The 288,358-nt window shown below is 41.8% G+C and overlaps 3 protein-coding genes and 2 long non-coding RNA genes across 9 annotated transcripts; 1 reads left to right on the forward strand and 4 right to left on the reverse strand.

The window, feature by feature from the left end:
* Window positions 1-42,191: 42,191 nt before the first annotated feature.
* Epgn (epithelial mitogen) lies at window positions 42,192-55,217 on the reverse strand. Of its 3 annotated transcripts, XM_003479756.4 has the most exons (5): window positions 54,834-55,074; window positions 54,249-54,323; window positions 51,644-51,764; window positions 50,331-50,483; window positions 42,192-49,023 (listed from the first exon to the last, which is right to left on the reverse strand). In XM_003479756.4, exons 1-5 carry the CDS (start codon window positions 54,874-54,876, stop codon window positions 48,966-48,968), a joined length of 450 nt encoding a protein of 149 aa, XP_003479804.1. In that variant the 5' UTR covers window positions 54,877-55,074; the 3' UTR covers window positions 42,192-48,965. The 3 variants fall into 3 exon arrangements, with proteins under 3 accessions (XP_003479804.1, XP_063101300.1, XP_063101301.1); XM_063245230.1 differs by lacking the exon at window positions 42,192-49,023 and having other exon boundaries at window positions 50,294-50,483; window positions 54,834-55,090; XM_063245231.1 differs by lacking the exons at window positions 42,192-49,023; window positions 50,331-50,483 and adding an exon at window positions 51,200-51,557 and having other exon boundaries at window positions 54,834-55,217.
* A 4,357-nt stretch (window positions 55,218-59,574) lies between these two features.
* Mthfd2l (methylenetetrahydrofolate dehydrogenase (NADP+ dependent) 2 like) lies at window positions 59,575-185,099 on the reverse strand. The gene is given in 13 exon segments (XM_063245229.1): window positions 59,575-61,016; window positions 79,463-79,584; window positions 132,730-132,731; window positions 132,970-133,062; window positions 155,312-155,314; window positions 156,117-156,154; window positions 156,156-156,210; window positions 157,366-157,446; window positions 157,449-157,514; window positions 171,540-171,626; window positions 171,629-171,661; window positions 172,257-172,418; window positions 184,887-185,099. Coding segments are annotated over 13 exon segments (1,071 nt in total). The 5' UTR covers window positions 185,071-185,099; the 3' UTR covers window positions 59,575-60,871.
* A 15,729-nt stretch (window positions 185,100-200,828) lies between these two features.
* Window positions 200,829-202,850, reverse strand: Cxcl2 (C-X-C motif chemokine ligand 2). Of its 2 annotated transcripts, NM_001172938.1 has the most exons (4): window positions 202,671-202,761; window positions 202,420-202,543; window positions 202,233-202,316; window positions 200,829-201,540 (listed from the first exon to the last, which is right to left on the reverse strand). In NM_001172938.1, the coding sequence occupies exons 1-4, from the start codon at window positions 202,759-202,761 to the stop codon at window positions 201,525-201,527; spliced, it is 315 nt and encodes a 104-aa protein (NP_001166409.1). In that variant the 3' UTR covers window positions 200,829-201,524. The 2 variants fall into 2 exon arrangements, with proteins under 2 accessions (NP_001166409.1, XP_012998654.1); XM_013143200.3 differs by having other exon boundaries at window positions 201,241-202,316; window positions 202,671-202,850.
* A 970-nt stretch (window positions 202,851-203,820) lies between these two features.
* LOC134475260 (uncharacterized) lies at window positions 203,821-209,099 on the forward strand. Of its 2 annotated transcripts, XR_010046320.1 has the most exons (4): window positions 203,821-204,130; window positions 204,210-204,495; window positions 206,225-206,386; window positions 207,382-209,099. It is a non-coding gene; the product is annotated as an uncharacterized LOC134475260 (long non-coding RNA). The 2 variants fall into 2 exon arrangements; XR_010046321.1 differs by lacking the exon at window positions 204,210-204,495.
* A 44,228-nt stretch (window positions 209,100-253,327) lies between these two features.
* LOC134475261 (uncharacterized) lies at window positions 253,328-281,465 on the reverse strand. Its single transcript, XR_010046322.1, has 3 exons — window positions 281,028-281,465; window positions 269,111-269,177; window positions 253,328-259,481 (listed from the first exon to the last, which is right to left on the reverse strand). It is a non-coding gene; the product is annotated as an uncharacterized LOC134475261 (long non-coding RNA).
* Window positions 281,466-288,358: the final 6,893 nt, after the last annotated feature.

Genomic DNA, 288,358 nt, shown 5'->3' on the forward strand with positions numbered 1-288,358 from the left:
ACAAGCCTGAACCCCCAGGCCGCACCTGCCGAGGAGCAATCAGAGGGGTGCTCCTGACCCCTGTCATTTGCCAGATTTCTGCTTTTCAAACTGATAGGCTAAGCACTATCAGCACAATGAGTCTCATCAGTGAGTTTTCACATTAGACAAAATACTATAAGTCATCTATTCATTAGTCTTCTCAAGGACCACAGAGATGACATGGGATTGAGCTGCTTGTCTCTAACAAAGGCACAGTGGACAGTGTGCTGAAGTACACACACATGCGTGTGCGCACACACAAATATACATGCACAAGAACACATGCACATAAAGAAGAAATTAAAGCCATGAAAAATAGGAAGCATGGAGGGTTCAGTACGTATTGATCAATTTAATATTCAAAACACGAGACCTGAGCATGAATTCTCACCTACCAGACACTACTTCTTGAAACAGTTGAATGAGCTGTAAATCCAGCTGCATGTACACTAGATGGGGCCTTCAAATTCCATTTGAAGGGACAATGTATGGCCTTTAAAGGTAATGTTTAATTATGTAGGAAATTAAAATAAAGCTAAAGAACACATTCCCAAGCAAATTTTGGGACACTATTTCTCCATAATCTTTCCAGGACAATGACTTTTGTAGTTCTAACCAAAATCAACTACTTACTGAATTTCTTGTTACAGAAAAAATTTTATATAGAGCATTTTTATATAGATACAGAAGGGCAGCCCTAAACCTAAGAATTTTTTCCTTGTTTTTTTCTTTCCTTCCCTCTGTGTGTGTATGTGTGTGTGTGTGTGTGTGTGTGTGTGTGTGTGTGTGTGTGTGTTCACGACTCCAGGGAATGAATTCAGGGTCTGAAGCACACCTCTCAAGCTCTCTACCACTGAGACATATTTTCCACCCCTTTTAATCTCTATTCTGACACAGATTTTGCTAAATTGCCCAGGCTGGCCTTGAACTTGTGATCCTCCCGTCCCAGTTTCCCAAGTAGCTGGGATTGCAGGCATATGACACCTTGCCCATGTCCCAAAGAAAGAGTGCCCTGCACCCAAGGAAATTCTAATCCTGTTAGAGCCAAAATAAGGAAAACAGAACGAATATATATATTGAATGTAGAAAAAGATCCCCACAAGCTAATCCATTTTTCATTTGGTTTAAGAACTACAAAGGAAAATTGTCTTTTTTTCAATATAGAATTAAAGTGTAAGAAAATAAGATCTTAAAGTTCAAAAGTCCACTGACAAAGAGTCCACTGCCCAGTAAGTTGTACTGTGTCATTGGGTAGCCTGATAATATGAGGGATTTTTCTTAAACTAAAAAACACTGTAACATATGTAAACATTCACATCCGTGTGAATAATGAGGGAAGGCAATGCATGCGTGAGCCATTCATGACACGAGGGATTTCTTTCAGATCAGAACTGCAGGTGGAAAGAAACAGCGACCGGGCTTCAACCTGTCCTCCCTAATGGCAGAAGGACCTCCCTCTGCACAAACCCACACAGCACAATGACACACTCAGCCATGAGGAAACAGGAATGCGGCTCTGCCTATTCAAAGGCTGCTGGTTCTCGGAGCTGACATCTACATCGGAGCTCCTTAAGCAGCGCATCAGTGGAAAGGTTCACTTTCTTCTCTTTTCTTTTTCACGTTGCCTGTCAATTTTGTTAAATGTTGTTAGTCCGCGTCTGCAGTGCGTGATGACAGCGTGCCTTGTCTGGAGTTGGTGCAGGCGCAGGACACACCTGAATTCCCCTTCCATCCCGGATTCTCCCTCACCCCACTCCCTCCGTCTCGTTGCCTCCCCTCATGAGGAAGATCTTGGCTCCCCACTTCCTACTGTTCTTTTCTTTCACTTTGGTCTTTGTTAAGATTTGGGTTTTTCACATAAGAGAAACCATGAAATGTGAGCCTTTATCAAGCGATTCACTACACATTTGGTGCTGTTCTTTCAACAAACACCTTGTGTCCTTTGCAACCACACTGAAGGCATTTAAATGCATGTATTTGCGTTTAGGACTTTACATTTTAGTGCTAAATCACTGCATGGGGATTGATGGACTTTATACGTATTTAACATGAATGTTCTCTCAGGTGTAGGAAAGAAGCATGGAAGTTTTTGGTCTTCCTGTAGCTTCAAAGATAACTGAATTATTTTCTGTCTTTAGCAGTATCTAGGCTACCTAATATATACATGTCCTGGAGATAAAACATCTAGAAAACAAGTAAAACATCACAAAAACTTTAGGAATTTTCTTAACAATTGATTTTTTTTCACTGTTTAACCCTAGTACTAATGGGCAGGTAAGTCATTCTTAGTGAAGGTAATAAAATAGCTAGTACCACTGGCATTCTGTATTTGACTTAGACAATAGCTCCTATTACATCAGTAAGTTCATACTCCGTTGTATTGGGCACCATACTCTGTAAGGAAGTATTGTGCACATGGTTAATATTTTACGCATTATTGAAGGAAGCCTAGACCTCACCGTTGCTGCATTCAAAATCAGTTGATCAGCTTCAAAAAAAAGGAAACCTGAGGCCGAGTTTATCCCCATGCACCAAACTAAAGTCAAAACAGTCAAAGATCTAAACATTAAAACAGAAACATTAAACATTAAAACATTAACATTACTGGAAGAAAAAGTAGGTAGAAATTTAGAAGGTATAGGGGTAGGCAAAGGGTTCATAAACAAAAACACAACTGGATAGGAAGTACTTCAAAGAATCAGCAACTGGGATCTCTTCTTATTAAAAAGTTTCTGCACAAGGAAATAACTAACCAATAGACTGAAAAGACAATCCACAGAGTAGGAAAGAATTTTAGCCAGCAATCCCTCAGACAAAGGACTTCTATCTAGAATGTATAAGGAATTGAAAAAAATCAGACTCCCCAATTCAAAGACACAATGCAAAAATGGGCATCTGAGATGAACATGCACTTCTCAGATGAAGAAATACAAATGGTAAATAAACATAAAAATATTCCACAATTGATCATCGAGAGATACAGGTGAAAACAACACTGAGATTCCATCTCACCCCAGAAAGAATGGTTATTATGAAGAAATCAACCAATAATAGATGCTGGAGGGGCTGTGGGGAAAAAGGAACCCTTCTCCACTATTGGTGGGAGTGTAGACTGGGATAACCACTGTGAAAATCAGTGTGGAGATTCCTCAAAGTGCTAGGATTAGAGGTCCCATCCAGCCCAGCTATTCCCCTTCTGGGTATTTTCCCAGGAGAATTAAAAATATCACATCACAGCCATATATGTTCACCTACATCTATAGCAGTACAATTTGTAAAAATTACATCTTGGAAACAACCCAAATGCCCAACAACCTAGGAATGCATAAATAAGATGTGGTGTTTTTATACAATGGAGTACTACTCAGCTTTAAAAAAGGATAAACTCATAGCTCTGATAGATAACTGGACACAATTAGAGACCACATTCATAAATGCAATAAATAAATTCGCAAGCATGTCTTGTTTCCCTAGTGTAAGAAACTACAAGAGTAAATAAGATACAAATCTGCACTAGATATTGAGAAAGGGAAAGAAACTGTTCTATAGGAAAGAACAGTCATGATAGGGAAAGAAGAAAAGAAGGAAGAGAAAAGAAAAAATATATATGTATATAATAGCTAACCAAATTATACTGCTAATTTCTCTTAGTTCATTGAGAAGATCAGTCTGTGCTTATACTGATTGATAAATCTTTTCATGCCTATATTTTGTAATCTGAACAACTACTTGGAAAACAATATGCAATATATTAACAATTATCAATTTCCTATTATCCTTTTTTGAAATTCTTTATCATTTTTATTTTGTTCTCTGTCTTTACAATAAAATTAAGAAAGAAAGAAAGAAAGAAAGAAAGAAAGAAAGAAAGAAGAAAGAAAGAAAGAAAGAAAGAAAGAAAAAAAGAAAGAAAACCTGAGGCCTGCGTCTTACCTTCCAGATATTCTGACTCATTTTGTCTGAGAAAGGTTGCAAGTATTATGTATTAATGTATTTTTACAAATGGAGAGTTAAAAGTTTTAACTCATAGGAAGAGAAGAAGACCATTAAGATGCACCTTATGGATCTCTGCAGGTCACATTAGTGAGCTTCTGTGTAGTCGTGTAATTTCTCTGGGCCGCACTCTTCTCAGGTGACACCACCGGAGACTGGTCATTGCTGCTGCCAGCTGCCACCATTTGACGCTGCCTCCTCCGCAGCACTGTCAGGAGACTTCCAGATGCAGGTCCCTGGAGCTCTTCAGGATTAATCTTTACTCTGCTTTCTTTTAAAGCAAACTCTCTGTCCACATAAGAATCCTGCATGGATTCACAGAACCCCTGAATCCACAATAGAATAAATCCTGAGAAGATTTCCAGGGCCCCCAGCACAGGTGTTTGACAGGACCTGTGCTGCATATCATCCATACACCAGTGGGGACTGTTGGAGACAACTCTGACCTGTGAGGGGACAGTTGCTTACAAAGTCGCTACAGGCCTGCGATTGATTCAAGTGGTTGCAGCGTGCAGGCCAGTCTAGCTGTCACTGTGGCAAGCGAGTTGTTTGACCGCTGTCATGTCTCTGTGGAAAATGGTAGGGCTAAAGCCAGGGAGTCTTGAGAGGGCCTTGCTGCGTTCATCACAGCTCACTGGTGTTGGAGGGGGAGGGGGTATTAATGATGGCTGCAGAGCTCTCCCTCTCTGACCTTAGCCCCACTGCAAATGTTTCTGCACTGCTTCTTCTGTGCCTGGAGTCATGGGCACATCGAGGAGGTACCACGGGGGACACCTGAGCCACATCTCCTTCTGGAGTGGCCTTAAGCAACCTCGGGGCTGATGGGAGAACACTGAGGCAAGAGACAGAGTCCTAGTCCATCCTGGGAGGGAGGGAGCAAAGGGAACAAGGGAGGGAGGGTGCGTGACATGCCACCACCATTGGCCATACCACGCCCCTCCCTGCCTGCAAGGAAAGCCGGTGAATCAGGTGCTTCTCACCTGTGTCAGGCCCAGTAGCTTAGTCCAGATGACTGACTGTGTCTCTGGGCCTGAGAGACTTACCTGCCCAAGGGACCAAGGGTCCCAAAAGAACTGTCAATTGCTCTTCTCTTTAATGCTGCTTCTCCTCCTCCTCTTTTTTCCTCCTCCTCCTCCTTCTCCTCCTCCTCCTCCTCTCCCTCATCCCCATCCTCCTCTTCTCCTTGTGTCCAATGATGAAACCTCCTGCTCTTTGTTAAGATATCGACCATGCCAAATTCTCTGGAAGCTCTGAGAAATGTTTGCCCCTCCAAAATCCCAGGTCAATGACAGATCTGAAAGGATCCCTCAATCAAGCAGCCCCAAGGCACGATATGGTAGGAATGGCTTTGGATGCCAGGGAGTAAATATCAGGGTTGAAGCACAAATTTGTAATGTTTCTACTTTGTGATTTTTGAATTAAAAGTGTACTATTGACATTTTGTTTCCCATTACTTGGTACTTTTGCTTATTTGTTGTACTGATAAATTCTCAAAATAATCTCAATTTAAAAATTTTTTTGTTGATGTTCCCAGGTCCTAAGTTATATCAAAGGTATTATATTAATACCTTTATTATATCCCTATTTCCATTATAAAACTTAGCTCTTCTTCATGCAAATTCTTCATTTCTGCTGCTGAAAAGTAAGCTCTCAGGGGAAAGAATCACTGATGTGTCCTAAATTCCGATATTGTAAGGAAAGGCACCTGCTAGGCAAGGAAAAGATAGGCTTTATTAAAAAGTCCTGGAGGATCTTACTAGAAGCATCTTCTGCCTCTACAGGTAGGCTCTGTAGTTAAAGCAATTAGAAAGACAAAGGAGAGAGGAAGTATACCCAGAGAGGCTCTGGTAACACAATTACCATGAGAATTAATCAGCATTAACAAAGCAAAGAAATCTAAAAGACCAGGGAATCCAGCCCCCTCACTCAGCTCTAAAAAGGGAAAGGAGATGAGGAGCAGCCAGCCACCTATGGGCTCTTTATTTAGTATTACACACACACACACACACACACACACACACACACACACACACGCACGCATCTATCACAAAGGGACCAGAAGGAATCAATCAAATAGTCAGGAAGAAGGTAGACACAGGTGCTGGGGGGGGGGGGGGCAGGTTAAGGTCACGGACAACCAGAGAATCAATCAGATGGTGACAACTTCTGGTGCCCACATGTGGCATGGGATAATTCATAGCCCGTCTTCAATAAAAGGAGTCAGGGACAAGAGCTTGGGGTTACTGTTGCTGAGTCCCCCATTCTGGTTTGTTGCAGAAGAGCAGCGGTGTGGTATGGTGTGTACACCCTTCCCAAGATATGTTCAGTACTTATCACGGTACCTCACACATAGAAAGTGCTCTGTAACTATTTGGGGAGTGAATTAATTGATAACTGTATCTTAGCCTGGAAGGTCCCAGAGCTTATATTTAATTCTGTAGCATATAATAAAGACCAATAATTTTGGAGGTTAAAGTACCATGCAAAGAGAGTAAACTGAAAAACATCTTTCCCAAGTACTTTTTGTTCTTAAATCAGATCACACTAAGAGGGCCTAAATCATAGTGGCTTATTCCATTCTCAAGTTCTGTGTATTAATCATCTGTCACATACCTGTCTTCCTCCTCCTTTTTCGCAGGGGTACTACTGGGAATCAAACTCACAACCCTGAGTTTCTAGATCTCAGTTTCTTATGCTGCTGAGCTATACCCCCAGCCCCTTGTCTCTTTCCTCCTCACCCTCTCTTGTGTTTATCGAGTCGCTTTGGACCTGCCCCTCATCCTGTCCAATCACTTACCCTAACCCTTTCTGAATTCCTCCCTGAATATTTTCACCGGGCCTCTACTCCACTACTTACCTCCCTGCCCTCTCCTCATATCTTTATCCTCATACCTCCATCCCATCCTATGCTCTACAACCACCTTAATCCACAGCCTTGCTCCTTCTTGGGGTCCCCATACCTGGGAAGTGACTGGACTCCCACTTCTACCCCGCAGCCGGTGCACCTGACTGCTGCTCAGACAGTGTCTTTGAGGAACACCCCTGCAGTGTCACAGCTGACTTCCCAACACCAACAGCTAAATCACTTTCTCCACTCTTCCCCTGCTGTTGGTTTTCAGATTTTGCTGTTCTTTTCATTCTACCTTGGTCACCATCATCCTAAATCTTAAAACCCCAAATACAGTTCAGCTTTTGTTTCCCATGCAATCTCATTTAAGAAGCCCTAGCTTTGCCATTGGGTATATTTTTCTCTCTATCTCTAAGATCCCCATAACCCTTCACCTGTTTTGTGTGTTTTGTGTTGGACAGAGAGTGTGCTACGGCAAGAAAACAGTTCCTCAGCTGCCTGCATTTGAAGACTTCTGCATAGTTGTATCAACTTCGGAAGCTTTCCGATGCACAAAGTGAGATGATAGAAGAATCGTAATAAAGTAATTAAACAGAGTAATTATTAAATAAAATAATCAACTTAAAAAGTCTGGAACACTGCTTGGGGCACATAATTACTCATAGAATTATTTGTCTTAGCTTTTGTTCTCATTCATGGTTTACTGGGATTTATTTCTAAGGCTGGGTGTGTTGCTCAATGGTACAGGGTGCACTTAGCACCAGGCTGGGACTTTGAGCCCCAACATCATGAAAAAACAAGTTGGTTTCTCCTCAGTGCCAGATTCGGATATCGTTAAAGCCAAAAGTGATTCCTTGCTTGTGTTTGAACACCCTGCTTGGTTGAGTACAAGTAGCAGGCATTGAGTGCATGGCTGGTGAAGGGATCTGTTGGTCACCAAAGCTGAATTCCTAATTTAAATTACAAGAAGAGAATAAATGACATTAGGGCTAGGTTAGCCTGGGTCCAGCAGTGATCAGACCCGACAAGGCACACAATTATTACGACTATGACTCCCGTTCCAGTGACGCTGGACCTTTACTTAGCATTACTCCTGGACCGCCCTTGTTAGACTTCTATGATCCAAATCCAGGGCCCGTGGTGAGGAAGAGAGGCCCACTGACCAGTCCACTTCACACACCTGCCAGCACAAGGAGCACTGCTCAGTAGGACATAATAACCTGAGGGGGTGGTACAGACATCAAAAAGCATAGTGAGCGGAAGAAACCCTGTGAGCAGTCTTCAGAGTGTGCTGCCTGTTGGAGACTGTAACACCACTGTATCAGGCTAGACAAGCTGGCTGACATGTCCAGAGTGCAGCTGAGGGTGTCAGAGGGCAGAGGGGACCCCAAGCAGCACCATAACCCTGTGCTCCTCATGAAGTGAGCCGGTCTCATCTGCATGTTCATTACTATGAAACCTGATGCAGGTTAGATGCTGAAATATGAAAAGTAAAAAAATAAAAAGAATAAAATAAACATTTTTAATACTAACTGAGAAAAGATACATCATCTAACTCACGGCAGTAACTGTTATTTTCTATTTTCCCACTTTTTGCATTTAAAGTTTATTTGAAGGGTTGAGCAAAGTACCCAGATGTACCCAGGGCCTTTGCAAGGAGCTATATTCCCAGCCTTTATTTTCATTTTGAGACCATTTCATTGAATGGCCCAGGCTACACTGGAACTTGTGATCCTCCTGCCTCAGCCTCCCAAAGTGCATTCAAAATACTTTCAAATGTACATCCTTGATTTACAAAGGATTTAGTAACTATGATAGATGGCCTGAGATAGGCAAAGTTATTAAAAAGCTTAGGTTTGAAGCTAAAACTCTTTTCATAGAAAAAATAGCATGAAACTTATAGTTAATAAATTATAAATAAGTAAACAAAAATAAACCGCTAAAATGCATCCCTGTTTCTTGATACTGTTAACAAAATTCTACATTGATTGGAATATATACCTGTTCCATTGTACATTTTCTTTATAATAGAACTCTACTGTATTTTAATAGAGTTGGAAGTTTGGCATTTCTTCCTTCCTTCCTTCCTTCCTTCCTTCCTTCCTTCCTTCCTTCCTTCCTTCTTTCCTTCCTTCTTTCCTTCCTTCCTTCCTTCCTTCCTTCCTTCCTTTCCTTCCTTCCTTCCTTCCTTCCTTTTATTGTGGGTACTAGGAGTCCAACTCAGGGCTTTGTACTTGCCAGGCAGGCACTGCTCTGCTGAGCTAAATCCCCAGCCCATTCCAAAATTTCTTCACCAAAATATTAGTTTTCTCAGTCCCATGATGTAGTGTAAAATCTTCCAGGATTTTCTTAACGGAATCCGGACATTATTCCTCATTTACAGTGCAGCATATCTGGGCACATGTGTTCACATAAATCTGAAATAGGCACTTTAAAAGCATTTGTTGAGATGCACTGTGGCCCTGTGACATCACCAATAAATGAGATGCAGCTGAGATTTGTCGAAACTGAGTTAATGACACACTAATTGATTACAACGTGCAACTTAGAAAAGAAAAAAGCATGAGGACTCCAGAGCAGTGGCTTCTTTGGACGCTGGATCCCAAGAGTGAGTGAGTGTGGGCCCAGAGTCTGCAGGTGCAGAAGTGGGTGAGGAATGTGCTCCAGAAGCGGATGGGCTCAGACCTCTTGGTCTTCTTTTTGCTGGTTTTTGGGTTTTTTTTTTTGGGGGGGGGTGCATGCATAGGCTCATCCCATAAGATATCACTTAGATCATTTCACTGATCTTGACCTTTGATAACTACCTTTCTACCTTATAATTTCCTTATCTTATAGGTCAAATCCTGCTGTGATTGAACCACTACTTTTGAAACGTATATAAAAATCTACAAAAAGGATTTTTCCTGTGAATTATTTTATTTAAAGCAATACCCGAGGTACAAAGTTGCAGGGAAATGAAAGTATTTATGTGGTCCCTTAGGATTTCTTATTATCTTAATCACATCTTTTCAATACAGCGTTGTGATTTTTCTCATAATGAGATGGCTTTGGTGAATTTGGTTAGATGGTTTACATGAATTTCAACCATACATTCAATGATAAGTTTTGCTCAAAATTTTCTCAGAATTCAGTGCTACTCTTTGAGTGACCTCTGCTTTTGTCTTCTGATGCATGATAGAAGCTTGTTACCTCGAGATAAGGAGAGTTTACTGCTTTTCTTTGGGGTCTTTTCAGATAAAGAATATTTCATATCAGTCTACGGCAAACTGGGTGGATTTTAGACATTTCCGGTGTTTTCCAACTAGAAACGTTTTCAGTGAGAAAAGGTCGTTCCAGGCAATGACGGTAGCACTTGAACCAAGTGAAAAGAAGTTTTTAAAAATGATAAAACTTTCTAAAGTCACATTAGTTTAGGAAAAAAGGAAGGAAAAAGAAACAACTTGCAAAGAGGAAGCAAGATAGAGAAGGGAGGAGAGAAGCAGCAAAGGGAGGGGGAGAATTTGGGCTGCTGCGGGTTCACTGTGCCTGAGACAGTCAACTGAGCACCTCCTGTGCATCTGTCTCCTGCCCCCCACGCATCCTGCTCGTAGCGATGAGAGCCCCCAGTTCACAGATGAGGACCTGATGGTTAAATACTGTACCCAAAGTCAGGCAGGAATGGATTCGAATGCAGGTCTGTTGGATTTCAGCTCCCTCGTCTGTCTGATATCACCAGTGTGTCCCCACAGGACAGGACAGGTGCTTGTTGAAGGAGAGCTGCAGATTCTCAGGCCTCACCCCTTGACCTGCTACCCACTACAGGCGAAGACATCTTTTTCTCTGTCTGCCCTGGCTTACCATGTATACAATACACCCTCCTCCTATTCCCTAGCATTATGGCAAAGGCCATGTGGACTATATCAGCAGCAGGGGCACTAGGATGCCTCTGAGACTGGAGAGGAGGGTACGGGCCAGGCTGGCTGGGGAAGTGGGCATGACCTGTTAGCCACAAGATACCAAACACTGCTCAGCACAGTTCCCAGTGCCTTGCAGGGGGATTTCTCAGAACTCTAGCAGGTTTTCAATAGGAAGGCCCGGACCTATCATCAGCCTGAGGCCTGGTGATCAACACCACACTTTAGGTCCGGATGTAGAAGTTCTTACTGATCTCTGAAGATTTAGACAGTATAAAAGGACACAGTGATGCCCTGAAGCCCATATTTCTGGAGCCCACACTTTTATCTTTGCTCTCACCCTCTATTTCCTCAGACCCACCTCACTCTGCAGAGCCAGTTCCTCTCCCACTTTTCACTGAAAGGCCTCAAGAAGTTTACCTGGAAGAATTTTAAAAACACACACTGGGAACAGAGTGCCAACCCTCAGGAAAACAGCATGTGGTTGGGGTAGGCATTTCTAGGTGACCTTGGGGGCGCCTTCCAGGTGGGAGATCAGAAACATGCATTTAATGTCTTCCATGTTGCCTCCTGGTGGCTGGACTAGGATGTAAGCCTCCTACCTGCATGCAGGTAGAGACATGCTGGCCACTGGCATGACGGTAGAATAGAAGAAATAAAGCTACATAGAAAGTGCAATATGCAGTGCAAAAAGCGGAGACCAGCTGAGATCACCAGACTCCTGTGAAGGTAACATGGAGTGGAATTTCTTGTGCCTGGGTCCAGGCAGACAGAGGGCAAAAATACGGTCCGAAGGGAGCAAAGAGAAGTGAGCCCCTTTTAAAGGATTGATAGGAGGCAAACGATATCAGGTGGGAAGATTTTAATACACATCTGTGGTCAAAGTTCTCTGGCAGCCTTGAACCTCAGTGAACATATGTCCAGATGTCCCCAGACATCCCAGGACCTGCAAAATTCCTCATCCTATCTTATCTCCTGTATGACACTGTGCTTGCAATTGACCCTTTTGGTGCTGAGCTGAGTTCCCTGCAGACAGCAGTGATTTTGCTGGCAAGCAGGCTGGGGGCTGGGAGAGTCGGTCTGATTGGAGCCTCACAGAAAGGGGACAAGGAAGCCAGATTTTTAAAATTATACTTTTAAGAAGAAAAAAAAAAAAAGAAAACCGTAGCTTCAGGACACAGGCCCCTTTCTTTTCTTCCCCTTTTTCTGTCCCAAAAGGTAGCAAATGTTGGATTTTCCTTTCACCTATAAATGTGTTTCCACACTCTCTATTTACTAGTAAATTATTGTTTTACCTATGAATAACTACATTTTAGGATTTCCCCCATAGGAGTGGACAATTAGGTCACTATGGGTGGTCCCTCCTTTTCCACCTGTTAGGCAAGACTATTAAGGAATTCCACAGATACCCCCACCCAGACCACAGAACAACCCCCAGGTGCTTACCACAAGGCACCTCATGTCCGCCTTTGAGTGCACCCTATATTTCTGTTTGAATTCTTCACCTAATAAACCCTTCTCCTACCTCTTACTGATGTGCCCTGAAAACTTTTTTCCGGTGATGAGAGTCAATGAGTCCACAAACGTATTTTAAAAGATGTTTGTAGGTTGCTTCTTTCAGCCACAGGGACCCTTAGACTCTGCCTGTGACCATATTACTGCTCCCTTGAGGAGGCAACGTTAACCAGGTTTGGGGTGCTGGAGTCTCCTTCTGGAGATGGTTTCTAAGTTCTTTCTGTCTTGAGCAAAGAATTGGGAAAGACAAGCACAAACAGTAGCAAAGTTTAATTAAAGGTAGGACACACACAGAGCAGTTCCCAAAGCCCTGCACAAGCGGGTTGTACACAGGATGCCCTGGACCAATGTCACCATGGAGATTTGCTACTCTGTGCTCTTGCACGGTGACTGTCCTCACACCATTCTTGGCTCAAGCTGGCTCTGCAGAGCCTGTGCCTTTCCCTACATGTATTTCAGGCTCTTGCCTGGTCCCCTCCCCTAGCTGGCTTTAACTGTGCCCTACTTCCCTTCCCTGGGATGCCTGCAACTTCTTCTATTTCAAAGCCCTTGGCTGAGGCTCTTGACACTCTCCTCCTCTCACTTTTGCCTTAGCTTCTAGGTTTGATCTCCATTTGACTGGGCTTTGGGGTACACGGTGGAGGCTGCCTTGGGTAAATACACACTTTGGTTTAAACTAGTACCTCAGCCCAACTTTGATACCTTATGTACCCTGGACCCCAGACCAGAACACTGGTGCAGATGGCTCAGCCCACAGTAACAGTGTCTGCTGAGAAAGAGGTCAGGCCCTGACCAGAAGGGCAGTCTCAGGAGCAGAATTAGAAGAGCTGCCACAGAAGCACAAAGAAGTACACAGTGTGAGCTTCACAAGTGAACCCCACATTAAAACTCTCTAAGTTGTGGGAAACAAGAGTCAGTCAGACAGGGAGAAAAAGGGCTCAACCAGAAAAGAGGGGCTTGCATACCTCGCCAGGAAGGCAAGAAACTCAGAATGTCTGCTAGTGCTTGGCATGCTGGTACACACCTGTCACTCCAGCTCTCAGGAGGCCGAGGCAGGAGGATGACTCTGGTTGCTGCAGGGTGGGATGTGTATACCACTCCTCATCTGGATCCTAAAGGTGTCAGAAACTCAGCACCAGGAATGAATTAAAGAGGCAGAGTTTAAAACAAAGCAAGATGGTTTATTCGGAAAAAGAGAAAAAGGAGATGGGCAGCTCCTCCGGAAGAGAAACAGACATCAGAAGCAAATCCCTCCCGGCCCTTTTAGTAGGACTGGCAAATGTCTCCCACCTCCCTTGTGGCACTGGGAAGTTGTCACCATCTGATCTGCTGTCTTTGATTCTTTGATCCTAACCTGGATACCTCTGTCTACATTTTTTTGTGTGTGTGGCTGTTTGATTCCTTCCTGTCCCTTTGTGAGGGTGTGTGTGTGTTTGTGTGTGTGTGTGTGTGTTACATATTAAATCCGAGTCCTTAGGTAACTACTCTTTATCTTCTTTGCATTTTTCCGAGGTGAGTGAGAGTCTTTAGATTTCTGGCTTTTTCCTTCCTTTGTTGACAAATTCTTACTGATAAATTCTTAGGATAATTGTGTTACCTGGAGCTCTCTGGGTATACTGGCTCTCTCCTTTGTCTTTCTAATTGTGGAACCTACCTGTAGAGACAAAAGCTGCTTTTAGTAAGAACCCTCATTAATTTTTAATAAAACTACCTTTTTCTTGCCTAGAGTCTGCCTTTCCTTACACTATGAGTTCAAGTCCAGTTAGGGGTACACAAAATGAGACCTTGTTTCAAAAGAAGAGGAGGGAAGGGAGGGAGGGGGAGAGGGAAAGGCAGAGGGAGAAGGAAAAGAAGTTTTTCTTACAGTGACATAAAGGTCATCCTGGTGTCTAAAGTAGCACAAAAACCCAGGATGTGGAAGCACAGTTTTCTGTGACATAACAAGAGACTGCAGTGATGTTAAGGAAAGGGGATCTCCACCTGCTTTTCCACTGCAGCTTCTCTGCAGGGAAGTACAGCTCCTAAGAACAGAAGTTGTACACCAGGGATGCTGTGGACACCTGGAGAACCCCAGCCTGTGGTTCCCCAGGAACCCCTCTTCCTTTCTAGATTCAGGAAAGACTTGGAGAAGAGGGAGAAGGTCCCCAGGCAGTGTTAGAATGCCCAAGGAGCAGTTCTCAGGTTTCTCTTCTTTTCTGAAAGGTGAGCCAGGTGCCCAGCTGGGTACTTGAGCTCTACCATGCTCTATTAACATCCTCTAAAGAAATGCAGGCATTAAGTGAGATGACTCAACTTTTTTTTTTTTTTTTTTTTTTTGTGCCGGGGATTGAACTCATGACCTCACGCTTGCCAGCCAGGCTCTTAAACCACTGAGCTAAATTCCCCAGCCCCGTGTTAAGGGAGATGATACAGGGGAAACAGAGAGCCACAGCAGCTGGGTTCCAATTCGATTCCTTCATTTACTAATTGAGCAACTTTGGAAAATCACCTCATCTTTCTGTGCCTCTCCACTATTTTCTCTCTCTCTCTCTCTCTCTCTCTCTCTCTCTCTCTCTCTCTCTCTGGTACCAGGGAATCAAACTTAGGACCTCGAGCTTGCCAGGCCAATGTTTATGCTGCTGAGCTAAATCTCCAGCCCTCTTTACTCTCCTTTGGCCTTTACATAGGAAGTGAGTCTTTTGTAGAAGCATATGGTTGGGTCTTATTTCTAACTAATCTAAAACTCTCTATCTTTTAATTGCTAAGCAATTTAGGCTGAGTGATTTCCATACAGTTGGATTAATATGTTCCATGATTGTAACTGTTTTCTGTTCATCGTATTTTCTACAGTTATTTCTACCCATTTTGTAGTCTGTTCTTTTTTAGCCTTCTCTGATTTTAACTGAACACTTTAAACTATTTAGTTTCATCTCCTTTATTTGTGGATCAATTATAGTATTTCCAAAAGATTGTAGTAGTTGCTCTCAAATTTGCAATAGACACTTAAATTATCTAAATCCAGGTTTTAGCTACTTTTCTTATTGCTAAGACAAAATACCCAATATCCGAAGTTAAAGAAGGAGAGGTTTATTTGGCTCACGGTTTGTGGAAGTTTCAGTCTGTAATCAGCTGGCTCTGAGGCAAGGTGGCATGGCATAAGAATGGCTCAGAGGAGAACAGTTCATGGTGCACACAAGAGAGCAAAAGTGAGAAGGAAAGAGGAGACTGTGTGCCTTCCATTGCCCTCAGGCTACCCACCCTAGGACAGGTGTAGCCCTAACACACTCAGCCCTAGCCAGAATTATGCCAAGACAGTCAGTGGACTGATTTATCCATCACCCACCCTTAGTCCCAGCATCAGACACTGTAGGTTGAGCCACCTCTGGAAAAGCCCCCGCTGACCACTTGAGGCATTGGAAGGACATCCAGATGCCAGCCGTAACAGCCCATCTTCAAGTGACATAGCACTGTTTCACATGCAAAGCAATCACCTCCTAGAGTATTACCCATTAAACTCATGTGATTCGATGGTTACCATTATTGCTTTTTAAAAGTGGTAATTTAGATCAGTTAACAAGAAGAAATAAAAGATTTTAAAACTGAAGACTTACCAGAGGACCAGGCCTTGTCCTGACTGACTCTATCTCATCCTTCCCACTTGCTTTTTCCTTAAAGTGCTTTCTCCTCCCGGCTTCCTAGGGGCTTCGCCTCCTGCTGGTGGTGGCATCTGTTCCCAGGTGCAGTGCTGGCAGGCCCAGCCCTGCCAACTGGACCACAGCCACCAGGGCTGCTGGTAAATGTGAGCCCCTGGGCTTCCTCTTCTGTCTTGCTGCGTGGCCCTGAAGTTGTCTTCAGACCAGGGTTTGTGCAAACCAAAGTCAACTTCCCTGCTTCCCCACAACCTCCCCTTACCACTTGGATTCTGGAGGTGATGGCTGCATGACTTTTCTTAGGAAGACCCCAGAGCCAGGTTTCTGATGACTCTGGAAATAGTCGCTTACATTGGATATACGATTCTAAACAACTGATTGTGTTTTTTCCTTTTTTGGCATGGCTTTAGTGTTGTTACTACTTGAACATGGCTTCTGATGTGAAGTACGCCATATTTTTATTGTTACTATTTTTTCAAGACAGGGTCTCACTATGTAGTTCAGGCTGGATTTGAACTCACTATGAAGCCCAGGCTGGCCTTGGACTCATGGATCCTTGTGTCTCAGCCTCAGGACTGCTGGGATTATAGGTGTGCACCACCACGCCAGCTAGTTCATTGGATTTCCTGTTCCTCTTTGGGGATGTACTTCCCTGGCTTCTTGTCTTAGAGACCGTCTTCTTCAGTTTGTGTGTGATGTACCTGGCTGTGGTTTGCGTTGTTACTTGTCTTGCTGGGCATTCTCTAAGCTTTCTGAGTCTGCCATCTTCATTAGTTTTGGAAAATGTTAAATAAATCACCATCATGTCTAGCATTCCTTCTGTCTGTCCTCTCTTTTCCTTTGTGTTTTCCCCATTCAGCAGGCCCATACCTTCTGAAATGCTTTCAAAGTCTTGAATGTCCTTCAGGGTTTGTGTGCACTCTTTTTCCTCATTGTTTTTCAGTTTTGAGATGTTCTATTAATTTATCTTCAAGACCAAACATTCATTCACACAGTTTGATTATTCTTCACTTCTGTTGTAGCACTAAGATTTTTTGTTTTGTCTTTTTGAGATAGAGTCACCCTATGCAGTCCAGGTCGGCCTTGAGCTCGCTTTTGTTGCTCAGGCTGGTCTGGAACTCACAATGATCCTCCTGCCTCAGTCTCCTGTGTGCTGGGATTACAGGCGTGTACCACCACATCTGGCTATCACACCATGATTTTTTTGAGTGCTAGGGCATTTCCACACCTGGGTTTACATTCACTCTCAGTCCTGGTCTTTTGTCTCTCCACTAGCATCCTTAATATTAATATTTATCACAGTTGTTTTCAATTTCCTCTTGTTACCTGAGTTCTGATTTTTGTCTCTCCCAATGTTTTCCTCTAACCTGTAAGCATGCCTTAGAATGTCTTAGTTGATGTATGTTTCAGGTAACAGAAACTGATATGAACAAGTCTCGTGCATGAAGTGTGAAATAACCCTGGTGAGTTTGGTTATTTGTAGCATTTGTTGTAGTTGTCAGCTACAGTGTCTGTGGCTAAAAATCCCCTCGTGTTTGTCTTCTTCATATCTCTGGCTTTCCTGAGCGCTGCTCCTCCGTGAAAGCTAATGCACTGCACAGCTGTTAGCCATCCTGTTAGGACACTGAAGTCTTGAGGTGCGCTGCTAAGGGAGGCCAAAGGGCAGGTGTTCTGTGACTCCTCACTAAATCTGTCTGAGAGTCTGCTTCCCGGGCTACCATCTTCCTGCGGGCTACCCTGCTTACCTCCTGAGGTGAGCCAAGGAATCCAGGGGTTAGTAGTATAAATGTCCTTCTGGGAGTAAGTCAGCCTCGGGAGAGCAGGCCTTGGTCTCAAGGGCGCCCCATCTCATCCTGAGAAGCCCATCACAGCGGGGACCCCCATGCCTCACTGTCCAGGAGCCATTCCCTCCCAGGACCTCACATAGCCTGCAAATGCCACCGACACCAGGAAATGTTTCTACCCATTGACTGCTCTAGTACTGCTGCTCTTGGGAGATACATTTCAGCAGTCATGTGAATTTGTCTGTGACCCTAGAATAGTGATAGAGAAACTTTTAGAGCAAGTGGCCAAACTGCACCCCCAGATCCACTTACTTATTGCAATGTGCCAACCTGGATACCGAGATTTTAGTTTAGAAAAAACAATTCATATATCAACATCTTTTATCTTAAAAGAAAAGCAAGCATGCCATAGGTCTGCCACCACTGCCCCGGCCCGTGTGGTGCTCTGCACTCTCAGTTCTTTGATGAAGTCCAGAAGGTTTCATTTGAGCTTGTTGAGTTATTTTTCTTATTGTAGAGACAACTTCTTGGGGCTGGGCACCCTGCAGCCCAGGATTCCATATGGTCAGCTCTCTGACTGCTCCCTAGCCTGGTGTGCTTGGGGCTTTATGGAGGCCTCATTGCTTACTGAAAGCTCACAGAGGAGATCACAGAGCAAGGCCTTTCCACTCCTTTCACAAAGCTCGCCTCCTTCCAGGCTGTAGGAAAGGAGCCCTCTGAAATGGGGAGTGGCCATAGACCAGTTTCTATGACGGGAGTGGCCTCCAGCATGAGAAATTCTAGTTTCTATGGCCTGACGTAAAGAGGGAGTTACAGCCACACAGTGTGGAGAAAAGGGAAATACTGATACCAGGATATCACCACTGCTGTCCCTGTGCCTTGTAAAGGGTTTGTCTGGATGGCTGTAACTTCTTGAGGTCTTGATTCTACCAACAGTGATTCTATTTTTAAACTTCCTTCTTGAATCTCAGCTCCCTTACTTATTAACTTGGAGCTGTTTAATAACTGTGAATCATATTTTTATCTACAGAATGGTGATAATAGCATGTGTACTGTGGGATACTTCTGAGGTTGAAATAATCTCACATCTTTAAAATGCTGAGAAAAATGCCGGTACAGAGGGTATCAGTCAATAGGCAAATTCTCCCACACGTACACAGGTACACACACCTATGCACACCCTCACCCACACATACACACATCCACATGTGCACACACATGTAATCAGAAGCCAACTGAGCAGCAAGCCTGGCTCTTGACAAAGACTACAAACAGCATACAACTGCCAGAAAGCGTTTTTTAAAATTATAAAATAAATACAAGCATTGCAGATGTAAACTTCCTTATTTGTAGGGAGAGCCGCAGTGACGTGAGGCTTTAAACAATGTTTTCACCTATGCACAATTGCTGGATCATCAAGAATACATCGGAGCTGGGGATTTAGCTCAGCGGCATAAGCACCTGCCTTGCAAGCAGGCAGTTGTGAGTTCGGTCCCCGGTACCGATAAAAACGAAAAAGACAAAAAAAAAAAAAAAAAAAAAAAAAAGAATACATCTAATTTAAAACAAACTGCAAAGCATAGAGGGACGGGATCTTTGTGTTTTGCAAAAGAGAGTTGGGCAGAAGGACATGGTGGTTTGTAAACACTTGAACTTCTTTATTGGGGAAGATAAGTAATGCAGAAAATAAGAGCACATTTACTGGTGTGAAATGAGACACAATATGGGACCTGATTTTACTTTCGGTTATTTATATTATGCTACATAGTCAAACATGAAAGTCAAAAATAAGTAATTCGGTGACCACCGTGTTTGTTTACTTGCGAACACTGATAGAATTGTGGCTCGGCTGAAAAGATAAGAAGTATGAAATATAAATGACCTTTATTTTAAGAATGTGGGGAGAGAACCCCCTACCCTCCTGGGTCCAGCATCTCCCCGGGGTCTGGCAATCTCTGCCCAGGGTTGGCGATCTCTCCATTGTCCATGTGGAGTGGGAGCATACAAGTAGCTTAAGTTTGGGGTGGAGCCTAAGGGGCATTACTGATGCACAGGTAGCCCTTTGGTATTCATTTTGCACAATACGTAAATTCCTAGGGGTGGGGAAGATGGAGCTCCTTGGTTCCGCCTCCAAGGCTTTACCAGCTACAGTGTGCGGGCCTAGAGCAAGATTCTGTCAAACACCACATCTGTCTCCGTCTCCATCTCTGAATCGTGTATTATAAATGCTACCAAGTAAACGTCATTAGCCGGCGTTTACGTTTTTCTTTAGAATTCTTTGCGATAACATCAGCACTGTAACATTTGGGAACAGCTGTCATTGGCGCCTTTTTGGTTGTAGGCCACAGCTGCTCTTAGGCAGGGCTGAGCCTCTGTCTTGAAGACTGCCGTGCACCCTGCAGGGCTAAGGTCCAGGCCAGTGACAGATTCACAGTCTATATGCTGCAGTCGCCTCAAAGCTGCAGTTCAGCTGACGTTTGCTGCAAACCTGCGTTATTCTTTTTAGTCAAACCTTAGACATAGACCACGTGATTGTACGGCGGGCAGTGGAATATGACTAACCATTTTGGGGGAGTTCCTTCCCCACATCTAAAGTTTCACCATGCACGTATTTGGTTCCCACGGTCCCCCGTGGTGCAGAAGGGCTGGATGTGTTTCCAGGAGTGATTCCTGTGCGCCTGTGCTTCACCGAGAGCCCTCATGAAACGTCAAGGCAGCCGGCCGGCCCCTCCCCTCGCTTCCCAGGACGTGAGTCACAGCTGCGGTGGAACGGGGCCGGCCGGGTCTGCTCCCCGCTGCCAATCACTCAGCCGCTGCTGAGGTGCGCTGTCCCAATAGCTAGGTGCTCATCAAGTGATGTTTATGTAGGCAGCGGTAGACGCTGTGTGAAGCAGCACAGGAAGATGTGGAGAATTGTTTCAGTCCTATGAATGTTAACTGTTTTGTTCCAAGAACTTACGGAATTTGTAGCACAATCATCTCAGCTATCCTAAATGGGTTCATACAAACTTTTTCTTTTCCCTTCCTGTTTCTTTTTCCTCCTTCTTCCCTGAGATACTACTTTTCCCTCTTTGAGCAAATTCTTACCCTTTCCCTGGTTTTGAAGGCCTGTAATGCCTTCATCACTCTGTTCTGATCAGTTTAACACTATTTTGTTTTATATGAATTCATTGTGAGTGAAGACACGGACAACTTTTTAGAAGAAAACAAAAACATTATGGAAGCTAGTGATCATCCCCTGTTGTCTTGCTTTGAAATCTATGTTACCTACATTGTTTTATTCTGATCTGCTTTGTTCTATTTTGTTTAGTTTTGCCCTCTTTAAAATTTCAAAAAGGTTGGGACGGGTGCTGGGGATTTATTTCAGTTGCGTAAGTGCCTGCGTAGCAAGTGCTGGGTCCTGAGTTTGATCCCTGATACAAAAAAAAAAAAAAAGAGGTGGAGAGACAGAGGTGGTAATGGGGCTATGGGGTTATCTGGGCCCCTTAAAATTAAATTTTTCAATCCTTGAGGTATTTATTTTTTTTTCATCCTAGCCATTGGCATTGGAACCTGTTCTTCAAGCTACCCTCCACCCCACAGCCCTGCAGGAAAGCATTTCTTGCTAAGAACCCAGGAAGAGGCTGTTCCCACCACCCTGGCCCTGCAGAATACACAGCGGTGGAAAGCCCCAGATGCACACAGCTGTCAGCTCACTGCAGGCTGAGACTGGCTGCTTCTAACAAGTGCATACATCCCAGTTTCTGGCTTCCTATGAATCGCAGTGCTTCATATTCTGTTTCCTCGTTTTGGCCAAAGCCCAGTTAATTCCTTCTGTTCCCTTTTCTTTTACTGCAATGCTAATGTCCGAGCCCCTGGCTTCCTGCATGCTAGGTGAGCGCTCTCTCGCAGAGAGGCCCCTCCTGCCCCACTTTTGCTTTTTGCATGGCTTTTCTCTTTTGTCCTATGTGGACAGATGGACAGATCCCATCTTCAGGGTGGCAGCTTCAGGCCCAAGGAACAAGATTACATTCACATAGTTTGTTAAAGTATATTGTTATACTCCTTCTATTTTATTATTAGTTAGCATTGGTAATCTGTTCCTGATTCTCAATAATAAATTAAAGCTTAGCACAGCTATGCATTTACAGGAGGACACTCCGTCCCCTCTTGACTGGATGCAGTCAGGGTTTCTGAAGTTCTCCAGAGGCCCTCAGGACCTGGCAACTGCTGTGTTAATGTTCCTACCCTGCAACCCCAGGACTTGACAGCATTTGGAGAAAAGTCTAAAATGAGGCTGCGGGGGGCTTGGGCCGCATCTGACAATGTCCTGAGAAGAGAAACCTCGGACACAGGGAGAGTCTCACAGAAGGGTGAACACATGGAAGCAAAGACGTAGAGCAGATAGAAGATGCTGGAAGCCATCAATCCCCGCTAACAAATGGCTGAGAAGATAAAAACCCACCGTAGGTGGAGCCACAAGGCCTGGCGTATTTTATTATCGCAGCTCTAACAAATATAGATTTGATCCTTATAAATACGCATAAGAAGTACAAGACTGTTGTGTCTTTTCATTTATAATTGTTTTATAGAAAAAGAAACAACAGCCCCATAAAACAAAAGGAATCAGGAATTCACCCAGAAGTGAACTTAGCTCACGCTTGGACATACTCAGACAGGAATTCCTTAGATAGCACAGCACTTAAGTTGTTTTTCAGGAGAATCTGCCAGTATCCACCCACTCAAGGATAGTTTGAGTCTGGCTTTTTATCCCTCCTCCCTGTGTAGAAGGTGGGTTGGAAGCCTGGTCCCCCTGCAGACCTGCACCCCCAACTTTGAAGCCAGCTTTTCAAAATTGCACATATAAACCAGGCCACGTGGCTCATGCCTGTCATCCTGGCACTCCAGGAGGGTTTCACGCTCCAGCCCAGATAGGGAACTTGGTGACTTGCTTTTAAAAGCAAAGTGGGGATGTAACTTGATGTGAAGGCCCAGGGTTTGGCACACACACAGTAGAAGCCAGCACTTCTAGTTCATGATATTTTGAGGTTACAAACTCAGCATCAACCACATAGATCACAGCAACTCCTCTCCCCAAAAGAGGTGGGCTATGCAAAGAGGCTGAGGATGGTGCTCATCATCACACACAAAAGGACCCTAAAACTCTCCCTTCTCCTTGCTTATAAATTACAGCAAATGATGGAAGATGAAGATCAGCATGTTTTTATTTACCAACTCCTGGAAAACCCTTTGTCTTCCCAGAACCTGGGTGCCATAACATTGGCTTCTCCATGCACCAAGCTGAGAGTCCTGCTCTGTGCCAGGAATATAGAACCTGGCTGCTCATGTCTCTAAATAAATAAATAAATAAATCCCTCAGCCGACTATCCAGGTTCTTAGAGATGCACACCTCTGAGAAATAGTCAAAGGAAGAATAGTCACTGCTCAAGACACACAGCACTGCATCCAAGACAAGCTTCTCTTTTTGCATTCTAGGAGACAGGCAGTACAGAGAGGCTAAGCCACTTGCCCCCAGGATCATGCTTACAGAAATAGTGCATAGCAGGAAACCTTTTAGTTTACTGTTTTCACCTGGGAGCCCTGATCATTTTCATCTATGAAATAAACAAACAGGAAAAAGGACCCGCAAATTTTGTCACACACCTAAGGCATGGCAGTATTAGGCTCACGGAGGGGAAAGATTTTCACATTTCTATGGAACTTAAAGGCCAGGGTTTGGGCTCTGGGGAGGGGAGATGGTGTGGCCCAGAAGGTGCGGGAGAGGGTGGGAGGACAGTGCGCAGGGGGGCTGGCCAGGGTGCGGGCCAGGCAGGGTGTCTCCCTGTGACAGTCACCTGCGGCCAGCTCTCCTGGGCTGCCTGTGAGATCCAGGATCTTCTTCCTGAGGAAAGACCCCTCCACAGCAGAAAGGCAGGAATCAGGGTAGAAAAGTATACTGGCCTCTGCATCTGTTTGGGCTTTCTCCTCATGGATGGAGGTAGATTTCTTCTCACAGAAGCAAAGCTTTTTAGAACTGCGCCCAGCTCAGCTTCCTGAACAACTCACTTGAAATTTACCAAAGAAACATATTTGGGATAAAATATTTTATCCCCACCACCCACAGATCCAAGAAAGACAGATTAAACATCTAGACAAAATAATTAATACAATAATCATATAAAAAAGAAAATTGAGCAGCACAGTGAAGAATAATACATGAAAGCAATGATCACTCAGAGTGCAGAAAGGACTTGCATTGGAAAATTGCTGATTTAATCATCACTTTAATAAAATGAGGATAAAAACCACTTAGTAATCTCTTAGAAGCTATAAATTATTTTGATAGACTTTAGTATACATTACTGGTTTTTAAAATATTTTTACTAAAATGGAAACAAAAATATTTTTATTATGTGTAGACAGATTACCTGAACAGTCCATACCTTTTTGTGGGAACATTAGATGTAATAACATTAAAGCTGAGAATAAAATTAAGTATTCCTAACTAGTGAATCTATTTGCATTAAATGAAGAGATGAGACAAAGATGCTTGAACAGTATGAGGAAAGTTATTATAAGTAAATAAATGCTTTATATCTTTTTTTTTTTTTTTTTGTCTTTTTCGTTTTTATCGGTACCAGGGATCGAACTCATGACTGCCTGCTTTCAAGGCAGGCATTTATGCTGCTGAGCTAAATCCCCAGCCCCCAATGTTTTATATTTTTAAAAAAACCTGAGAATTGTCAGGCATGGTGGTGCATGCCTATAATCCAAGTGCTTGGGAGGCTGAGGCAGGAGAATTGCCGTGAGTTTAAGGTAAGCCTATGCTACATAGTGAGTTCAAGGCCAGCCTGAGTCATTAGTACAATCAAAGAGATGTATCTTTAAAATATCCCAAAACAAAATTTTTATGTAGAATGTGATGGTTTTTCCTATATAGTATCAGCAGTTAGTTAGAATACACAATAAAGGAATATATAACTTACAGTAATGGAGATGATTTTTTTTTTTGGGGGGGTCTTTTGAGACAGGGTTTCACTATGAAGTTCAGGCTGTCCTTGAACACACATTGTAGTCCTGGCTGGCCTCAAACTCACAGCAATCCTCCTGCCTCAGCTTCTGCAGTGCTAGTATTACAGGAGTGCACCACCATGCTTGGCAAGATGATTTTGAATACCTGTTGATATATTTGACAAAAAATGTTCAAGAGTTTCATGAACAAAGCATCAAAATGCTGTTATGAGGATTAAAAAGACATGAATTTATTTATTTATTGGTCCTAGGGATCGAACTCATGACCTCATGCTTATATCCCCAGCCTATGAATCAGTTTAGAAAGTATAGCTTAATCTTACGAAAAAACTCTCAGCATCTTCGTGTACATTTCTCTAAAGTCAGGCTGCAGATTTTAATCTATGAGGACAAAATTATAACAGATCTGTTTTTTGTTGATGTTGTTGGAGTTGGGTCTGGCCGTCTAGCTCAGGCTGGCCTTGAGTTCACTCTGTAGTGTACACAGTGGGGCAGTGGGAGAGCCAAGGCAGGAGCACGTGGTGGAAGGCAGGCTGAGGAAAGCTTTCTACTTGTGGCATCCACGAAGCAAGGAGCAAGGAGGAGCCAGGGACAAGTTTACTCCCAGCCACGCCCACGGTGACCTACTTCCCCCATCCAGCTGCAGACTCATCCACTGGCCTGCTGGCTCTCCATGAGCTGGCACTTTCTAAAGCTCCACCCAGGAACACGGGGGCCTCTAAAACACAGTCTCCAAGTGAAGGCTTTGCTGAGTGCGAACAAGGAAAGAGAAACTGGTGTCCCCAGAAAATTGTCACCATCAAACAAAAAAGTGAATAAATCCAGTCACATAGAACGCACTGGAAAGTACCAGAAATTGTTCAAAAGACAAATGAAACACTTGAAAATCACCTACACACAACAAAGTGATAATTTGCTGTTTAAGAATGCTGGTTCATTTTGTTTAATGCTGTGGGCCTTTGGTGAAGAAATAAATGGATGAGAAAACAGAAGTAAAAATAGTGTTTTGGTGACAGCCATAGCTATGACCATAAGATTGTTTAAATCCTGCCTTTCAAAGACAAATACTGACAGAACAAAAATGAAAAACAACTTAGAGTAAACAGAGCTAATTTTAAAATTTCTTACATGTTAATAAGAAGCTGTTGAATTACTGTCCAGCAGATACACAGGTTACTGAGACAAACAGGAATTTCACAAAATTAAATCATGAGTGTTGGCTAAACATAAAAACATTCAACTTTCTTTTTAATGAAAGAAATCCATTTCGCTCCAGTCTGAGGCAGCAATTATGCTGTTCTTTGTTCATACATAAACCTTGCAACACAAATATGAAGAAATAATTCTCTTAATTGTTTCAATTTCATGACTAATGTTTTTGATGATTAAATAGAAGAGATGGGTGCCTACCACTGGATTTTTCTAGGGGGACATTCTCTGTTTTGCAATATTCACCTTACAGTCATCTCTCGGTTATGCGTATGTTTCTTTTTAATCCAGGTGCTGCTTGCCTCTTACTAGGTCTCAGCCACAGTAGCAGGAAGATCTGTCTTTTGCTCTTTTCTGCCACCTGATGTTTTACTTCTTTTCTTACCTCCTGTCATCTATTTCTTTCTGCTTTCTTTTGGAGGGTACAGGCAAGTGGATCCATGGCCTTCACACTGAGCTACATCCCCAGAATCCCCACCCTACCCCTTTTTAGATAGGCTCTTTCTAAATTGTCCAGGTGGGACTCACAATTGTCATCTTCCTGCTCAGCCTCCCAAGAACTGGGATTACAAGCCTGTGTCACTGCACTAGGGATTCTGCTGTGGTTTAGATCTAGATGTCCCCCAAAAGCTTGTAGGGGCACCTTTTAGGAGGTCACTGGATTGTGGGGTCTGATAGCTGACTTGCTTTTAGAGGGGACCTGGTCAGAAGCCATGGCCTACAGGACAGGGCCTGGAAACATGCATCTCCCTCTGCTGCTTTGGGTATTATGAGGGACAGCTTTGCCTACCTGGCCTCTCTGCCACCCCGTCCCTGAGGTTTCCAGTCTCGGTGAGTCTTCTGGCTTAGGCTGCTAAAACATCTCGTGAGATGTCAATATCTGGGAACCCGGGGTGTGTGTCTGACAGGCTCCGGCTTTATGCTTTTCCCCACTTTTTACCTCCAACTTCTGCTCCGGCGCTCTGGAATCACTTTTTTGATACCTGGAGCTTTCTATTTCTTCTTCTCTTGAGCTCAGTCATGCAGTAGCAATTTCTGTCACTAAAGTAATTTTCCAAGTTAAAATCTGAGCAGCAAAGTATAATTACGATAACAGAGATGATAGAAAAAGAACTTTATGAAGGTGTGTTTTGATTTCAATAATGGCATAGGTAGGACTTCCGTACTGTGCCAAGTAGGATCTACAGTGTGTGGCTACAGTGTGGCAGCTGTGCCAGTGGCAGGGACACACTCACTGAACTGGCATTGTTGCACTTCCAGTTATTTCACTTTGCACTTCTAAGTTTTCAACAGATGGATGTTTCATCTAAACTTTTGAAAAGATATGTTTCAACCACATCATAGAAAATCAAAGGAACATTACCAAGTTAACATGCTGAAAAGAAAGAAAGTGTAGAACTTCAGTGAGCCTAGCCCAGTGACAAGCTTAGGCTTTAACTGATTACATTTCAGAAGAAGTCTAGATGTATCTTAGCGGGGAATCTTTTAATGTCATAATTTTTGGTGCTAATCCCAATCACATTCATTTTTGTTTTGTGGTCACATGCCAAGAAAAATTGTCATGTGAAGAATTTTACATGGATAATCCATAGGAAAAGCTGTAACATATCATTTAGCAGCAAGCATTAGTTTGCTTTCTCATGTATTTGTTCAACAGGCTAGGACAAATTCATTGCATCTATACATTAGTACAATGTGCTTCAAATAATGTTTTAAAAGTAATCTTTTATAAACAGTAATCTCTGATGCTGAATAATTCAGTTTTTTTTCTATTTTTTTAAAATTTAAATTTAAGAATTGAAAGAGGCAAGAACCACAGCCTCCCTGACAAAGAAAATGAATGTTTTGCTTGCTTTTAATTTCTGCCATCCCGTATTTTTAACAGCATATTCCTGAAGCAAGCTGGGAGAGAAGGGATAACGTACAGCAATACTAAAGACAGACTCCTTGGCACTACTACCATCTGGAATTCTAATTTTTTTCTTTGTTTTGGAGCCGAAGAGTATGTATTTTAATAAATATTCCTTATTAGGGTTTTCTGGAGGAAGACAAGCACAGTAGAATAACCTCATATGTATTTATGCGAGGAGGCTGTCAGAGAAGCCTAGCAGAGTTGGGGGGTCTGGGATGGCTGTGTGCGAGTTAAAGAGCCAGAGGGTCCATAGCTGCAGAACAAGAGATCAGAAAGACAGGGACAGGCTGAGCCTGGAAGCCTCAGGGTCAACGGAGAGTCATGGTGTGAGTCCATGCTGCAGCTGGTGGAGCTGGAGTACAACGTCCACGGCAAGTGAGGGGTAGGGGCCAAAAGCCAAGCCCTGGAGCAGGAGAGAGCTTTTTTTTTTTTTTTTTTTTTTTAATTTAAAGAGAGAAGGAAAAAAAAAAGGATATGAAAAACAATGCAGTAAAAGGGTACAAATAATACAGTATTTCTAGAAAAAAATATATACAGTACGAAATCACCAGTTAATAGGTTACATATTATCTTCCCAGAAACAGTTGTCCATATCACTACGTTTTTTTAAATTTTATTTAAAAGGAAAAAGAGAAAAACACAAAACAAAACAAAGCAGTGTAAGGGTACAAGTAATAAAGAACTACATAAAAAAAAAAAAAAAACCAGTAAGAAATCACCAGTTAATAGATTACATATTATCATCTTAGAGATAGTTGCTCAAATCACAGTATCAAAGCATACAAAGTGGACATTCAAACAGTGAGATTTCGAGAGGAGGAGCTGGGCAGATCTGGGGTGCCCTCACTGGCCTCTCTGCATGTCTGGAGGATTCTGGATATCTGCGCCCAGACTGCTGGAGTTCCCTCAGGCTTCCAGGTGCAGTGAAGGAGAGAGGTGGGTTTGAGGCTTCCACATCAGCCTCCCCATTCCCGGCTTCACTTGGAGACCTGCTGAGCTCCCCATAGGTGGGCTGGCCCACACTACCAGCCTAGCCCAGCCTGTTTAGCTGCCGCGCCTGGCCATAGGTCTGCAGAGGACGAGCTGGGCAGATCTGGGGTGCCCTCACCGGCCTCTCTGCGTGTCTGGAGGACTCTGGATATCTGCGCCCAGACTGCTGGAGTTCCCTCAGGCTTCCAGGCGCAGTGAAGGGGAGAGGTGGGTTTGAGGCTTCCACATCAGCCTCCCCATTCCCGGCTTCACTTGGAGACCTGCTGAGCTCCCGATAGGTGGGCTGGCCCACACTACCAGCCTAGCCCAGCCTGTTTAGCTGCCGCGCCTGGCCATTGGTCTGCAGAGGAGGAGCTGGGCAGATTTGGGGTGCCTGCATCGGCCTCTCCATGTGTCTGGAGGACTGTGGATACCTCTGCAACCAGGGAGGGTCCACAGGTTCCTGAAGCACTGCGGCCTGTGGTGAGTACCCTAACCCGGCTGCAATTGAAGAACTGTGGAGCTTCCAAGGGGCAGGTGGGCGCACAGTGTCCCTGAGGACCAGCTTGTCTGGAACTGCGGAGTTCTGAACAGGCAGAGGAGGGCCACTGGTTCTGTAGGCCTAATGGCTTGGGGTAGCACGGCGCCAGAGTCTCAGTAGCTCCAAACATAGAAGGGGATTTTCAACAGATCCTGAGGAAGCTTTCAAATAACACTTGAAACACAGAAATATAGGAAAATGACAAAACGAAAGACCAAATTACAACCTCAAACCTCCAGCCCATCTCAAGAAACCCTAGGAGCGATGTATATAGAAGAAAATATATCCCATCCACCTCATATATCGGACACAATAGCCACTGAAATTGACAAGCAACTCCAGGAAGCTTTAAAGAAATTCAAACTCGAAATAATCTCCCAGATAAAAGAAGAAATGATAAAAGAAATGAAAGAGATTCTAAATATATCTAAAGAAAACACAGATAAAAAATTGGAGTAACTAAACAAAAAGATAGAATCCCTAGACGAGCAATATAAGAAACAAACAGAATACATAATGCAGATGCACAGAGATATACAGGAAATAAAAAACTCCACTGAAAGTGGTAAAAACCGCCTTAATGAAAGTGAAGATAGAATTTCAGACCTTGAAGACAGGATTGCAGCTAGTGAACAGGAAAGGAAAGATCTTTTGAAAATAACAAGGAACCAGGAAACAACAATTCAACAACTGCAAGACGATGCAAAGAAGAATAACATAAGAATGATAGGGATTAATGAAAGAGAGGGAGACAACATGAAGGATGTCAGGAGGATATTTAGAGAAGTAATAGCTGAAAATTTCCCAAGCATGAGATCAGAAACTGACATCAGGATCAGTGAAGCATATAGAACTCCAAACAGTCATAACCAAAATAAAACTACACCCAGACATATAATAATCACCATCCCAGAAATCCAACACAAGAATAGATTATTAAAAGCTGTCAGAGAGAAAAGACAGATCACTTATAAAGGAAAACCTATCAGAATCACAGCAGACTTCTCAGCACAAACGATAAAGTCAAGAAGAGCATGGAGTGAAGTATTCCAGATCCTAAAGCAAAATGATTTCCAACCAAGACTGATGTATCCTGCAAAACTATCATTCAAAATAGATGGTGCAATACGATACTTCCATGACAAAGAACAGCTGAAGAACTTCATGAACACCAAACCAACCCTGCAAAAAATATTGAAAGACAGTTTAGATACACAAAGGAAAAAAGCACTAAGCAAAGCAAATAATTAAACAGAACAGAAAGATAAAGATGCAACAGCAGAGAGATAACATTCCTACAATTAACCAGCATTTAACAGTAATAACCATTAATGTAAATGGTCTCAATGCACCAATCAAAAGAAACAGACTAGCAGAATGGATCAAGAAACAAAATCCAACCATATGCTGTTTACAGGAAACCCATCTAACCCAGAAAGATACTCACAGACTGAAAGTCAAAGGATGGAAAACAATTCTTCATGCAGCAGGAACCCAAAAAAAGGCAGGAGTAGCCATTCTGTTTGCAGACAACGTGAACTTTAAACCAACAATGACCATAAAGGACAAAGAAGGTCACTACATACTCGTAAGGGGAAAACTCCAAGAGGAAGAGATAACTATCTTAAATATATACGCACCAAACTCCAGAGCACCCAGTTATATAAAACAATTATTAACAGAAATGAAAACTCAAATTATCAGTAACACAATTGTAACAGGAGACCTTAATACACCACTGACACCAAGGGACAGATCAACCAGACAGAAAATGAGCAAAGAAATAACAGAACTGAATCACACCTGTGAACAAATGGGTTTGATAGACATATACAGAATGTTCCACCCAACAACATCAGAATACACATTCTTCTCTGCAGTACATGGATCATTTTCTAAAATAGACCATATATTAGCTCACAGAACATATTTAAGCAAATGCAAAAGAGTTGAAATCATCCCTTGCATATTATCGGATCATAGCGCTCTGAAATTAGAAATTAATGACAAAGGATACTGCAAAAATTCCGCAAACACATGGAAACTAAATAACACACTCTTGAGTAATCAGTGGGTCACAGAAGAAATTAAAGAAGAAATTAAACAATACCTAAAAGAAAATGAGAATGCAGATACAACTTACCGGAATCTGTGGGATGCAATGAAAGCTGTTCTGAGAGGAAAATTTATTGCACTGAGTTCCCACATCAGGAAAGCAGAACGAATACAAATAAATAACTTGATGCTACACATCAAACAGCTAGAAAAAGAAGAGCAAGTCAAGCCCAAAGCCAAAAGAAGAGAGGAAATTATAAAAATCAGAGCAGAAATCAATGCAATAGAGACTAAGAAAACAATCCAAAGAATCAACGAATCAAAGAGTTGGTTCTTTGAAAGAATAAATAAAATCGATAAGCCCCTAGCCAACCTTATTAAAAAAAGGAAAGAAAAAGCTCAAATTCATGCAATAAGAAATGAAAAAGGAGAAATCACTACAGACCCAATAGAAATACAGAGGATCATCAACACCTATTTCGAAAACCTCTACTCTCAAAAGTTTGATAACACAGAAGAAATAGACAGATTCTTAGAAGCATATGAAGTACCAAAGCTAGATCAAGAGGATATAAAACTGTTGAATAACCCAATCTCTGCTAATGAAATTGAAAATGTAATTGGGTCCTTGCCCACCAAGAAGAGCCCAGGCCCAGATGGATTCACTGCAGAATTCTACAAGAAATATAAAGAAGACCTAATGCCAACACTCCTCAAACTATTCAATGAAATTGAAAGGGAAGCAATCCTTCCTAAGTCATTCCTGGAAGCAAATATTACTCTAGTACCAAAACCTGAGAAAGACCCAACTATAAAAGAGAACTATAGACCGATCTCCCTAATGAACACAGATGCAAAAATCCTCAATAAAATATTGGCAAATAGGATCCAGCAAATCATCAAGAAGATTATACACCATGACCAAGTGGGATTCATCCCAGGAATGCAAGGATGGTTCAACATACGCAAATCAATAAATGTAATCCACCATATCAATAAAGCCAAAAATAAGAATCACATGATCATCTCTATAGGTGCAGAAAAAGCCTTCGATAAGGTCCAACACTTATTCATGATAAGAACTTTACAGAAAATTGGAATAAATGGTCTTTACCTCAATATAATAAAGGCCATTTATGACAAACCAACAGCCAGCATCATACTAAATGGCCAAAAATTGAAAGCCTTTACTTTAAAATCGGGTACAAGACAAGGATGTCCTTTATCACCACTCCTATTTAATATAGTACTGGAAGTACTAGCCAGAGCAATTAGGCAAGAAAGAGAAATAAAAGGGGTAAAGATAGGAAAAGAAGAAGTTAAATTATCATTGTTTGCAGATGACATGATACTCTACATAGAAGACCCCCTAAACTCCATTGAAATACTCTTAGATACAATAAATAAATTCAGTAATGTGGCTGGATACAAAATCAATACTCAGAAATCAATAGCATTCCTATACACGAACAACAAAATTACAGAGAGGGAAATAAGAGAAACTGGACTATTCACATTAGCAAGCAAAAAAATGAAATATTTAGGAATTACTCTTACGAAAGAAGTGAAAGACTTATACAGTGAAAATTATAATACACTGAAAAAGGAAATTGAAGATGATCTCAGAAAATGGAAAGACATCGCTTGCTCATGGATAGGAAGAACAAACATTGTGAAAATGGCCATTCTCCCAAAACTGTTATACAGATTCAATGCAATCCCAATAGAAATACCATCAACATACCTTATAGATCTAGAGAAATCACTCCTAAATTTCATCTGGAACCAGAAGAGACCTAGAATCGCAAAGGCAATTCTAAGCAGCAAAGACAAAGCAGGAGGCATCACAATCCCTGACTTGAAGTTATACTACAAAGCAACAGTAGTAAAATCAACATGGTATTGGAATCAAAACAGAGCTGAAGATCAGTGGAATAGATTAGAAGATACAACCACAACTACGAACACACTCAACCACCTTATTTTTGATAAAGGAGCCAAGCAGGTTCACTGGAAGAACGACAGTCTCTTTAATAAATGGTGCTGGAAAAACTGGCTCTCCATTTGCCGAAAACTAAAGCTAGACCCATGTCTATCACCATGTACTAAATTAAAATCTAAATGGGTCAAAGATCTGAATATTAAAACAGAAACACTAAATCTATTGGAAGACAAAATAGGTAGAAACCTTGGAGACATAGGAGTAGGTAAAGAATTCATGAACAGGACTCAAACCGCACGGGAAATACTTCCCAGAATCAATAACTGGGACCACTTCTTATTAAAAAGTTTCTGCATGTCAAAAGAAATCTCCAGCATAGTGAAAAGAAAATCCACAAACTGGGAAAAGATTTTAGTGAATTGTCTCTCAGACAAGGGACTCTTGTCTAAAACATATAAAGAATTAAAGAAACTCAGACCTCCGAAATTCAAAGATCCAATCCAAAAATGGGCATCTGAGATGAATATGCAATTCTCAGATGAAGAAATGCAAATGGCAAATAAATACATGAAAAAATGCTCATCATCATTGGTCATTAGAGAAATGCAAATTAAAACCACACTGAGATACCATCTCACTCCTGAAAGAATGGCCAGGATCAAGAAAACCGACAACAAATGCTGGAGAGGCTGTGGGGAAAAAGGAACTCTCCTGCACTGCTGGTGGGAGTGTAGACTGGTACAGCCTTTGTGGAGATCTGTCTGGAGATTTCTCAAAAAGTTGGGACTGGAAATCCCATTTATTCCAGCTATTCCACTTCTAGGCATATTCCCAGAAGAACTGAAAGCATCATACCACAGTGATATATGTGCACCTATGTTTATAGCAGCACAATTTGTAATCGCCAGATCTTGGAAACAACCCAAGTGCCCATCAACTGAGGAATGGATAAAAAAGTTGTGGCATTTCTATACAATGGAGTATTATTCAGCTATAAAGAAGGATCACATTGAGATATTTATCAATAAATGGGCGCAGCTTGAGACCATACTCATTAGTGAAATAAATCAATCTCGCATGTGTGAATACTGAATAGTTTCCCTAATGTAAATAATGATTCAAATATATAAAAATATGTGGTAATCATGATTCCCATTAGGTGGCCTTGAAGCCTTATAAAGTTTTCACTCATTAATTAGAAAGGCTTTATTCTGGGCTTCTTGATATGAATATATTTGAAGCTAGAGTATATGAAGTTTTATCCAAATATTTCAAGGAAAAAGACACTATGGTAACTACTATTAAGTCAGGTTATAAGGTGGTGAAGTACTAGGTTGTTGAAACAGTCATGCTGTGACCTCTATTGTTATATTGTTATGTCCTGTTTTATCTCAATCCCCCCCTTATTGTTTCAAAAAAAATTATTTAGTCATTTCTTATGTTTGTCTTAATTAAAGAAAAAATTCAAAAAAATTAGGATATATAAATAGTAACTCTTTTTGATTTCCTATTAACTTGTTTTGAAGTCCTGTAGTACTCCCACGATCTTGTTTTGACTGATTAGACTCTGTTCCATTCTATATGATAGTATCAAGTTTGAAGACATAGGCAACTACTTTGAAGACAATAAGATCCACTAAGATACCCATTCTGGTTTGACTATTGTCTTCTTTGGAAGTCCTGTAATGTTTACAATGCCTAAGTTTTATTGGTCTTGTTCTCTACTGTTTTGTCCAACTTTATAATATCTAATGAGATAGACAATTCTTTTTAAGGAAACAAGGGACAACGTTGATAACCATTGTTGATAAACTTGTACTCTGTTCTACACCATGTGCTATGTCTATCCTTGGTATTGACTGACAGCTTTGTTTTGCCATATTTGACTGTATTCTCCCCCCCCCCAAGAAAGTAATAAGCACTAAGGAGTAATAAAATCCAAGATGTGTAAATTTTGTTGTAAAAAAGAGAGGGAAAAAAAAAAAGAAAAAGAGCTCTAACGGATATAACAGCAAGTGTGTTTGGGGGTGTTAAATAGCTGACTTTATCAATGTTTTTGGAACATTGAACACAGCTGTTTGCAGTCTCCCTGTTTGAATGTCCACCTTGTGTTCTTTGATACTGTGATTTGAGGAACTATTTTCAAGAAGATAGTGTGTAATCTACTAGCAGGTGATTTCTTACTGTTATGTTTTTTTGTTTTGTTTTGTTTTGTTTTGTTTTGTTTTGTAGTTCTGTATTGCATGTACCCTTACGCCGCTTTGGTTTGTTTTGTGTTTTTCTCTTTTTCCTCTTAAATAAAAAAAAAAAAACAGTGAGACTTCAAACAGTTGTGTTCAATGATCCAACCAAAAACATTAATATGGTCAGGTATTTAACACCCCTAAACACACTTTCTGTTGTATCCTTTAGAGCTCTTTTTTTCCCTCTCTTTTTTACAACAAAATTTACACATTTTGGGTTTTATTACTCCTTAGTTCTTATTACTTTTTTGGGGGGGGAGAGAATAAAGCCAAATATGGCAAAACAAAGCTGTCAGTCAAACAAAGGATAGACATAGCACATGATGTAAAACAGAGTACAAGGTTATCAACAATGGTTATCAACAATGTCTCGTTTCCTTAAAAAGAATTTTCTATCTCATTAGATATTATAAAGTTGAACAAAACAGTAGAGAACAAGACCAATAAAACTATATCACTAAATTAAAGCATATAAAGTGAACATTCATACGGTGAAATTGGAGACAGTTCCATTCAATGATCCAATAAAAGCTCAGTTATATGGTTTTCCATCCTACACACTCAAACATACCTGCGGTTATAACCCTTAGTCCACCTTACTTTCCTCTCTTTTTTACAGTAACAATTAGACTTTTAGGGGTTTTATTACTCTCATGGTTCTTATTACTTTTTTGAAGAGAATAAAAACAAATGTGACTAAGCAAAACAGAGTCAGTTAGAGCAGAAGGGTGGACATAGCACGCGTTGCAAAAATAGAATACCAGGTGATCAAAAGTGGTTACCATTGGGCCTCTTGCTATTTTTAAATTGAGTCGTCTATATCATCGGGTATAATAGAATTGATCAAAACAGTACGGAACAAAACCAATAAAATCTACACTGAGGACCTTACAGGATTTCAAAAAAAAAGGATGATAGTCAATCCATATTGGGCATCATAGTATATCTTACTGCCTTCAAAGTGGTTGCCTATACCCTCAAACTTAATACTATCAAACAAAATAGAATATATAATAATCAGACAGAACAAGATGGGGAGAGCAATACTGGGGTTCAAGTCAGGTTAATAGGACAACAAAAAAGTTACTATAATATGTCCCGTTATTCTTTAATTTAGTTTTCCCTTAATTACAAAAAATGAGAGAAAATAGGTTAATTTAAAAATAGGGGGAAGATTGAGATAAGAGAGGACATTGTAATAGAACAATGCAGGGCAGAACCGAGCAATTCAAGCATCATTGTGTTTCACCACCAGATAATCTAACATAATAGTAGTCACCATAGTGCCTCTTTCCTTAAATTGAGTGTAACTTCACATGCTATAATATCAAGCATATCTAGACAGTGTGAAGCCTTTCAAGAGAATGCAAGAATTACAGGGTATTTAGAACCTGCTAATAGAAAACAAACAATGGTTTCTATATTATCTATTTGCCTATAAAGAATTTTATTTAATACTATAGCATATAGTGAAATATAGTAAGATACAACATGTTAAAACCAGTGGAAACAGATGTACTACAGCTTGATGGGACTTCAAAACAAGACGATATTAAACCAGCACTAGCTTTTACATTGTGTTGCTTTCTTCAAAATAGCTATTCGTGCTATCATAGATACTAAAATCGAACAACCCAGGTTAAAACCATTGTGGTTAATGAGTGAAAACATTATATGGCTTCAAACCAATATGATTGGGAATCATGATTACTACATACTTCTATGTATTCTTATCATTTCTTACACTAGGGAAACTATTCAGAATTTATACATGTGAGTTTGATTTATTTCACTTATGAGTATGGTTTCAAGCTGTGTCCATTTATTTATAAATGTCCCAAAGCAGTCATTCGTTATAGCTGAGTAGTACTCCATTGTATAAAATACCACAACTTTTTTTATCCATTCTTCAGTCGATGGACACTTAGGTTGTTTCCAAGATCTGGCTATTGCAAATTGTGCTGCTATAAACATGGGTGCACATGTATCACTGTGTTATGATGCTTTCAGTTCTTCTGGGAATATGCCTAGAAGTGTTATAGCTGGGTCATATGGGGCTTCCAGTCCTAGTTTTCTGAGAAATCTCCAGACTGACCTACACAATGTTTGCACTAGTCTACACTCCCACCAACAGTGCAGGAGAGTTCCTTTTAGGAGAGAGCTTTTGAAGCTCGGTGGACTTCTTCCTTCTTCCCTTTCATTGCATCTATACCAGCATTTTTTTTTAACAAGGCTTTACATTATTGACTTTATTACAGATTCAGCTAAGATAGTTCATCTACTGTAAGTTGTTGTGTTTTATTAAATTTTAACACATCTACCAACTCTATGAGCCAGTCAGGGAATAAAAACCTTTAAAATAGTGTAGAATCCAATTACAGCGCACAGTGCCTTGGGTGTGAGCAGCCCCATCAGAAACCTTTGCCATAAATTCTACCCATATGCCGAAACACTGCATTGTTTTCTCAACCAATGGGCAGGATGAGCGGTGAAGTCTTTGATATATGTTGATAGCCAGTGCTCTAATCTAAAATTGCCACCAACTTCTAAGGTTACCAACTAATTATTCACAATGTCTGTGTGCAGGACTCGTGAGAACCTCTGGGAAGCACACACACAGCACTGCCGCGTGGGTTACAAGTTATAACACTTAACACGCAAAGCCTCCCAAGCCAAAACACCAACAAAGTACTTTTCAGGCACCCATTGAATGTGCAAATAACTCTGAACTTTCATTAAAAAAAGAAAGACACGTTGAGTCTGTAGGGAAAAGTGAAACTGTGTATATGTCTTACTAAACCTCTAAGGTCAAAAAATTTCAGCTCTACTCTTTGAATTTGATGGTTGAGGGAGATGCTCCATGTTTAGGTCCCAGCTCAGTTATCTACACAAGTCCAAGGATAGCGCATGGCTTGAATCAGGGGCTCAAGCATTGCCATCAGGAATCTAGCAGCTTCTCTCAGGTATTGTTTCATTCTGGAGCAGGTTATTTTGCTGGCATTGGTGGTCTTTCAAAAATTTGAGATTTCATTTTGCTAATTTACCAACTAAATCTGAAAGAGTCCAGCCCAACAAAGAGTTCCAGTAACCATGTCAAGGCCAATCACCCTTGGTCTATTTTAGACAGAGTGCTGCCTGTTAATTTTGACACAGCAGGAGGGGTGTGTGCTCCGATGCCCCAGGACCAGGTGCACTGTGGGTAAAGGAAGATAGCACCCAGCACGAAACTGGAGTTGCCTTCAGAAGGGCAGGATGCTGAAAAGGCAGAAACAAAGAAACAAAAGCAAAAACTTCTTATAGCACACCTTTATCTCCCTGGTCTTGCAGGAACAAAGCAGTGGAAAAAGCCTGAGTTCAGAGGTTTGAGCCAGTTCTGAAGGTTTCCTCCTCTGTGGCAGGAGGCTTTTGGGCCTCCGGCAGATGGACATGATGGATGTGCCCAGCTGACCTGGAGAGCTCGCACCCTGGCAGTTACATGTCTCAGGCTCAAGGAGGAGGACAGCAGTACACACCGAGGTTAGCTCTCTTGTTTCTTATGAATTTTCTTGTGTGATGGCCCTTTCTCTGTATTGAATATTCTACTAATTCTGAAGCAGTTCTCCCTGCTGGCCCATGTGCAGTTCGGGCTTACTTTGTGTTGTTTTTGTAGTTAAATTTGGATGTCAGTGATTAAACTTGGGGTCTCTTTAATGCTAAGCACTTGCTGTCTCTGCTACACCCTCAGCCCATTCCAGATAATTTACTGCCAGTATAGACGACTGAAGGAAGTAGAGCTGTTTCCTCCTGCACCATGTTAGCTATTTTGGTTCTGAGTAACAGTTTTCTCAGAGGGTGAAAAAGGGCAGGGGAGTAAGCTGTGAGGAAAGGAGGGAGAACTGGAACTCCTCACAGGGAGTCAATAGACTTGGAGTGCAAAGCAAAGCACACGGAGTATTAGCTTGTTAGCAGGAAAATGCAGTCATTTGGACTTCTATTCACTTATTGCTTGACAGAGAAAAGAACAAAACCATAACAGAAACTTTTATGCACAGTAATATGAGGCACTGGAATTGTGTCCTTGGCATTCTTGCTAAAATTTTGTTGGAGAAATTTGGGTTAGGATAACCCCCTCCCCAAGGTATTCAGTGCCCCATATAATAATAAGATTTTGAATATTTAATAGTCATAATTAAAGCTGAGGTGGAACTCCAAAGACTGGGGTCATTTTGAGGGGCAGTGAGTTCTGTTTCAATGCTTGTTTTGAAAGCTGGAGTGTATTGCAGTCTAGAGGGGGTTTGCACATGACAGGAGTCCTGTGTTTGGTTATGTGCAATTCCATCAGGGACAAACGCTAGATGGTACAGGAAGCCTGAGCTGAGCAATGCAAGCCCAGGCACATACATGCTCCCCACTCACACCCATGTGCCGGGTACCAGGCTGGTCCTATCCTCTATCTCCTTGCTCTGTGCTATGTCAGTGTCCCTCCTACTGTCTGAGGGTAACTCACAAGACACTCTGCTCACACCCACTTGGTCCAGTGGACTGCTGGTCTTTGTCAAAATAAAGGGTCACATTTACTGGATTATTTCTCTCTGTCTCAGCCATCTATAATATGTAAGACTGTATCACTATTTTCACTGGGTGTCGTTTTTTTTTTTTTTTTTTTCTTCATTAAAACCAACAATTTAATTCATTCATTTTGTTCAAAATATTGTTCTGAAGCATAACAGATAGTAGAGACTTTGTCACACTGTTAATAATGGTGTTCTCAATTTGTAGCCTTTTCATGCGTGTAATTTTGTTGATGTATGTACTATATTATCAGGAAACGAATATTTCAAAATCAAGGAGGTAATAACTCATATGTGGTTACATATTTTTAGTTTTTCCAAGCTAGTGTTTGTAATGCAATATGATTTCTACTTCCCTTGCTCAAAAGCAAGCTGTTGATATTTGGAGGTGCTGCAAACATACATGGATGTCGATGTAGACATAATTGTTGTGCATCTTCCTATTTGTGTACTTAAAGTAGTGATCCTTAATATTATTAATGCAGGAAGTTAGTTCCAGAATCAGAATTCTAAAAGCATAAATACCACTGATGACTAAAACTATATAATAGGGACATTTCTATATAATCTTCAAAATCAGGTGTTCAAGTGAATGGGACATGGATCAGAGACTTAATTATATGTTTTTGTGCATGCTTCCAGAATAAATGGAAATTACCAGTAATTCCAAATGAAAAGCCCATATGGAGATAATTCATGAAAAGACAAAGTTCAGATCCCCATACCCACTTTAAAGTGTAGTTCAGTAGTGTTAGGTATATTTACATCACACTGAAAGAACTCTCCAGAACTTCCTCCACTTGCCAGTCTGAAACTCCGCATTTAAGGATCAATTCCCTAACCCTCCCTCTTCCCTCAGCAGCCACCATTCTGCTGTATGTTTTTTTTTTTTAAAGAAAAGCAGAAAAAAGGATAAAAATGATACAGAATTTCCCAAAAAGGTAGGAAATTAACATTGGTTAATATTTTGCATATTTTTATCTTAGAAGTAATTGTTCAGGTTACCAGATCTAGGCATAAAAATGATCAAACAATGACAACAGAAACTGTTCTTGATGAACTAACAGAGATCAGTAGTATAGCTGTCTATCTTGCATACATATACATACACACATTTACATATGTACACCCACATACAGGTAATCTTTTCCTTTCTTCCTTTTGTCCTTTTCCCTACCCCAGTTTTTTTTTCTTTTTCAGCATTATCTTATGCTTTCATAATATCTAGTATACATTTGAATATTATTCTTTCAGTTTATTATTATTATTACTTTTTAAACAAGGGAGACAATATGATATTCATAAATATGAGTTTATTTCATTTACGAGTATGGTCTCAAGTTGCCTCAATGTACCCATAAAAGTCTCAAGACTATACTTTTTTATATCTAAATAATATTCCATTGTATAAAAATATCACATTTTTAAAATCTATTTTGTGCTTGATGGACATTTTGGTTGGTTTCCAAATTTAGCTATTACAAAGTGTGCTGCTATAAACATGGGTGCACATATAGCACTGTAGCAAGACATTTTCAACTTTTCTGGGGAAATACCCAGAAGAGGAATAGCTAGATTGAATGAGGCCTCCAATCCTATTTTTTTGAGGAATTTTCACACTGATTTCCATAGTGGTTGTACCTGTCTACACTCCACCAGCAGTGGAGAAGGGTTACTTTTTCCCCAAAGCCCTGCCAACATTTGCTATCAGTTGATTTCTTGGTTCTTTCTAGAATGAGATGGTTTTAATTTGTATTTTTTGAATGATCAGTGATGGTGAACATCTCTTCATGTATTTATTTGCCATTTGTATTTCTTCATCTGAGAACTGTGTGTTCATCTCAGATGCCCATTTTTGGAGAGGGTCTTTGAATTTGGGGGGCTTTATGTTTTTCAGGTCTTTATATGTTCTGGATATAAGTCCTTTGTCTGAGGGACTGCTGGCTAAAATTCTTTCCCATTCTGTGTTTTTTTTTTTTTTCACTCTGTTGGTGATTTCCTTTGAAGTGCAAAATCTTATCAATAATAGGAGATCCCAGTTGTTGATTCTTTGAAGTATTTCCTATGTTGTATGCATTTTGTTCATGAATTCTTTGTCTACCCCAATGTCTTCAAGATTTCTACCTACCTTACCTTCCAGTAGATTTAATGTTTCTATTTTAACCCTTGATCCATTTTGACTTTAGTTTAGTGCATGGTGATAGGCATGGGTCTAGTTCAGTCTGTAGCATGTGGAAAGCCAATTTTTCTAGCACTATTAAAGAGACTATATCTCTTACAATGAACATGTTTAGCCCCTTTGTCAAAGATAAGGTGTCTGAGTGTCTTTGTAGTCGTATCTGTGTCTTCTAATCTGTTCTACTGATCTTCTTGTCTGTTTTTATTCCAGTACCATGCTGATTTTATCACTGCAGCTTTGTAGTATAATTTCAAGTCAGGGATTGTGATGCCTTCTGCCTTGCCTTAGTTGCCCAGGATTGCCTTTGGTATTCTAGGTCTCTTCTGTTTCCAAATGAATTTTAGGAATTTTTTTCCTAGATGCTTGGTTTTAATGTGTTACTGATTTTTTTTTTTTTTTCTTTTGAGACAGATTACCACTATGCAGTTCAGGCTGGCCTTGAACTCTCAGCAATCCTCCTGCCTCAGCCTCCTGAGTGCTGGGACCACAGACATGTGCCATCATGCCTGCTTCTTATAATGTTTTTTCTGACTGCAATTTTCCAGTAAACCCTGGGGTTTTTTTGTTTGTTTGGTTTTGTTTTGGTACTGGGGGTCAAACTCATGACCTCGTGCTTGCCAGACAGGTACTTATGTTGCTGAGCTAAATCCCTGGCCCAACTCTGGAGTTTTTGGTCTCAAAGTGCACAGTGCAATTTTTAGAAACATATCACTTCATACTAAAATTAACTCTATAGGTTTCAAATGCTTAGTGATTATAACTAACATGCATTGAATGGGCACTGTGTCTATAGGCACTAGTCATCTGAGTTGCAGTAATCCTAAAGGGATCCCATTTTAAAGGAAACTACTGGGACACATATGTGTTAAAGTGCTTAGCTCCAATGACACACTAGGAAAGAGTTGGGAGTTTGAACACTGACCCCACATGAAACAACAGGGGCCAGAGTGTACCCTGCTGAGTGTACCCTGATCAGTGGAGCCAGTACCAAGGGCTCACCTGCCTAGGAAGACCACAGAGCCTGGACCTGGGCAGCTCTGAATCAAATCCATGCCCTGCCATGTGCCAGAGGGCCATCTTGAACAAGTTATGTGGACTTTCTACATTTCAGTTTCCTAATCTGAAAGAACAGGAGACAATCACAATAAAAAAGCTCACATGCACTGAGCACTTATTACCCTCAAACATTCAGTGAGACACATGCATCCTCTTCCTACAAATGGCAGATACTGACCTTAGAAAAGTGAAGGAACTTTACTAGGGAAGGACAGCCAGGAAGGGGCAGCGGGAGCTGTACCTCAGAAGGTGAAATTCCAGGCACTCCTGTTAACCAGGATTTGTCATAGCTCCCAATAAAAGCTCCCCCGGCTCTTGCACTCAGTCTGTGCCATGAACTGCAGGAAGGAAGTTTATTCTTGTTACCGTGGAATTTAGCCAACAACATAAATTGCCATAACACGTGGTGGGATGAATACACTTCTGGAGAAGCTAAAAGGATGCTGAGGTTGTTCAAAGGAGGAAGCCATGACATCTGTAAGTAACACAGCCTTTAAGAAGCAGGCAGTTCTTGAAGCTTACCCAGGACTCTGGCGGACAGGAAGAGTGTCACATAGACAGGCACTGTGGAGTTCCCCAGGGAGCAGAGGACTTCTCTGGTGCAGAGTGATGGCATGGGGAGGTGGGAAAGGCAAAACAGAAAGCTTGGAGAACCACTGGGTGTGCTTAGCAAAGGAGTTACTGTGTGGTTTGGGAGGTGACCTGCAGGGTGTGCTGAGAAGGCAAAGCTCGCCAGGACCAGAGCAGGGAGTGGTTGGGGGTGTGGGCAGGGCAGAGTCTGAGTCACCAGGTGCCACCTTGCCAGCTTCCAGGTGAGTGTGGGCTCTTCAGGGAGTGTGTTCCTGGGCTATTCTTTGATCTGAGTCTTATATGGAAGCGGGGGTTGGCAGTACAACAGGGCCCCCTATAGGCACTTGGGGATTAGCTCCAGAAGAATTTAGATGAGTAAAGACCTCCAAATTATCCAAGAACCAAGTTTGCAAGTTTAGAGGGTCAAGGAGAGCCAGAATTGGTGGTCTGACCAGCAGAAGATGGCTGGGTGTTGAGGACATAGTCCTAGAGGTATGAGCAAATAAGAGCAGTGCTTTATGTCATTTGTTTTTCAAAAGAAGCCTGACATCTTGGTCTCTAAATTCAGGCTTAATTTAAATCACTCATTGTGAGAGTGCAAAGCATACATCTGTGCTCCAGATCTTCTTATACACTTCAACGCACATCCTCCTGCCAGCGGAGAGCATGGAGTCACCTTCGGATTCAGATTTCTACACTCACCTGACTATCAGATCCTAAAGGCCACACACAGCTAAACATACAGCTACGTCACAGATAGGTCATCTGACTGCCGAAGCAGTGCATAGATTGTGAATGCTGTCTTCAGGTTTTATCCTAAGCTCAGTCACCTCCACTTACTGTTCCTCTCCAAAGTCTACATTAAGCCAGGATCCAGCAGGCAAGAGGAGGGGTTCATAGAGGCCCGACTGCAAATGGGAGAGTCACCTATGCTTCACTTCTCCATCACCACCCTGGCCAGGCGTGCCTCAGTGAAGTCACACAGGACCAGAGATCCCTGGCCACCCAAAGTGGGGCAACTCTGGTATTCTCACATGGCCCTTCATGCCTGAGTCCTGAGGACACAGGTCAGGGTTTACTGGGGCTCTCTGCCCCAGGGATGAAATGAGTCTCTTAATCTCCAATGACAGTGGGAAATTTTTGTTTAATCCATGACAAAGGTCACTTTATGTGTTGCCAAGGAAATAATTTCCCATTTGCATACAGATCACTTGGGTACATTGCTAAGTTCACCAAAACTTAACTTACAACATAAATATTTTCCCTTAAATATTGGGAGATATGTTGGTCTCCTCTAGAGCACAGAGGAGGGACATTGGAATTGGATCTAGCCTGTTCTGGTTTTGGTTCCACCACTTAAAAGCTATGGAATGCTGAACAAGGGTACTGCCATCTCGTCACCTCACTTATGCACAGGGGAGGGTTACTTAAATAGAAACAGAACTTTCAGTGTAAGTGTTTGTAAATGCTGGCTGTTACACTGTTGCTTTAAATTGACTGTTTAAGGATTATTAAATCAATATTTTTGTGCCACATTCAAGACCTAGAGATACCACTCTTTCCAGAAAGATATGAATTTTGGCAGCCTTTTAGAGGTTGAAAGCACTACTATTTTGGTAGCTGCTTGAGCTTGGTTTTAGTCAAATTTCAATCTAGATGACTTGTGCTCCAATATCTGAGACATCCAAATGACAAAGAAAGGCCACGAGGTGTTGGACAAACACCCAGCTGTCTGTTATCTCAGAGCCACATTCCTTGTCCTGGAGTGTTTCTTCATGAGCTGCAGGTGTTGCCCACAACCTGGAATCTGCATCAGGTTAGGTTGGGCAGGGGAATCATTGTGCTGCCGATACAGATGATTTTACTCTTGGCATTCTTAGAAAATTTATTGTTCAGCCTCTTGTCACCCTGGGGTGGGCACTGATGGGTTCAATGATGAAGTTTTGTACCAAATTGGAGAAATATGCTTCTGAATGTGCTGCTGAAGGAGGGGACAGAGATGTGGACACCTTCTGATCAGAAGTGCCAGATTCTGACAAGTTAGATTCCAACTCTTCCAGTTCATCCTGGCAGGTGTTCAGACCTGATGTCACGCAGCCATGATGTAAGCCAGAAAGAGTGGGATTTTGCAACAGATCCTGGTATCCCTTTCCGGGAGTGTGGGTGAAGAATATCAATATTTATACGGCACTCAGAAACACGATACCTTTTGTTAAGCAGAGAGGTTCGATGGCTTCCTTGGAATCCTCTGCATACGTGGATTCTTCTCGTATTGAACATCAAATGCTTATATTCCTAGGGTTTATCTTTAAGGATTTTATTTCAGTTAAATATAATGAATGGAAATTTTGTTGATGTTACCAAAGTAGACATATCAAAATTAAAGGATTAGACTTGCACTATGTCCGGAAACACTGCTACAATTTCATCTTCTGCAAACTTCATGCAAATAAGGCTCTACCAAAGGTAATCTGGGGAAAGAGGGCACAACCATAAGCAGGTATGACTACTTTTATGTATATTCACAGACGCAAGAGTCCGCCCTCACCCTGCCGTGCTCTCAGGTGCTCACCTTTGATTCACCAGTGAATACTAAGGGCAGAAGAATGTGCTCTCTTAGTAAACTAAGGGACAGACTGGGGAGGTGACAAAAAGGGGAGTAAAAGAAGTTGATGCATTCTTCCACTAGTTTGATTTAGTCAAAGATGCCAGGAATGTGTCGTCATTTCATTGTTAAGTGATCCATGCAGCTTAATCATCCTTGATTGATAGCTGAAAGTGCGGCTCTGACGCAAGGCTTAAATTAATTGGCTCTTTTCAGGGTCACATTTGCATATAGGAAAAAAAATAGAAGACCATGTGCAGACCATTTGGTATTGAAACATTTTTCCCATCGAGTCCTGCATATCTAAACAATACTGCTGGAGATAGCCGGGCTCCGCCAAAACATGGGGGATTCCCTCTGCAAAGTTAACTGTGGGGGTCAAAGATGATTTCCCGTGACAAACCATATGCAGCTGTATTCCCTTTCTGAAACAGTCTCCCTGGGTCAGTTTCAAACTGTTATGACTAGTCTACTGGTAAAAATGAAAACAAAAAAATTTTATTGTTGAGGTTTACTATTTTGGCTTGGAAACCTGGGAGTTTTAATTATTTGTCAGATGTTCTAATCTCAGTGTATTGTGTTTAAAATTGGCAAACACAGCCACCAGGTATTCAGGACTGTCTTGTGGTATCTGCTCTGCAGATTCCAACATTAATTCCTCTTTTCCTCCTTAGGCCTTTATTGTCTCTCCCTGACTCTCCACAGCTCTTTTATATCTTTTTGCAATGCCCAGGAAGTGCATAACTTTCTAGGTGTGGCTACAGGAGTCACTGGAAGGAACATTTACTCCGCACGCACCTAAGGTAACCTTCAGAGAAGGTGGAGGGCAGGACCAAGTGCTGACAAACCACTCACCTGCATAAAGTTCTTTCCAAAAGAGAGACAAGGAAAGCAGAAGGCAAGGCTTCCAAGGGGCTAAGGAACACCGGAATTTCATGGAAAGGAAAGGCTTATTCCCAGACTGTGAATGTAAGGACATTCACTGTAACCAGTGCCGTGAGCAAAATGGCTTGGCTTGTTTACATCACATTGAGAGAAAAAAAAAAAAAAAAAAAAGAGTCCATAGCTTTAGTTTGAATCTAAAAAGAAAAATGGTAGCTGTTAAATTTCTTTAATTTCATTTAAAAATAAATTATGATTTTATGGGCTGGGGATTTAGCTCAGAGGCATAAGCACCTGCCTTGCAAGCACATGGTCATGAGTTTGATCTCTGGTACTGATTTAAAAAAAAAAAAAAAAGTAAAAAAAAAAAAATTACTATTTTACAAACTCAGTGGTGTGCCGTGGGGCTGGAGGTGAGGCTGCACATGGAGGTCTGAGGCATACACACACGGGCCACCATCTGCTTCTCTGCTATCCGAGTTTAGAGGTACAAGGATCATGTAGAAAATAAAACCAAAGCATAATAGAATTAAGGAACCCGCACAGACTACTGAAATTATGCAGTAGAACTACAATTTAAAAGGAACAAACGTGATCCTCCATTGTGTTTCTACCATTGCTTCATTTTTTCTCTGTCCAAATCTGTTACAGGGTCTCAGAAATGGAGATGTTTTCACATGTCGTTAATTGAAAAAATTCCTTTACCTAGTTCTTCAGTTTCTGTTTCAGAGCCAACTGTAGACTGTTCATTGTTAGGGAGTTCAGTCCAAATGAATGGTTACCTGGTAATGCCACCTTTGTCACAGAGGGAAATTTCAAGAAGTAACAAACAGAAGCATTGTGGGACAAGCCAATCCATCATCCACCCAGGAACAGACATGTTGGCCTGCTCTGGACTTGATATCTGGATAGCTGTCAGTCCTCTTTGGCTTCTTCCATATTTCACAGATAAAGGCCTCACAGCGTGGTCCCAAGCTGGGTGTGCTTTGTGTTTCCCTTGGACGTTCCAGTTTCTTTCCTGTGGACTGGCCCTGAGACACATGCTCAGTTCACTGGAGGTACTCAACACTGATCTCATTTAAAAGGTGACATCAAATCATTTGGATACCAGGGAAGCAGAAGGCTTGGGAGCAGGCCCAGAGTGCACAGACAGAGCCAGGTGGGTGGTCACAGTGGTGGGTAGCACAGAGAGCCCAGTCCTGGCACTGCTTTGGCCTGCTGCAAGGCTGAGTTACTTCCAGGCAGGCCTACCTCTGTCCCAATCAGAAGCATGAGACAGTTTTTCTGCAGCAAGAACAGTAGCCACACCACACACCCACTGAAGAGTAGGCATGTGACCTCTGCCACTGCAGTTTGTACACTTGGCTCCATGACACCCAAGGGTGGCAAAGCCTGGAGACCAGTGCTGAGTTTTATCCTTTGATGTCACCATGATCTTAGCTTCTGTTGTTTTCAGGTCTACCTCGCATGCTACTTTTTCTTGTCATTTGCAGATTTCCATTTGAGGCCCATAGGTTTTCACAGAAGACTCAATGCAATCCGATGTCTTCTCAGGGCCTCACAGTGGCTGTCTTCCTGCAGAGCACAGGTTGTAGGGAGACTTCAGGGGCAGGCACCTAGAGCAGAAAGTGGTTTCACACCGATGACTGTGAGTTTACCCATGCAGGGTCCTAGTGGCTGCACATGGCAACCTACTCAGTCCCCAAGGCCACGGATGGACCCAGCCTAATAGCTGTGGCATCCACAGGCTCACGTCTTTCTCCTGAGGATTAGTTTTCACCATAGTGCACCACACTAAGAGTCCTGATCTCACACACACACCTGCCATGGGCTTTTCTGACCCTTAACTGACTAAATCCAAGATTCCTATCCTAGTGGGCCGGATCAGTGGTATCCGGCCCACATTCTGGGTCTTGCATGGAATCGGGAGGGAGGAGGGACAATCTCAGCTCTAAGCCTACTGCTCTCTTCCTGTTTTCCTTCTGCCATTATGTGGCAGGAACCTAACTGCAAAGGAAGAAACTGGATTCCCTGAAAGTTTTTTCTGCCCCTGCTCCCACCCTGCACTGCTTGAGCCCACCCTGAGGCAAGGGGTACCCTTTGGGTGGTCTCTTCCGCACCTCTTATTATTCTTGGTCTCTTTGACAAATGCACAGCTGTTATAAAACTTTATGGATTTGATTTTCTCTAAGATGAGTTGTTAGCAAAACTAGCCTAGTTTTGGGCAGGCAAGTTTAGTCATTTGAAAAGTGATAGCTAAGTAAAGTAGAGCAAGGGGAATGTATTTGTGTTTTTAAAAAATTAATGTGTTTCAAAATATTTCTTGACTTATTCTTACTTACATGTACTTAAGAAATAATCGTGCATGTGGAGAAACTAGAAATAAGCAGTGTATACTCATTTGTAGGTCAAGTTTATCATCTTGGGCTGTAGCTATAAACGATTTCTTCCAAAGATCACCCAGCTGAAGTTTGGGGAGTAGGTAGTCGGTATTTACCACATATTTTCATTCAGTACTCATTTTTTGATTTTTGTTTTAGGTCACCAAATATTCCGTCTGTGGCCATTGTGTACCAGGCACAGAATTAAAGGCTGGAAGTCTCATTGCAGCAAGATGTGCTTGGTTCCGACCCTCTTGGGGTCTGCTGCCCTCCTTTCCCCTGTGATTTTGACTTAGGCAGACAAGAATAGGCGGGAAATTGTGAATTTGGACTATCCTGTTGCAATTGAAGTCACTTTTTACCATTTTTCTGGGTTTATGAGAAAAGCAATTAAAATATGATATAGAAATTTCTCAGATATTTAAATTCCTTTTTTTTGCTACCAAAAACAAAAACAAGAAAACCTATTATAACCAGTCCTGATAGGGGTTCAATGAGTATGTACACATGCAAATTGACTTCATAATTTGTCTTTTTCATACCTCTTTCTTATGTAGCAGTAAAAAATAGCAAGAAAACCACTTAACAGTAATCCAGCGCCAATCCCAATGGCAATGTATTTATCATAGGAATCCACAGCATATGAGGTTAGGGTCAGGTGCTCACACCTTTCCCCAGTATAACCGGTGTAACACCTTTGAAAAGAGAAGAGGATAAATCATTGTAAAACCTATGATGACAGAAGTGGAAAAAAATGACATATTTGAAGAATGAGGAAAAAATAACAGGCCTGGAGGTTCCCATGAAAACCCAGGACTCTGGGAGGCTGAGGCAGTAGGGTCACAGGTTCAACCCCTGCCTGGGCAATTCAGCAGTTTAGTGAGGCTCTGTCTTAAGGACAGAAACAAAAAATGCTGTATGGCAGCTCAGGACAAAAGCCCTCAATCCCCAGGGTCCCTACTCCGCCACAGAAAGAAATTTGAACTACAGAGGCAGCTACCAACAGAAAGCCAGTATGTTAAAGGTAGGAAACATTCATAAACCTTATAATAATTCTTTCATCATGGCCTTATATTTTCCTCTTTATGGCAGATGGGAAAGAAAATGTTGTCAAGAAAATCGAGCAGATCAGTGATTATAAAAACAGTGGTGTAATTGTTTTAGAACTTTAAATTTACAAAAAGCTTTCCTACGTTAGACAAACTTTATCCTACACAATCCTAGGAAAACTAAGAATTGAGTTTTTCTATTGTTAAAAATGCAGGTCCACATATGATCTCCCTCATGTGGGAAATCTAAAAATGCTAATCTCACAGATGTTGAGAGTAGAATGGTGGTTATCAGAGGCTGGGGAGAGTTGTGAGGACAGAGAGGCTTAAAGACAGGTTGATCAATGGGTAATAAACTATAGTTAGATAGGAACAAAGGTTTATTGCACCATAGGGTGTTTATAGATGACTATAATGTACAGTATATTTCAGAAAGTTATTAGAATGGATTTTGAATATTTTCACCATAAAAAGTACCCTGAGCAACTACTTTAAAGATAACAACATGTAATATATTAACTATTGCATTTTGTTATGAAATTTTGTTTTATACTTTTCATAAAATAAAAAAAAAATTAATGTTTGAGGACAAAAAAAAAATGCACGTCCACAGATGCCCCCAATCTGGGAATCATGTTTGTGAACAATGCGGATTAAGCAGTTTAGGAAAAGCCTCCTAAGATATTCAGGTACAGGAGAGCTGGTGAGCCACGCTGAGATCTGCAGGACAGAGAGGGGAATGGGGACTGCTGTGTGAAGATGCAGAGGGCAGCCCCGCTCCCTGCAGCCATTGGGCTCCACATTACCTGCAGATGGCCTGGTCCAGCTCGTGGTGGAAGGCACACAGGCCATTAATGCAGTAGCTACTGTGGTCTTCCAGGCAGGGGTGTGAGAACTTCAGAGCTACGGGGCCTTCCACAGAGTCAGCTATGAAAAGGAGACAGATACATGTGAATGGAGGGAATGAGTACAGCTTCCATGATCAGTTTCCAGTGATCATATGAAGAGACCCCTAATTTCAGGGTTTGGGGGAGTTCTTGGTCATCTGGACTACAGACTCCTGTCGTGGGCTGAGTTGCCTTCTTGACAGATCATTAATGAATCAGAGGATAGGGTAGGTTGACCATCCTCCACTAGAAACCACACTGAAAGGCAGGTGTGCCAAGAGGTGGCAGCACTGGCTATGGGCACAGCAGGTTGTTTGGAACAAGGATCCTGGAGTGTTTGAATAAAGGTAGTTTTCACACTATCTCTGCATTTCCTCCCCTAGCTGCAGTCAGCACTCTGGAAGATTGGGATTTATGCCAGTGGCTAAGTTTGCTAGTAAACTTTGTTCCTCTCCCTCCCATAGAATTACTTCCCTGGGGACTGGTTGAAAGGGTACAAGTTCCCTGCTGATTTACTGTGGCGTTTACTGTGTTGCACACAAGACACTAGTCCTAGCTGAGGTCAGAACTTTCACATAGCAATTAAAATTTCACTTAACAAAGAGGCAATGTGAAGCAGTGCTAGAAGGTATGGACTTGGGAGGGTTTATTTATTTATTTTTTCCCTAGCTTTTAACACCATTCAAGTATCACAGAGGCTCATAACTTTTGGAGTTCAATGTCCAGAAACTTCCAAGCGGAACTCTTCAGGAAGGAATGCTTAGGCAAATGTGGTGGTTCGGGAGCTGCCAGACATACCTGTACTGTCTTTGGTGTTTATGCTTTTGTGTAGAACTGCAAAACTGATACCTTTTTGGTATACTTCAAGATGAATTCTTAAATTTTTCCCAAGCAGAATTAATCCTCCTGATTACTATTATACTATAACACCATATTTGCCTTGCTAAAGAGATTAAAATCATCCTACTTATTTGCTTTTAGGGAAAAAAAACCAGATCTAAAAACAATATTTTTATATTGAAAATATAGAGTTTTTAGGTACCAAAGTACCATCAAGGAGTAGATTATGTTGTAGCATCACCTTGAGAAGACACAATATTACCTTAAAATTCACATTCATTTTGAATATGATGTGGCAAATTTATCATCTTAAAAATTAATTCAGAGGCAGTGAGACTTTCCCACTGAAAGCTAGGCTGAGTTCTTTTCTGTTCAAACTGGACAGGTAAGCAAGCCTGGAACAAGATTCACTAGAAACCAAGAAGATGGAAAGAAGCTGTATCATAAGAGGGATGTCCTTACCCTGGGAAGAATATCAGCTATAATTTTATGAAAAATTCTTAGATGCTGGATTCATATTTTTAAGTCAAGTAGAAACCAAAGGGAGAAGCTAAAGTTCTCTAGTAAGAAAGAAGGAAAAAAAAAAAAAAAACAGATGACACTCAATTCCTTTTTTCCCATTCTTATTATGTGTAATTTGGAGAATTTTATTTGCAGGAAGGAAAAGGATAGCACTGGGAATAATACTACGCCATCTGTGACTTGTGGAAACCACACCTCTCTCACCTTTCTACAATATTATTGATCATATTTTAATAACAATGTTCACTCTTCACTCAGAAGCTCAGAAGACATGCAGAAATTGGCTGAAATTTTCTTTAAAGCTCACACGGATGTTGCTTTGCAAATTGATATTTTAAAAAAAATCAAAAGAGTAAAATATCTCAAGCTGTTTCAAATGGATCATTTTTGGTAAAATGAAGAACAATTAAGTATTACTGTTTTTCATATTTAGAAACAAAATATCTGACTCCATCTTTTGTTTGCCTGGCTCTGAGGACAAAATCCAGTGTCTCCTCTGTCCCTGTCACACTACAGGTCATCACACCAAAAGCATTGTGAGACAGCACGTGAATTACCACTCAGTCCTGACAGGGCCAAGCTTTCTTTTCCAGTTTAAGAAGGTTTGAAAGCAATGTTGATGTCCACAGCAGCCAGGAGCTGCTAATAATCGTATTAATAATAAAACAGAAGAAATCTCATAAGCAACAGGAACTGGGCATGCGTGGTTAGGAGATGGACCAGGGACTGAAACAAGAAAGGCTCCCCAAAAAATGAACAAGAAAAGGATTTTTCCAAGGATGAGGAACATACTTCATGGGGTAGCCATAAACTGGCTGCTAAGGACACAGCCACAAATCAGTATCTTTCTGTCATTGAGAATCTTGCATAGGACAGCCACCATGGGACACATACAGATCCCAGTCCAGCAGAACGCCAGCAGGAGGAGCAGCTGTCACATTAGGGACAGCGCTGGAGGCAGCTCTTCCTTCTCCTTCACTCCCTCTTTTGCAAAAGGCATTTCTTGGCTAATCCATCCACCTGTCACTTCAGTTTAACACTGACTTGCTAAGAAACAAAGCCGATCATACTTAGAAATTTCCAGTAGGGCTCTATCACAGTCCGGATTTCCAACAAAGGTTTTAAAGAAGACACAGGGAATACCCAGATGGGCAGACAGTACCTTGGGTCTCGTTAGTCGTCTTGTTGCTCTGAGAGGTCTCAGCCCAGTCGGCGTCAGCAGTCAGGGCGGTGAGTGCTGTACGGAGGGGAGGGGGAACGGGGAGTGCGGTAAGCCTCTTTCCAGACTAGTGGAAACAGCTGGTCTCCTTCTGCTCATTCCCATTTCCCATTCAGTCTTTGATTTATTACACTTGAAATACAGAACTAACGAGGGCAGTTTTCCAGGTGTTCCCCTAACTACCTCCTAATTATGGGCAACAGAAACAGTAATTTTTAAAAGAAAGTGAAGACATTTACGTATCAGTTCAATGGAAGTATTTCTCCACTGTGCTACAGTGGGTAAATGCTAGCAACTATTCTCTGTGCAAAGCAAGCATTCTAGAGTTCTTAAAAAGAGAGAAATTGAAATACATCATTAAAAAAACATACATTTCCTAAAACCTTAAATCAATGCACAGATTCCTTGCCCTGATCTTTGTCATAAGCAACTGTCAGAAGCTAACTTTCCTCCCAATTCAGAGAAAACAAATTCCACGTACAGTGTCTACTGACACACAGTTAATGAAACAAAAAGGAGATTACCTACCATGGAAGAGAAGATAGACTGACAGAGGAACTCCCAGAGCCATACCTGGTGGCTGCTTGACTTCCTCCAAACCTCCTAGACTGGCAGGTAGCAGGTTTTATTGAGCTCTGCAGCTTTCTTGCATTTATATTTCGTGAAGCGTCATCTGCCAGTTCTTACCAATCAACAAAATATGCATTTCTGGCAGCAGCGGGCGTACAGGCTCCGGGCGGGCGCTCCCGCACCTGTTGAGGACGCCTGTGTTATCTAGCAGTGCGATCAGGTTGGCTTTGAAACACTGGTTTCCTGCTACCTGTGGGCATGCTTGGGTCTGACAAAGTTCGTAACACAACAGCAAAGAACGAGCATTCGAGAAAGGCCCCCTTGGTGCAGCTAAAATTTTATTAGTTCTGCTGACAGCTTCCCAAGAGGCATCTGCAAATCCCCCCCTCACACTGTGTTTGGTCAGTTTTCCCTTCCTGACAGGCTGAATTCCATTGCCAGACAAAATCTTCTGTCAGTGTAGCTATAGGAGAGGAGCTCGATTTGTGGAAAACCAGGTTTAGTGTTCCATTTGAGGGGCTGAGGAAGCAGCTGCTAAGCCTGCAGGTGCCCTGAGTTCCAGTCTCAGGTCTGCTTAAAAGAATTTTCCTTTTAGGTTTTGTTACTTAGGTTCACTTTTGACAATTCTAAATGTAATTATTTTTAATATTATAACATTTCCCTTTCTGTCATTCTACCAATTAATATCTTTCTAAGTCACAGAATAACAATAGTTAATGCATTACACGTTATCTTTGAAGTAGTTACTCAGAGTTCAAGATAGGGGCATAACTATTTCCCCAATTGATAGGAGCAGAAACCTTCCCTTTCAATGGATGAAGAGACACTAATAGTATAACTGACCTGCTCTTTTGCCCTTTTCCCTACTGTCCTTTCCCCTTTTATCCAACCTAGTTCCTTTCTCCTTTTAAACAATTTCTTGTCACTCACAAAATTTATTGTACATTTTATACCTTATTTGCTCTTTTAGTTTCTTACACCAGGGAGAAAATATTTACACATATGTATCTGATTTATTTCACTGAGTATTGTCTCAAGTTGTGTCCATTTACTTATAAAATCCTCAAGTTTATCCTTATTTATGACTGAGTAGTACTCCATACTATAAATATTACATTTTTAATAGCACATCTTTTTTTATTCATTCCTCAGTTGATGGGAATTTAGGCTTTTCTAAAATTTAGCTATTACATATTGTGCTGCTATAAACATGGGCGCAAATATATCACTGTGCTATGATGTTTTTAATTCTTCTGGAAAGATACCCAGAAGGGAAATAGCTGAGTCAAATGGGACCACTAAGCCTAGTTTATTTCGGTCTCTCCACACTGATTGCCCCAGTCTACACTCCTACTAACTGGAGAAGGGTTCCTTTTTTCCCCCACAGCTCCTCCAGCGGTTGTTATTGATTGATTTCTTGATAGTAGCCATTCTTTTGGGGGGTGAAATGGAATCTCAGTGTTGTTTTAATTTGCATCTCTTGAATGACCAGTGATGATGAACATTTTTCATCTATTTATTTGCCATTTGTATTTCTTCACCTGAGAAGTGTGTGTTCATCTCAGATGCCCAATTTTGAATTTTGGGATCCTGATTTTTTCAGTTCTTTGTATGTCTAGATAAAAATCCTTTGTCTGAGGGACAGTTGGCTAAAATTTCTTCCCACTCTGCAGTTTCTCTTTTCACTCTGTTACTATGCAAAAGCTTTTTAATAAGATGAGATGCCAGTTGTAGATTCTTTGGAGTATTTCCCATGCAGTCTGCTGCCCAAATCTCTTTATTTCTAAGACTGGGAGACAGAAACATAATTAATTGTAGTAACAATTAACTGGAGCTCACATAACCTATTAGGTTTTATGGATTTTCATGTACATCTTGATTCTTTGTTTAGTAACCTTGGCCCAAATAAATCCACAGCCTGATGGAGAGTAAATAATGAAGTTGTCTTGAATGTGTAAACAAATAAATAACTGACTTTAACTGTATTTTCAGATGACAAAATAAAAATGGAAACAACAGAGTGGGGTCAGGGCAATGAGGCATCTTGGGGATTGAGCTCTTGCTTAGCATTTGTGAGACCATAGGTTCAATCTCCAATACCACAAAAAAGGGGGGAAAAGGCAAGGAATTACATTATTTGCCAAAAGACATTGATATATAACCTCTAAGTAATGTAAGGGAAATACTATAACTCTAACATGTTAAAAAGGTTGAGTTTGTGTTCTCTAAAATTGAAGGGTGGATTTTAAGACAGAACAGAGGTTAAGAGGAGGAAATTTGATTGAGCAAGAGACAGCTTCTGAGAAACAGGTTGGGGCCTGAGTGGTCTTCAGCAAGCCCAATTCTCAGAGCAAAATCATGAGGTGGGAACAACATGGAAAAAAAGGTATAATCAACCAATAAAGATGGAAGTAAAGCTGCTTAGGTAAAGATGGTCCAATGGGGAAGCAGGTCACGTGGGGAGTGTGTATAGACAGGACAAAGACCTTTTTAGGAAGACATGAATTAGGAGGCCCAGGTCACCCATCTGGGTAACTGATTCTATCTAGACTTTAGGGGACCCAGGTTACCAATTATAGTATATTGCTTATCTCTCAGGGAGGCAGGTAGGCCTGGTCATTTTGTCTTTATCTTGAGACCTGGCCTTTAATGGACGCACCTCCAGCCACAGTCCTAATGTATGCTCAGCCTCCGCACTGACTCCCTGGAAGGTCTGGTTGTCTGACTGCCTGTAATATTTCTACCTAACTTAGCCGTCAGTAATAACATGACTCAGAGTGTGTACTGCAGCTGCATCCTGGACTCCTACTCAGCTACACTTTCTTTCCCCAGCTGTGTCTTTTGGTAGAGTTGGGCACTGACAGGAGTCCCTTTCACTATCTTTGAAGTCAATTTTATCACAAGAGACTAAATATTACATATGGAGACTCAGCTACCACTATGGCTTAAAGTTTGTGCCAGAAAATAGCTCCAAGTCACTGCTGCCACTGCCCTTCTATGGGGCCCACACTAGAGCCCCACTCACTCCTCTTGGGTGTGGACTGTCCTGGTAGGAGAAAGGATTTTAGGGGAAAGGTCATCAAAGACAGAGGTGTGAGGCAGTGAGAACGTGGGGTCTGGTTCCCCTCTTTCTGACAGATCTTATTTTAAACCGATCCCAACTTTCCCCTCCATCAGGCCTTGCCTGGGGACTTAATAATCCAGAAGGCCAATTTCCTCACCTGTCAGGGAGAGAACATTCATAAAAAGGAAAGGATCCTCCCCTCAGAGTAGACAGGAAAGAAAGAGAAGCACTTAACCTATAAGAGGTACCCAGGCTGGGGCAATGGCTGCTCGTATCCACGTGCGGGACCCAGGAAGGGCAGGGACTCAATAGCTCACATGTGCTGATGCAGCCTAACTTTGCACCATGGGTGCAAAGATGCCAGTCCTTTCTGGGCACCGATATTATTTCTGATTTTACTTACCTATTACAAGCTCAACTTGTAAGCTTGAACAGCTGGTCTGTTCTCCAAAATCCACACCCACTTACAACGCCAGTCCCCGCTTCTGCCTGAAGCCCCCACTGCCCACTAAGTGTGGTCTGCCTTCTGCTCTGCCTTGTTTTCTGCATGTCTGTTTGGCAAGTTAGCCCACCTTCATCCCCCTACACTCTTCCACACACGCCTTTCGTTTTCATCTGCCGTCACCAGCAAGGCAGCCCTCGCTGTCCTGGGCAGGTTCTGAGCTCCTTCCCAGTTTCCCATCCTCCTGATATTGACACCTGTTCTTCCTCTGGGAACAGACTATTCATCAACACAGACAGCACAGGACACTGTGTCCATCTCCTCCACGAAGCCACTGGTTGCTGGCACTTCACAGACTCCATGCATGTCGTGACACCAGAGAAGTCTTTTCTGGGTTGACAAAGACTTCTTCCTGTGAAATTTAGCTGGGCGCTTTGGAAAGTCCCCTCTCAACAGGCCTTGGCCTTATCCCCCTGAGCTTGAATTTAGCAGAGCGCAGTCCTGCTGAAGCGGGTGTTGGACCTCACCCCAATCTGCACCCTCGTATTGATCAAGTTCCTCTTCCCCTCGATATCTTAGTCTGTGCCCTGTTATTATCAAAAGGCCAATGAGCCAGCTTCACAGGAACTGACACTCAACCAAGGTCCTTTTAGTGCTCTCCTGCCCACTGACCCACTCTGCTCAGGGGCTCGGGATCTCCAGCTGTCTTTGCTGCGTACACAGCAGAGTGCATTTTCTCCTCTCTGTAGATCTCCCTCCACTGCAGCAGTCTTGAATAAAGCCTTCCTTACAGTTCGAAGCAACTATTAGAATTTTTCTTTTATAGTACATGCTTAGTCTCTAGACAGGCTGAGTCCTGACTATTATTCCAGAATAATCTCTCTTGCACCACAGACATGGGCTCAAAACTACGGTCTTCATATTTTTGTATTTTGAGGGAGAGTTAAGGACCCTTAAAATTTAAAAGAGACCCCTTCTGAAATATGTGCTTGTTAACTTTGGATTTAAATTTCTGCCAGGATTACTGGACAAAGACTTTTCTGGACTGATTGTGGAATCTGTTATAAGGTCTTTTCTTTCATGTTTGGGGAACTTCTTACATTTCTTTTTTTAGCATGCATGTAACAAATGTATGAGCAACAACCGAAAACCTTACAGCTACCTTTAAAGAAAGAGACAGCATGGATGTCTTTCTTCAAATTGCTTTATTGTTGGCATGTTGCTAATTTTAAACATCAAATCTCTTTTCACAAAATGATCAAGAGTACACACTGATAAAGACACATATTAACTAAGAATCATTGTTGGTTCATGAACATACCTGACTGGTACATGAGAAGTGAACACCATGCTTTAGTGGTCTCAAGTTAGCTTCAGCTACTGCTCACATGTGTTTCCTGATTTAAATTGTGCTAGAAAGCCCGCACCTTTTTTGAGAACCCAATGCCACAAGAGAAGTGGGAAGAATCGTGGATATGCAGCTGTAGATTTTCAGCTGTGTCCTAAGACGTAGTTTCAGCATGTTGAAAGCACTATCTTTTCCTCTTCAGTTTCTGAATTTGGGAACAAACCTGTCAGGTGCAGCCCTTTAATGAGAGCCTCCTTTCTGATGCTGGTGGAAAAACACAATGTTAAGTTTATTTCGTATGTGTTTTAGATTGTTCCATTATTCTTCAGTGAAACTACTGTTCAAATACTTTCTTAGGTGAAGAAAGAAATGCTAAACCTAAGACATTTTGCATACATATGACCATGATGGATAGGCCTTCAGGGTGTGACAGAATCACCACTTTCTAAATGACATTGGGTCTTTCGCCTGACTTGGATATTTTTTTTTCCTTCAACAGAATATCACTTCTCGTTGGGGTGGCCTTGTGGGCTGCATGTGGGAGCTATCCAACATCAGGATTTATTTTACTATTCCATCTTTCCTTTAGCAAGTAAGCTCTTTTTCAGTATTTGACAGAAACATAGAATATATAAACTCAGCACACTTATGGTGAAACCTAAATTACATCTTAAATGGGTGCACATTTAGCTGATACAACATTGTTAAAACGTAGCGTGCGTGATATCGCACCATATTAAAATGTATTCACAGCCGGTTGTGGTGGCTCATGCCTGTAATCCCAGCACTTGGGAGGCTGAAGCAGGAGGATCGTTGCAAGTTCGAGACCAGCCTGGGCTACAAAGTGAGCTCAAGGCCAGCCTGAACTGCATAGGGAGACCCTGTCTCAAAAAGACAAAAAAAAAAAAATTGTATTCACTAGGAACCCTTCACTGTTTTAACATGGTGAACAAACAGCCATGAAATGAGTAACAGAATTCTCATTCACATTGTTTTGGTTTTCCCTAAAATTCCAACTCTGTTAGCAGTAAACGCGAAAACTGTGAACCATCTCCTTCATGACATTTCCATCCATGAAAAAAGAGACAATAACAGAAATAAGTAGCTGTGTAGTAAATAGGAAGGTTCTCACTGTGTGTCAATCAGTGACCGTTCTGCATTCTTCCCTGTGCTCTAGCAATGACCGTCAGAGCTGCCAGGAGGGTGCTCCTCAGAAGCACGGCCACCATCATGGGGCCCACACCTCCTGGGACTGGAGTGATGACGCTGGCTTTCTTCCTCACAGCTGCAAGAGGAAACAGAAAGTAATGCTTATTTCTAAATTTACACGAGAAGTTCACCTTCACATGTGTTGCCTATCGACTAGTGATGGCGAACCTTTTAGAGAGAAGGGCTCAAACTGCAACCCTAAACCCACTTGATTTATCACAAAGTACAGATGCTGCAATTAAATCCGAGTACTGGGGTTTTAGTTAGAAAAAACAACTCATACATTAACATCTTTTGTCTTAAAGGAAAACCATATGTTTGCCACTACTGCTGTGGACTGTTGTGCATTACTCACATAAATCTAACAACCTCCAGTTACTTTTAGAATAAAGGGGGCTGTAATAAACACATGCATGCACACTCATGCATGCTCACACACTCATGCATGCATTCACACACCCAAACATGCCTGTGTCATGATATCTAAGTTACACAAAGAACACAGTGAGATCAAGAATATCAGTTCTGTTTCCCTGCAGTTCATAACCCAATTAGTTACCTGCAATTCCAGTTAACTACTTGTAAAATGTGATACTGGTCACAAAGGGAAGTAGGCCATAAACTGTCAGGCACATTGTTCACTAAGTTGAATTAATGCTGTCAAAACAATATTTTCCTGTGTGTAGACAAATGCATTCCTGTGGGACTCTAACAAAAAACACCAGAAGTATCTGCATTACTGAGTGCATACCCAGCCTTGTTCCATGGTATGGAGACTTTATTCGGGGAACAGATTCTGGAGAGGTGGGAGACAGTGTGAAGCCAGTTTTAAGAATGTTTTTACATCCACAGTATGAGAAGTGAAGGCTTTGTGCTTGCAGGTACTTGAGTTTCTGTGCTTCTCCTCATGAACCAGAGCACTGAAGCTGCTCAGAAGACTGCACAGTGCTTAAAGCAGTTCGGGTCACGCTTTGTAACACATCATCTGACCTCATTCGCTGCGTGCTACTGAGACATGTTATCTTCAGCAAGTTTGCTCTCCGATGCTTGCCCAAGAAAACAGGCCAAGAGTTTCCAGATCTTGTACTATTTTTGCATAGTTTACATTGCCCTCTTGAAAGAAGGGTTGGAGGATGTAATGTATTTGAAGGGAACAGTGCATTAGGGTATTTTATAAATTGTAGGAAAAGCAAAAGAATCACACTGACTTGAAGTGAAGTCCAAATAAGCATGATCACATTGTTCGCACAGCAGGGAGCCAGCGTGTGATGACCCCCTCCTGACGATGGTCTGGTGGGGACACTGTAGGGGTGAACACCCTGAGGTTTCATGGGCTAGGCCTGTGGTACCCAAGGTGGCAGCTCTGAGAGGCAGTGAAGCTTGAAGAAGTCAACCCTCGTGGGACATAACTGGATCACCAGGGAGATTAACACAGAGCTGAGGGGCTGTGGGGACTTTCTGTGAACCCAAGCTTTTATAACAGAGCAAGAGTTACCCTTTGCCACTCCCGTGTCCAGTTTTGCCCATGACCCTCTGACACAGGTCCCACCATGGCCACAGCATCCACAAGCCCAGAGCCAACGTCTCAGACCTCCAGGGCTGTGAGCTGGGTCCCTCTTCTCTAACACACTGCCCAGCCTCGGGCAACATGAAACTCTAATATAGCACATAGGAAGAATCCAGGGGAATGCTGAGAGTAAGACAGTAATATTTTCGTTTCCCAAATGCCTCTCTGCATCAGCAGATGCTCTCCGGGGCCCTCCTTCCATCCAGCGTGGTCTGCTGGGGAACATGAGACGGTGAACAGCCTCTCCACACACCACTGTGAGGTCTTGGTCCTCATTTGCTCTGACTTAGCTCTTCCTTCTACCTGCAGAGTAGTCTTCCATCTTATCCCAAAGAGAAATACCTCGCAATTCTTTAAAATCCAACAAAAGGCAAACTGTCTATGCTTTTATTCAAACACCCATGCCTCCAATTTATAATTAAAGTGTCCACACTTTTCTGGTAATGTCAGCCCCCCTCTGCGACGGAAAGAAACCCGCTACACTCTGCCCCCTCACCTGTCCCCTGTGGGAGCTCCGGTCTTCACTTCTCTGTGCCCAGCCAAGCACTCCAGAAAGTAAATGAAACAGCCCTTATTTAAAATCCAGTACTATGCAGAAAAGTCCTGCTGACTTTGACTGGAATTAGACAATCTTGGTGTTTCTAGGCTAACTTACTGCATAACTCAAGCTCTGTGTTTTGCTTGCGGGGAGAAACTGTGCTTTCCTTTCTCAGTAAGCAGGCTCTGTAGTGTCACCAAATGCCTTGAGGACCTTTTCCTAAATACTGGAGACACTATGCCTTTAAAACACAAACAGGGCCTGTGAAGAAACCTACCACTACTGTTTACACTAATAGTATAGGAGGCCATACATCCATGAAGCAGCAACTTTGAGATATTACACATAAAAATAACTACCACTGAGCAATATGGTACCTTAGGAATCAAGTACAAACTTAATTTCCAATGCAAAACAAAATGTTCTATTTCTAAAACAAAGAGTAGAATAAAGTTAGTTATGCCAAGGGATCCACTGTGAGTATATAATTGTTTTTATATAGTTGTTCAACTTTGAAAGATTAATTGCCTTGGATATTACCTGTATATGGAAAAACAACAAACAACCATATCTACTACTAGTTGAGTGACTATTACCAGTCAAGAACTTCACATACCTTATAATTTTAATTTGTTTTCCCCTTACTTGCCCATTGCATGTGCTAACACAAATAATAATTAGATGATTCAGCTGAGATAGATAAAGCCCAGTGGTAAGTAAAAAAACAAAACAAAATCTGTACTCCCAGCTACTCCAGAGACTGAGCAGGAGGATCACTTGGGCTTACAAATTCATGCTTAGTCTGGGAAAGACAGGAGAAGAGCGTAGCTCTCTGTAGTGATGTAACTTAGCACCCTCCCGCCTGCAGAGGCCTTGTTTGCAGCCAGCTTTGAAAGACGCTAGGGTTCTGTAATGTTGCCCTGTCTCCATACAGCTGTGTGACCATGACTTAGACCAGGGGAAAAATCCCAAGAATAGCTCAAATGCCAGAAATTAACTCAGTTTTATCACAAAGTTAGGAGGAGCTTCTGAAAGAAGACACAAGAAGAGTGATTCTAATAGATTTGCTTCCCTGTGTGTTCACGGTGGGTGCCCGCAGCTGGGTGGCTCTGCATTGCAGCTGGTACTGCAGTTACGCAGCTGGCTTAACAGCCTGCGTGGCTGTACTCTTTGTGGCTATTGGCTCAGCTAAACCACTGGTCTGCAGGTACTGTGCCCCTGCTCTTCCACATTACATTTCTCTCACGCATTCACTATTGTATTTGAGCTCCAAAGGCGAGGTTTGGTTGGAGGGCAAAGGGATGGAAATGAAATTATGCTTGTCCAAAACCCCAAACTTAGCGCCTATGCTTCTGCACACTGTTCGGCTGGAAACCCAACAACACACTCCATCCCGCTCACTGCTCGCACAGGGTCAGACTGCGCTGGGACAGGGCTTTGGCTGACTGGGGTTGGGGCACTCTGGGTCTGCTTCACAAGTGCCCAGGAGCAGCAGCGGAGCCCTGAGCGTCCTTCAGCAGGCAGAAGCCTAGGGCATCCCTGCAAGTGCAGCTGCTCAAGCGTGTCAGTATTTCAAGGATTTCTGTTTGAAATTAGGTGTATAAATATGAAGATAAAGTTCATATATGGTCCCAAGAGGTAGAAATAGTGATGAATTGGATCAGGTGATGATTATTATTAGTTCTGTCTCCTTCCCTTCTTTTTGTAGTACTGGGGATTGAACCCAGGGCCTTGCACATAAGAGGCACATTCTCTACCACTGAGCTACACTCCCAGCTCTCCTCTGTTACTTTTGATTTAATTTCCCAAGGATCTATGTCTGAGAAAATACCTAAGTTTATGTGCTGCAGGCTAAGATTAATGTATTATCTTTTTACATAAATATGAGGATATGAAAGTACTGATAAGTGATTTTTCAAAAAAGATCATTGTCAGTAAATGTTAGCTGATAAAGTTGCCAATGCTGAAAAGAGCCAGGAGTGGTGGTGCCCACCTGTAGTCCCAGTTACATGAGAGGCTGAGGCAGGAGAATCACATAATCTCAGGCCAACCTGCACAATATAGCAAGACCCTGTATTTAAGGAAAAGAAATAAAAATTCTGTAGTCTAATGCTTTGATGTCATCACTTCAAGGCTATCCTAAGCATCATACTTGTAAGTACCAGAGGTGGCTGAAGAGGCAAAATTAATCATGGGAGAAAGACTTCAGTTCAATTCCGCTTGATGCTCTACAAAAGCCCCTCTTCAGTCATGTGGAAGAGAGAGGAAAATACCAAGCGTTCAATCACCAGAAAGAATAACCTCCCTGGATGGCCTTCCCCTCAAGGGCAGAGAGGGTTCTGTCTGCTTATGAAGATGATGCTTTTAAAGATTAATCCTATTATGTATGGGGTAAAGTACTCTGCATGCTCCAGTGGAGAGAGACATAGAAGTGTGATGAGGTAGTAACTTCCTGTAGAGGTTTACTTACCGAGGGCTCTGGGGTCAGGAGTACATGCACCCACTTAACGAAAGGAACACTGGTTCCGCACACATGAAATCCAGGCATTGCTCTGGTTTCACCTGGAAGGTGAATAAACACACACAGGGGCATCAGAGTTGCAGTCAAGTACATCAAGCCTTCACCGGTTCAGCGTCAGTGAAGTTCACAATACAGGCAAAGGAAACACCTGTCCAACCCCACTGCCTGCCTGCATGGGGCTTGTCCTTGGCAGGTGGGGCTTGGAGAACAATGACTTGGTGATGTCTGAAGCAAGTTTCTGAAAGTCAGCAGAGTAAAGGCAGTCAGTCTGTGAGAGAACTTGCATGGTGCCACTCACACAGGTCCCCAGGGGGTGCTGTGTGGCCGTGTGGGACTTAAAGTGCTGCAGTGGGCTTTGCACACCGCTGTCCCTAATGCACCATCCTAGCAAACACGTGTCCTTCCCGCTCACATCTAGCACAGGTGTCGCATCCTTTGTTAATCCCTGACGGAGGTGACTGTTTGCCTATGGGTCTTGAAACTGAAGAGTGTTTCCATGAGCAGATACAGCGCATGTGGGGCTCTTCCATGGAATGCAGTTAAAGACTCTCCCATCCCAAGACTCTGGGGGGCCCAACTGAGATTGCTGGCTAAAGTCAGAGCTGCCAACTGAGGCCAGGAGAGGAGTGCTGTGCCCATAACCTCGATGGAGGAAGTTTACAGAGGAGTGAGTTCACTACCGCACTGAGGCTGCCTTGCATGGTGGCTGCAGATTCCAGCAAAGCCCCAGGAAATCCTCACCGTGCAGATGGTCTCCCCAACTCTGACTGCGTCACAGGTGCAAACACCTCACTGTTCAAAAAGAGTCTCAAAGTTGTGCTGAAATTCAAACGCTCAGCATTGGAGAAGAGCAAAGTCCTACCGCAAAGGTGTGGGATGCACTGGGGCAGAATAAATGTGTGCCCGTGTATTTTATAATATATTGTGTGTTTGGTTCACAAAATACCATATCGGCCATATGACCACCCTTATTCTTTTTTTTTTTTTTTTTTTTTTTTTTTGTCTTTTTCGTTTTTATCGGTACCAGGGATCGAACTCACGACTGCCTGCTTGCAAGGCAGGTGCTTATGCCGCTGAGCTAAATCCCCAGCCCCATCCACCGTTATTCTTTAAAACACAGATTCGATCATGTTAGCCTACAAACATTTGATGGATATTCACAGTCTTTGGGATAAAATACAAATTATCCCCCATGGTCACCCAGATCTTTAATAACCTACCATCTGGTCCAACATCTTGGCCTTGCATTATGTGCCAACCCTGTATCTGATGATCACTGTTGTTATGCATGCTCTGAACCATCCCAGATAGCTCCAGAAGGAGTTTCTTGTGTAAGGGAGACATAGTTACTGTGTCTTGTAGCTTACAGCCCAGTTGAGAGACACACTGAAAATACAACTCCTTAAGATATGATGAACCGTAGCATGACATGTGCCCCACATGAAATGCTTGTTACACAGCACATCCTTTGGAGAACCTGCTGGAACCACAGCATGATGCACATGTGTGGCGCAGCTCTGCCGCTCTTCCATGAGCAACAGAGGGGACGGCTCATCTGTGTGGTGTTCCTGGTAGGGGAGACACAGGGTAAAGGTGGCAAGAAAATCCCCACTGGTGGAAGGCAGCTTGAACTTGGAAATGTCGCTAGAAGGGCTATGGCCAACCTGTGGGAGTGAAGAGCTATGGGAGACGAGGGAGGCAGAGCCTGGGTTTCAGCCAATGTGGCATCATTAGAAACTAACAGGCAGGGTTAAAGCACTGTCAACATCTGGGAAGACATGTCTGGAGACAGCACGGAAGCAAACTGAAAACCTGTGGGTTTGTGTTTGTACTCTTATCTAACAAAGCAGACTTAGTTCCATGGAGAGCAGGGAAGGAAGGGCACAGTGATGAGAACAAATTCAGGATCTCATGAAAGTGCATCAGAAAAATGAGCTGACGTCAGACACAGGGTCAGGGAAAAACGTGAAATTTCCAATAACTCTTCCAAACCTGAAGGAGCCACGCCAGCCACAGAAGGCAAATGGGAAAGCAATGGAGACAGAGGAAAGAAGAGCACGGCAACATGGGCCGATGGTGACTGATGTAACGGAGGATCTGGAAGACCCGTGAAGATGGAAGTGCATGCTGAAGCTGGCACAAAGAAGGAGGTGGGCTTGGGAAGCGGTCATGTGACCCCAAGGAGCACAGAGGAGCTGAGGCTGAGCGGGGCGTGACTGTCATTCCTGTGTTCACAGTGAATCAGCTTCTAACCAAGTCTTTTGTGAGTGAATTCAGTTAATACATATTCAGGAAAGATAAATTTTGTAAAAGAAAAATTTGAGAGAAAAATGGATCCTAATGCTTAAGTCTTTAGAAGAAAGTTAAAAGAGAAAGTCACCCTGCATTTTCACAAAATTTCAGGCTTCTGCCCATCTTTAGATGATTATTCAAGAAACGTTCCCAGATGGAGCACATGTTCCTGGTGGGGAAGACATGGGGTAAAGGCAGCAAGAAAAGGGGGCCTGCAGGACTCTTGTCCTCCTCCACTACTACTCTGTTTTTCTGTGATCAAATTTCCGAAGGAAGCCTGGTTTGGTGGATATCACTTCCATGACTCTTAAAAATGGAAGGAATGCTTTACTGTATCAGAAGAACCACATGCAGGGAACACAGGTTACCTCATGTGTAAGCTGAAGCAGTGACAGGGGTTGTGGGAGAAGGAAGGTAGCCCATGCATGTGCCTCAAAAAAAATTCATGGCTGACCTGTGGTCACAGGTCATGGAAAGATGGCTCCTGGAGGATGCTACTAGCCATGCAAAAGGGTGCCAAATGCCCTTGAACACTGAAGAAGAAAATGAAGAAAGAAAACACCTGACGTCCAAGGAGGGGAGTCCCCAACTCTTGCCCCTGACATCATGCTGGGAGCCGCAGCCCCGAGCCCGGTCGCCTCACTTGGCGGACGTGAGGCCTGTAGTAAAGAGTAAAGCCTGAGGTAGATTACCCCTCCCATTGAGCACGTTAGTTTCCTGCTTACCGCGTAAGCAACCCGCTCAACAATATAGTCTGCCTGGCAACTGATGATGTTAGCCAATCAGCTTGCCTTGCTTACTTTAACATGATTGGACACTGTATCCGTATATATACTGGTGCCACCCCTGGGGGGGAAGAAGAAGCCCGGAAGTAAAAGCCCAGAAGGAGCCGCGGGGAGCGGACCAGAGGAGGCTTCGGCTGGGAGCGATCCCAGGGCAGGCTGTACGGAGAAGAAAAATAAAAAGAAAAGGTTGTCCACTGCCAGGCTTTGTCGTGTGTCCTTCCTGCCGGCCGGGAGCGGACATCGACAACATCACTTACTCTGAGAACCACAAACCTCCTTTCGCCAGCCTGACACTCAATGATCTGGATTCTCACCTAAATCATTTTGTGTGGAATATTCTCTAACTCTTGGCAGTAAATTTCTGCTTCTATACATTATATACCACTCCACATTTCCCAAAATGAAATTTCCAAATGTATCCAAATAATACACTTTGCTAATATGTTTTGTGAGTTGAATCTGGAAAAAAAATGAAGACTATATTGTACTCTATAAGTTTGTTTTGGGGTATGGGGAGAGGATAAAAATGTCTCAAGCTCTTAATATTATTTTACTTTCTATTTTGACTGATTCTCTGTCACTTCTGGCCCCTGTCAGATTTCAGACTATAACAACTAATTTTTTTAGATTCATTTATTGTTTACCAGCATATGTATGTGGTGTATAATGCTTACTTTCTTGTGGGAAGTTGGTGCGTGTTTGTTACCTGTTTTAATTATTTTTTTGACTGATTTTTGAAACCAAATTCATTTTCCAAAGAAGATAGGGGTGATTCCCTATACCTATGGCAAGGCAGCAGAATAAAACTGTCTTGCTCCTTCCCTTTGGATTCCCATCTCTCAGTGTAGATGTATAATTGGCTAAAAGAAATGCTTGGGGAATTTTCCCACGCTGCTGAATGCAAACCACTTAGGCACTGGCTTGCAAACCTTCAAGAAAATGAGTACAGGAATAACAACCAGAAAAACCTGCACGGCAGAGGTCTGGGGAAATAGAGTGACTCAGGAGGTACAGAGAAGACACTCCACTTTCTTGGATGCTAGCATAAATGGTAGCTTAGGAAGACAAGGGACCAGAGAACAGAGGGTCCCTTAGCAGGTGACTTCTGGCCGCTGCACTCTGCTGGCAGCCAGGGATTGATTGGGTAGTTGGCAAAACTTCCTCCTGCCCTTCTGCTGGCATGTCTGCCTGGCTTCCGAGCTGCCACAAGTTTTCCCAGTGTACTCCAGGAAGGTGTTCACTGTCCCAGCATCTGGTGGGCAGTAATGAGATAGAGAAGGATGAAACAGTGCAAGGCTCTGTGTCTAGAGTTCTCTATACATGCTATGCTGGTGTCGTCAGGCTGGTGAGCTCTATTAGAAGGACTCCAGCCAGTCTGTATCTGTAGGACAGCTAAGCCTGCCTGCCCCTTCTTCCCTTCCTTCCTTTTCACAGCGCAGTGCATTGCTTTTAAAATGCTCAGTGGTTCACCAACAGAGCTAAACAAAACTCAGATACAAGTAAGCCTGACTCCAGAGCATAGCCTCTTATCAAAAGTTTATTCTTTCTTTTTGCTTTAATATCAAATCAAATCTCCACATACTTGGCTTGTGCCCCTGTGATGTTCGTATCTAAAAATGTAGCACATAGAAAACCCTCAGTGGAACCAAACAGAAAATCCAGCAACAAAAGTGGGCATTGCTTCCTGAAAACTTTCCCGCAGCAGTGGTGATCATGAGCAGTGACAGTTACGCTGCCAGTTTCTGTCACAGACGGGCTGTGTGGATAACCTCCAATTCTGCTGACAGAGCTTTGATCTCAGTGGTCCGCCACCATCAACCCCAGATGTGAGGTGAAGCTTTTCTGTCACAGATGTTTGCATTTCAACACAGGATGTTGTGGACCAACCACAGATTCTCACTGTGCTGTGAGCACAGAAGAACCTCACAGGCATTGGAGCTGCTCCTGGATACACACTGCTGGAGCTTCGACCTGAACTCTTTTTCACAATGCAAAGCAGGGGCCTCTGTGAAACACGCTCTCCTAAGGGGACGACTCCACTGACTCTTCGCAATAACCACCTGGTCAGTTGTATAAGCCGTTAGCGGGCAATGAAGATCTCACAGTGACCAGCAGTGGTTTGACTTCTTTGACAAAGTGACCTGTGTGAGCACTGTAATCTCAGGGTTAGGGGCAGTCTCTACCGGAGAATTTCTTTTGCATCTCCCATTAAGTTTTTCAGGAAGTGAGGCATCTTAGTTCTACGTGGAAGCATTAGTCTTCCTATATGTTAAAGCTGGACTCGGGGGGTTTGTGAAAAGCTGTCTGCATGAATCAGACCATCACAATAAAGTCATAGATGATTAGCACCGGAAGATAAGTTGATACTTTTATTCTTTACATCACCGATCAATAGTTCTATGAAAGTGAAACAGTTCTAAAGAATCACGTTTCCTGACAAATGGGGGATGTGTTTTCACTTCCCCATGTGGTAGAACATACCAGTTACGAAGTACCACAAACACTTTCCAAAGATGCTGACTTTGACACAACCTAGAAAGTGGGGATCCCAGAAGCTGTGTCTAGAATGTGTATGGCTACGTGCCCTGTGGCTGGAAAGGAACCCCATTCATTCCCTATCTGCTGGGTAAATTGAGGAGGCAATCAGTGAGGATATCAGCAATCAATGTAGGTTCTGAAGTTTATTTGTTTAAGCAGAGGACTGAATCTGGAGCCGGGCATAGACTGCTAGAGGTTAATACTGTGTGTGCTTCCATATGCAGGCGGTGCTTTGGTTCCCATGAGGGCACCTCTGGGGAAACTATCTCTCTAGCACAAGAGTGACGTTATAGATTTAGTGACAATAATGTCACTGTGCATCCATAAGCATGCACAGAAGGTGCTTGTACAAATGACCCCTAGCGTAGGAACTTTGAGACCCAGTGTGGCATGGTAAAGGCCAAAGAATGGTTGATGGGACTCTTCCATGCCAGAGGCATGCAGCTCCGTGGGGGACAGCTCGGGGAAAGTCCGTGGGGGCACAGGATTGAGAACAAAATCCTGAAGGCAGATGAGACTTGCTGGGGAGGCTTAGGAGGACAAGACCCAGCTGATTCACAGGACAGCCGGGTGGAGGACAAACAGAATCAGAAGTAAGCTGGGGACAAGGAAACCACTGAGGAGACTGATGGTGACTGATGCGTGATGTTCTTCTAGTGACAGACATAAGCGTGCTCTCTGTGCCAGTCAGTAGGCTCAGCACTTCACATACATTCATTACTCAGGGGAGGTGATTATTTTACTTAATCTTCACAGCAACCGTATAACATAGGTATTATTATCTCAGTCTTTCAGATGATAAAATCAAGTCTGGGAGAGGTGAAATGATTTGCCTAAGATCATAATTGTTGGAAGCAACAGAACTAAGTTTCAAACCCAAGCCAGCCTGACTCCGGAGCAGCCTTTCATGAAAGTTTAGACAGAAGACAAAAGAAGTGAAAGCGAATCTATCACCACGTAACACATAACACATAAATGCAAACAACTCCAAAACCTCTCTGGGGTTTTGTTTCATACATGGTGTTTTCTTAGATGAATGCTAGTGCGTTTCTATATAATTCCAGACTCTCTCTTGTCTTCACATTTACTAAGGGGTTGGAAATTTGAAAGTTTCTTCTGACCAGATAGAAGCCCAGTTTGAATGGTTCCTCTGTGGAGAGATTCCCTGCCCAGTGGAGATTCTGAAAAAATGCCAGATAAGGCTCAGCTGTTTGAAACACAACTGTTGGTGTTATTCTCTGCTCCTTTAGTAAACTATGCTGAACCTACTGCAGAGTATGAGGTCTTTTACGTTTTTCTCTTTTCGCCTGTCTGTTTTCTCTGCACTTCGCAGAGTGACTTCACCCATTCTGCCCACTCTTTAGCCTAAATACACGAAGCTGAATGAAATTCATGGACCCTTTAGGACTGGAGAACTGGCATCTCTACGCTTGCTTGTTCTAGAACTCTTTCAGTCAGACGATTTTTCTCTCATATGTAATCATGGAACCAATCATCCCCACTCTCCTTTTAAATTATATCTACCATCTAACCACCCTTAAAACTTTCACCCATTACATCTGGTGCACACCTCATCATTTCTTACCTGGATAATCACAATAGTCTCTGAGCTGGTACCCGTATCTACACTCTTACCTCTACAAACCTGTGCCACTCATCAGCCAGTGTGATCCTGTTAAAATGCAAGTGAAATGTTGCTTTTCGCTCAATTCTCCGATGGCTATCTATTGAACTCCAAGTCAAATCTGAATCATTTTCCAGTCTCTGTAGCTCTTTAGCATGTGGTACCCCAGCTGCGCCCTCTTTAAGGTTTACCCTACAATTTTTCCTGAGTTTACTGCATCCAATTATAGTGCCCCCTTGCAGCTTGCCAAAGCCATGGGATACGCTCCCTGTCAAGGTCTCTGTACTGGCTATTTCTGAGAGGGCTCCTCCCTCCTGCATCTACCAGGTTTTCTCCCTGTGTGTTCAAGTTACCACTGAGCCATCCTCACCACCCTTTCTAGCAACTCCCTCCCATCATGCTCGGCTCCCTTGCCCTGTTTGATTTCTACAACACAGAATATAGCCTCTTATATCTCATAGGTGCGTGTGTGTTTGCTACCTACCTGTCTCCTCTGCCCAGCACGTAAGCTAGCTGTAGGGGAGACTCTGCTTAGGGTACTGTTGTATCACAGGGGCCAGTACCAGAGCCTAACACATAATAGGTGCTCAACAAATAACTGAGAACAGCATGAATTTAAATTGAGGAACTGGCAGGACTACAGCAGAAACACCAGTAATGATTAAGATACTGAAAATAAGTTCAGAGAAGATAGAAATATGAAAAATGAAGGACAAGTTGTAATTTCCAAAATGAAGTCACGCGGACAAAAGGTCAAATATTGACCCATGATGTAACAATAAACTGAGTTTAGTCAGAACTGAAGACATTCAGGTGAGGCTGTACTCTGTACAAACTTGACTGCACCTCTCTATAGAAGTTCAGAGCTAATGTGTGGCTTCCCAGCAGTGGGCACCCACTAGCTCTGCAGGAAATTTCTAAGTGCAGCTGTAAGCTCAACAGAGAGCAAACTTCCATAAGTCTGTCCCCTGAGGTCATCACAACTGCATGAATGCAGAACAGGTAACCTGAGTGTGTAGATAGTGGGTGAAAAGTGAAAGATCAGCCTTTTTCCTCCGAGTAAGACAGCAGCCTTCATGTCCTTATGTGCAGGCTGGGTTGTCACTTGAGAATGGCTTCCTGTCTCCAAACGTCTGATTCCACATCTCTGTGATTCTCATATCTGACGGTGTTCAGGCCTGCAGGACACAGCACCACTTCCAGATGGATATACTTAAAATCCATCTCCTGCTGTTCCACAACTGCTGGGTGGAGCAGGGTTAGGGGATAAATGGTGTTCTCCCTAAATTCAGAGAGTGCTGTCCTGAGACCCAGCACCTCAGAGTGTAGCTGTATTTGTGGATGGCGTCATTAAGGAGGAAGACAGATTATGCTAAGTCACTTAGTGTGGTTTAACCCAGTGTGGCTACATCCTTAGAAGAACAGGAAACACATGGATGTAGACATGCGCAGAGCAAAGGCAATGCAGACCCAGGGAGAAGACGGTTATTTACCTGTCGAGGAGAAGGAATAAAGACTAACCTCTCTTGATTCCCTGCTCCTGGACCCTCCAGAACCATAACAAATAGATTTCTACTGTCGAAGCCGTGTTGTTGTGCTTTGTTATGAACGTGCTAACAAAGATTACCGACATTAAGATGGATGAGAGAGTAACCCTTGTGACGAGATCTGCCTCCTTCCCTTCATTGCTTGACTGCAAGCTAACTTACCCTAGGTTTAGGTGTCCCTCTGTCCTGCAGCTTAACCCACCTGCACACATACTTCTGAAGAAAATGCAAACAACCCAAGCACTGTACAAGACAGGAAGGTGAAGCACATTATGATACCTACCATTCGCTAACCACAACTGTGCGCTACAGCCTTAGCAGGAAAACTGGCTGATGAAGGCACAAATGTGTAAGTCATGCATCTCTCCAACTATGTGAAACGCATACGCACGCCATCTCCTGAAACAGCTATAGCAACAAAACAAAACAAAACAAAACACCCTTCCTAATGATTGATATTAGTTGGGCTGGAGAGGCAGAGCTTTCCCATAAAATGTGGTTTCCTTACTGGTTCAAGGTAAATGGGTTTCATCAGCACTGGAATGTGCTTCCACTCACTTCCCTATTTACGAGCGGCCCCTCCCCCACAGCACAGGGAGGACGTCCACTATGGGGCTCCCCCGCCCCCGCGCGCTTCTGCTTCCCATCTCCTGCACCGGGTCCCAGGGTTTGCTGCAGCCCCATCTGGTCCTCCCCTCTCCCCCAGCTTTGAATCCAGCAGCAGAGGGGTGTGGTGGGGCCTGAAGGCAGGAGGAGGGAGGAGCTGCAGGAAGCAGCCGGTCCAGCTCTGTGCGCCCCACCCCCTCCCTGTGGAATGCATGCAAAACAGAGGCAAAGCTATTAAAGCTGCAGAGGATTACAGAGAGGTCTGGGTGTGCGCGGCGCTAGGTGTAGCAAGGCTCCAGTTCTCCCATGCGGCAGTGCTGACTGTGCAGCCACAGAGGGGATCATTACCAGACTGCGGCTGGCCACATTCACTTGGTGAACCGCAGCTGTGCGCAGGGTAATTAGGAGCTCCCGAGTCTGCTTTCCAGCGTGTCACTCAGGAGAGGACCACCGCGGCCTCCGCCACGGTGTGCAGCTCTGGAGGATACAGGCTTCTTGTCTGGAGGTGTGAAGCCTCTTCCCAAGCAACACCACAAAATGCTTAAGAGAAACTGCAGGCGAAAGCAGCTGTATTCTGCTGTTAAAACTCCTTCATCTATGAAGCAAATCCAAAATGTTCAGATATATCATTCATTGCCTGAAAACAACTCTTGAACACAAAAGTAAATTCTGTGAAGGATGCTTTTAAATTGTTTCTTCTTTTGATGTCTTAATCTGGAGGGGAGGTTTGTTCAGGTGACGGAAGGGAACAGTATTGTCAGAGGTCAAAACTCCCTTGAGTTCTCTAACTGAGGATCCACACTATAAGAAGCTTGTAGGTCAGCAGAGTATGTATGCCAAGGCGCTATCTGTTCCTCAAAGAGCCCAGAGAGACACAGAATTGGAGGAAAGGTCCCTGGAGCTATCTGAAGAAAAGCCACCCATATGCCACTCTGCAAAAAAGTGATAAGCAAACAATACCTCCAGCACTGAAATGCCTGCGTGGATAGAACTGCAACACTACTAAAGCAAGAAACCGGGTGCGCCAGTGGGCGGCTGAGGCAGGAGGATCACTGAGAGTTTGAAGCCATCCTGGACAATGCAGTGAGATCCTGTCACAAACACAATCTCCCAGGAGACTGTTGTACTATAAGGCAGGGTGACTATGGCATCGGACATGAATCTGAGCCAGGTGACACTAATCTCGCAGTCCTTTACTGGGTGTACAGATAGCAGTACACAAATTCACAGGAATGTAAGACCAGAGTAACCCTAATGATCAATGGGAGAAGCCACACTAGCTCGATGACCTTTAACACATTTGCCAAAACATTAAAAGCCAACTTAACTGGGCTTGTAAATAATCAGGGGCTAAAGTAGTAATAATGTCAACTTTCCTCAGTGCACCATGAAGGGCAGAAGTGCTGGGGCTGAATTATTTGACTCTGAAGAGTCAGTGTGGCACTTGCGGCCCTCTCAGTGACTTTTTCCACACCGAGTCTCTGGCCCTGACCACATTGCCCCTAGTGTGCTGCCTCTATGCCTTGTGTCCTGTCAGGGCATCTCCGTGGGCCCCAAAGTGTGCTGCTTCTCCATGCCAGCACCATTTCCTGTGGGACACCCTTGTCCTCATCACCCTGACTCAGCCTCCTTAGACTGATGAGCCATCTCCATGCATGGGCTCTCTGTCCTGTGCTGGGGCTGCCCAGTTCCCGCTACTAAAATGCCAGTGACGTGGCCACCACTGTTCACATCCACAGCTCCTTTCAGCTGTGCCTACTCTGCTGATCTCAGCAGCAGTTACAGTGAAACTGGCATTGATACAGAGCAGCCACGATCGCTCCTTGGCTCCCAGTGAGTCTGGGGCAGAGCCAGGCTGAAGACCCTTCCTGCCCAGTGGACCACAGTCCCTCACTCTAGGGAAGTCCTGACCACAGCCTCTGCAGCCTACTGGAACCCGTGCTGCTGCTGCTCCTTGGTGGCTGCATCATGACCTTGCTGCCCAGGTCTCCTCTCCCCACTTGACCCTCCTGGGTGTGCTGGCTCCGAGAACACTCAGGGTCACAGGGGAAGTACCAACAGTCATGGAGGTGTATTTCATGGTGAAAGCACAAAGCTCTGATTCTCCGTCCAGGAGCCTCTATGCTTTTATGAGATCACCTGATAGCATTCTACCGAATGTCCACAACTCAGCACACACAAAGCTGAGAGGACCACTCACACCATGGTCCCCAGCTGTGGGCTGAGTTCTGAGATCCCAGTGGATACCTGAAACTGAAGGCAATGCTGACCCTGCATATGTTCTTTCCTGGACACACCTGCCCAAGGTTAAATTTAAGGAATCAATTAGACACAGCAGGAGGCTAACCCACCAAGAAAACAGAGCAGTGACAACCACAGAGTTGTAACAGGTACGAGAAGGTGGGTGCCATCTCTCAGGGCACCTCATGGCATGGTGCCCATCCCGCTTCTTGTGATGATTTAAGATAATTCAGGAATAATTTCCTGGTTGACTGCACCAGGAAACTGAACCCTGGGACAAGGGGACACCGTGGCACTGCTGTCGTGGACAGAAACAGTGATGGCCAGAGTGCTTTGTGTAAGGTGACCTCCTCAGGTCCCCAGCCCACTGCAGCTTTGTATCCAGTGCCACTACCTTTCACAAAACATTCATTACAGTTTGATCTGATTTCACCAGTATGCAGCCAGAAAAGCACGCGTGTGTGTGTGTGTGTGTGCGTGTGCACGTGTGTGTGTGTGTGCCGTGAAGCATACACACCCACTCTTAGGTGAACATTTTAAAAATTGTATCCAAATAGCTTAGGAGCAAACCCATGCTTAATGAAAATAAGGCACAGAAATGACTTAAGACCACAGAACCACTCTACAAGGCAAGAACTGGCTAAAACATGGTAAGTATGGTAGGGTGTGGTGGTACACACCTGTAGTCCCAAATCTGGAGGCTGAGGCAGGAGGATTGTCTTGTTTGAGGCCAGAATGGAATACACAGTGAGTTTGAGACCAGCCTGAACTACACAGCAAGACTGTATCTCAAAAAAAAAAAAAAAAAAAAAAAAAAAAAGTGTGGTGAGCCCCAGGGTGAGCTCGCCCCAGAGCTTGGCTCTGAGCAGGTTTCCTTATGCCAGGGCTGACAAAGCTATGGCACACAAGCCACAGCAGCTTGTCTATATCAATAAAAGCTCTAAAATGTTCATCAGTGCCATCTATGTGCTTCAGGCACGGGATTCTCCATTAAACCTTTAGTAGCTACAATGTTTCCAGGAAACGGAATAACAGTGCCAGAGGATGAAGTCAGTTTTCAGTGGAGTTGGGAAACTGAAATAAATTGCTGACATTCCTCAGAGTGAGGGAACACAAAAGGTAAAAAGAGAGACCAGGTCACTCTGCGAGAATCTCAACAGGTGCACACAACATGCACATGTGTGCGCACGCACACACACACACACACACACACACACACACACACACATGCAGTGTGGAGCACACACCTGCTAGACTAGGCTTCACCGCATGGGGTGCCTGAGCACTGGAGCCCAGTCAGCATGTGCGGGCCGTGCGGGGGCTGCCAACTGCCAGGCTCACACACACCTATGTGGGGAGGGCAGTGCCGCACGGTGCGTCCTCGGGTCTGTCTCTCCTTGACCTCCAGGATTAACCTTTTCCTCTGGCTCTGACCCCTGCTATCCCCAGGATCTTGGGTATGTGGGATTAAGTCCTGAGATTTTCTGGTTGTTGGTAATTTTTTACTTTATCGAGCACTATACTAGGATGGTGATCAAATTTCAGCTGAAACTTTAAAATCTGAGCTTTAAAAATCTCACTGGCTATTTCAGTTAGTTTGTCTGTGAGGACATGATATGCCTGTCACTAGTAATTGCTTGATGCAGCCCTCGCCTTTTCTGGCAAGCGTGATCACCCTTATATGTAAAATATTCCCATGTGAAAATGTCTCTATGAAGTTTCACCATCTTCAGACCTTCGACCCAGCTGGTGTTCTTACAGGAAGGTAAGAGACCAACAAAGATAACGTTTAGAACTGGTATAGGGGCCAGGCATCTGTGAACTGCCTCTGCCATGGCTTAGAGTTACTTTTTACTGCTGCACACTGCTGCTGAAAGCCTCGTTAGCCATGGAAGTTTGAACGTAGGTCCCCTTCCTCCTCCTTTTTAAACACAAAGGCAAAAGCATCAGATTAACTACCCAGACATTATCTTGGGGAGCACAGGGCAGAAAATGGCTAAGTGTAGCTAAGCAGCCACCTGCAAAGTCAGAATTCTTTCACTAAAAACTGAATTATGAGATATTTAACCTAAAGTCAGACACAATTTGAAGGGAGGCAGGAAGAGAAGAAAAGAAGGAAATGAGAGAGAGAGGAAGAGGCCAAGCAACCGCTTCTATAAGAGGAGAGAAGAGTTGATCAATAGAAAGTGTCTCTCTCTGCTATCAAAGAAGGTAAGTTAAGGTTTTTTCCTATTAATTTATCAAAAGAGATTTTGTTCCTTATTCTCAAAGTCCACATCGCCAACTAATTTTGTCTTTCCTGTCACAGGATCGCAGATGTAGGTGATGCCCACGTCCATCATGGTAGCTCCTTCTTTAATCATAGCCAGCGTGACCAACCTCGGAACCTGGAAAGAGAATGAGGCACGAGATGTCCCCAGTAACACACTGACTTTATGATTGAGGGCAGCGATGCATGCACGTCTCCTGTTTCTGCTGCTGTGCTTGGCCAAAGTGAATACAGCACACAATTTATAAGGAAGAGGCTCATTGTGCTCAGATGGCGTCCGACAAGGCAGGTGAGCAGAGGATTTGGGAAGTCCCCAGGGCCCTGTGGCCGAGGCCTGCCCGCCACTGCCCTCTCATCTCAGTGCCTGTTCACCGGCTTCTCCATGCACACCTGCTTGGGTGGTCTTGGTCTGTGTCATGGGCACGTGGCAGGCTCTGCTGATGAGGGGAGGGAAAGAAGCCTGGAGATTGGAGGAAAAAGCAGGGAGCAAGGGAAAGGAGAGAGGGGAACTGAGAATAATACTCCACATGGCTCTGGGTCGCGGTCAACGGCTAAGCGCCGTCCACACATCTGCCTCTCATCACCCCCAAACATGAAGCGCTTTTGATTTTTTCTTGGTTTCTTTTGTCTGCATGAGATTATAACAGATGTCAGAAACAGTAAGTTCTAGCTCTTGCTTCCTTTTGTCTGAAAAGGTAGCTCTGCAAGTTCTTATGTCATGTTTCTTGTGACTCTTTTCAAATTTTGTTTAAGTACCTGCTATCAATGGTGCATGTGCCAAGTGTTTTGAATGAACGCTTATTAACACATCTCCAGGCTTCATAGGTTAGAACAGCATTGTGCTCTAGGGTCTCCTGGTTCTGTGAGCTGCCTGGCTCAGGCTCAGGACCTCAAATGTAACCGTATCACCTGAAGATTTGCAGGGCTGGGTCTGCTTTTTCTTCATGTGGCTGCAGTGGTGGCCATGGCTCACTCAAATGGAGCATCGGTGTTGTCTCCAGGCCTGGCAGCCAGCTTTTGAGAGTGAGTTTACCAAGAGACAGGCAGTGAGATTGGCCAGTTTCTCATGGCTGGAGCCTGAAGCTATAATGTCCTGTCATCTTCTATTGGCTCAACAGAGCCATGGTCCAGATGAAAGAGGAGGAAACAAGTCCATTTCCTAGGAGGAAGCACATCGAAGGGTCTGTGGTCTTCACATGATGCCTCCCAGGGGACATGTGTCCCATAGCTGATTCATTCATGGTGTCCTTTGTCCTAAACTGGCCTGTTCTGTCATCAGACACTTTCTGATAGCCTCCAGACTAGCCACTTAAGGATTCTAAATGGCTTAAATGTTGTCAACGTGTGACAAATGATTTTTACTGCTAGTAAGAATTTAAAGGCTACAAACCAAACTGATAGCCAGAGCCACCACAGAGTCCCCTCTGACCCAACTAAAGAGGCACCACTGTATGAGATAACTTTACCTTGATTTCCAAGCCAGTAATGTAAATTATCATCTTTTTAAAAAAATCATTTCTAGTGTGAATACTGAGGATTGTTCTAAAAACAGCTAAAAAAAAATCTGTGTATTTTAGGCATCCCACGGCTCTAGGAAATTTTCAAAAATGAAAATAGTCCTGAAAATCCCAGCTGTTATGCTAAGAGTGCAGATTCCAACCACCCTCTGTTTAAGAGAAAATCTCAGAGAATATCACAATGGCAATGGACTGACACCACAGTTCACAAGGGAAGAAAATGGGACCTGTATTTTAATTCCGAGGAAACTTACAAAATGGGAACATTTAAATGTTGTATTTAATTTTTCTGATAATGATGTTATATGTTTTCTGATAATGATATTATATGTTCAAGTAGAAATTTTAGGTGACATCCAAAATTTCATAATCTATTTTGACCATATCTATTCTCCTATAACCTGCCCTTTCACCTCCCTCCTCATTTTCTCTCTCTTGTCTAGTTGTGTCCTTTCTAATTTCAGGTCCTGTCCTTTAGGTTTCACATATGAGAAAGAGAATATGTCATATTTGTCTTTCTGAGTCCGGCTTATTCTGCTCAGCATGATAATTGATGATCCCCAGATTCACCCATTTCTCTGTAAATGACAAAGTTCCATGCTTCCTGACAATTATCACTCCACTGTGGACATATACCACATGTCCCGTATCTGTTCATCTGTTGACAGGGTCCGAGTGAAGCTGGTTCTGGAAATCACTGTGAAGTGTGCTGCCATATATACGGCCAGGCAGCATCTCTGCAGTATGCTAGCTCTTATCTCTTTTGATGCCTGTGGGTATGTACCATGGTGGGCTGTAGCTGAATTAAATGGCATCTTTGTTTCTGTGTTCTGAGAAACCTCCCTGCTGTTGTTACTCACAGTGGCTGTACTGATTTACATTCCCATCAGCAGCGTAGAAGGTTCCTGCCCTGTATCCTTGGCAGCTCTTCCTGTTTTCTGTATGCCTGATGGCAGCCATTCTGACTCGGATGACACAGCATCTCTGTGGGATTTTTAATTTCCCTAGTGGTTAAAGATGTTTAGCATTTTTAATCTACTTTCCAACCATTAGTATTTCTTCTTTTAAGAAGTGCCTGTTCCATTCCTTTGCTCATTTGGGCTGTTTATTATTTTTTTATGTTAATTTTTTTAGTTATTTACATATTCTAGATAGGAATCCTCTGTTGGAAGAGCAGCTGGCAAAGATTTCTCTTGCATTCTGTGGGCTGTTTTTTCACTGGATTAGTTATTTCTCTTGCTGTGCAGAATCTTTTTAATTTGGTGTGGTTCCATCTGCTGATTCTTGCTACTATTTCCTGCACTATTAGAGTCCTATTCATGAAGTCTTTGTGCTTATGGCTTCCAGTGTTTCTCTAATATTTTCTGGTAGCAGTCTTCAGCCTATTTTCAGTTAATGTTTGTATAGCCTGAGGCATAGGGATCTAGTTTCAGTTTTCCACAATTGCCTATCCAGTTTTCCCAGCAGCCTTTGTTAAAAAGGCTGCCTGTTTACCCATATAGATTTTTAAAGCCTTTGTCCAGAATGAATGGCTGTAGTTGTATGGGTTCATTTCTGGGTCCTCTGTTCTGTTCCATGGCCTATATGTCTATTTTTGTGCCAGTACAGAGTTGTTTTTGTTATTATGGCTTTGCAGGACAACTTGAATTTGAGTGTTATGATGCCTCCAGCCTTGCTTATTTTTCTTTAGGATTGCTTTGGCTATTAGGGATCATTTGTGTGTTTCCATATAAAATTTAGTGTATTTTTTCTGGTTCTGTGAAGGATGTCATTTGTACTTTGATGGGATTGCTTTGAATCTGTAGATCGCTTTCAATAATGTGACCATCTTAATGATATTAATTCTGCTAATCTTTGAACATGGGAGGTCTTTCCAAATTCTACTGTTCAATTTGTTTCTTTAGTGCTCTTAAGTTTTTACTGTAGAGGTCATTAATATCCTTGGTTAGACTATACTTAGGTACTTTATTTTTTTAAAACTATATTTAATAGAATTATTTTCTTGATTTCTTTCTCAGCTAGTCCACTGTTGTATACAGAAAAGCTACTGACTTTAATTTTGATTTTATATTGTGTGATTTTGATGAATTCATTGCTCTAAAAGTCTGGTGGTGGAGTCTTTAGGGTATTTGAAGCATAGGAGTGTAATGTCTGCAAATAAAGATAATGTTAACTTTTTTTTTTTTATCTCTATTTGTATATCTCCTGTTACTTTCTCTTGCCTAATTTCCCTAGCTAAGCTTTCAACAATGATACTGAACAGGAGTAGTGAAAGTACAAAATTGTTTTTAAAAACAGGCTGTATAAATGACTACTGGAGTTTTGTTACTTTTTAAAAATACTTTAATAACTAAATAGCTCCAATTTGCATATGACAAAATTGGACAGAATAACTCATTATCACTTTCACAGCACTGAAACACAGTACCACATCCGCATGATCCAGTCAATTCCCAATGCTCCACTTATGGATGCCTCAGGCTTTGAGGGGCTATCCAGATAGACACCATAAATGTTCAGCATTTGCCAACCTTGGGAATCCCCAAAGACCTAATCTGGAACATCTCTTGACCAAGGCCCAAGCCCTCAAGTTAGAAATCATGAGTGTCTCTGAGGTCCCCTAAATCTCCCATAGGGCAAGGGCTGTTGTCTCTCTGACTACAATGACAAGTCTTTCACTGATTACTCTCACTTTAACTGAAGCTTCTCAAATGCTGAGTTCATTTTGTTTTCTATAAATTCAGAACCCTTCTTAGGACTCCCGATTTTCTGATTAGATTTGAAAAAATTCTAAATATGCTGGAAATCAGTGTCATTACTAACAAAATTATTTGTCCTAATCTCTGCCATTGTTTGTATTTCATAAAAAGGAGGTTCAAAGGAAGGGGACAGGTGTCAGAAAGAGAATTTCATTCCTCAAATTGATCTTAGGACTGAGAAGTACAGAAGTTTCCCCTAAATTTTAGAAAATTCTTTGAAAAACCTTGTCCTTTAATCACTTAGCAAAATATTTAGAATGCCCCCTCAGCCCATCTTGTCTATGAAATCTCTCTGCACCTTGCTGCCTGTGGGCAACTGCAGTCAAGTCAAGCTTTGGAAAGGCCACAGCCACTGGGCTGTGGAGCGCTGAGCAGGAGGTAGCGCATTGAGCTGCTGCATCCTTTGCGGATTTGCCTGGGTTTAAACCAGAGACTTCTCCCCTCTGACATGGATCCCACTGCTTACCGTGTCTACAGCATGGCCCCCATTCTCCTGTTTATTATCTTTATAAATAACATCACTTCACTAATGATTTATAATTATGATGACCATTTTAAGAACTTTGATCAAGAAAAAGTGTTCAAGAGGCAGCTTAGAGTATAAAGGAATAGAACTTCAGATACCCAGTAGTCTGCATCTTTTCCCAGAACACAGTCCTGGGCAAGGCAGAAAGAGAAAGAGGGGAAGAGAAGGAAGTGGGGAAAGGAGAGGGAGGCAGAGATGGAGACAGACACAGAGACAGACAGACTGGTTGGACAGAAGTCCCTCCAGGGCAGTAACCTCATAAAATCTACACACATACATACCCCTCCTAAAAACAGAGACAACCCCTTACTGTCCACGTTAAGTTCTGGTCTCATTCTGAGATAAAATCCCCTGTAAAAGTTTTCCAAAGCAAATCCTCAGTAAACTCTTCAGTGGGATTAAGAACAGCTTTTGGCCCATTGTAATCCAGAGCTCTTGTACACAGTAGCTTTCTGTCACTTTGATAAAATATCTGAGGCAGGTGATTTCAAGTGGAAAGGAGGTTTGAAGATTCAAAGTTCAGGATCAGGCAGCACCACCGGTCTGGCCTTTTGTGAAGCCCCGACAGCAGAGGGCAGTCAGGCTGACAATGTGTTTTTTTATTTTTTATTATTATTATTTTTTTATTTAAGAGGAAAAAGAGAAAAACACAAAACAAACCAAAGCGGTGTAAGGGTACACGTAATACAGAACTACAAAAAAACAAAACAAAACAAAAAAAAAAAACAAAGCAAACAAACAAACAAAAAAAACATAACAGTAAGAAATCACCTGTTAGTATATTACATATTATCATCTTGAAAATAGTTCCTCAAATCACAGTATCAAAGAATACAAGGTGGACATTCAAACAGGTAGACTGCAAACAGCTGTGTTCAATGATCCACAAACATTGATACAGTCAGCTATTTAACACCCCTAAACACACTTGCTGTTATATCCGTTAGAAGTTTTATCCAAATATTTCAAGGAAAAAGACACTATGGTAACTACTATTAAGTCAGGTTATATGGTGGTGAAGTACTAGGTTGTTGAAACAGTCATGCTGTGACCTCTATTGTTATATTGTTATGTCCTGTTTTATCTCAATCTCCCCCTTATTGCTTTAAAAAAATTACTTAGTCATTTCTTATGTTTGTCTTAATTAAAGAAAAAATTCAAAAAATTAGGATATATAAATAGTAACTCTTTTTGATTTCCTATTAACTTGTTTTGAAGTCCTGTAGTACTCCCACGATCTTGTTTTGACTGATTAGACTCTGTTCCATTCTATATGGTAGTATCAAGTTTGAAGACATAGGCAACTACTTTGAAGACAATAAGATTCACTAAGATACCCATTCTGGTTTGACTATTGTCTTCTTTGGAAGTCCTGTAATGTTTACAATGCCTAAGTTTTATTGGTCTTGTTCTCTACTGTTTTGTCCAACTTTATAATATCTAATGAGATAGACAATTCTTTTTAAGGAAACAAGGGACAATGTTGATAACCATAGTTGATAAACTTGTACTCTGTTCTACACCATGTGCTATGTCTATCCTTGGTATTGACTGACAGCTTTGTTTTGCCATATTTGACTGTATTCTTCCCCCCCCCCCAAAAGTAATAAGCACTAAGGAGTAATGAAATCCAAAGTGTGTGAATTTTGTTGTAAAAAAGAGAGGGGAAGAAAAAAAAAAAAAAAAAAGAAACAGGCTGACAATGTGTGAGGGTCCGTCCTCTTAGTCCAAACTGTGACCGGTGGGGACACAGATTCATTCAGGACCACCGAGCTATAAACAGAATACTCCTTCCCTGCTTCCCTGCAGAGGGAAACTCAAACTCTATCTCATCTATATATCTCATGAAATTATATATTTTACAGTATTAGATGTGTGTTGTGTTTACTTGAGAGTTTCTTTCTATGAAGATAATTAACCCTTACCCACCTACAGAAAGCATTAACATTTTGCCTCTGCCTTTCCTGCTCTCAGTGTTTAACAGACACTTTCATATCTTCCCCAAGTCTTCACCAAGACCAGTCTTTGAAGTCTGAAATTTGCTGTCATTCTACTCTTTTTGTGTTCATGAGGATTTGCAGTGGAACACACATTTTAGATGATGTGACTCTAACTTAGAATTCAAGGTTGCTAATAGTTTAAAATGCTTATATGGTATGTTGGTCCATCGGCAGGGATATTCCTGAAGTACAAAGGTAATAAGAAACATTGCAAGTAGACTCAGTTACCTCACTGAGTTCACAGAAACTTCTGCTGTAAACAGTGTCCGCTTGGGTATTAGCAGTTTTCAAACTTTATTATCAGTTGTAAAAGTTTCCAGTAAAACATTTTAACTCTAAATTCTGCATCATCACTAACATTTGAAATTGAACTGTCATATACTTGTCACTAAAAAAATTCCAGTTTCCACAAATATACAGGAAAGTGCAAGCTCAAGATAAACTTGGTGGTTTTTGGTTTTGTTTTTTGCTGTTGTTTTTTTTATCCAAGATACCTAACCCATCTATAAATTTACTTATGGCAGAAGAAAAGGTCTATTGTTCATGTTGAATTTCTAAAATACTGCTCATTGGGATAAATAAGTTAGAGTAAAATGATCTCATCAGGAACTTTAGAGAGATCTCTAACTTACCTAAGAGTCTCATTAGTAAGCAGAGCATATTGGGTGATCCACACAGAATCACATTGCTTCAAGGTAATTCCTTTCTTAGGTGATGCAAATTTGCTTTTTAGTGATTCCTTATAATGATCAATATAATATGATTTACCACTATTGTCTTAGCAACATTAACTGAAAGAAGTGAAATTTGAAAATGAAAGGCATGCCTGAAGCACAAAAGACACGAGCCACTCAGGAATGAAGGTTGCTTTTATCTGCAGGTGTAACCATTACCTCGGGAGCAATTACAAGGCTGTCTCCTCACTCTCACCAATTAGAGCCCCAAATGGGTATTTTCATACGCCAGTTTGACAACCTCAGAATTGAGTTCACATGAATTACAAAGAAAAATAGTCCCTTCCCTGCAGCTCCTCCTATCCCAGTCATCTTTAAGTCTTTATGAACGGCACAGTCAAGGTACCCTGATAAAAGGAGGTGCAGTATTTACACACCACTTTAATTAGCAGAGTTCAAAGGGCTGTGAAACATTACCTAATTAAACCTCATGACAATTCAGTGAAGCAAGAGGAGGTTCACCCATTATCCTCATTCATGGAGGAGCGATTCTGAGGTGCTAGGAGGCTAAATCATTTCTCAGTTTCACAGTGATGAGTCAGAGGTGAGGCTGGGAAGACACCAGCTGCGCCCTGATGGGAGGGTGACACCGTGGAAATGCTTATGTAGGGGGATCGCTCCCTCAGCTGGCAGTGACCTGCTGAACAAAAGACAGACACTGCCATGGAATCTGTATGGATGCAGAGGTTTTTCTCAAAAAAACTTTCCTCAGCAAATTTGCTCTGCAGAGAGCCGAGTGGCATGGTGGCTGAAAACATCCCATCTAAGTTGAGCCAAATTAACAGTGAGGCTGCCTTTGTCCAGGGGTCTCCTGTTATTTCTAGGGATTCTCAGGAAGTATTTACAGACCTCTGAGTCAGTGCAGTAACCACCCAGAACCTCTTGCTCTTGTCTTTCTCCCTGGCTTCCTCAGTTTCTCTCTGACTGTTGCCCTATTTTTTTTTTTTTTTTTAATATTGGTACATGTCTGCAGCCCATAATGGTTACACGCACCATCTGGACCTGGCACTTGTTCATAACACATCTTGTTCTTTTTACCACCCCCTCTTCTCCCCTGCTACCCCCTTCCTCCATCTCTTGGTCCTCTTCTGATTTGTAAAGGATCTTCCTATTTCCTGTTATCTGTCTTTTATTTTATTCTTTAACTATATGTTTCTCATGAGACACCATGCAGTATTTAGGCTTGTGTATCTGATTAATTTAACATCGTAATCTCAAGGAACACCCATTTCCCATACACCTGTCCAGAGGCTAGAGTCTATGCTGAGACAGAACCTGGATGTTCCCAAAGCTTCTGACTCGAAAACCAGAATGATGATCAGATTCCTACAGGGCTATGTTTCCAGCTCCCCAAGTCTCACATTAGGATACAGAATCTCTTTGTACTTAGAAATCCGTAGAGGTCTTGGGTGTTTCCATCATCTTCTGCCCTGAACCATTTTTCTGCAAAGCCAATGGACCTACGACATCCAGAGGCATGGTTCTCTTTTCTTCCTTTAGTCACCATAATATTAAATTCTCTAAAATAAGGTATTATAATACACCATGGTATGTTAGGGTAGGAGCACAGCCCAGAGGCTGGAGGACGAAACAGGTCAGAGTCTGTATCATCAGGTGCCATGTGATACACAGAATGCTAAAGTTGAGCAGAATGGATTTCAAACAGTTTTTTAACTCTAAAGGGAAAATTCTTACTGAGCTCAGAATATAAACTGTCAAAAGAAGGAGAGGTACGCTAGTTGAGAGAGGAGGTGAGGCCAGTGGGGGGAATATAACATGTCGATCCTCTCAGTGTGGCTGCAAAGCTCTCAAAAAAGTATTTTGTCTATGGATGTTTGTTCCTGGCATTTCTGGGGGGAAATAAAGGCTGTCAGTTTATTACTCTCATTCTGGATTATCACCTCTGTTAGGGTTTGGAATTTGTACTTCCAGATCCATGAGGGATATTGGTCTTAATTTACTTTTCTTTCTTTTTAATGGAAAAATCTAAGACAAAACGTTATATTTTTAAAATATATTTAAAATTTTTTTCTAAGACAGGGTCTCATTATATCATTCAGGTTGGCCTTGAACTTGCTTCTGTAGCCCAGGGAGGCTTCAAACTCATGGCGATCCTCCTGCCTCAGCCACCCAAGTGCTGAGATTACAGGAGCATGCCATCACATCCAGCTGTTATACTTTTAACTGACAAAATAATTATACAGGAAGCCAACTAGCCAGTCTTTCTGGTAAGCCGTGCTTGTCTTCCAGGAAAAGTCAGCACCTCCCAAGGATTGCCATGCTGGGACTGGGAGGATTCAACAAGCAGCTAGCAGCCAGTATTTCTGGTAAGGCATGCATCCATGTGGCTTCCGGGAAGAGAAGTCAGCACCTCCTGTGAGCCTCTAGCACACAGACTGAGAATCAACACCCCCCCCCCCCCCAGTAAGCAACCCGCTGCTTCAGAGGACAGGCTGAGTTAACAGCAACTAAGGTACATGAAGCAACTAAATGCATGTATTGCTTGGTTGATTTTGCAGGCCTGGGGCCAGCAGTCTGAGCCATCTCTTAGGAAGTTGACAGTATGCAACATAGGAAATATGGGGGATTCCCTTTTGTCTTGTCTTTGAAATTCAATATTGTTCTCTTTTGATTTGTTCTGATTGTTTAGCTGTATTCAATATTGTTTTGATTGGTTTTATTCTGTTTTGTTTTTGTTTGATTTTTCTATACCTGATGGAATGAACATCTAATGTGAAGATAACAAGATATACTATGGTAGTAATTATTATTGTCCTGGTGACCTGCTCTGGAGTTCTGTACCACTTTTGCTGCTTTGTTTTGATTGGCTTTGTTCTGTTTTGTTTTGTTGGATTTTACTATCTTTAAAAAAATAACTATACATATTTGTGGGGCACAATGTAATTTTCAACACATGAAGTGTCCAATAAAATCAGTAATTATGACAGCCATCACCTCAAACATTTACCAGTACTTTGTGTTAGAAACAATTTTTTTAAAACCTTGTCTTCTAGCTACTTTTAAATATACACTAAATAACTTAATTATAGCCAGTCTGCAGTGCTACAGAGCACCTGAACTTACCTTCTGATCTATTACTTTTGTTTACATCTGTTAACCAACCCTTTTATTAATGCTTGTTTGCTATACACACTGTTTATATTTCTCATGGGGAGTTTGTACATGTACTTACCACATCTCAACTCCTTTTTCACCCTTTCCCCTTTTATAAAGATCAGCCTGCCTACTTTCTATCATGTATGCCTACTTTCTATCATGTATCTTTATGTTATTCTTTATTTTTACACTACCTAAGAGAATCTATATTTAATCTTGCATGTCGACTTTATTTCACTTAACATTGTGGGCTCAAGGTGATCCATTTTCCTACAAATGGCTTGAGTTTATCTTTCTTTATGACAGAGTGGTACTCTACTCTATGTAGAAATGACATCTTCGTTATCCACTCATCTTGATGATGGACATACAGACCACTTTCAAGACTTAGTTATGAGCTGTGCTGCTATCAGTATGGGTGGGCATGTATCAGTGTAATATGATGTCTTAACTCTTTTAGGAAGATATGTAGGATGGGAATAACTGGGTGAAATGAAATGTCTAGTTTCAGTTTTTGGAAGAATCTCCATACTGATTTCCAAAGTGGTTGTAGTTGTTTACATTCCCATCACCATGAAAAAGGATTTCTTTTCCCCTCAGCCTCACCAGCATTTGAGTTGCTGATCATGGCCATTCTTTCTTGGTGGAATCTCAGTATTGTTTTAATTCAGTTTCTCTAATGGCCAGCAGTATTGAGCATTGCTCCAGATACTTACTGTCCATTCGTACTACCTCCATGAAGTGTCTATTTATTTTGGTTGCCTATTTTCTCAGTGGCTCTTTTATTTTGCGTTGTGTAATTTTTTTTTTTTTTAATTCTTTAAGGAGCCCTCCCAAAATCAGTCCTGGAAGCTACCATTATCCTTATTCCAAAACTAGACAAGGACCCAACCAAAAAAAGAACCACAGACCAATCTCTTACCCCAGAGAATGGAGCCTTTCTCTGCACGTAATGAACTCCTCATTAACACAGAGTTTAATGTGGCTAAACAGCTTTTAACTTGGTCATTGCCCAACTCGAAGCACCCCACAAAGGCCTCGAGAGGTCACTGCACAGCTGCTTAGAGATGACTTAACATGACAGTGTCAGAGCGTGCAAGAGCAGAGGGCAAGGCAGCAAAAGCAGTTGGTAACTAAACGCATCCTGGGCATCTTCCTTCTCCTTTCCCACTCCGCTCTTTACTGCCTTTGAATTCAAAGAAACCCTCCATGTGCATGGGATTGGATTCTTATCATCTTTGCACGCTGTGGCTCTTCCCCAGAGTCTTCTGGTCTTCCTGGCATGCAGTTACTGCTCAAGGAAATATTAACAGTTTCACCTCATATACTTATTTATAAGTCATTTCCAAACACCAAACATATATGTGGCATTTATGTAGCCTGAACCAGTTATGCAAGTGACTGTTTTATATTACTATAAAGACATGGAAATGGGGCCAGGGATACAGCTCAGTAGCAAAGCAGCTGCCTGGCAAGGGCAAGGTCCTGAGTTCAATCCCTGGTACCAAAAAGTTTAAAAAGACATGAAAATTTAATTATCATTTAGTGTTCTGTGTAATTTAACTTCTACATTCTTTCTCTTACTTTTCTTTAGAGATTTCCTTTCAGTGAACAATTCCCCATGCTTTTCCTGCATTCCTGTTTACGAGGAACCCAGAAGATCCGTAATAGACTGAAAGGAAAAACAGGTGGCTTTCTGCGCCAGGAATCATACACTGTGACACCTACTGTGTCCTGCCTTTCAGAGGCCATGTGCATCTCTAATGACAGGGACTCTCTGTATTGCTCTTCACTTGCTCCCTGCCCTCCCCCACCCTCCCCCAAGTCACCCTCGTTTCCTGCCCCTGCCCTGCCCCTCATCACCTTACCACACAACAGGAGCAACTCGTGCTGCCTCCACACTGGTGCTGCTTCTGGCAAATGAAGGACACACTCTTTCTACTGCTCTGGAAAAGGGAGGTGAATGCAGGCACGCAGCACTTTCCGTGCAGACCTGCGCATCTGACAGAGGTATCTAGCTTATCCAGTGATGATTAGAGTAGGACCGTAAGTGGTAGCTCGCATTCCCACAAGAACCTTCTAAAAATGTGCTCATAACATTATCATAAAGCAAAATTACATTTGATAAGGAAAAATAATCATGGTCGCTTCTGAAAACTACACAGCATGCAGTCAATCACTGTTTTGCAAATGCATTCATATATATTTGATACTAATTCATTTTTTGTACCAGGAATCAAACTCAGGACCTCATGCTTGCCAGGCAGGCGCTTGTACCACTGAGCTATATCCCTGGCCCAGGATACATAGTCTTTAGTTATGATACAAACATCTCCTCCCAATGTTTTGTGCAGTTTTTCTTGGTTTTTACACATATGTATGTGTACTGTTTTTACCTCTGAGAAAGCCTGCTATAAATTCATGAAGGTAATTATTCAATAATTTTATTTTTATTTTTTGCATGCTGATTTTTTCAACCAGGTGATAATTTTTATGTATGGTGAGGTGAAAATCTAATGGCAGGAAAACCTTGGTTTGTGAGAGTAATTTGTTCTGCTCCTAATCCAAAGCGCTTGCATAGCAAAGTGGTGAGAGGGCGGGAGGGAGAGGGAGGCAAGAGCCACTGCTCAGTTATGACCACGTGACATTCAGCATCATTTACCGTCCTACAATAAGACACCATTATGGATCAGTTAGAATCTTTCTTAGAAACTCACAGACCAGCTTACTCTTAATCCAAGGTTTGCTGTACATGTTTTTCTTTCAAGTGTGAAGTTCAGGGTCCTAACATGTTTTACTTGTTCTTATCCCCGGGGTTGAAAGGGCCCACTCTGTACCCAGATTCACACGTGTGCATGTTTTACGTTTCTAGGGTCTCCTGTTCCGGCCACTGATGGACTTGCCTCTTCTTGCCCTCATGCGTACTGTTCACTAGCACTCTCTAAGGTAAAATGGGATGTACACAGCAGTAACTGGCACTGCTTCAGACCTGCATTGCTTCAGTCGGTGTTCTAAGGGCTTGGCACGTAGCATTTCTATTAAAATTAGATCAACCTATAATGTAGGTTTTCCCTCCCTACTGTAGAAATGAAAAATCTGCAAAGAAACCTAAGATGAATAATAGTCACATAGCTAACAAGTAAGAAAGCTGAGAAACAGAATTTTTAAAAAATCTCTACTTGTTTATTTTCCCACTTTATTCTTATATATAAGGTGATTATATAATTTTCTGGTCCCAAATGGTACAATTTTGAGAGTAAGCTAGCCGATAATAAAAAGTGCAAGTGGCCAGGTTAAACCATGAAATATTTCAAACAAACAATGATATGTGGCCTTATTATCTTATCTTTTTTTTGGAATGAAGTTTATCAGTGCCTTCAAAATCATGAGACTTTTAACATACTAAATTTATAGGTTAATTTTGGAATAATTGACATCTTTATGTGAATATATTCTTTCATCCTAAAACACAGATTAGATCTCCATATAATTCTGACTTGTCCCATTGATTATATAATTTTACATATATTTATTATTTTTATGTATATTGTTCCTATGAATTTTACAGTTTTGTTACTGTCATAAGTAAGGTAGGGTTTTCCTACATTATGTAACACATACCCGTGTATACTTCTTATATTTATGTTGGTATGTTCAGCAATCTTGCTGAATTTTCTTTCTATTGGATCTGATATTTTGTCAGATGATTACTTTAGCTTTATAGATAAACTACTTCAGGCAAATACCATCTTATCTTTGCCTTCAGTCTTCTAAATCAAAACTGAATCAAAATAAACCCTTCTCTTTATACATTTTACTTGTCACTTTTTGCTGCCAGGACAAAATACCCAGCACCTGCAACATAACAAAGGAGAGGTCCTTTTGGGAGCTCATGGCCGTCAGAAGATGCAGTGCATGGCTGGTGCTACAAGGTAGGAGCAGCATGGCAGAAAGGCATGGCAAGCTCATTAAGGAATGAATCCACAGATAAGCATAGCACCCATGATCTTATCACCTCCCAAAAGTCCAGCTCTGAACACAGGATTCTTCTGTGGAACATGTGAGATCTAAACTATAACATGTGTATCTCAGGTGTTTTGCTACAGGGACAGAAAGCTAAGATGGAGTGACACTCCTCAAACTATCCAGATTAGATGCAAGTCTTATTATAATTGCAGAAGCTCTTTGTAAAAGTATACAGTCTACACTTTTCCTCCACCTCCTCCCCCCTCTTCCTCCTTTGTTTTGGGGGGACAGGGAGTGAAGGTGGGCGGGGATTGAATGTAGGACCCTGTGAACACTAAGCAGGTGTTCTGAGCTATATTGCTGGCCCCTAAATTTATTCTTAAAATAATAAGAAAATTGATGATGATAGGGCCAGTGAATACGGGATGGCTTTTAATGAGTCTTAAGCAGGGGATTTAACTCAGTGGCGTAAGCACCTGACTGACAAGCGCAAGGTGTGAGTTCGATCCCTGGTACCAAAAATAAATAAATAAATAAATAAGTCTTCTTGAATTTCCCCTACAGTATTTTGCAGCTTTCTACTGTTGAAGCTTTTCTTTCCTTCCTTTTTTTGTTCAAGTTAACATGGAGTATTTTTAATTGTTCATTGCTAACATGTAAGCATACAACTGGTTTGTATGAGTATGTTGTATCCTGAAACAATGGTAAACTCATTTTCCTGCTTCTGTTCTTAGTGGCTTTTTAAGGATGTATTTTTGAAATTTAGTTTTAGAGTTTTTTAAATTTTTTTTTCTCCTTGAAATAAAATGACTTAGGGAAAAAAGGAAAAAAAAATTCTAGGGTCATTATTTAAACACAACTAAAAAAGGATTTTCTGCTTTTAAAGTCATAAGGCATACAAATAGATTTGGCTGTACTTCTTTTCCAACTTCAATGCCATTTACTACATTTTATTGTATATAAAAATGCCAAAGCCAAGTGTGGTAGTGCATGCCTATATTGCCAGTATAGGCTGAGGCAGGAGGATCATTAAGAGTTCAAGGCCAGCCTGGGCTACAAAGTGAGTTCAAGGCTAGTCTGAAGTACATAGCAATACACTGTCTCAAAAAAGAAAAGATTAGTCTAATATTGAATATTAATAGTATTATTAGGAATGAACATGCCTGTCTTGTTCTTGATTTTAGAAGAAATGGCTATCTTTCACTAATAAATATATTGTAGTTGTGGGCATTTCAGCAATGCCTATTATATCAAGAAGCGCTCCTCCTAAGCCTAGCTTGCTGTGAGTTTATAGCTTAGAGGGATGTCAGAGGTCCTGCTTTCACCTGTCATGGGGGCCAGTGTGCTCAGCCTTTTGCTGATGCTATGGGGCCCACGCTCCGCAGTTCTGCTCATCTGCAGTGTCCTTGTCGCTGTTGGTGTTTGTGACATGCCATGGTCTGGTTCTGGGGTTAGTGTAATGGTCTCACAGAGTGACAAGGGAAGTTTTATTTTTACTTTTGGAAGTTTGTAAAAGTAATATTAGCTTGTTTTCTAAGATATAGTGGATTTGAATTTCTCTAATAGCCAGAGGTGCTAAAATTCCATTTCACCCCAGAAATAATGGCCATCATCAAGAAATCAAATAATAACAAATGCTGATGAAAATGCAGGGAAAAGGAATTCTTCTACATTGTTGGTGGGAATGTAAATTAGTACAACTGCCATTGAAATCATTATGTAGACTCCTGAAAAAATTAAAAGTAGAAATTTCATTTGACTCAGCTGTCTACCTTCTAGGTATTTTCCTGAAAGAGTTAAAAACATATTACAGTGACACATGCATACCCATGTGTAGAGCAGCACATTAATGGCATCGTATTCTGCTAAAAGAGGGATAAATCTGAGTCATTTGTAGGGAAACGGATGAACCTTGTGACCATAATGTTCAGTGGAATACATCAAACACGCAAGCTTAAATATCATGCGGTTTCTCATACATGAAACTCAAAATATAAATAAAGAGCAAAATAAAAGGTCATAGGAAATAGGGAGATAGATCTTTCTTACATGGTAAGGGGGACTAACAGTAGGAGAGAGGGCAAAGAAAAGGAGAGGAACAGATGAAAACAGTATTAGGACATGTTGTGTCCACATATCAACTGCTCACCAGGAATGTGATCATTCCATACTTCAAACATGTCCAAACAAAAATAAGAATTGAAAAATATGGGGGATTCGACAGTGAATCCATTTCAGCCTGGGTTCTTTTAATGACAGTTTTTAAATCACTAATTCCTTGTCTCTGTTATAAGTCATCTCAGGATTTCTATTTCTTCTTGATTAGTTTTGACAATTTACATCTATCTATACAATTTGGTCCATTTTATCATTTCCTTGGTCATTATTTTTATTTTTGTAAATTTAGTAGTAATATCCCCTTTCACTACCGATTTTATTTTTATTTTTTTCTACTACTGATTTTTTAATCTTTTTTCTTGGTCTATATAAGTAAAATTTTGTAAATATAATGACTTTCCCAATAAAACCCCAATTTTCAGTTGTATTTATAATTTATTTTGTGTTTCACAAATCTCTGTTATAATCTTATTTCCTTCATTCTCCTTGTTTTAAGTATAGCTTGCTCTTCTGTTTCTAGTTGTTTTCTAGAACCACAAGGTTCATTAATTTGAAAACTTCTCCTCTAATGCCCGAGTTTGTAAGACATGGGGTAGAGTATGTTTTAACATGTGCTCAGTTCATCATTACCTACCAGGCAACCACACACACAATTTACATAAAATGTTCCATGCTGTCTACTATCTAGTTTTCTCAGCATATATGACATATATGCCATACGTGTAGAAGTATCCTTTATCCACATGGAGAGTGGAAACACACTCAGTGAGGTGACAGATTTTAATGTCTATGAAAGTTGCTGAAGTAGGTATCAGTTCAGACAGCGCCCTCCCTCCCTCAATGGATCCAATATGCTGGTTTTCTCCCTGGCATCTCATTAGATCTGCTTCTCAGCTTCATTACAGACACTGTAGCTGACCCAGTGTTAGGGACTGGGTTGAATGAACAGCAACTCAAGTCTTTCATCTCTACACTTACACACAATGTAGCACAACATTTGTATTGGAAGCAACTGTGTAAAGGAAGAATATATTTATATTTACCATCTTACATTAACTCATCAGTATAACATAGTTGTTGGGTAACATAGCTTGTATTATTTAAAATGTTCTTTCTTGCTTTCTTCACGTTGCTTTAAAATATTACCTTGTGGAAGTTTTAAGTGTGATTGCTATGCGGCTTCTCTTACTATGTGTTTCAGAGACATCAAAGATTTCTACTGTATTCCCAAGAAACTACTCGGGCATTTACCAATGGTTGGCAAAGAACAAATGCAGGTAGCATGGACAGAGCAGTGTGAGCATTAACCACTTCTTCCAGACATCTCAGTTACACTAAGGAAGGTGCTCTTCTGTCTGGTACTGACTAAACCATTAAGAATCAACCAAAAATATCAAAGTCAAGCAACACAAAACCAACAAAAAGCCCACAGCAAATTTTAACAACAAAAGAATTAGAACAACTCTCAGAAATTTCCAGTTCTAATACTAGGCATTCCATGGCTAGCTAGTATAATGAAAAGTAAGTCAAAGACTCTCTGAAAATCTAATGTAAAATTAATGAATATCTAACTCATGAATACACTTCAAACAGAGATATTTTATAAACTATTCACTAGGGAGCTAAAGATGGTAAATCAGTAAGCAGCAAAATACAGAGGTTCCCTGACAGAAACAACTCAGATGCCTGAATAAAACATCCTGGAGAGGACCAGACAGAGGGAGATGGAGCCTCTTAACCCGGAAGAAGGTAAAGGGAAAAGAGCTGGTCAAACATGCAGTCAAGGGGCTACCATAGGAGCAGCACAGATTCTTGACCGTGGCACTCTCCTGAAACTGCCCAAACTCATGGTCGCAGTGCTAGAGCCGCAGTCGTGCTGAAGTTGGGGGTCAGCGAGCCCAACAGAGAACAAAGCCAGCATGGAGACCTGCACTAACCCATGGTGACTGTTTGGAGTAAGGCCCTCCCATGGGAAAGGGGAAACCAACTGGATGACATGTTGGAATCAGGCAGGACAGGCATAAACAAGGAATGGGAATGACTTCAGTTGGTTGCTCTCTACCCAGAGCAGGTTGATGGGATCTGCTTGGCCTGGGTCATGCCCCTGCCCAGAACCCAATAATCAGGTATGAAATTGTCCCCGAAGTTGACCTGAACCAATTCCATATGCCTGGCAAACACTAATATGGTGAAGGCCCCCGCTGGTTGGCTGGCTCAGATGGGAGGGACCAGCATACACTGCCACTGCTTGTACCTCAATGATGAATAGCAAACTGGAGAGAGCAGAAATCCCTAGCCATCTGTGCTTCAGAAGAACCATTACCAACAAGGAAAGGGGCTGGGACCTCCACCATACACCTGTATGGAAGAAAACAGAAACATTACAAGAGAAAGAAATAAGAAAAAATCTCCAAACCCCAACCTGTGAATAATGATCCAGGAGAAGTGAATACAGAAGAGATTGAGGGCAGCAAACATGCAATATCAGACACGGTATCAGGGACATAAAGGTATCTTCGTGACATCATAGACGAGCTCAAAACTGAAATATTAATTCAAGTAAAGCAAGATATAAGAATAATAAAAGAAATGCTAAGCACCTCTCAAGAGGACACAGATGGAAGAATGGAGGAACACACACAGAAAATGGAGAGAAACATTCAATGAAGAGTATAAAGAAAACCTAGAATATATGAAACAGATTCAAAGAGATTACCAGGAAATTAAAATCTCCACCAAAAGCTGGAAAAATTGCCTGACAGAAACTAGAGATAGATTAACCAAACTTGAAGATAGGATTGCAATGTCTGATTGTGAAAGGAAAGATTTCTTAAAAATAACAAGGAAACAGGTAGTAACAATACAAAGGCTAGAAGACGACAAGAAGATCTATAACTTAAGAATAAAAAATGTGAGTGAAGAAGCAGGGGTAAATACAAAGAAATACAAAGGCCATTCACAGAAATAATTAAGAAAAACTTCCCAAGCATAGGAAAAGAAAATGATATTCAGATGTATGAGGCATAATCCACTTACCACCAAAACAGAGCTACAGCCAGACATATAATAATCAAGATGACAGAAATTCATCACAAGAACAGAATATTAAGAGCCATCAGAGAAAAGAAATAGATCACCTATAAAGGAAAACCCATCAAAATCACAGCAGATTTCTCCACACAAACCATCAAATCAAGAAGAGTTTGGAGTGAAGTATTGCAAGCCCTGAAAGAAAATAACCTCCAACCCAAATTGATGTACCCTGAAAAACTGTCTCTCAAAATTAATGGAGAAACAAGATGCTTCCACAACAAAGAGGAACTGGGGGAATTTGTGATCACTAACCCTACAAAAAATACTGAAGGACATTCTAGAGAGAAAAAAAAATACCAGGATTTCAGCAACAGTGGTAGAGAGGCCACAATGAACAGGGCAGACAGTGGAATGAAGGAGAAAAGTAGACAACCAATGGCAAAAAAAAAAAAAAAATAGCATAGCAGAAATGAGGCAGAGAAGGTTGGCTATAATCTCTAACATAGATGGCCTTGATACACTAGCAAAATGAAACACAGGCAGAGTAGATCAGGAGGTAGGGTCCATCGAGATTCTCTGTATAGGAAATATAATTAACCAGAAAGAGGGTTTATGGACTGAAAGTCAAATATGAGAAAACAATGCTCTACATGACAGGGAACCAGAGAGAAATGGGGGCAACTCATCCAGCACCTGCAGATAGGTTGGAAAGACATGATATTTTTGTTCAGTAGAGAACTACTCAGCTATAATGAAGGAAAACCTTGAGGCTTTTGTAGGTAAAGGAATACAACCTAAGATCAAGCCCAGGAGTGAGAAGGTTCAGAACCACTTAGGTAAACAGCAGGTTGGCTGCCCCATCAAAAATTGAGGGAGTTGGTGGGATCCAAAATGTGCAGTGTACCCTGTGGGAGTGAAAGGGGAGGAATAGTCTGAAATAGCAAGGCAGAGAATATTGTACATAAAAGTGTATCAGTATTTAAAATCCACGTTACTCTCACCACTCTGTTTAGATAGATTATATTGTATTCCAGTTTGTCTACTTGTACTAGATTTGAGGGCACAGACAGCTATCCCTGAAATAGCAGGATATAGTATGGCAATCATTCTTAATTTCCTATTAACTTAATCTGAAGCCCTGTATAACTTACACTGTCTTACTATGACTGATCTTATTTGCATCTGGTTTTATAGATTGCTATTTTTTATTGACTGATTTTATTCAAATCTGTTATGATTGATAGTATCAAGTCTGAAAGTATAGGCAACTACAGCGAAGATGACAAAATTCAGTAGGATACCTACTCTGGTTTGATTATTACCTGCTTTGAAGTCTTATAATGTCTCCGATGTTTCATGTTTATTAATATTCTTATGTACTGCTATATTCAATTATACTATACCTGATGATACAGATAATTCCATTGAAGATAACAAGAGACATCATAAAAACATTGTAGATCACCTTGTATTGCGATTTTATGTGACTTTTTCATTTCATGTTTTTCTTGGAATTCGTTTTGTTTTGTCTTGCATTGTTTTGTTTTTCCCTCTAATACAGAAAGGATAGGTATACATGTAGAGCCTCATGCATGCGTAGAACTTCTAAACAGTTTATGGGAACTGATTATATCATGCATGATGAAATGAACAACTACTTTGAAGAAAGAGACACTACAGTACCCAGTGCTGATTCTGTAGTATCATGAGGTGAAATCCAGCAATACTTTATTCTTTGTTGAGAGTGATTTTAGTCTGTTTTGTTTTGTTTAATTTCAACATATGTGAGAGTATGAATAACTATTTTGAAGAGAATGAGAGACACTATAGCAGCCATCGTTGACTTTCCTATTGCCTGGTCTTGAAGACCTAAAATGCCTTCATCATCTTGTTCAGATCAGTTTTATACTATGTTGTTTTGTATGAATCCACTGTATGTGAAGATATGGACAACTATTTGTAAGAAAACAAGAGACATATGGTAGATAGTGAAGATCTCTGGTTGTCTTGCTTTGAAATTTATGTCTCTTACATTGCTTTCTTATGTTCTGTTTTGTTGTATTTAATTTTACCCTCTTTAAAATAAAAAATAAACTATTCACTAATTTTTCCCAACATACAATGTACATCTGTCCACTTATTCATTTTATAAGCACTTATTATGCAAATCTTATTTTACTATGCAAAATTCTGTCTTGATTCTGGAAATTCAGAAATTTAAAAAAAAATCTATGTTCTATTTAGGAGTTTACTGTCCCCAAAGAGATCATTCAGTTATAACAGAGTACAGGACTGTGCTGCACAAATGTCCAGGGGATAGGAAAAACACCCAGGAAAGGATTTCTGGAGGAACACCAAGCCCAGCCTGTGGCAGCAAGGGGACGTTTTTGAGAGGCCTGCGTTGGTTCTTGAGAGAGGTCTTGAAGGGCATCGGGTAACTGAGGTGAGAAACTATTGCCAATCAGTGGAGCCACACACAGCACAAAACATACGGACTTCCAATCAGCTTGAAAGCCTTGCAGAACAGAAGCTCTGGGGATGGCGGGAGTGCAGGATGCTCCCTGAGGGCAGCGCTGGAGGTAATGCTGGTGTCTGAACACAGCCACCAATGAAATGAGGCCTCAGTTCATTTGCACACATCATGTGAGAGGAGAGGAAGGCTGGCTCACCTTCAAGTGACTGCCGTTCTCAACAGACCTCAGAAAAAATCATGCAAATCAAAGAAATAATCTTCGAGGTAAAAAGTCTTATTAAAAACAAGCACAATGCCAAAATATGTCAGATGTTTCTTTTTAAAAAGTGAACATGGGTGGGCTGAAGAGAGGGCACAGACTGTTCCTCAAATATGTCGTGGACCTTCATGGTTGACATCTACCACAGTCCTTCTGGGCAGTCTTGGAGGATGGGAAGGAGGTAGTATGATCTCATTTAGGAACAGACATAGCTGACAGAGAGCCTGTGCTCAAGGAGTTTGGGATGCTCTTCTGAAAAAACTGAAATGCACCATAATAAAATTATACCAGATGCCTAAAGGAACATGAAATGTACCATGAAGTGATGTGGGATAAAGCCCTTCATATGATTTTTTATACAAAACAGGTAAATTGCATGTGCTATCCAGCACACAGAGGAATTCTCACTCATGATGATTTGACACTGTGCACTATTTTTAGGGATATCTTGATTTAATATCCTAGGGGATATGTGTATTATAATGTATTTGTGGGTGTACATGTGCGTTTATGTTTTACAGAGAAAAAGAATCTTCCTGGTTTTCTTCAAAATAAATGTAATTGAGTTATGAAACAGGCACTGCAGAAACTCAACAGAAACATTACTGCAACACCCCTGCCTTTTCACAACAATGCAGTCTCGCACCCTTGGTATTGATTAGTATCTTGATCTACAGGGCCACCATCAGTAAACTGCTAAGAATGAATTCTCTGGTATGTCTGCTCATACAAAAGCTATGCTTTATCTGAATTTGTTCCACCCACAGTGGCAAAGCCCACGCTCTGGATTGTACTCATTGACTCTCAGGTTTTGTAACAAAGGGAAAACATTTAAATAAGAAATTGTAAACTGATCAAGCCGGAAACCAATCTGGAGGAAGTGCGCTCAGATGGAAGATGAGGGCATGAGGCAGGAGCCCTCCCCTGACTGGACTAGTGGGTGTCAAGAGCAGAGTGTCCCGGAAAGCTGCTCAAGGCAGCACCATTTGCATGTGCCAGACAGTGAGTCCTTCCTGCTCAGTGCCCTCTGTCAGGACTGGCACCAGCCCTGGAACAGGCAGAGGTGACAGCCAGCTCTGTGCAGTGCACCTCACACACTCCTCCATCCCAGCTGTTAGGAAAGCATAGATGTGTCCTTTTAACCCCTGAATTCTTTTCCGTTTTCACTCTTCATGGCTTCTAGTTAGCTACTGAGAATAACTGACCACAGAGCTAATAAAATCCTTTGAGTTTTGCCAGGCAGCACAGGTCTGGAAGCAGCATACACCACAGTGAGGATGACTCCACCCTCACTTCCTGCCTCACTGGAAGATAAAAGCAGCAGCACCCTCCAGTTCTTTCCCTGCAGACAGCCATTGTGTCTCAGCGGTCTCTCTTTCTCCTCCCTGCCTTTCCTCTGAGCTCTGTAGCCTAGGCTCTGAGTCACAGGTGCTGCTGCAATGCCATATTAAGGCTTCAGAAATGGAGGAGACCTGGACGAGGTATGCAGAGAAACTAAGGGTGGATGGGTCCCATCAGATCATATGCATGCAGAAACCCTGCTCACCTCCTGGGGAAAGGGCCTGGAGCCAAAATAAGCACTTGACTTCTAAAGAGGACATTTGCTGATTCAACAGGGAGGTGCTGACACTGAGAACAAAATTCTTTGGTGGATTAAGAAATGCAGAGATAGGTAAGACTGGAAGCTGACTGCTGGAAGTTCAGGGTGGCAGGAGCCACCTGAAGCAGTCTCCCATAGGTCCTCAGCAGCTTCACCCTTCCCAAGGCCTTTGGGTTTCTATGTTCCGTCTCCTCTTCTATTATTTTATTATACTGCAAGATTAAAAGTAGATCGCTGGGAAAGGATTTTCCTACTTTAATTAGGGGTGCTCATGTTCAGGTTGTCACAAAATATTTACATTTTCCACAGCACTATAAGGCATATTTTATGCCTTATAGGAACATTACATGGCTTTATAATAACTGTAAACAGAAACTTGTTAGGGTCTCCTACAAAGTAAGACCTATTAAAAAATCAGTAAACTGACAAAGGGGTAAGTTTTCTTATGATGGAAAAGAATGCCTTTGATTTCCTCTTCAATGAGTCTCGCTTGTTAGAGTGGGTCACTTACTGGAGTGATACTCTCTATCTGAAAAAGACACAGAGATCTTATGTAGGTGTCTGATATCTACTGATACACTAAGAAAAACAGAATGGCTGTAGTCACCATTCTTTGTTAGATATGGATTAGACATTCCAGAAATCTTATCTTATTTTGACACAGAGATAATCATTTACTAGCAGGAGGGGAGGGAGCTTTGCATCTATACTTGATGTGTTATGAATGCTCCGTCCAGAGCCTCCAGGCTGTGCAGTGGACAGCACAGGTGTGGAAGGATAAAAAGCCACAGGGAAACCATAGGGAACAGAGAGATGCTTGGGTAACGTGAGAGAATACATCCACAAATACAGAACTAGTTTTTAAAGAAGAGTAAGGAGTTAACCTGTTCAAAGAAACAGTGGCCAACACAGGCCTAGAAATAAGAAGATCAAATAAGATTTAAGAAATCCATTTCTTCTTGCTTTAGAAAGTATTTCAATAATGAAATGATATGTAGGAGAAATATGTGATTGCTGAAACCCAGGTTCTCTAAGGAAGTGAAGAATATGACAGAGACATCTTGAGAATGGAGACGGGACTCAGAACTTAGAGAAGCCAGCCAGGTCACATCCTGCCAACAGCTGGGGCAAGGTGATGCGTGCCACACACACTGGAAATGAGGGAACGACAGGTATGAGGTGACCAACTTTCAGGGAATTACCATTTTTCCACATATGATCAAGCAGAGTCAATGCTGAACCAAGAAAGGGCGGTGCTTCCTTGGTGCTGGCTACACACAGAGGCAAGAAGGCAGTGCCTAGAGCCAATTCTAGCAACCAGCACACCTCATATGTGACACAACTGGACTGTCCAACCCACACACAAGCCAGCCTACTCCAGATAGCTTTAATCATGCCTCTGGCCCCGCCACCCCCGAGCCACTTCCAGACCTACTGCCCCAGAAGAGGGCTCACCCCCAAACTCCAAATGCACACATCCTAGCCATCTACTGGACTTTCCACTGGACTATACCACAAGGGTCTCAAACTGAACAGGCTCAAATGGAATTCAGCATCTCCTCCAAGGAGCTCCTTCTCTCTTCTTTCTCTCTCTCTCTCTCTCTCTCTCTCTCTCTCTCTCTCTCTCTCTCTTTCTCTCTCTCTCCCTCTCTCTCTCTCTCTATCTCTCTCTCTCTCTCTCACACACACACATCTTTCACTTCCATTTTATGGACCCTTTTCTGAGAAAGGTAACGCCATATGTCTAGGCTCCAGGCTGTCTACTTCTCAGTTCTCCTCTTTCCTCCCTCCATCTGTGCCACTTGAGAACCACATCAACACTACTTCCAGTTTCATCCTGGCCCAGAGGCCTTTTAAAAATTAAATCAGTCTGTTATTCTCTGCTCACAGCTCCATTAAGGGCCACCCACACTCCTGATTGGAGAATTATTCTTATTAAGCCAGGAGAAAACTGAAGGGAAAAATAAAATTAGGAAGAGGAAGGAAAAGCACGGGTGGAGGGCTGAAGCCCAACATGCTCACTGAGACCCACCCCGCTGTGCTGGGTGTGCCCTAGAGTCCTACAATCCAAAGTCGCACTGAAGCTGCAGCTGCCAATAACGGGAGTTGATGAATCCCGGGCCCTGATGGGAGGATGTGGCACAGTGTGAAGTGAAGCTCACGAGGTGAAGAGCTTTATTGGCTCTTGGTGAGTACTAGAAATTGGGTCCCAGGGTCCTGTGGGGTAGCCAGAACTCCCTGACTACGCTGGAGGAGGCCATGGAAAGGACCATGTACCTGGGCACCAAAACCGTGCACTGCACAGTTTTCTGAAGAGGCAGGATGCTGGTCTAGATGCTGAAAAACCACATCAAGCTAGAATCTACCTCTGTGGAGGAAGGAAAAATGCAAGTGGAGGGCTGGAACCCTATGCGCTCACTGAGACCTGTCCGTGCTATGCTGGGAGTGCCATGGAGTCAGGTGATTCAAGGTTGAGCTGAAGCCATGGCCACTGATATTGGGAATTGTTGAGTCCCAAGCCCTTGGTGGGAGGATGAGGTGTACTGTGGACTGGAGCTAAGATGTAAAACTGCATGGATTCCTGGTGAGTGCTGGGGATTGGATCCTGTGGCTACTGTCACTGGCTGGAGGACATCTTGGAGTTGGGGAGAGCCCGGCACCATGGCAGTGTCAGTCGGCTACCCCGGCACAGAGAGGACTGGTGGGCTCTCCTGGGACTGAGCTATGCCTTTGATTGGGACCCAGTAGCTAGGGACAAAAAGGTCACAACTCTGTGACATCTACAAGGTCCTGAAGGAAATTGCGGGTCAACTGGCTCAGAGGCTCAAGGCTAGCCTGCACCATCCCTGTGTTCCTGCATATGCCTCAGAGAACAGAAAATCTGGGAGGGCAGCAAAACCCTAGGCTGCATGCTTCAGAAAGACCCTAAGCAATATGGAGAGGGCCAGGGACCCCCAAGACACACCTGGCTGAAAGAAAACAGAAACATGATAAGAGATAGAAAAAAAAAAAAACCTCTAGATGCTGACCCTGGGAAAATAAGCCCACAAGAGGTAAATAAAGAAGAGAACCAGTGCAATAATCATGCAATATTAGACACAGCATCAGTGGACATAAAGAAATACCTTTGTGACCTTATAGATGAATTTAAAACTGTACTTCTGATCCAAGTGAGGCAAGATATAAAAAGATTAATTAAAGAAATGATAAGCCCCTCCCAAGAGAATATGGATGGAAGAACACAGGAACTCAGAAAAGGAAGAGAAACCTTTGATGAAGAATATAAGCAAAATCTAGAATACATGAAACAGATCCAAAGAGATTACCAGGAAACTAAAAACTCCATTGAAATCTGGCAATGCCTTGACAAAAACTAAAGTTATCTTTTCCAAACTTGAAGAGAGATTTCTGATGTGTGATCATGAAAGAAAAGATCTCTTAAAAATAACAAGGAACCAGGAAGAAACAATTCAAAGGCTAGAAGACAACAAGAGGATTGATAACTTATGAATAAAAAATGTGAGCGAAGAAGCAGGAGTAACCACAAATGAACTACAAAGACTATTTTCAGATATAATTAAGGAAACTTCCCAAGCATAGGAAAAAGAAATGATATCCTGATAAATGAGGCATACAGAACTCCAACCACCTACAACCAATATAGATCTATGCCCAGACATATAATAATCAAGATTCCAGAAATCCACCACAAGAACAGAATATTAAAAGCAGCCAGAGAAACAAAGCAGATCACCTGGACAAATCATCAAAATAATGACAGACTTATCAACACAAACTCTCAAATCAAGAAGAGCACGGGGGGAAATAGTCCAAGCCCTGAAAGAAAATAACCTCCAACCAAGACCGATGTACCTGGACAAATCTCTCTCAAAATTAATGGCAAAATAAGATGTTTCCTAGACCATGAGGAACTGTGGGAGTTCATGGCCACCAACCTAACCCTACAAAAAATAATGAAAAACATTCCAGAGAGAGAGAGGAAAAAATACCAGGATTCCAGTAACAGTGGTAGAGAGGCCTCAATGAATGGGGCAGACAGTGGAATGAAGGAGTAAAGTGGACAAATAATATCAGAAGAATAGAATAGCAGAGTTGAGGCAGAGACGGGAAGCTATCATCTTTAATATAGATAGCCTTGATACACTAACAAAAAAGAAACACAGGCAGAGTAGATTAGGAGGCAGGATCCACTGAGATGCTCTGAATAGGAAATACACTCAGCCTGAAAGAGGGTTAATAAACTGAGAGTCAAAGATGAAAAAACAGGGGCTGGGGATTTAGCTCAGCAGCATAAGCACCTGCCTTGCAAGCAGGCGGTCGTGAGTTCGATCCCCAGTACCAATAAAAATGAAAAAGACAAAAAAAAAATGAAAAAACAATGCTTTATGTGACAGGAAACCAGAGAGAAATAGGGACAATTGTCCAGCAGCTGCAGATAGGTTGGAAAGCTATGATACTTTTGTGCAGTGGAGAACACAGCTGGAAGGAAGGAAAACCTTGTGACTTTAGTAAGTAAAGGAATACAGTTCAAGATTAATCTCAGAGGTAAAAAGGTTCAGTAACACTCAGATAGATAACAGGTCAACACTCAGATAGATAACAGGTTGAACCCCTAGTCTAAAAACTAAAAGAGCTAGTAGAATCCAAAACATACAAAGCATCCTGAGAAGGGGAAAGGTGAGGAATGCCTAAAAAAGGAAGGCAGAGGACATTGTTAAAAGTGTATCAGGACTTAAAAGACACAGTAGTCTTATTGCTCTGTTTAATTTGATTATATTTTGTTCTGTTCTGTCCACTCATGTCAGATTTGAGGGCACAGACAGCTAACTCAAAAATAGCAGGTTATACCATGGTGACTTGTTGGGGGTTGCTCGAGCCACTCCCCTAAGATGGCGCCCGTTTCCTGCTTCCGGGTCCCTGTTGCCGTGCAAACAACCCTGCCAAAATGAGTGTCTACCTAGCTACCGGTGACTGTGACCTATCAGCATGCGACTTCTGCTTCGTATTGATTGGTTACTCAGATCCTATATAAGTGTGTGTTTCTGCCCCCAACTGGCAGAAGAGGAAGAAACTTGAGGGTGGCGGATCTTGTCAGATCCAGCTTCGCTGTACACAATAAATATTGAGAGCTGATCCAAACACAGTTACGTCTTTCATTGCCCGCGGCGCCGTATAACTGGTGGCCCGTACGGGGACCAATTTATTCGACCGCTGCGCTCTCTCCGGCCAAGGGATGCGGCGGGCGTGACCTCCATCGCGATCTGCGAGTAATGGAAGATCTGGTCTAATAACAGCGGAGGACCGGGAGTGCCTCTTCTCAACACCCTGGGTCAGCTACGCACGATACAGCGGATAAATACCTAGGTCAGGTGAGTACTGGGTCACCTGGGTCGGGTGGACGCGCCCGATAAGCTCTGAGGCGTCTCACACATAGACGCCGCTGTTATATTCTCTAGCTCGCTTGCCTTCCTTACTTTCGCTTTCGACGCCATAGGCAACGCTGCCCGTAAACCCCTCGCTGCTTCATTGAGAGTTCTGTTAAAATCCCGAGGCATCCAGATTAGCCGGGATACCGTGTCTCGCTTCCTGGATCACCTCAATGACTTGGCACCTTGGTTCTGGCCTATGGGTTCCCTGACTCTTCCTTCCTGGAAAAAATTGGGCAAGGATTTGTTACGTGCAAAGGAAGGGGGTAATTTGGACCCAATGGTCATGCCCCTATGGGAGCTAGTTAGGACCTGCTTGGCGGATGAGGACGCCCCCGGGCTACACTCAGCCAGACAGACTTTTGCCAGGGCCCTTTCTGAATGTTCTGAGGAGCTAGATCCACCGCTTAAACCTGCCCCAGAGCTCTCTGATAGCTCTGAGGACTCGGGGTCGGATTCGGATGACCCAGATGATGTCGCGGCCCTTGACACTAAGGACATTGTTAAAGATACTAAACATGGGCCGAGAAAATCGATGCCTTCCTGTCCCACGTACACTGACTTACGACAGGCGTTGAGATTCCTTCAGCCCTATGAGGCCTTACAGCCTGGGATTGCCCCCTTGGGGGCACCGTGGCCCACTGCACTGCCGTGGCAGGGGGAGGAGTTACTTCCCGGACTGCCACCCCCACCTGTGACCGGTGGGGGGTGCTCTTTTCATCAGAGAGTCTGGTCACGCCTACCCTTTGACTGTTCCGGTCTTCATGCCTTCCCTGTTCAAATAGGGGGCAGAGGAGGAGGGGGATATTATGAACCTTTAGAGATAAAGCAATTAAAGGCTATCAAGGATGCAACCTCAGCTTATGGACTTAATGCCCCCTTTATCATGGCCCTCCTGGAAGCCCTGGCTGGCTTGTTGCTGACACCCGGGGATTGGACACAACTTGCACGCGCTTGTCTCTCCCCTGGTCAGTACCTAGATTGGAAATCATGGAATGAGGAATTCTGCACAGAACAGGCAGCAACTAATAGGGATAATGGACATAGGGAATGGAATAGAGATATGTTACTAGGATGGGGAGCCTTTGAGGAAGATCAGACACAGTTTCCTCGCCCTGTATATGAACAGATTAGCCGTTGTGGTGTTCAGGCCTGGAGACGATTGGCGGGAAAGGGTAAACACACGGGTCACCTTACTAAGATTGTCCAAGGTCAGGGAGAACCATTTTCAGACTTTGTGGCTCGCATGCTTGAGGCAGCAAATAGGATTTTTCCGGACACGGAGGCTGCTCACCCTCTTATAAAGCAGTTAATTTTTGAACAATGCACCAAGAAGTGCTGTGATGTTTTAAGATCCAATAAAAACAAGACCTTGGAGGATTGGACACAATTATGTCGGGAGCTCGGTGGACCAGTAACTAACCACGGGCTTGCCACCGCCATGATAGCCGCACTCCAGAATGGTAATTATGGGGGTAAACAACTTGGAAAAGGGAATAAAGGTAAAAATCAGGGCGCATGCTTCAATTGCGGCCAATCAGGACACATTAAGAGGAACTGCCCTAATAAGCAGTCGAGGGGGGATAACAACCTTAGTTCAGGGTTGAGCCCAAGATGCCGCAAGGGCGATCACTCCGCAGCAGAATGTCGCTCGATTTTTGATAAAGATGGAAGGAGACTCTCTGGACATCGTGAAGGCCAGTCAAAAAACAGCCAGAGGGGACCTCACCGGCAGGCAGGGTCCCCACAAACTCAAACTTTTCTCCAGTTTCAGCCACAACAACAGCAGGCCCCCCAAACCCTTTCAGGCGGGAACTCCAGGCTACGCAGGGTTGGACCTCAGTGCCACCTCCGAACTTCTATTGACCCCAGAGATGGGAGTTCAGTTGATTGAGACTTCCTTCCCAGGCCCCCTTCCACCAGACACAGTTGGGCTCTTGTTGGGAAGGTCCTCAGTTGCCCTTCGGGGTCTCACAGTTATTCCAGGGGTCATTGATTTGGACTATATGGGCACAATAAAAATTATGGTTCAAGCTCTGCAGGGCACTATTCTGATCAACAAAGGGGATAAAATAGCTCAGTTGCTAATTTTGCCAAGTCTTCACAAGCACTTCCCCGCGGAAAGACAGACTCGCGGAGATCGGGGTTTCGGCTCTTCTGGTGATGTCTTCGAAGGCCTACACATGACCTTACAGGAAAGGCCTATGTTGACTCTAAATGTCAACGAGAAACCTATGAAGGGCCTATTAGATACTGGAGCTGATCACTCCATTATTTCTCAAAAGGATTGGCCTGGCTCCTGGCCCACAAATGTGGTGGAGCAAAGCCTGCAAGGGCTGGGGTTTGTTCACGCCCCAAAAGTCAGCGCCTCACTATTGAATTGGCGAGATGAGGAAGGTCATACTGGCCAATTCCAACCCTTCGTACTCCAAATGCCTGTGTCACTCTGGGGAATAGATGTCTTGACAGACATGGGCATTACATTAACCACTTTATATTCCCCAAAGGCCCAGTCCATGCTATTGAAGCAAGGCTACATCCCAGGAAAAGGCTTGGGCATCAATCTACAAGGCAGAGCAACACCGCTTCGAGGTGCTCCCAAACAAGATAGAAAGGGCCTGGGTTTTTCCTAGGGGCCACTGAAAGCCTTCTCACACCTGCTCCCATAAAGATTACCTGGAAAACAGTCAGCCCCGCATGGGTGCAACAGTGGCCCCTACCAAGGGAGAAGGCAGAAGCAGCTTCAGAATTGATACAGGCGCAACTCCAAGCAGGGCATATTAAACCTTCTACTTCCCCATGGAACACTCCTGTTTTTGTCATTAAGAAAAAATCAGGGAAATGGCGACTTCTTCATGATCTGCGAGCAGTAAATGCTCAGATGCAACCCTTGGGCGCGGTCCAGAGAGGTATGCCCGCTCTCTCAGCATTGCCACAAAATTGGCCGGTCTATGTGATAGACCTTAGGGATTGCTATCCAAATCAGGTGTGGGCGCCTATGTGGTGATGGGCCAGTCACTGGTGGCTGTCCAGTTTACGCTGGAACAGCCTCAGGTGGTGGAGCTTCAAATTATACATGTAGTCCTACAACGTTTTCCCGGTGATGTCAATCTCATCTCAGACTCTAAATATGTTGTCAATGCTCTACAGATTTTAGAAACAGCAGGCCCTATTAAACCGTCTTCCACTGTCGCCTCCCTATTTATAAATATTCAGAGGCTAATATATTAAGCAGGACTTCTAAGGTTTTTATATCACATATTAGGGCACACACTCAATTGCCGGGACCCCTCTCCGAAGGGAACGCCCTTGCTGACATGGCTACGCGCCCGACATGGATTTTCGCCTTTCCCAGTGCGATTGAGTCAGCTCAACGCTTCCATTCTCAATTCCATGTTAATGCTCGTACTAACATCTCGAGAGCTCAGGCGCGAGACATCGTTCGCCATTGTTCAGCCTGTGTAATCTCTCACCCTATACACTCAGTTGGTGTCAACCCACGAGGCCTGCGCCCCAATCGTATTTGGCAGATGGATGTCACCCACATCCCAGACTTTGGAAACTTAAAATATGTCCATGTATCGGTTGATACCTGTTCACAGATCATGTTTGCCTCAGCGGAGACTGGAGAAAAGGTAACTCAAGTTATTAGTCATTGTCTTGCAGCTTGGGCTGCTTGGGGCAAACCAGCTATATTAAAGACAGATAATGGCCCTGCTTACACTAGTAAAACATTTCAAACATTTTGTCAGCAGATGGAAGTCCTTCTTAAACATGGCATACCTTATAATCCTCAGGGACAAGGTATAATCGAGAGATCTCATAGAACACTCAAAGACGTTCTACAAAAACAAAAGGATGGAATAGGCCATGGCCTACTACCCAGAGGGAGGTTATCCCTTGCACTATTTACCATAAATTTTTTGAACCTCAATAATGATAATCATTCTCCTGCCGTGGAGCATTGCAATCCATCTCCTTCTGATAAAGGCCTAGTGAGATGGAAGGATGTCCTCACAGGACAATGGATGGGCCCGGATCCAGTAGTCAGCTGGACCCAAGGTGCGGTATGTGTCTTCCCACAGGAACCAGGCCGCGAACCCCTGTGGATCCCCGAGCGGTTGGTACGAACGGTGAACCCTCAGCCAGCATACCGGGAAATCCAAGATGACTCATCAAAAGACGGAGGAAAAGCATCGCTGGGAGGACAAACACCCAGGGATCCGGATAAGTAATCTTGTCCTCTGTCTGTTGTATGTGCTCCATCCTGCCGTGGCGCACCCAGAGCCGACCACATATCTGTGGGGACTTTGGAGGCATCCCCCTACTCTAGCCCCTTTTTCTGCGCTGTCTCCTAGTGCTCCCACGGTATTTGTGCCTAATGACTCTTCTATATCGCTCCCCTATAAGTGAACTTCCCCAAGCCTTTTCCCCTTTAATGCTTCCTTTCCGCTGGAAGAAGATACCCTTGTTTTCTCCTATGCTAACTTCACCTGCAACGAGTCCTATGCATTATATAATGATTCTCACCCATTCATTAACTTCCTCAATTGGACACGCAGAGAATGTCTTGATTCTGTAAGCCAGCAAGGTAATGTGACACGCTGCCTCAAGATGGAGGTAAGATGGCCCTCTATAGATCTTAAAGATTGCAATCGGTCCCCTCATCCGTTGGAACATCCATGGATGGACCCTTGTGTTCCCTCTCATCATCCTGCCTTATTGAGAGGTGATATTATGCAAAATCTTTTCTGGCGCCATTGCTTGCCCACAGCCACACCATGATTCCTTCATGAATTATACTGGACATTGTGATATAGAGCATTTCAAGGGCCACAGGTATTTACAGGACATCAGATATGCAACCCGTTAAAGGCTTGTCTCGACCTGAGGCCATTTCTCACCCTTAATGGAACGCTCCATAGTACATCCACAAGCAATAGTGAAAGCAATAGCACTACCCCCCCTTCATAATTATGTTTGTGTGGACCCACCCTTCCTATTTCTCCTTGCCACCACACATAACTTCCAACTTTGTAATGAAACCGACTCTCTCTGCAGTTTATCTAACTGCTGGAATGGACACCAATCCTTCGCTGTCTTGGTATATCGCCCAAGCTTTCTTTGGGTACCAGTAGAGACAAATTCTTGGGTGGGTCCGGTAGTCCAACAGATTTCAGCTTCTCAGTTACCCTCCAGACAGACTAGAAGTGTTACAGATTGGTTTATTAATGCTCTCGAAGTTGCTGCTTCTGTTTTTGTCCCAGCCATAGGCCAAACGGTGTTGAAAGCGTGGACCATGAATCAGATAGCCTTGACCATGGAAGCAGTCAACAATCTTGCCAATGAGACCGCCTACGCCTTGAGGAGACAAGAGCTCCTCATTGAACTTAACAGCCAGACCATCTTAGAGATCCAAAAGGAGATTGACGAAATCGGACAAGAGATTGACAACCTTTGGAATGTAGCCACGCAGCTATGCGATCAAAGATGGCTGTTTGCCCGCCTCTGCGTGACCCCCACTCGCACTAATTTAACTGGCACTACCAAAAAGGTGACTCACTGGCTCCAAAACACCTACTTTCCTACTTTTAAAAACATCTCCGCAGAGGTGTTCGGTGCCATTGATCGCATGGACAATATCCGCCTAAAGCCAGTAACCTATGACCTTGATAGTCTGGGGACAGTCCTGAAATCCTTGTGGGATCGTGTAATGTCATGGTTCTCATGGCCTAACCTCACCACTTGGGTCCTCATAGCTGTAGCCATACTAGTAGGCTTAGTGGTCATTAAGTGTTTGCTTGATCGATTAATGCAGACTCAACAACAAGTTAGGCTTACGGCGCTGGCCGCTATGCAACTTACAGAACAGGGCCCAACAGGGGGACCGGCTGCAGCCTATTTGTTGCGCCTGGCAGAACATCAGATTTAAATTGGCTGTTTGCACCCATGGGTCCTCCTCCTCCTCTTCCTCCTCGGATGTGTTGGGGAGTACGAATAACAGGGGCAATGAGATGCGAAACCAAGGGTACTGCAGTATCATCCACCCTGGTTGAGCTGAACAGGGGGTGATAGGAATGCATGTCTATATACATCCAGGTTCCGCTCAATAATGCCTGGCCCTGCGAAAAATGAGCACCCCATCTCAAGCATGGTCTTAGCACAAAGATATGCATAGAATGAGATGGTGCACAGCGGGGTATAGACCTCTGCACTCTCTCTTGTCCCGGCCTGTCTTGGGCCTTCCCCTTTTCTTTTGGCACTGGCCACAGTATACGGGCGGAGGGAAAAAGACCCATGTGATTTGTGTATCAAATTTAAATAAAAAAAGGGGGAGATGTTGGGGGTTGCTCGAGCCGCTCCCCTAAGATGGCGCCCGTTTCCTGCTTCCGGGTCCCTGTTGCCACGCAAGCAACCCTGCCAAGATGAGTGTCTACCTAGCTACCGGTGACTGTGGCCTATCAGCATGCGACTTCTGCTTCGTATTGATTGGTTGCTCAGATCCTATATAAGTGTGTGTTTCTGCCCCCAACGGACAGAAGAGGAAGAAACTTGAGGGTGGCGGATCTTGTCAGATCCAGCTTCGCTGTACACAATAAATATTGAGAGCTGATCCAAACACAGTTACGTCTTTCATTGCCCGCGGCGCCGTATAGTGACTATCCTTAACTACCTATTAACTTACACTGAAACCCTGTATTACTTACATTGTCTTACTTTGACTGATCTTATTTGAAGCTGGCTTGTTAGACTGCTGTTTGCCTTGCCTAATTTTATTCAAATTTGGTATGCTTGATAGTATCAAGTCTAAGAGTAGAGACAACTACTCTGAAGATGACAAGAGATAAAAGATATCCATTCCAGTTTTGATTATTAACTGCTTTCAAGTCCTACAATGCCTTCAAAGTTGAATTTTTATAAAAATAGCTATGTAATCCTATGCTTAACTATATAATGCCTGATGATGTGGACAAGTCTATTGAAAATAACAAGAGAAAGCATAATAACTACTGTAGATTACCGAATATTGTGGTCTTATATGTCTTTTTAATTTCATGTTTTTCTAGGAATTTGTTTAGTTGTCTTGTCTTGATCTGTTTTTCCCTATAATACAGAAAGGATACACATGTAGAGATTCACATGTGGAAGAATTTCTAAACTATTTATGGGGTGTAATGAAAGATACTCTGAAACAGAAACCCTATGCTAATTCTGTAGCATTATGATATAAAATCTAGCAATACTATTATTCACCATTATGAGTGATATTATTCTAGTCTATTATGTTCAATTTCATATGTTCAATTTCAGCATATGTAAAGATAAAGACAGCTACTATGAAGAGAATGAGAGACATTATGGTAGCCATTATTGACTTCCCCAAAATCAGGTCTTAAAGACCTAAGAAGTCTTCATCATCCTGTAATGATTTGATTAGTTCTATAATGCTCAGTATATATTCAATGTGTGTGAAGATGGGAACAACTATCTGGAAGAAAACTAGAGATAATAAGATAGACAGTGAAGATTTCCAGTAGACTTGCTTTGAAATCTGTGTTTCTTTAAATTATTTCCTTATGAACTGTTCTGTTCTGTATTGTCATATTTAATCTTACCCTATTTAAGGTAAAAAAAAAACAAGTGTGCAGGACTGATAACCATATTACTAATTTTTTGTTGGATCATTGAGCAGAACTCATTATTTGAATGTCACTTTGCTTTAATTTTGTAACTTGAACAACTATTTCTAAGATGACAATATGTAACTTATCAACTAGTGATTTCTTACTGTTTATTTTTCTGAAATTCTGTATGATTTCTATCCTTTTTTTCTATTTTTTAAAAAATCTCTTTAAATAAAAAGGATACCTTTCACCATATACTACAACTGATGAATTGATGAATGTTGTCTTACTTTGGATCATCACAGCTTTCTGCCTCCACCTTCTGTATAGCTGCTCCTTTCTGGAATGCAATTTTATGATCTGCTGTAAAGTGGAAAACATCTTTCCCACTCTATCTCTGTCTTTATACCTGCAGTCTATGTAGAATTCAGACATTTTAATCGTAAGAACTCTCATTTTATAATAAAGTGCCCATGTCACTAGAATAAAAAAAATGTTCAGCTGCATCCTTCATTACTCTCAGACAGGCACCTGTCACTGAAAGAGTTAATGTTTTCCTTGATATATTTATAGCATTTTTATAGACACAAGCTGCCACGGCCCCCTTTTCTTTTACTGTGCTCCATTAAGTTTTGTTCATTCTGTAAGGCAGAGCCCAGCCCAACCATTCAGTCTTCATGTTCAGTGGAATATAATAACTATCCCTCCTTCTTCCCTAGTAATACTCTGTGTTTGTTTTTTCTCTCATCAGGCAGACATTTACCTCTAAGCCCACACATGTGCAGTAATATCACACTAACAAATTCTATGACATGAATTCATTTATACATCTTTATCTTCTACTGGTCTCTAGCCTTGACAAGCTTTGAAAGCATACTTTACAGAATTCATTTTTTTAGAAGCCAGTATAAGGATCTATCATCTAGTAAAGGCAACATTAATATACACAGGGAACACACATCAGACTTCTGTGCTACAGCACCGTTTACAGTAGCAATAATTTGTAAATAACATCCATATCCGTAATCCATAAGCAGAAAATAATTCAGTATTAGCTAACCAGTGCTGCCTGCATGAGCCTGAGCAGAGCTCAAACCCACAGTGCCAACAGGAACAAAACAATCTGCAGGAATATACTATATATCGAGACAGATGACACACATGGCCATATTTGGACCTTATGAATCTGGGTGGTGATTATACAGGTGTTGACATTATTCTTTCCTTACTTATATGCATATTTTAAGTATTTCATAATATAAACCTGCTGGAGACATAGCCAAATAAATCTAGGAGGAGATGATGCCAAGGGCTTGAGCTATATCTCAAAAGATACTTTCCCACACTGCCCTGACATCCATGTAAGCAACCAGAATCATGACACAACAACTTCTCATTTAACTGTTTATAATACATTATTTTCGGTACTGAGGATTGAACATAGGGCCCCTGTCCTTAGCTACATCCCTAGCCTTTCTTTCTTTCTTTTTTTTTTTTTTTTACCTCTCTACCCTTTTTGAGGCAGGATCTGTTTCAGATGGGCTCAAACTTGTGATCCTCCTACCCACCCTGGCCTCCTGGTATGCATGTCTAAGGGAATCTATATTTCTACCCAGGGAGGAAAGCTCACTGGTTGGATTGTTTCTACTGCAGAAGTTATTTTCACTATCACACTGAATGCTTGCTTTACTCATTAAAAATCAGAAGTGCAGAGCAACAAACCTGAAAGGGGAATGGCAGCCTCTGCTCCTGCACTGTTACCAGAGCAGAAGCTTGTGGGGAGGAGGAGAGGATGGTGCCCTCTGCAAAACCCTGCCATTACAGGATGTTTAGAAAAAATTACAAGGGTTTTTAATTAAATGAAGTAAATAAACCCTTGGGGTGGTAGTTAGTGCTCAATTTTGGAGGAATGGTTTTGCTTATTTGATGCTAATCAGAGTCAAAGAAAAGTGTAAACATTTGTGTCTGTATCATCCTAGTAACAGCAACTGAAGGAGTATTTTGGTACTGGGGGATAAATTTTATTGTATTTGCATTTAACATGATGTAATGTGAAGCATGGAGTCCCAACACCAGATACCAGGAAGGGAAATGCCCTCCTCTCAGTAGTGTTTCCCTGGGAGGCTCTGGATCCTATGGACAGCTGTGACACTGGGACTCCTGCTCCACTGCCTAAGAGTCATAGGTGGACCCAGAGTGCTACGGGCTATTTTGTTAACACTGAACTGAAATGGAAACCAAGTCCTTCACCTTAAAGGTCTTTGTCTTTCACTACTGCATCCTGCCTGCTTCCCAGTTCTTTCCCTTTTGGCTACAGGCTCCATCTCCTCTGGTGTCCCTGCCTCTCCGTCTACTGTAATGACACAGGCCTATAGAACAGACACAGGTCACACACACATGCTCTCTTTGTGTGCCTTAAACCAGCTCAATAACATGCCTCACATGTACCTTGATTATACACAAGGCTTAACTATTGGTTTTGTTTTTTGAGAACATAAGTGGCCATTAATAGCCAAATACAGGATTTAAGACCAATATGATACACATTCTAGGTACTGTGTACAAATAATCCTAGGTGTTTATAAAGATATTCAAAATCATTTACTGTAGTATTCATACAGTAGTATGAATACTGTAGTATTCATACAGTGGTATGAATACTGTAAGTATTCATACAGTGGTATGAATACTGTAAGTATTCATACAGTGGTATGAATACTGTAAGTATTCATACAGTGGTATGAATACTGTAAGTATTCATACAGTGGTATGAATACTGTAAGTATTCATACAGTGGTATGAATACTGTAAGTATTCATACAGTGGTATGAATACTGTAAGTATTCATACAGTGGTATGAATACTGTAAGTATTCATACAGTGGTATGAATACTGTAGTATTCATACAGATAACTGGGAACTATCTAAATGTCCCATATCCAAGAACTGAAGGAATAAGTAATAGTATATCCACAATACAGAATAGTTTGGAGTCATGAGAAGAAACCGGTATGTACAGAGTCAAAGAGTTGTTTGAATATCTGAGTTACTCTAAATGCGGTCTGGTGGAAAGATGACACATTGGTCATCTTGGTCCCCTTGGCTGGGGCTTCCCTGCCTCTCCAGGGCCCTGTTTTCTGGGAGTAAGGCAGGGCAACCAACCTGTGGAACTCGAGAGTCCCACTGCCTCCCACGCAGGAATGAAATGCATGGGTCACAAGCAGTTTGGTTCTGCACTTCATGGTGAGGTGCAGGTGGGGAGTGGGGAACAGGAGGCCAGGAGTGGTCCTGGCCCAGGGCCTCTGCCTTCTGGTTCCTCCCACAGAGACGGAGGCAACTGGGACTTTTCCAGAAGTCAGCAGAATACACTGCTCTGAACAAATACTAATGTCATCCTGAGAATCCCATCTCGAGCAATAAGGCAGTTGGGCTCATGCGTGAGTCATTTCTAGGTTCATTCATTCTGTTTATGATGGCCAGTGAACTCAGACACTCTATCAAAAGAACTCAAGAAGCATTTAATTATGTCACACTGCGGTTTAATAATCCACGGGCTTGTTACTTTTTAAATCATTGTTTAAATGTTCATATATGATAGCCTAAGAAGGACAGGCATGAAATGATTGACACAAAACTGACAACAGAGCAGACACCGATCTCCTCCTCTGTGGATGGGCTGGTGTCACAACCCCTGAGAAAGAAAGGCCATGACACCTCACCCAGTGAAGGAGGAGACTGAGTTCAGACAATCAGTGAGTTGGCCAAGGTTCCCCATCAGAAAGTGGCAGAGCCAAGACTTAAGTCCTGGAGGGGCCTGTGCGTTTATTCTACTCTGTACCACTTAGAATACTTGACAGGAGTGAGATCAACAGTAACTTTAAGAAGCAAGGAACCCCAAGTGGAGAAGCAGAGTTTAGAGCTAGAGCAGCAGGGCTGGAGACTGAGAAATAGGACATGGGAGGGACAGTAATACAGCCACAAGAGGTGCTGGCATCTGCCTGGGAGGCTGCTGGGCTGAAAGCAAGCCAGGTCCCCTCCCTGGTTACATGAGCTGCAGACTGTGGGGCAGATGGCTGCATGCCCCACCCTGGGAACTTCTCAGTGAACAGGACCAATCCTGCTCCGAGGAGGAAGTAGTCCCCCGAGGAGAAGTTCTTCTGAGAACATGTCTTATGGATTTGACATGGTCTTGAGAGAAACAGCGACAGGACATTAGTAGGTCACGTTGTATTTTATGATGAATAAGTATGAATATTCCAAATTACTCTCTGAATGGCCCACTCATCTTGTTTTAGATTACACTGTCCATCATTAAACGTGTTGTAATTAGAGACACTAGAATTGCATCTGCAAAGGTTCATTCATCACGCTGAAGGGGTGGCCTAGTGAACAAGAGTTTTCATCACTGTCATTCTATAAGGGAGACAGCAAGCAAATGTCCCTGACTCAGCAGCTCATCTCCTGGCTGAACTCAGTCCCAGAGACTTCACTCAGATGAGTGCAGGGTCCAGAAGGCCATGTCTGTGTAAGGTTTGCCTCTCCTGCCTTGTAGTGAAAGTTCCGAGAATGTTTACCAACTTCACCCAGTTTCCTTGTAGCATAAGCTAGAAGACCGGAAAATCCCCTGGTGCCACCTTCGAATTGATATCTTCGAGCTAGCTGCGCCTTCTTCCTCATCAGCCCCTGGAAGGCTGCCCCTCTGCTCAATGCTTCTCCCATGCAGCCTCTGCTTGACATCTGTGACTATCTCTCCTCTTTCTTCTCTCTTCTTGTAATTCCTCACTTTTAACATCAAATTCAAATCAGCCTGCTCATCCCCTTAATGTCACGAACTATTCTTTTATGAATAAATATTTCATTCTTAAGATTGCATTAACTAAATTCAATGGCAAACTAGGCATAGTTGTTCCCCAAATAGAGCTACACTACATAAATCACCAGTAACTAGCAGAATAATTTCATTTTTTTGAAAGTACCTTAACATGTATCAGCTAAGTCTGTATGGATTGGAGGAAGCGTTTGTTCCATTTATAATCTCAAAATCAATCCAGCAACATTAATTACGCAGCCACTAGTAGCCAGGTATCATTCTGAGTCTGTGGTACCTTGGTATCTGAATGCTTTTGTTTGTAAACACTTTGGTTTGCAAACAGAAATGCTTAGCAAAATCTTATTTTTCTTTGCAAAATACATCAAGTGATGAACATGACTATGGCCATCTTTCTCACACAAACACAAATATGGCCATCTTTTCCAGAATCATAGACAAATTAAGTTTGTGAACCAGGTGCCCTTGCAGCTTAAAAAGAAAACTGTCAGGCCTATCCCTGATATAGGTGACAGACAACTACAAACATTACAGTGCTTCCCTACTCTATTAAAGTGTTCCAGGACCTTACTCATTCTCTCTGAACCAACCAGTGGCTTTGCGTAGACTTGAAGCCTTTTATTTCTAATTGCATGAGTATGGTCTGATGTTCAGATTGAGTCTCTAACTTAAGCCTAAATCGCTATTTTCGGGGAGGTGGTTAAAAAGTGCTGTACAGTTAATACACATTGTTAGTCCATGAGAAACTGGAGGGAAGGGATTACTATTAGCATATGCTAATTCAGGCATGCCTCCAGATCTTCACACAAGGACTTTTCCTTTTCCTTTTTTCTTCTGCAAGTCCATTCCGAGATTGCTTCAGCGCATTCTTCACTGTCATCTCTGAAACTTCATCAATCTTTCTGACACCTCACGAACTGCTCCTCCTCTTCCTTCCGCTCTTCCCAACTCCTGGATTGGGCTGCTTCCAGTGATGCTAACACCCGGTGATGACACAGCCTGGCTCACACTGTTGCAGCTGCCTCTGCCATTAGATTGCTATCGCTGTCCTAAGGACCTGCGGCTAATTGCATTTGTTCACTTCCCACACAGTGTACCATGTGACCACCTTGGTGACACTTTGTTCCTGATGTCTGGTTATTTGGAAGCTCATTTTCACTAATTCATGCTTGTTCTGATTAATGAAGTAGAAATCAGCAATATTTAGCTACTACTCATAAAGCTTCCATCTGCTTCCCTGAAATTTCTTATTCACCAAATACATCTCTGGGCTGAGGGCAGGGCTGCCTGAGGACAGCCTCCTGACATCTGGCACTTCTGTGTCTGGACAAGTCATGACCAGGGAACCCAGGCAGGGACAGAGCTGTTCCCACCATCTTCCCTCAAAATGCCTCTGAAAGGACTAGAACGGTTTGTGGCCAGTGTCTTGTATCTAAAATCACCGTTCTCTGACCACAGCCCTAAATCAGAGGACTGTGGTGGGACAGTGTAGCACAGGACCACTGCCATCCCACCCAGGGATGTCACTCTTCCTGGCTCCTCCTTGTGAAGTGCGGGAAAGTGTGATACTTTAGTTTCCTTCCCTCCTTTTACTTTCTTCTCTCATTCCCCCTCTCCTTTTGAAACACTGTACCTGATTTAGATCTTTACAAAGGAAGCAGTAGGAAAAATTCTAGGACAGGGACAGTGCTGGCATGGTGACTCGTGAGAGCTGGCAGGCTTAGTCACAGAAGAACATCGGCAAGGCTCCCAAGGGCATGCAGCCACCCATCTGCCATTTGTTCCAATGAAAGGAAACAAAACTGGGCACAGATGTGTGTGGAGCTTTTACCCCACAAGGAAGTGCTCTCCCAGGATCAGAATGGATAAAGGGAACAAAGCAACCTGTGCCACACTGCTTAGGAGTTGTTGACAAACAACAGCGTTAAAACATAATGAAAAAACTTCATTCTGTCAAAGAGATAGAGAAGGAAGATTATCCTCCACAGCCATTTTTACACCATGTGCACACACACGTGTGTGTGTGTGTGTGTGTGTGTGTGTGTGTGTGTGAATGCAACTGTGGTGGTGTTTCACATGCCTTGATCCACAGTTTGAAGCACACTATTGCAGTGGTGGCAAACTTACAGTATGCATGCCACAGAGGGCCATTTATTGGGGTATTTTTTTTTTTTTTTTTTTTTTTTGTCTTTTGAGAGAGGGTCTTGCTATGTAGTTCAGGCTGGCCTTGAAATCACTTTGTAGCCCAGGCTGCAACGATTCTCTTGCCTCAGCCTCCCGCATGCTGATATTACAGGCATGAGCCACCATGCCCAGCTATTTATTAGTTTTGAAAGCTCTAAAAAGTTTCACCATCTCTGCTCTATTGCCTCTCATCATATCTGATTTCTGTCAAAACTTGGCATTTGCTATCACCTGAATATAGCCTTTCTGTATAATTAGGTGTATACCTTTTCTGATGACTGCTGGAAAGGCCTGTTTCTATGTTTATAAGTAGAAATTACTACTCCTTGTATACCACAGTTATAGTTGGGGTTCCAAAAATAGCTGAAATAAAAACAAGAAATTGAGTTAATTTGGTTGAAAGTAATATGAAGTATCAGTATTTTCCTCATCAAACTTGTATCTCTTCTGGAACTTTTACCCTCCCTGCATAGTTAGTAAATGCTCATAAATTCGAATTTAAAGTCTAGACATTGTCAGTAACATCTAATTGAGAAGCAAAACAGTAGGGGCTGGGGATTTAGCTCAGCAGCATAAGCGCCTGCCTTGCAAGTGCGTGGTAGTGAGTTCAATCCCTGGTACCGGTTGAAAAAAAAAAAAAGAGAGAGAGAGAGAGAGAGAGAGCAGCAAAACAGTAAAAACTCTCACCCAAGCCTTTGGGGAAAGCAGGAATTGTTAGAATCACCTACAAAGTAGAAATGCTGTGTGGCAAGGAATAAAGGCAGACATGAAGGTTAGAACTGTTTTGTGTGTTTAAAGATAAATTAGGGGGAAACTGGGGTCCATTCAGGGAACTGCTGTTTCTACTCTGACCTCCCTGGAACTGGTTCTCCTGTCACACACCCGTGGCCATCTGCCGCTCTCTGCCACTTGTAGCGTACATGAGTCCTCATCACAGCCTTCAAGACCCCACCTGAACTGATCCTGGCCACCCTCCCAACACTGTTCCCTAGGGGTATCCCTCCTAGTAGATTAAACTCCAGTTCCGTGCTCTGGAGCACACCATGTGGGCTGCTCCAGCACTCCTGTGTGTGCTCTTCCCTCTGCTTGGAAGTCTCTCCTCCCAATGTTTCCTAGATCCATGCCTTCCCTCCTTACAGATCTGTGCCAGCAGTGTTCTTGCAGGACACAGAATCCATCTCTGACCCTCACAGGAAGAGAAATTCCTTAAGGATCGTCGCAGGGGGCGCATGCAGGTGTAAGAGAAACACAGGACTACTGAGAGGCTTGGAGGCCAGAAACAGGAGGTGCTTGTGCCACTCCTAAGCCTGAGGGAAGGTGGAAGGAGCCGGGTCCTTGCAGCTCAGTAAGAACCAGAGCTGCAGGAAGCTACCAGCAGAGACACAGACATAGGAAGAAGTGGAAAGTGTGGAAAATGAAAAAGAGGAAAGAATAAACAGCCTGTCCTATCCTTCCTCTCCTCCTCCCCTGGAACTCTCAGGGTGCCCAACCTTGCCGGGAGCCAGTGACTTGGAAACACTTTCTGGGTCATGGCAGGGCAGGGTAGGGTGGAGCACAGGCTGCTAGGCAAGCAGGAAATGACCAAGGCCAGGACCCTATGCCAAAGGCAACCTCCCTGAAGAGCCCTACAGGTCTAGACGGCACCCCATGCACGCTGTTCAACCCCAGCTCAGTCACACATACATCTTTACTTGGCATCACATTGTGCTGTTGGTTTATTTCCTGTCTCTTCCTCTAAAATATAAGCTCTAGACACATGCCTTTGGCAGGTGGACAGACAGGAACTCTGAGAGCCAAGGTAACAACAGGGCCCCAGGCACACGGGCACACACATGCCTTTGGAGGACTGGTACTGACAGGAACCCTGAAACCCAGAACTGTCAGGCTCTGGGAAAGCAGGTTCCTTTGAGGAGCACACCGACAGAACCCCAGGACAGCCAGGCTTCACACAGGTGGGTACACACACATCTTTGGAGGGCGAGACCAGCAACATGGAAGTGTGTGAAGCAACAGTAGACAGCCAGCAGCTGGGCTCCAGAGAACTCCACCAATCGAAGACCTGTCCCAGCCTCCAATCCAGAGGCCAAGATGGGCTCTACACCCAGAACATGTCTGGGGTCTAACGTGGCCACTGTCACAGAACTGTAAACCCCAGAGGTATTTACCACTTTTACCCTCCCTTGTCTGTCTGTCTAGTTCTCCCTTGGCTGTCTGGTTGATGTCATCTTGTTTTGGTTTGTGTTTGGGGCTTTTTTTTTCTGTCTCACCTCTCTCTTTTCTTCTTTTTTTCTCTTTTCTTTCTTTTATTCTTCTCTTTTTCATTCTCCTTCTCTTTCTCCCTTCTTTTTCTCACTTTTTAGGTTTCTTACATTTCTTTTTTGCTTTCTTCTACTGATCTTTTTTCTCTTTCCTCAACTGCTTCTTGAATTTAAACCTTTAACTGAGTAAACTTTGTCTCTTCCCTTTCTGATTACTCCTTCACATTTTATTTCATTCTTTTCCTCTGGTATCCTTATTTCCCAAATCATGGGTGATCATCCTTTGACCTCCAGCCTTGAATCTCCTAGAGTTGACTTCAGTAATCACTTTATCCTGTCCCCTACCCATCCTACCCCACCCCAGCTCCCTGCAGAAAGTTAAATCATTCCACTAGAGGGAAAATCACTGAACACAAATACATACTATATGTTTGATTTCTTAATATAAGTTTACAGTTTGCTCCTAGGTTCAGAGGTAGCAGGTTAATGGTCACCATAGTTTGTCAGCAGTTAAGTTGTACTTGAAATTATTGATATTATTAATTGTATTACTTTAGTCAGGAAGTTATACATGTTATAGTCAGTTTTTCTCCCCTGTATTATAACACTGTGACTGTATGGGGTCATAATCATCACCACGCCCTGAACCAAAGGACTGGGTGCTGAGCCAAATAGTAACTCTGCATCGTCTACATATTGGGAAGGTAGGTTTTGGGGATGGCTATAAAGAACCATCTCATTTAGCAGACATGTTTGAAGAACAGATATCTCCTAATGAAGCCTCGACATTAGTGATAAGGCTATTTATCATAAAAAATTGGCAAGCACTAACATAGAGAAGGAAAGAAAACTTTAAAAAAGAGAAAATGACAAGATGCAGAAGCAAAATACAAGCCCAGACACCCAGCCTACTTATGACAAGCCACAATGAGACAGATGAAATTGGCAGTCTGGATTGGAGATTTAGCTCTGTGGCGTAAGCACCTACCTGGCAAGTATGAGATCATGAATTCAATCCCCAGCACTAAAAAAGAAACACTGAAACTTTCTGAAATGATAACAGAAAAGAAAAACACAAGTGGAAAAGGATATAGAGAAAATAATTTCTCAGGTACAAAAATAAATCTTGCTTAAAATCAAAGACATTAGAGAAGACACAGATAAAAGAACAGAAGAGTTTAGAAAACTGATGAAAACAAAAAAATGCCCAACATATGAAAGAAATGGAATCCAAGAAACAGATCCAATCAGAAATTCAAGAGATTGAAATCTCCACTGAAAGTATATGCAACATATTGCATTTTGGAGAGGATGGAATTTCAGATCCTGAAGACAGAATTGCAGCCAGTAATCATGAGAAGAAAGATATCTTTAAAATAGCAAGAGACCAGGAAAAATCAATCCAACACCTATAGATGAAGCAAAAAAATAAAATAAAATAAAATAAACTAACATAAAATGGATTGGGGTCAATGAGAAAGATGGAGACAGAACAAATGTCATTAAAAAAATCTTTATAGAAATAATGGCAGAAAACTTCTTAAGTGTGGATAAACAGTTTGACATACAAATGAATGAAGCATACAGGACTCCAAACAGCCAGCCATGACCAAAATAAAACTAGCTACCATAATAAAGATTCCAAAAATTCAGCACAGAACAGAATATTAAAAGCTGTTTAACAAAAGAAACAGATCACTTACAAAAGAATACCCATCAGAATCATGGCCAACTTCGCACTGCAAACCCTCAAATCAAGAAAAGATTGGAGGAAAGTATTTCAAGGCCTGAAACAAAACAACTTCCAACCCAGAAGGATGTAGCCAGCAAAACTATCTTTCCAAATTAATGGAGAAATAAGATATTTTCATGACAAAGAACTACTGAAGAAATTCATGAATACCAAACCAACCCTACAAAAAATACCGAAAGATATGCTAGACAGAGATAAAAATGACTACAGTTTCAAGAAAAACAGAAAGAAACAACCAGGAAAGACAAGCAACTAAACAGAGGGAAAAATGAAGGAAACAACAGCAGGAAAATATCATGACAAAGAAAATCCAGTACATATCAGTTATACCCATCAATGCAAATGGTCTCAACTCATCAATCAAAAGAAACAGACTGGCAGATTGGACCAAGAAACAAGACCCAACCATATGCTGTATACAAGAAACAAACAACTCAAAAAGAAATTCATAGATTGAAAGTCAAAGGATGAAAAACAATCTTTCATGCAACAGGAACTCACAAACAAGCAGGGGTAGGTATTTTATTTGCAGACAATGTGAACTTCAAGAATAATCAAAAGAGATAAAGAAGCTTATATACTTCTTAGGGGAAAAATTCACGAGGAAGAAATAACAACCACAAATACCTATGCACAAAATATAGGAGCAGCAGAGTACATAAGATAATTATTAATAGACACAAAAAATCAAACAATAACACAACTGTAACAGGGGACCTCACTAACCCATTGTCACAAAGAGGTAGATCAACTAGATAAAAATTAGCAAAGAAATATCAGAATTGAACCAAACCTGGGAACAAATGGACTTAGTGGATGTTTTCAGAATGTTCCACCCAACATCACCAGAATACACTCTCTTCTCATCTGCACATGGGATTTTCTCTAAAATAGAGCATATAATAGCCTACAGAACATGCATAAGTAAATGCAGAGGAACTGAAATTATTCCATGCATACTATTTGACTATAGTGTAATGAATTGGAAATCAATGGCTAAAGAAACCTCAAAAACTCCATAAACACATGGAAATTAAATAATACCCTTTTAAACAACCAACAGGTCACAGATGAAAAAGTTAAACAATGTCTACAACTAAATGAAAATGCAGATATAAGGTACTGGAACTTACGGCACAGTGAAAGTAATTCAAAGAAGGAAATTTATAGTGGTGACTTCTCACACCAGGAAAACAGAATGAGCACAAATACCTACTGCTGTACCTGAAGCTTCTGGAAAAAGAAGAGCAAGACAAGCCCAAATCCTATATGAGGGAGAAAATTATAAACATCAGAGAAGAAACTAATGCAACTGAGACTCAGAAAACAATACAAAGAATTAATGAATCAAAAAGTTGGTTTTTTGAAAGAATGAATAACACTGATAAACCCTTATCAAAAAGGAAAGAAAAGACTCAAACTCCTGCACTGAGGAATGAAGAGAGTCAAATCAGTATAGATCTTGTGGAAATTCAGAACACTATCAATATCTACTTTGCAAATCTTTACTTACATAGAATGGAAAACATGGAAGAAATGGGCAGATTCCTAGATATGTGTGAATTACTAAGAAGATATAAAAATTCTGATTAACCTAATATCAGTTAATGAGACTGAAAATTTAATTAAAACCTTACCAATAAAAAAAAAGTTCAGGTCTTGATGGATTCACTACTGAAAACTACAAGAAGTTTAGAGAAGATTTAATATCACTACAACTCAAACTCTTCAGTGAGACTGAAAGGGAAATAATTCTCCCTGAACCATTCTTGAAGGCAACTATTACCCTGATACTAAACTCAGACAAAGACCCAACCAAAAAGGAGAACTACAAGTTAATCTCCCTAATGAACATAGATGCAAAAGTCCTCAATAAAATACTAGCAAACAGAATGTACCAAATAATCAAGATTATACACCATGACTATGACCATCCCAGAAATGCAGGGAAGGTTCAACATGCAAAACAATAAATGTAAAATACCATAACAACAGAGGCAAAGACAAAAACCACATGATCATCTCAATAATAAGAAAAAAAGCTTTTGTCCAAGTCTGACATCATCATGAAACCCTACAGAAAATCAGACTAGATGGTCTTCACCTCAACTTGACAAAAGCCATCTATGATAAACCAACAGGTAGCATCATACTAACTAGACAAAAACTGAAAACTTTCATTCTAAAACCAGGACCAAGGACTGCAGGGGAGGAGAACAAGAAGTCAACAAGAAGCAAACTCTATTGGTGCCATGCACAGGCTGCTTGGACCAGATGCCAGCCTTTTCACATGAGTTGGAGACATTCACAAACTGCAGGAGAGGAGGAAAAGAAATCAACAAGAAACAAGTCCTTCCTGTGAGTTTGCGCCATGTGCAGGCCACTGCGAGAAGGACCAGAGAGTAGTCCTTTCCAGTGTGTGCACTGGGTGACAAAGAGAGCCAACCCTTCCACTCCTGCTGATCCAGAGGAACACAGGCAGAGATGATAGCTATTGAGATAAAATAAAACTTAAAGCTTATAGTGTTTATTGTTTCACTGAATCTTAAAGCTTGTATGTGGATCACCTATTCAAAGGATAATGATACACAATGTAGCATCTCCTTCTGAAGGTGGTGGCCATTGTTAATTCCCTATTATCTTACTTTGAAATTCTGTATCACTCACATTGTTTTGTTCATTGGGTATTATTCTGTTTTGTCCTGTTTTATTTTATTATGTCTAATGGCATGGGCAGCTATTTCAAAGACAACAATATATATTATGGTAGCCATTTTGGATTTACAATTATTTTGTTTTGAAATACTTTATTGTGTTCATTGTTTTGTTTTTATTGGCTCTATTCTGTTCTGTTTTGTTTGATACCTATGTCTGAAGGTATAGGCAGCTATTTTGAAGACAACAAGAGGATTATGGTAACCATTGTTGACTTCCTATTATCTTGTTTTTAAGCTCTGTATCACTTACACTGTTTTGTTTGATTGGCTTTATTCTATTTTATTACGCTTGGTCTTAACTTCTTTAAAATGAAAATAAAATCAGGAAGAAGACAAGGATGTCCACTGTCACCACCTATATTCAGTATAGTTCTGGAAACATTAGCTAGAGCAATTAGACAAGAGAGAAAAATGAATGGAATATGGATAGGAGAAGCCTAAATCATCATTACTTGAAGATGATATGACATTCTACATAGAAGACCCCAAAACTCTACCAAAAGACTTCTAGATTTAATAAGCAAATTCAATAGCATAACTAGATACAAAGCCAACATTCAAAAATTAATAGTATTCTGTATACAAACAGTAAACTCACTGAGAAAGAAATCAGGGAAACCTTCCCTTTATAATAGCATCCAAAAAAAAAAAAAAAGAAAGAAATACATCAGAGTAAATCGAACAAAGGAAGTAAAAGATCTATATAATGAAATTCACAGTTCTCTAAAAAAGAAAATTGAAGAAGAATATCAGAAAATGGAAAGATATCTCTTGCCCATGAGTAAGAAGAACTAACATAGTGAAAATGGCCATACTCCCAAAATTATTATACAGATTTAATGCAACCATGATCAAAATTCCAGTAGCATAGCTCACAGAACTAGACATAAATTCCTAAAATTCATTTGGGACCAAAAGAAACTTAGAATAGCAAAGCCAATTCTGGGTGACAAAGGCAATGCAGGAGACATCACAATCCCTAAATTAAAATTATGCTATAAAGCTACAGTGATAAAATCAGCATGGTACTAGGAAAACAAAAAACCATAACAAATAAAAAAACAAAAATCAGACCTGATGATCAGTGGAAGAGATCAGAAGATGCAGACACAACTCCAAATACACTCAGTCATCTCATCTCTGATAAAGGGGCCAAACACATTACTGGAATAATGATAGCCTCTTTACTAAACAGTGCCGGGGAAACTCGCTCTCTACTTGCTGAGACTAAAATTAGACCCATGTCTATCACCATGCACTACACTAGAGGCAAAATGGATCAAGGATCTAAATATTAAGACAGGAACACTAAATAAAACAAAATATTAAAATATAAACTCCATAGCAGCTGACAGTCTGTCATTAACATTGACTGCTATATTCCTAGCAAAACAACTCCTGCCTCACAACGAGAGTCCTGGGTTTCCTGAACCAATTAACAGCCCCTTTGTTATATAAAAGTAGGTATGTTTAACACAAACAAAATAATGCAACAAACTGCTGACGTACAAGTCATCTGTATGCCGGCACTTTCTAGGTTCTATAATATCATTTTTGTTCACTTTCTGTAGAATACCCCAGATAAATGTAAACTTTTTATAACAGATATATCCTCACATTATATTTATTAAATCTCTATTTTGTGTATTGAAATATGAAATAACAGAATCTCAGAACTGGAAAATAGTAGAATTCCCTGAGCCCAACCCTGTGCTCACTAACCAGGCATTTTCTGCAGTGGCCCTGAATCCAGGAGTGAAGAAGGAGGGTAACACTGCCACCGAGACCACGAGCTCACAGTCATCACAGTGGCTTACATGCTCACCATTTGAGCTCTGAAAATAATAATAATGTTCCAAAGGACAAAAAAATGCTTCTGTCATTAAAATTGGGGAAGAGTTAATAAACAATTACGCTTTCCTCCATCTCTCTAATCTTTATAGGAAGCGGGAGCTGACTGTTTCAGAAGACTGCTACAGCTCTCATTATAAGAGTGGGTTTGGCTTTGCTTCTGTTGAAGACAAAGCTCCTTTGCATTTTCTTTAAGTCACTTTTCTTCCTGGTAGACCTGGACACTCAGTCCCTCAGTTCCGACCCCTCCTGTCTTCACTAAGGAAACCCTCTCCCTGGGCTTGGACTTTGGACAGGATCTAGTCCATGGACTTTGCCCTCCAAGTGTGGACATCATACTCGGTTCTCCAGGGCAGGGATGGTCAGCAGCTATCTGTCTGTCTGTCTCTTCTTTTCAGGATGCTCTATTTTCATAAACACCACTTATGAGCTTTCTTTCCTTTCCCCAATGGCCCAATATCTTCAGTTCTTTATCTAGCTTTTGGTCTCAAAGAACACTCCTTGCGCCTAAAATGTCATCCCAAACTACTTGCATTTTCTGCGAGGAAGGGACCAATGCTCCCAGAGACACAATGGGCCAGTGGGATGAGTGCAGAGACAGGATCTAATGAACCAAGGTTAAGCCACACATATTCCTATGAATTTACCTCCCGAGAAGCTGCTCTCTCAACTATGACAGCCACTAGGGCAAGAACCACTCTGCTGATGTCTCCCCTAAACAATACCATGCAGGGCCACCTGCAGCAACCACAATGACATCTGTCAGCTGGATATGGGTCTCCAGCTGCTCCCAGGGGGTGTACCTGTGCACAATCATCACTATTGTGTCACCTGCAAGGCAGAAGGGCTTCCATTAGTGATCACGGCCTTTCCCACATTGTATGAAAGCTGTGAATCAAGTGAGGTTTTGGTTACTGCCCCAGAATAGCTACATTGCCTTGACATGATTCAGTTACTCTGAAACCAAAAGCTAGATAAGGCACTGATGATGAATCAGAATGTTTTTTTTTTTTTTTTAATTTTATTTAAGGAGAAAAACAAAAAAAAAAAAAAGGAAAAAGGTACAAGTTATACAGAATTTCAGAGAAAATAAACAGTAGGAAATCACTAGTTAATAGATTACATATTGTCATCTTAGAAATAGTTGTTCAAGTTACAAAATTAAAGCATATAAAGTGGACATTCAAACAGTGAGACTGTAAACAGTTCTGTTAAATGATCCAACAAAACTCAGTAATATGGTTATCTATCTTATACACTTATATATACATGCAGTTATATCCTTTAGAGCACTTTCTTTTCCTCTCTTTTGTACAATGACAATTACACATTTTGGGTTTTATTACTCCCACAATTCTTATTACTTCTTTTTTGAAGAGAGTAAAATGAAATGTGACATAAAAGAACAGAGTCAGTCAAATCAAAAGGATGGACATAACACATAATGTAAAAACAAAATACAAGGTGATCAACAATGGTTACCATAATGCCTCTTGCTATCTTAAAAAGAATTGCCTCTATCATCAGTTATAATAAAATTGAACAAAACAGTAAAGAACAAAACCAATAAAACCAACACATCGGAGACATTACAGGACTTCAAAAGAAGATAATAGTCAAACCAGAATGGGCGTCATAATGAATCTTATTGTCTTCACAGTTGTTGCCTATACTTTCGAACTTGGTACTATCAAGCAAAACAGAACAGTGGAAAATCAGTCAAAACAAGATGGTGAGAGCAATACAGAGTTTCAAATCAAGTTAATAGGAAATCAAAGTGGGTTACTATAATATATCCTGCTATTTTAAATTTATTTTTCCCTTAATTAAAAAGATAAAAATAAAAAAGTAAATAATAAAATGGAGATTGAGATAAAAGAGGTCATAACAACAAAACAGCGCAGGTAAAAACATAACCATTTAAGCAAAATAGTATTTCACCACAAGATATCCCGACATAAAAGTAGTTACGATAGTGTCTCTTTCCTTGAAATCTTTGAGTGTAACTTCATATATTGTAGCACCAAACATATCAAGACAATGTAAAACCATTCAAGAGAATGACAGTATTTACAGGGTATTTAGAATCAACTAACAGAAAATGTACAATGGTTTCTGTATAATCTCCTTGTCTATAAAAGGTTTTTGTTGATATTATCACATATAATAAAATCCAATAAGATACAACATATTAAGACCAATGGAGACAGATGAACAAAAGCTTGATGGGACTTCAAAATAAGATGATATTAAATCAGCTCTAGCTATTATGGTGTCTTGTTTTCTCCAAAATAGCTGCTGCTACCACCCAACCTTCTCTGCCTCATTTCTGTTGAGCTCTTTTTCTGTCATTAGTTGTCAGTTTGTCTTCTTCATTTTGCTTTCTGCTCCATTCATTGTGGCCTCTCTGCCACTATTTCTGGAATCTTGGTATTTTCCTTTTTTAGAATGTCCTGCAGTATTCCCTGTAGAGTTGAATTGGTAGTTGCAAATTCCCCTAGTTCCTCTTTATCCTGGAGGCACCTTGTTTTTCCATCAATTTCTAGGAACAGTTGTGCAGGATATATCAATCTTGGCTGGAGGTTATTATCTTTCAAAGCTTGAATTATTTCCGCCCACACTCTTCATGATTTGATGGTTTGTGCCGAGAAGTCTGCTATAATTCTGATGGGTGTTCCCTTCTAAGCGATCTGTTTCTTGTCTGTGACGGCTTCTAATATTCCGTTCTTATACTGGATTTCTGGAATTTTGATTATTATATGCCTGGGTATAGCTCTGTTTGGGTTGTAGCTGGCTGGGGTCCTGTATGCCTTATACATCTGAGTATCTTTACTTTTTTGTTAAATTAGGGACATTCTCCTGGATTATTTCTGTGAATACCTTTTGTAGTCCATTTGTTTGTGTCCCTACTTTTTCTTTTAAGTTCTTAAGTCTTAAGTTATAGATCCTCTTATCATCTTCTAGCCTTCGTAATATTGCTGTTTGTTTTCTTGTTATTTCTGTTTGTTTCTTGTTTTTAAGAAGTTTTTCATTTCATGCTCCCACATTGCAAATCTGCCCTCCAGTGCAGATAATCTATCCTTAGTTTCTTTCAAGCTGTTATGCCAGCTTTCAATAGAGTTTTTAGTTTCCTGGTAATCTCTTTGAATCTGCTTCACATATTCTTTGTTTTCTCTATTTTTCTCCATCAAACAATTCTCCCCTTTTTTTCTGTTTTTCCATTCAACCATCTGTTTTTTCTTGGGTGGTGCTTAGCATTTCTCTAACTATTCTACTTATATCTTGCTTTATTTCATTAAATACTTCACTTTTGAACTCATCTATGAGGCTCCAGAGATATCGCTTTATGTCTACTGGTGCCATGTCTGATATTGCATGTTTTCTGTCCTCAATCTCCTTTGCATTTATTTTTCCTGGATCAGTGTTCTCAGGATTGGGGAGTGAGGACCCTTTCTTGTTGTTCCCTCTTCCCATACTTTTTGTTCCTTCCATACAGGCATATATAGGAAGCCCATTTTCTTTGTCAGTTACAGTTTGTTTGAATCATGATGGCGAGGTGTTCCCGCCCACTGCAGTGTACTAGGGAGACACAGACCTGGGCAGCCTCTGCTGGGCCCACCCCTCCAGGTCAACCTACTGAAGGCTTTACTGCTAGGGTGCACCACCAGGCCCTAGAACCTGGTTTGGGCTAGCCGACTGGGTCTTAGTCCTCAGCATCACCCAGGCCAAGCGCTCCCCACCAATCTCGCTTGAGAGGGGAATATGTGACTAAAGTCACAGCAGTGTCATATTCCCACTAATCTGCCCAGTCCCAGAATGTCCTCTGTTGAAGCCTCCTAGTCTATGGAAGGGTCCGCGATCCTCTCACTCACCGCAGGTCAATGCAGGGCTCCCTGCCAGTCCCGCTCTCAGAATTTTCGCGTCTCTCTCCCTGCTGTGCTGATTTAGACACAGCAGCGGCAGCAGAAAATTCAAATCGTGGCATCCAGAGGCACAGGTTCCAGCTTCTGCGCTGAGATTTCATCTGTTTTGGTTATAGCACCGGGATTGCATTTCCAGTTGGTTTCTCTCAGCTTAGTTTGTTCCTGGGTCAGCAGGGTATATCTCCCTTTGTTTAGGACTCCTCACACCATACCATTCCTGGATTCTAAGCTGGCTATCTCAGAGAGCCTCCATAGCTGCTGTTATCTGTCCACCATGTTCTCCCAGAAGTGTTCTGAGCTTTTAAATCTTTCTGGCTGGGGAGACTCTGGTGGTGATGGAGCTGGCGAATTTTCAAGATAGCAAGGACCAAAGGACCACGTTGGAACACACCAGAAGAACACATGCGAGCAGAGGTTGGCATCCTGCAGCGGGTTGGGCTTCAGCTCCTGGTGCACCGGGAGCATCTTGCCAAGTGGGCCGAGGTGCGCAGGCCGGGAGGGAGGCGCGCTGGAGATGCTGTAGGTCAGGCCGCCACACGGGTCAGCTCGGCTGGAGCCTGAGGACAGCTGTTTCCAGGCGCCACGGCAGGCCCCAATCCTGCCTCCCAAGCCTCCAGGGGTGCCCGCTTCACTCAGCCGGCCACCACCACCACTGCTGCCGCCGCTGCCACTCGATGAATTAGAGTGTTATAACTTTCCACTGATGGGTAAATACTCGCCAAGGCTGGGTGAGGTGAGTGCGGATTTCAGAGGAGAATTACCATCTCCAGGACTGGAGAATTCCATCCTGACTGGTTAATACACTGGTATGGGATCCTCACTGGGTTGCTGGTGACAGAGATAAAGGCCAGAACCAACAAGGTTAGCTGTACTATCAGTGGGAGGGTACCCAGGTGAGAGATGGATTCCAATAGAAAGAGGAGTCAGGGTTGCTCAGGAAGGTTTGAAGTCTTGAAGCATGAACGTGAGTATACCCGGGAAGAAAAGAGCAGTCCATGCTGAAAGAAAGGAGGGGAGGGAAAAGAAATCAACTTTGAAATTCTGTGTTTAGGAAATAGCAAAAAGGTCTAGAGAATAACAAGGTTGCTTTACAGGAAAACTTGAGTAGCAGATAACAGGACAGGCAGCAACTGGAGGGTTCCTGAGTTGAAAGTGCCAGCCAGCGGACGGGGGTGAGGACAGGGGTTCCCTAAGCGGGTGGCAGCATGGGATATGATTTCTCTCATCACCTAGAGAAGATATAAAAAAGCAGACCAGCACACAGCCACAGCCAAAACTGCCCAGACTCTGTTTTTAGAGAAAATGGATAACATACTTTCCAGTGATTCTAAAAACATGTAAGCTACCACAAACAGTAGAAATAAATACCACAGAAGGATAAAAGTAGCAAAGAGACAGAGTGGTGAGATGTTGGGCAGTCACAGCTCTCTCCTGATTCGCTCTTTACCTCTGATATCTTTACTGAAATGTGTCTTAGCACTGACCATTATAGTCACTTTGTAGGAACTGAAGGCTTCAAAGGCCTGAAGGAGAAATGCTCACTGCCGAATGTAAAGGATCAAGTTCTTCACTGCAACAGAGGGAGACACAGGAAGCCAGAAAAAGCACTCTTGGAGCCAGAGCAGTTCAGTGTGGTGACAGAGCCTGTCTCGGAGGAGCCACCCAGCACCTCCTCCCTCATTCAGGACAGAAACATCCTGCAAACAGCAGGCCCAAGAGAACCCACCTCATTCCCTGGTGAGTAATACAGAAAGGATTGGGTGAAACATCAGTGAAGGCCCTATGCAGGGGCAAGCCCAGGGAGTTTGCCAGGGTGATGAAACTGTCCTGGTTCTAGTGATGATTAATAGTGACTTAGTGTTAACATAAATTAATGGCACTCCATTTCCAAAGAAGTGGATTTCATTATATGTAAAATTTATAAGAGGATATATTTTTTTAAATGGCAGAACCAAGAAAAATGACAATACAAAAGGCAAAAATAGGTGTGAAGAGCTTAGCAACACTGGTTGCTTACTGTGTGAGAGCCCTGGATTTGATACACAGAGGTGAGAGAGAGATAGAGGCAGAGACAGAGACAGTGACAGAGACAGAAACCAACTTATCAATGAACCAAACAAAAAATGCTGTCCTGGGAAAGTAGAATGTTGTGAACAAACGTATTACCAAAATATTTTAAAATTAGAACTCATGGATGAGAAACTGAGAGTAACAAACTTCAGTCCATTAAAACTGATTTACAGTGGTCAGTGCTGAGATACACCTTAGTAAAGATCCTGTACATTAAAGATTAAAAAAGAATCTGAAGAGCAACCAAAAAACATTAAGATTTCTACATTTAATTGACAGAAAATGACAGAGCAATACCCACAAAAGACTCTTGTGAAGAATTTGGGAGCCAAGAGTTTTATATGCAGTCAAATCTGCCCCCAGTTGAGAGAGAACTCAGGGAAAAATAGTCACAAAAAATCTTTTCTAAGAAACTTGCTAAAACATGCACTTCAATTAATCAAAATGTGCCTGACAAAACTGATCAAAGGACTATTGGAAAGATTTAGAAATATTTCATTATTCAACAGAGACTTTATAAAAGTTCAGGGACTGGGGCAATGGAGTGTTGGAGCTGGATGCTCACCTCTCCTAAACTTGTACTGAAAGGGACTCGCCATGGAGACGCTGTTAGGAGCTATGACTCGGAAAAGATGTCCAGGACAGGAAAGTGCTGCCCTCACACATAGACAAAGGCCCTTGGGTGGGACAAGTTCAGCACCTTCACCCTCTTTGCCCTGTGCCACAGGCTGATGGTGCATGGGGGCCTCTGCCAGACGCCTACGCCTTCCCCTTGCACATCTGATCTCCAGGACTGCCAGGAAGTCTCCATAAAGAACAGAACCAATCTCTGGTGTTTGCTACAGGGGCACAAAGAGGATAATACAGACAGATGCAAATGCTGTGTGCCTTGACTGTGCAGAAAATACACAACCAAAATGAGAATGGGGAGGGGAAAGGTGAGGAAGTTTGTTGATCATCTGACGCATGATGACGGAGATTGATACACATCGTTTAAGAAGCAAGCAACTCAATAATTGAAATATAAGAATATTTAAGAATGCACAGTATGTACTATGAAAAAAATTTTTATTGGTAAAAGACAAAAATGGAATCAGAAGAGAAAATGAAGACATTTTATGAACTCTATGATTAGAGTAACAATATATACCATATACAGCAATAGAGAATTCAGAGTACTATGACATTATACTTATTAAGTTAACATAAGCCTTTCTAAATATTAAACAGTGTTGGGAGCCGCAGCCCCGAGCCCGGTCGCCTCACTTGGCAGACGTGAGGCCTGTAGTAAAGAGCAAAGCCTGAGGTAGATTACCCCTCCCATCGAGCACGTTAGTTTCCTGCTTACCGCGTAAGCAACCCGCTCAACAATATAGTCTGCCTGGCAACTGATGATGTTAGCCAATCAGCTTGCCTTTCTCACTTTAACATGATTGGACACTGTATCCGTATATATACTGGTGCCACCCCTGGGGGGGAAGAAGAAGCCCGGAAGTAGAAGCCCAGAAGGAGCCGCGGAGAGCGGACCGGTAGAGGCTTCGGAGCGAAGCCCGGAAGGAGCCGCGGGGAGCGGACCAGAGGAGGCTTCGGCTGGGAGCGATCCCAGGGCAGGCTGTACGGAGAAGGAAAATAAAAGAAAAGGTTGTCCACTGCCAGACTTTGTCGTGTGTCCTTCCTGCCGGCCGGGAGCGGACATCGACATTTGGAGGCCCGCCCGGGGACTGATCACCCCCGAGACGTGGAAGTGGACAACGCTCCAGTACAGAGCTGCGAGACAGGTGAGTTGGGGATAAGCCTGGGCTCTGGGTGGCGCGCACCTACAGGGCTTTTAGACTCCCCTCAGGCTCACGCGTAAGTGGCGGATTCCTTGGGCCTCACGCGGTGAGTAACATATTAAAAAAATGGGAAACATGCTAGGTAGCAACACTAAGAGCGAGGGTGGTTGTGGAGAAAGCTCTCAAGAGCTTACAAAAGTACGCAGGGTATCTGAGCAGGCCCAGTCAGGGAGCTCCCGAGAGGGGCCCGTCAAGGGGAACAAAGATGCTAAGGAGGAGGATGGGGCTCTAGCCTCGGAGTCGTCTGACTCTGAGGACGAGGGAAAGTTGAATGGCAAGGAGGCCAAAGAGACCAGCTGTCAGGAGCCCAAGTCGCTCGATAAGGAGTCACAGGGTTCTTTTCCAGCGTTGCCCCGCGAATTGCGCTCTGCTCAACCTGGTCTGCGGAGGAGTAGAGAGCTCCTGAGCGCTCCCCGGCGCGAGAGGGAGGCGATTCCTCGCCACGAGGCGGCCGCCTGGGAGCTCTCTCCCCTTTCGCCAGAACAGGAAGTGATGCACGGGCCCCCATTTTCCGCCCAATCACGGCCGCTGTCTTATGCTCCGCCGCCGGCGGGTCGGTATTTTTACAGGCGGCTTTGGCAGGGGGGACGTTTGTTTCATGAGGTACATCCACCACCTGGGATAGATAGTGGCCCCTACGGGATATTTCCTGTACAAGTAGCTATGGGCCAGGGACGCAATGTATGGGAGCCTTTTGAGATAAAGCAGATTAGAGAACTTAAAAATGCAGTTACAACCTTTGGGCCGACTGCGCCTTACACCATTGCCATGCTGGAGAATCTGTCTTCTGGGCCCCTCACCCCCGCGGACTGGATTCAGCTGGCAAAGGCGTGTCTGCCCTCGGGCAGTTACCTGGATTGGCGAGCCTGGTATGCAGAGTTCTCTGCAGAGCAGGCTGAGAGAAACGCCAATCGGGGAAACCGGGGGTGGAACAAGGAAATGCTTATGAGAGAAGGTCGGCACGCTGATGACCAGACCCAGTTCCCCGGCGCTGTCTATGAACAAATCAATGCCATAGGGCTCCGCGCCTGGAAACAGGTAAGTGGTGCCGGAACTGCCTCCTTGTGTCTTTCAAAAATAATTCAGGGTACCACAGAGCCATTTGTTGACTTTGTGGCCCGAATGCAAGATGCTGCCGATAAGATATTTCCTGATCCGGGAGTGGCTCAACCGCTGGTAAGACAGCTGATTTTTGAGCAATGTACAAAGGAGTGCAAGGCAGCGATAGCTCCTCATAAGAACAAGGACCTCAACGCCTGGATTAGGATATGCAGAGAGATAGGGGGGCCGCTCTCCAACTCGGGAGTGGCTGCTCTCCTGGCCGCGGCTGTACAGCAGAGGGGACCTCGCGGGTTAGAAGGGGAATGTAAGGCTAAAGGGTGTTTTGCCTGCGGGGAGCCAGGACACATTAAACGTCATTGCCCAAACAATGCAGATGCTAGGCCTCGCCCTAGGAATGAAGAACCATATGTTTGTGGGCGATGCAAGAGGGGATCACACAAAGCTGAGGAGTGTAGGTCGGTCTTTGATGCTCAGGGCAACCGTATTTGTGGACGAGATGTTAGAGGGCCAAAAAACGGCCAGAGGGGGCCCCCTTCACAGGCGGGCCCCCGCCCCAGAGACAGGACAGCTCAGGATGGCAGCCTTCAACAAGGGCCACCCCTGGGTCAGCAGGTGTGGACCTCAGTGTCGCCTCCAGACTTATACAGAAGGTCACCATTAGGACGGATGGCGTTAGGACCCTAAATGACATGCAAAAACTATTGGGAGACATTAATTGGATTAGGCCGTATTTACATATACCAAATTCAGATCTCAAACCCCTGTTCGACCTTCTAAAGGGAGACCCAGATATAGCCTCCCACAGGAGGCTCACTCCTGAGGCAAGAGCTGCCTTACAGAGAGTGGAAAAAGCCTTAGGTGGGGCTACCTTACACAGAATTGAACCAGGGCGACCCTTTGATGTCTGTTTGCTACAGACTAGTCTACAGCCCACAGCGGTGATTTGGCAGAAAGGACCATTACTGTGGATACACCCTAAGGTCTCACCTGCAAAAGTCATAGAGCATTACCCGGAGGCAGTCGCTTCATTGGCCCTTGAAGCGCATGATAGAGCTGTCCAACATTTTGGCTCAGGACCACAAGCCATCCGAGTACCCTATACCGCCAGCCAGATCAAGACCCTGGCTGCCTGCATAGATACCTGGGCCATTCTGAGATGTGTTTTCCATGGGGATATAAACAATCAATACCCTAAAGACCCTATCTTGTCATTTGTCACTCAGCACCCTATAATTTTTCCAAAGGTTACTGCCTCTGAGCCATTAGTCCCAGCAACTACAATATACACAGATGGCTCCAAGACGGGGATAGGCGCCTATGTGATCCTAGGCAAGCCCCCGGTTACCATACAATTTGAACCTGATCAGCCTCAGGTGGTAGAACTGCAGATCGTTAAAATGATTCTTGAACGGTTCTCAGAAGCCATTAACATTGTCTCCGATTCTAGGTATGTGGTCAATGCTATGCAAGTGCTTGAGACTGCCAGTTTAATTAGATCCACTTCCACAGTGGCTGGACTGTTCCTGTCTATCCAGACATTGCTTCAGAACAGACACCATAAGGTCTTCACCACCCACATAAGAGCACATACATCCCTGCCGGGGCCCATGGCACAGGGGAATGCGGCTGCTGACACTGCCACTCGCCCGTTATGGATTTTTACCTTACTAACACCAATCGAGCGAGCCCGTGCCTTCCATGATAAGTTTCATGTTAATGCCAGGACACTAGCAAACCATTTCCATGTTTCCAGAGCAGATGCACGAGATATCGTGCGACTATGTGACTCCTGTGCCACATACAAACCTGCCATACCGATGGGAGTAAACCCTCGAGGTTTGATCCCTGGTGATGTTTGGCAGATGGACATCACACATATACAGGAGTTTGGGACTCTTAAATATGTTCATGTTTCCACAGACACCTGTTCTCACGTCATATTTGCAACAGCAGAAACAGGTGAAAAAGTGTCTAATGTGATCAATCATTGCCTGGCGGCTTGGGCCGCATGGGGCAAACCAAAAATATTAAAAACTGATAATGGACCAGCCTATATAGGCAAAGCCTTCAATGAGTTCTGCAAAATGATGGAGGTTCAATTAAAACATGGTATCCCATACAATCCCCAAGGTCAAGGAATCATTGAGAGGGCTCATAGAAGCCTCAAAGAAATTTTACAAAAACAAAAAGGGGGAGTAGGCCAAGGCCTGGCCCCAAAGGCACGATTATCCATGGCACTATTCACACACAATTTTTTAAATTTAAATAATGATAATTGCTCCCCAGCCGTGGAGCACTGCAACCCTTCCCCCAACCATAAAGGGTGGGTGAAGTGGAAAGATGTCCTGACAGGACAATGGATGGGCCCGGATCCAGTGGTCAGCTGGAACCGAGGCGCGGTTTGTGTTTTCCCACAGGAATCGAGACGAAAACCACTGTGGGTACCGGAGAGACTGACACGGGCGACAAAGCCCTCGACTGAAGATCAGACCTGCCCTACCGGAGATCCATCACAGACCAACCAACAAGATGAATAGAAATAGCGGTAGCCCGAAATGGACAAGAAGATCCTCAGGCATATGCATGGCTCGCTCGCCTAGCCTACGACCGAGTCTAGGGGTGGTGAGCTTCCCACACTCCTCCTCTAAAAAATTATGACATAGCTGGGTAGGAGAGTCAATGACGGGTAAGAGCGTACTCCCCCGGTGCGACTCAACCTAAGCCAGGCCCTACCCCATCCTGCACGTAAGCCGCTGGACTGTTAGATGCTGCCCAGGTCTAAATTTCTCTCCGAGGGGATTTCTCTACAGAGAGGAAATGAATGCAAGCTTGTGTGCATCCAGGTTCCGTCCAGTTTGTGCCTGGCCCTAGAAAAAGGACGAGGGCCTCAGGGCCTTGGCAGACCATGGGACGGCCGACCAGGGTCTAAGCCAAGGACCTACGGTGGGCCTACGCATAGGGCATAAGCCTCTGCACCCAGTCCAGGAAGGGCTACGATGCGCACATTTATAAAAAAAAATAAAAAAGGGGGAGATGTTGGGAGCCGCAGCCCCGAGCCCGGTCGCCTCACTTGGCAGACGTGAGGCCTGTAGTAAAGAGCAAAGCCTGAGGTAGATTACCCCTCCCATCGAGCACGTTAGTTTCCTGCTTACCGCGTAAGCAACCCGCTCAACAATATAGTCTGCCTGGCAACTGATGATGTTAGCCAATCAGCTTGCCTTTCTCACTTTAACATGATTGGACACTGTATCCGTATATATACTGGTGCCACCCCTGGGGGGGAAGAAGAAGCCCGGAAGTAGAAGCCCAGAAGGAGCCGCGGAGAGCGGACCGGTAGAGGCTTCGGAGCGAAGCCCGGAAGGAGCCGCGGGGAGCGGACCAGAGGAGGCTTCGGCTGGGAGCGATCCCAGGGCAGGCTGTACGGAGAAGGAAAATAAAAGAAAAGGTTGTCCACTGCCAGACTTTGTCGTGTGTCCTTCCTGCCGGCCGGGAGCGGACATCGACAAAACAGCAAAAAATATTAAAAATAAAAATCATAAAAACAAACAATAGAAAATAATGTGATAATTCTAATAATATGTATTATCACAATCCATATAAAATTTCCTAAGTTATCTATTTTTAAATTGAGTCACAAAGGGCAACTCACTTGGGACCCCTTCTGTTTCTCTCTCAGACAGAAGCTAGAAATATATTCTGCTTTTTTCCTCCATTATTAAAAAAATTGATTTACAAAGCAAAGTCTTACTGTACACTATACCAATCACACACTATACAGGGTGCATAATACTATGACATATTCATGTGTGTTCTTTCTGAAACAAAGAACACAAATATTAGAACAAGGTTCTAAAACAAAAGTATTCAGAACTTAGAAGTGCTCGAAAAGCAAAATACAGGCAAACCCAGTAGGAAAAGATCTCCTGTAACAGCTGATGCTCTTATTGTTATGGGAAGGGAAAGTCCATAGAAACAGGCCAAAGATGTGCATGTTAAAAAGCAGACAGGAAATGAAAAATACATGAAACCAACATAAGAAAAATGGAGTTCTGTGGATAGAAATTACAGATGATACACATAAAAACACATTACATTTGCTGAATTTAATTCATCCTTTTTAATTCATAACAGATCACAAAAACAAAATGTAAACATAAATATAACTGATAATCATATATCAACCCAAAATAAATAATATATTTTCTTGTTATGTGCTCAAATAATTTTTTACTGGTATGGTTTTGGCTAAAATTTTTAAAATTAATGCAAAATGTAAACAGATAAGCTATAAATAATCTTTTATCACGAATCAATAAAGTTAAATTATTGATAAAATCAGAATTCAAAAGTCCTATTAGAAATTTTAAAAATTCTATTTAAAAAATGTTTTGGGTCAAAAAGAAAACAAAACAGTATTTCAGGGTTTCTAGCAACATTTATAATGAGAGCATATCATATTGAGCCTATAAAATAAATACAAACCAACTCTTAAAGGAAAATACATGGGCCTGTATTATTACATCAATAAGACAAAAATCAGAAAATAATCATTTAGCTTTCAAAGTATGTAAAGAAAGATAAAATTGAAAAGGCTAATGACCATAACAGTTAAATATATTTGATGAATAACCTAAAAATATATTATTAAAACTTTAAGAGAATACAGTGAATTTTCCAAGTAAAACTTAGGATGTAAAAGAGATTTTGTATATAATGTGAGAAGATTTCTTAGGAGAAAAGGCCCTGCTATAAGAGCATACAAAAGATACAATACTTAGAAAAAAGCTTAAGAAGAAATGTGCAAAATCTACGTGGAACAACAAAATCTCTAAGCCAACATGAAAGCACAGAAGTAGGACCGAGGATCTAGAGTGATTAGCCAGGCTCCTGGAAGGAAGGATTCAGAGCTTTACAATGGCACTTCTTCCTATGTTTGTTACAACTGTAATGCGATTCCAATAAAGTATTTTTGCCTTTTAAAGGAAGCACATAATCTGACACTAATGTTAAAATGGAAAAACAGAAGCATAGCTAGGAAAACTTTACAAAGGAAGAACGGTAAGGAGTAACTAGAGGTACGCAGTGGTCCTTCTGCATCCCATCGGTGGTATCAACTTCACTCAGTCTCCCGGAGTAAAAGCCTGAGTGATTGGTTTTCTTACCTCCACTCTCCTCAAAATCCATGTTTGCATTCCATCCCAAAGCACCAACATTAGGAAGCATCCTACCATGTCTTAGTTCTCTGCTACTCAGAGGACTACCTTGTACCCCACAAATGTTCTCTGGTTCCAAATGAGAGCCTTGTCAATGCATACACCACATAAACTCTCTCTCTCTCTCTCTCTTTCACACACACACACACACACACACACACACACACACACACACACATACAATCAAAGCCAAAACAAAGTCAAGACCTCTCACCTTCTATCAGGGCTATTTTCAAAAAAGAACTGAGATATACAGCTTAAAAATACATATAATTAACTCTATAAAGTTTCAAGCAAAATAAAAATGAATTTCAGTCTTCATGGCAGCATCTGTTAAATATCATCAGTGATCCTGAGATTTTTACATGAGTTTGGCAATTTCCAGGGAAATAGCAAAGGCAGAAGTCATATTCAGATTCGCTTCATTAGAATTTAGGATGACAGTGGTAACCAGGCCGGAGGGAGGTGTTCAGCCTGCTGTTTAGAGCCCCAGGGGTGCTTACTAAAGAGAAACAAAGGAGTCAAAAGCAAAGGTGTTCCAGGAATGCCTCAGACTCTTCTGCCCTCACCTTGCTCTCGACTCCTCAGTATCTGCTCAGTCCTGGCACATGGCATTTCTGGTCACGAGAGTCTTGTTTAACCTGGCTTCCTCGCACTGGGAAAAGCCTTGCTGACTTTCTCCAGTGAAGCCTCTGGCTTACTCCTCCAGTCCTTTTCACCTCCTCTGAGTCTTCTAGGGTCTGTCCCACAAACAGCTGCTCCAGGGAAAGGTGCGCGCCCAGCCCCTGAAGGCACTTTCTCATACTCCACTGGAGCACATCTGATAGCCCACACTTTTAACAGCACAGACATCCAGATCTTAAAGAGATCAAATACAGAGTTTGATGCCCTGTGCTTTTCATGCTTGTAAGACATAGAAAGAATAAAAGACTCACAGCATATCTCCTGGAGTCTTAGAACTTTTTTAAAGAATTCAATAATTAACTAGTGGGAAAGATGTGTTTCTGAGTGTGCAAAATCCAGTCAAGCAAGAACTGTCCCATGGAGACAGCGGAGCAGTTTTCCAGGCTGTAAGAGTCTCTGTGATTTATGTAAAATAACACAGTAGAGAAGATGGTAGCACAGAATCAACACATCAACGCAGAATGCGGATTTGAGGGATTACCAGCTGTTACATCTACTACAGTTTGAGCCTGATGTGTCCCCTAAAGGCTCATGTGGTAGAGTTTGCTCCCCAGGCAGCCACTGTTGGGAGGAGGCAGGGCTTCTGCAGCTGGGGCCTAGGGAGGCCTGCAGGTGGTTGGGGCTGCCCTTGAGGTAACTGTGGGGCTCCAGCCTTCACTGTAGCCTCCTGAGCAGTTCTGTTCTGCCACCACTCTGCCACGATGGAGCCAAGTGACCATGGGTGTAACCTTTGAATGGTTGGCCAAGATGCACCTTGCTCTCTGCAAACTGATCGCCTCAGGTGTCTGTTACAGCAATGGAAAGTCCTCTGCTAGACCAACTTAGTAAGCAGCACCAGGATTCTTCAGCTCTTCAGTCCACCAGGGGTGTCTCTGTCATACCATGTCTGACTCATGAGGGAGGGGACGTAAAATGTGTCTGTGCTGTCACTACCACAGTCCTACCACTCCTCAGGTGGAAGGCAACCCTGTGACGAGCTGGTTCCCCTAAAGCCGCCATGTCCTCTTCTCCACAGACAGTCTGCTGTCCCCCACAGGGCTTCTCAGAACACCCACATGCAAAATGGTAAGGATCCTGCTTCCTCACTGTGATGCGTCTCCCTCCTCAGCGGTGGACAGTGCTCCCAGTCAACCCTGCAAATTGGTCCTCCTTCAGCACGGGACTCAGCGTGGGCACTGCAGTCCCTACTCCCATATCTACAGGAGAGCAGAGAACATGCATCCCACCACCAAGCATGATTCTGGGATTATTTCTTGATTATTGAATAAATGAAGGTAGGGAATGGGTTAGAAACATTTTAAAGAGTTCATCATTTAGTTAATTCTAACAAAAAAAAAAAAGGTACTAAAAAATTAAGCAGTGATGCTGTTTCCTGTAGCTTTGTTTTCCTGTTTCCATTGCTGTTTTATGGAACTGGCGATCAAACCCAGAGGTGCTTTACCACTGAATGACATTCTCATCCTTTTGTTGTTAATTTTATTCTGGGACAGGATCTCACTAAATTCTCCAGGCTGGCCGTGAACTTGAAATCTTCTTACCTCAGCCTCCCGAGTAGCTGAGATTACAGGCATGTGCCTCTGCCCTGGACAGACTGAGAAAATGTGGTAAATTAGAAGTAGAAGTTTGCATGTGCAAAGTTCAGTACAATCATCTGACATGCAAGTGGGGTGGTACTGGCTGGCTGGTGGGCACAAGGCTCTAGAGTCCACAGGGGTAGGGGTGGTACTCAGAGATATGGGGTTGCAGTAGTTCATTCAGGGCATAACCACAGGGGAAAAATGTCCCATGCCCATTGCAATGTTCTCAGTCCTGACTATTCTAGATTCTTCTATGGTGCTTTATAAACAAGGTCCCAGTCCTGAAGATGCTTCTTATGCACTGGAGTAGGCAGCTATCTTTTTAAAAGCCCCCTGACCATTCCAGTCAGTGGCTGGGCCTAAGAACCACAAGTTCAGACGTTGCAAGAAAGGGAATGACCCAGAAACAGTGAGAAGAGTTGAATGGGACAGGAGTTGTGTGTGCCAGCGGTAACTGCTCCACGCTTAATAACAGAAGAAACAGCTCGCAATATGAGGCTGTTTGTTAAGCTGAAAAGCACTTAATCATATTACTCAATCTGTCACATGGTTTTGTTTAATGAAAAAGCATAAGAACCCTCAGGAGAAATTACTTTTCCATCTTAGTAACAGAAATGTTTTCTTTTTCCCCAGCATGCATTTATTTTTAATCTTAACAACACTTGCTTGAGTAACTAGTCATTTATTTTGCTGTGAATAGGCTCTTAGGATGAAATGAGTAACCCAAGCACAGCAATTTAAAGTCAGTTTATTAAATTCTCCAAACATATTTAGCTCCAGTATATAAAAAGATGGTGCTTGACAGTGAGAAGTGAGCCAGGAAGATTTCATGATCTGTTTATTTTAGAAGTCTTCTCTCTGGCTCCATTTTAGTTCCAGCTCTTCCTCTCCTTTTTCTTTGCTATTGCTCATTTGCATCCTGGTTTATATACTGCCAATGTGACTCACTGTGAGGATTTTAGTTTTTAGCCTTACAAAGCAGACAGTAAAACATGACCCACTGAACAGTGATAGAGGTAAATACAAGAAAAGTAGAACATGCATGTATAATTGTAATTAGAAGGCATTTATCTCATTCACTAAATAAAGCTATTCACACAAAGCCCCACTTCTCCGGGAAGCAGGAGCACAGGGAAAATCAGTGGGTCCTGTTCCTCTCCCAGGCTAACGCTGCTTTCCTGCCTCACCATGTCCCAGGAGGGCAGCGCCACGCCTACTTTATTCACTGACTTCCTCAGGCTTCAAAGCCAAGAAATAGCCCCTCTAGGAAGCCAGTCCTGCAGGCCAGCAGCCACAGGAAAAATCAGTCTAACCAACAAGATGCATCCTCCATGTTTCACTGGACAGATGCTGAGACTCTTCAGTGTTGGGTCAGCACCAAGTCCCCTCACTGCCCAGCGTCCTAAGGTCTCCTCTCCCTCCCAGAGAGCCACGAAGCCCCTTCCACCCCTATGAAATTTGCGGTGAAGCTTGGTGGTGGTGTTTCATCTTTTTCCAGATGCCTACAATGTAAATCTGAAGAACTTGGTGTGTGTTGGACACCTACCTACTTCTCTCGCTGCTTCTCTTCCTTCTCACTTGAGACTTTGTCCAAAACTGACAGTGTCATAGTTTACAGCCCTATGGTTCTGTTTTGTAGGGCACCATTTTCTACAACACTGGCACAGTACTTGGCATCCAGGAGTACACAGATGTCATGACTGGCTGACTCTAATTCTCCCTTGAAGCCCTGAGCTAAAGGTCAGCAATATGGAAAGTTCAAGCAGATGTCGGTCACTGAGAAGCTGGCACTGACCATGTGCGTGTAGGAAGGAGAACAGTGGGTGATCAGTGTGCTGTGCTAATGTGACAGCAGCACACACACAAGCCAGGCTCGAAGATGTACATGGCATGTGAAGAATGGGTGTGAGGCAGCGACAGGGATGGGACTCCAGGAAGGGGAGAAGGAGGTGAGCTGCAGCAACGCTTGAAGGAGATGGTGCGCGGACAGTGTGCAATCCAAGCCTCAGGCAGAGTGATGGGAGGAAGGGCTGAAGGGGGGATGACACAAGTGACAGTGCCAGCAATGCCCTGAGCAACCTGGCTACAGACACCAGAAAAGGGATGCTGTGCACTAGCCATGACAGAAATGCCTGGGAGTACTCTGAGGTCATGCAGGAGAGATAATGATGGGAAAAGGAAAATTTGGACGTCACTTTACATTTTAAATAGGGTGTAATTTTTAGAGTGTTATAGTCCCAGATGTCGAATCAGAATACCTATTTTCCATCTACAGCACTTTCCAGATATTAGCTGGCCTAACTTAGGAAACACTGAAAACAAAACAGTGCTCCTATTACTCACCTAAAAGAGGAGATGAGACTCATTCTTTGTTCTTTTCTACCATACCAACTACCCAGACTCAAGAGACCTTATCCAGTGAAGTCTCAGAGACATCCCCGATTGCTGCATCCCTGACACCCGGTTATGACGCTTGTCACCTGGGTCTGTGGGGCGCAGTGGTAGAGATGAAATGCCTGTCACTCTCCAGCTCACAGTGGTTCTTCCTGCAGGGACAGCACACATCCTATTGCACTCTGTGGCCTCAGGACTGCATGCCTCAGTCCTGGAGGGTGATGGCTTCTGCCTTTGTGCTCACTTTTGGTTCTGTTCTGCGCACTGAAGTGAGCTTGGCCCAACCTGCCTGTGGGCAGCATTTCACACACCAGTTGCACAACATCACACTGCCGTGAGCATCCCCTACAGGGTTCCAGCATCCCGCAGGGGGAGATAATGCTCCTCACTGGCAAAGAGCTCATTTTCACAACTGGAGTCAACTTCCACCTTTAAAGCCATTTTGCTGGCAAGTCTTGCGGTTTGCCTTTTAGACAGGGAATCTTTAGAACAAAAAATGCCTGTGATGCAAAAAATGCAGCAGCAGGCCAGCCTGAATGGGAAGTGCAAAGGCAGAGGCAGCACTGGGGAAGGACAAGCCTTCCACAGAAGCATCCTGGGGATGCAGAGTGGCAACTTCAGATTTCTGCACCCAGAGAGCAGTGCCTGCCGGGTATCCAGAACAAGACTACGTGGATGTCAGCTGCAGGAGACCAAGAATATCACTTACAGCTTCTCTGGCTGCAAGTTGATCAGCAAGTATCACCCCTCCAAAACGTATGTGCACTGTTATGTGTGTCAGTGGTGCCGATGTTCTGCAGTGAGGTCACAACCTTCCAGCTAACGGAGGAGCATGTGATCTGTGTGTGGTCAATTCATGGGGCCTGCTAATTAGAAGTCCTGTGTAAGAAGGAATGTGCAACGCAGCCCTCGGTGCACCAATGGTGGCCCTGCCGGCTGAGAAGAAACAGGAAGGAAGGTTTGCAGCCCCCATGCACCAACAGCGGCCCTGCCAATCAGGGTGAAACAAAGGAAGCTTTGCAGCCTATCATGTGCCAGCGGCAGCCTCACCGGCTGGGAAGAAACAGGAAGGAAGCTATGTAGCCCTGTATGAGCCAGCGGTGACCCTGACACCTGGGGAGAACCAGGAAAGAGGCCACGCCCATCTCAGACAGCTGGTGCACTGGCTGGGAGAGAAGAACCCGCACCAGTAAGCAACAGGCTGATTCAGAGGAACACAGGCTGAGATGATAACAACCAAAGTGAAGAAACAATCTAAGGCTTGTATTGTTTGATTGACTTTGCAAGCCTAAAGTAGTCTGAGTAACTATTTAGAGGTCAATAATATGCCATATAGTAATTACTATGGACTTCCTACTATTCTATCACTGTTTTGTTTGATTTTATTATTGTTTTATTCCCTTTAAAATTTAAAAAAAAATTTAAAAAAGAATATACAGAGCGGAACCTACTCTACAACATTCTGAGAAGCACTCAGATGCTGAATTACTCTGTGACAATTAGTAACTATAGAATGCTGGTCATCACAGCATTTATTTTGAAGAAAAAAAGCTGCTTTAAAGAAATCAGAGTTTTTCCTCATAGTAAAGTGAAAAACAAAGACACTGTGCTAGCATCAGGGGTACTAAGTTTCACTGTGAAAGTAGGTAAAACTCTCTGGGTCACCACACAGGAAGAAACTGAAGAATGCACCATCACCTGAGGAGGGCACAATGCATTCAACTGTTCCAGGAACGAGTGGGGTCACAGGAAGAAACCATTCACTGGGGTTACAAAGAGACTGTCTATAAGTCATTCCAATTAACCCTGGGGGTCTCTAAGCAAAGAGTGTATTTGCTGATGGATGCCAACTTGTGTTTTGTGCCCTTGAATCTCTATAGTTTAAGTTCCTCATATTTTTACACAATGTCCCTTTGTACTCTGTCACCATCTCTCAGACCACAGCTCCAGGGGAGAACTGGCTCCCACCTCCTCTCTGCGCTGCAGTGTCTCAAACATCAAGTCACCCCAAGTCTCTGTGACCCCTTCCCTCCACGAGCCCATATCACCACTACCCTTCCACTCCAAAATTAAGCACATTCTCCCTAAGTATTTGAAATCTCAGGTGAATGAAAAGGACATTTTCCACACACTACAGCTGGAGTCCTCTGCATTCAAACTCCAAGCTAGACAGGCAAGACACATATGAATCAAGCTAAATTAGAGAAAGGCCTTTTGTTTTTCTTTTAGCACAATTATCTTTGGCTTTGAGATTTCAAACAATGACTTTTTAGAGCTCTGAATCTCTTCTGGTAAAGACACGGTGCAAGCTGAATGCACCTTACTGCTGGTGTCTTTAGAATGCGTTCATGGGCAGGAATGTGCTAGGTTACCTATCCTCCACTGCCTCTATTAGCTGCTAATGCACTGGGAGGCCCAGTTGCTGCTTTCCAAACACTTATCTTCCCACAGGTGCCTAGTCTTCCAGAAGCAACTCTCAAGTCATTAAACGAACAGCACATATTACACCCCTGTAGGAAGTGCAGGACCCTAACCTGCCCATGGTGCAGAACTCCACGACCACTTTTGTGTATTTCATTCATTTTAGGGGCTGTAATGACACCTGCCACCATCATAAACCTGACTTTCACTATTTGGCTTGCAAACAGCAGTATAACTAACTCCATATTTGTCCAATTTTCAACATGCTTTTTAAGGGAGAATATTCACTACACAAAGCAGAAATTTTTGTCTTTTTCTTTTTTTATCAGTAGCGGGGATCAAACTCACGACCACACACTTGCACTTATGCTGCTGAGCTAAATCCCCAGCCCCATCAGAAAATATTTTTAAAAGTAGTATGTCTTTACAACCCTCTCCTAAGAGGTGATGGTTACCATCAATATGTGTTTAACTTTCTCATGGTTACTTTGATATTTTTACCATGTATGTAAGTACCAATAAGTAAACCACAGATAATAAGATATGTAATGTTTATTATATCTGATTAGCTAGTCTATAATTGTATTAAAAAGGGCTAAAATAGTGCTCAATTCAGTAGCACATATACTGAAAAGTGCTGAAATAGTTCTCTGAGGTACTTTATAAACAAAGTATTCAAATTTAACAGGAAGTTAGCATACAGTATACACATGCCCATAAGACAAAAATGCACAAAAATGCATCGAAAACTACCAGCTGTCCAGAACTGTATCAGAACTATAGCAATGTTACTTTTTTTTATCAAATACTATGTAAGCTTTCATAAATTTTGAGGTTATTCAATTATTATTAAAAAATAAACTGGTTATGAACCAAAAAAGCCAACCCAAACTTAGTAGAAAACTGCAAATAAAGAAAAAAAATCATCTCAAGTCACATTACTCTGCATCTCACGGCACAGTTATTAATTTAGCCACAGTAACTGAAGCTACAGAAACAGCTGCCCTACCCTCAGACTTGATTCAGTGTGGCTCAGGCACTGTCAGTACTGTTTCCCATTTGTATCACATTTAAATTTCACAATGGCCAAGTAAGGGAGATGTTAATATCATTTCCATTTTGCAGATGAAGAAAGTGTAGGTCTACACAGATAAAACGACCTGTCCTATACTGAGAGCACAGCATGGCAAGCCCGAGTCTAGGCCTGCCCTCCTCACACAGAATCAGCCCAACCTCCTGTGCTGGCATCCCCGCCTTCCTATGTGACCCTGGGCACATTCTCCAAAGTCTCTAAAACTCATTTCCGTTAGCTGCAAAAATGAGAATAACATTGATAGTTCATGAGAAAGTACTGCGTGAAACATATTATGCTGTCTATGGTTACTGAGATAAGAAAACAAAATGTCAAATAAAGAAAAACCTACTTATCAGTTCTTGGTCAAAATTTTCTAAGAAAAAATACCATACTAGATAAGCATTCCTGATTAGTTTACCTTGCTTAGCATATAAACTGTCATGTGAAGGTAAATACAAATCAATATGGTTACAACACTCCAAAAGATCAATAAGCAGGAACAGAGGCATCTCATGTGAACGCTGAAACTAAAACTGCAGCTTTGGAGATGGACATGATGACACTCACGTATCACTAGATTTTCCCCCTAAAATCTCTTCAAAAGTGGACATTTAACAAGTTACCTGGAGTTACTATCAGACCCTAACTTACTAGGGTCTCCATACATACATTGTTTTCTGAAATATTTAAATCCTTAGGCATAGAAAAGGAAAAAATTCACCAACGTTATACCTATATATGGGGTGTGTGTGTGTGTGTGTGTGTGTGGTACACAAGCAAGTACATATCTGTTACTGTGGTTTAATATTAGAAAGTAAAAAAGTACCCCCTCTCATTTTTAGTGCTAAAAACACCAATGAAGAACTTGCTATATGAAAGATTAGTGTCCTCTTAAAAACATCCCCCAAAAGATTAAAAACAGCAGTAAAGGAAGCAGTAAAAATCTGTGACACACACACAGACCCATAACTACTTCTAATAATGTGAACCTTGCTTTTTGCTCTGTTGGGACAAGAGGCAGAATCCAGCAGCTGGTGATGAGCCACATAACCTTATTCTCTACCACCACACTGGTCAGGTGACCATGAGCAACACCCCTTCGTCCCACTGCTGGACCCCAGCCAGCCCCTTTCTTGAGGGCACTGCTGGCATCAAGCTAGGAGGCAGCTGGGATGGTGATGAGATGGCAGTGCAGTGACCACTTGCCCACTAGATGACCAGTTAACCCGCCTAGGCCTCAACTCCCCGGTCTATAAAGTGGACTAACCTGCTGTCCTGTGAAATATCAGGATTTGCTATTTTAGGAATTCTACATCCATTTTCCCAAGATTTTGGGAACTTTCTGTAATGTGACTTTTATGTATCTAATTTTTAAATGACACTTCACTTTTCTTTACACGATTAATGATTTAAAGAAATATATGTGACCAAAAGAAATAAGAAGAATAAAGGAGCCAAATGTTTCCAGCAATTCGTTTATTCACTACTTGGGCATTCACACTGTTAGATAAGGAATGAAGGAAACTAATTCCATAACCCAGAACTATGCAAATTCCCATCATCAAGGACTCTTACTTGATGCCCTGGGAAGGGAGGAAGCCATGGACGCTGTGATGCTGGGGTCCACCCACCTGGTCACTCATGGCCTCCATCTGTGTGCAGCAGCATAACCCACACACCTGGATCTTCCCGCCACAGCCACATTCTGCCCAAAGATCTCAATTCCTTCAAGTACAGAGTTTGACTTAAATGCAGAATCAACAAGCAGTGTGCATCTGAGCGGTCAAGTGAAGCATCCTTTAGAAAGCTCTAATTAAATCTGAATTGATATGGCTTCTTTCCTGCACGCGTGAATTAAATTATTTATGAGTATTTCCTTTTATGCTTCTTGGATTTGTCACTTTTTTCCACTCTAATTATATCCCATTTAAAAACCACAAACACCTTCAAGTTACCACTAAATTACTCTTAAACACTGCAATCCACATGAAGAGTTAGAAGTGAAGAGCCTTACTATACATTAACTACTAATTATAAAATATGCCAAGTAACAAAATAAGACTTAATAGGCAAAGGCAGGATAAAATAAGATGGGCAAAGGGCATTTTTCACAAAGCTCATGTACTTTATTCCATAGGAAAAAAGAGTTAAACTTAGAGAGAGAGAAGGCTGCAAAAGATACAGCCTGCAGGTTTAACATACCCTAGCTCTTATGGGCTCAGAATAAGTAAAAGAAGTCAGAACTATGGTTTTCCCAGTACTGATATCCTAAATGTATGATCCTAGCATCTGCTTTCTCTTGGAAATTTTTTGTCCATTAGAAAATTTCAGATTAAAGAGACAAAGATGCTATGAGAAATGGCAGGCAGGGTTCCAGGAAGATCCCTACACCCAGGCAGGTGTTACTGCGGGTCACTGGGCTCGGTTCACAGTGTGGTGATCAGCTCTGTACACCTGAGTGAGGAACAGGACTGTGCAGACTAACTCAAGGGGAATCCTTGCAACAGGAACCAGGGCAACAGAGGTGATTCCTGTAGGACTACCACATTACTATAGTAAGGAGACATGTAATATGCATCCATTGTGGAAAGGATTCATCAAAATGCATGAAATTTAGTTTACACATAGGAAGTCATAAATGTAAAATTCACCCCTCAAAACTTGCAACTGCAGTCACTTGAAACTTGGCAAGTGTTCTTGAAATCTTTTTATTTTGGATTCTTTTCTGATTTCTATAGCGTTATGTCTGCCCACAGACTGGTGTTTTATAGCTCATCATGCTTAGCCACTTCTACAGGGCTGAGGCAGTTCCATCAAAGCAATGGACAAGTGCTCAGTTTAGGCACTGATACCTGTGCCCTGAGACCCCGGGTTCCCAACCCATCTTTCCGATGATCTCCGATACAGCACCAGCAGCAGTAGGCATGAAGGAACGCTGGTCCAGGCACAGCCTCCCACAATGATAACATGGAACCCATGCACATCTTTTCCTGGGGCAACTCCACTTCACACTGTTCGCTCCATGTGATCTGAGAAAGAAATGAAAATGGTCTCTCTTAAACCGTGGCATTGTGGAAAGCTGGAATACGGAACATGGGATCTGCAGTCAGGTCACAGATGACTAGCTCCAGGAAGATGTGCAGGCATCACTCTCTTCTGGCCACCAAAACAGTGAGCCAGTCTGGGATCCACTGCTACTGGAGCTTGTGCTTCTACGGGCCCGGGAGCTGGGCTGGAGAAAGGGGACACATGCGAAGTAAGACTGCCCAGGGAGAGCCGAGAGAGGCTGGGCCTGAGGTTTTTACCTCAGCAAGTTTGCTTAATTAGAGAGTTTAAGCCCCACATGTATGATCCTACAAGAATAATAAAGCAATCAAAAAGCAAAGTAAACATTTGAACAGTCCCTGAAACATGCTTCAAATGGTGTTTTTCCACTACAAGACATGACACTAATAAGCTATTAGGATCTTTGGGTACCACACATTAAAAGGGCTTCACCAGGGTACAAAACAGTCACAATACAATTGGTTCCCAGCCTTGTCCTGAATTACATATATGTAAATCTCACACACATGCATGTGCGTGCACAATGAAATCCACCATACAAAAGGAAGGCAGAAGATAGTGGATGCTATTTCATTTGTAAAAGTAAGTATAGAAATATAAAGTATATAGGTTGTTTCTGTTCTATACAGAGTAGCTTAGGTTACCACTAAGCCAACAACTAAACCATGTGCCCAAAATATTAAAATAACATATATTTGATATGTGAATCTACTGCACAATAGTTGCTGATTCAACATAACCTTTTAAAACTTTATAAAAACACATGTCAGAACTGTTCCTAAGTAGCTATGTTTTCAAGCAGGGTGGCATGGCCTGATAAGCCCAGCACAAAGAGAGGCTGAGGCTGAGATAGAAGGATCATGAGTTTGAGGCCTGCCTGGGAAATACTGCAACTTAGTAAGACCTGTCTCAAAATAAAGAGCAAAAATTTAAAAAGGGCTGGGGAGGTAGTTCAGTGCAAAAGGCTCTGTGTTTTGCCGGCCCTAGGCCTGCAAAGTCAACCAAACGACACAGGCACTCAGTTGCTTTTTGTACCTTCCTTGCTATCAAACCAGCCTGTTCTCAGACCAGCTGGTTGCCTGGTGGGGGGGTGGGGAGGGTGGGGGTGTTGGTGATTCTCAGCCTGCCAGTAGGCTCATAGAAGGCACTTTTCTCTTCCTGGGCCCCTCAAGGCTTGCTCCACTTTCCAGAAGGGCTGGCCAGTTGGCTTGTTGGCTAGCTCCTCCCAGTCCTACAAGAGTAGATCAAATTTCACCAGCATCCTTTCCCAGAAAAGATCTACCTTTCAGCATATAATGGAGAAAATGGAGAATTTTAATTAGCCTACTTTAATTTGAATAATGACGTACAATGACCTTCATAGTTAGTAGGGTCAGAAACAGAAAAGGTATTTTTATTTAGAAAATGAAGCTCACAGTTTGAGACTCAAGCCAATATGAACTTAACTACTGCAAGAAGGGTGGGGGTTAGAATTCTAACTCATACTGGTTTGCTATAAAACTATAGTTTTTAGTCTGCCCCATACAGAGGTCATGTTACATACTAACCACTTTCAAAAAGTAAAATCAGAGAGGCCTCCCTCTGCCAACGCTAGTGAGATGTGTGATAATCCTAAACTACTCCAAGGAAAATACTGCTTCTTCTTGGGCTTCAAGTACAACTCCTCCTGGAGTGGATGATACCCATCTAAGCATGTGCAAAGAAGAGAAAGATTTTACAGCTCCTGTTTTCTCCTTGTGAAACTTCAGTAAGGAAAATAGATTTTGTGCTTCTAGCTGAGCCACAAACTGCCCTGAAGGGCTTCCACTCCATCCACGCCTGCTGGGCAGCTCGGTCTCATGGGCGAGGCCAGCCACGTGTCCTCTAACCTGACCATTTCTCCTTCTCGCTTCCTCAGTGAGTGCCCCAGCCCCTTCGAGCACCCGCCTGCTGCGCTGCTCATAGCAGGCTCTCCTACTCCCCACGCCCCAGCTAAGCACCATGTTTGCACTTTCATTTCTCATGACGCTTTTCCCACTAATACATCCCTTCCCAATCATTACCTCCTACTCATCCTCTAGCACACGGCTCGACTGTGTCTGCTCCTCACAGACTGAAATGATGCTTCTTCCCTGTGCCTTCCACATCAGCTTAGCTACCCGACCACGCTGTTGAATTCATTCTCCATCTCTGACTCTCATAAATGTGAGGCTTTCAGGACACAAACCCTGTGTGATGAAACAGATTCGCTTCTCTGTCTCAGTTAATATCAACCTCTCCCTCTGCGCTAACTGCCAAAATATCCTGGCGTTGTGCTACCCACTTTTCTTCTTCCCACCTGCACACAATCCTTTGGAAAAAGCCTGAGCGCCTCCCCATAATCCGTCTCACAGGCCCAAAGTCTCACCATGCCCACTGATTCTTCTCTAGCTGAGGGGACATTTTCCTTAACTAAGCCCTTTTCTTCCTTCAAATGTCTCCTTTTGGCAACAGTCCCACTGTTTTGATCACACTGCTTAAAAATATGGGTTCCAACTCTAATAATAGTGAAGCAGCTCTGTCAGACCAAACCTCCATGTCTTGGTTACTTTTCTCTACTTGCTGGGACAAAACACCCAACGCCCAAAATGAAAGCAGGAAAGGTTTATTTAGCTTACAGTTTGTGGAGGTTTCAGTCCATAATCAGCTGGCTCCAAGGCAGGGTGGCATGGCACTAGGACAACACTTCAAGGCAGCAGAAGACAGCAAAGCAACAATAACAAAAAATGGGGAGAATGAGCCTCTTCTCCTCCCGTACGTTGTACACAGGCCAACCCCACACTCAGGGCATGTAGCTCTCACAAAATCTCCTTGCCTTCCTTTGCACAGGATGAGGATATTTACAAAGTAAGAACCTGGAGCTCTCTGTGGTATCAGTTAAACTTCTAAACTTCTCAAGTTGACACAATGTATCAACATAACACTGCCACAGAAAACAACTACAAATTTTAGAAAAATCATTAAAAAAACAACTATGGGGAACAATGACGTCAAGCAAAGACAAAAGTGAATATCTATAAGAAAGAAACATCACTGAAAGTTTTCCATTTTGGAGGCTTTTTTTAGCAGCAGGACAACTAGAATTTGGAGAAAAATCTACAATTTCAGTTGGCAAGGTACTCAAGGATGACACGTGGGGTAACCTACTGGTTCATTCACCATGAGCCCATAGCTTAATGTCCTGTTAGAAGGTGGTCACCGGGCAGGACCCAGAAGGGTGCAATCTTGTCCCCAGCTCTTCCCTTTTCTCCTTGCTTCCTGGATGTCATGGTTGAACACTGTATCCTCTGCCATTCTGTTTCTGCCTTGGCATCAGTCAATGATAGACTGAAACAAGCCAACATAAACCTCCCCTTCTTCCAACAGTGAGTGTTGGGTATCTTGCCCTAGGAATGAGGAAAGTGACCAAGACATTCGACTTAGTATTAAGATACTGAACATTTTCCCTTGAAATCAGAAGAGAAAGATATCCACATTTCTACTTCGTGTTTTATGGGAGATCCTAGCTAGTGTAACAATGTAAGCAAAATAAAAAGGAGACATGGAGTTTAGAAAGGAAGGTGTAACACCCTAGTCACAGATAGAATAGTTGTGCTGAACACCCTAAAGGATTTATGAAACAGTCAGAACTAATAAAGTAAAGTTAGCATGATCACAGATCTCTGTATATTCACATACAAGCAGAAACCATCAGAGGATGAAAATTTAAAAATACTATTTACAACAGCTTACTGACAATAAAACATGTAGAATAAATTTTTAAAACTTGAGGGTGACTTCTGTAAGAACTATAAAAAATGATTGAGTATTGACTTAAATCAATGGCAGGTACACTGGGTTCATGAATTCTATAATATTGTCAGTTATCCCAAATTGACCGATATATTTACTGCCATGGTGTTTTAGATTTCCATCTGTGGCAAAGTATCTCTCAGTAGCTCCGTGGGCTGGGTACAAGCTTCAGTACATGGGATGCTGGGGTACAGTCAGGGTCTAAATGACAGCAGGTGGCACTTTGATGGGACAGGAAAACTTTTCAACAAATGGCACTTTAATTGCTAGACAGCCATGGGGTGCGGGTTCTAATTATGATTCAAAAAAAAATCAACAAGAAATCGATTCCAGTTTCACACAGAAATATTCACAAGATATCAACTATAAACTTCATAAAAGCTAAACCTATACAATTACTGAATGAAATGTCAAAGAATATCTTTGTGGGCTACTTTTTTAGACTATAAAACGTATGAAACCAAAAGAAAAAATTAGACTTCAGGAAAGTCAAAACCTTAGGCCCATCAAATGACACTTTTAAGATACTGTGAGTAAATATTTGTTAAACATATGTCTGGCACAGAATTAGTGTTGCAATATATAAGGAACACATACAACTTAATCATTAAAAATGTATAACTTTTCTAAATAAGCTGAATATTCAAAGAGGAAAGAAAGATATTCTGATGGATAATGTAATTGTGAAAAAGTAAGATTACTGGCCACAGAGGGTGAGGTTGATAGGTAAGGACAGGGCCTGACTGGGGACTGTATGAAGAAATCCCCTCTAATGATGAAAATGTCCTGTATTTTGATACGGCTTTAAGTTACATAAAGTTTGCATTTTCCAAAAATATGGAATAGTTCACTTAAAAGGCATGCATTTCAATTTCACCTAAAAGCCTAAAGTCTAAATTTATTAATGACAAGCACTTTGAAGTTCCAGGAGTATTGCGTGTGTTCCCACTTTTAAATGCTCTAAAGTAGAATGGACCAAGGGATGCGTATATGGACACTTAAGTGACAAAGGAAACACAGCAAAAGATTAAGTACTACAGAATCCAGGTTGATGGCATTTAAGTGTTCACTATCTTACTCTTTAAATTTATCTGCATGTTTGAAATTTTTCAGAATAAGCTTTTGGGCTAGAGAACCAAAATTGAACTGTTTTCTAAAGTCCTGATCTCATGTACTTTTTTCTACTTTCCCACAGCTAGCATTTTCTAAAAATACAGTTGCTTACTTATTATATTTTTTTTATGTTCCCTGATATTCCACAAGGACAGAAATTTTTGTCTTATTTTCTTCAGTGATATATTCCACAGCCAAACAATAGTGCCTGGAAAATAGGAGGCACTCAGTAAATAGCTGCTGAATAACTGACTACTGTTATCCTTAGCTTATGGATGAAGCAGCTAAGGAAAAGTCAGTAGACAACTGGGAACAATTAGAATTAGTTATTATAAGGAAAAAATGTCCAATCCTTCTATATCCTCTGACAACCTTCTTTTCAAAATATGAACAAAAAACAAAGGTATGTTTCACTAAAACCTTTGTTGATGTCTTTGCATCTATATTTTGGATGTCACACTATTATATCGTCCTCCAATATAAATTTAAGGTAAAAAATTCGTATTTGTTTTTCATTTATTGCTTCCTTTCAGGAAATAAAAAATGAAACATTCCAGGCAAAGTTTTATGCTACTAGGTTAAAGTCCACACTCACAGTATGGGTGGAAGGCCCTTACAAATTCACTCACTTATTCAGTCAACAAATTTTTTCATGCACCCAATGGAGGCTTAGCATATATAAGTGAGCTGAACCACAGAACTCTTGCCCTCTGGAATTCACATGCTGATGGAATGATATCTGCCTGATTAAACGATTTAGCTATGGTTTCTTAATGCATTCAATTGCATACTTCTTGAAGTCATGCTCACTGCTCTCAAGTCCATAAATGCTCTCTGAGTTCTAGATCAAGTTTCGAGACACTTCCCAGGTGCCCAGCACTGGTCCAACAGCATCCCTGGGCTGTTTCATCATCAGAGGCGAGAGGACGGAAATGGAATGTCTCTACTGCCTCTCGGGGCTACTCCACCCCTCATCTGACAATGCTTGATGCTTACAGGTGGACAGGGAGTGCTCTCTAGGTTAGGGGCAGGGTCTGGCTCCCCTCCTGCCTCAGCCTCTTTCTCCTACAGCCCACAAACCACCAATGAGGTCCCAGACAGGCTGAATTAGGCTGAGGAAAACATATACACCCTGAGAAGCCTGCTCACCTTTGCCTTGTGTGGTCCCCTTGAGCCAGCTAAGTACAGGGCGAGCCTGAAAGTGCCTGTCCCCTGAAGCAGTGCTGAAAACACCTCAGTTTATTAACCCCTTGGTTTCCTGAGCACATTAACTTCTACTGAATACACAGTATTGCCTTCAAAATAGGCCATGTTCTATGGAGGACAGAATTTAGCTAAGGAGCATGGCGGACCCAATGGAGCATCTATCAGACCCACAAGAGGAAAGATAAAGTGCTGCACGGTGGGTGCCTAGCATTCAAACTCCTCAAGGCCAGTAAGTCAGTCCAGGGTTATTTTCTAGCTTTCCCCTTGTCCTGGAGTCAGATACAGCCATATGCAGGTTGAACTCCAGGAAAATATCTGTTGACCTAGTAAATGAATAGAAACAGAGCTGTCCTCTAAATAGCCCTTTCAAAGACCTTCTATGGAGAAATGGACAATATTCAAAGAGTCTTTTTTACTTTGGTAAATCCTTTGTTAGCATTTGAAGCCGAACACAAATGAAAACAGATGAGGATAAAAAGTACTGTGGAATCTGTATTTCTACAATGGATAAAGGATGTGTGGAGAAGACTTTATTTCTACGGAATATGTAAATGTCAAGAAGCATTTAAAACAAAATCTGTTTGAAATCTCATGTTTTTCTTTGAATGAACCTCAAATGTAGAAAATGGATAAATCATAATTCCTACTTTACTTCATGACACACCCTCAGTATTGATCCAAACATGGTATAATTTTACTTATTTTTCACAATAAATGAGGCCTTTCTACTTTCATGCCATCTTTTTTAAGATACCACATGCTACAAAAAATACATGATACTTATCTCTCTGAGACTGTTTATTTTACAAAACAGGATGCAGGAGTCCATTTTCCTAAAACTGACTTAATTTCATTTTCTTTATGGCTGAATAACATTCCACTGCTATGGACATGTATATGCATATGTATGTATCACAATTTCTTTAGACAAAAATAGAGGACTGAAAGGAGGGTAGCAAGGTGGAAGAAAGATAATAAAGAATAGGGAAAAAGGTATTAAAGACAGTTAATAATTAAGCGATCATAATGTTGATATGAATCTGCTGAGGTGAAAAGGTATTTACTCTACTCCACTAAGTGACATAGTGTATTACAAAACAACATATATGGCACTGCCTATTTTCAAAAATGCACTATTTGAGGACCATGGCAGGACAGCAGCAATCGGCGGCAACATTCAGCTTCTCTGGAACTGGTAATCAAAATGCCTGGAAAATAGCAAGTTGGGAAAGCAAAATAAATAAGTAAATTCCTGCAAACCACAAGGAGCTGACAGGAGAATGAGAAGCTTCAGAGAAGTGGTAGAAATCGAGCACATGGCAGAAAAAAGAACGCAGCACTCTGGAGAGCTGAGCCAGCTCCTGCGAGGGAGCCCTGCCGCCCCTGCCCAGGAAAGTTCAGAGAAGGCCAGCAGACCCGGGGAGAAACAGTAGACCGAGCCTGTAGTGCTACCCCAAGAAAATCCTATGTAAATGTAAACTGCAAACGTATCAGGGGATTGTGCTCTGAAAGTAACTCCTTCCGCATGGCAGACTGAGCTGGCCAAGAATCCCAGACCAGTGCCTGCCGCATGTGACAGGGTTTAATCCGAAGCCACCTGGGGAGAGGTTAACTGTGTACGATGCAGCCACAGAACAACCACAGAGCAACCTCACCTCAGGGCTTGTGGTGTCCCCTACCACAGCAACCAGGTGGGAGGTGACCACAAGACAACCACAGAGTGGATTCATATTAGACACAGAGCCCTCTCAGAAGTTACAGGTTAGGCCAGGAAGGACGTGGAGGCTCTACTCTCAGATGTGGAAAGCCAGGCTGGTCACAGGTGGCTTCCAGAGGTGGCTGGGTCTGAAAGGTGGCATTAGATCCATCAGTTTGCTGGAACTGCTCCTCTGCTGCCCACATCCAGCACAGAACTCAGGGACTTGTCTGCATTGTATTTACCAGTGAGAGCAAGGATGTGCCTGGCCTTAGACAGCTGACATAGCCTGGGGTATATGGAGAGGGGCCTCTGGCCTAAGGAGGGGCACCTCACACACCCACAGGCTATAAAGCTAGGAGGATGAAGCCATGACTCGGCGGGGATCTTCCCGTTCTAACCAACTGTGCTTCAAAAGTCAAAGAGCTTCCCGGGGATGTAGCTCAGCAGCACAGCATGTGCCGGACAAGTGCAAGGCCCTGACTTTGATTCCTGGTACCAAAAAGAATTATCTGGAGACTTCTCAGGAAGCAGCATACTTACAGGGCAGTGGGCATCTCTGGCTGCCCAATGTGGGAGCTCTGTCATGGGTACCCACCTGGGAGAAAGGTGCTGGCGTTGCTTCTCCAGGCAAAGCTCTGCCACTTGCTGCCTCCGTGGACTCACATGACTACAAGTTCACTTGGTTTCCTTAACTATAGCAGCGGATCACAGCTGCTTGTGTATCCTGACCGCAGACGTGGTCCTCCTGTACTGGTGGATGATCATCTGCTTTGACTGAGGGTGTAGCTTCGGGAGGGACACACGTGGAGTGTTGAGGGAGGAAGGGGGCACCAGCCTAGCCAGCCAGATCAGCTGACTCAACCCTGGCATTAATATAGTGGCAGATACCACTGCCAGATTTCCCTCACATCCTCCTGTACTGTAAATCACAGACAAACATAAGAACCTTGCAATTAGGCTCCCAAGTGTTAAATGAGCCATCGATATTTCCTAGGCTTAGATCTGAATGCTTTCACACACCATTCTTAACTTAAAAAAAGTGACTCTGAACCAAATCCCACACAAGGACAAATGTTGACAACAAAATCCCAGTGGCATCAAGCTTCTGGATATTACAATTGTCCATTCATTATTTTCATTTGCAAATGATGTCACTGGTTGTTAGTTTTAAAAGATCATTATTCCATTTTTTGTTACTTACTATACAGATGCATATTCCATAGCAGATTTAACTTCTAATATAACATCAGTTTAACAGGCGTAATTCAATAAAGGTTAAAAGCAAATAAAATACCTACTTAGGAGGAAGAACAACATCAATAACAGACTTTTCTCTCATCTTGACCGAACAGTCACTGACTGACGCTGACAGAACATGCACACGGTCAGTACAGGCTATGAACACATCTACCTGGGGTCTTCCTCTTCCGCTACAGTGTGAGGACCAGTGATGGGACAGTGGTGTGGATGGGAGGCACCGGCAGATCCCAGCAGATCCCAGCACTGCCCGTCCTCACCAGTGCTGCAAGCTCTTCATGTAACCAGAGCGGCAGCTGCACCACAGCCAGCACCCGTCCAGAAGACACAATTCTACCTCTGCTTCCTTCTACCCTGGGAAAGTGGGAGCTACTTACACACTCTTGTTTAACCGTGATGCAAAGCTGTCTTCTGATGTTAGAACTGTAAGTCTAAACTTGTTTTCCTTAAGACACTGCTCTAATTTTTAAAAAATAATATTTCTAATCATGAAATAATTAGAAATTCAGATTTATGACTATGTGGTAGTCCTCCTTTATACTTATGATTTAATTCACATAAATCTTTGTGATAGGAATTATGTTTTTTATTTGGTGGGGGAACCATGCCCCCAAAGAAGTTAAGTAAATCAACCAGTATCACTGGTAAGTAAATGAGAGCCCGGAGGCCCAAACCCAGGCCATGTGACTCCAGAGCCTGGTTCAGAATCTATACCACCTTATACTGCCTCTTAGACCACTGCAAAACAATCACACCTTTCTAGCATCCACATTCGGCCCAGCTAATACTGACCCACTAAGGAAAGTATTAATGATTTGGGACACTGACCCGAGGATCAATCACCCTGGATTCAAATTCCAGCTTAATTACTTAGAAGTTCAGTGATCTTGGAGAAAGTTAGCTATCTATTGTCTCTGATACTGCATCAGGAAAATATATATAGTAATAGCTCCAACTCCACAGGATTACTGAGGACTCAAGGAGTTAATAAATGTACAGCACCTAACATAATTCTTAATGTAATAAACGTTAGCCATTATCACTTTGCATATATGCTATTAGCTCTTCAGCTAGATAGAAACCTATCCTTTCTCAGAGCATCCAACATTTGTTGTGGTCCTTCTATGCTTCCTACCCTGCAATGAAACAGGATTCCAGAGAAGTCTCTGGTACAGACGGATCACCAGTGCCATCTACAGGCAAACAGATAACAAAGATGCCATAGGGGTGTAATTTGTACAGATATAAATGTGATTTTGATAAAATGAATCAAATTCAATGTAGTTAGAAATCTCTCATGAGCTAAGTATAATAGTTTGGGAAATTGATTTTTAAAATATTTTAATTGATAAAAATGACATGTATGTTTGGTAACGGAACATTTTGAAACATGTTTATATTATAAAATGGCTTAAATTAGTCTAACATAGTCAACATACCATATGTTTATTTATTTATTTTTTTGGCCTTTTTCCTTTTTATCGGTACCAGGGATCGAACTCATGACTGCCTGCTTGTAAGGCAGGTGCATATGCCGCTGAGCTAAACTCCCAGCCCCAATATGTTTTTTTTTTTTTGTGGTGAAAATATGTAAAAATCGATTTAGGCAGTATATAATATATGGTCAACTATAATCACTACTTTGTACAACAGCTCTCCAGAACTTATCAAGTGTACCCAAAATTTTGCATGCCCTGGCCCACCTCTCCACACACACATGTCATGCACCCTGGTCCCCAGGCCCTGGTGACCACCACTCAATCTGGTTCCTCCAGTGTGACTCCCATGAGTGAGACCCTGCATATCTATCTCCCACGCCTGACTTGTTTCACTTAGCGTGACACAAAGCCAGGATGTAGTTCCTGTTGGAAAGGAGCATCCACAGCTGTGTGTGTACTACATTTTCCTCATTTGTTCACTTGCTGGTGGACACTTTCCTTTGTCACCCTGGATAATGCTGCAGTAAACATGAAATGACAGATGTTTCTCTGACAAACTCATTTTGTTTCTGTTAGATATCCCAAGAGTGGAGCTGCTGTAAGATACAGCCCTTTTAGTTTTAATTTGTGAGAAACCTCTACACTGTTTCTGATAATTGCTGCACTAGTTTATAACCTCCACAGCAATGCACAAAGGTTCTCTTTCCTCCGCATCCTTGCCAACACTTACTTTTTGCTTTCATGGTTGTACTGCGTAGTGCCTCACTATGGTTTTAATTTAAATCTCCTTGATACTGATGTAGTTAAGCACTTTTTTATGTACCATTAACACCATGGTTTTAATTTGATTGTCCCTAATCATTAGTATGTGTTTATTATTGATATGTCTTCTTTGGAAAATATCTACTCAGCCCTTTGCACATTGTAAAAATCAGACTATGTTTTTGCTATTGAATTGAGCTCCTTATATTTTTTGCATACTAACCCCTTATCAGAGTCACAAATATTTTCTCCCATTCTGTATGTTTCATCTTCGCTCTGTTGATTGCTTCCTATGCTATGTGTGTTTCAGTTTAATGCAATTCCTTTTGTCTGCTCTCACTTTTATTGCCTATGATTTTGGCCCAGTCCAGTATCAAGAATTTCCGCTGTAAGTTTTCCCCTCCTGGTTTACAGTTGCAGATCCAAATTTAAGCATTTTTAATTGGTATATGCAGAATGTGTGGCACTTGTATAATTTGTATCCCTGTGCATGTGGGTATCCAATTTGCCTAATATCATTGTCTGCTTGTGTCGTGTTAGTGCTTTCATCAAGAATCGCTGATCTTGAGCATGGGCTTATTCCAGGGCTCTCTGTTCGGCTGCACTGATGTACGTGTCTCTATTTGAGCCAGCACTGTGATGTTTTCATTACTATAGCTTTGAGACCAGGTAGAGTGATTCCCCCAGCTTTGTTCTTTTTGCTGAGGATCCAATCGGGTGGCTATGTGGGGGTGTTTTGTGGTTCCAGGTGCCTATTGGGATTGTATTGTCTATTTCTGTTAAAAAAAAAAAAAAACACTGGAATTCTGATAGGGATTATAATAAATCCATAGATCACTGAGTAGCATGGAAATTTTAAGAATTAACATTGTAACACATCTTAGAAAATTGTTTGAATCTTGTAAATGTGCAAGAAATGGAAGTTCCAAAACCTACAGACTATAAGATGACTGTTTGGCAACACAATAGCAAAACTTAAGTTTTGTTTTTTTTTTTTTTTTTTTTTTTTTTTTTTTTTTTTTTTTTGGCATAAGCCAAACAATTGCCAAATGTTCCCAAGACTTTCTGGAGAGGTCCCTTCTAGGGGCCTTCTAATCCAATCATTTTAAGTTGAAATACAGTGCAGGAAAAGAACTAGAAACATGATTTTTTAATATGATTTACATAGCAAATTTATAATAGAATTAGGTATTATGTTTTAACAATGGAAAGAGGAAAAAGCTGCTACTATATGAAGCCTGTGGAAATCAATGCACAGCTTTACTTTCTGAATATTATGTAATTATTGATCAAAACTTATAGAACTCAAAACTACTTAACCTATACTATCCTAGAAGCCCTCGCTTTGCAGTTTAAAACACACAAATTTCAGAATCACGGTTTAGTTCAGTAACATCAGTTCTCTGAAAACACAGTTCAAATTTGAGATGTCGAGCTGTGTTAACTGCATTATGTCAGAGTTGTCACTTCCACAGGCCACGTGTTACCCTATGAACAAAGAGGTGTGCCCCGACCAGTGACCAATCGTGGCTGTTCTCTCACAGACTGTTTGTTTGCTATTCACTTCAAACTAGGACAGCAGCCTGTGGGGCCGCCACTTCCTGCAAGCAGGTGACTCCCCATGGCGCCTTACAGGGTGGGGCACTGACAGACAGGATTAGCTTATGAAGACGAAAGTACAGCAAAGACACAAACCATGCTCACACTGGATGTGAAATGTACACTGATAGCAGGTTGGAAGGATGGTGAGGGAAGAGCAAAGACAGCAGACGCTGGCCTGCGTGGAACAAAGGGACGAACCGTGACGAAAAAGACTGATGAACACGCAAGCAAGGGAAGCTGCATCAACCAGCTTTACACTGAACAAGAGCAGCACCACGCACCATGGGTCCTGCCTCTGTGCCTTTTCGGAGACACAGTTATCCACCCAGCAAAACAGTGAAGACCACCTGTCCTCACTGAGACTGGCTACAAGAGGAATCAGTGTCCCAAGGACATGCTCTCACAGCGTGGTATTATTTCATGGCACTGAAAGTGCGAAGGTGACACCTTCCAGAAGAAGGTGACAGTTCAAGTCTCCATGGGACTGAAAAGATGCTTCCTACACATCCCAGGCCGTATGAGGATACGAAGGCAGGCACTATTCAACCTGCATGAGTAAGTGCTTTTGCAAAACAATCACTTTTTTTTTTTCTCTCTCTTTTTATCGGTACTGGGGATTGAACTCACGACCACCTGCTTGCAAGGCAGGTGCTTATGCCGCTGAGCTAAATCCCCAGCCCCCAAAACAATCACTTTTTAACTCTCTGTGTTTTTACTGCTTTGAAGTATAGTGTATTAAATAAATACTAGTTTACTTTTTACTTTATTATACATTTGAAATCTACAATGAGAGAATTCCTAATCTTTGATAAAAATGTTGAACGGCACAGAAAATTGTTTCTGTTTCCACTGACTAAGGTCATTTTAATGGTCATCACCACTATGTAAAGCAAGAAGGCATGTGTGGTCAGTACCCAAATCTGATTTCGTAGTTTTTCATCACTTTAAGCATAAAGCATTTGGAATTTTCGCTTACTGCCCCATTACTAGTATAACAGGTAGTCCCCTCCTGAATATATTTTACAAATTCCTTCTGTGTTGTATTATATTGAAAGATGCCCTTTCTCCTAACCAGCTGACATACACAGAATAGTATGTACCTGGAAGTGGTAACTGAACTAATATACCACTGACTTTGGGATCCATGTTTAACTGATTAGTTATACCCAAAAGTTCTTCCTGAGTCCCTTCTTAGGTTTCAGAATGAGCTTGCTGCAGATACCTGGGGGAAAAATAAAGAGAGAAAGTCATTGGACTAACCAAGATGCAGCATCTCAGGAATGGTGTATTATAGTGTGTCTGATCACCTATGCTCCTGTCCTCTGGAAAGAAAACCCTCTCCAAAGACAAGACTCTGTGTACTCCAAGGACAGACTTTTCAGGTATTATCTCATAACTTGCATGCATTTCTGACTGATATCTGAGATGCCAACATGACTCACTTTGACGACCTAACCTACTGTTAGTAGATCTGAAGAGAACACAACTATTTCAACCACAGATATTAGGCCAATTTGGACAGAGTAAAACAGTGAGGTTTACTCTTTGGTGAGAACAAACGTAACACATATAGGCCCTAGAGGTGTGATGTGTTCCTATACATTTCCCATCCTATGTGAAATCACACTGAACTGATTATACGGTCTAAAAAATCTGAAGAAAATAGTAAGACATTAATCTGACCTTTGTTAATTGAAAAACCTCTAATAATAATAATAATACAAATGGTGTTTATCTTATAATTATCACTCATAATTATCAGTCTTCTAAGTAAAAACAGAAAACAGGTAGAACAACTACAATGGAACAGTGCTCACCAAAGAAGGAGGCTGTGTGTATCTTGTTCCCCACATACAGGTGGCTTGCCGGGCTGTCACTCACTGAAACAGTCCTCAGGGGAGGCCTCTGGTTCCCAAGAGCGAGCCAGGCCTCCACACCTCGCTGGACTTCCTCCTGGGTCTGGCTGGCTGCTTTAGTACCTGAGATGACAGTGGCTTCATGTCCAGGGAGAGCAAAGCCAAAGCACAATACTCAAAAGGCAGCAACAGCATCCAACTGCATAAATTTAAGGTACAAAAATGGACGAGACAACTACAAGAACCCAGCATTTGCTTTTTTCCAATTGCATGTGATGCTCATTCTTCAAGCTCATAAATATTTTGTAAACTGTTCTAACTCTGCTTTTTAATTCTATCTTCTACACACTGAATGCTTCTGAACCACCGCCAGTTTATGTGGTGAGAGCCTGGCTGCTGCTATTATGGAATCAGGAGGTGGGGCCTCAGGAGGAGCCTGGGTCATGAGGATGGAGTCCCAGAACGAGATAGGTAACCTCATCAGAGACTGTAGAGAGCTCCTGTATCCACCCCATGTGAGGGCACAGCAAGGAGGCAACCGTGTAGGAATCAAATAACAGATGAATGCTTGTTGTTCTCAAGCCAGAGAGTTGAGGGTGTACTGTCATCTGCAACACAGATCTGCCCCTCACCACCAGGCAACCATTTCTTTGATTTTTGCCAATATATATTAGTTTATATTGTCAAGAATTTCATTAAAATGGAATCATACAATATACATTCTCTTTTAGCCAGCTACTGTTAGCATAATTATTTTAAGGTGTATTCATATTGTTTCATGTACCAATGATTCATGTTATAGATTGAGAACTGGTGGTCAACTTATGCATTGAGTGAAGATGCTCCACCTGAGGAGGATTGCCAGGATAAATAGGTGGAGAAGAAGGGAGGTGTTGAGGGTGGAGGCATTAAGGAGGCATTGTGGGTTCTCCTACAAGTTGCTATCTGAGCTGGTGGTTCTCCTGGAGAAGCTTAGCTCTTCACATCGAGCATTGCTTCCTGGCTCCGAAGAGGAAGACATGTGCTGCTTGGTCTTCAGGATGAACTCGTCACGCTGCTTCCTGGCATGTACCCAACTGTGCTTGTCGGAGGAGGAGCTCGGGTCCTCTGTGTCGCTGAGGATAGCTGTGGTGCCTTCAGTCCTGGTCTTTGTTGTGAGTGTGACTTTTCAGCTCCAGCATAGAACCTTCATCCCACTAGCACAGCTCCTTCATCCTGCTGGCATAGACTTTCTGGCTTCCACCACTGACCCTTGGGTCTTCCCGGCACAGATCCGTAAAAGAGACTGGCATGAGTCCTTCTTGTGGGCTCTGGACCTCCAGTTTGACTCAGGGGAGGCACTGGCCTGAGCTCTGGGTTTTTATCTGGACTCATGTAGGACACTGTCGTGGGGTTTAGGCTCTTGATTAAATAATCTATGTCTTTGGTGTTGCAGATAGATTTCCTGCAATTTCCTGTGTTAACTCCTGGTGACCATTATAAAAATATTATAAACTCCACGTCCTAATCCTAGTTGTTCTCTGTGTACAACCCCTGACTACAACAATTCATTTTTTTAAAAACCTGCCGGGTAGTGCTTTATCGTGTGGGAATACCAGTACTCCTTTACCCATTCAACTGTTGAAAGCTATCTGGATCACTTCCAGCTTTGAGTCATGACCAATAAAGTTGTTGTAACATTCATGCTCAAGGTACTGTGTGTATAAATGCTTCGTTTCTCTTGTAGGAATCCCAAGGGTGAGCATGCCTGGGTCACCTGGTGTGTGCCTATTGACAGTTCAAACCATACAAACTGTTTTCTGAAGTGGTTGTACCACTTTGCACACCCACAAGTATTACAAAGAATTTCAGTGGTCATGTATACTTGCCATCACTTTCTACGGCCAGTCTTCTAAATTTTAGATTTTAGTGGATATACAGCAGTGGTACAGGCTTTCCACTTGTATTTCCTTAATGAATAATAATGCTGAGCTCTTTCATGTGCGTATTTTCCCTCTGCCTTCTTCTTTGGTAAACTGCATAATTTAAACGTTTGCCCACTCTGGCACAATGGTTTCTTTATTTTTAAGAATTCTTTATAGGTTAACATAGGTTAACTTCCATAGGTTAACATATTGTGACTTAAATTATTTTCTGCCAGGCTGAGCTTTGCCTTTCTTCGAATCACTTTCTTGTGTCTCAAGAAAACTATTTAATTTTGACATATTCCAATTTATCACTTTTTCCCTCTATGAATTAGATTAGATATTTTTACCTAACTCAAGTTTACAAAGTTTTCTCTACTTTTTTCTTCTAGAAGTTTTATGGGTTCAAATAATACACTTACTTCTATATTTTAACATGATCTCATTTTGATATGATATCAAATTATTTTTCTGTGCCTACTGAAATGATCATATATAGTGTTTTTGTGTGTGTGTGACTTAATATGGTATTACACTGATTGGTTTTCAAATGTTAAATCAACATCCCATTCCTGGGATGAGAGCAGATTGGCACTAATTCTAGCACAATTCATTTCTAAGAGACAGTGAGAAGTAAATACTTTCTAAAAGTTAATTTACATTAGCAATATTCTGTTAAGATAAAACACTCTTACAGGAATCCTAAGGATTAAAATGCCTCAGTCATTATACAAAGGTGATCAAAAAGTATGAAGAATATTTGAAATTTTAAAAACCTACTAAAGTAAAGGACACATTGCCAAAAACTATAGTGTAAATGTGTTTGAAGCGAGAAAGAATATTTTGAGCATTCCAAGGATTAATGGCAATGTATCTTTTATTGCAATCATTTTTTTCATTTATACATTCACATTTTTATCACGCTTCTAGCAAAAGAGAATCTACTCTCACAGTAAAGAACATCATTATATTTTAAAATTCGAAGCCACCTGATCTCTGTTTTGCATTTTACAGCATATGAACAGCAATGCTGTTGTTAAAGCTACCATCACACCACTGTAAAGCTGACAATCACTGAATACAATCTAGGCTAACTGGAGCCTACACCATACAAAGATGTATGATCTTCAAAATATTAGTGGTGGTAGCAGCATGAACTGATTCCTGTCTTCCAAAGAGACAAACCATCTGTAGGGTCCAACTTGCTGGCACCCTGCAGGTTGGGATCTGAGACCCTGGGAGGCTTGTTTTGCACTATGGCACTGAGGTACTACATTGTCTTGGTAATTACAGGTAGCAAGATATACCCACACTGGTGAATATGGGTGACTTAAGAATCAGATTCTCAGCATTTTTGGTTGTAACTGGCCTTTACCACAGACTCCCTCGGTCACCCGAGCCCAGCAAGTCTACCTCGTTGAAAGCACAGTAAGTAGCTGCAGATAACAGCGCAGAATGAGAAAATGCTGAGAGAATCAGCAAACACACGTTACCTGGCTCACAGAGTCTAGTGTGCAAAAAGTGAGACTTTTCAACATACATGTTAAGAAGCTACAAAGGTAATGATATCAGCAACAATTCAAACATTCATCCACTGGATGACAAACACCCAGAGAACTCCTAGATCAACCCTTGATTCTCTTAAATTCGTTTTTAGTACTACAGCCAGAGTAATTTTTCCAAATGTAGTGGCAACCACCCAGTTATAACTCCCTATGATTTTATTATGGTTCATTTAATCCCTACTGAAAGTCTCCCACAAAAGGGCACTGAACACTCCGAATATAAATAGTAATGCACCAAATACCCACTTTCATGGGACTATCCTGTGGCTGAAGAGCTAAACACCTCCTTTTAAAAGTAAACATTTAATCTAGCATGGTGAGACATAGTGAATGGAAAGGACACATCTGGGGGTCAGAATGATTTGCACCAATAGATTAAGGCACTGTTTCTCTATTAAGTCAGGCTGCACTTGAGTATATATAAAGGAAAATAGGTAATATACAGTGTGGGCATTTGAGAGAAAATAACTGTAGTCCAAGGTAAAGTACAGAGCAGGCATGAGGCCTCCGGGCGGAATGTGGGTGGCCTGCTGGAATCTGCTTTCTTCTTGTCAGTGCTGCTTCTGATACATGCTGGTTCCCTTGTCAGTGTTCTGTAAGCCCCACAGGCCCTCTCCAATCTTTTTTGTTCTTTTTTTTTTCCTTTCATTTCTAACAGTAAATTCAAGGACACAGTTCCTGCACTGGAAAGAAAAAGTGGACAGAAGACAGGAAGTCAGAGATGTGAGCCTCAGATCAGATGAGAACCTACAGGCCTTTGATAGGAACTTGGCTTCACTGTGAGTGAAAAAGGTGGGCTTTGTAGTTTCAGAAGAGTGACACCATCTGACTTTCATTTTAAAAACTACATCTGGTGAAAATATGAGGATGGGTTTTACAGCAGCAAGAGAAGGAGATGCCAGCTGAAAGGCCCAGGTGGGATTCCAGGCCAGGGGTGATGATGACAGCTTGCTTGGGCAAGACTGCAGCAGTGAAGTGATAAGCCCTCTGATTCTGAACCTGTTTTGAGAGTCACCCAATGACATTTGTTGAGATTGGATGTAGGGCATCAGTAAAGTAACAAAAGGCAAAGACCATGCCAACTTTATTTAACCTCAGAAGTTAGTAAAAAGGAGTTTTCACTACTCCCCAAATTCCCTAATGCTTGCACGTCTCTATGTGACCTTCCTCAGACCCACTACTGAAGAACACGGTGAAGAACCAATGAATGTGACTTTTATCCTTCGTTCTGTTAACATGCAGTTTCACATTTGTTGATATGCATAAGTGGAGCTATGTTGCATTCAAGAGTTATGCCCACTTTATTATAGTAGACAATCCCTTTAATGAGCTCTTGGATTCCTTTCGCTACATCTTGGCTGAGTATTTCTGCATTTATGTTCATCATGGGTACTGGTGTGCAGTTTTCCTGACAGTGTTCTTGACCTCATAGGACGAGACTGGCAATGCTGCCCCTCTTCTAGTTTTTTGGAAGTTTTTAAAGGGCTAGTATTACTTCACAGTATAATAAAGTGTTCACCAACAAAGCCATCAGATTCAAGCCTTTCTTTGTTGCAAGGTTTTTGATTTTTGATTCAATCCTCTGACTTAGTCTTAGTCTGTTCATATTCTCTGTTCCTTCATGATTCCATCTTGGTAGGTTGTGTATTTCTAGGAATGTATACACTTCTTCCAGGTTTTCCAATTTTTCAGTGTGAGTATTCACTGAGTCTTAGGGTTGCTTGTGTTTCTGTGATGTCAGCTGTCCTGCCTCCTACTTCATTCATAACTTTTGAGTCTACTCTTTCCTGGTTCTCCTTCCAAGAGTCCCAGAATCTGCACGTTATTTCCCTTGTCCCATGGGCTTTCTCCATTCTCTTACCTTCTTATTTCTCAAATTGAGTAAATTAAAAAAATCCTGTCTTCAATTTTTTTCTGCTTAAGTCTTCTGTAAGATTTATGTGGAACTTTTTGTTTCAGTCAAAACAGTAGTACCTCCAGAATTTGGTTCTTTTTCTTCTCTTTAATGATTTCTGTCTTATTCTTGATTTCTAGTTTTGTTTGTGTATTGTCTTCCTGATTTCACTTAGTTATCTATGCATGTTCTCTTGTAGCCACCCTGAGCTCCTTTAAGATAGCTCTTTAGAATTCTTTGTTAGGCAGTTTGTAGCTCTCTGTTACTTTAGTGTCAGCTATGAGTATTCATAAGTTGTTCCTTAAGTGTACATTTTCTTGATTATTTGTGACTTTGTTAATGAACATTTGAATCCCTGGTGCTTAAGCATTTAAAAAGGAAGTACCTAGATGAGTGTGGTGGTGCACATCTGTAATCCCAGCACTAGGGAGGTTGAGTCAGGATGACCATGGTACATAGTGAATTCAAGGCGAGTCTGAGCTACACAGTGAAACCGTATCTCAAAGCAAAACAAAATTCAAGGCGAGTCTGAGCTACACAGTGAAACCCTATCTCAAAGCAAAACAAAACAAAACAAGAAAAAACTAAGGTAAAGGAAAAATTAAAAGGAGGAACCTATCTGGTCTTTACAGAAATTGTTCACTGAACATATACTATCTATAACTGCACAAACAAGTTATAGTCACCTTAGCAACTTAAGTATAAATCCATAATGAAATTAAATACTATACATACCATTACTGAAACTTTTAGAGTGATGTAATATAAAAATATTTTAATATAGCAGAATACACTCTGTTTTCTGCCTTACTAGATTTTAAAAATGGTAAGAATTTAAAAAATCATTTTGTAAATCAGTCTAGAAAGTTTAGGTTTGTTGCACTATGTTTAAAATTGTGAAAAATTGTTGGTCAATCTATTGGACAAATAGACCAAAAAAGAGAGACTTTTAGACTTGAATCTTTTAGTGAATTGCCATCAATGGAAGCAAAGCTTACAAACAAAGCTTATATCTTCAAAAAAGAGGAAGAAGTGATCGAATTAAATAACAGTTTAAACAATGTACAAGCAATTTTGAAATCCTGACATTTCATTCCAAGAAGACATGCTCACTCCTACCTTTTACAGCCTGTGACTGCGATCTTATTTAAAAATAAGGTCTTTGCATGTATAATAGCATACTGCAGCACAGCAGGGTCTTATTCTAGTAGGACTATGGTCCTTTTGTGAAGACGACAGACACAGAACACCCTGTAAAAACACAGACACAAGACATAGGGCTGAAGACAGAATTATACAGCTGTACACTAAAGAATGACAAGAATTTCTGGCTACGACCAGAAGCTGTAAGAGGGCACGGCCCTGCTGACAACTTCATTTCAAACTTCTAGCTCCCAGATAGATGGAGACAGGTTTCTACTGTTCTAAGTCACCGCAGATTACAGCAGTGTTAGCAGTTCCCACCTTACCTGTGAGGGAGAAGTTCAAAGATCCCTACTGTACCCTGCAATCACAAAAATTAGAGAACCTATATATTAGCTGAGTACAAGCACTACAGTACCTCAGTGGATCTAGTACATGAAACAGCTGCTAAGTGGCTGGCAGGTGGGCAGCACGGCCTGGACACCCTGGACAAAGGGTGGTTCCTCCTCTGAGTGGGAGAAGCAGGACAGACCAGGATTCTATCATCTCAGAACAGCATAAAATTAAAAACTTATGAATTGCTTACCTCTGGAGTTTTCCTTGTAGAAAATTTTCAGGTAACTTAAACCATGGAAAGTGAAACTGAAACAATGGAAACAAAAGCCCACCATAATCTCAATTTTAAATGTTCCAATATCTGAAGAATTTTGATTGAATAAATTTATATTTTGTAACATAGTGGAAAACAGTTGAGGAAACATAATTTAGCTATGCTATGCCTAAATGTGACAGCATATTTTAAAAATAACAAATGGAACAACTCGCTTGATGTTTTCTATCTTAAGTATTTGTAAAGGAGGGGTACCCTGGAAGGACAGAAAGATAGCACCTGTAGGGAGCGGTGTGACAGCCCCATTGCTGCCTCCCGCCTCTCCCTCCTATGGGCACATAATGCGCCTGCCTACATTAACCATAATCCTTTCCTGCTTACGTCACATACCCAGACGTGATGATGACTCATCAGAAACCACCCCGTAGCCTCTTCCTGTCCCACCAACCCACCCTTGGCCCATAAAGGGTGCGACCACTTCCTGAATAAACGAGACTTGATTGGACTCCTCAACTTGTCTCCATCTCTCTGTCTCCCACCCTGTTTTATTCATCCCCATTCCCCCTCCAGGTATATACCCCACGGATTGATCTGCGGGCCGATCAAGCACCCATGAATATGTGGCTGAAATGCCTTGACATTTCAACCTGAAAATTTAAATTGGGATGTTCCATTTGGCGATTTAGTCACCCTGAGTTTACCAATTGCTTTAGATTACTATTACTATTACCATTACTATTACTATTATTAAAGAAAACAGTCAAGTTGCAACTTGTAAAAAAATTGCAGGTAACTTAACTTTAAATCAAGCCTGAGATCTTACCAACCACTTTTCAGAAAATACTGGTATTGAAGTATTAAAGGAAGATACAGTTAAAGAAACTAATTCAAGTCTGTCCATAGACACCAAGAATAATTATTCAGCATGCATTATAATAGTTACAAATTAACATAAATCTTTAAATTTAGAAGGATAAAGATTATCTTTCGAAAACAGCTGGAATAGAAACTATACTATTTATACGGCCACTAGTACATTTTAAGCCAATAAATATGTCAAATGTGCAACTTTCATTATTTTAATGTCCCCTTTGACTGTCAAATATGTGCTAACTTGTCCCAAAAAATTATGTGGTCCCTGGCCATTAATGCACAGCAAAAATGCAGTTAACTTGATCACTTAGGTCCTCTTCACACACTACACCTTCACAGCTTGCAGAGGTTTCTTTCCCTAAAAGGCACAAAAGCTGTGAAAAATTCCCAAAGAAGGCAGGAGAAGAGCTCTCCTCAGCTTTTCTCCCCTCCATTACTTTCTCTTCACCATGGCCCTGGCCCAGCTGCTGCACAGAACTTCACTAGGAATCTGTTCATCACAGCAGAAGGGTCCCGGGAGGGGACCGTACTGGGCAGCAGTACACCATAAAAATTGCTCACATAGCCATAAGTTCTGAGCGCTGGCCAGGTCCACCATTAATAGCCCTAATAATGTCAGCCAAACCACTTAATTGCTCTCAAAGACATGCAATTTCCTCACCCACACAATGGAAACACTCTCTAATGATCCCACCTAGGAGACTGTGCTAAGAGCTGACTACCTCACAAAAATGGCTCTGTCTGTCTGTCTGTCCAGCTGACTCATTCTTTTACCATTAAACAACAGAGGTAGTCATATTCAGTTAACCTGAACAACATGAAATCAGAAAGGCATTTACAGTTAGCATTGTTTCAATGAGTGTAATAATGAATACTTCTAGAACACAACTGTGACCTTTGTAATCTAGCAGTACTAGGACTAACGAGATGTTTAGTAAACCAAAGTAAAGTAAATCTACTTTAGCAAAGTAGATGTAGTTAAAAAAAATCTATATTGTATATCCACACACTCCTCTGTATAATTATAAAGTATCAAAAACTTAGTCAAGATTAGCAGTGTATTTAATTTGTATATCTGACAAGTTCTATACCCTGTCTCAATCTCATTTTTAATCACAATTTTTATTAGGGCTACCAAGAACTATTTTAGGATCTATAAAGATGAAAAAGCCTAATACAATCATTAGTAGTTCAAGGTTTTCCACAGGTTAACATACATGATATTTCAGTCACTTTGTCTTAAGCCACAACTTGGATAATGAATTTAAGTAAACAATGCCCAATATTTTAGTCTATGAATTTTTAGATGGCCTTTGGTTCTAGGAACACTCTTCCAGAAGAACTGCCACAGAAACCTACTCAGAGTTCACAGCTAATCTGGTTGACAAGATCATGACTTGGGTTTGAGAGTTAATTATTTCATATTTTCCAAGAACTAGTCATTAAAAAAAATATCAAGATGGTTAAGTAAATTAGGGACACAGATTAGGGATGCACAGCACAGCAGTTTATGATACAATATGAAGCAGAACAGCCACAGCCTTCTTGGGTACACCCAGTTCCCCCAGTTCCCTTCGTTCTCTCCCGCTCGATTGTTAAGTTAGGTTTGGGTTATACTGCTTTTTCCCCACAAACTTTTCTATCAGATAAACAGCACTTTCTTGAGTCCAAAATGGACTTTACAGCAGCGAACCTCACTAGTGCCTAGTTGTTCCTTCAATTTATCCCACTTACTTATACTTCAAATTCCATCCAGGTTCCTCTCCTACCAATACCTTTAATCATCTCTAAATCAGATTATTTCAAAAAACCTTCAGGCTCCCTGTGAGTCCCTGAAAGCATACACGGCCACAGAGGACCATCTAGTGCCTTAGCTTTCTTTTTCTTTCCCCCTGCTATTCATGCCATCCCACTGGGTATCAGCAAAAAATAACCATTCCAATGCATTTGAAAATCAAAGATTCAGGTCACTAAGGAGATTGCTAAACTATACACAAGACCACAACTAACAAGGTCTTTTCTCATCTATTGCTCCATGCCCATCGGAAAGCTTGATTTTGAAGAAACTGCATTAGGACACAATCTCTGAATGCCTGGGACACAACTGAGCTACAAAACTAGATGAGAGACACCAAAGGGTGGAACACTTTCTTCTGAATTTAAAATGACTTAAGAACTCCTTAAACAACAAAACTGTAATCAGAAAGCTACTATATCTCACTTTCATTAGAATAGGTATAGAAGTAAGACAGGAAAATCACACTATCTCATTGGCCAAAAAAGCAGGTCATCATTTGGGGAAACTCCTTTTGCTAGCCTTTAGGACTAATTCTGTCTTGATTGAAATCAGTCTACAGACATCAGCCTTGATTAGGGTTCTAATTGGCATCTGAGTCCTTCAAGCTTCACATGATATAAAGAGCTTTAAATCAAATCATTCCACTACAGAGACAGAAATATGAAGTACTGGAGGGAAAGCCTGAAGCAAAAATACTGCTAAAATTTGTCTTTTTTAAATTATTAAACTCATCTACCCACTCTTATGACATGAATATTTAAATTATACTAGTATCTTTTACTTCAAAAATGGAGATTTTTTTAAAATGCTGGTTTAGCTGCAAAAATTATAATGTTATTAGTAGGAGACATAAAGAAAAACGAAGCTGTATTAAAATTCATTAAAAGCTGTAGGCTGGTACACAAAATTTAACAGATGCTAAAAGAGATAATAGCACCCCTAAATGTGTGTGTGGGGGGAGAATCTATCAAATACTTGGAGAAATCATTGAGCCCTAGAATAAACATGGAACAAACGCACGAATTTTCATTTAGTTATGAAATGAGTCGACCAGAAACAGCATCAAGGACAGGATTTGAGGAGGTCCTGGCAGGGGTTGCAGGAACCTGCCCTACAGAGATGTAAAGGTCTGTACCATTCCTGCCAGCTTCTAGCCACTGAAAACCATAACCCCTGGCTTTTCTGATCTGAAAACTCCTCCCTCACACAACATGGCAAAACAGAAAACATTTAGTCTTCGTTCTTTAAACTATTGCCTGTGCAGTAAATTCAACAAATAAGCTACGACAAATAAGTAAATTTCACACTGATTTCCTCCCGATTAATAAGATTAATTTCTCATACATGCATAAGAAAAAAATTTGCAAATTTTAGAGGGAAAAAAATCACCAAAAGAGAAATGTTAAATAATACCTCATGATTCTGTAATTTCTAAATTCTATCAAATAATACTTCATGAAATATTCATTTTTAAAACCTTCTCCCTTTAAAACATATGTACTTAATGTTACATTATTTTTTAAAATGCTCCATTATTATAGGTATCTAATTAGAAGTATTATGAAAAATAATCTAAAACTTTTTAATTTAAAGCTCTAGGTAGCTCAGAAACTGGTGATAAAGCTGTCAATTTGGCTGGGGATTTAGCTCAGCGACATAAGCACCTGCCTTGCAAGCAGGCAGTCGTGAGTTCGATCCTCGGTACCAATTAAAAAAAAAATTTAAATCTGTCAATTTAAAAGTTAACATCACTAGAGAGTTTATCAAACTCGAATATATGTTTAGTAAAAATAATACTAAGGCTCGAATTTCATGTCAACAGGAGTGCCATCAAATATAAGTGACATCCACTACGAGAAACTAGACAGCTAATGTATTTTCACAAAGATGACTGAGGTGGGATGGCAGACAGTGGTGACCTCTGGAAGAGGGACTCTCTTCTCCCTTCTGGTCCTAGAAGAGGAGAGATTGCTAAGCATTATTATGTGACAGAGTCCACCAGCCCAAGGTGTTTCTCAGCCTAACACCCAAACCCAGCTCCAGGTAACTGGATCCAGTGCCAAAAGCGTTTGAGAAACAACCCTGCCCTAACGTAGGCAGTGCTCTCTAAAAACACACTATCAACAGTAGTATCTACTTTGACATAGTTATAATCTGTACCAAGTGGGATGGACAGCAGCCAGGCTAAAAGGAATACTCCTCATCACCTACGTGTAAAATTGCTTTCCAAACCACTGCACTCCACTTCTATGAATTATAGAGAGGCCAGTAAATAGTGAATTATGCATGAGGGGGTGTGTCTACACGCGCACGCAGCAGCAGATAGCCACAGCCCAATACCCGGAATTCTGTTGGTGTGACGCGGCTCATGGCTGGGGAGACCGCGCTGAGATGAATCAACTCCCATCATCTGACAGCGCTGGAAAGACGTCCCCAAAGAACGGAAGTGCAAAGAACGTTCTAAAAAGTGATTTAGAGTAATCACAGTGGTACACTCCCTCGGTGTTGTCACAGAAAAAGGACTGCGCAGAGTGGAGGCTGCGGTGACACAGAATCGTGCTTCATTTCAGTCATTCGTGACCGACACCCGAACGTGTGCACGGGGGGATACACTGTCCCGAGGCAGCAGCCTCTGTGTGCCCGCCCCGCCTCCTCCCCAGACCCGGCTGGACCCAGGGGTCCGCCCCGCTGAGCCGAGAGCCCGGGGATCCACTGACCAGGCCACCGGGCTCAGACTCCAGAGCGCGCGGGCCCCACGAGGGAACAGACGGACGCTTGCGCTCCACGCCCTGCGCCCCACGCACCTAGCCCCGGCGCCCCGCAGGACTCCTGATGGTGTAGCGGGGAGCAACGCCAAACCCTGAGCCCCCATGTCCGTGCTGCGTTTGCTTCCGGGACGCGCACGCACGAGGCTCCGCCCCTCAATAGACCACGCCCATCGACGTGGCACCGCCCACCTATCCTGAGCCGTTTTTGACTCCCAGCCATTGTGAAGCCGGACACGCCCACTGCCCCGCCCCCAGGCCGGGAGAGCTGGCTGAGGGCCACCTGTTGAGAGGCGCGGCCTGGGTAACCTGACTGCATGGCCTAGGTCGCCCCGCAGGCTCCAAGGTCATGGTCGGCGCAGGTCCGGAGCCTCAGAAGGCAAGACCGGTTCTGCTGCCTGTCCCTGGCCCCTGGCGCTGGGCTGGCTCTGAGCAGGCGGACTGGAGCAAGGTCAGCCGGAGGTCCAAGCACGGCTCTGCGGGCTGACAGGCCCCGGGCAGTGATTTCCAGTGTCCTTTTGCAGGACTTGGTGGAGAGAGGGCCGGTTGTAGGACTGCATTCCGAAAGCCAGGCAATGGGGCGCGCGCACACACACACACACACACACACACACACACACACACACACACACGCATGGGTGGGCAGTCGGAGGGCAGGGCCACGCCAGCAGGGAAGGAGCCCGGAACAGTGGTGAGGTTTGGAGCTCATTGTGTGGATGGATAACCACGCTGCCTTCTGCTCGAAGAGAGTCCACTGAACACTTGGTTCTGGGAGCTGGAGCAACCAAGCCATCCCTCAAGCACAGGGTATTGGCTTGGCAGCAGATGCTAGGAAAACCCTGAAGAGATTCTCAGAGGGGAGAGTAACCATCATGAGACCTGTGCTGAGCACAACCATATTGCAAGCAGTCAGATCACTGGAGGAGCAAGAGGGAAGTAGGGAAGAGTCATCACCACATGAGTTCAGGAAGGCTGGCGAAAGCCAGGACTGACACAGTTGCACAGAAGCAGACAGGATGATTTGCATGCGTGTTGCTAAGCGGGTGGGAATGCAGGATCCGGAGCCCAGGCGGATGCGGAGCAGAGGGACAGGCTCAGCGTGTGATAAAATCTGAGTCATTGGCTCAGGCATTAGGGGAAATTGTTCATAAAAGCAAAATAGAAAATCAAAGGGTCCGTGGGCCTCCTCCCGCTGTGAACTCTGAAGTGAACTCACAAAATTACCATGGCTACGCATTAACACTGGCAACAACAAGAAGGCATAGGGACTGAGGTGCATGCAGATTACAGCACTGGATGTTCCCATGAGGGAGGCCGACAGAGCTGGTCAGGACTGTAGTCTGGATGTCTCAGTCACCGGATGGAGCAGCACGACATGGGAAAGACGCGGGCCTCCCCGGGATTCACACCGGGCCTATCTGGAGGTTTTGTCTCAGCATTCCCCAGAGGCACTGCGTGCGGGTGGAAACAATGGAGGAAAAATGGGGATCCTGGCCCTAACATCATGCATTGGCTGTGTTTTCATGAATTGTATAATCCTGGCAAGTCGGTGCACTTCACTTTGCTCATGGCCTTTCACTAGCTAGAGAAAACAAAAGTGCAGTTATTGTTACTGGGACACTTCATCAGCTGAGTAATGCTGGGAAGCCGAAGGTAGGCTGTCAGAGGAAGTGATTTATAAGAGGTGATGACAAATAAGTGAAATTGACCAAATGAATGGGCATGAAGGTTGGGGAGATGAATGTGGACAAGACACTATTGCCTAGGGTGAGTCAGGCATATCTCAGTGTGTCCTGGAAGGCATAATGGGAATAGATTGAAAAGTCCTAGTGAGCAAGTATTCTACTGGGAGTCATTAGGTATATAAAAAGAAGCTACCAAGATGAGGAAGTTAAGCTAACCAAGTAAATCAATGAGTAAGTAAGAAACTTTGTCTTTACTGTTATCCTCCAGAAATACAGACATCATCTCAAAACACGAAACAAATCCTTCATGGTTCATTGTCTGCAGTAAACTTGTTTACTATTTATTAAATAAAATAAGCTTTGAAAAGTCTTGATAATCACATTTTTCCCCCCTGTTCTAACCAAAGAATGGAGGGACTAGTTTGTCCACACCTCTTGCCTAGAGCACTGCCCCATGGGAAACAATATTATCTGTTGTAAGATCTCCTCTGTGTCTTCTGCTCTGTTTTACCATAAGACAGTAAGTACATGTGAAATTCTTTTTCTTCACCCATATGTAATTTGGTGGATTCCTGAGCAGGAGGCTTGCTGATTGGAGGCCCTGTGGGTATCCACAGATGTCCCCGCAACCTGCTCCTGGAACTCACCTGATGGCCAATTTACTTCTGTTCGATCTGTATGAGACCTGCTTATTCATCTGTATAAGGCCATTTATCTTTTACATAGGTCACTTTTAATATCCTACCATATTATGTAAATAGTATGGTCCCAATTCATTCAAATGCAGAGCACAGATTTTGTTTCAGTACAGTAATTCTTCAGCTCACCACTGCTTCTGTTTACAAACAGTCTGGCTGACAAACAGAAGTGTTTGGCAAAATTTGGCTTCCATTCCAGGGTGATGATTACAACTGTGACTTTCATTCCCAGAATCAAGGAATGAATTAAGTTCTTAAACTAAAGCACCACTATATTAGTGTACTTAAGAAAAATTCTAGCATCAAGATATTTGGAATTGTCAAAGGATAAAATTCCAACACTTTGGTTTAATGATCTTAATTGGCTTTATTTTGCATTCTGAAATTGGGAAACACTCTGTCCCATGAAACAGAATAAGAGTTTGAGCAAAGGTTGCTTGATTCCATAGACAGAGAAGGATTTGAAGAAGACAGAAACAAATGCAAAAGCCAGACCGATCACTTCAAAGTTAGTTTCCTTATGAAGTGAACACTGTAAGACAACAGTAAGGAAACAACAGTTAATTAACATCAGGTTATTTGTTTCATGCAGGAATTAAAGCAAAAGGAAATACATTATCACATCAACTGAAATTGGCCTGTTCCAGAAATTTAGATTTTTTCCCTCTCCACTACAGTTTGGACAGGCATCATCTAATGGCCTCAGTATATCTAAGGGTTGGGGGCAGACTGTGATACTTTGAGAGGTGGTAGAAGCTTTTGGTGGTAGGGTCTCATAGGAAGTGTAAGGTTGTTGGGCTGGGCCTGGAAAGAGACGGTGGCCTCTGGGCTCTTCCTGTCTGTCCTGTGCCCCTGATCTTCAGGTGAACGGGTCTGCTCCCTTAGCTCTGGTACCATGCACTGTCCTGCCTTAGTCCCAGTACTACAGAGCCGGTCAATCTGGGCTAAAACCTGAAGTCTGCATTTTCTCTTTCGAATTTGTTACAGTAACAGTTTTGGGGAACTTGCATTTCTGGTAATCGATAAATTTTATGCTATAGTAATTAAGATAGTACAGCACACACATAGATATGTGTTAATCAACAAATGGAAACACAAAGTCCAAAACAAACTATATGGGGCTGGGGATTTAGCTCAGTGGCATAAGTGCCTGCCTTGCAAGTGTGTGGTCATGAGTTCGATCCCTGGTACTGATAAAAAAGAAAAAGACAAAGACAAAAAAAAAAAAAAGGCAAAACATACTTTATTGATGCCAGAGATTAATCTGAAAAATGGTGACTGGTGACCTTTGCAATACTTGGTATTGGGATAACTGGTTATCTGTGAAAAACAAAGTTGAATTTCTCCCTCACATTTTGAAGAAAATTAATTCTGACTAAAGTTCTAAAATAAAAGAAAAAAATGTGGCATATATGATTTTGAGATAAGATTGCCCACAAGAGAAAAAATTGCATATAAATTATATATACAATGTTACCAGAGACAGTTTTGTGTCCCGTATGTAATGGAAAAACAAAAAATTTTAAAGCATTTGTGAAATAGCTAATAGTGTGATAACTCGGACCCCGGTATAAAAATCCAAGGAAGCAAGAAATTAAAATTTGGGGAGCAAAGGCTTTATTTTAAGCCAGGCCTGGTGACACAGCCTCCAGGAGCCAATTTGGAGACTGTGTACCTGACAGCTAAAAGTCAGGGCTTTTATCTTGTAAATCCACAAACAGCTGCTGGTCACACAATGTAAGGAGGCGGTTGGGGGTGTGGCACACTACAAAACAGAAACGGGTAATTGTAAGTCTCCCTGCATACAAGCAAGTTTAGATAAGAAGAAATTTTGTTTTTCTTAGCAAAAAATAGAGAAGTCTAACAGCAATTAACAACCTTAGTTACCTTACTTTAGCACCACAACTGTTATTTTGCAGAGGACAACAATGGTTAACATATCAACTAGGTAAGATTTTACAATTCTTTACAGAGGAGAGCATTGATTAACATATCAATTAGGTCACCCAAAGGGAAAAGGAAAACACATATATAGTAAGGCCAAGTTACAGGTATTGCTATGATACAAATATAATGAAGCTATTTTTGTGAAGAATAATCTAATACAATCTAATGCAATTAACACAATTTGTGACGGGCCACCGGGTAGGGAAGGGGGTTGTCAGGAGCTATTACCTCAGGCCTTTGTTTTGTGGCCTTTCGGGGAAGTTAAAACAACCTAGTTAGATGTGAAGGGAGAAGGGGAGGGGAAGCAGCAGGTTGTGCTTATACAGAACAGGCTTCAGCTAGTTAGGGGGGCTTAGGTTATAACAAATAGCATAACAGAGCAAATAGGCAGAAGAAATGAAAGTTTCAAAATGTATCATAAGCATGTAAGAAGATACTCAACTCTATTTGTAATAAGAAAAATACACAATAAAACCACTGTATGTAGGGATTGGAAGTTTCGTCTGACAGTTCCAGGAAATGGCCAGCAGATGGAGAAAGAGGAAGTTTTAAGAATTGTTTGTGGGTATGGTGAGTTAGTACCACCTTTTTGAAAATAGGTTAGTATACTTTTGTGAACTTGAAGCTCTATATGGCCTATAAAACAATAATTCCACTCCACGCATATGTCCTGGTGTGTCTCTCTACGGTATGTGTAACTGGAAAGCAGTACAGAAATGCTGAGAGCAGCATTACTCATAATACCCAAAAGCTAAGCAGTGAGTTAGATAAGTAGATCTTGGTTTGAACACCAAGCAGAATGGTGAGCAATACCAGTGCATTATTGCCTGTGAAATTCTAAAGAAGTGAATCAGCCTTAGATGCAATGTGTAAACTTGTTGCCTGATGGTAGGATGGCCGTATCTGTACAACATCATCTCATATATCCGGAGTTCTAAAATAAAATAGAAGATTTGTTCAGAATTCTAATTACAGGCAGGAAAGCTACAGAGATAAGCAGGGAATAATTTAACAGTGAGTTCAGATGAGGACTGAGGTGGGGATAGTGTGACAGAGAAGGAGAGGGCTTGAGATTCAGGATAGAAGCAGAGAATTCTTCTATCCTGATAGAGTTCCATGTCTTAGAGCTAAAAATGAGCACAGGAATAAAACTACGTATGAATATGTGTATATATGTACACATGCATATAATATGCATATACATGTATAAACTGTTTTATGCACGTAACATTTATATAGCATATCTGTGATATATTATGCATTTAAAAAAGCTTTTTAAGTTACAGCTTTTGAGTGTTCTCTGTTCAAATATATAATAATTTCCAAACAGCCTAGAATTATTCATGCAGTCTTACTGTTCAGCACATATCTTTGGTTATTGTAGACATGCATTTGACTTTAAAATTAAATCTATACATTCCAGCTCCTTCCTTACTCATGTTCTCACATCAGATTGTTTTTCTTTTTTAAGAGAAGGCATACACAACTGTTTCTAGAATGAAACCTTGAAGATTGGGGGATTTTTCTCTCTTGTCCTATATATGCACAATGTTCAGAGCCTCAGCTGCCTATGTTGTTACTTGAGCAAAGTTTACAAGGATTTGAGCTCTAAAAACTTCATTCTTCTCATATTTCCCACTTACATGATTTCCGCCACTTTAGAAGGTTTAAGTATCAAGTGAACACTTTTAATGAATTTGAGGTAAATGAAACAATAGATCAGAATATCCTAACTGCGTCAGCTGTGGGATGCAAGGACATCAAAGCTCCTAATGAGGGTAACGACAGCCACGCTGCCTGACTGCCTCATATGCACACTAACGGGGCAGGCCTGATGTTGGGTTAGCAGTCAGCAATGACAGAGACAGTCACAGAGAAACCACAAAAGGCCAGTTATTTGTCAGTACCGTAATCAATAAGCATTTTTGGCTGCAATAGTGGAACTGTAAGCGTAAGGCATACTGGAGCAACATTCATTCTTTAAACTTTAGTTGTCAGCAATGTCAGCAGAAAGAATTGATTGCATTCAGTGAAAATATATTAACGGATACATATGTGATCCCAGTTGACTGTGATACTTTTGGCTTTACTTGGATTTTGGCTTTAGACAACTTACATGGGTGCCTTCTTTTGCTTTCAGGTGTTTCAGTTTTTGTTTTTCTGAAAGTCAGCAAACATCTCCTGAGGTCTGGTTTTTCTCTTATGAAATGCTGCAGCAAAGGAAATGCTCTTTGCAGGGCAGCAGCAGAAGAATGTGAGATCTCCCCAGGTGCCTCTGATCTCAGCTCTTGGAGTCAACCCAGTGTTCTTTTCCTTGTTTTTTTTTTTTTTTTTAATTGGTGGGGGATTTTTTTTTATTTAAAAAAAGCAATAAAAACAATGATATAGAATTTCAAAACAAGTTAATAAGGGTCTGGCAATGGTTAATATATTGCATATTGTTATCTTCAAAGTAGTTGCTCAAGTTATAAAATATAGGCATGAAAAGCTGAAAAACAATATAAGGACAAACTGTTCTTGTCAATGATCTAATAGAAAGTAGTAGTGTAATAATTGTTGTACTCTAAGAAAATAGCTTCGTTATATGTGTATTATAGCAAACCTGTATAGGGGCTTACTAAATGTGCTTGTTTTATCCTTTTTCCCTAACTGATATGTTAAGTGACCTAATTGAGATGTTGAACAACACTCTCCCCTGTAAAGAATTGCAAGAATCTCACCTAATTGATATGTTAACCATTGTTGCCCTCTACAAACTACAGAAGCTGTGCTAAAACAAGCTAACAAGGGTTGTTAATCACTGCTAGGCGCCTCTATTCTCCGCTAAAGAGCTAAGAAAAACTAGAATGGCAATTAATTTACATTTGTTTAAAGTAACCTGCTTGTGTGCAGAGAGATTTGCGTGTGAGTTTAACCCTTTACCTGACCTTGACACATTACCGCCGTTTTCTCTCCTGTATGGCACCTTATTGCCTCCCTCTCCCCTCACCTATCTATCTAGGCCATAAAGAATTTGGGTTTCTGGTGACCTCCCCCCGACCCGTGATGATCTGTCATAAAATGAGCCTGCCCCAATTTTAAGAACTGCTTAGCTTAAAGAAATTACCGGGTAATACTATGGCCCAAACCCCAATCAGTGCTTTCCTTTTGTTCTGTATGTATCAAATGAGTTAGATATCAGGTCTTTATAAAACTTAAGTTCCAGCTTCTCATAACTCATGACCCCTTCGCACTCACTAGCGAAGACAAGCTGTCCTGAGATAATTAACTCTCCACTTTCTTCTCCAAATATTGCTGCAGACGTGCCACTCTGAGATAATGTCAGTCTGCAGGATGGGAGTAATTTAAAAAAAAAAAAAAAAAACACCAGGAACTCCCTAGATTGTCAGAGCTAAGTGGACAGCAATACAGTTTCCAGACTCGGGTCAACAAGTTTGATGGCTCTACAGGTTTCTTTGTTTCTCTCCCCCCGCCCTTTCCTCCAGCCCCTTTTTAAAGTCCTCCCTTCAGCTTCTGGGGGACAGTCTCCACACTGGCTCCCAGAGACTGGTCGCCAGGCCTGGAAATAAAGCCTTTGCCACTAAATTTTCGGTCTCTTGCCTCCTTGGATTTTATACCGGGGCCCTAGTTATAACAATAATTATCTTAGCTATCTTGTACATATATATGTATTTTTTCTTTTCTCTCCCTTCTTTTCTTTTTTCCTCCATCTCAATTGATCTTGCCTTTTGAGCAGTTTCTTCTTCTTTCACAATATCTATTATACCTTTTGGATCTTATTCCCTCTTTCAGTTTCTCACGCTAGGAAAACCATACAATATTTACACATGCAAGCTGATTTAATTCACTTAAACCTTGAGTTTGTTCTTCATTATAGCTGAAAAGTATTGTGTTGCATAAAAGTACCCTATCTTTTTGATCCATTCCATGGTTTATGGGAATTTGGGTTGTTTCCAAGATTCAGCTATTATCAATTATACTGCTATAAACATGGGTGCGTATACTTTGCTGTGGTGTAATGTTTTTAATTCTTCTGGGAAAGTACCCAGAAGAATAGCTGGTCAAATGGGACTTCTAATCCTAGTTTTTTGAGAAATCTCCACACTGATTTCCACAAATGGATGCACCAGTCTGCACTCCCACCAACAATGGAGAAGGTTTCCTTTACTCTCACCCCTCCAGCATTTGTTATTGATTGAATTCTTAATGATGATCATTCTTTCTGGGGTGAGATGGGATCTCAACATTGTTTTAATTTGCATTTCTTGAATAACCAATGCTGTTGAACATTTTTTCATTTTTTTTTTGTCATTTGTATTTCTTCATCTGAGAAATGTATTTTCATCTCAGATGCCCATTTATTAATTTGGGGAGAATCTGATTTTTTTCAGTTCTTTATATCTTCTAGATAGAAATCCTTTGTCTGAGGGACAGTTTTAAAATTTTTTCCCCACTCTGTGGATTTTCTTTTCACTCTACTGGTGATTTATTTTGATGTGCAAAAATTTTTAGTAAGATGAGACTCCAGTTGTTGATTCTTAGATGTATTTCCCATGTAATTTGGATTTTGTTCATGAAGTATATGCCTACCCCTATGATTTCAAGATTTCTACCTATCTTATCTTCCATAAATTTAGTGGTTTTGTTTTAATATTTAAATCTTTGATCCATTTTAATTTAGTGCATGGTGATAGACATAGGTCTAGCTTTAATCTTTGTCATGTGGAGAGCCAGTTTTACCTGCACCATTTATTAGAGTCTGTCTTTATTCCAGTGAATGTGTTTGGCCCCATCCTCAAAGCTAAGGTGGCTGAGTGTGTTTGTAGTTGTGTCCTCATCTTCTAATCTGTTCCACTGATCCTCAGTTTGTTTATTTATTTGCCAGTACCATGTTGATTTTATCACAGTACCTTTGTAGTATAATTTCAAGTCAGGCATTGTAATGCCTCCTGCCTGGCCTTTATTGCCCAGAATTGCCTTTGCTATTTTAGATCTCTTCTATTTCCAAATGAATTTTAGGAATGTTTTCTCTAGATTTGTGAGGTATGCTAATGGTATTTTAATGGTATGATCAGAACTGCATTAAATCTGTAGAACAATTTTGGGAGCATGGCCGCTTTCATTATGTTAGTTAGTTCTTCATATCCTTATCCTGCCATTTCCTAATATCATCCTTGTTTTTCAGAGTACTGCAATTTTCAATGTATCGATCTTTTACTTTCTTTGTTAGATTGATTACTATTTTATTCTTTTACATGCTATTGTAAAGGGTGTGGTTTCTGTAACTTCTCTTGCAGTGAGTTTCTTGTTTGTGTACAGGAATGCTATTGATTCTTGAGTGTTGACATTTTTTGGGGGAGAGGAGGTTCTGGGAATCGAATTCATGACTATGTGCTTGCCAGGCATGAGTGTTGACTTTGCATGCAGCTACACAAGTAAATTGGCTTATTCTAGAAGTCTTGGTGGAGTTTTTGGAGTCCTCTATGCAGAATATCATGTCACCTGCAATACACCATATCAATCTGTAATACACCACATCAACAGAGCCAAAGGCAAAAACCATATGATCATCTCAATCTGCCACCCCCAATGCAACCATGGTGAGAGTAAAGACACTAAGACATTTGCAAACTTATGGGCAGCCATGGGGTACCAAGTCCAATCCAAGTGAGGATATGAGGACAAAGGTCCTAACCCAAGGCCTCTCCCAGAATTTATTATCTTGTGAAGAAAGGAGTGGTTCAAGGATTAGTGACAGGGAGGATGGTGGGAACTACATAACTTGAGCTGCTTAGCCAGGTGGGCAGAAAAGCAGCTTTACAATATGCAGGGAGAATGATAGACTGAAGGACCAGTCTGCATAACTCAATTGGAGTAGCATTTTTATGGTTTTAGGAAGCTGTTGCTGCAGTTTCTGATATGTAAACTTTTGTGCCCTGGGGAATCACATCCTCTTACTTTGAGGCTCAAATCCAGTTGACATTCCTGGAGCTGACTGGCTCTGCCATCCCACTGTGCTCAGTCCTTTACAGAGAGCACTATGTGAAGAAACAGGAAACTGTCAAGATAGCTTCAAGGGTTACACATCAGCACCTCACTAACTTTATTTGAATCACCTAGAGCCAACTGAAGGGGGAATGGAATAGTGTAGCCTGCTCTGTACATATCAGTATCTGAAAATAAGACTCAATTTAACTAATGTTCTGCATTCAAAAAGAGGTTTCCGGGTCATCTTCTATATCTATCCCTTCCTTGTCTTTTTGAAGAATGTTGAGCAAGGTTAGTCATAGCTGCATGGCTTCTAGGCCTCTCCAGATTGTGAATCCTCTATGATAGACTTTAATGAGAAGAATTATAAACAAGAGAATGAGCACACTAATTCTGATAAAAAAAAAAAAAAACCAAAAGTGAACATGGAGATGTATAAATGGATTTACTTATTCTATAGCATCAATAAATTTATCCCAATGTTTAATTTGGGTATCAAAAGTGGCTGTCTGTTGTGACATAGAACTAGTTTCTGAAGAGCAACTATATCCATAGTAACATTTTGATGGATTGCTTCTTTTGCATGTTTTTGATCATTCCCCAAGGATGTGGGCTTTGGTTATATGGTAATGGGATAATACAAATTGGAGTCATATTATAGTGACATTTTAAACCCTACTGTAATTATAAACTTTCAATCTAATCTCCCATTCATAGGACAGAAGTTTCTGGAATGCTCACCTGGTTTGCAATTTTATATCAGTTTCTCACTGAATCTTTTAACTCTCATCGGCAGTTCTTGTCCAGTTATTTACAAAGTGAGTAGTTTATGTTGAATGGGCTAAAACCATGGAACCAGTAGTTGTGCTAGCTATCAAAAATACCAAGGAAGTAATCCCTGCAATAATCAATCTAAGTATCATCTTGGTTCAATTGCTAAATCTTTTAATTAAAGTCTCTATCAAGAGGGCAGCAGGTGATAGATACCAAGGCTCCATTTGACTGGAAGCCAAACTCTGGGCATCCTGCTCATGATTATTATTGTGGAGTCCCCAGAAAAAAAGGGCAGATAAGATACAATGGTTAGATAAAATCAGTACATGAGAATGTATTTTGTTGCCATTCTATCTTTCCTATTAATGGCACATGAGGATCATAAACACATATGTTTATTCTTATACACCTGTGATTTTGTAATACTATGTTGACATTCCTCTAGTCATTGGCGGCAGATGCCCAGTCTGAAGCTGCCCAGCATGAAAAAGCAGGGCTAAATTCTATAAAGTATGCTATATGGGTCCAGGCTATCACTGTTAATAATGCTAGGAATAGGAAAATTGAGGTCTCTACCTGACTATGTGATATTAGACAAGGCTTCCAAGGTCACTGTGTTGTCGAGAAAGCCTGAACAGGAAATCTCATGGCAATTTCAATCTTTTCCCATAAGGAATCCTCTGGGGACCAATCTATGAAAGACCAATTAAACTTGCATGTAACTCATCCATAGTGTTGGTCTCTGCAAGACTGACCAGGGCCCAAATCACATTCTTAGAAATGAGGGGCGTGACCTTCTGAGACATAGATAAGAATTTTAGTTTTAAAATCTCCAGTAATGTTATTATCTAAAGGAATAGCAGTTAAGGTCGATAAGGCGAATTGGCCCTTAGATAGTTGTATTTTTAGGTCTGATCTACAGCTGACACACATGGGTTAGAATCTTGTGTAGGCGGACTACATATAAAGGAGGATTTACAAAGTGAGAGGTAATATTTAGTTTGGATTGTTCTTGCAAATGCATAAATGTACGAAGGCCTGTCAGAGTAGAATATGTAGGAATTTTGGTTTCTATAGAACAGAAAATGCTGGTGGCTTGTCCGTCCACGTTAGGGGTCCACAACCTGCTCTGTGCTTATCAGTATATGGAAAGTACAAGACTGGACCTAACTAACATTGCAGAGATTGTTCTGCATTCAAGAAGAGGCACCTAGATTCTCTTCTACAAGCCAGGTGATCCTGTGGACTTCTCTCTGTTCTGTGACCCATACAGTGGACGAAACCTAACTTGCTCTCGTGGTCCTGGTACATCTGATCTCTTCATGATGCCCCAGGTCATCTCATTTCCTTTTAGAAGACAGTGGAAAGTTAGGGCTGGACTTCAGTCACTTTTCACTGTCACTTTTAAGGCAGATGTCCCAATCGGGCACTCTCCATGCAGAAAGTTGAAGTCCAGGGTGGGCTGGTAGACATAGGAAAATACAGCCTTTGCCTCAGGCTGTGCTTTAGGGCAAACACATTCTGTGTGATTTTTAGGTTCCAGCAGGGACAACACTGCTTCATGCCATGATGGCAAAACTTCTCTTTCTCCTCTCTTTTGCATTCTGCCAGTTTCTGGACCTCTCTAGCAGATATCTCAGGAGAACTCACGGGAAGTCATAACCACATAATAAAGACATCTATCATTTCTATTCTGGATTCTTGCCCAGGAAACCCCAGGCACTGCTTCCCTTGCAGTTTCCTGGTGGCTTCGCTGAGTCATGTGGTCACATTGAGTAACACTGTTCTGAGACTGTTCTTTGAATGCAGAGAACATTTGTTTACTGGGGAACCTGTCCGAGTATTCCATTCCGCCCTGCTTTTTCTTCCTCTTCCAGTTTTCTAGGCCTTTCTACCAGTCATATAATATACAATATAATACTATATATGTTTTGTTGTTATTTGATTTGCTTTGCCTTGAGAAAATAACCAGTCTGAAGGAAACACCTAAGTCTATGTGTCTTTAAAAACATTAATAATAACTGCATTGATCGGGCATTAGCCAGTGCTGATAGTGCTTTAATTTCTCCCACCTCAAACTTCCCTTTTGCTGTTCGCAAGTGCAGAGTTTTAGCCTAGTGAAAACTGCTGTGGGAGGCTTAACACTGGCCTATGAAGATGTCCTCATCCAAATCCCTAGAACCTGTGAATAGATTACATTACAAAGGGGATTCTGCATAACTGATTGCATAAAGGGTGTAGAGATGGGAAGATTATCCCTGTATAACTCAGATGGGCTTGATATAATGGCAAAGTTCTCATGAGAGAGATGTAGGAGGAGCCACCTGGCAGGAAGATGATAGAAAGGGACACTCACGGGAGCTGTGCTGCTGGCCTTGGAGATGCAGCGTTAGAGGCATCCTGTGGATGCTGGATGTATTAGGGAAATAGGTTCTCCCTGGGTTTCCACATGGAATCAGCCCTTCACGCACCTGGACTTGAGCTCAAGGATGCTGAGTTTGGTCTTCTGGACATCAAAATTGTGAGAGAACACATCTGTGTTGTTCCAAACCCCTAAATCTGTGCTGATTTGCCCAGGCAGCAATAGAAAAGTGCTATCCTCCCCACTTGTCTTCAATCAAACGCCTCCTGCAATGTGCTGGAAATTCCAGAGCCACTATTACCTCTCGGGCACTGCTTAACTATTGACTCAACCTGAGGTGGAATAGGAGAAGTAAATACAGGTTGAAAGGAGACAAGGAAAATCATAACTTCATAATTCTGCTTTTAAGAAAAAATGCAACCTGAGGATACAACCAAAGCCATCCACAGTTACAGTGATTTCTCTTTCAGTAAACTTCCCCCCAAAGATTTCCTGTGGATTAGGCCTGTGTGCTTCCCTGGGTCGCACAGATGCGCACGTTCTAGACCTCTACCCTCAAAGAAAGAATGTTTAATTGAACACTATATCCCTAATTGCAAGTACATGCAAAGGGCTTGCATTCTAACCTAGTCCACCAATGGGCCACCAGTACAGACAGCAGGGATGTACTTCTGACATCTTCCATCTTGAGGACATTTGCAAAATACATGTCAATACATTTCTGAATGCATTGCCTAGTAAATCGGTCTATGCTTCTCACTGGACGCTCTTTCTGCAGTGTAGCTCAGTAAGTTCCTAGTACCTACTCCACGGGCAAGGATGAGTTAAGGCCCATTTCCTCTCTAGGATACTTTCTTGGAATCTAACCCTCCTGCATCCAGCTGCTCTTGGTGTAAATGTTTAATAATCAAAGGAATCAGTTGTACCATTTCCATTCTTCTTTCCATGCCCAAGTTAATAAGGTGGATATTGGTTTCTCTATATTAATATTTAAATTTTTACCCTGAGTGAACACACATGGCAGCCTGGGTCAGGCTAGATTTCTTATTAAAACCTCACCGTGGATGAATAGGCCACCTCCTGCTTTCCTGGCCTCACACTGAGATGAGGGGACAAAAGCCACACACACTGTCCTATTCCAGTAGAAGACTCCACTGGTCGGGACAAGAAAAAAGAGGAAAAAAAAAACATGCTTTCTCTGCTTAAAAAAGGGAAAGAGTATCTCTGGCCCCTGAAAGAAAGTCAAATGTGTCTGCCACCACCCCCCTGTTCTCTAAGGGAAAGAGTATCTCTGGCCCCTGAAAGAGTCTCCATGGAAACGCAGCAGCCTGCATCCCAGCACAAAGTTTTGATATACAAGTAAAATCTCCTAGACCTAGATTGTCTGGACTCTCATGATTTAGAGCTGTCTCTAAGTTCTTGGGTGTCATCTTTTTTGACACATATATCCAGGGAGGTGGCACTTTGGTATTTTCTATCTCCTTAGCTTAGTCTGGACAAGAGACCTAGACACAGATGTTAGCTTCAGGCCTTAGAGAACAGGGGGGTGGTGGCAGACACATTTGACTTTCTTCCTGGCCAGGGCAATTAACTACACAAAGGGCTACAGATGCCACGTTTCTGGTATGTGAAAGGAAAGGACTTTTCACAGGAACACTGACAGATCCAAGGGAGTTTTATTGCTGACAGCCTGACATATGGACTAGAGTCCAAAAACAGTTTGCATGCCGCTGCTGCTGTACAGTTTACAGGCTGTTTTTCAGTCAGTCTCATTCATTCTGAGGGAGTAGGGTGGACTTAGGAAAAGGCTACTTGGGCAAAGCCTGCACAGGCCTCAAGCCAGAGTTGCCCTGCTGCAAAGTGTGGATCAGAACTAAGAGTGCATGAGAGGGCCCCAGTCAGCCACTTTGCCTCCTAAGCACACTCTTGGGGACTCTTTTCCATAAGACTCTGGAGTGACAACCTTTGCTTCTACCCTGGAAGCTGATTCTCCTGTCATTTGAGACTCATAATTCAAATTAGAATTTAACACCATTGGAAAGCTATTAAATTCAGCAACTGCTCCCTCCCTAAGTGTGAGGCACTGAAGCCCCTTTTAATGAGTGCTATCCACTTTTTGTGGTATTTTTTTCTTTCCACCATTGCACAGGTTGAATTCTGAGAAGGAATCCACCTCATTACAATTTATCACTTAACTTTCTTAAGAGGGAAAATGATAGCTTGGAAAGATGTTTAGAAAAATAAGTGGGAGATCTTTTTTAAATGCTTATTAAAATTTCAAAGCATTTGAAGCTGAAGAATAAAGAGCAGGTTGGATATAGAGACAAAAAATAATATTTTATATAAAACATGGATTGTAAGGTTGGGGCATTCATGGACTTTAAAAAAATAAATATGCTTTATTGAAAGAAACTAAGGGAGAACCAGCAGGTAGCAGCCACTGACCTTAAGCTAAGATCTATTACAACTCCCTGATACCTCGGGTACTTGGGAAGAATCCAGACATAAAGCAAATCATAAAGCAAGATTTTTTGTGAAAGCTTTATTTTCATGTTATTTGTATAAACATATCAATAAATATATCTCTCCGTCAAAACGTGTAGAAACAGGTCACAGTTATGGCTAAACAAGGCATTGTGCCTTACAAAGAAGACATAAAATGTCCAAGGGATAATTAGAACATTGAAGTTCTCAAGACTTCAACATCAGAAATGTTGACTGCATACCATGAAGGTATTGCAATAAATAACAACTGACAGTCACATTCATCTAAAAGGTCATATAAACACACGTGGGCCCACACTCCCCAGTTAACGTCTGTCTCATTGCTTCTCTGCATCCCATTCTCTGCTTCTCTTCTCCTTGGCTGTTGTGGCACTGAACAAGTTTCATGAATAAACATTTCACACCCATCATCTTCAAACTAAGTCAGCCAAGACTAAAGCAACTTCCATTTAACATTGAAAATGATGCTTAAAATAACGGTACAATAAAATATCGGGCTATCAAACCCCATCCCATCTTTAAATATTAAACAATATAAAAGCATGGAAAAATAAATTAATACATATAGAAATAAATAGAAGAAAAAGTCTCATAAGAAGTGGTCACAGACACTGGGCACAGTCCCGGCATCCCTGGTGGTATCTCCTCTCTCTTTCCCTTTGATGCTTCTGAAAATCCCCTCAGAAACAGGGGCGCAGGCTTCCGGTCCTCTGGGGACTCAAGTGGCTTTGCTTCTGTGAGGAGAATAACCACTGTTAGCAGGGACTCAGAAATCCTCCTCCATGGCCTTCTCCCACTCAGTCCTGTACAGCTCTAGGGTTTTCTGAATGTGCTCATTCCCTACTCTTGCACCTGGCAAAAAAACCCACACCAGGTTTCTGATGCTGTGGGCCAGGAAGGGGGACTTGTAATCACATTGCAGATTAGCTTCAAACTGCCCCATGCTATTACAGCAAGGTGAAAAACTGTTAGGCACCATTGCAGGGCAGCCTCTGATCAAACCCGTCCAAGAGCAGCTTAGGTTGTTTGCAAACTGCCTGGGGACTCCCTGTAACCCAGGAGCCTCATGAACCCAGTCTGCCCTGGGGCAATGTGTCCCTGCTTACTTGGCACCAAAGTTTAAAGCCAGCAGCTCACGACAGGGGGTCCACCCGTCAGGGCTTGACCCAGGAGGCACTGATGTCAACACACAGACTTTCAGCCTCACCAGCCAATTCTCAGTCTCTCAGGGCCACAGTTTAACCGCAGTCTTTAGAGCAGGAGGTGTTTTGCGCATGACAAAGAGCCCTCTGGGCTGGCAGATGAGGGGAGGTTAGTTACTGAAAGACGAACCCTGCTCCTGGTCCCGCACTGCACTCCTGCTCTCCGCTATAATTTCAGGGCGCAGGTCTGACCCCAGCCCCGTGCACACAGATCCCCCACGCACCCTTTCAGCATCCTCTGCAGGACTTTCTGCACCATGGGAGCCTCCGGGTCTAGACAGGCTTCGCGTCCATCCTTGAGCGTGGCCCTGCAGGAGGAAGGGAGGCCGTGAGCGGGGTCACCTGGGCTGCGTCAGGCTTCCCCGCGTCGTGGTCCCCAGGTCTGGCCGGGCAGCGGGAGCCGGGACTTACAGGACTTCGGTTTGGTGGCAGTGGGGTCCCGGCGCCGTCACCGCTACGCTCTGGATGTTCTTGGGGTGCAGACCGCGCACAGGCCGCAGACAGCGACAGCGCAGCTCGGAGGCTGCAGGAGCTCCTGGGGCAGGGGGGACAGGGAGGTGAGCGAGGTCCCGCACCCGTCATGGGAAGGGGAGGGCGAAGGCGGTCCCGTCCCCGTGGTCCTGAGGTCCCTATGTCCCGCGTCCTAGTCCTCGGTGACCCACCTGCGGCTCTCCGGGAGGTCCCCAACACGAGGAGCAGCAGCAGCAGCAGCAGCGGAGCGAAGCGCAGGGTCTTGGGGGCGGCACCGGCCATGGCTGGACTGCGGCTTCCCCGCGCCGCGCGCTTTTATGCGTAGTCGAGCCCGGGATTCCCCGGCTCCGACCTAAACACGCCCCGTGGGTGGACCCGCTAGGAGCTAGGCTCTGGCTCCGGGCTGGGGTTTTCCCTTCTGTCCTCAAAAATGCTGTTTAATCACATTTATCAGGGATTTCACTCAAGCGAGTTGGCTTGGGCCCCAGGACAAAGGGAAAGGCGGTGTCAGAAATTCATTTCAGGGTTCAGTCGGGAAGAAAGTGCCATAATCGGCCACCATTTCCTTCCTGTGTGAAATGCTGGAACTTCCCAAGCTCCAGGAACCCTCACCCCCTCCACACTCCCAGCACAGCATCCTGCAGGAGGGTGGCAGGGGGCCAGTGGTCCTTGAGCCAGGAAAGTCAGTGGGCTCCCAGGACACCGTAAGGAGGGAAAAATGTAAACAAAGCTTTTGAGAAGAGAGGTTGAAGGTAGGGTAGGAAATGGGGGAAAAAAATCCAGTTATATCATATGCAGGTACAAATTCTCTATGATGAATGTAATCATTATGTATATCTTAAAATACACCAATAAAATGTGATTGAAACGGAGTAAAAGTGTAGGAAATGGAAGATGTCTTATGGTTTATAAAATGTATGACTGATTCATCAGTAGTTGAAGGATTGTGTCAATGTGGCTAGTGTGACCACTATTTTTCTGGAATTCCTAGTTGGAAATGCGATGTGTTCTCGAAAAAAATTATTGGCTTAGAAATATAATAGCTATTCTTTAAAATTTATAAATATTATTTCATTTTCTGCACATATTGATCTATATGTGCTTATTACAGAAAACTATAAAGAGTCGAAGTGAAGAAGAGATTGTTTACTAGGCTTTGGGAGATAACAGAGTTCAGGAGATTTTTGCTCCTGTCTTCAATGTCTCCAGAAAGTGACAGACTTTGAATGTTTTATGACATCTAGTGAATGTGGAGCATTATAAATTACTGTCACATTCTGGTATTCATCATGGGGACATTCATGATGACCTGCCTCTCATTCACCCAGTGTCTCACTGAACCTTCTCAAGCGCCCAGTGAAGTGGTTACCTCCCCCCAACTCTCACACTGCACTTCTTACTATGACATTTAAGTGATTTGTCTATGTCTCCCAGCGAATCAAATTCAGAATTGGAGTTTCAGGCAGCTGGCTTACTGCACAGCAAAGGTTTTTTCTGAGGTAAATGATTCACAGCTTCAGGAGATTTGTTTGTTTTTAATGTTTGTTATCTCCTGGTTCAACTTCACCTTTCATAAATCTTAAAAATAGCAAACTTCTCAGAAGTCTGCAAGTGTTTTATTTCATGAACAGCAAAAGCTTTCTTTTATGACGTGAGTACAATATCCTTAATTTGATTAAAATCTCTATTTTCTTATCAGTGTTTCTAAACTGACATGCTTTCCTTTCCAGCTCAGGCAACAGAAAAGAATTCTCCACCCTGGAGGCGATGTGCCTTGCAGTCGGCTCCAATTTGCTGAGATCAGTTTTCCCCATTTTCTGTGGACTCCTTTTGGGTTAAGAATGAAAATATTTTGCCTTTAGCATTAGTTGGAGGTGGCCCAGAACTCTATTCTTCTAATTTAAGAAAATGAAAGAGATTGGCTATAATGACTTTCAGACCCAATACAAAACCCTGACGGAGAAAATACTCAAAAGTAAATCCAGCTTTAAAAAATATACAGTAGCTTTCAAGAAGGTAATAAGCCTAGAGACAGTCTCTGGTTTGTAGACTTGTGTAATAAATGATAATTTCCACAAATGAAATATTGAAAGGTTTTCCTCTTACCATATATCAGTCCTCATATTTTAATCCCTAGCATCCTCATATTTACTTTCTTAGAAACATTAAAAAGCAATGATGTTGTACCAAAGTAATCCAATTCTTCTTTATGTTAGTGTCTTCTCTAGCTAATGGTTCATTGTGACCTGGGTGGTAGGTTTCTATTTCTAAATGTCAAGGTTAAGCAGTCAGCAGTTAGAAAGAAGGAAGCATCACTGAGACGAAGTGCTGGTCGATGCTTCCTTTTTCTGTTGGTGCACTGGTGGATCTTCAGTTTTGTTGTCACTGTTCACCATGCCTTGTCAGTCAGAGCTGCCGGTCCCTCGGGGCACTGGCTGAGGCTCAGCAATGGGCTCTTGCCATGGCCCCTAAGCTAGGGCTGGCACAGTTGGCCAAATATTTTGTGGCAATGACTGCTTTGAGTAGCATGAATGACTGTGACCTTGAGGGGGAAATGAACATGTTTGAGTGTGGCAATCCCCTTTGGCAATCCCCAAAAATCATGCTCAAAGCCTTTGAGTTGCAATGCCATCCATTGTGCCCTGCCTCTAGTACATCTGTCTTTCTGCTGGTTTGAGCCCCTTCCCTTGAATTTTTATAGGAGGATCCTGGTTTTCTTTTGGAAACCAGGACTCTGCTTTTCTTTTTCTTGGCATCTCTCTTTCTTCCCATTCTGAGTGGCTCAGGTAAGGTGATCCTGCTCCAGACTCCCAGAATGAGCTGCAAGCCCCATTAAGACTGGAGAGGACAGTCCTTTCTATTTGTGTTCCACCCCCCAGTCTCCTCGACAGGCTCAGGCATGGCAGCAACCTACCCTGTCCAAGTCAGAAAAATTTCCTGGAGCATTTTTTCATCGGGAAATGGTTGGTCAAAAATCCCATGCTTCCTGCTGGCTATCTTTGGTAGAACAGAAGCTTGAAATAGTTTGTTATCTGTAGAGTTAGCTGTGTGACCTCTAGGACATGTTTAATTAAAAATCAGATTTGTTAGAAAGGAAGTAGAAAAGGGTTTTTTCCCCCTCTTTTCCTAGTATACCTCTTTCTGTGGTTTAACCCCTGATAGCCTCATGGTGCACTTCAGAAAGTTTTAGACACACAGGTGTTTTGAAACCTATCCTCAAAAACACATCCCTTCTCTTCTAGCAGGTGCCAGTTGCACTGTGAGATGCCCAAGTGGTAGGCTATGCCACTGCAACTCTCCTTATCTCTAAAATAGCCCAAGTGATTATGCTTCATTTCACCTTGTAGTTTTTGTTGGCTTCCACATTTGGTTGGTAGGATTTGATACACCTGCAAAATCTAGGGACCCTGATATCCCATATCAGGTGACAACAGGAGGCCTGAAGGCTGTGCTGATGGAATACCCTCCCCCTGACTTCCTATTAGCTACAGCTTGTTGCGTGTTGGCTCTGCACTAGAGGGAGAATGTTCTAGCAATATCCCTAGTAGTTTATGTCTGTGGAGTTCAGAAAACTTTCGTCTGCACCAGCTCAGATCTTAGAAAGGTACTCCCCGGGTCAAGGCGCCAGAGTCTTACCATTGCAGTTTAGGCATGCAGGCAAGCACCAGGACTGTCCCATTTCCTTTACTGTGGCATGACCAGGCTTGTCTCTGATTTGCTCAAGCTTGTCATTTGCTTCACTCAGAGCCCATCATGGTGGGAATAAGGGCACAGACAGGAAGGGGCAGCCAACAGTGCTCTCCAGTCGCAGCTTCCTGAAATTTGGAAGTAGTCCTCTCATCTCAACCACCTGAACTGACAACGGCAGAGGTGAGGACTTTTGATGGAAAAGAAGAGGATTTCAGAGGTGAGGATTTCAAGAAAGTGGGAAGTGGGTGCCAGACAGGCGCACATTGAAGACTGGCTATTGCAGAAATTGTATTAGAGATTAGAACTGAGTTTTGCAAGATGAAAGAGTTCTGGAAATGGGTGGTAGTGATAGTTGTACAATAATACAAATATTTTTACTATCACAAAGGTGACATATTTTTAGTTTATTTTACCATCACAAAAATAAAGCAAATAAATGTGAAGAGAAAGCCATACATAAGGTTTTACTTCCATACTCAAGGTTAAGTAATTGGTTTTACAGATTGCTTATATTTAGCAAATGGTGACAGGGTGGAATAATGTTTTCGCCGAAAACAAAATAGAGAAAAAATGAGGATGTAGAGAGATGCTGAGGATGAAGAAATCTGTAAAGTAGGAGAATGAGATGCTTCCTGAGTGGTCAGAGCTGATGCCTGGGCTTCTTGTTTGGGGGCAGTGGCTAGGATTCAGGAACTTCAAAAGAATGTTAGTGAACTAAAGGTTCACAGTATATCAAAGAGGTTAATTAGGGTTAGGGTAAACAAGTTGTCAGGCAGAGGGGTTTCACCTGACACCAGCCCACAGAGTGTGTAAACAGTCTGCTGTAGTTGGGCAGTTCCTTTGTCCCAACAGGAGAGGGGGCTCCCCCTGACCTCAGCTTTCCACATTCTAACACTTGTCTTCATCTCTTCATCCTCTACCATCCTCCCACCGGGAATTTTAAGAGCTGCATGGATATAGCAAGCGTCTCTAGTCTCTCTGTCAGTTATAAGAACATCTGAGAACTGTCAGGGACCTGCCATGTGTTCCCTTTGCCTGGCCCTCCACACCCTCCAAACAGTCACTCATATCACAAAATGTTTATATAATGACATAATAGTTATATTTCATGATATGCAGGACATAGCTAAGTCTTCCTCCTCCTCTTTTCTACAATATCTGCCATCCACCTGTCCCACGTAGGTCTACTGACTCCGACATCCTCCCCTTTAGAGCCTTCAAATGGAACACTGGTGCTGCCCCCAACAAAGAGAAGAACTACTTTCAACATCAGTATCTTGGAATGGCGCCACTGTCAGCATCATGGACACTTGTTTACCTGGCTCTCCTTGGACACCTCATGTTCTGAGGCTGAAACAACTTGTTCACCTGGCTGTAGCCCTGCACATGTGATGAGCTCAGCTGTACCCCAGAGATCCTGCTGTTAGTAATGCTGGAAAAGGTGCGTGTCTTATCACGCACCTTTTATGAGAGATGAGAACCAGTTCATAGAATTAAAGAGGCGATGTCTTAATTAATCCTCAGCTGGGTTTCTTAACTCAGCAATAAAAAATAGTCCTTACCAAAAAGGTTCACACTAACCACAATCTCTCCCTACAGGAAACACCTGAAAACATCTTTTTTTTTTTTATCATTTATTGAGTGGGTGATTTTTAGATACTATGGAACAAACAGTTTGTTCCTCTGGAGGAACAGGGCAGAAAGACAAAGTAATTACAACAGGTTCTAGATAAATCTGCTGAGACTGGCCAGTGCTCTGGAATTGCAGAAAGGCAGGCAGCTCAGCCAGCACTGCTGTTGATCAAGTTTTGGAAGCTTGGTGAACCTTTTGCTTCCAAGTTTTGTAAATAAAACTGAACAGTGGTGGTGTAGTTAATCCATTAATTATGTCTGATTCAGTAAAGAAACAAATAATTGACAAAGTTACATGTTATGTTTATTTCTTCCTGGTTTTTCACTGAAAAAGAGTTAAGCAAACCTCTCAATGACCAGATACTCAAGATCTTTCATGGCATTACAAACATTTACAAGTTTGTGGGTTTTTAAAATCTGATTTTGTGTGGAATATACCTTCTATTTATTGTGCTGAATGTTTCCTTACTGAATGTTGCACCCCAGCTTCATGCTGTCATCAAGCTGGTCAAACACAAATTCTCTCTTGCCTATGCTTCCTTAGTGGGTCACCTGTTAGCTCAGTGAGTGGCATGTCTGCTCTGGGGCAGAGGCCAAACAGAAATACAGAGGCGAGGACAACCAGCTGTGCTGAAAGTCACAGCATCACAGAGATGCTCTGCTGCAATTTGAGGCTCCCCCTCAAAGCTCATGGTGATATTTCATCATCACTCAAGAGTGTGGAGAGACCAGGCTTTCAAGAAGTGATCAGGAGTTGGAGGCCCCGCCCTCTTGAATGAATTAATGCCTTATCTTGGAAACTTCTGATAACAAGATGAGGCAGGCCAGTTCTTCCTGTCTCCCGTGCTGCTTTGCCATCTGGCTTTGTCACCCTTCACCAGACCATCCTCATCCCAGCCAGTACCACACTCTTGAACTTCACTATCTCTAGAACAGTGAGAGACAAATTTCCCTGTAAATTACTCAGTCTCCAAAGTTCCATTACTGTGACAGAAGACTGGCAGACTTTCTTCTATCCTCTAACATCAAATTGCTCTGATGTAGCAGAGAATCGCAGCCCTAGGTCAGGGTGGGTCTTTAGTTGGAAATTCTCTCTGGCCCATGTTTCTCCCTTCTGCTGGCTCACAGGGTATCTGGGAAGGCATTCTAAAAGGATTAACCAAAATTTAACTCCACACCAAGAGGTGAAAATACTTTATGATTTTGAGTTGTGTCCCATTAGAATGTCATGAAGTTAATTGTGTTGGCTGTGACCATTGTTTAAAATATAGTGGAATAAAACAATATAATTTTTTAAAGAAAAGATTATATCATAACACATCACATGTTGTTAAGTATTATTGTGTACCATTTTTGTGTTTTGTTCACCTGAATAACTGTAAAACTAAACACTAAATGTAGATACAGAAAAAACTATAGCTTTTCAGGGTCAAAATTGTCACTTTAATGACTTCATTATCTTGATCAGTGTTGTGGCTATATCATCACTCTTAGTTTATAGATCATATCTGGGCTGAATTTCCAGGCAGGAAAACAAAAGTTGAAGCACATTCCATTCTGATTTCATCATTCCCTGCAAGTTTGCATAACAGTGGAGGACGGTAAATTGTTATACAACCTGGGCTTTTCCGGGCAGGAGTGCCTGGTTCTCATGGGTTTGCTGAGAAAAGTTTGGGTTAACAGTGTCCTCTCCAGGGATCAGAAGCTGGCATGGTACCAGCACAGGCTGGCCGGCAGGATTGGCTTTGGTCCTCAGGCAGGGCAGGCTGAGCCTGCTTATGGTTATATTTGACTAAGGATCCTACTATGGCAGACGCAGAAGGAAATGAAGAAAAGTAAAATCATCAAAGCTGGTCACTCCACCCTTCTTCCTAGCATGTTAATTCTTCAAAAACCAGTTGAAGTCCTTGAACTTCATTTTAAAATTCTTTGCTATTTTTGCCAAAATACCTTTGCTAAATGGCTTACTCACTCCACTGGATTGTGTATTAGCACAAAACCCCAGTAATACTAATATGATATTAATGGGCATTAATTAAAGTTGTAAAACTCTGAGAAATGATGGCCTATTCTTTGTAACATACTGCAGTCCTGCCCCTTGTATATATTCTATGTGTACAGAATAACACATTCTCCTTGGATAGCACAGTGGCCATTCAGGCTTCTAGGTATCCACCCTCTCCCTGCAGTTTTGTTCATCAGCAAATCCTCCCTTTCTATGCAGGCTTTATTCAGACGTCACTGCCTGTAGGAACAATGGCTGGAAACCAGCCATCTTTGCTCTGCTTCTTAGTGCGGCGTGGCAAAAAGCAGGCAGGCTTTTTAGGTCCTGGGTGTTCAGACTTTTGATGCCTGGGCACAATAGGTGAGGAGGAATTGTCTTGGGCGGCATAGAACATATTCAACACAGTAAATGTATATAAGCAACAAAATTTCCTTTCTTAAATATACTCATTTGCAAAATAACAAAAACCTAAATTCAACAATTAAGCAAAAAACAATTACGTCTGCTCATAGGCACACACATCTGTGCCCTGTGTGGGATGCAAACACTGCTGTGGTAATCACTGTGTGCACAAGTGTGTGTGATGGTTGGATATGCATGGGTTTCAGTCAGACTGTGTGGCCTGCAGGTGGCACAGGTGACATAGCTGTTTCTATGTCATCTTCATCTCTGTGCTCATGGAATTGAGTCATGAAAAATATCCATGAAAACACATAACATTGAGAGTGTAGGCTCCTGTGAGGCCGCATTTCAAGCTGCCAGGGGTCTCCTGTTGCCCATGGCCCTGGGTAGAACACACAGGCCTTCAGGCTTCTGAAATGCTTTCTTCAGTGTAAAACTGAAATATTGCTTTCCACTTTGAAATGGACTATAGATCAGGTGACAAAACCACACTTGAAGTAAAATGTGTGTGTTTTTTCCTTCCAGCATAATTTCTTAGCCAGTTCATAAAACATCATTTAACTATAATCAATTCTTGATGCATCACGTGCATCGGCTGGGGACATGACGATGGCAGAGCAAAGATGGCTGGTTCCCAGCCACTGTTCCTACAGGCAGTGACGTGTAAATAAAGCCTGCATAGAGAGGGAGGATTTGCTGAGGAACAAAACTGCAGGGAGAGGGTGGATACCTAGAAGCCTGAATGGCCACTGTGCTATCGGAGGATATAGCTAAAATGCTATCCACATGATGGCATTATTGGGGGCGAAATGGTCATTGTCTTGCCATTCATGATTCTTCAAAGAATCCTTAAAATCCTGTGCACTGTAAAGCAACTATTTTTCAGGGGCTTAGCAGCCCAGTCAGTTTCCCAGCTTTAAGAGTTAACTTGGCCTGGTGTTAGCAAATCTCTTTTATTATTGGTTAATTACTTCAATTACTTGAAATACTTCAAGATTTGAAATTTGAAAACAGGAAGTCCATTTCTCAACTTGGAGTAATCACGTAAGAGGCATCAAATGCCTCATGTATTATGCTGACAGCCAGGGTCATTTCCTGGTGAGTCTTGGTCACAGCTAGGGCAGGAGCAGCTGCATACCAGCCACTGTTCATGTGTGTGTTAGGGTCACTCCCCAAAGTCAAGATTCACTCCGAATGCATGGGAACCCTGGCCACTGAGCAAGATCTGGAAGAACACTTACCTTGGCACAAGGCCGTGGGGCTGGGTGCTGGGGGTGGGGTCCCTGCGCACTGAGCGCCCACTGCCCCTCTGTGCACCTGCACTGACTCAGTAGACCCCTTTGTGGGCTGCAGCTTCTCCTCAGGCAGATGACTCAGCAAACTGAAATCCCTGTCGGCTGATCAGGCTGTGTTGCTCACTCACAGCACACAGGGTTTGAGTGACTCATCTTGGCCGTCAGTCTCCCGAGAGTAACAGAGCTGAAGCAAGAGCACAAAGGCCTGGCCTTGGCTGTAAAGGGCAGCAAGAGCCAGGGACAGAGATCCCCTGCGCCCTTACTCCTTCTGTGATCAGGCCCGTGACAAATTTGTGCAAATTCACCATGGAAAATAACCCTTGAAGGCCTTGTGTTTGTGCCAAGTGTTTCCTGGTTTTCTTTGACCTGGCTGACAGTTGATGTTAGTTTATTTTGGACTTCAGCTTCCAATCTTACTTACAAGCTGGGGCCAAAGACCATATTTATTCCACAGAAAGACTGAGGGTGGAGGTGCAGATGGGAGGAACTGAGGCCCCATGGAGTAAGAACAGGAGGCTGTTGTCCCTGGCCTTCCTACCCCTGTTCCCAGTCCTAAATCTCAAGTGGCCTGGCTAATAGGAGAAGATGGCACGGGGGCGGAGTATGTGCCTGAGCCCAGGGGGCACCCACTTCCCTTACTCCAAGTCTTACTCAGAGAGCCCTGTGGGCTCACAGGACATGAATACCAACTCCTGGAGGGGCAACAGTGATCATTTCCTTCACAGAAAAGACAGCCCTTGAAAATGGGAAGTATCCAATAACTGGAACGTCATGTCCCCAGGGTCCTATGGGGTTCAGTCACTGAGGGTACTCAGTGTCACTTCTTGTCAGCCGGTGCTAGAGTCAGCTCACAGATCCTCTGAAGGGCAAATTGTTAAACTCTCAGGAATCTTGTGAGCCACTTCCAAACTGATGGTAGCAATAACTGGCCATGTTGGAGGATTTGTTGCACGGAAATTGACAAATGTGGTGACCTTTGGCTTCTGTTTTTTACCTTTTTTTGAGTCAGTTTCCTGGTACACTGAGGCTCATTGCCCTGCATGAATGTGATTCCCCCTAGCTTTTCCCTTTAACTACTTATTACCTATGTCTTCTGCCCTCATGGTCGTCTGTTGGAATCCCCTTAACTTTTCTCCCTTACCTGGTTTTCTTTTTGTCTGATTTTTCCTAGCTACACGTTCAGCAGCTCTCATGCACCAAAGTTTGTTAGGAGTTTGTTTTCAGTGGACAGATCAATGAGAAGTATATTTTGGTGTGAAGGTTCTAGGAAGGAAATGTTACAAAATGAGGAATTTTCTCCTCCGAGATCATAAATCCATTCGTGCCAGCCTTTCTTATTAGTGTGTTCTGAGAGTTCAGACACTTAGCCCAGAGCCTTCCTGTACCCTGGGTGTTAATGGCTCCCAACCTGTGTTGGGAACCTCTGGAATTTCATGGAGTGAATCCTTTGGTTTTGAGATGGCTTGGTGAGCACGTGTGACTCTGTGTTTTGTCACTATATCAGGATCCTGGAGACTGAGTCATTTATAAATAACTCTGTCTTTCATGTTTCTGGGGCCTGGGAAGTCCAAGAGCGTGGTGCTGGCTGTGGCAACGCCATCCTGGTGTGTGGTGACCTGGTGGAAGGGGGAATAAGTGTGGGCGATGGCGAGAGAATTGGCCCTGCTTATTCTCTTATCAGGAGCCCATGCTCCTTGAAGCCAACATGTCTCAGGTAGAGGAGGTCCCCAGGGCCCCACAAGATTGTTTTCAATCCCAGGCAGCAGGAGACACCAGGATCTGCAATCAGAGCGCCATGATTTACCCTGTGTTCTTCCATTTGGGCCGGCTGGAGTCCCTGCCCTCTAAGCGATACCATCACTGCAAAGTGTTCAAACACTACCCAGAAACAAATCATGGAAGGCAGTGGGCAGAATCCGAGACAAGTCTACGAGTGTCTTGCTGTCACTTCGGACAGCAAAAGTCTTCCAAAATTTTTCGGCAGCATTGCTGGTCATTGTTTTTAACTCGTGGATTATAAGAAATTACCTTGTTCACTAACAATGTAAATCTGAACTTCTCAATTAAACGGTCCCACCAGTGAAAAACTGTCTATTATTGATAACTGATACATAAGGCAGGTGACTTCCCGTGCACATTTATTCTTTGTCATGCTGTTAATAGGGCCCCCTCCATAAACACAGGCAATGCGGGAGATTTTTATATCACAGGACCTGATTGCAATCACACAGGATTATCTCACTTGAACTGGCAAAAGACATAAAGCATTTTTAATCAAAGACACTGTGCTATTAGGGAGAATTTTGAGGTGAAAGAATTTATTTTTTGTTTCTGAGATTAACCCTCTGCAGTACACCGGGGCTCCCTTTGATGATTGAAAGCATTTCCACCAGATTAGCTTCCGGTTCTTTTGGCTTCTGCTTCCCAAAGCCTAGCAGTGGCTGTGGTGAGTGTGTCTGGGGCATGTGCCCACATTCTTGAAGGGATGAGGGTGCAGAGTAAGCCAGGAATATCCCTAGGAACCCCTCCCCCCAATGGCTAGGAAGAGCAGAGCCACTCATAAATGTGACTGTTCAGAAGGAAAGAGGGACTAGGGTGGGGGAAGGAGGAAAGGAGAGATGGGAAAAGGGGAGAAAAAGGAAAAAAAATTAAATTAAAAATGGAAAAAACTTTATAAATAGGAAAAGGAAGAGGAATTGAAGGGAGGAAAGAAGACTGAGGAAAATAAAGGAATCAAAATAAATCAGGTACAGGTACAAATTCCTGATGATATGATTAGTAAGTATAATTTAAACTGTACCTTATTAACTTGGTTAAAGAAAAATACTCTTAAAAAATTAAATATGACTGGGACTGATACAATCTATGTCATTGGATGGAACCTGAATTTGAGAATCTTAAACTCAACTGCCCATTGGCTAGATCACAAAAATAGTTACAGCTACTCCAGCATCACTCCATGAAAGGAGAAATGTGGAGCAGAGAAGTAAAAGGGAGAGAAAACAACAGTCCTGACCACCCTGAATCAAACTAGTGACTGCAGCAAACTTCACAACCCGAACATAGAGAGTGGTAGCCTGAACTAGTGAGGGCACACTCAGCATCATGGCCCCTTTCCCTTCCCTGTGACCTTGACAAAGGTCTAAGCCATCTGACCGGCACTGTTGCTTCCAGATGTAAAAACATTTGTGTGCATCAGCTATATCCCTAGTAACTGGCAGTGGTAACAAACACAAGGGCATCCTGTTATTTGGCCAGAACGGCGAATCAGACCTATGGCATAAAATGAAGAAGTTTGACTCTAAAGTGTTACTTGCAGCTAGTCAGATTGATTTCCATCTGTCTTTCTGCATCGCCACCCAAACCAGTGCCGTGTGTGTGCCATTAAACATTGCACTTTGCTTCATTTCATCACATTTTAAGCCTCATCTCCTTTGATTCCCTTATTGGTAACTCCTTAGGACAATGACGTTCTGGTCAGACATATTCCGGTTTAACCTCTGAGTAACAATGCTTTCTTGCTTCTCCCTCCCTCTCTCTCTCTCTGTCTCTCTGGAGACATTTGTGATGACAAAACTCAGGGAAGGGGCTTGAAAGGGAGATTCTGAATCCTTGGGAAAGTCCACAAGGGAACAGAGCAGAAGAAAACCTCACAGCACACTTCAGTGGTGGTCGTGTCTGGGAGTGAGTCACGGTCAGGCAAGCTGAGATTAGGACGGAGGCCACAGAAGGAAGCTGGCACAGACACCAGAGTTCCTGGCTGCTGAGCCAGAAACACTGTGAGAAACTAACTGCACTATACAGATTTTTCTGGACTGGCTTCTAGGTATGAGGACCTTGGATTCCCATGCAGCTCCTGTTGCTGAGGCGCAAATATCCAAGACATCACTTAAGAACAGATACTATGACCTATAGAGGGTACTAGGCTGGGGAAGCCAACCTGGATAGATCCACCTATAGGAGGTGAAGGTGGAAATGATGTACAAATGTCGCAGCACTGAATATTAGAGGGTATATAGATTAAATGATGCAAGAAAGGGAGGTGTAGCTGGGCATGGTGGTGTACAGCTATAATCCCAGCAGGTTGAAGCAGAAGGATTGTGCAAGTTTGAGATCAGCTTGGGCTACAATGTGAGCCCAAGGCAGGCCTAAACTGCATAATGAAACTCTGTCTCAAAAAGATCAAAAAAGAAAGAAAGAAAGAAAGAAAGAAAGAAAGAAAGAAAGAAAGAAAGAAAGAAAGAAAGAAAGAAAAAAAGGCATATGCCAGATGAAGGGAAGGCATGAACAAAAACTTGAGGTAGAATTTGAGAGACTAAAGCTGAGCCTGAGAGGGAGGCAGATAGAGCCAGAGGAGGTCAGAAAGGCCAGGAGGGCCAGGCACAGAATTGCTGTTCTCAGGTCAGGAGGACAAATGGTGTCTGAATGACAGAATGGAAGACGCAGAAGAGTGGGGCTGAGGATAGACAGGGCTTCCTGGCACATGGAAAGTCTATTGAGAAGCAAGTGAATGGTGGAACTCAGGCTCCACCTACTGAAGATTTTGGGGTGATTTAGGCAGAGACAGAGGACCCAACTCAGCACATGTAGGTCCAGGGATGGGGAAGGGGTTCACTAGATATTTAACAACAGAAAATAAATGAGGCGAGGCTGCCTGTCACGATACATCGGAGATGCAAACACAAATAGGAATACTGACAGGATAATCACAAGGTAGAAATACTGGTGGATTCTGAGAAACACTGACAGCACAGTAGAGGACGAAGTGAACAGGACCTGAAGCTGCATGCATGGTAACAACCTGATTTGTATCACACACACAGCAGGAGACATTGAGGAGAAATATACTGAAACAGTAGCACCTGTAATCTCTGGATGATGAGATGACTGAATTTTTTACTTTCTTTTTTATACTTTTCTATAAACTGAATGATACATGTGAGAAACTACAGGAAACATTAAGAGGGAAAGAAGAGGCCTGGTGCACCATAGTAGGGTCCCTGCTGGGGAGCTCTGTGAGATGCTGAGGCAGGAGGATTGTAAGTGACACCCTGTCTAAAAATTAAAAATTAAAATTAACATGGGGCTGGGATGACGTTTAGGTGAAGGTTTGAGTTCAAACTCCAGTGATGCAAAGAGAGAGAAAGAGACAGAGACAGAGAGAGAAAAGAGAGAAAGACAAATGGAAAGAAGGGAAGGGGAAAGTGGGGTGAAGGGAAGTTGGATGACAGAGAGGAGTCAGATTCAAGAGCTGTTTAGGAAACATGCACAGGGCAGGTAGGAAGTGAAAATAGATCAATAGGAGTGATGAGGTTGTGAGTACCCCAGAGCCTTTGGGGGTGCAGCCTAAGGAACCATTGATGTCCAGTGTCACCTGACACTGAGTGGGTCATTTGAGGACCCCAGGGAGAAGTGGGAGGAGTCTGGGACCTTCTGCTTGGCCCTTGGTTTGTTGGCTGCTTGGGGGGATGTGCACCATAGTAGGGTTCCTGCTGGGGAGCACAACATGGACAGTGAGTTTGGTTGCCTGGAAGAGTCTAAAGCTATGGTAACAATATAAGTTAAGGGCTAGTTCACATCAATACTCCAGCACTGGTCAGCCTAGGAAAAATATAAGACTCATCCTTGCAGGAGGAATTCAGGTGACTAGTCCCTCTCCTACATGTAGGACCCAGTAACTGGGTGAATGTCAGCCCCACAATAGGATCCTAAGACACATATGATGGACAGTCAAGACTAATGGAATTGAAAAGACCAAAATATTAGGCCAAAAGGTGAAAATGACAAAAAAGGCAAAATGCAATCTCAAGAATATCTGGAACAAGTACAGGAGATATATAAATAGAGGACATTGGAAGTCACACATCTGAAATTTCTGAAAAGATAGCAATTGAAATAAAGAAACAAATCCATGATTCTATGGAGGAAATTAGATTACAAATAATCTCTCAGGTAAAGAAAAAAACTACACCTTTAATGAAGGAGTTGCTCAGCGTAGCTAGAGAAGACATAGATTAAAAAAGCACAAGACCATGGGAAAATGATGGAAACCTTGAATGAACAATATAGGAAAGAAATACAATGTATGAAACAAATTCAAGGACATATCCAGGAAATTAAAAATTACATTGAAAGCTGGCAAAACTTCCTAAACAAAACTAAAGATGACTTTCAGATCTTGAAGACAGGATCCAGCTAGTGATAACAAAAGGAAAAAACTCTTAAAAATAACACAAAACCATGAAGTAACAATTCAATAGCTCAATGCAAACAGAAACAATGCAATCTGATAGGTGTCAATGAAAATGCAGAAGTCAACGTAAATGATGTAAGAAAAAGTGTTTTCAGAAGTAATAGCAGAAAATTTTCCAAGCATGGGAAAAGAATCTGGGGAGAGAACAAAGCAGCATCAGTAAGCAAACCCCATTGGGGAATCAGCACCATGCATGGACAGCTGCTGAACTGGGAACAGACAGACTCCCCACTGAGTCAGTGCCATTCATGGACCAAGGGTAGAGAGAACAAAACCACATCAGCAAGCAAACTTCATTTGGGAACCAGTGCCATGTGCAGGCCACTGCCAGACTGGAACAGACAGACCCTAGTCCCTTACGACGTGAAGGCTGGCAAACAAAAAATACCAAACACCCCGACTCCTGACCTTCCCTTCTACCATAAGTCACCAGTTTATACAGCGGAACGCAGACTATCATGATAGTTATAGAGGTGAAATACATCTAAATGCCTATGGTGCTTTGGTGTTTCACTAACATTGCAGGACTAGGGCCAGTGGTCATGGGTTCATAGGATAAGGGTGTGCAATGTGACATCTAGTGGGGATCTTCTTCTGAGGGTTGCAGCATTGTTGGTTCCCTATGGTCTTGTTTTGGAAGTCTTATATTGTTTCCATTGTTTTGTTGGTTTGAGTTTTATTCTCTTTTGTTTTGTTTGATTATGTCAAATCTGATGGCAGGAGCAGCTATTTCAAAGATAGGAAGATATATTACGGTAGCAATTTTGGATTTACTATAGGCTTGTTTTGAAGTCCTTTATTGCATTCATTGTTTTGTTTTTATTGTTTCTATTCTATTCTGTTCTGTTCTGCTTGATTTTCACTATATTTGAAGGTATCTGCAGCTATCTTGAAGACCTTAAAAGGCATTATGGTAACTATTGCTGATTTCATATTGCTTTGAAGTCTTGTATCTTTTACACTGGTTTGTTTTGATTGGTTTTTTTCTGTTTTAAGAGAAAAAAAGAATCTGAAATGAAGTGATACATACAGAACTCCAAACAACCATAATCAAAATAAATCTAAACCCAGAATATAATAATCAAGATCCCAGAAATTCAATATAAAAGTAGAATCCTAAAAGCTGTTAGAGAAAAAAAGCAGATCACCTATCAAGGAAAGCCCATCAGGGTCAGCTTCTCAACACAAACCCTCAAGTCAGAATGGGCTTGGAGTGAAGTATTTCAAGCCCTGAAAGAAAAAAACTTCCAACCCAGATTGATGTGCCCTACAAAACTATCTTGCAAATTTAATGGAGAAATAAGATATTCCAAAGACGAAAAACAACTGAAGAAATTCGTGTCCACCAAACCAACCCTAGAGAATGTGGAAACACATTCTACATAGAAAGACAAATGAAAAATTCCCAGAACAATAACAGAAAGAAACTGCTAGGCAGGGCAAATAATTAAACAAGGGGGAAAAGCAGGGAACAAACAACAGGAAAATAACATGACAAAGTTAAATATATATATATATATATATATATATATATATATATATATAGATAATCAGTTATAACCATCAATGTAAATGGCCTCAATTCACCAATTTAAAGAAATAAAGACATAATAGAACAAGAAACAGAATCTAACAATATTCTATATATAAGAAACACAACTAACTGAAAAGGAAACTCATAGACTGAAAATCAAAGGATAGAAAACAATATTGCATGTGAAAGGAACCCAGAAAAAAGCATAAGTAGATGTTCTATTTGAAGGCAATGTGAACTTCAAACAAAAAAAAAACCAAAGGAAATAAAGAAGGTCATTATATACTTGTTAGGAGAAAAATTCAAGAGGAAGAGATAACAATCATAAATATCTATGCACCAAGTACAGGAGACTCAACTACATAAGTCAAATATTAATAGACATGAAAAATCAAGTAAGTGACAACACAATTGTCACAAAGATATAGACCAACTAGTCAAAATGTCAGCAAAGAAATAACAGAGCTTAACTAAACCTGTAAATAAATGGACTTACTTGATGTTTACAGAATGTTCCACCCAACATCATCAGAATACACATTCTTCTCAGCTGCACAAGGGATGTTCTCTAAAATAGACCATATATTAGCCAATAGAACATGCTTAAGTAAATGCAAAGGAATTGAAACTATCCTATGCATATGATCTAATCATAGTGCACTGAAATTGGAAAGTGACAGTAAAAGTAACTTCAAAAGCCCCATAAACACATAGAAATTAAATAACATCTTCCTGAAAAACCAATGGGTTACAGATGAAATTAAAGAGGAAATTACACAATGTCTACAAGTAAATGAAAATGCAGATATAACATATTAGAACCTGTGGCATGCAATGAAGGTAGCCCCAAGAGGGAAATATAGCAATGAATTCTCACATCAGGGAAACAGAACAATTATAAATAAACAAGCCAATGCTGAACCTGAGGATTCTAGAAAAAGAAGAACAAGTCAAGACCAAAGAAAGAATAAACAAAATTAATAAACTCCTAGCCAATCTTATCAAGGAAAGGAAAGAAAAAACTCAAACTCATGCATTGAGGAAAGAAAAGGGTGAAATCATTCCAGATAGATTATCAACACCTATAGATTATCAACACCTACTTTGAAAATCTTTATTCCTTTTGACTGGAAACCACAGAAGAAATGGACAGATTGCTAGAAATGTATGAATTACCAAAGATGCATCAAGAAGATAAAAAGTTTTGAATAATTCAATATCAGTTACTAATATTGAAAATATAAATAAAAACTTACCAATATAAAAAGCCCAGGTCCTAAAGAATTCATAGCTGAGTTCTCAAAAAAATTTAGAGAAGATTTAACATCATTATGCCACAAACTTCTTAATGAAACTAAAAGGGAAGCAATTGTCCCTAACTCATTCTTGGAGGCAAGTATTACTCTGTTATCAAAACCAGAGAAAGACCCAACCAAAAAGGAGAACTATAGGCCAGTCTCCCTAATGAACATAAATACAGAAATCTTCAATAAAATACTAGCAAACATATTGCAGGAAGTTGTCAAGAAGATTATACACCATGACTGTGTGGGATCTAACCCAGGAATGCAGGATGGTTCAACATATACAAATCAATAAATGTAATACACTACATCAACAGAGCCAAAAACAAAAATCACATGATCATCTTAATAGATGCAGAAAAAGCTTTTAATACAGCCTAACACTCGTTCATGATAAAAAAAAAACTACAGAAAATCAGAATAGATGATCTCTACCTCAATCTGATAAGAGCCATCTATGACAAACCAACAGCCAAAATCATATAAATGGACAAAAACTGAAATCTCTCACTCTTTTACAGTGAACAAGACAAGGATGTTCACTGCCACTACTCCTATTCAATACAGTTTTGGAAACAGCCAGAGCAATTAGACGAGAGAGAGAAATAAAAGGAATAAGCTTAGAAAAGGAATATATTAAATTATGGCTATTTGCAGATGATAAGATCCTCTGCATAGAAGACTACGCAACTCCTTGAAAAGACAACTAGAGTTAATAAGCAAATTCAGCAGGATAGCTGGATACAAAGTCAAAACTCAAGAATCAGTATTATTCCTTTACACAAAACAACAAGTTCACTAAGAGAGAAAATTATGGAGACACACCTTTCATAATAGCATACAAAAAAATGAAATACATATGAATCAATCTAACAAAGAATGTTAAAGATCTACAAGTTGAAAACTGTAGTACTATAAAAAAGGACATGGAAGAAGATATCAGAAAATGGAAAGATATGCCTTGCTCTTGGATAGGAAGCACTAACTTTGCGGAGAAGGCATATTCCCAAAACTGTTCTGTGGACTTAATGCAATGCCTAGCAAAATACCGTTAGCAGGAGTCAGCACCACTCACTGACTGCGGGGTGAGAGAACAAGGATTCACCAGGAAGCAAGCCCTCTCTGCAAACTAGCACCATTGCAGGTTGCTGCCAGTAGGGGGACAGCCAGGCCGTAGCCCCTAGCCTCTTCCAGCCAATGGGCTGGCAAACAGGAATAACCAATCCTCTCCACTCCATGCTCCATAAGTGATGAGTTGATTCAGGAAAACACAGGCTGTGATGATACCTATATAGGTAAGATGCGATTTGATGCTTGTGGTGCTTTGTTGTTTCACTGACCTTGCAGGCTTAGGACCAGTAGTCTGATCATTAGTTCAGAGGATAGCAGTATGCAGTGTGACATCCAGCAGGGATCTCCTTCTGAGGTGGTACCCATTGTTGATTCCCTACTGTTTTGTTTTGAAGTCTTATATCATTTTCATTGTTTTGTTGGGTTGGATGTTGATCTGTTTTGTTTGTTTGATTTTGTTATATATTATAGTAGCCATGCTGGATTTACTACTGTCTTGTTTTGAAGTCCTTTATTGCATTCATGGTTTTGTTTTTATTGGTTATATTCTCTTCTGTCTGTTGGATTTTTACTGGGTCTGAAGTTATCTGCAGCTATTTTGAAGACAACAAAAAGCATCACAGTAACTATTGTTGATTTTGCATTGTTTTGAAGTTCTGTATTTTTTACAAGGTTTGTTTTGATTGATTTTATTCTGTTTTATTTTCCTTAGTTTTATCCTCTTTAAAATATTTTTTAAAAATAAGATTTTAAAAAACATTAGCATACCTCACAAATCTAGAGAAAAGTTTCCTAAAATTTGTTTTAAAATAGAAGAGACCTAGAATAGTAAAGGCAATTCTCAACAAGAAGGCAAGGCAGGAGGTATCACAATCCCTGACTTGAAAATATAGTACAAAGCTACTGTGAGAAAATCAGCATGGTACTGACAAAAAAAAAAAGAACAAAGACCTGAAGATCAGTGGAACAGACTAGAAGATGCAGACACAATTACAAAGCCACTTTATCTTTGACAAAGCAGCAAAATATGTTAACTGGAAGAAAGATAGCCTTTTAAATAAATGATGCTGGAAAAACTGGCTTTTCACAAGCCAAAGATTAAATGATTACAGACCTATGTGTGTCATCATGCACATGCATAAACTAAGGTCAAAATGAATCAACAACCAGGATCTCATCTTGTTAAAAAGTTTTTTCACATCAAAAGAAATCACCAATAAAGTAAAAAGAAAAGCCATAGGATGGGAACAAATTTTAACCAACTGTCCCTCAGACTAAGGACTTCTATCTAGAGCATATAAAGAACTGAAAAGTATCAGGCTCCCCAAATACAAAGACCCAACCATAAATGGGCATCTGAGACAAACATGCACTTCTCAGATGAAGACATACACAAGGAAAATACATACATGAAGAAATGTTCAGCATCACAGGTCATTGAGAAATGCAAATTAAAACAATGCTGAGATTCCATCTCACTCCAAAGAATGGCTGTCACCAAGAAATCAATACAATAACAAGTGTTGGGGCTTTGGGGAAAAGGAATCCTTTTCCACTGTTGGTAGAAGTGTAGAATGGCACAATTTCTGTGGAAATCAGTGTGGAGGATACTCAAAAAACTAGAATTGGAGGTCCCACTTCAGCTTGCTATTCCCCTTCTGGGTATTTTCCCATAAGAACTGAAAACATCATGCCACAGCAATATATGTGCATCCACGTTTATAGCAGCACAATTTGTAATAGTTAAATCTTGGAAACAACCCAAATGCCCATCAGCTGCAGAACAGATAAAAAATATGTGGTAATTTTATGTGGTGGAATATTAGTGAACTATAAAGAAGGATAAACTTGAGACTTTTTAGTTAAATGGATACAACTTGAGACCATTCTCATAAGTGAAATAAATCAAACTCACATGTGCAAATATCATATTGTCTCTCCAGTGTAAAAAAAAGTGAACAAGCAATAAGATTCAGAATGTACAATAGATATTGTGAAAATGAAAGGGAAAAATTTTCTCAAAATGAAAGAAAAACTGGGATAGGGAAAACAAGAAAAGAAAGAAGGGAAGTTATATGTATATAGGTATACCTATATCTATATCTATATATGTATATCTATATTGTGTATGTGTTAACATACAAGATAGGTAACTATACTACTAATCTCTGTAAGTTCATTAAAAGAATATTTTGTGATTTCTTTATTTGTTTGATCATTTTGTCCATGTCTAAATCTTTTAATCTAAACAAATGCTTTTAAGATAACACTATGCAATATATTAACAGTGTTAATTTCCCACTATTTGAAGTTTGTATAGTTTTTATCCTGTTTTTGTTCTGTTTTAAAATAAAAAAAATCTTTAAAAATCATGAGGAACTAAGTACTTAGGGAAGAAACGTTTGCTTTGCTCTCCTAGTGAGCAAACTGAAACAGACCTCACACCGTGTCCTGTGCAGATGGGAGCAGGGCTCCATCAAATAGAGCCACACATCCACATCGGAGCAACTTCTAAGCCTCTTCCTCAGTGCTCTAAAGTCAGACTCACAGAAAACGTCATAAATGGTAGAGGAGCCGGGGTTCTTCGGAAAAGTCACTCATTGAAGTCTGAGCTCCCAGTACAATGAAGAAAGGGACTGAGTCCGGACCAGAGGTCTTCAAAGGTTAAAGAGCATCCACCTGAAGTCAGGCTGAGGGCGACCTAATCCAGTGGGTGAGGGTTCTCATGGGAGGAGCAGATGCCAGGGACATCAGTGCCAAGCAAGGTACTATGAGGCAGAGCCAGGAAGCAGTTCTTTGCAGACCATGATCGAGCCCTGGAAGAATCAAACTATCATGCATCACTCTTGGTCCAGAGCTGCAGGAAGATAAAGGATGCTAACTACTACAAAGCGGGTGTTTGGTCATGGTGAGCCCCAGAAAACTGACATGCACAGCTTCCCACATCCTGGGCATACACAAACACATGGATGATTTGATGCTCAATTTCTCAGGGAAAAACCCTTTTCACTATTTTTTGTGTGTGCAGGCGTCAGACATATCCTGATCCAATCCACTCAGAGGAGTGCCACATCACCTTGGGAGAGCACTGCAAAAATCTAATCATAAAAGACATATCAGACAAATTTGCAGTGATGAACTGTCCCAGAATAAAGAAGGCCTGAAAGCCATGACAGTTAGATGCAGTGTGTGGCCATGAGCTAGACAGATTTCTCTCACTTTTTGTCTACTTAACCATCTATCCATCTATCCATCCATTGATCCATCCACCCACCAATCGATCCATCCTTCTATCCATGCATCCACCAATCCAACTATCTTTCTATCTATGTACATGTGACTACTGAGGTAGTTGTTATAATTTGAATAAAGCCTATAGACTAAATAATACCATCATATAATCCTTAATCTTCCAGTTTGGATATTATACTCTATATTTTATTTTTAAATTACTTGTATTGGTACATTTTAGGTATACAGAATGTTGTAAGGACTTTGTACTTATATATGGTACATCTTGATTCTTCTTTCTTTCTCCAATCCTCTCCTTTTTTTCAACCCTTTCCTCCCTCACATTTTCATTTTCTCCTTCTGTTCTTTTATTTTCCCTTCTTACCCTTTCCCTCATTCCCCTTCTCATTTGAACAGTTTCTTCCTATTTCTCCTATCTATTATGCATTTTGGACCTTATCTGTCCTTTTAGTTTCTCATACCAGAGAGAAAAATTCCGTACTTACACATGTGTGTCTGATTTATTTCACTTAAAAGTATGGTTTCAAGGTGCATCCATTTACTTAGAAATGTCTCAGATCTATCCTTCTTTGTGGTACAGTCCTACTGCATTATATAGAAGTTGGGCTGTTTCCAAGACTTAGCTATTAGCAACTGTAACACTATAAGCCTGGGTGTGAATATACTGCTGTGGCAATTATTTTAATTCTTACAGGAAAATACCAAGATGGGGAACAGCTAAGTCAAGTGGAACATCTAGTTTTAATTTCTTGACAAATCTCCACACTGATTTCCATAGTGGTTGTATTACACTTGAACCAACAGTGAAAAATGGTTCTTTTCCCCCCACAGCTCTCTCGAATGACCAGTGACACTGAATATTTTTTCATATATTTGCCATTTCTACTCCTTTGTCTGAGAAATGTCTATTCATTTCCCTTGATCTTAACCAAAAGGCTAAGAAGAGATGTGTCTGTTTACTTCGGATGCCCATTTTCGAACTGGTCTTTAAATTGGGGTGGAGGGAGTTGATTTTTCTTGAGTTTTTTTTTTTTTTTTTTTTTTTTTTTTTTTTTTGTATTACACACTCGTTTGAGGAACAGCTGCAATTTTTTTTTACCCATCCTGTGGATTGTCTCTTCACTCTGTTGGTGGTTTCCCTTGCTGTGCCACAGTTTTTTAATAAAATGATATCTCAGTTGTTGGTTCTTTCCTGTACTATCAAGGTATTGCTCATAAAGTCTTTGCCTACACCAGTGTTTTCAACAGTTTTACCTACGCTGTGCTCCAGCAGATTTGATGTTTCTGTTTTAATATTTAGAATATTTGATCCATTACAATGTTAGGTTAGTGCATGGTGAGAGACATGGGTCTAGTTTTAATCTTTGGCATGTGGAGAGTCAGTTTTTTAAGTACCACTTATTAAGTGAGCACCAGTGAACATGTTTGGCTCCTTTATCAAAGATAATGTGGCTATGCTGGTTTTCTCTTTTTGCTGGGACTAAATACCCGACACCCAAAATGAAGGAAGGAAAGGTTTGTTTAGCTTACAGCTTATGGAGGTTTCAGTCCATAATCAGCTGGCTCCAAGGCTGAGTGGAATGGCACAGGGACAATACCTGAAGGCAACAGAGGGCAGCAAAGCATCAAGAGCAAAAACTGGGAAGAAGAAGCCACTTTTCCTCTCTTACATTGTACGCAGGCCACCCCCTCCTCTCTCCCAGGGAAAGCCTAGCAATCACAAAATACCCTTGAGGATACTTACAAAATAAGGACCCTAACTGCCTGCTGAGTTGCTTACACTTCTAAACTTCTCAAGTTGACACAATGTATCAACCATAACAGTGGCTGAGTGTGTTTGGAGGTTTTTCTACATCTTCCAATCTGTTCCATTGATACTTGGGTTCCTTTTTATTGGTTTGGTTTTTTTTTGTTTGTTTGTTTTTTTTTTTTTTTGCCAGTACCATGCTGTTTTTAACACAATTGTTTTGTAGGATGATTCCAAGTCAGGGATTGTGATGCCCCCTGCCTTGTCTTTGTTATTCAGAATTGCTTTTGCCATTCTAGGTATCTTCTGGTTCCAAATGAATTTTAGGATTGCAGTCTTTAATTTTGTGTACACTCTGATTTTATAAGACAATTTGTTTGTTCTTAAGAAATTCTAGGAAAGCTGAGCAAAAAATATTCTGAGATTTTCTATTCTAAAACTTTTTGTATACCTTTAAAGTCATTTAAAAACATAAGTGTCATTAGAATTAGGGATATAATTTTAAAGCAAAATGAGAGGTGTATATCTTTAACCAAACAGCCTTCTGTGAAATCAGCTTGAAATGGATGCATACTGAAAAACCGGCTAGGAGCCCAGATAGGGTTTGTGTGTGGTGGGGAGGGCCTGGCTGCAGGACAAAGGGCAGAGAGCACTGGGTTTCCTGTTATTTCCAGAGATGTGAGGGCCACACTCCTTCAGTGGGCCAATAATATAAAAAGCCTAAGGGTGCTGCCGTCAGCTCAGGTCCTGGTGTCCAGGCTCTGGAACTTGGAGCTGTCCAGTGTAACCCTGACTTCCTGGCTGGCTTGCGACTGTTTCCTGCTTTCCCCAGCATTCCGGGAAGATAGGCACCTTTGGTTTTGTGGATTGTTTTGTTTTGTTTTGTTTTGTTTGCAGGGAGTAAAGGTACCCAAAATGCTTTGATAGTTGTTCATTAAAAACAAAAATTCTCCATATGCACCTGCTTAGTGCTGACAAGAAACCAAAACAGCTTTTGTGAGCCCTGGATACTCATCATTTGGGAGGGGGCTTTCCACCATAATTTGAATATTTAAAATTATTTCTGTACATCCTTAAATATTTTAACATTTTTTTGTTTTGCTGTAGATAAAATTTAAGAGATTCTTTTTTTAAAATTTTATTTAAAGAAAGACCAAACAAAACAGAAAACGAGTAGAAATAATACATACATTCAGAGAAAAAATAAGCAGTAAGAAATCACTAGTTAATGTTTACATACTGTCCTCTTACAAATAGTTGTTCAAGATACAAAAGTGGAACAAATAAAGTGGGAATTCAAACAGCGAGACTGCAAACAGTTCTGTTCAATTGTCCAACAAAACTTAGTAACATGGTTGTCAATCCTAAATGCTTAAACATACATGCAGTTATCCATATCTTCTTTTATGTTGAGATTAAACAAACTAAAGCAGACTAAAATCCTTCTGAACAAAGAATAATAGTATTGCTGGATTTCACATCATGACACTCTGGGATCAGTACTGGGGAGATTCTTGTGGACCTTAAAAGTTTGATCTTTTGCTTTTGTGAGGAAAAAAAGTAACTTTGACTTCTAAACCTTTATTTTTTCCTTTTGATTTCAAAAGAAATTCAGGTACCCTCATGGGCCTCTAAAGTTCATGTGTGCCCTAGGCCTGCGGCCTAATGCACCTAATGCACTAATATGAATGAAGTTTTCAATAATTTAGCCTCTATTTCTGCATCTTCAAAGAAAATATAATATCTGAATTGATGTAAATATATTCTACATATATTCTACATGTCCAGGTACTAGTTGGATTTACAAACCTCAGAGACCATGGCACAATGCTCATACTCACTCATGATGAGCATGCTCCATGATGGTGACTTTCGCATATTAACACTGAACCAGACAGCCTATGCATTTCCCATGGTGTCTGCTGAGAGAGATTTAGGTAAAGAACATTTCCCATCAGTTTGGAAGGCCCCCAGGAGCCCAGAGCATCTCCAGAGCTTTGGCTATCAGAATACTGTTCTTTGCCCAAGGAGTTTCTGTATTTTTTTCCCTTTGTTAACATTTAGATGTTTCCTTTTTTAAATATGGAACATCTCTGTGAAATAGTCAATGTGTCTACTGATTCTCTGTGAAAATGACCTCTCTACTTATGACAGTACAGTTTATATTATCACAGATGATACTGTAACATCAAATGGAAAAAAATATACCATGTGAAAATTCAATGTAAAATTTAAAAACTATGAATATTAATCTTTGTGCAAAAAACTTATTCAAAATAGTCAAAGAGAAGGGTAAGGCAAGAGAGGGCCTAATACTGAGTCTTCTGTTTTCATGGTCTGTCTCTCTCAATTAGGAAGGTCCGAGAGTCCCCAGAACCATGGTATTTGAATTTAAAAAGTATCTCACAGAGCTGTACCTGTCAGTGAGCTCAGTCTGTTTCCTTGTTGTTCTTGCTACTTCCATAATTAAAATGGTATAACACACTTACAAATTTGTACATAATCAAATATTATGTAACATATTTATTATATAATATAGTTTAGAGAGAGAGTGATCAATTGCTAACACAGGCAAATTAGGAAAACCTGACGAGAAACATTTTAACAGTCTGATGTAACATTTGTACTTGTTTTAGATTCTCAGCCAGGTCCTAGAGGGAGTACCCAGGGCGGTAGCCTTTTCTTGCTTATTCTGCCTGTGTTTTCCTTTTAAAGTCTGAACCTTTAGACTCCTGAGCTAAAGCAGAGCCATCATTACTGTTCCACTGCATTTGAAAAACAAAATAGTCGAGGCTCACCCAATAAGGCTCACTCTGCTCATTGGTAATACTTGCTTATTGTATACCATACCGTTATTTTATTTAAATGAACATGCTCTTAAATTTTATAAATGCTGATTTAAATAAAGTTGCTTCTAAAGAGAAATTTTTTCTTCCCAACTTTTTTGGTGGTGTAGAAGTAAATATGTTTTGCTTCTGCAGTTCCTTCCTTCCTTCATTTCTTACTTCCTTTTAAATTTAGTCTTTTCCTAAAAACTTATTTTACTAATCAAATTTGAGCTTAGGAAATTTAAAAACTTCTGTGGAAAAGTTTAAACTGCTACGTTAAGAACAAGAACTGCTGTGGAGTGAACCTCTAGACCAGTGAGCCCCCTGAGGCTCAGGCAAAGGCCCTGGCTTTCCAGGAGGGTTGAGTGAATGAGCAGGAACTCCCACTGTCCATGTCAGCCTGGTGGCGTTTACCTGAGATGGAACTAAATAGTAAAGACTTGCAGAGTCACGGACAAAAGATAAATGTCAGGATGCTGCTTGATTCCCCACGGGATACCTGCCCAGCTCTCCTGTGCGGTGTGGGCATCATAAGGTTTGGACTGACCAGGGGGGGCAGATTTCCTGATGACTTTGGATCCACAATATGTGGGCCTCTACTGCTTTTTCTGTGGCTGTATGTTTTTAAGAGTCTGCTGAGATTGCACAAGTTTAACCAACGCCTAAACATATGGCTGTGTGGTAGCATCAGCTGACAAGGAGGTTCTAAGGAGATCACCTCTCTTCCTTAGGTCTGAGTCCTACACAAAGTGCACAGCCTGCGAGGGGTAGGGTGTCCCCTCGGGAGCGGTCTCACTATCACCTCTGCCCTCCCAGGTCAGACATGGGCCAAAGAGAATTGAGTGGTGGAATTAAGAAGCTTCTGAATTAATAACCATGTCCAGTAACAAAAATAACACTGCTCTTCGTGAGTGCTTCTTACGTGCAAAAGATAAATGAACTTCTCAATAGGTTTTAAGAGTAAGGAGGACTTGGCTATGGAATGGATGAAGGCAGGACCCACTGAAGAGATCATCAGACTCTTGGGGGTTTGCCAAATCCATCAAGTGTTTACCATCAGCTTTTCCTTCCTCCCAGGGCTAAGAATAAAGAAGATAATGTCCAAGACCCACCTAGAGAAGGAGTCTAGAGGTACACCCTCCCTCACAGAAGTTATGACAAAAAGGCCTTGCCCTTAGCATGAACAGTCTAGTAAATTCAGGCCCTGCCAGGAAAACTGCCTTCCTTGAATATTACCAGTGAGAGGACAGAAATCCAATTTTTCCTGTTTTTAATCATAGTTAACCAGACCATGATTTCAGAGCCTGAAAAGTTTTACTTCAGGCAGTTGAGATTAACAAGTGGAGAATTTATTAAATAATCATCACTTAGAAGAAAAATTACAAGCTAAATGTTTTGTGGAAATATAAGTGGATTAGAAATACTGAGTAACCACCTGACATCTGTTTTTACTGTTAATGTATGAATTTGGAGAAGGAAGAGAGAGGTGACATTTGAGGTATATCAAATGAAGAAGCAGGATCAGACGAGAGTCTCCCCTGAGCCCTGGTCTTCTTGGTGCAAGGCACTGAAATGGCCTCAGCATGGGTTAGGGTCTTGGGACCATTCATCCTTGAATTGCAACCCATGGGCTGATGCCTATGTAGAGACTACAGACCCTTTGTAATGATCACAATCACTGTCCCACAGGTAGAGGCAGAGAAGCCACCTTGTAAAAGGTCTGTCGGTCAGTATGGGCGAGGGGTGTCGATGTCCGCTCCCGGCCGGCAGGAAGGACACACGACAAAGTCTGGCAGTGGACAACCTTTTCTTTTTATTTTCCTTCTCCGTACAGCCTGCCCTGGGTTCTCCCAGCTGAAGCCTCCTCTGGTCCGCTCCCCGCGGCTCCTTTTGTGCTTCAGTCTGCCCCAAAGCCTCTACCGGTCCGCTCTCCGCGGCTCCTTTTGGGCTTCTACTTCCGGGCTTCTACCTGGCTTCTACTTCCGCCCAGGGGTGGCACCGGTATATATACGGGTACAGTGTCCAATCATGTTAAAGTAAGCAAGGCAAGCTGATTGGCTAACATCATCAGTTGCCAGGCAGACTATATTGTTGAGCGGGTTGCTTACGCGGTAAGCAGGAAACTAACATATTCGATGGGAGGGGTAATCTACCTCAGGCTTTGCTCTTTACCACAGGCCGCACGTCCGCCGCGCAAGGCGAGCTATCACAGACGCGGCTCCCAACAGAGGGGGTCTGAAATGGGACAGAACAATGACAAATGAGAGTCAGAGGCTCCCCACGGTGGCAGGAAGAGGAGGTCTGAAAGCCCCTTAGAAACAGCTTGGGATTCCCCACAGACCATGAGGGTGGGATCACAGGACCTGGGCCTGAGGCCCTCCATGGCTCCTAAAGTGCAAAGTCTGCTGTAATTTACTCTGTAAAGGATCCATGGGCACATGTGGTACACATGTTAGAAGGAACATAAAGTTCCATGTAGATAATGGTTTAAAGACAAGTACAGTTGTAAAGCCATTTACTGACAAACATTTACTCTTTCTATCACTGAGAAATGTGAATGAAAAACCGAGGGACCTGCATGTAATCTAGTCAATGCCCCGCAGTTATTAAGTGAATAAATAAATAAATAAGAAAAGCACCTTTCTTCTCAAAGTTCCAACATATATTATTATGCAAAAGATACAATTTCTTGGGACATTAGAGAAAGAGACAAGCTTTCAGCTCTGGTAATAGAGATCTAATAGTTGAAGCAGGAAAGAAGGGTATTGACCTTTGCTTTGTTTCTTTGCTTTCTTTGAAGTCCTAACAGCAATCTGGTAAAATTTAATCATCTCTATAGAAGATAGAGATCCAAAAAAAAAAAAAAAAGAAAAGAATGCATGCTTTTTTTTTTTTTTTTTTTTTGGTGTTTACATCGTTATAGAAAATACTATGCATTAGATAAAATAGTTTTCCTTTAAGAGAAGCTCTGGTACCTGGGAATCAAAGGACAGATTGGAAGAAACACTCTGCTAGTGTCTATGTTCATTTTCTAGAGGACAAGGATGCTTTATAGGTACCAGGCCAAAGGACATAGCATCAAGACTCAAAGAAATTAACTTGGGAGAATTGTTGTTTACAGACCAAGGGTCTAAGAACATTTATAAAACAGCAGGTTAAGTGTTGTGGGATCTGATCATCCGGCTGCCTTACAAAGTTTCATAGTGTAAAAAAAAAAAAATCAGAGAAAAAACATGTGACTGAATTTCCACACTGGGGTTGGGATTAGTCAACTCAGGCTGCGAATGTTGAGTGTCCCTGTCCACTCATGAGCTGTGCACTGCTGGGAAGACAATGTTAGATTAAAAGATGACAATAAGACCAAAAGAGGTGATGAATGCAGATAGAGCACCTCCTTTCCTTGTTCAGTGAGGCTTTCATTAATTCCTGTAAAGCCTCTCACGCTGCTGTTGGAAGGTCCTGCAGATTTTAACACCTGGCCAGAAGATGGTCTGCACTGAAGGTCACCTTAAGAAGTGAGTGACTGGTAATGTATGGGGCAGAGGCGGCAGACACTTCCCTTTTCCGATAAGCCCTAAGGCAGTGCAGGCTCCTGTCATGATCCTAACGCCTTTCCAGGACCCCTGCCATGAATGGTGCTCCTGACCCCTCAGGAAGCTGCTACATTCCTTCCTCAGCCTCCTTCCAGTCTTGGCTAGCAGAGGCAGACTGCCCCTGAAGGGTGTGACTTCACCAGATAGCTGTCTGCTACCAAGACAGCCAGGTTCTTTCCTGAAGGGAGAGCTGGGCAGTGGCCTCCATGTCTGCCATGGGAGCTATCACCAGAGTTAAGAAGTACCAAAGGCAGCATGGGAGAATGGACACTTTGTTAGTGAGTGCATAAAGGAATAGTAAGAGGATGCCTATTCAAGGAGGACTCCAATATGATTGGATTGTCTGTTCCTTTATTTTCACGTGCAGACACAAAACCTTCTGACATGACATAGCTAAAGGTCAAGCGGGTGCTCATAGGTTTTGTGGCATGTGATTCCCAGTTTGTCTGTGGCAACAGGACCTGCAGAGCCATGGTTTTGAGAATTTGGAGCTGCAAGTGGTGGCTATGTCATGAGGGCTGTGCTCTCCGGACGGGTTAATGCTCTTCTTGGGAGTGGGTTCACAGTCCCAGGCATGTGATTTCAGTTCCTCTCTCTTCCTCTCATCTGTGTGTGCTCTTCTTTGTTTTATTTTTTTTTTTAAAAAAGCAAACTTTTATTTTTTTAAAAAAAGCAAAAGAAAAAAGGGTAGAAATGATACAAAATTTCAGAAAAACATAATCATGTTGATATATTACATATTGTTATCTTAGAAGTAGTTAAAATTACAAAATCAAAGCATAAAAAATGAACGGACAATCAAACAATGACAGCACAAGCTATTCTTTTTGATGAGCTAACAGAGAATTAATAGTATGGTTATCTAGCTTGCACACTTAACATACATCCAGTTATCTGTGTATACCTGCAAGTTGTTTTTACCTTTTGAGCACTTTTTTCCCTTTCACTGTTACAATGTCTGTTATACATATTGGATCTTATTATTCTGTCAGTTTTCTATCATTATTTTTTATACTCAAGAGGTAGTACAAATGTGAGACTGATTTATTTCACTTGTGAGGATTGTCTCAAGTTGCCTCCACCTGTGTGCCTTTCTACTGTGTGGGGACACAGCAGGACCCCTCACCAGCCGGGCCTGGCTTTCCATCTCCTACAACCGTGAAATGTAATCTTCCCTTCCTTGTAAACTTGCCAGTCTTAGGGTTCTGATAGTGTCACTCAAGACTACTACAGCAGAGGCCCTGGTAAAAGGAGAAAATGTAACACACGTATGACTTTTGATTTCTACTCTGGGTTTACTTAGAAGATTATCAGTTCTTAAATTTTTCATTCAGGTTAATTTATGACTTTCTGTTCTTCTGTACTATTATAAAAAGCTCCAATCCAGAATCTGCTAATGACATGAGATTTAGAATTTTAAAATTTTGCTAAATGGCAGATCTATTTATTGACTTGTTAATATTTCACTGTAAATTCATACAGAACAACCCCAATTTTTTTCTTTACAGTTCAGTCAGAACATTTTGAGGCTTCTTCAGGTATCACTTATTCTCTGCCTGACCAGATAACTCACTGTTCTTCCTAACCAGGAGCTGCCTCATTGTGGAGGGATCTGGGATGGTGTGGTGGTGGTGATGGATGGTACAAAGTGCTATGTAATGGAATAGGTGTTTTTTTTTTTTTTTTTTTTTTTTTTTTTTTTTTTTTTGCAGCTGATACACAGAAGTGACTGACTGCATTGTGATAAAGTAAACCACCCTTTCTTTAGTAAAATCAGCCATCCCCATATGAAATCTGCTGGGTTCTCCTTTGTGAAGCTCTTCCAGGCTCAGCATGGCACCTGCCCAACATGGAAACACAGTGCTTTCCTTCAGTACTAACTTACGTGTTCTTCTTCCAAGCAGAAACTGAACTTCCCGCTTTTCTCACTGGCACCAGCATTCCCACAATCAGCTGTCAGTACGTCATTCTACCTGAATAAAAGTCCACTGTCAAACTGAGTTAAAAGTCCACGGCTTCTTTGCCTACCTCAAAGGGATCTTGCAACCCTCCTGTGCCCACGATAATGGTCTTTCCTCCTTTTTTCCTTTTTCTGCTCTTGCTTCTCTGCCTTGCCAAGGAAAAACCTAACACTGTCCTTTTGCAAAACTTCTTGCCAGAAGACTAACATGACCCCAGAGAGGGCATAAACTTCTAACTCTAATGAGAGCCCCAGCACTTTCTTCAGTTTGTCACAAGGTGGCCCCAAATCCACATTCTGTAGGGCTCTGCGCCCGCAGAAATGGAATTCACAGGGTGAGAGGGCAACAGCAGCAAAGCCCAGTGAGGCAGGAACAATAGTGCTGGTACAGGTAGGCAGCCTAATAGCCGATTGTTCAACTGGTTAGGAGAAGATAGGAAAGCAAGCTTTGCTTGTTTCAATGGGCCCGGATGCTCTTCAATGCAGGTAGACATTTTTCTAAAGCTACTCTCAATAAGAGTGGCAAATAAATAATCTCATTGACACATTACTCCTTTATTGGTACATAGCAGGGCTGCCTGAGAAAAACCAGCAATCTTTACCTTTTTTCTCATTTAGAGTAAAATTTTTATTTTTTTCTTTACTTGAAAATTGTTTAAAAATGTTTCAAAATCTTGTTCTCTTCATCCTCTGAAAAAGTGAAATATAAGGAAAAATATACATTATAAATCTTATAAGATCCTATCAGATCAGGAAAGCCTTAGATTAAAAGCATTATAGGATCATGACTAACTCATTTCTTCTCCTCCTCTTCCTTCTTCTTCTTATTAATTACTATTATTATTAATTATTATTTTTTTTCTCCTCCTCCTTCTCCTTCTCCTTCTCCTTCTTCTTATCTCAAAATTCTAAAAGTCTTTTTTTATTCAAAGAGAAAAAAGAATGGAAATAAAAAAACAAAGCAGTAAAAGGGTACAAATAATATAGAATTTCAAGAAAAAATATACAGTGAGTAATCACTAGTCAATAGGTTACATATTGTCATCTTAGAAACAGTTACCCAAACTACAAAATTAAAGCATACAAAGTTGACATTCATACAGTGAGATTGCAGACAGTTCCGTTCAATGATCCAACGAAAGCTCAGTAATATGGTTTTCCATCCTACACACTCAAACATACACGCAGTTATATCCCTTAGACCACCTTCCTTTCCTCTCTTTTTTATGATAACAATTACACTTTTTGGGTTTTTTTTTACTCCCACAGTTCTTATTACTTTTTTTGAAGAGAATAAAACTTAACGTGACTAAACAAAACAGAGTCAGAACAGAAGGATGGGCAGAGTACATAATGCAAAAATAGAATATCAGGGGATCAAAAATGGTTACCATTGTGCCTCTTGCTATTTTTAAAAAGAGTTGCCTATATCATCAGGTATAATAGAATTGATCAGAACAGTACAGAACAAGACCAATAGTCAAACCATAATGGGCATCATAATAAATCCTATTGCCTTCAAAGTGGTTGCCTATACCTTCAAACTTGATACTATCAAACAAAATAGAATATAGTAAAATCAGACAGAACCTGATGGGGAGAGCAATACTGGGGTTCAAATCAGATTAATAGGAAAACAAAAAAGTTACTATAATATATCCTGCTATTTTTAAATTTAGTTTTCCCTTAATTGAAAAAAATTAAAAAGTAGATTAATTTTTAAAAAGGGTGGAGATTGAGATAAAAGAGGACATTGTAACAGAACAACACAAGTCAGAATTGAACAATTTAAGCATCATTGTGTTTCACCCTCAGATAATCTAACATAATAGTAATCACCATAGTGCCTCTTTTCTTGAATTATTTGAGTATAACTTCATATACTATAGCATCAAGCATTATCAAGACAGTGTGAAGCCATTCAAGAGAATAAAAGAATTACAGGGTATTTAGAACCAGTTAACAGAAAAAGAACAATAGTTTCTATATTATCTCTTTGCCTATAAAAAATTTTGTTTATACTATTGCATATAGTAAAATATAGTAAGATACAACATGTTAAAACCAATGGAAACAGATATTCAACAGCTTAATGGGACTTCAAAACAAGATGATATTAAATCAGCACTAGCTTTTATGATGTGTTGTGTTCTTCAAAATAGCTATTCCTACTATCACTGATACTAACATCGAACAACCCAGGTTAAAACCATTGCAATTAATGAGTGAAAACATTATATGGCTTCAAACCAATATGATTGGGACTCATGATTACCACATACTTTTATGTATTTATATCATTTCTTACACTAGGGAAACTATTTGGTATTTATACGTGTGAGTTTGATTTATTTCACTTATGAGTATGGTCTCAAGCTGTGTCCATTTATTTATAAATATCTCAATGTGCTCATTCTTTATAGCTGACTAGTACTCCATTGTATAAAAATACCACAACTTTTTTTATCCACTTCTCAGTTGATGGACACTTAGATTGTTTCCAAGATCTGGCTATTGCAAATAGTGCTGCTATAAACATGGGTGAACATATATCACTGTGGTATGATGCTTTCAGTTGTTCTGGAAATATGCCTAGAAGTAGAATAGCTGGATCAAATGGGGCTTCCAGTCCCACCTTTCTGAGAAATCTCCAGATTGCACCAGTCTACACTCCCACCAACAGTGCAGCAGAGTTCCTTTTCCCCCACAGCCTCTCCAGCATTTGTTGTTGGTGGTTTTCTTGATCTTGACTATTCTTTCAGGAGTGAGGTGAAATCTCAGTGTGGTTTTAATTTGCATTTCTCTAATGACCAGTGATGGTAAACATTTTTTCATGTATTTATTTGCCATTTATATTTCTTCATCTGAAAATTGTTTATTCATTTCAGATGCCCATTTTTGGACTGGATCTTTGAATTTTGGGGGTCTGATTTTTTTAATTCTTTATATGTTTTAGACAGAAGTTCTTTGTCTGAGGGACAGTTCACTAAGATTTTTTCTCAGTTTGTGGGTTTTCTTTTCACTATGCTGGAGATTCCTTTTGACATGCAGAAACTTTTTAATAAGAGGCGATCCCAAGTATTGACCCTGAGACGTATTTCCCGTGCGGTTTGAGTCCTGTTCATGAATTCTCTACCTACTCCTATGTCTTCAAGGTGTTTACCCAATTTGTCCCTCCCATAGATTTATCTGTTTCTGTTTTAATATTTAGATCTTTGATCCATTTAGATTTTATTTTAGTACATGGTGATAGGTGATAGGCATGGGTGTAGTTTTAGTTTTCGGCATGTGGAGAGCCAACTTTTCCAACAACATTTATTAAGAGAATGTCATTTTTCCAGTGAACATGTATGGCCCCTTTATCAAAGATAAGGTGGTTGAGTGTGTTTGTAGTAGTGGTTGTATCTTATAATCTATTCCACTGATCTTTGGCTCTGTTTTGATTCCAGTACCATGTTGATTTTATTACAGTTGCTTTGTAGTGTAACTTCAAGTCAGAGATTGTGATGCCTCCTGCCTTGACTTTGCTGCTTAGAACTGTCCTTGCTATTCTAGGTCTCTTCTCACTCCAGATAAATTTTAGGAGTGATTTCTCAACTTCTATGAGGTATGTTGATGGTATTTTTATCAGGATTGCATTGAATCTGTATAAAAGTTTTGGGAGGATGGCCATTTTCACAATATTTACTCTTCCTATCCATGAGCAAGGGATGTCTTTCCATTTTCTGAGATCATCTTCAATTTCATTTTTCAGTGTATTATAATTTCCCTGTATAGGTCTTTCACTTCTTTCATAAGAGTAATTCCTAAATATTTCATTTTTTTAGTTGCTAGTGTGAAGAGTGTGGCCTCTCTTATTTCTCTCTCTGTGACTTTGTTGTTAGTGCGTATAGAAATGCTATTGATTTTTGAGTATTGATTCTGTATCCAGCTACATTACTGAATTTATTTATTATATCTAGGAGTCTTTCAATGGAGTTTTGGGGATCTTCTATATAGAGTATCATGTCATCTGAAAATAATGATAATTTAACTTCTTCTTTTCCTATCTTTATGCCTTTTATTTCTCTCTCTTGTCTAATTGTTCTGGCCAGTATTTCTAGTACTATATTAAATAGGAGCAGTGTTAAGGGACATTCTTGTCTTGTGCCTGATTTTAAAGTAAAGGCCTTCAATTTTTGGCTATTTAGTATGACACTGGCTGTTGCTTTGTCATAGCCTTAATTATATTGAGGTAAATTCCATCTATTCCAATTTTCTGCAAAGTTCTTATCATAAATGAATGTTGGACCTTATCAAAACCTTTTTCTGCATCTATAGAAATGATCATGTGATTCTTACTTTTGGCTCTATTGATATGGTATATTACATTTATTAGTTTATGTATGTTGAACCATCCCTGCATGCCTGGGATGAATGTCACTTGGTCATGGTGTATGATATTCTTGATGATTTGCTGTATCCTATTTGCCAATATTTTATTGCCAGGATTTTTGCATCTGTGTTCATTAGGGAGATTGGTCTGTAGTTCTCTTTTTCAGTTGAGTACTTCTCTGGTTTTGGTATTAGAGTAATATTTGCTTCTAGGAACAATTTAGGAAGGATTGCTTCCCTTTCAATTTCATTTAAGAGTTTGAGAAGTGTTGGCATTAGGTCTTCTTTGTATTTCTTGTAGAATTCTCCAGTGAATCCATCTGGGCCTGGGCTCTTCTTTGTAGGTAAAGACTTAATTACTTTTTCAATTTCATTAACAGAAATTGGGTTATTCAGTAGTTTTACATCTTCATGACCTAGCTTTGGTAGTTCGTATGCTTCTAGGAATCTGTCTATTTCCTCTGTGTTATCAAACCTTTGAGAGTAGAGGTTTTCGAAATAGGTGTTGATGATCTTCTGTATTTCTATTGGGTCTGTAGTGATTTCACTTATTTCATTTCTTATTGCATGAGTTTGAGTTTTTTCTTCCCTTTTTTAAAATAAGGTTGGCTAGGGGCTTATAGATTTTATTTATTCTTTCAAAGAACCAACTCTTTGATTCGTTGATTCTTTGGATTGTTTTCTTAGTCTCTATTGCATTGATTTCTGCTCTGATTTTTGTAATTTCCTCTCTTGTTTTGGCTTTGGGCTTGACTTGCTCTTCTTTTTGTAGATGTTTGAGGTGTAACATCAGGTTATTTATTTGTATTTGTTCTGTTTTCCTGATGTGGGAACTCAGTGCAATAAATTTTCCACTGAGGACAGCTTTCATTGTATCCCACAGATTTCGGTAAGTTGTATTTGTGTTTTCATTTATTTATAGGTATTGTTTAACTTCTTCCTTAATTTTCTCAGTGACCCACTGATTACTCAAGAGTCTGTTATTCAGTTTCCATGTGTTTGTGAGATTTTTGCAGTATCTTTTATCATTAATTTCTAATTTCATAGTGCTATGGTCCTGTCGGTGTCCCAGCTCCCGGCCGGCAGGAAGGACACACGACAAAGTCTGGCAGTGGACAACCTTTTCTTTTTATTTTTCTTCTCCGTACAGCCTGCCCCGAAGCCTCTACCGGTCCGCTCCCCGCGGCTCCTTTTGTGCTTCGCTCCGAAGCCTCCTCTGGTCCGCTCCCCGCGGCTCCTTTCGTGCTTCAGTCCCTCTCTCGGGGGTGGAGGCACTGGCTATATATAGGATTAATAGCTAGGCAGACTACCCTGTGAGGCGGGAACTTAGTGGGGTGATAAGAAACAGGTGCCACACAGGCGGGCTCGATGAGAGGGGTAATCCAGCCCAGGCTTTTGTACTTTCCCACAGGCCTCGCAATCACCGCGTCTGATGACTTGACAGTGCCACGGCTCCCAACATCTCCCCCTATTTTATTTTAAATGAATACGCGCATCGCAGCCCGTCCTGGATAGAGTGCAGAGGCCTATGCCCTGATAGGAGGCCCACCAAGGGCTCTCGGCGTCGGCCCGGGTCGGCCGTCCCCGAGTCTGCCGAGGCCCCGAGGCCCTCGTCCTTTTTCCAGGGCCAGGAATGAACCGGACGGAACCTGGTTGCACATAGGCATGCACTCATTTCTCTCCACGAATCCCCTCGGAGAGAAATTTATCTAACAATCCAGCGGCTTTCGAGCGGAACGGGGTAGGGCCTGGCTTAGGTTGAGTCGTGCTGGGGAGGCACGCTCTTACCCGTCATTGACTCACCCACCCTGCTACATGTTGTTGTCTAGGGAGGAGAATGTGGGAAGCCTGTCACTTTTAAACGCGGTCGTAGGCCATGCGAGCGAGCCATGCGCATGCCTGAGGATCTTTTTGTCCATTTTGGGCTACCGCTATTTCTATTCATCTTGTTGGTTGGTCTGTGATGGATCTCCGGTAGGGCAGGTCTGATCTTCAGTCGAGGGCTTTGTCGCGTCAACCTCTCTGGGACCAACAGTGGTTTTCGTCCCGGTTCCTGCAGAAAGACACAAACCGCGCCTCGGCTTCCTCTTTTGTATCTCTGCCCTCCTTGACGGACCCTTCTCGGGAGCTTCCTGACTGTGCCTGTTCAAACACCTCGCGTACTTCTACAAGTTCTTGAGAGCTCCCCCCGTAACTACCCTCACTCTTTAGGCACGTGTGTATCATTTCCCACAACGGACGAGCAGAGACTAAAGCTCTACCCTCCCGTTCTGCTAGGGAAAGGTCTCTGCCCAACTTCTCCCAGGAGGGCAGGTTTACATGCCCTGTAGGCAGAAACCAGGGAGCAAAGCTGTCAATCTCTGCAAGGAAATTTTCTAAAGTCTTACGCCCCACCTTGAGGTCCTTGGACTTTAGGAGTCTCCGAAGGACCAACACCAAGGCTGTGTATCTTTACTTGGCATGTTTCCCATTTTTAATATATCTTCTGTTATTTTTACTTGTATGTTTATGTTTTACACTCTTTTATTACCTTAAATTCTGGTGTTATGTTTCATACTCACCGCGTGAGGCCCAAGAAACCCGCCACTTACGCGTGAGGTTGAGAGGAGTCTACAAACCCTGTAGGTGCGCGCCACCCAGGGCCCAGGCTTATCCTCTACTCACCTGTCTTGCAGCACTGCGTTGGAGCGTTGTCCACTTCACGTCTCGGGGGTGATCAGTCCCCGGGCGGGCCTCCAAATGTCGGTGTCCCAGCTCCCGGCCGGCAGGAAGGACACACGACAAAGTCTGGCAGTGGACAACCTTTTCTTTTTATTTTTCTTCTCCGTACAGCCTGCCCCGAAGCCTCTACCGGTCCGCTCCCCGCGGCTCCTTTTGTGCTTCGCTCCGAAGCCTCCTCTGGTCCGCTCCCCGCGGCTCCTTTCGTGCTTCAGTCCCTCTCTCGGGGGTGGAGGCACTGGCTATATATAGGATTAATAGCTAGGCAGACTACCCTGTGAGGCGGGAACTTAGTGGGGTGATAAGAAACAGGTGCCACACAGGCGGGCTCGATGAGAGGGGTAATCCAGCCCAGGCTTTTGTACTTTCCCACAGGCCTCGCAATCACCGCGTCTGATGACTTGACAGTGCCACGGCTCCCAACATGGTCCGATAGCATGCAAGGGATAATTTCAACCCTTTTGCCTTTATTTAAATATGTCCTGTGAATTAATATATGGTCTATTTTAGAGAATGACCCATGTACTCCTGAGCAGAATGTGTATTCTGTTGTTTTTGGGTGGGATACTCTGTATATGTCTATTAAGTCCATTTGTTCACAGGTGCGATTCACTTTTTTTATTTCTTTGCTGATTTTCTGTCTGGTTGATCTGTCCATTGGTGTTAATGGTGTGTTAAGATCTCCTGTTAGAATTGTATTACTGCTAGTTTGATTTTTGTTTTCTGTTAGTACTTGTTTTATATAACTGGGTGCTCTGGAGTTTGGTGCATATATATTTAAGATAGTTATCTCTTCCTCTTGGAGTTTTCCCCTAACCAGTATGTAGTGACCTTCTTTATGCCTTCTGATCATTATTGGCTTGAAGTTCACATTTTCTGCAAACAGAATAGCTATCCCCACTTTGGGGGGGGGGTTCCTGTTGCATGAAGTATTGTTTTCCATCCTTTAACTTTTAGTCTGTGAGTATGCTTTTGGGTTAGATGGGTTTCTTGTAGAGAGCATATGGTTGGATTTTGTTTCTTGATCCATTCTACCAGTCTATTTCTTTTAATTGGTGCATTGAGACCATTTACATTAATGGTTATAGCTGTTATATGTTGGTTTGTTGCTGACATGTTATCTTTCTGCTGTTGCATCTTTATCTGCTCTGTTTAATTGTATGCTTTGCTTAGTGGTTTTTTCCTAAATGTATCTAGGCTGACTTTCAGTATTCTTTGCAGGGTTGGCTTGGTGATCATGAAGTTTTTCAGTTGTTCTTTGTCATGGAAGTATCTTATTTCTCCATCGATTTTGAAGGACAGTTTTGCAGGGTACATCAGCCTAGGTTGGAAATCATTTTCCTTTAGGATCTGAAATACTTCACTCCATGCTCTTCTTGACTTTATTGTTTGTGCTGAGAAGTCTGCTGTGATTCTGATAGGTTTTCCTTTATAGGTGATCTGTGTTTTCTCTCTGACAACTTTTAATATTCTATTCTTTTGTTCAGTTTCTGGGATGGTCATTATTATATGTCTGGGTGTAGTTTTATTTTGGTTATGGCTATTTGGAGTTCTATATGCTTCACTGATCTTGATATCAGTTTCCAATCTCATGTTTGGGAAATTTTCAGCTATTACTTCTCTAAATATCCTCTTGACATCCTTTATGTTGTCCCCTTCTTTTTCATTTATCCCTATCAACCTTATGTTGTTCCTCTTTGTGTCATCTTGCAAGTGTTGAATTGTTATTTCCTGATTTCTTGTTATTTTTAAAAGATCTTTCCTTTCCTGTTCACTGGCTGAAATCTTGTCTTTGAGGTCTTAGATTCTATCTTCACATTCATTGAGGCGGTTTTTACAACTTTCAGTGGAGTGTTTGATTTCCTGAATATCTCTTTGCATCTGCTTTATATATTCTGTTTGTTTCTTATATTGTTCATCCAGGGATTCTATCTTTTTGTTTAGTTCCTCCAATTTTTTAACTGTGTCTTCTTTAGATATGTTCAGCATCTCCTTCATTTCTTTTATCATTTCTTTTTTTACCTGAGAGATTATTTCTAGTTTGAATTCCTTTAAGGCTTCCCAGAGCTGCTTCTTTATTTCAGTTACTATTATTTCAGGTATGTGGCATGTATTTTCTTCTATTCACATGGCTCCTAGGCTTTCTTGGGATGGGCTGGATGGTTGAGATTGCGTTTTGGTCTTTTGTTTTGTCATTTTCCTATATTTTTGAGCTTCAAGTGTTGTTCCGAGTGAGGGAGAGAGGTCTGCCAGACTGGGACAGGGTTCCGCATGGGGTTCTGTGGCTCGGCCGGACTCACTGTTCCTGGCAGGAAGCCGCAGCCTGGCCCCCAGGCGAGGGACAGAGTTCCACCAGGCTGTGACGGAATTCTGTGCCTTGTCCCCACTCACTGGTCCCGGCAGGGAACCGCAGCCTGGCCCCCAGGTGAGGAAGAGAGTTCCCCCAGACTGTGACCAGATTTCGCCCCTCAGTCCAACTCACTGGTTCCAGCAGGAAACCACGGCCTGGCCCCCAGGTGAGGAAGAGATTTCCGCCAGACTCAAAATTCTAAAAGTCTTAAGAGGAGTCCCAAAAAACATTTTTTTTTTTTTGCAAACAAGGAAATATTTCCTTTCTTTCTACTAATACAATACTAGAAGAAATGCTTAGAAACTGATTGCACCTAATATGCAAAATTTGAATCAGTGGTAAATTAATTAACATACAACAAGACTGTTCTAATTTAACTTAATGGTAGTGAGGCTTAGGCAAACAATCCTACATCTTTAGGGGTGTGTGTGTGTGTGTGTGTGTGTGTGTGTGTGTGTGCTTGTGTGCGTGTGTGTGTGTGTGTGTGTGTGTGTGTGTGTGTGTATAAGCAAGAACATTTCAATATGGCACCCAATTTGTGGCAGAGCCTTAATGCTAATCTCGTCATCACAGTTGTTTTCGTTTTTGTTTTTGTTTTTTTTTTCGTCTTTTTCATTTTTTTTATCGGTACCGGGGATTGAACTCACGACCACCTGCTTGCAAGGCAGGTACTTATGCCGCTGAGCTAAATCCCCAGCCCATCACAGTTGTTTTCACTCACGATGCAATGGAAAAATGGAAAGAGTGAATTGACTCTTCAGTGGACAGATGCAGACCTAACCCTGCTGTTTCTCAGCTTGCTCTGAGCTGCAGCCTAAACTCCCTCTCCACAAAGCACCCTCCCTTCCAAATTGACCTATGTATTTGTGTGCAGGGCAGCATAACCAGAAGTCATAGCTCAGCTTTGAAACAGCACAGAATTTAGTAGGATTTAGTAGTCTGGCTATGTTTTTTAGCCAAAAATATAGAGCATTATGTTTTTAGATTTATAAATTTTTAAAAAGTAAACAAGTGGCTAGGATGTAGTGCAGTGGTAGAATTTTCTTAGCATGTATGAGACCTTGGTCAGTATCTGGCACTGAAAAGCCTACAAACAAACAAACTAAAATAAAACTCTAGCAAGGTTTGCTTTACTGTACATTATTCTGTGTGGTTGATTTTTTTTATTATAGGAAACAAGCAAAAAGATGGAACTGTTGAATTTAATAATCTTCAGAAATATCTTCTGTCTGATAAATAGGAAGATAAAATTAGATGATCTAATTGTAGCACAGATAATTGTAACTGATAATCAAATGACTTACTTTATGCTCAGAATTTTCAGCTTATTATTCAATATGAATTGTTAAAATTCTACTGTTTAGTTGTGGACAGCAAGAGTTTTACAGCTAACCATCAAGACTTAGAATTTGTGGTGCAAGATGGGGAGTACAGGCCTGATACTCCCTACATATTTTAGAAACTGTACAGTACTGATTTTCTAAGATAAATGTGTAATTTAGACCCAGTCACTTTCTTGAGTTTCAAGGTTGATCAAATGTGATATTTACACCTGTTCTTTAGAAATGTATCAAAAACTAGGTTATACTTTTGAAAACTAAAACTTAGAACAAAGACTAACATAAGTGATTGGTCACTTATCTATCTCTTTATATACATAATTATCAATCCAGATATATGCCAAGCATTTTACTATATTTATTTATTAGGACTAGGATCAAACTCAAGACCTCAGGCATGGTAGGCAAACACTCTGCCTCTGAGTACATCGCCAGTCCAGCTACATATTTGTCCATTTAATTCCATCTCGTTTTAGCAGCAATTTTCTAACATCTTGTTCCTGTTTAACACATGAAATTTCAAGAGGTTCATATGGTAGTGGGTTCCAAAATGTTTGCTTAGGTTTGATTTTATTATACATGCAAACAAAACACCAAAACGTGAAGAACGAAGCAGAACTGAAAGCTCAGCATGAATGCTAGGGGCAGACATTTACATTATTCCTCTTATGTGCACCTATGCTAGTCTCTCCTGTGGCTCCACAGCAAGTTAATTATAATCCTAAATTTTGACTCATTCAAAAATAGCTGCATGAGAAGTACAGCTCTTTTCCAAAACTCATGCACAGATTAATCTGTGTGTAGTCTTTGTTTAGTCTTATAAAATGACATCAATGTTTTGACAGTCACAGATTTAAAATAAACATTGTCAGCATCATTCCAGTATATTACACTTTTTGCTCAGATTTCAGCAGCTGGTATTGTGGTTTTAATTTTGTAGTTAATCATGATTTCATAAGAATCACTGACTATGAGATGACTATCAGAAAAACAATTAGATTGTAAAAGTAGTTATCGTAAAACTGGTCAAAATTTGGGTTTGAACAGCAATAATATTTCTTTTTATTGGACAGAAAATTGCTTCCCTATTTTATTTATCATGTTATTGTCAATGAGTATGTTGAAAAGTGTAATAAGCTAATTTTTCTGTTGTTTATCTGAGAACCAGCAGGTCACAGATATCTTTTCTGCTTTTACTCTGGTTACCCTATACCTGCTGTGCATAGGAGATTGGTGAATTTCAATATTTTCCATCTGAATTGTTGATGGGTGATCAGATGACTCCTCCCATTTCCTAATCAAATATGTATTGATTTCCTACCAAGTTCTGGAAACTATACTCAAGTCTGAACCTTCAAGTATGAAAGTATATAACCCAGGAGGCCAGGAACTCACAGAAGTAAGAGGGTGTGCACTGCAAAACTTACTGTTCATTTAAGCATCCTCAGAAACAAATGGAGCCCTAATGGTGCTGTTCATGCTGGCCCAGTGGATTCCTGAGATTCAGATGACCACCTTTGTTCTAGGAGGCTGCTGCCATATGCAGTGGATGTGGGGCTTGTCACCTGCCCCTTTCCTGTGTCATCCCTGTGCCTGACAGGATGTTATGTGTAGAAATTATAAGGTGCACAACTGGAAGCAAAGAGCAGGGGAGCCTAGAGCAGCTTCTTGTGCCAGAAAGTGAGGATGTGCTCACATCTGACAGGTCAGTCTGGGAGCCGGGCTGGAGGAGCAGCCAGCAGAGAGTGCAGGGCCAGGGGTAAGAATCCTGAGGAAGAGCGGTCCTGGCAAAACAGCATCCTCTCTGGAAGCACGACTGTGGGTAGAGGGCCAACAGTAGAGGGCCAGGGTGGCCAGACTGAGAGAGTAAGGTGCAAAACACTGGTTCAAAGGCTGCCAGAGAGATAGACACCGGAGTCCTTGCATGCAGGGCCTTGTGGTGCATGCCTGAGCATTTGGGTGTCAACTCTGAGTGCTGGGAAGCTGATGGCGGAGAGTGAGCAGAGAGTCTGGCTGCTCTGACTCATACTGGGAAAGGCCCACACTGGTGAGCGGTGAGCATGTTAGGAGTCGACGTTACATCGGACGACCATGCAGACATGGAGAGAGGCCATCTCTGTCTTTCAGGCAGCGAAAGGTGGTGGCCTACGTCGGAAAGGTAGATCACACTGTGTGGGCAGAGTCACCAAGGTTTCCTGTTGGTTCCGAGCCACAAGAATGAGACAACAGTGGGGGATGGGCCCACTGCAAGGCTGGCTGGGGACTTACAGCAGGCACAGGGTGGGGGTACTTGGGCCCATCTTCTCCTATAGCTAATATTGAATAATAGCTGCCTCATTTCTCTTGTCCCAGATCATCAATTTCTTGGCATTTCATCACAAGAGTAAAGATGAATATAGGGAAATAAATCCTAATATGTTAACTATACAGGAAACTAAGACTGAGAGAAATGTTTGCACACTCCTGTGTGTGTAGTCATGTGAAGACCCTTTCTTTGTTTGCCCCCTTCCATGAAACCCTTCCTTTATTTCTCAAGTATTGACTAGGAAAACTGCAGTGAATAATTGAGAGGAGTTTTGTCATCTTTACACTAACCTAGACATCTTGGCATTTATACACTACTTTGGACACACTATTTTTATGTGAGCCTTGACATAACATCCCTATATGAACCTCGACCAAGTATTTTTATATGAACCTGTACACATTCTCTTTGTATGAACCTGGACATGCTATCTTTTTGTGAACCTGGAATACTCTTTCTGCATTAACATGGATGTATTTTTGTACACTGACTTGGGTATCATCTTTGTAGCAACCTAGACTTATTCTTGGACGAGTTTACCAGGAAACATTGCAGCGTCATCAGCTGTCACATGGTTTTTCTTTCTGTCACTTTCTACCTTACTGCAAAGCTTCTGTGCTTTGTTTTTGTCTCCACATGTGTGGGACCCAGGGCTTTGTCACTGTCTCTGAAGAAGTGGTCCCTGCATTCTTTATCCTACTTCCTAGTGAAAATTTCTTCTTCTCTACTTCAGTACTGCAGACAAAATTAGTCATTTCTCTGGTTCTAGTATTTGATCCTAAGATACCTATGAATGAGCCAAAGTTTTATCAAAGAATTGTTAGAGGAATTTGCAGAAGTAAGTGCTGTCTATCATGGGAAAATAGATGATGTTATATTCTTATTGCAGGCCACCTCTTAACAACCTAACAACACACATCCAAGCCCGGGACACACACACACACACACACACACACACACACACACACACACACTCACATATCTCTTCCTTTTCTTCCAAACTGGTTTTTATCCACAGCTTTCGTGCAGGGGAATCATGCTTATGAAACACTGCATGCCACTCTGCATCTCCTGGGTGTGTCCTGTGGATTCACACAATTTGACTGGAAGAAAAGTTAGAAAGCGAGCATAACATTGGCTTGACCAGAATGAGGTTCAGAAAGACACGTACACTATTACATGCTGTGTACAATAATACCTGCCATTCAGGATCTTGAGAACTGATTAGAAATAGCTGAATCTCCCTCTACCAGAATTTACTATTAAATAAAAAGTCAAAAGATAATTATTTCTTCCTTTATAATTAAGCCTATGTCCAGCCGCATTGAAATACAATAATAGGTATGCTTTAGATTTTAGAGGTAAGGAAGCATCACCGAATCAGGCCCACTCCTAACTACCCAAGGCCTCTAAGCATATTTGCTCTGAGAAACAGAAGGACAATGGGCAGCTAGTTAGGGACTGAGATAGTGCCTAGGCGGGGAGCAGGCTTCTCAACACAGGAGGCAGAAACATGGAAGGAATTAGGGGCCCTGACTCACAGTCTGGTGTTTACTGAAGGCGCAGACCACACTCCAGTGTTTGAATTCGTGGTCAAATACCTTCAAACATAACTAACCAAAGGGACTGAGAGGAAGTCGGGCCACTTGGGGAAAAGCCTTAGGAACTTGAACTGCTTCAGTGGTTGTTAAGCATCTCCCAGAATTATGGTAGCACGTTAACTTTATTTTACTGTATCATAAAGTCAACAAAACCCAGGCACAGAGCTCTGTGGACAGGACTGTCATGTCTTAAAAGTGAACTCAGAGCATTGTTTGGGGAGCTAACTTCTACCCCAAAGAAAAGACAACGCTGAACCAAAGAAATGCAAACCACAAAAATGTAAAGTGGGCGATTGAAAGGCAGAAAACAAATACTTTAGTAATCTATAGAACACCAGTGGCCAGACAGGGCTACATAAAGAGGGAGAAGATTAGTTTTATTAAGAATCTCCATAATACCCACATTCCAAAAATCAGAACCTAGACAAGGATTTAGGCCCTTGTAGTTGACAAATGAGATCTGGGACATACATGAGGGCTGGGAGGTGACATAGAGAGGAGCAGAAGCAACGTGAGCACCTCCTCCTGAGTGCACAGTGGGCACCTGGCTGCAGGTTCTCTGAGACTTCCCAGCAGCCCCCGGCTCGCCTCCCACAGTATTGCTGCCTCATAGCTTGGAATCTGGAACCTGTGACCCTGGCTTGCTGCCCTGTGATTGAAAATTGCCCAAGGGCTTTAACCCCACCACTCCTGCTTTTGATTGTACTGCTGTTATGGAGTGGGGTGGGGCTCTCTGGCAAGGTGCTCCTGGGGGGCGGCTACCAGGGCAAGGTGAATCTGAACGTTCAGGGGCTCTCTTGTTGTGACTGAAGCTGAAAGGAAGCGTGGGACCTGTGATCCAAAGAACAATGCATGAATACCGTTGTCTGGCTCTCACATAGCTTAGTTTCTTTGGCGTTCTCAGTCACTTTCCTCCTTGCTGGGAGGAAAACCCAACAGCCACAACTTAACGGATGATGAGTTTATTTAAGCTCATGTTTTTCTCTATGATCAGCTGACTCCAAGGGAGAGCTACTTGTTCCGTGGTAGCCAGGAAGCCGAGAGAGGAGGAGGAACTGGGAGGGTGAAGCATCCTTCCAGAGAAGGCAGTGATGCTTTACTGGAAGGAAAATGCTTTATTTCCCAGGCCCATGCATATATCCTGGCTCCATGTACCGGCTTTTGCTGGAATGTGTGCACCCATCCTGGGAATGGAGTCTGTTCCTCTGAGTGTCACATACGATCAGGTGCACTGCAGCTGGAGGAAAATGTCAGTGCTTACCAGGGTCTGTCTGCAGTATCACCATGATGGATAGAAATCTGCTCTGTACATCTATTTCTGTAAAATCCGTCAATACTCCCTTCCCCAAAATATCTCTTGTCCGTCCCAAAACCTGTTTCCAAAATAATCCCCAAACTAGCTTTGCCTCCCCTAGCTTTCCTTTCAATTCTTTTAACCATCCCTTTTTTTAGCTCTTGATTTCAACAGACTTTTTGTGGGTATATCTTCTAATAAAAGTATTTTTTTTTGTATTTTTAAAATTAAATTAATTTAGGTCTTTGGCTCCTTCCAGACTTCAGGGTGATCTTTCCCCGAGCCAGCACAATGAAAACCTGGGAATTCTCCAGCTCTGTCCATAGATGGGAGAGAAAGGAAGCATCACAGAGAACAGATGCTCATAAACATGCCTGTTCCTGGTGCATCCACTTACACCTAAAGCTCTGGAACACGCAGTGCTCTGGATATCTACTTCTTAGGTATTTCTGACTCCTCACGCCCTGAGGAAGCAGTGCTGCCCTTTCGTCAGAGCGGCCCGACACTGGCAGTGACCCACCGGCTGCAGGGCTCTGTTCCCTCTTTCCCGCACAAGTGCAGGAAGGCTGAGTGTGTGCCTCCAGGCCTGTGTTACTCATCCTCCATCATTCTTTACTTGTGCTTATCCACATGCACAGATCAAACTTCATCTTTCTTACTCCATCTCTTCACAAAGTTTTGCTTCTTTACAGTAAAACTTTTGCAATAGTATACAATACTTTGCATGGTGGAAGATGATGGGGTAATTGTATAATTCTCCATGTCTGTAGTCCAAGTTCTTTAAATTCTCTTCAGAAGAATGACAAGATTTCTCAGTATCATGGTGGCCAGAAGTACCAATTCCTACTTCAAGGGCAAGTTGTAAGTATTCTTTTTTTTTTTTTTTTTTTATCTCAAAGAGGGTAAAACTAAACACAACAAAACAGAACAAAGCAGATCAGATGAAAAAAATGTAAGTGACATAGACTCCAAAGAAACAGGAGATCTACAGTGGCTACCATAATGTTTCTTGTTTTTTTCTAAATAGTTGCCCATATCTTTACATACAATGCATTCATAAAGAACAAAATAGTACTAAACTGATCAGAACAGAGTAATGAAGGGATTACAGGCCTTCAAAACCTGACAATAGGAAAATCAACAATGGATTCCATAATGCCTCTTCTTCTCTTCAAAATAACTGTCCATACTTTCATGTATGTTGAATTTAAACAACCCAAAACAGGCTAAAATCACCATGAACAAAGAATAAAAGCATTACTGGATTCCACAGCATCACAATATGGAATCAGCAATGGATACCATAATGTCTGTTTTTCTTCAAAGTAGCTGTTCATTTCATCACACGTAATATAATCGATTCTCATAAACTATTTAGACGTTCTAGGCATATGCTAGCCTCTACATATATATCTATCCTTTCTGTATTAGAGGAAAAAACAAAATAAAACAGATTATTAGAAAAACACAACACAGGGGCTGGGGATTTAGCTCAGCTACATAAGCGCCTGCCTTGCAAACAGGTGGTCGTGAGTTCGATCCCTGGAACCAATAAAAAGGAAAAAGACAAAAAAAAAAAAAAAAAAAAAAAAAAAAAGCAATAACAAAGAGCCCAAAACAGTGACCATACAGGCCTTCAAAACAAGGTGAGAATTTTTGCATCTTTGTTCATTAGGGAGATTGGCCTGTAGTTTGCTTTTTTGGCTGTGTCTTTCTTTGGTTTTGGTACTAGAGTAATATTTGCTTCCAGGAATGAGTTAACGAGAATTGCTTCTCTTTCAATTTCATTGAAGAGTTTGAAGAGTGTTGGCATTAAGTCTTCTTTGTATTTCTTGTAGAATTCCACAGAGAATCCATTTGAATTCATCCACAGTGAAGCCCACCTGGGCTTTTCTTTGTTGGTAAAGTTTTAATTCCATTTTCAATTTCATTAATAGAATTTGGGTTATTCAGAAGTTTTACATCTTCTTGACTCAGCTTTGATAACTCATATGTTTCTAGGAATCTGTCCATTTCTTCTGTTATTAAGCCTATGAGAGTAGAGGTTTTTGAAATAGATATTGATGATCTTCTATATTTCCACAGAGTCTGTAGTGATTTCACCTTTTTCATTCCTTATTGCATGAATTTGAGTTTTTTCTTTCCTTTTTAAAATAAGATTGGCTAGGGGTTTATCAATTTTATTTATTCTTTCAAAGAAATAACTTTTTTATGTAAAAAATTTATTTAAAGAGAAAAAAAAGTAAAAGGGTACAAGTAATACAGAATTTCAAAAAAACATAAACAGTAAGAAATCACTAGTTAATAGATTACATAGCCATTTTAGAAATAGTTGTTCAAGTTACAAAATTAAAGCATACAAAGTGGACATTAAACAGTGAGACTGCAAACAGTTGTGTTCAATGATCCAACAAAAACTAAGTAATATGGTCATCTATCTTACACACCTAAACACACTTGCAGTTGTATCCTTTAGAGCACTTTCTTTTCCTCTCTTTTTTACAATAACATTTACACATTTTGGGCTTTATTACTCCCACAGTTCTTATTACTTTTTTTTTTTGAAAGAGAGTAAAACCAAAGATGACAAAACAAAGCAGTCAGTCAAAACAAAGGATGAACATAGTACATGATGTAAAAACAGAATACAATGTAATCAACAATGGTTACCATAATGCCTCTTGCTACCTTAAAAAGAATTGCCTATATCATCAGGTATAATAAAATTGTAAAAAACAATATAGAACAAAACCAATAAAACCTAAACATTGGAGACATTACGGAACTTCAAAAGAAGATAATAGTCAAAGCAGAATGGGCATCATAGTGAATCTTATTGCCTTCAAAGTAATTGCCTGTACCCTCAAAATTGATATTATCAAACAGAACAGAATAGAGTAAAATCAGTCAAAACAAGATGGTGAGAGCAATACAGGGCTTCAACTCAAGTTAACAGGAAATCAAAAAAGTTACCATAATATATACTGCTAATTTTTAAAAATTTTTCCCTTAATTAAAAAATAATGATCAAAAGTAAATAAATTTTTAAAAAGGGGGAGATTGAGATAAAAGAGGACATAACAACATAACAATACAGGTCAGAACAGAACAATTTAAGCCACATAGTGTTTCACGACAAGATAACTCGACTTAATAGTGGTTACCATAGTGTCTCTTTTCTTGAAATATTTGAATATAACTTTGTATACTATAGCATCAAACATATCAAGACAGTGTGAAACCACTCAAGAGGATGAAAGCATTACAAGGTATTTAGAACCAGCTAACAGAAAATCAACAATGGTTTCTATATTATCTCTTTACCTATAAAAATTTTGTTTATACTATCACATATAATAAAATCCAAGAATATACAACATGATAAAAGCAATGGAGACAGAAGATCAACAGTTTGATGGAACTTCAAAACAAAATGATATTAAATCAGCACTAGCTATTATGATGTCTTGTTTTCTTCAAAATAGCTATTCATATCATCACAGACAATAATATCAAGCAGCCCAGAATAAAACCATTCCAGTAAATGAGTGAAAACTTTATAAGGCTTCAAAGCCATATAATGGGAATTACCACATACTTTTATGTATTTATATCATTTCTTACACTAGGGAAACTTTGGTGTTCATACATGTGAGTTTGATGTATTTCACTTATGAGTATGGTCTCAACCTCCATTTATTTATAAATATCTCAATGTGATCCTTCTTTATAGCTGAGTAGTACTCCATTGTATAAAAATACCACATCTTTTTTATCCATTCCTCAGTTGATGGACACTTAGGTTGTTTCCAAGATCTTGCTACTACAAATTGTGCTGCTATAAACATGGGTGCACATATATCACTGTGGTACGATGTTTTCAGTTCTTCTGGGAATATGCCTAGAAGTGAAATAGCTGGAACAAATGGGACTTTCAATCCCAGCTTTTTGAGAAATCTCCAGACTGACCTTCACAATGGTTGCACCAGTCTACACTCCCACCAACAGTGCAGGAGAGTTCCTTTTTCCCCACAGCCTCTTCAGCATTTGTCTTGGTGGTTTTTTTGATCCTGGCTATTCTTTTAGGAGTGAGATGAAATCTCAGTGTGGTTTTGATTTGCATTTCCCTAATAACCAATGATGATGAACATTTTGTCATGTATTTATTTGCCATTTATATTTCTTCATCTGAGAAGTGTGTATTCATCTCAGATGCCCATTTTTGGACTGGATCTTTGAATTTTGGGGGTCTGATTTTTTAAAAAATTCTTTATATGTTTTAGAAAGGATTCCTTTGTCTGGGGGGACAGTTCACTAAGATTTTTTCCCAGTTTGTGGGTTTTCTTTTCACTATGCTGGAGATTTCTTTTGACATGCAGAAACATTTTAATAAGAGGTGATCCCAGTTATTGATTCTGGGAAGTATTTCCCAGGTGGTTTGAGTCCTGTTCATGAATTCTCTGTCTACTCCTATGTCTTCAAGGTTTTTACCAAATTTGTCCAATAGATTTAGTGTTTCTGTTTTAATATTTAGATCTTTGATCCATTTAGATTTTAATTTAGTACATGATGACAGACATGGGTCTAGTTTTAGTTTTCAGCATGTGGAGTGCCAGCTTTTCCAACACCATTTATTAAAGAGACTGTCGTTCTTCCATTGTTTGACTCCTTTATCAAAGATAAGGTGGTTGAGTGTGTTTGTAGTTGTGGTTGTACCTTCTAATCTATTCCATTGATCTTCGGCTCTGTTTTGATTTCAGTACTTTGTTGATTTTACTACTGTTGCTTTGTAGTATAACTTCAAGTCAGGGATTGTGATGCCTCCTACCTTGCGTTTGCTGCTTAGAACTGTCTTTGCTATTCTAGGTCTCTTCTTGCTCCAGATGAATTTTGGGAGTGATTTCTCTAGATCTATGAGATATGTTGATGGTATTTTTATTGGGATTGCATTGAATATGTATAAGAGTTTTGGGAGAATGGCCATTTTCACAATGTTTGTTCTTCCTATCCATGAGCAAAGGATGTGTTTCCATTTTCTGAGATTGTCTTCAGTTTCTTTTTTCTGTGTATTATAATTTTCCCTGTATAGGTCTTTCATGTATTTCATGAGAGGAATTCCTAAGTATTTCAATTTTTTGGTTGCTAGCATGAAGGTTGTGGCTTCTCTTATTTCTCTCTTTGTGATTTTATTGTTAGTGTATAGGAATGCTATTGATTTTTGAGTATTGATATTGTATCCAGCTATATTACTGAATTTATTTATTATATCTAAGAGTCTTTCAATGGAGTTTTGGGTGTCTTCTATGTAGAGTATCATGTCATGTGCAAACAATAATAACTTCTTCTTTTCCTATCTTTACCTCTTTTATTTCTCTCTTGTCTAATTGCTCTGGCTAGTATTTCCAGTACTATATTAAATAGGAGTGGTGATAAAGGACATACTTGTCTTGTGCCTGATTTTAAAGTAAAGACCTTCAGTTTTTGGCCACTTAGTATGATACTGGCTGTTGGTTTGTCATTGATGGCCTTTATTATGTTGAGGTAAAGACCATCCATTCCAATTTTCTGTAAAGTTCTTATCATAAATGAATGTTGGACCTTATCAAAACTTTAGCATCTATAGAAATGATCATATGATTCTTACTTTTGGCTTTATTGATATGGTGGGTTACATTTATTGATTTACGTATGTTTAACCATCCCTGCATGCCTGGAATGAGTCCCACTTGGTCATGGTATATAATCTTCTTGATGATTTGTTGCACCCTATTTTGCCAATATTTTATTGAGGAGTTTTGTATCTGTGTTCATTAGGGAGATTGGTCTATAGTTCTCTTTTTTAGCTGGGTCTTTCTCAGGTTTTGGTAGTAGAGCAATATTTGCTTCCAGGAATGACTTAGGAAGAATTGCTCCCCTTTCAATTTCATTGAAGCTTTTGAGGAATGTTGGCGTTAAGTCTTTTTTGTATTTCTTGCAGAATTCTGCAGTGAATCCATCTGGGCCTAGGCTGTTCTATATAGGTAAGGACTTAATTATGTTTTCAGTTTCATTAATAGAAATTCAGCAGTTCCACTTCTTCTTGACCTAGCTTTGATACTTCATATGTTTCTAGGAATCTGTCTATTTCTCTTGTGTTATCAAACCTTTGAGAGTAGAGGTATTAGAAATAGGTGTTGATGATCTTCCGTATTTCTACAGAGTCTCTAGTGATTTGGCCTTTTTCATTTCCTATTCCATGAATTTCACCTTTTTCTTCCCCTTTTTTTTAGTACGGTTGACTAGAGGCTTATTGATTTTATTTATTCTTTCAAAGAATCAACTCTTTCATTGATTCTTTGGGTTGTTTTCTTAGTCTCTATTGCATTCATTTCTGGTCTGATTTTTGTAATTTCCTCTCTTGTTTTGGCTTTGGGCTTGACTTGCTCTTCTTTTTGTAGATGTTTGAAGTGTAACATAAGGTTATTTTTTTGTATTTGTTCTGTTTTCCTGATGTGAGAACTCAGTACAATAAATTTTCCTCTGAGGACAGCTTTCATTGCATCTCACAGATTCTGGTAAGTTGTATTTGTGTTTTTGTTTGCTTTTAGGTATTGTTTAATTTCCCCTCTGATGCACTGATTACTCAAGAGTGTGTTATTAAGTTTCCATGTGTTTGTGGGGTTTTTGCAGTATCTTTTAACATTAATTTCTAATTTTATAGTGCTATGATCCAATAACATGAAAGGGAAAATTTCAACTCTTTTGTATTTATTTAAATAGTTTCTGTGAGCTAATATATGGTCTATTTTAGAGAATGATTCATGTACTGCTGAGAAGAATGTGTATTCTGTTGTTGTTGGGCAGAATACTCTGTATATGTCTATTAAGTCCATTTGTTCACAGGTATGATTCTGTTCTTTTATTTTTTTGCTGATTTTCTGTGTGGTCGATCTGTCCCTTGGTGTCAATGGTGTGTTAAGGTCTCCTGTTATAATTATCTTACTGCTAATTTGGTTTTTCATTTCTTTTGATACTTATTTTATACAACTGGGTGCTCTGGAGTTTGGTGCAGATATATTTAAGATAGTTATCTCTTCCTCTTGAAGTTTTCCCCTAACCAGTATGTAGTGATCTTCTTTATCCCTTCTGATCATTATTGGTTTCAAGTTCACATTGTTTGCAAACAGAATGCTATTCCCGCTTTTTTTTTTGTTCCTGTTGTATGAAGTATTGTTTTTGACCCTTTGACTTTCAGTCTGTGAGTATCCTTTTGGGTTAGATGGGTTTCTTTTAGACAGCATATGGTTGGGTTTTGTTTCTCTGGCCACCCAGTTACCTGGATTGATAGAGGGTCACTGGGGGTGGCATAGTCAAAAGGGAGTGGAAGACCACTACCTCTTGCTGATCCAAGGCCAGAAATGCTGCAAAGTATCCTTCAACACACAGCACAAGACACCTGTCACTAAATGTCAGTAGTGCTAAGGTTGAGAAACCCTCTTGTGAGATAAGAAAAAAAAAAAAAAAAACCCATGCATTTCCATTAATGGTCCTGCTGTGTGGAAATTCTACTTTCTTTGATTTTTGTAATCACTTCACTTTGTGCAACATCGTCCCCCTGCATTCTGTATTTGCAGGGTGCAGGCTGAACTTCCTGTGGTTCCGATGGTCGCCCGCTTATCTCTGGATTAAGGCTGACACCAGGTATCAGAGGTCCTGGGGAACTGTAAGTCATCCTTGATTATAAGAAACTCAAATTTGTTCCACAAGTTCCTGATGAATATTCTTAAAAAAGATTTTTCAGATCCTATCACTTATTTATTTATTTATTTATTTATTTATTTTTTTGTTATCAGTACTGGAGTTTGAACTCATGACCCCCTGCTTGCAAGGCAAGTGCTCATGCTGCTGAGCTAAATCCCCAGCCCCTTATCACTTATTTTTAAATTTCTATCTTGAGAAGAGTTCTACTTTTCTTCCACAGTATAGATGTAGGTTATTCACCTATCTTTGTAAAACCTTTCCCTAGTAGGTTATTTCATTTTCCTTCTGATTTACAAGACAAATGCTTGTCTAACAGTCAGGAAAGTGGTGTTCAAAATTATGTTGTAGCCTCCAGCTGCTCCTGTATGTGGTAATCATTGCACACCCACATGCACACACAGACACACACACACACACATGTAGTGCATAGAATAATTTCACTTTGTGTGTTTCATGGTAATCTTGGTCATGAAGAGATGTGAATTCCACTATCTAGTTTGATTTGGGAAGAGAAGCTGTCACTCAGTAAGGAACAACATTCCCCAAAGAGGCTCTTCTTTCCAGGATCCTGGGAGGGCAACATCCAACCGCGGAGGATTCCAGCAGAAAATGCATAACACACATCACAGACTCTCACTCCCTCTCACCGCAGTCTTGAAGACAGTATTTGATTAGCATTTATTTCAAAGCTATGTTGAAACACTTAAAACAGACCTGCAAAAAGAGAGAAATAAACATTGACAGTTCCTGCACATAGCAAAGTCTGCTCCCTTGAAATGCTGCATACTCATTCTGCAGTAGGTACTTATTGGCAGCTATTAAGATGAGCAGAGTGTTTTTAAGGAAAGTCACATTGCATTACTGAAGAGTCTAAGGGAAATTACATACTTTTCTAACTGCTCTGTTTCTGTTGCAACATCAAAACACAGTCCCAAATATCACATTTCCATCACCCAATTCCTGTTAATGATACCTTGGAAGATTAAAGGCCACAGAACAACTGTACAAGATTGTTTTAAATAATGTCAAAGTGTTATTCCTAAAATATATACATAATTAGAAAAAATAAATCCTGTGCTGCAGTCCCCAATCCCTGATTTGCCCCTGGAAAACCTCAAGGTAATTCATAAATTAAGAAATACTATTTTAACCACTGTTCATGTGGTTCCAACAGACTCACCATAATGACCTAAAATATTCTTTGGCATTTGATTTCTTAGTGCAGAGGAGAATGTGGTGGGAAGGCTGTACTGTCAGGCTCTTGTTCCAGGGCTCATGGTTTACTAACTGTAAATGCCAGTGTGTCTGAGGCTAGCCCCGTTGCGGCTGCTCGGCCACGCTCTGCAGACCACGGCTGGTCCCTGGTGATTTCCACTATCTGATGGTCTGTTTAGATTTCTGTGGATTTGATTTATTCTGTGGACATGAGCCTCGAACCAGTCCAGATGAAAGGAATGGACTGAATTGTGATTAGTTTGATGGGGACAGTGCAGCAGCAGACAGTGATGGAAACCAAGGTCAGCAGGCAGGGGAGACCCACAGGCATCAACACTGCATCCATGAAACTCTGCGAAACTGGCACTTCTCTCTTCATACGAAACTTGGGGGAGCCAGGTGTAGTGGTGAACACCAGGGATCCCAGCCCTCGGGTGGCCAAACCAGGAGTATCACTGTGAGTTAGAGGCAGCTTGGGCTACATAGTGAATTCAGAGCTGGCCTGAACTACACAGCAAGACCCTGTCTCAAAACAACACAAAGAAAAACAAAACATCAAACAAAGAAAAAAAAACAACTCATAGATAATCCTGATAATCACAATAAAATTGACCTCCAAGTGTGAAAATACTTGTATCATTAATCATGAAATTAATTCATTTTTTTGTAGCCACCGAAGTTTTAAATACAGTGAATTTCCACTTGGTATGGCACTGATTCCACATCTTGTGAGGCAGACAGTGTTCGTGGGCTGCATGCTTTGCACATTTATATGAGCCAGGGAACTGGGAATGCACAAAACTGGTTTTTGTCACTGAAGAGCTCATTTTAGTTAGAGCAGCTTGTACAATACAGGTGTGAATAGGACTTCAAGGGGCTCCAAAGCTACCCTTACTTAAACTTCACACTTGTTATTAGCACCCTGCAAGCAAAGCAGTGTTAGGTTGTGTATCTGGATATCCTCTAAAGGCCCTCATGTGCTCAAAAGCATGACTTTTTGGAAGATGATTAGACCAAGGGAGCTCTCTAGCTAAATGTGTTGTTGGGGGCCGGCGCCGGGAGGAGGTGATCACGGGAGATGGGGCCTGGGAGGGCGTATCTCCCTGGCCCCTCCTCTCACTGTGCCCTCCCACTCGGAGCCTTCTGGCTTGGACCTAACCCCCTAAAATCTGCACCTCCCTTATGCAGCAGGGTCAGGTGTTGGGTCCCAGTGAGAGGGAGTGGCTGAGACATAAACCCTGAAGCCACCGTGATGGTTAGCTGATCACATCTACAGAGTGCACATGTAACTGCTGGCAGTTACTCTCATCATGAAAACGGCTTCCCCTAGCCGTGGTTTGAGCAAATGGCGGGCGCCACAGGGGGATAACCAGCCAGCGTCTCCCGAGATCCGTGCCCATGTTGGAATTTAGGGCATTAGGAAACAAAGGAACCTGCTCACTTCCCTGTTAAGCAGCCGTGAGCCTACTGCTGCACAGGCGTAGACTCAAAGACACGCACACCCCGTCCACCCGGTTAGCAAATGGGAGCCAGCGGTCTGAGCATCTCTTGGGAGGCTTACCACATACAGTATAGCAAATAGGGAGGATTTCCTTCTACCATCTCTTTGAAGGCAAATACTGTTATCACTGTTTTGTTTTGTTCTGATTAATTGCATTACTCTATTCAATATTCTGTTTTGATTGGTTTTATTCTGTTTTGTTTTTGGTTTGGTTTTGCTATGCCTGAATGAATGGACAACTATTGTGAAGATAAGGAGATTTCACTATGGTACCTATTATGTTATCCCAGTAACCTGCTGTGACGTTCTGTACCAATTTTACTGCACTATCTCAGTTGGCTTTGTTCTGTCTTGTTCTGTTGTATTTTACTACCTTCAAAATAATAACAATTTTTTTTTAAAAAAGAAAAGAAAACCTTTTCACTTTTCTCCTTGGTTGTTGGACAATGACAGCTATTGTTCAGTGGATGCCTGCCACATACTGCATATTTTGTGCAAATAACACTTCATCCAATCCTCCCCCTTTGAAATAGTCACTAATCATCCTGATTCATAGATAGGAAACAATTTTCATAAACTTAATATTTTTCCCAATTTTGGCTCCAGTAATTGCAGAGCAAAAATTCAAGCTTTTCTTCAGTCTTACAGTCTTCTGGGTAGATTGCACTAGGAAAAACTGGGGTGAGCTGCTTTATTTTCCAGGGGCCTCACTTTCGTTCCACCCCTTGCTCTCCTGTGGAGCTAAGATAAACACTGAAATAGAGAGGCACTGATCACCTGCAGGACACTGAAACATTCATGAAGTCAGTTCAGTGCATTTTTCTCACATTTTTTTCTTTTTCCATTTTGTTTTTAGAGAAGACAACTTTGTAACCCTCAGTGAATGGAGAAAATGTCTTTGAAGGTAACGTCTCCCAGATTTTATGATCTTCAGAAAAATCTGCATTTCCAAGCTTGCCATGTCACAGGGGTAATGTGATCATTCTAGGGCACTCAGCAATCAGGAGGGGACCAGCATATCGGCAATATATCACTTTTTAAAATACAAATAATGCATAGCTGACTGGCTGTGGAATCATATTCTGCTAATCTCAGCGATCTAATCTCACTTTGGGCAGTTTAATGACTTAATGAAAACTTAACTCAAAATAAAAAGGGAAAAAGCCTAGAGATGTAACTCAATGTGAAGGCTCAGTATTGAAAAAGAAGGCACAGCTAAAGTCTGTCAGGTACCATGACTGTTCCATACAACCCTAATTATTTCATTCACTTTCTGGAATAGCTATGTGAGGTATTACTTTGCATATACGCACATGAGGAAACTGAGACCCAAAGGATTTAAATAAAATGTCCACAGCGACAAAATTAGTAAAAATGACAGCCACATATAGATCTTGACTCCTCAAACATTCCATTATACTGTTTCCCAATCTCTTTATAGAGAACTTGAGAATAGAACCATTGTGTATCCTGCTGACGCTCTGTGCACTGTATGATATTAAACTATCACTAAAAGTTTATGCTTTTCACTTTGTCATCCATAATTAAAATATATAAGAAGAAATGCCTAAGTGGCTAGTAATGGCTACTTCTGGGTTAGACCATGAGATGTGTCTGGTGTGTCTGGGTGGGGTCATGAACTTTGGCTCTGTATCTGGTCCCTGGCCCCTTCCTCTCTGTCTCTGCTTCCTGGCTGCCGTGAAACGGAGCATCTTCCCTCCACCAAGCCTTGCACGATGCTGTTCTTGCCATGGGGCTGCTGATATCCCTTGAAATTCAGAGCCAAGTGTAATCTCTCCTCCTATAAGTCATAGGTGTCCTGCACTGCATCCCAGGTACTGGGAAGCTGACTAATACGTATGGTGCATTTTCACTATTTATTCTATGGGTATTTCTTTTAGATTCCAAGTTGATCACTTTTTTTAACCACAAAAATATAATATTGACATTTCTGTGTTAAAGTTTTTGTGCAGTTATTAAAAATTATCTTTTAGGATACAGTGTTAGAAGTATAATTCCTTCGCCATTGGCTTGGTTACTTTTCTCTCATTGCTGAGAAAAAATACCAGACACCCAAAATTAGGAAAGGAAAGGTTTATTTAGCTCACAGCTTGTGGAGGTTTCAGTTGATAATCAGCTGACTCCAAGGCAGGGTGGCGTGGCCCATGGGCAACACTTCTAGATGCCAGAAGCAGCAAGAGCAAAAAGAGGGAAGAACAAGTCTCTTATCCTCCCTTGCATTGTAAGCAGGCTACACCTACCAGGGCAGATGCAGCATTCTCACGGGCTCTGTGCCCTCCTCTTGCACAGTCCCAGGATGTGTGCAGAGTAAGGACCCTGACTCCCTGCTGAGTTGCTTCCTTAAACTTCTAAACTTCTCAAATTGACACAATGTATCAACCGTAACAGCCATGAGCCGGCTTTATTTTAAAGTTCCAACATGCTTTGATGAAAACTTTATCTAGAATATTCCCGGAGTCCTGGAGGACTTTTACTTCTTGACGTATTCTGTTTACAGTCACTCAGAGGATGAGTGAATTTCCAAACACAGCCATGTCATTGGTTTAACAAGCTAATATACTGTTTACAGTTTTTGTGCTGTTTTCTCTCAAGCCTAGAGTGGAGGCTTCAGACTCTTCAGTGTTCCCTGGAAGCAGAGCTTTGTAGGCTGCTCACTCAGACAGCAGCCAGCTCTTCCTAAATATGCTCACGCCTCCCTCCTCTAGGCTATTGTATTCTCTCTGCTCCTGTGTTAGTCAAACATGGCTTCTACCTCTTGCTTACAGCTAGATCTTTTGCTTCCATGGCACCTCTAGTTCTAAAAAGTTGCTCTTTTTCTTTTCTTTCTCCTGAGTCCCAAAGTTTTGCATTCCAATTCAGCCTAGTATCCTCCCACACCCCTTGATTAACCCACCCCTTCCCCTTAGTGCTGAGTTTTTGGTAAAGGCTTTACGTGGAATAGTTGTGTAACACATAATACTAGGCAAGAGGGGGAGAGAAAATCTTCCAAACCACAGATTCTCAACAAGGCCTAACTTGAAAAGCATTCAAGATCTACAGATAAACAGGACTGGACTCTTCTCATCCTACCACCGACTGTAGCTCAATCTGTAGTAAATTTACTGTGACGAGTTCCACATTTGAATCTCGTGCTCATTGCCAAATCTACATTGCAAATAAGAAAACTGAGTAGCAGAAATTAGTCAGCAAATAACATTTAAACAAAGACCAGGAAGAACTCAGTGATCTGCAGAGGAGACATGGGAACCTTCAGAGCGCATTACCTGCCAGAGGCACTGCCCACCACCCACCACAGCTTCCTGTGGAGCAGAAAGTCTGGAATTGGCCCTAGAAATTGGAATCTGAGGGCACAGAGTGAAGCTCAGAGCCAGCAGTGAACAGAAAATCCAGGATCTAATAACAATCTTGACAATGACCTTGCTTGTCTGCAACAGTTACTTTAACTTTTATTTCTTAGTAGCAGGAGTTAACTATGATGACCCTATATAAAGTAAAAAAGGATTCATCTGGGTCATGTTTATCTGAGCTAAAGGGAGGAACAGAAGTAAATCACAGTTCAGTTTACAGCCCTATCATCTTCATTATGGCAAGGGAGTGGGTTTTTGGGAAAAAGGCAAAAATCATTGCAAAATTCTAGCACACATTATCTGAGGTGATCTCAAAACATTGGCCTGCTGATGGAGGCATTACCTAAGATCAAAGCCTTGTGAAAATTGTATTCTGTGACATTGCATCCCTTAGATGTTCACATGTCATAAAAAGAAAATTAGAACTCATTCAGTCAACTTCTTATTGACAGATATTTGAAACCAGAGGCAAGGGAAGATAGTCTTGCAAAAACACTTTTTACTTTATTTTATTTTATTTTAAAGATAATAAACTACAACAAAACATGACAGAACAAAGCCAATCAAGACAATGCAGTGAAATTGGTACAGAACTTCAGAGCAGGAAACTAGGATAACAATAACATACCATAGTATATCTTGTTTTCTTCACAATAGTTGTCCATTCCATTAGATATAGCAATGCCAAAACAGAATAAAACCAATCAAAACAGAATATTGAGTAGAGCAAAACAATCAGAGCAAACAGTATCAGTATGAGAAAACAATCAGAGCAAAACAACTAATCAGAACAAAGCAAAACAGTGAGAACAGTATTGGACTTCAAAGAGAAGACAGAAGGAAATCCCCCATATTTGCTATATTACATACTGTCATCCTCCCAAGAGAGGCTCAGACCGCTGGCCCAACATCAGCATAATCAACCCCACAATACAAGCACTTAGTTGCTTTATGTACCTTAGTTGCTATCAATTCAGGCTGACCTTGGAAACCACTGGTTGCTAACTAATGGGTGGATGATGCTTGATTCTAAGCCCATGTGCAGGTAGGCTTATGGGGGACACTGACTTTTCTTCCCCTGGCATGCCCTTGGCTTGAGCCGCTTATCAGGAAGGCTGGCTCGTTGCTTTCTTGGTTGATCCCCCCAAAATATTTTTTAAAATTTAGGGCTTATCATTAGTAATATTTCTTAGCAAAGATAGCATCCTAGCAGAGCACAAGTGGTTGGGGATACAACAGAGAAGAGATGGGGAGTCAAAGTACAGAGAGTGACAGCTTAGAATACAAGATTCACTGCAACAAAAGCGACTTGACTGGAATCAGAAACTTGACTTTGAGTAAGAAAAATTGGAAGGCAAAGTGGAGTAATGGAATTACTAGACTTTACAGTCAAATAGACTAAATAAAATCTATCATAAATACAATTTTGTGATGAGAGATGATGGCAGAAAATTGTTTGGGAATAAAAACTGCTAGCCAAAGCAGTTTTTGATAGAGGATATTCTTTCCAGTCTAGCATGGTAATTGTTATTCTTATGTGAAAGAGGGAAGTAGATCTATCTGAACAGATCTTGATGGACTATTAAACCAGTGCATGAAAAGCTGTGCTACAAGGGAAAGCCAAATGCATACTTTTTTCCTTGATAGAGAACAAGGTAATAAAATATTAGACTGAAGGTCTGGTTTTGCATCAGCTCCCAACTTACAATGGGATTATTTTCGAGTTTATATTTTAGTTTTTGGGATGTTTCCTTCACAAGACTAATGTTCTAGATGTAAAAATTATTTTATTGACTATGGAATAGCATCTGCACACACACACACACACACACACACACACACACACACCTGCACTCTAATCCCACATGTGAGGCCATACTACATGGCATAGCCTACACTAGGGTGCTAGAACGCGGAAACAACCCATGAGCAATGGCTATGAGCTAAACTAGTGGCCTTAAGAAATTTGCTTAATTTCTATGAACGTTATTTTACTTATTTGAAAATGGAAATGGTAATTATGTTACAGAGTACTTGTAAACACTAAGTAAGGCGACATAGGCAAAAGTCCTGTGTACACAGAAATACACTGCAAAAATGTCACCTGTGTGCTCTAGCCCTTTATGGTTTACTTATGTGATTTGGATTGTGAACTGAAAACACTTGCATACACTAGGTGTTGCTTCCAGCATCCCCAGTAAGAGGAATCATTTTATGGCACAAAAGACTGCAGCTGACTAGCCTAGCTGCACGGTATTATCCAGCACATCTGGACAACAGCAAATTTCTTAATCCCCTTCCTTCCCTTTCCCATATCTGTTGATCGTTGTGCCCAGAAATCACCCTATGCCTCCTCTGACTCCTCTGGTGACCTTATATATTATTTTTGGCATAATGTCTTCCTTAGTCACATAACTGCCTGGACTCTATCCAAAACCCTTGGAGGCTGAGGCAGTGGGGACTGAGCAACTCAATGCTTCAGGGAGCTCTTGTCTTAAAACTAAAAGTGGGGGTAAAGAGCCCTGGGAATGGAATTCAGTGCAAAAGTCCTAGGTTCAATCACCAGTGTTGAAAAAAAATAGAAAGAAAGAAAAAATGTCCAATGATACTTAAGAAGGTCCTGTTAAGGAGTCATTCGGGGTCTTCACTGCAGGTGGAGAGACACCGATTACATTCAATACAGCACGAGGAAGTGGGGTTTTACAGCCAAAGAGTAGTCTGGAGGCCACTGTAGGGAACATTACTAAGAGGAAACATCATGAGTAAGGGTCCCTGGCAAAGCTGACCTAACTGGATCCCAGGTGCAGGGACACCAGAGTGATCAGACATCGAATGGGGAGCAGGAGAGGGCGAGGACACTGGTAGGGAATGGGTAGTGGTCCAATGAGGGCAAGGATTCCTTGCTTAGAAGTAACAAAGTCTCTCTCCTCAAGAGAGTTCACAGCTAGAGTGGGATTTTACAAGGATGTGCACAGATAAGTCTAGGAGAAGGTTAGGGACTCTTCCCAAAGTTTGATGGAGCAAAGTATCTCTGTCACCATGAGAGCTGTTTCTCGGGTTAAATGCTAAGCTAGTTAGAAGAGAAAGCCAAATTTTGCATCTGAGAACTTAAAACACCCAGCACAGCCTACAGAACTAAGCAGAGGAGAGCAGGCCTCTCCAGGTGAAGAGAAGGTGAAAATGCACTGGCTTCCTCCCAGGATTACCCAGATTAGAGTCAGAAGGATACAGGAAGAGTTGCACCACAGCTGAGGAGTGGATATGCCTGGTGAAAGCCATGAGCAATAGCAACCGTGAAGGTGCTTGAGGGTGGTTAACAAGGAGAGCCTCCACCTGAAGGAGCTGGGTTCAGTCCTAGTGACAAGGGAGTGGGGAGAGAAGGGGGCGAGGACAGGGGTCAGGAATTAAAGAAAATAAAATTTGAAGAAATCAGAAAAAGACAATGGAATTCAGAAGGAAAGTTATTCTAGGGAAAGTAGTTTGGGAGTAATTCCGTGCCTAGTATGTGTAAGGAATTAGATTTCTCACACTGCTGAGGGAGTGTCCAGTTTCTCTGACCACAAGTAGCACACAGTTGCCTTTCCTGTCCTTGCGTGGAGATGCACTAATTCAGCTAAAATCTTTCATTACAGCTACAATTGCCAGGAGGTTCAACACTATGTACCATGGATCTATTCTGCTTCATTTCGTGGATTATAAAGGTCGCTGCATGATCCCTGGTCACTGCATGAATGCAATGATTTAAGAACTATTGAGGACCTTTTAAATGACATCATCAAGGTTATGTGGCTTACAGGGGGTGGAGCCAGAGTTTGAATGGCACCGTCACTAGTCACTATTCCTAAACCAGCTTTCTTAGCTCTCTGTCATAAAGACTCCTGCAGGATGAAAACTTGCTCTCGGTGTTTTAATTCTTCATGTTTTCACAGAAGACAATATAAAAGACCTATCTCTGAATTAATACATAGGTCATCTCTTTCACAGATTTGTTAAAGTCACGCCTTGGAATTCAACTCCCAGCATCCTCTCTGCCACTCTCCCATGATTTAACCATTGAACTCACTGCGCAGCACCTCTCTGCACCCTCGGTGGTCTGTGGCTAACTTTGGTCGGCCGTTAGTGAGGCTGAGATGACAGGAGATCTGGCAAGTGAAGGAGCTGGGTTGGTTTGGCTCTACTTCCATCCTTTCCCATGTGAACACACAAGTTGTGGTTCAAAACACCGCTTAACCTTCTTACAATTGACATGGGCTTCTTACCAGGCTTGGCGAGACTGGACATACTCTCCAGACTGAGGATGTGTGGTTTGTTCATCTTCTGGAGCAGCTGTGAGAGGAAGTTGGAGGAAGAAACAGGAAATTTCATTTCTGCTGCATGATCACTGTCTTGCTGCTTTATATAAATTATATCGTGCACTGAAGTGGTAGGGATTATAGTTGCCTTGGGAGGATGTGGTGATCTTAATTCCCTGAAAAGTTTCCAAGCTCACATTGCTTTAAAGAACAGAAAAAGAATTATTTCCATCTTATCTGATTACAAGCTCTCTGCATAGTACAGCAAAGGGCAGGTGTTACCTAGAGGTAAAGAATTAGAAGATTATAAGACATTGAATGGGTCATTTTTGGTTATCAGCCACCCGGTGTGTGTGACCACTAATGCCCCAGACTCTCGGAAAAGAACTTCACAGGTGTTAATGAGTTTGATCCCACAAAATAGGTGCAATTATTTCTAATTTGCAGAGAAAGCAAAGAAAAAAAAAAGGCTTAGAAAAATGAGAAGTAATTTGCCTGGAATTGGACACCAGGTGATCTTTCTAGATCCCTTGCTCTGTCTTTCAGCTCTCCTTTGGAGTCTTGTTCCTGACTATATGTGTTTTTCCCCTACTTTGTCCTCAGTTCTTTCCCAAACAAACATGTGAGTGTGTGGGTGTGTGTGAGCACATGTGTGTGCAGACATTAATGTGTGCTTCTTAACTGCCATGTACTCTTCTGATCCCCTGATTTAGCTTTAATGAAAGCTTCCCCACAATGCCACACATTACTGGACAGTTGCCACCCTGTGTCGCGGCTGGGAGAATGAGGCTCTGGCAGCTGACCACTTGCTCAGCACCATACAGATGTCCAAGGGCTGGGCTCACTCAACTCAGCTGAAGGTTGACACTAATTGAGCCCTGCCACCTCCTCTATCCACGGAGCCACAGAGTCAGTCCTGTCCACCCCTCCGACAAAGACTTCCATGAGCTCCCACTATTCAGAAACAAATTTAAGGATGTGAGGACATGAAAGGCACTTCGCACTTTGGTTCTGACATCCTGCTTTCATTTCTCCTTCTATCGTTCCCATCTCCTCAGGAGGACTTGCTAGTCCTTCCTTTTCTTGGAAGGACTCTGCCTTTTAGAATCATGTTTCCTAGAGGGCTTTTCCCATGAAGCATTCTCCATTTCTCTGTACACAGGGCTCTGCCTTCTAGTCATATTCATATTTATATAATAACACCTGTCTCACTGCCTTGTGCAGTACTGCAATGTTTGTCCCTTTTGCATCCAAGATGAGACTCTGGATGTCTTGAGGTAATAGCTGTGCTTCCTTAATGTTCTCGAAGCACCTGATGGGCCGTCCAGGTTGTTGACCTTCAGTGAACATAGCTGAAGGAGCGTGTGAGTGAGGGAAAGGAAACATGGAGGGTCTTGCTGATGTAAGAGGAAAAAAATCATTCAGTGACTAAATTAGCTTTCACAGTACATCAGAATTATATATATTAGACATGTGAATAGCATCTATATGAATTTCCACATTGCTCCCATGTGTCAGAGTACAGACCCCAGTGGACAAGGACCGTGGGCTGGGCAGATCACACCTACTGACTTTCCTTGTATAGACGCTTCCAAGGCAGCTCTTTAAAGAAGCTCTTGATGGGTATCCAGCTCACCCCTTCTAGGCAGCTGCATATGGAGGTGTCGTGTCCACTACAGAGGTCACCATGGAGGTCAGCACAAAGGTCAGGATGAAGGAGAATGGGGCCACTCTTTTGGAGCAGATCCCTTGTTAACTTTGGAAACATGGCCTGCCTTCTTATCTGGACCATCAAGTGAAAAACAAAAACTTATATCTCATGTACTTTATAAACATGTGGACCTACATGTTAGCTATTACACCCACTGGTATATCCTGAACGTCTTCCTACCAGTAATAATCCCTGCGTGGCTTCCTCAGGAGGACCTTTCCTGGCTCCTCAATCTAAACAGTTTTCCCTGTTACATCCTATTTTGGAAATCAACTCCTCTCTTTTACAAAATATGGCAAGACTTAAAAATCCCGATTTTGTCTCTCCCTCACTAGCTTGGGAGCTTCCTGAACACAGTGCAGCCCCCCAGCATTAACGTGCTGGTACATCACTGATTCCCAATAAATACATGTTCAGTGAGCATAGACAACATCATAATAAGAGCAGGGACAACCACTACACAGTATTTTGGGAATTTTAATATTAACTTTATTGCAGAAATGTAATAATTGCAACATTATGTGGCAAAGTCACTAATCGCATAACTACCTCATTTTATAGGAGAAAGTTGGCTTAGAAAAATATGATCACCCAACAGGGCCACACAGTCAAAGCCTGCAGGTTCCAGTCAAGAGCTCACTTGTCCTTTATGAATGCGGTCAGCCAGCAGCCAGGTGTGAAATACCTGGACAGCTGTGCAAATGAAATTCACTCTTGCTGTCCCTGCAGCCTCAGAGCTTTGTGAATGACTGCTCTGGCAGGCAGTTCCATGATATCACCTCTGAACACCAGCCAGCTCTCTTATGAAACTGTGGCCCTTACATTCTTCTCTCTAGTTGCCACACAAAGAAAGGCAAAAATACTGTTTATAACTTAAAAACCATTTCAAAAGTGTGTCATTGCAGGGGATACAGCTCAGTGGCATAAGCACTTGCTTGGCAAGTGCAAGCTCCTCAGTTCAAGTTCTGCTACTCCTTCCCACCAAAAGTATGTTGTTGATTCAAAATGAAGCATGCAGAAAAATTCCTTTGAAATCCACATGATTCCCACAGCAGAAACCACAATTTTTTTCTTATTTTTGAGTCAAGGATTTGAACTGAAACTTACTTATCCTCCAGACTACGCATGACTGTCCTCTGACTGCATGTTTATGGTTAAACATTTCCCTCACACACCACATGAACTTGGCCAAGAGATGAATACTTAGCAAAAGGACAATTTGTTTTTAATTGTAATTAAGCTTTCAGAAATAGTGGGAAAAATATTACATCAGGAACTAAGAGCTGAGGGTCTCAGTCAGAATTGGCCAATGTGGTAGACATACCACAGGAATATTTACCCTTAAGCTGCAGTTAAATGAAATGAAAGACAGTGCTAGCCACAGTGTAGGTGCTTAGAGTACAGTGTCCAAGCAGCGAGCACATTGGACAGTGCTGATTATGGACATCTTTATCCTTGCAGTGCATTTTATCGGGCAGTGCTTCTCTAACAGTGATTCTAAACTTTGCACCCAAGATAAGTTTTTTAGAGGTTGCATGCAGAGCCTTCACACTGAGATATCTCCCTGTCCCTTTTTTAAGACGGGGTCCCAGTTTGGTTTCAAACTTTCCATCCTCCTACCTCAGCCATCCAGGATGCTGGGATTACAGCTGTGCACAATCGAATCCAGCCAGATTCCTTTAAATTCTTGAAAATGGCCAAGGTAACTTAAAGTGCCTTTTAAAAAATATGGATTATATCCATTGATAGTTGGTGTATTAGAAATTAAAGCTCCGGAAATATAAAATGTCAAGGCATGCTCTATTGGCCATCAGATTGCTGTCTTGCATCAGAGCCCTGCAAGGCCCTGATGAGTGGAGAACTGGAGGGAGAGGTGAGAGCATCTGAGTCACCACAGGTGTCCTGGCCTCATAGGTGCTCTGCAGGTGTTCTGGGGCCTCCAGGGGTGACAGCCTCCATCACTAGGTCACTAATTCTCTTGTTCTCATTTATTCCTAAGTGCGCATGGTGCTAATTTTGCCCAAAGATTCTGTGAAAGTTTGAGAGTTTGGCTAAGTAAAAATGAAACAATCTTCTGATAGACAATCTTTATCAAAGCCAGAGTCTCTTGAGAAAGAAGAAAACTGTGGCCCTTGCTGTGAGGTTACTCCTGCCTGAACTGAAAACTGAAGGACTCCGATGTGTATACTGACCACAGAGTGAATTAGGTGCACTGTAACGACTTCTCCAACTTGGCCCCAGGAGATTTTTTTCCTTAATATGCATGGAAAAGTGCACTAGCTTACACTGAATGTCACAGGCAGCAATTTGATATTTATACTGAGATCTTCCTGATTTGTGTTCACCATGGTAACAGCACATTGAAAGGAGAACTTAAAGGATCCTTATGCAGCACAAATGATAAGATTCAGAAAATATCCACATCCACAGTGTGACCCAAATGTACCAAAATCATTTCCTCCCCAGCATAGTGGCACATATCTGTGATCTCAGCCACTTATGAGGCTGAAGCCGGAAAAATGAAAACCGGAGGCCAGCCTGGGCAGTGTATCAATATGCTATCTAAAAATAAAAATTTTAAAAGACTAAGGATGTATGTAGGTCACTTGCAGAGTGTTTGCCTACCATGCACAAGACATTGGGCTCAGTCCTAACTACAGAAAAAAAAATTATTTTAGAATGTTTGGTTTTTCACTGTATAACTATGGGCTCTTTTTCCTTGTTTCTAAAAATGTGAAAGCATTCCACACTGCATGACATGCTGACTTTTCAGAATGAACACTCTCTGTTGATGCACAGTTCTTAAAAATAGCAATTATCAAGTAGAACTGAGTCACTGGTAAAGCATATCCTGTTAGTTTAACCTCAACCTGCTTTGCAAAGATACTGTTAATAAAGATGATTCTTTTCTGGGAATTTTAAAATGTTCACTCTGGTAATGTTCTATCACTTTTTTTTTTTGTACCAGGAATTGAACTCAGCATCTTGCACTTGCCAGGCAGGTGCTGTGCTGCTGAGCTACGTCCAGACTATTGATATTTATGCTTATATTTTTGTGGTACTGATCTAAGTAAATATTCTGCAATTTTATTACCATCTGTCCTCTGTGTCACCCTCTTCTGGGTGTCATTCTGCAAGTACAGAATGCTTCAGACATCAGGGAAGGGTCCTTATCACAGGGCCAGGGTAGACCTGCTCTGTAAACTTTACATTGTGTGACCAGGCACTGTTTCCTCCTCTTTTTCCTAGACAATCCCAATTCACACTTCAAGCTCTACAGAGATGCTTTCCAGGTGAGGTGACTGTAGGCCCTGAAAAGAAGCGATGTTCAAGGTCACCACACCAGCTTTCTGAGTGATGGCTAACTGGGCTGCCAGACTGACCTGTCTGCATTTTAACCTTATCTCATCTGAGTGCTTGAGTCAGGGCTATGAATAAAGCAGTGGCATGAGAACCGTTTTCACACACACCCTGAAGAGAAAGCAGTCATCTCCGGAGAATCATGAAAGCTTAGCTTTTTCTCTGGTATAAGCCCACATTCAGAGAGAAACACCAATTAGCACAGTCATTCATTATCAACCTGAACCTCGTTTAGTACTTCTGCAGTTCGTTTTGAGATTGTATAGATCACAGAAGCCTCATAAACACGTACTCGTGAATGCATCAGAACACTCTGTGCTCAGCATCACCTGATGGTTCCACTGTCAGGACTCAACTTTTACTTTTGCTGCTTTATTGCGTCCTCTTTTTGACTGATGATTGTCACATCTTTTTTAGGTTAAGTGTTACATAATCATCTTTCTGTTAAGGACACTGACTTTCTCTTGCAGAGATAATGAGAACAAGATCCAGTATAAATTTATTTGATCATCTCTCTCCATGTGGTTCAGTCAGTGGCCCTAAATGTCACCTTCCTCATGAGGAGTGCCCAGGGACAGGACATTGCCAGATTTCCCAGGTGCAGAGACAGCAAAAATGCCTGGTGCAAATGGGCTTCAGAATTACAGGCTGTCAGAGGGTCATGGGGGAGATTTATCCACCTGCTTGTCACTTCCGGGTGCTTGGGGTGAGAGGAGCACCAGAGCACAAAGCCAGAGTCACAGAGTGCAGCCTACAACTAAGTTTCCCCACGCAGTTGTGTGCTGTGGCTCTGCTGAATCGGAGGCAACCCTGGGAACGACTCGTGGCCCAGCAAAATCAAACACAGTCACATAGACAAAGTAACAGAATGGTCTCTGGACTGTAAGGATATGTTTTGGCTGGGTGGAAGCAGGAAAACAAGCGTTCTTCCTGAAGTTTTCTGAGGACAGTGCAATACAATGTATTTTGAGCACACCATACATAGCAGAATAAATAAGGCAAGTGCAGAGCTGGGCAGCTTCCCCGGCCAGCGTCTGCTCAGTCCTCCTCATTTCTCCTCTTGACATGTCTGCACAGTTACTTTTTTGGCCCTTGTTTGCTGGACTCTGACAGTGTAACCAAGCAAAATGTGTGGTGAGCCCATCAAGAAGTCCCCTGTGCTCCCTGCAGGATGGCTCTCAGTGAGTCAGTTGCGATCACTGGGAGTCTTTGGGTATTGTCCTTGCTGACTCTCCCACAGGCCACCCTGTCTGGGTGCATGAAACAGTACCAGCTGCCTAGTGGCCATGAGGAAGTAGTACAAACTGTCTTGAAATTGGAAGAAGCAAGGGTAATACATCCTGTACAGACCCCTTCAGTTCCTCAGTATGGCCCATGCGGAAGCCTGACGGGACATGGTGAATGACCAGGGATTACCTGGAAATGAATAAAGTGACTTCTCCATTGTATGCAACATTGTCAAATACTGCTGACTTGATGGATCATCTCATTAGGACCCTGGACCAATACCACTATGTTGTGGGTTTGGTCAGTGCCTCCTTCTCCATTGCAATCACATCTGGTGTCCTAGGACTTGGCCATCTAAACCAGGCCCAATTCTGTGGCACTGTTTCATTTTATCTGATGACATCACATTAATTTCTGATTGCTTGGCAGAATTGGAAACTGCTGTACATAGTCTGAAGGACACTTTGCTGGGGTGTGTGGATGGGGCACACATGAAAACAAGGTCCAGGGACCCGGTTTGTCTGTCAATTTTTTTTTTTTTTTGCTTTTTTAAAATTTTATTTTAAAGATAATAAAAACCAACAAAACAAAACATAATAAATCCAATCAAGACAAAGCAGTGAAATTGGTGCAGAACTTCAAAGCAGGATTATAGGAACACAACAATGGCTACTGTAATATGTATCCTGTTAACTTCACAATAGTTGTCCATTCCATCAGATATAGCAATATCAAACCAAAGCAAAACAGAACATTGAATAAAACAAAAAAAATTAATCATAACAAAACAAAGCGATGAGAACAATATTGGATTTCAAAAACGAGATAGAAGGAAACTCCTATACCCCCGTACTTCCCACTCTGCACACAGTTGTCCTCCCTAGAGATGCTCAGACCTCTAGCCACAGGCCTGCAAACAATGGCTTTTTGTACCTTGTTGGTATCAACTTAGCCTGTCCTCGGAACCAGCAGGTGCTTATAGGAGTGTGGGAGAGTTGGTGACTTGCAGCCCATGCACTGGTAGGCTCAGGAGAGGCACTGGCTGACTTTCTCTTTCTGGACCCTGCTTGTTGTCTGTCAAATCCTTGAGTGTTTTCTGCCCAGGTAAGATGAAAGTAATTCCTGGTGCCATAATTGATAAGGTCCAGGCAACTGTAGACCCATGACAGTATGCCAGTTACAGGTATATGTGGGCTTGCTAGGTTTCTAATGGACATTTACACTGTGCCCAGCTACCCTGCCTGGAAAGGGCACAACAGGAGCCTGGATAGATGAAGGAGAAGCTGCTTTAAAGCATTCAGAGAGAGAAGTCACACAAGCATCAGGTCCCTGGGTATTTGACCCTATGGCAGAAACCAAATAAACTGTAGCACCCTATTGGATTTTGGTCATAGATACATAAGGAAGCCCAAAGTCATTGTTTCCAACGGAGAAACAGCTGGTAGCAGTGTATGCCAGCTTATATGACCATGAGGGGATCCCAGAGCAGCAGACCGCAGAAGTGCAGTCTAAATACCTGTCCATACAAGCACATCCTGTCCCAGGAAGTGGAGTGGCCCAGGTCCACACCTTCACATGCTGGGGCTCATATTGCAGCAGCAGTCCTCCTTTTCTGCTAGCCCATAGTCAGATGAACTGGCAAATGTTTGGGGGTGTGTGATGTACATAGCTCAGGAAACACTACAGGATGGCAGGCTACAAGTCCTGACAGGCAGTCCTTATGCACAGGCAAAAGAGGAACCTCTGGCTGATGCGTGCTATATTGATAGGTGTAGCCATGGCACAGCTCCATGGCGAACAGCGGTCACTGTCCAGCATAGAACACAAATCCTCTTGTTTGAAACCAGAATAGGTAGGTTGAACCAATGAGCATATTTGCTGGTAGTGTGGCTACTTGTAGTGCATGACATATGTCTTCTACATGTCAAAATACAGCTAAGCTATAATTTGAAGGCTGATGCTTTGGTTACTAGCTTGGGTGGCTCAGTACTGGCAGGTAATGCACTGACACTTGTGGGGCACTGTCCCATGGTGAGATGTACGGGAGTGTAGCCCAACAGAGAACTGTGTAGTTAATCATGTATTGTGGCATAAGCCGCTCCTCTCCCCAGGAAATAACTTAGAATATGCTTGATGAGCGTGTCTTCCTACCCAGGGCTATTTTCTGCTGTGGCACCTTGGCTTCACAAGAAACAGGAACACATAGGACCTCATCCTATGCAAGCTGTCCTATGGTGGTAGCACTTGGAATTGACTCCTGCTGAGTTAAAGGCTGCAGTAAAGGCATGTCACCAGAGCATCCATTTGGCCCTCTGGAGAAGGAGGGTCCCATACAGCTTAGCATGATACCATGAGCACCCCACCACCTACAGCAATGGCAGGTGGGTTATCTCAGACCCCTACCTCTCTCACAGGCACATAGATAGCTTTGACTGCTGTAGATACAGCCATAGGTATAGGTTCCACCCACCCTATTCCTTCTACTGAACAAGACCATGCCATTAAGGCATTACAGTGGTTGGTGGCAGTATACGGTATGTTGCAAGGAAGTGTCTGTGCATTACCTGCCCAGGAACCCATTTCACAGGAGCTCAGATACAACAAAGGGCCAAAAACAATGATACATGTTCCTCAAAACCAAACTGGCCTACGTGCCACCAGAGTTTGTGACGTGGGTGTAGGTCTTGCTTCAGGCAGTCCAATTGCACAATGACTGGCCCTCTGTATGGATGACAGCCCAGAGTATCTGATAGCACAACTGGTTCATCTGTGCATCCATCCCACAAAGCAAGGACCTAAGGAAATAAAAAGGGCCTTAGTCCTCCCTGTGTCGAAACCCCTACAGCCAGGAGGCCATCATCAATGGACTTGAGATTGATCCACAGACCTCCTCAGGCACACCCATAGAAGCTGGGTGCCCCTCTTGGAGCCTTGTGGAGAAAGACTGAAACATACTATAGAACTGCAGCCCTGGACTTCAGCGTGGTCCTAAAGGCTTCGGTGCACTCTTCACCTGATGCCAGAGTCACCATTCTGTAAGGGAGTGATGTTATGGCTGCTTGGCCCATTCCAGGGGGAAAGTGAACCTAGCCCAGCCTCCTTTTTATCTCTGGTAGTAATGGGGACCAAGATGTGGTATTCTAATCCATGGGATTAAAATGATTACAGCCACAGTCCTATATATAGGATGAACGTGTGGCCTATTCCCTTCTGGAAGAGTGTGATCTCCCTCTAATGGTTTCTCTTTCTGCCCTGTACTTCTGACCAGGATAAGTCAGGCTGACAGTGTTGTCTCCTGGGCACAAATGTTTGCCTGTGTACACCAGCAATTGCATTGATGGGGGTGTACTGAGCTCCTGACCAACACAGCTGAGGATCCTCTGTAGAGAACTGTGCTGGTTTCCCGGCTCAACTGAACTGACTGGCAGGAAAATCGGACTAACTCTGCCTGGGATCAATGACACCAGACCATTGAGGCACTGTTCCAAAAGAGTACAACCCTCCCACAGAGACTAGGACTTGGTATGTACAATGGCTGGAAAATCGAAACTCCTATAACATGTTTAGATGTAGCCTCACTTTGCATTCAGCAGATGAATGTGTTAGTGGGAAACCAAACTGAGGCTTGGATACCCCATGAACTCTGTAATTATATACATTGCTGTCCCATGCAAACAATTGGTGGGACAACCAGAAGCTCACTGCTGTGGTAGCCACTGATTGACTCATTGCAGAAGACATATCAGTCTGTGGCCACACTGTGTGGCAGTACTTACCAGCACACTGGACAAGATGCTGCACCTAAGCATTTTCATATGTCAAGGCACTATTAGGTCTACAATTAGGATGATGCTGTGCATCATAGGTGGCACAGTACTAAATGCATGGCCTGGTAGTTTCATCCAATGGCCTTGATGTAGCCAGGGTAAAGGAATGGTTGATGCATTGTGCCAACTTGAGAAGTTTAGAAGTTTAGGCAACTAAGCAAGGAGCCATGGTTCTCACTTTATGAACATCCTGAGCATGTGCAAGAGGAAGACATGGAGATGGTGTGAGAGATACACCCATCCTGGAAGAGGTGGCACCCTGGTTACAATATAAGGGGGGATAAAGGCTTGTGTTTCTTTTTCTCAGGCTGCTTTTGCTGTCTTCAGCCACCTTCAAGTGTTGCCCCTGTGCCATGCCATCCTGCCTTGGAGCCAGCTGATTATGGACTGAAACCTCCACAAACTGTGAACTGAATAAATTTTCCTTCCTTAATTTTGGGTGTCCTATATTTTGCCTCAGCAATGAGAAAGAAAACTAGGGCAGAATTTGGTACCAGAGAAGTGGGGTCATTTCTGTGACTATAACTGACCAATGGTCAGTTAAAAGATCTTTGAGAATGGCTTGTGGGAAGAGAGGAAAGGCTGGAGATATTGCCTAAAAGGAAAATGCAGGAACAATTTAGGTTGTTCTGTATGGAAGATTCTGATCAAAGCTCAGATGATTTGAAGGTTGATAGAAACTCTGCTGGTAAACACTAGGGTAAGAAGGTTTCTTCTGAGACTGTATTGGGTGCTGGACTCCAGATGATGTATATTATTGTTTGGCAAAAAATTTGCCTGTATTTTTCTCAAATCCAGAGAGCTTTCCTGAGATTGAGATTAAGGATAGTGGACTAATTAATCTGATAGAATAAATTTCAAAGCAGTCTAACGTTGAGGTGGTGGCATGGCTGTTGTTGGGGGCTTTTAACCAGAGCTGTGTTGCAAATTGAGATCAAAGAGCCCAGCAGAATTATTTCAGACACTGAGAGTTTGACTAGAAAGGAAGTTTCAATAAAGTTATGGACTACAAAGGTAGAGCTGAGGAGAGCTCCACTGCTGGGAAGGAGAATATAAAAGATGGCCTGAGGGCATCACAAGAAGGAGCAGGGCTCCACTCTTTGCAGCCTCAAAACTGCAAAAGCAAGAGATTTTGCTTTGAAGAGAAAACCACAAAGTATCCATGTTCCAGAATGGTAGCAGCACAGAAAATTTTTTCCTCAGAATTGGATTCAGAGTCCCCAGCAATCCAGGCACTCAACCACTTCAGTCAAGAGAGAGAAAAGCCTTCAGCTGGCAGCAGACCTTGGCATCATCCACATGGTGTCAATTTTAGATGCATGCAGAATATAAGAGTTTTGGTGTTAAATAGACTTTCACCTTGATTTCAGAAGAAGGGAAGGCCTAGGAGGTCAAGCAATGTGAAGATGTGAGTGTGAAATCATAGGTGCAGTGGCTAACCCTAACCCTAACCCTAACCCTAACCCTAACCCTAACCCTAACCCTAGTGACCATGAAGTTGATATTGGAGACTGGATGTGCCCGTGAGAAGGTGAACTGATCCCAGAGTTAGGCAGACTCCTTATCTATCCAGTCACAAGCTGAGTTGAAAATATCATTATCCCCAGAGCAGCCCATCTTATCTATAGGTGGGCAGGCAGTTCCTGGGAAAGGGGTGTATTATGGTATTCAAATCCTGCAGGTTGCAGCAAGCTCGCCAGATTTCACAAGTCAGCCTTCTCAGAAGCAGAGAGAGCCCATAAATTTTCTGAAAACACACCTGCTGCTCCACAAGATACAGCATGAGGGGACAGAAGCGGTTTGTAGGGAAAAGACTTGCTTGTCTCGAGCAGTATAACATGCAACTTAGCCTTTCCACTTCCACATGCTCTGTACCTGGTAAAGAATGACAAGGAAGCAAACATTTATGAGAAATTTTTATACCCAGTTTTTACTAAATGTATAAATAACACTTCAAAGATGTTAAGACACATACTGTACTGCATTTGAGTGATTCTAAGAAGTGTATTCCATCACATGTTAACCTCTTACACATTGGGATATGTTTTTTTACTGGTGGGAACACAAAATAACAGGCTGATTTTCCCCTTCTCTATAATATGTAAAATAATGACCATCTTACAACTCACACTGTCTTAGATTCAATAAAGAGAAGAAATAACAGAACTGGAATTTGTCACCTAGAATATGATTCCAAACTTCAGATTATTTTCTGGCAAACAATTATATTTTTCTTAGTGGCCAGAAGCTGTTTTATTTATTTACTTATTTATGGTTTATTTAACTGGAATGATTTAGGAATATACAATAATCAAATTCACTAGGGAGAAGTTGTACCTGCACATGATATATCCTGATTCCTCTATTTTTTCCCTGTTTTCATTCCCTCCTTTCAAACCCTGTTTTCCTTCCCATTTACAAAGCTCTGTTTTCACAGATGGCCAACAATAATTTTTACCTGAAAGATTCAACCAATTAAGGGAATACACATTGCATATGCTGCAAAAATTATTTCCTTCTTCCCACATGCCACTTATTGCCATGCAGTTTTGAATTTTGGTTTCATTTGACCAAATTTCTATAGAATTATGCTTCTTAAGAGCATAATTCCTTGTCATCCTGTGAACTGAGGCTGCTTAATGATTTCTGTTGAAGTGGGCTGATTAAAAAAAACACTTATAGTTACAGCTGCAGCAATGGTAGCCAAGCATCTCTGCAGCTGGGCCTTATTAGAAAAGAAGGCCAAGGCTACTCATGTTTCCTTATGTAAATTCAGCCTTTAGTGGATGTGATGGGGAAAGGCCTGGGAATTTTTTATTGCTCAAGACCACTTCATCTCACAATTGAGAAATATGGGAAACAACTGGAGTGATATTTTGTTTAATAGTTGATTTCTCAAGCAATACTTCTTTGAAATCTTTTAAATTCAACAAATCTGCTATGTCTATTTTATGTAAAGTGTGAGTTATGGTTCCAGATGTTTCAGAGAGTAAGTTATGCTACACGAATAACCTAAGGAGTCACTTCTGACGATAAACAGAGATTAGAGAGGTTCAGAGATGTGCTCATACAAGGGGAAGAAAATCACCTATGTAAAAGACAATTTGAAAATGCCTCATGGAAGCAATGGTGAAGCTTTGAAATCTTGGGAAAGTGTCTTCTCAAGTAGAGCCGATACTGATACTTCTGGGTGCCAAAAATGGCAGCCTAGGCTATTCTGAGGTACAGTCCCAGAGATAATGATTTAAAACGCTTTACATACTATTTCTGAAAATCATTTAGAAGTGAACTAGCTGAAAAACATGTAAAGAATCATTTAAAATTTAAGTAAAGTCAGAAGTCCAGATGAAAAATGGAACATGAAAAGCTACTTTGTCTCTACAGACATTGGCTAATTCTTCCAAATTTGACTTTAATTTTGTTTGGCCACCTGTGACACCCAGTGTAGTAGAAAATTGCTTTCCATAAGTTCACAACCCAGGAAGCCAAAGAGAACACTTTAAAGAAGAATCAGGTGACCCCCAGCCCTCAAACACATTTCATATTAGATCATAAGTCTATGTAATATTAAACTTGAAACTGCAAGATTTAACAAACTTTTACTGGAAATGATTTGAAGTACAACTAACTTTGATAAAAGCCATAAGCGATATATCAATATACTTTATTTGTAGTAAAGAATAAAACAAAAATCTTGCAGAAACTTAGAACTTTGTGTGTGTTATGTGTATATTTTGGTAGCAACATAAATTGACAGTTTTACTAGAGTAAGTACACATTTATTTAAGTGGCTCCTTTAATGCCTGACTTTGTAATTTTCTCAGTTATGAAACTAGTTGGACACTTAAGAATTTCCAGTCACATTTTTCCTTGTCACTTTTTTTTCTTGCTATAGGACAGTTTTTAACAATTGTATGATGACTATTAAATCATTCCAAATAATTTCTGTCTTCACAATATACTTATCATGAATCAATGTCCTTTGAGGATTTAAAGAAAGGTTTCCAAGGGAGTATTGTGGGATTCTCCCAGTTATTTGAACACTTATAAAGATCATTCATGGTGTAGCCAGTGTCATTATTTATTGAAAATTACAAGCACCTTATACTAGGACCAAAGTTTTTCTTTTCTTTCTAGACCATCTTGGACTTTCTGCTCCCTAGTCGCTAAGGAGTGCCCATCCTGTGATCTTTTCTAAACTTGTCTCTGATAAAGTCATGGATTTTAATTGCCATCTGAGCCAGTGATTTTCCAATGGTAAAGGCCTCTCCCCATTACTGAGCAAAGCAATCATGTGTGCAGTTGTTCAACATATCACAGGCTTAGATGTCAGGCATCTTAAATAGTACATGTCTGAGGAAGAAATCTAGACCATACTCCACACAAACCCATTTATTTCTAGCTTTTTTGCAGTAAAAGGAATCACATTCATTTATTTGCTAATCTGAAAGCTATGATGCCAATCTTGATTCTTCATTGTTTTCTTCAAACAAACACTAAATCTGTTAGCAACTCTAGACTCTGTCGTTAGCATATCTAGTTGCTGGAAGCCTCTCATACCCTCCACAGCTCTCCTGAGTCACAGCCAATACTGCTGTCTGGCATACCTCACTTACAGACATCAAACTCGTCTGTTGCCCTCTGTGCCTGCTAGCCATCCTCCCTGCATGTTCTCTACCTTGTTGCCAAAGTTGCTTTTAAAAAGTATTTTAGGACCCCAAGTGGCCAGGAAGCTGCCTGCACCCTGTGTCACTAGCTGAAAGCCTGCACAGCAATCTGCATCCACCTCTGCAACTTCAGCACCTTGCTTGGAAACTGGTGGGGCCCCACCCAGCATCCTCAACCACCAGAGGACCTTTGGCACGTCCTCTGAAGCCTGGTTGGGCCCCACCAAGGGATCCCCAGTGACTAGAGAGCCACCTGCACTACATGCTGGGAGCCAAAAGCCTGCACAGAGATATCCTTCCAGCTTTGCAACCTCAGCACCTAGCTGGGTGCCTAGTGGGGCCCTACCCAACATCCTCAATCATCAGAGGACCCACAGGTAGGTCCCTCAGGGCCTGGTGAGGTCCTGCCCAGGAACCCCAGTGGCTAGCAAGCCACCTGCACTTCATGTCACAACCAAAAGCTTACACAGTGAGCCCCATCTAGCCATGCAACCTTGGCACATTGCTCAGAGCCTGATAGGGCACCACCTAGTGATCCCAAGCAGCTGTGAAGCTTTGATCCCTCATGCAGCATGAGCTTATGGCTCACACACGTACTTCATCTAACTGTTCAGCCTTGGTATGCCACCGAGAGCATTGTAGACTCCCGCCCTGCCTCCTCAAGCAGCTGGGGAGCTTCAGAGTACCGTGTGTTGTGTGCTCAAGGCCCACCCAAAATATACCCCACATTTGAGGAACCTACTTGTTCCCCTAGGGACCTGGTAAGGCCTGACTAATGACCTCCACTCAAATGGCGAAACTCCCTGGAGTATGCACAGATATTCTCAACCCAGGAAACAACTGAGAACTTGCATTCAGCTGCCTCAGGGGAATACAGGAGAATGACAAAATGAAAGAGCAAAATGCAACCTCAAAACTCCAGCCTATCCCAAACAAGCCTGGGAGAAGACATGGACATAGAAGAAAATGTAAGCCATATACCTGAAATGTTTGCAATGATAGCACCTGAAGTGAAGAAACAACTCCAGGAAGCTATAAAGGAACTCAGAACACAAATAATTTCCCAGGTAAAAGAAGAAATGATAAATATAGTAAAAGTAATGCTGAATACACCTAAAGAAGATATAGTATAAAAAACTGAGGAGCACTGCAAAAAGATGGAAACCTTGAATGAAGAAAGAAACAGAATGCATGAAACGGATTCAAAGATGTATCCAGGAAATCAACAATTCTATCAAAAGTTGACAAAACTGCCTCAATGAAAGTGAAGACAGACTTTCAGACCTTGAAAACAAGATTGCAGCTAGTGAACAGGAAAGGAAAGATCTTTTTAAAATAACAAGGAATCAGAAAATAATAATTCAACAGTTGCAAGATGATGCAAAAAAAACCAACATAAGATTGATAGGTGTAAACAAAAAAGAAGACAACACAAATGATACCAAAAGACCATTTACAGAAGTATTAGCCCAAAATTTTCCAAACTTTGGAAAGGAAACTGACATACAGATAAGTGAAGCACAGATAACTCCAAATAGATAGAACCAAAATAAAAGTACACTCACATATAATAATCAACATCCCTGAAATTCAGCATAAGGACAGAATATTAAAAGCTCTTAGAGAGAAGAGACAGATCAACTATAAAGGAAAACCCATGAGAATCATAGCAGACTTCTCAACACAAAAAATGAGGTCAAGAAGAGCACAGAAAGAAGTATTTCAAATCCTAAAGGAAAATAAATTTCAACCAAAATTGATGTACCCTGCAAAACTGTTCTTCAAAATTGACAGAGAAATAAGATACTTTTATGAAAAAAAAAAACAACTGAAGAATTTCATGACCACCAAACCAATCATGCAAAGAATACTGAAAGATATTCTAGATAGACACAAAAATAACTACAACTTTAAGAACACCAACAGAAAAAAACCACTAAGCAGGGCAAACAATGAAACAAACAGGAAAGATAAAGAACCAACAGCAGAAAGATAATATGCCAAAAATAAACCAACATATATCAGTTATAATCATTAATATAAGTGGCCTTAATTCACCAATTAAAAGAAACATACTGGCAGAATGGATCAAGAAACAACATCCAACCATATGCTGTATACAAGAAATCCATCTCACCCAAAAGGAAATTCATAGACTGAAAGTCAAAGGATGGAAAACTATACTTAATGCAATAGGAACCTCCCAAAAAAGCAATAGTAGCTGTTTGGTTTGTGGACAATGTGAACTTCAAACCAAGAATGATCAAAAGAAAAAAATGGCTACTACATACTAGTTAGGGGAAAACTTCAAGAGGAAGAGATAACAATCTTAATATATATGTACCAAATTTGGGAGCACTCCGCAGTATAAAACAGATATTAATAGAAATGAAAAATTGAATAAGCAATAACACAATTATAATGCAAGATGTTAACATCCCATTGACACAGACAGATGAACAGACAGAAAATCAGCAAAGAAATAACAGAACTGAATCACACTTGTGAATAAATGGGTTTAGTGGATGTGTACAGAGTGTTCCACCCAATATGACTGGAATATACATTCTTCTCTGCACATGGGACATTCCCTAAAATAGACCATATACAAGCCCACAGAACATGCTTAAATAAATGCAAAAGAATTGAAATTATCCCATGCATGTTATCTGATCATGGTTCCATAAAACTAGAAATTAATGACAAAAATGTTACTCCATAAACATATGGAAATTAAATAATACACTCCTGAGTAATCAGTGGGTCACAGAGGAAATTAAACAATATCTACCAGCAAATGAAAATAAAAATACAACCTACCAGAACTTGTGGGATGCAATGAAAGCAATCCTCAGAGGAAAATTTATTGCAGTGAATTCCCACATTAGGAAAACAGAACAAACACAAATAAACAACTTGATGCTACAACTCAAATATCTACAAAAAGAAGAGCAAGTCAAGCCAAAAGCCAAAAGAAGGGAGGAAATTATAAAGATCAGAGGAGAAATTAATGCAACAGAAACTAAAAAAATGAAGAATTAACAAATCAAAGAGTTGGTTCTTTGAAAGAATAAATTAAATTGTTAAGCCCCTAGACATCCTTATTTTAAAAAGGAAAGAAAACACTCAAATTCATGCATAAGGAATGAAAAGGGCAAAATAACTACAGACTCCATGGAAATACAGAGGATCATCAATACCTTATTTCAAAAACCTCTACTCTCATAAATTTGATAACACAGAAATGGACAAATTTCTACAAACATGTGAATTACCAAAGCTGGATCAAGAAGATGTAAAACTGTTAAATAAGCCAATTTCAGTGAACAAAATTAAAATTAAAATTAAACCTTACCAACAAAGAAAAGACCAGGTCCTGATGGATTCACTGTGGAATTCTACAAGAAATTCAAAGACTTAATGCCAACACTCCTCAAACTCTTCAATGAAATTGAAAGGTAAGTAATTCTCCCTAACTCATTCCTGGAAGCAAGTATTACTCTAATACCAAAAACCAAAGAAAGACCCAACTAAAAAAGAGAACTACAGGCCAATCTCCCTAATGAACATAGATGCAAAAATTCTCAATAAAATACTGGCAAACAGAATGCAGAAGATATTCAGGATTATATATCATGCCCAAGTGGGATTTATCCCAGAAAGGCAGTGGTGGTTGAACATACAGGAATCAATAAATGTAATCCATCATATCAATACAGTCAAAGATAAGAATCACATGATTATTTCAATAGATGAAGAAAAAGATTTTGGGCAGAGGAGGAGCTGGGCAGATCTGGGGTGCCCTCACTGGCCTCTCTGCGTGTCTGGAGGACTCTGGATTTCTGCGCCCAGACTGCTGGAGTTCCCTCAGGCTTCCAGGTGCAGTGAAGGAGAGAGGTGAGTTTAAGGCTTCCACATCAGCCTCCCCATTCCCGGCTTCATTTGGAGACCTGCTGAGCTCCCAATAGGTGGGCTGGCCCACACTACCAGCCTAGCCCAGCCTGTTTAGCTGCCGCGCCTGGCCACAGGTCTGCAGAGGAGGAGCTGGGCAGATCTGGGGTGCCCTCACTGGCCTCTCTGCGTGTCTGGAGGACTCTGGATTTCTGCGCCCAGACTGCTGGAGTTCCCTCAGGCTTCCAGGTGCAGTGAAGGAGAGAGGTGGGTTTGAGGCTTCCACATTAGCCTCCCCATTCCCGGCTTCATTTGGAGACCTGCTGAGCAACCGATAGGTGGGCTGGCCCACACTACCAGCCTAGCCCAGCCTGTTTAGCTGCCGCGCCTGGCCATAGGTCTGCAGAGGAGGAGCTGGGCAGATCTGGGGTGCCCTCACTGGCCTCTCTGCGTGTCTGGAGGACTCTGGATTTCTGCGCCCAGACTGCTGGAGTTCCCTCAGGCTTCCAGGTGCAGTGAAGGAGAGAGGTGG

This window comes from Cavia porcellus, unplaced genomic scaffold (assembly GCF_034190915.1).
Source record: "Cavia porcellus strain 051 isolate PalLab524CR breed Dunkin Hartley unplaced genomic scaffold, mCavPor4.1 scaffold_2, whole genome shotgun sequence".
Classification (NCBI taxonomy): Eukaryota; Metazoa; Chordata; class Mammalia; order Rodentia; family Caviidae; genus Cavia; species Cavia porcellus.

Bases quoted from the DNA above. Each gene is read 5' to 3' on its own strand.
- Epgn (XM_003479756.4), bottom strand. From the start codon at position 54,876: ATGGCTCTGGGAGTTCCTCTGTCAGTCTATCTTCTCTTCCATG. The intron at 51,765-54,248 runs GTACTGTCTGCC...TCCTTTTCATAG, and splicing joins GACGACTAACGAGACCCAAG to CTGACTCTGTGGAAGGCCCC. The intron at 50,484-51,643 runs GTAATGTGGAGC...CTCTTTTCAAAG, and splicing joins CTGGACCAGGCCATCTGCAG to GTGTTACACCGGTTATACTG.
- Cxcl2 (XM_013143200.3), bottom strand. From the start codon at position 202,761: ATGGCCGGTGCCGCCCCCAAGACCCTGCGCTTCGCTCCGCTGCTGCTG. The intron at 202,544-202,670 runs GTGGGTCACCGA...CCCCTGCCCCAG, and splicing joins GACCTCCCGGAGAGCCGCAG to GAGCTCCTGCAGCCTCCGAG. The intron at 202,317-202,419 runs GTAAGTCCCGGC...TTCCTCCTGCAG, and splicing joins TGCCACCAAACCGAAGTCCT to GGCCACGCTCAAGGATGGAC.